General features: G+C 46.3%; 2 protein-coding genes and 3 long non-coding RNA genes across 16 annotated transcripts; 4 read left to right on the top strand and 1 right to left on the bottom strand.

Moving 5' to 3' along the window:
• Nucleotides 1-347: 347 nt before the first annotated feature.
• CAPZB (capping actin protein of muscle Z-line subunit beta) lies at nucleotides 348-129,857 on the bottom strand. Of its 4 annotated transcripts, none has more exons than XM_031683742.2 (9): nucleotides 129,712-129,857; nucleotides 71,241-71,330; nucleotides 41,312-41,433; nucleotides 36,145-36,258; nucleotides 18,103-18,244; nucleotides 17,620-17,736; nucleotides 5,842-5,907; nucleotides 4,933-5,009; nucleotides 348-603 (listed from the first exon to the last, which is right to left on the bottom strand). In XM_031683742.2, the coding sequence occupies exons 1-9, from the start codon at nucleotides 129,712-129,714 to the stop codon at nucleotides 516-518; spliced, it is 819 nt and encodes a 272-aa protein (XP_031539602.1). In that variant the 5' UTR covers nucleotides 129,715-129,857; the 3' UTR covers nucleotides 348-515. The 4 variants fall into 4 exon arrangements, with proteins under 4 accessions (XP_031539602.1, XP_006196776.1, XP_072831351.1 ...); XM_006196714.3 differs by lacking the exon at nucleotides 129,712-129,857 and adding an exon at nucleotides 128,437-128,976; XM_072975250.1 differs by lacking the exon at nucleotides 129,712-129,857 and adding an exon at nucleotides 96,002-96,022.
• On the top strand, nucleotides 61,817-70,774 carry LOC140700783 (uncharacterized). 4 transcript variants are annotated; one of them, XR_012079465.1, is made up of 7 exons: nucleotides 61,817-61,927; nucleotides 62,240-62,357; nucleotides 62,493-63,819; nucleotides 65,011-65,121; nucleotides 65,571-65,738; nucleotides 66,508-67,827; nucleotides 68,541-70,774. It is a non-coding gene; the product is annotated as an uncharacterized lncRNA (long non-coding RNA). The 4 variants fall into 4 exon arrangements; XR_012079464.1 differs by having other exon boundaries at nucleotides 66,508-68,113; XR_012079466.1 differs by lacking the exon at nucleotides 66,508-67,827.
• On the top strand, nucleotides 128,507-141,197 carry LOC140700782 (uncharacterized). 6 transcript variants are annotated; one of them, XR_012079462.1, is made up of 6 exons: nucleotides 128,507-128,928; nucleotides 137,285-137,967; nucleotides 139,396-139,486; nucleotides 139,709-139,827; nucleotides 140,494-140,538; nucleotides 141,111-141,197. It is a non-coding gene; the product is annotated as an uncharacterized lncRNA (long non-coding RNA). The 6 variants fall into 6 exon arrangements; XR_012079461.1 differs by having other exon boundaries at nucleotides 139,709-139,830; XR_012079458.1 differs by having other exon boundaries at nucleotides 139,709-140,538.
• Nucleotides 141,198-153,631: 12,434 nt separating this feature from the next.
• On the top strand, nucleotides 153,632-155,744 carry LOC140700964 (uncharacterized). Its single transcript, XR_012079729.1, has 2 exons — nucleotides 153,632-153,752; nucleotides 155,551-155,744. It is a non-coding gene; the product is annotated as an uncharacterized lncRNA (long non-coding RNA).
• Nucleotides 155,745-200,644: 44,900 nt separating this feature from the next.
• Nucleotides 200,645-229,294, top strand: MICOS10 (mitochondrial contact site and cristae organizing system subunit 10). Its single transcript, XM_006196715.4, has 4 exons — nucleotides 200,645-200,797; nucleotides 225,597-225,644; nucleotides 226,634-226,743; nucleotides 229,046-229,294. Exons 1-4 carry the CDS (start codon nucleotides 200,734-200,736, stop codon nucleotides 229,058-229,060), a joined length of 237 nt encoding a protein of 78 aa, XP_006196777.1. The 5' UTR covers nucleotides 200,645-200,733; the 3' UTR covers nucleotides 229,061-229,294.
• Nucleotides 229,295-237,216: the final 7,922 nt, after the last annotated feature.

Below are 237,216 nucleotides of genomic sequence, written 5' to 3'. Positions count from 1 at the left end.
GGACGACGTTGAGGGCCACCTCTCCTTCCTCCCAGAGCTGTCCCCTGTCCCTCCCAACCCAAACCCCAAGCAACTCCCAAACACACGTGGAATCAGATTTCCAGTTTTTCTTCTATCTTTCACACACCACAGTTATTTCATAAAATTTTTTTGTTTTACATTTTTTACACCAATGTAACAAAAAGGTGGGAGGGAAGGAAGGCAGACAGACAGTGTATTTTATGCCTATAAACGAGGGGTGGTGGGGAGACAGGGGGCTGGGGCAAACAAAAAAACACGGTCTCTATGGAAATATCGAGAGTTTTGATAGCAAAATGTGGTGGGAAGTAGGCCTCAGAGACAAGAAGGGTGTTTATTGGGTTTATTCTCAGGGAGAGATGGCGCTGTGCGGTGGTGATGCAAGTTGTTACGTGGCCTGTCGGGAGGGAAGGGACGAGGGCAGGGAGCAGAAAACGAGTTTCTAAGAAAGGAATCTAACGAGCGCACGGCGTGTCCGGTTAGTGGGAGGCAGAGGCTTAACACTGCTGCTTTCTCTTCAAAGCCTCCACCAGGTCGTTCTTAAGAGCTTCTTGTTTTGATTTGTCTGCAAAAGTCTGCACAGACCTGCCAGGGAGGAGAAGAATTGTCATTAGCAGGTAGAACAGGAAGAGGGCGGCAGCGAGGGGCTGAGGGCCACCATGCGGCCCCCACCCGCTCCAGGAGCTCGGCCGACAGGAGAGACATGGAGGGGCCTGGAGCCCGAGGCCGGGCCCTCAGCACCTCACCGGGCACCACAGGGGAGGCCACCTCTGCACCAGGCTGGGGTGACCTGGCCACCAGAACCCTAGCCCATTCCTCTGGGCACAGGTCCTAACATCAGCCTGGACCAGAAGTGGCTTCTGGGCTTCCAAGCAGGACACAGCAAAGACCTTCTGGGCTTCAGACCAGCGGTGGACTCAGGCTGGGCGCCGAGAGGTAATCACTCTGGGCCACGAGGACCCCGCCACAAACCTTCCCCTTGACCTCTCCCCTGCCCAGCAGGGAACTTGCTGCTCCCCCCAGTGCAGGCGGGTGCAATGCTGGTCCTCAGCCAGTGTTTAAGAACCAGCCCCTTGGACATCTGAGCCCACTGTGTTCATGGTCTGAATGGCACCTGGATGGCAAGCACGTTCATGCTTCTGCTGTGAGGCACCATCTTGGCCAAGGAAATCCCTCAGCCGCAACTTCCAAGAGGCAGCACGGGGCTGGGGTCAGGGCCCGGGGTCGCTGCCATCCAATCCTGGATCTGAGGGGAAATGTTCACTTACGTCGGGTTCAACGAAGTGAACAACTAAGCTTTGTAAAGGCTGTACAATTTACAAAGTGCTTCACACACACATTTAACTCTCACAAGCATCCTGGAGGGGTCTGAGCATCATTCCCAATCTACAGATGAGTAAACTGAGGCTCAGAGAGATGCCTTGGCAATTATCTGAATGATGACTTGGTTGAAGAACCCAGTGTGTGGGTTAACCAAGAACATATTAAACTGTTTATAAATTTTCCAAGAGTTTCAAAGCAGTAGAAAGAAAGAAGGATTGGGAGGCTGCCTCTCAGGAATGCAGTGGACAGTCTGCTCCTTGGAAATCATGCTTGATACGCACTGACCGAGAAAAAGAGCAGGAAGGAAGGACCAAAAAGCAGCCCCCTTTGCCGACCGTGAGTGAAGTACAATGAAGCAGGACCTGGAAGAAACGGAAGAATCCCAAGGGGAATTCTGGCTGCTGAGTCCTAGAAACATCATATGCAAAGGACCCTGGAAACGGCAAAGAGGTGGCAGAGACAAGAAAGAGCCTGTGTGCAAGTGAAAAACTCCCAGGAGAAATGCAGATGTTTTTGGCTGAGACTGCTGAAATCCACATTTCTGAGTATCTGCCCTGCTCTGTGGCGGCCGAAGGAAGGGTCAGACCCCAGCCACGGTGGCCCTCAGGCTCCAACCACCAGAAGCCCACCACTGGAAAGCTCCCCAAGGGAGGTTACCATGCCCAGCGGGAGGACGCAGCGGGCAGAGCGGCAGCCCACACAGCTCTGGCCCGTAGGGGTGTCGCTCTTCTGGGAAGGAGCACACCAGGCTTGCGGGCCCCCCCAGCCCCCAAAGGAGAAACGTCCAGAGTTAGAACCAGGTAAGGGATGGACGTTAGGCTTGGAACAGCTGGAGGTATGCGGAGCAGGACACTGGCTGAGGGGACAGAGCTCGAGGAAGTCACTGCCAGGCAGCAGGAGGGAGGACCCGTTCTGGACAGCAGGTGCCGAGCTGCCCACTGCTGTGGGGGGAGGGGCGGGGGCAGGGTCTCTGTCAGAAAGCCTCCGGTGGGTGGACATGGGACTGGCCCAGGCAAGGGATCCAGAAGACTCTAGACCCACCCTAAAAGCTGAGGGGCTGGGGAGAAAGCTGCACCACGTGGAACACCTTACAGAAGGGGTTTCTCAGTGCTGTGATGGGAGTGTGACTGTCCCAGAACGAGGCCAGAGGCTGACAGATGCCTGGGGCCTGAGGTTGGCACATGCTGACCAGACTGTGCTGAAATCCCAGGACGCAGAAGAGCACCCCGCCTGGTTACGTAAGTGCCCCTCTACCCACGGCCCCCAAAACTCCACGGAGCCTCTTCCAGGTCGGGGCCTCCGAGTCCAGCCCCTGGGGCCTGGGGAAAGCCCCCAACCCTGGGCTCCGCAGCACTGCCCGGCCCGGTTCCCAAACCCCTTCTGTGAAAACCAGTTTGCCTCCTCCGCTCTGGATGCTGGCTGCTTTCACACATCTGCATTTGTCACAAGCTCAAGTCATGGCTCTCAGCCACTGTCAACAAGCAAGACTGCTCTCCTTTCCGGCAGCGTCAGGCATCTAAGAGGACAGCTGCAGCTTATTAGGTGCGGAGGGTTATGCTGGTCCCACCAGCTCCAGTGGCAACGGGTTTGCGGGGTCCTCGGCCCCTAACAGCCCCTCTCCCACTGAGAAGGGGGCTTATTTGGCTTCTGGGGTCCTTGGTAGAAGAGCTGGCGAGGCCCCGTCTACAGACTTAGAGGCTGCCCCACAGCCGCGGGCGGAGCGGAAGGCAGGGCCATCAGAGCAGGCAGACAAGCGGCTTTGATGGGGAGGCAAAGGCATCCCCTGGACTGGGCTTCTTCAGGAGCAGAAGCCCAAATCGCCCACCTGCCTCACACCGCCCCAGGCCAGAGTGCAAAGCGCGCGCGCACACACACACACACACACACACACGTGATACGGGTCCATGTTACGTGGGGTGAATCTACACGTTAATGTGGCTGCTGGCAGCCAGGAGACACAGGGTTAGTGGAATGTAAGTGGTCGGGCGGTGTCGGCACGTTGGTGAGTCCTGTTTAGTGGGCGGGCGCGCACGCCTCGCAGGCAGGGTACCTGGAGCGGCTTAATTATCAGGCTGGATGTGGATCTGGCGCTGCGTCAGCACTTGGGAAAGCTCCCTCTGCAGCTGCTGAAACTTGGGGTTGTCGGGGATAACGTCAACAGATCTACAGAGAGTGTGCAGAGTGAGTGCAGCAGGAGGGGAGGACGCGGGCCCAGGAGCACAGGGTGGGGCAGCAGTTGGGAGGAAGTACAGGGGATACACAGGCAGAAGAGGGGCGTGTCACCAAGGCCACAGCCGCTTGGGGGTGGCAGTGTGGAGGTCGTGGCCCTGGAGCTCTCCTGAGCGGTGGTCACGGTTTTTAAGGGCTCAAATCACCCACCGCGGGCTCTGTGCAGCTCCCTCTAGTCTTAGAGCCTCGAGGACTGTGCAGGTGGGTGGGTGCGCCTGGTGTCGATGGTGCAGGGGTCCCAGGCTAAGAAGCTCCGGACAGAGATGACTTATGAGGCCCCAGGCTCAACAGGCAGAGGAGAGTAACGTTGTACGGAGGGGAGGGGAGGGGCTCACACCCACCAGGGGCCAGACCAAGTGCCCCACAGGCAGGGTGGAAATCAGGAAGATGATGAGGGACCCCACTCTTCCAATTGTATGAGTGGGAGGCTAAAAATCTGTCTCCTGACCAAATTCACAAGCCAGGGCAGCCCCTGGAGCTGCTTTCTGCCTCTCTTTTTGGCCCAAAAGGAGAGAGCTGCCCACAGTGAGGCTAGAGGGCTGGAAGCCAAGGGCAGAGCGTGAACCCCTGGACTCACGCAGGTTGTAGGGCTGCAGACCCAGATTCCATCTCACCCACTCCCCTCAGGAGCCCCACTCCCCGACAGGCAGAGGGACATGGGGAGGAGCCACACAGCTCAGGGAGACAGAGCCTGCAGGAGATGCCAGCCTCCTGACTCCAGGCCTGGGATTCACTCCACAGCGGCCTCTGACGTCCCTGGAGGGGCTCTGGCCACCGGCTCTGCCCACCACAACCCTGAGGACCCAGTGAGCCCCTGACACCCTCAGCCTTCACCTGGGCCAGAACTGAGGGCACAAGACAGGTGGGGAGGGGCAGCAGCGGCCAGCGCCTCTCCAGAAAACAGCAGCCTGGGGAGCTCTCTCTGTGGGATACACCCTGCTGCCGCGAAACGCAGCCAACCAGGAGGCCGCTGGCATGCCTCCCCCAGGCATCTGGAGGGTCTGGTCTAGCGGCAACTTCGGGCCTCAGAGCCAAAAAGGCTGGGCAGATTCTGTAGGTGGGACTCAAAGGCTGGGTGACTGAGAGGAGGCAACTCCTGGGATGAGGGCACCAATACTGTTGGGTGAACATGCCCTGGGAAATAAAAAAGGTGGTAGGAACCAGCCTCTATGCTGAGTGTAAACTGTGTGCGTAGGGCCTTACCTTTCAAAGTCTGCAGTAACGGCCCTATAGGGTGGGCACTTTAGCTCTGTTTTACAGACAAGGAAACTGAGACCCAAGGCCATAGCACTATTAAACGGTGACCCAGAATTCATATCCACATCTTTCTGGTTCCAAAACCTGTGCTTTGGGGTGCATTACCTCAGCCCATTGACGATGTCCTTTGTTTTTCCAAAGTAGATCTCATTCAGCGTACTTCTGATTTTATTTTCCATGTCCTGGGAAGGGAGGTCAGTCAGACTGCTGGCAACAGTTAGGAGTCCCGAGGCCCGCACCCTGCAGTGCCTGCTGTGACCACGGGGGGGGACACAAGCCTGCGCCAAAGCCGGCGAGGGGGCCTCTAACTTGCGCTCTGACTCCTGTTCTCCAGCCCTGGGCACCAAGGAAGCCAACCCAGGTGCTGGTGGCCAGCGCTGACTGTGGCTGGGAGCCGGGCTAACCCACACCACCACCCCTCAGCCCCTCACTGACTGTGGACAATTCTGTGAAGCTGGAGGGCAGCCCCTCCTTCAGGTGGGGTGAGGGGAAGGCTACAGCAGAACCTACTGGCATCCCCACATCTGCTTTTCAAGCTTTTTTGAGCTCAGGTCTCCACCTGCACCCAGCGGAATGGGGCTCAGGACTTTCCGAGTGGAGTCTTTTCTTCTTTTTTTTTTTAGTTATTTTTTGTTTGTTTTGGGGAGGAGGCTAATTAGGGGTATTGATTTATTTATTTAATAGAGGCACTGGGGACTGAACCCAGGACCTCATGCCTGCTAAGCATGTGCTCCACTGCTGTGCCAAACCCCTCCCGCTCCGGGAGCTGAGTCTTCTGAGAGCATGTGTTGGGGGGGCGGCAGAGGGGGTGCCTTTGGAGCTGAGCCCTGCTTGCACCCAGGTCAGAAGCCTCAGAAAACACGAGGCTGGGGTCAAAAACAAGAAACGTGCTGCTGGCTGCTGTAGGGTGGAAGAAAGCAGGGAAGCCAGCCAGCCCGCAAACAGGCTTCAGGGAGAAAGGTCCCACACTGTGGGAGTGACCCGGAGCCCAGAGAGCCCGGGAGGCCAGCTCACCTCTACCAGGCGCCCGATGTTGGCTATGTGCGGGGAGCAGTCGCTCACGGTTTCATCTTTCTCCATCTGCAAGAGACAGAAACGTTCCTCTGAGTCAGAGAGAGCCGGGCAATGGCACAGGCCTGTGACTCGTGCTGGCAGGCCTAGGGCCAGCAGTGGGGGCACGTGGCCTCTTTTCCAGTGGGGGAACCAAATGACTCGTGTTTCAGGTCACAAACAGTCCAGCCTGTGGCCACGTGGAATCCCCATTTCCAGGGGAGAGTCTCTTACTGCTGTCCTTGGTGGCGCACAACCCCCCTCCCCGCCCCCACAAGCCCACAGCAGGGAGGGGACAGGTGACCACCCACCCTTGCCAGGCTTAAGCTGTCCCACCCCAGGTTTGGGGCCTGATGTCACAGGTGAGCCTCCAACGTGCCTCCAGCGCTCCTGTACCGGCAGCTACAGAGGCAGGGACCAACAACCCTGCTGTCAGACAGAAGGCTCAGAGAGATGGGGCAACCCACCCAAGGTCACGCAGGTAACAACGGCAGAACCCGGGTCAAAGCTGTCCTTACTTCAGAGGCTGCATTCTTGCTACTGTGAGACTGCGGGGCTGGCTGAGTGACCATGGGGAACTTGAACAACAGAATCTCAATCCAGGCCACTGGTTAGGACGGAGGGGGTTTGAGAGGAGGTGAGACCCAGCGATTCGAGTCTGAGGCAGAGTCAGTTCTGGCCCAGTGATCAGTACTCTGAGAACCGAAAGAGGAGGAGGCAGGGAGGGGAGACAACGCGGACTCCAGACATGAGCAGCCAGTCATGACGTCGAGATTGCTCCCACTCCCCTCATGTTTATGGCTTACTTCCCTCACGAGTTTATAAACCCCTAACGGAGGAGCTACGTGAACAAATGCTGTAACTAAACTGAGTGGCGCCGTCGCTCCCGCCACCAGTTATTGAAACAAAACACGGAAGCTGAAATAGGTAATCAAGGAACAGGATGAAAAGATCAGACCTGGATCAGGAAGCGAGAGCTCAAAGTGAATTCAGACTAGTGAAGAAAGCAGAGCAAAGGTGGGAGGTTAACTGCCGTCAGAGCCAGAAGAACAGGGCAGGTGCATGGTGGGCTCCGAGGATGCAGGCCTCTGCTGCTCCTCACCTATTTTCACTTCCCTGATCCATCAGCGAGAACAATCTTCCGGCCAGGAAAGGTAGATCAGACCCGGTTAATGGGGAGACAGAGGCGCAAGCAGATGGCAGGACAGCACCAGGTCACTCAAGTGATTAAGCTTCCAGAGTCAGACAAACCCTATTGTGTGACACAGACAGCCTTGGAAAGTTACAGCGCACTTTGGAGGTGCCGGAACGCTGGAGGAGGGCAGAGGCTGACTCTACTTCCATAACAGAAGGAAGATCAGGGTTGGAAATTAAACACGTTTGACACTGATCCAGACAACAATTTTTGATGGGACTGTTAAGAAACCACCTGTTGGCACATTTTCAAATCAGATTATCTCCAAGGGCTCGCTACCAACACGTTCTGCTACGAGAATCTCTTATTTCCTTTTGTGATGGGGATGCTGGCCTGGGGGATCAGGGGGCCTCTCATAAGATCACATGACCAGAAGGTTCCCACCTAAGACCCCGTGGCCGTGGCTGAGGATCGCAGCTGGACGATGCCCGCTCGTGTTCCCAGGGTGGCCTCCAGGGCGTCCTGCAGGATTCTCTACCTGGCCCTGGGCCCACCTGCCCTGGACACAGCTGAGAGGGTTCACAGGATCCTATCAACAGCATCAAGGGTTGAGACAGTCAGGAGGGTCACTGCGGGACCCGGAGACACAGGTCAGCTAAGGGCACAGTGCTTCCCAGGCGGCAGTCCCCCACTCCGTTTAGTCTTCATCAGACCTACTTTAAATCCAAAGAAACTGAAGCTTAAAGATGTCAAGCGCTCTGCCCAGATGACAGCACCATCAGACTCTGATGCCTCTGCTCCTCCTGCCTCCACGTTCCGAGTGCACTCACCCGGGCACATGCACGCCGGGTACCTCGGCTCAAATGTTAACCTCTCTAGGGGGAAAATGGGGAACAAGTCCCAAAAAGAGGCTCGTGGTTTTAGACGATTTCAAGCTCGGTAAGAATGTGATGTGGCTGCTAGGGCAGTGTTCTCACAGCTTTAGGGACCACAATGAAACTATTACTGGGGCCCAGATCAGGGGCACGTTCCCTCCCCCAGCACTCGACGAAGCTTCCAGGTGAGGCTTCACTGTTCTGTCCCAGCCCAGCCACAGGACTGCAGGGCTGGGTTCAGTGTGGCTTCAGAGAGCCAGGGACAAGTTGGGGTTCTTCTGCTTAAACATCTGAACACCCTGGCCCCAAGAAATAGCAAAGAAGGCAGGTGTTTCAGGCTGGAAGGGGAAGGCTCAGGAGATCCCGGCTGTGCTCTGTAGGACTGCTGTCTGGCAGGGGGAGCAGACCCACGTCACTGCTGAGGGGGACAGAGCTGTCTGTGACAGCCGTCTGCTCAGAGAGCAATGAGCCCCAGGGCCCTGGAGGTGTCTGAGGAGAAATGTGGTGGCCATCTGTCAAGATGCCACGAGGGGGACCTGAAGTAGAGTGACAGCCTGGAACCTAAGGTCTCACAAGGCCCTTGCAAAGTCAAGGGACGATCTCTGAGAATGAAGACGCCTGGTTCTGGCAAGTCTGTTTTGCTGAGGACTGGCCAAAAGGAAGACAGGGAGAGAGATGCTAGCATTCAGCTGCTCTGCCCCTAACACCAGGCCCTGAGCCATCCCAGGTCCAGGGATCCTGGGGGGTTCTCAATCCTCAGAGACTCCAAGGGCCTCCACAAAATAGCAGAGGCGAGAGTGCAGTGAACTTCAAAGTGAAACCACTCCTCACCATTTCAGCTCTGACTGGTACCCCAGCCTGGGCAGAGCCACGGTGCCTGCGGGACTGCCCTGGGCCCTGAGCAAATCCCTGCTGCCACGAAACCCGGGCACGTGCGTGCTGAACCGGGGCTAGGGGCACTCCCTGGGAGGGACAGTGCCTGACCCATCTACCCATTTTTCAAAGGCGTCTTTGGACTACGTATTCTTCCCCCAAACCACGGGGAAGAGGCTCCTGTGCCCGGCCTGAGGGTGTCTCAGAGCTGCTCTTCTGGGAGAGACCTGGGGGTCTAGCCCAAATGAACTGTATGTCCTCCCACAAATGGGTCTCTTCCCATCTCCAGCTCCATGCAGACTGCAGAGGCCTGGCAACCCCAGGGAAGTAATGAGGCTTTGAGTTCAATGAGGGTCCATTTTTAAAAGAGCAGCAACCTCCCAAAGTGAGGCCGAGACTGGTGGTAAAGGGCTCAGGGCCACCAGGGTAAGTCAAGTCACATCAGCAATCTGACCTCTGGGGTATCGTCTCCACTTCAGAATCAAGAGCTGCCTTCCAACAAAGGGAAGAGCTGGACGTGCTGTGTGCTCAAAGGTAAAGCAGTTCTGGGCAGCAGGGCTGGGGTGGGTGAGAAGGCCAAACCCCCGGGAGGACACAAGAGACTGCAGAGCTGGTGGCAGGGGTTCTGAGCCCAAGGCCAAGGCCAAGGCCCACCAGGGCCCAGGGGGTGGGGGGGAGGAGGAAAGGAAGGAAGAAGAGGTGCTGGGGTGGGGGCAGAGGCCTGGCACACCGACATGTTTCCGCGGCCCCCTTTCCTGCACCCCAGTCAACTCCCTCCACACCTGGTCAGGGGCAGCTTGCTGGCAATGCTGACCTGCCAAAAATAGAACTATTTTTGCAATGCAGATATTATTACATCCTTATAAAAGTGGCTGCCAGAGGAAAACATTTTTATGTGCTGTGGTCGCACAGATGTTCCACGAGGTGGTTCCAACCGAGTCTGAAGTCAAAGCCCAGCCCGCGTGTCCCCATCAAGCACCTCTGTAGCCTGGAGATGCCAAGGACACAGGTAAGTGTTTAGAAAGCAGGCCGTCTCCCTCAAAAGGGAAGCAGAGTATCTTCCGGCCGTGCGGCATTTTCCAGTGAGCACAGCCTGGAGGGCGGGGCCCTGCAGGAAGCCAGCCCCTGCTCACAGCTCCTGCTCTGGAGCCCAGGGGTGAGACCTTGGGCTGCCTGGGCCCCCATTTCCTTGCCTGCACCTCGCACCCAATGAGCTAATACACTCACAATGCCCAGAACGGCGCCTGGCTGAACAGCAGCCCCATTCCCAGTACTCTTCCGGTCCTGGCTCTCACGCAGAAGCCAGCAGCATCCTCGTGGTCACTCTGGGTAAGAGCTGGGCTGGAGGCCAGGACTTGACATGCTGTCAAGCCAGACGACAGTGGTCAGACAGCCTCTCAAGGAAGGTTCAGTATGCCCAGCTTAGGAAAATTTTAATCGAGCCTAAAACTGTATAAATTCTAGAAGATGGAAAAGTCTCTGCCTGCAATGATATGTGGTCGGAGCAGGGACAGCTATCATTTACTGAGCACACATCATGCGTCAAAATGGTTTTTTATTTCTGCTCCACAACAATCCTTCCAAATAGGCATTATTAACTCGATGGTGAAAATGCTGAATTTCAGAGAACGGAAGTGGTCTGTCCAGGTCACAGTGCTGGAAAGAGACTAGGCTAGGATCTCAAACAAGGTCTGGACGATTCCAAAACCTGTTTTCTTCCATGAGACTTCTCCCCTTGCTCAACTTTATCCCTGTTCTTTACCGGAAAAATCAAGGACAAACCACAATCCAGGGCTTGGAAATTCCGAGCAGTGTTCATCCCTGTCTCACCCGCCTCCCTCCCTCAGATCCCTGCTCCGTTCCTCTCCTGCCCACCTTCCTAGTGGGGGATGGTCACAGGGAGGCAGTCTCGCCAGCTTTCCTTCTCAATCAGACACTGGGTCATTCCACACAAGGTCACCGGACTTGCAAACCAAACCATTCCTACAGAAGCCACGCTGCTGAAGCATCTCCACTTCTGAACCCAGGCAACCTCAGGGTCCCCCCGCCCCCAGCGAGAAAGCACTCCCCAAACACCCCGAGTCTGGCCCGAGCCCCTCTGTTCCCCACATCTGGAAGGAAGGCCCCAGGCCGCTTTCCCCTGCTAAATCATTCGCCTCGCCTAACTGCCAAGCGCGAGTCAGAGGACCTTCCTGCCAGGACCGCGAGCAGGTGCCCCTGCTGGAGTTTCACCACTTGAAGCTCCGTGCCGGTGCCCGCTGCTCAGCAGGGAGAGAGCTCGGCTTGCGGCTTGCGAGTGAGCAGCCTCAACTCCCCACTCCACAAAACGTTCCACCTTCGTTTCTAAATATTTAGGGTCTGAAAAAAATACCCAATGAACATCTGCAGGGCCCGGCCCCAGATCGGAAACCTTGGATCTCTTTCCAGAGATTTGCGGTCTTGCCTCTCTCCCACACCTCCAGCTGTCACACAGAAGTGACCTCTCAGTGCAACTTCCTTTTCAACATGTTGGTACTTGGCTTGCAACATTTTTCACTTGTTCCACAGCCTTCTCACCAGGGCCCAGGTGGCTATCTGCCAAAGGGTACCTTCCGCCCTCCTCCCCTCAAAAATGCTACGAGGGGCCAGGATGAGCGTCCTCTCACCTTTCCTCCCCCTGCCCCACAGCTGCGGGGATTTGCCAAATACTTATCTATCTGCTTCATTTTCCTAAAGGACATCTTTTGGTGGTGGCAGAGAACAAAAGACCAGAGTGAGGAGATGAGGTGAGGGCGCCTTGGTCTGAGTCCGCTGGGATGTCTCCACAGCTGGGGTCCACAAAAGGGCTCAAGTAAATTTACCAACAGTGGGAAGAAAGTCTGTGGGGGCAGCTCCCCACCCAGGCGCTCGCATGCCCTGCAACTGTCTGCACCACGAAAGGAGGGGATGGGGCAGAGCCCGGGGAAGGGACCCCTGCAGGGAACTGCCCCCGAGCCCCAGCCCTTTTAAGACGGGCATGGGAAACTCGTAAGTGGGGGAATCCTGGGGGCCACGCCAGGGAAGGGCGACCCAGACTGGTGCTGCTGCATGGTGGCCTGTGTGAGCTGGACAGGCTCTGGAGGGCTGGGAGCCGTCAGCCTGGCGGGGAGCTCCTGCCTGCTGCCTGGAACACCTGCAGGGTCGGCAGCTGGCCCTGTGGACCCAGTAAGATGGTTCCTTCTATCCCAACACACGTGGAGTGGGAGTGCGTGTGCGAGAGTGAGCGTGGGACTGTGAGGAGACCTGGGTCACTGCAAGTACTGCTTAATGGAGTGAGGAAGACGCCTCTGACCCCCAGCCTCACATGCTGGTGGTCACCTCAAGCCGTGGCCACTCCACCCCAAGATATCTCCGACCTGTCCCTCCTCTACTCCTCTGGCCTCTGCCCTTCTTTGTTATTTCCTACCTTGAGGCTGGCACCAGCTCCGACACTGACACCTGGCCACAGGCTTGACCCTCCAGCCCTCCCGGGGTTGCCTCATCCAGCCCTGGTCACCCCTCTCCTGGATGACTCTAACAGCCTCCTGCCAACCTGTCCTCCAGGCCAGTCGGCAGAACCATCTTCTGAAGACTAGATCTGATCAGATCACGTGACTGCCCAAAAGTCTTAAAACCCTTCTCACTACCTCCGGTGGTAACACGTCTCATGTGGTTGACTTGTTTCCTGCAAGAGGCAACCAAAGGGTGGTACTGCTGAGCATGCGCCAGGAAGTCCCTTTCCACAGGACTCCACGGCTCTGGCCCGACTCGTCGTGCCTGTTTCTGGGGCCACTGGTCCACTGCAGCCACCCTCACTGGCTGCTGGAGGAGGAGGGGCTGCCCGGGGAATGTCCCTGGGCACCTGTCCCTGTCTACACCCCGCTGACTGCTCAGTGCAATTCTGTGTAAATGTTTATGAGCATCTGCTGAACGCCAGGCACAGGCAACAGATTAAGACCAAAGACTGCAGAGTGGTAGAACGTAGCTTTCTTTTTCTCTAGGCAGACAAATGTGGGTTCAAATCCTGGCTCTGCCTGTTACTTAGATAAGTCGCCATGGGCAAGCTACTGAACAGCTTACTGACCTGTTAAACGCGAGTGACAGCTCCATCTTGTTCACAACCCAGTCAAAGGAGACGGTCCTCACAACCACATGTGTTTGCTCTTTATCACTGATTTGCTCAACTTTCCTGGAACCCCTTCGCCTCCCATCCAAGACAACCACGGACATTTTCCCAAGGCTCATCTGGGACACAGAGCTCAACCCGCAACTCTCATTTCCCCTGTTTGCGCAGAAGCTACGCATCATTAACTTAGATTTGTCACCCTCATTGCTTCCCGGCCCCTCCTTTTACAGTTACTTACATTGGAAACCAGCCCCAGCTTTAATGTACCTCAGATGAGTTATGTGACCGGCCGTTAGGATGATGACAGAGCATGAATTTCCTCATTAAAGCCCAAGAGCACAGGCAATCCAAACAGGCCCGCGGCCCGGTCCGGTGCGCTGAGGACAGCCACTCATCAGGCCCGCGTTTGGCTTGGCAGCAGGCGCCGCTCATGGCAAGCCGGAACCAGAGCCTGGCCGTGGGCTGACAGCTCTGATTTAAACTATTAGGAAGGCTGAGGATTAAATATTTGTCCAGGTCACTGTAAACCGGGAAGAATTATAAACAGTTCAGAGCGGTAAGTGATGCAGGAAACAGTCTCCGGATACAGATTTAGGATTTTCCACCATTCCTCAGGTGGCGGGCAGGGGGGAGGCTGTGGGAGAGCTGGCTGCCTGGGGGTTTGGCTGCCCCTCCCCAGTCAGCGGTTCCTGGAAGACAAGGGCCCATTTCCATGCAGAAGGACAGGCTCTGCCCAGTGAGCATCAGCCTTGGATCTGGGATGGCGTAGGGACAGCCCTGTCCAGAGGCCAGAGAAGAGAAGTCCTGAGATCCCTTGCGGCCGCAGGCCCCTGTGACACGGCAGAGGTGGTGGAGGCCCCGACACACGGCCCAGGCACCTGCCTGGCACTACGACTGATCAAGCACATGAACATGCTTCTGTGACTGGAATACAAATGTACTTAAAAGAGTAACTAAATGTATCCTTTCTGCCTTATTTAAAAAAAAAAACAACCGTGTTTTTTAAAAGTATAATTATTATCTGACTGAAAATAACATTCTGATGTTAAAAGGAATCCTCATAAAGTCAGGCAGCCGGAGAAGGAGAAAGGAATGGCCATCTCTGCAGAAGGAGCCCCCCCCACCCCGAGGACGCTCTCAAGGACGCTGTGCTGCCGCCAACACCGCCTTCTCTGAGGCCAAGTATTACTTGTCTGGACTTCTTCCTGTTACACCAGGCCCGCCCCATCCTGGCACAGTTAAGGCCTTCCCTTGGGACTGGTCTGTGAAGAGTCCTAAACATGGACCCTTAAACAAGGTCTTAAACCTGCTTAGATGTGTGAAGCAGAAGTCAGGACAAGCCTGCTCCAGGGAAGGCAGCACCTTCCAGCCCAAGCTCCCAGTTCACCTCCGCCACACCTGAAGGGACACCTGGGAGATGGGTGCTCAGGATACCTAAGCAGAAGACAGGCAAGAGGAAGGTACACAGTAGCTGTGACAGCTGATCTGTAAGATGCATTTGGTCACTCAGACAACCAAAGTATGTTTCTTATGTATTTCTGGTCTTCATCTGCGATTCCTGGCTCACGGCTCCCAAACCCTTGGAGTTTCCTGAGAGATAAGAGTAGTGGGAGCATCTTCTGTTATGTTTGGTCTCCTGAATCAATCACGTCACAAAGGTGAAATGGTGGCTTGTCACTCGTAACAAGCCCCTTTCCACCACAACTGGGTTTATCTTAATGAGATGACTTTTGGAAAGCACCTAACGATGGGGCTGCTTGCCAGGGAACCAACCATGAAAAGAGGGATGGAACTTTTAGTTCCACCCCTGGTTTCCATGCAGGAGAGAAGGGCTAGAGATGGAATCAATCACCAATGGCCACTGAGTTAATCAGTCATGCCTATGTAATGAAGTCTCCATAAAATCCCACAAAGGATGGGGTTCAGAGAGCTTCCAGGTCAGGGAAACAAAATGCTCCCAGGTGCCACCACGCCGGCCCTCAAGCTCCATGAGGACAGTCTCCCTTGTTGGAGACCTTGTCCTGTGTATGTCTTCAACTGGCTATTGCTTCATACTCTTTAATATCTTGTAATAAACCTGCAACCTAGTGAGTAAACAGGTTTCCTGAGTTCTGTGAGCAGCTCTAGCAAATTAATGGAACCCAAGGAGGGGGTTGTGGGAACCTCTGATTTGTAGCCAGTAGGTCAGAAGCCCAGGTGACAACCTGGATTTGCAGCATCTGAAGGTGTGTGTGTGGGGGGGAGGGCAGGCAGTCTTATAGGACTGAGCCCTTAACCTGTGGGATCTCCAGGCAGAGAGTGTCAGAACTGTAACTGAATTGTATGACACTGCTGTGTCTCCAGAACCACCTGTCGGTGGCATGGGGAGCCACCTCCCAAGGTGGAACTGGGCGTAGAACCCAAAAGAATAGCGCTCATCAAATTTTAATGTGCATGTAAACTACCTGGAGAATTCTGTGAAATTTAGGTTCTGGTCTGGTAGCCCCGGGTAGGTAAGGCCCAAGATTCCTGCATTTCTGACAAGCTCCTTGGTGGTGCTATGTTGGTCCCTCAAGGACTAGGCTGTGAGCAGGACAGTGCCCTCCAGCTGTACAGGAGGGTCTCAGAGCCCATCCGCCTGGCCGGGCTGCTCACAACTACAGAGATGAGAAACAGCAAAGCACTGCTCCTTACCACATAAAAGGAGCTTGAGGTACGGAGACACACTGAGGCCTAAGGGTGAGAAAGAAACCACGGCCAGGTCTGCAGTCACCTGCTCCTACTTAACGGCAGGGAGCGGGCCAGGAACTGGCAGGCGGTGTTCAACCCAGGCAGTTCAAACGGCATCTGTCTGGAAACCTGAAGCCCTGGTTAGAGCTAAACAAGCCCACTGTAATCACGAGTACCCCAGAAAGATGGTTATCAGGCTGGCACCTCCCTCTAAGGCAGTCTTTAGTAAAGCCAGGTTGGAGGGCTCTGAACTTGGCCTTGACCTAATATGAAGACATAGAGTCATCTTAGTCAATGTGCAAGGAACAAAGCCAGAAGGGACAACTAATACCTTGATGACCAAAACTGAGATTCAATTGTCACAAGCAGAATGGACAAAAACCAGGGTGTGAGGACACATGTAAAACCTCACTTTAAAAATGATCAACTCATAATGGAATACTACTCAGCCATAAAAAACGACTAAAATAACGCCATTTGCAACAACATGGATAGACCCAGAGATTATCATATTAAGTCAGACAGAGAAAAGACAAATATCATGTATCACTTATACGCGGAATCTAAAAAAACGACACAAATGAACTTACTTACAAAACAGAAAAAGACTCACAGATACAGAAAACAAACTTATGGTTCCCAAAGGGGAAGGCTGGGTAGGGACTGGGCAGCCAAGTAGTCGAATGCACGCTGGTGAGGCGCCAGCCAAGCAGCCTGGGGCCCCCTCTGGAGGACAGGTTCTCTGCCGAATGCAATTTTTCATGGAGGCTGATGTGAAAGGAATGGGCTGTCTCCCAAGGCAGCGAGCTCCCTGGTCCTATCCTATTAGGGAGGCGTAGGTGTCCTGTCAGGTTGGGAAGTGACCTCTGAACTCTTCCAATGTAAAGACCCTTTGACTCAATCAGCCTTTGGACTGCTCTGACCACATGTACTCATTTTTTTCTTTATGAGGTGAAAAAATATTCTGAGTTTCGAGAAGTGCCCGGCTAGGGCACAAACTGAAGGATGCTGGTGAGCATCATTTGGCTGCATCCTTGGGGCGCTGCTATGTGGGGGCCGGAACTGAGCAGAGAGCAGGCGCATGTCGGTTACCAGTCACCACCGGGTACGTGTGTGGGGAGGCCGGTAAACTTGCTCAGGTGCTTTAAGTAGGCACTCCCTCTTCTGAATCCCTTCAGCTTTTATTCTAGCCTTTTCTCTCCTTTCTGGGACCCTGGCTACTACTTCCCAGCAGCCTGTTGCCAAGCATCTAGGCTGACCCTCTGGCTCTGTGGTCACTTCTCATACTGCCCACCTCCACCTACAAGATCATGTCCACCAGTCCTCTCTGCAGAAAGCACCTCTCCACCAGTGTCCAGTGCCTGCCGCCGGCCCACATCCACCCCGCCCTCTACTGTGAAAAGCTGCCTGGTTTTACTCTAGGAAATCAATACCCTTGTTCCAGTTACTCCACCTCGGCGGTCACATGACCCAGGTCTAGCCACTATTTCACCCTCCTAGCCTCAGGAGATGATCCTGTGACGGACAGGTAACCCAATCTGGCAGTGAAACGTTTCTGGGGTTAGGGCAGACCTGCTGAGAGAGAAACTCTTCTCCCAGGAGCCCCCACAGGGAGATTCACAGTCCTGCTGGCATCATTGTGTCTCCGTCCCAGCCGTGCTGAATGAAGTCTGAACATCACAATTCTGTGGGCTGACTCATTTCCATTTTTGCTTAAGTCAGAGTTTTACGTCTGTCACTTGCAACCAAGAGCCCTAATACATGAACTTAAGTCACAACTGAGAAATTCATTCATTCTAAAGTGTCACCAGCAGTATGTCCTCACCACCACAGTAGCGTTTTAATGTAAATACCCTGACCTGAGATGAAACTTCCTGTGACTGAATCTGGGAATCACCGACAGGCCTGTGGGGAGACCATGCCAGGCCCAGCAGCTGTCCCAGGGCCCCTCTGTGGGAGCAGCTGCTCACTCATCCCAGCACACAGCCAGCTCTGAGGCCAGCTCCCGTGGGCCCCGACCACTCTACCTGTCTGGTAAGGCTGCCTCCGAGGTTCATTGTGCCAGAGCCAGACTTGTTGGTTTGCAGCCACAGCATCACCGTGGAGGTCAGCTTGTAATGGGCGGTGCGACCGCTGGATTTCTCCTGGAGGACGAGACAGAGATCAGAACCTGGGGCACAACCTGGAGCTGAGGAGAGCCCCAAGTGGCCCCTGAATTCAGGTGGCTCTAACGTGTCCCTTCCTAGACATTTCCATCACACGACCTTTCTTAAAAATCTCACTGGGTTTTAAAGGGAGCGAATCTGCAGTCATGTGTATCCAAGTTCTTTAGGATCAATGACTACTGCAATCCTGACTTATCTTTATCCAAACGGCTGGAGGCACTTTTAGGAATAAGCAGGGGTTTATACATCACAGTATCCCCCATCAAGAAGCACTGGCTAGAGAACAGGGCTGCACCACTGGTGGGGGGGATCTGCACTTGGAGGTCCAGGGCTGGGGAGCGGTACCTGCACTTCCACCACGTGGATGGAATCCCAGCAGCCTTTGATCTTCTTTGATCCATCTCCAGCCTTCTTTATGAGGATGACTCCAGCAAAACCATGATCCAGATCCCAGAGGTAGACAGATGAGACGCCGCCTTCAAAGTACCTGCAGGAAACAGGCCCACGTGCCCGTTAGATGTTAAGCCCGTCAAATTACAGACCATCAGCCCAGGTCCCAGGGGTTGTCACTTGGCAAAGATTCATCCAAATGTCTGTCTGGGACTAAGGACCCTCCCTACAGTGGTTCCAGGGTTGATTCTTGCATTTGTCCTGATCATCTGTTGGTCAGGGGAGGGCATACAGCATCCTTTTGTGGGGTGGGTGGGGCACAGAAAGAACACGGGCTTAGGAGTCCCAAAGATAATACAAGTTTGAGCGGCCACTTACTCTAGCATGGTGGTCTCTGGCAAGAGAACTAATAAACCTCTCTGGGCTTCATGTTCCTTCCAAACAAAGGATCCAGCTAAGTGTGTGACAGAGACACCCCACAGGGGTCATTACTGTTCGATATGCCTATCTTTTGGGATGGCTACTTTACAGGAGAGATAAAGAGGAACAAACAGAGCCCCGGCGCTCCAGACTGCTCCCACGGAGAGCAGACATCCATGCCCTCTAACCCAGAACACTCCAGGGCTCCTGATGGCCTATCAGAGCAACCTGGAGCAACACTGCAGCCAGAGATGAAGGGCTAAGCTTGGGGTGGAGCTTCCTCCTCAGGTCTGAAGCCACACGGAAAAATTCCTCATTCAGATCAAGTGCAAGAAAAGGGCAGAGGAGCAAAGAAAATCAGGCGAGGACCCCAAATTCAAGACCACCAAGGCAGCGAGCGGCCGTGAGCACAGGCCCGAGGAGCTCAGAAAGCAAAGGCGGACAGACCACCAAGCTGACCTGCCCGTCTCACATTCCGCCGATGACCAGCTAAAACTCGGAAAGACCTCATCTCTGGTGGCTAGCACATCCTTTACCAGAAAGTCGGTGGCCTCTCTGACCCCAATTAACCCCACATCCCTGGTGCGGCAGGCACCTCCGGGACCTTCAAGGAGGGTGGGAGCTGGCGGCCTCGGGACTCAGGCCAGCACGGGCCCCATCCCCGAGCCCCCAGTTACTGGCTCTGCGGACACGTTTATCTGCCCAACAGCTGCGTATCACAGGTACCAGCTGTGTGAACTGGGCCTTGGCTTCTTCATAAAACAAGGATACTATCTACTTTATAGGACTCTTGAGAGACAAAAGCAAAGCAGGGCAGTAGATACCTGACCAAAGATTATTCTTAATTTTAATAGCAAAAGAAGAACTAAAAATAAACATATGTGAATTACATCTCAATCAAGCTGTTATGTAATAAAAAAAATACACATGGTAAATGTTAATATTTACAGAATGTATGTGAAGGGTATAGAGAAATTCTTTGTAATCTTTTTTGGATAATTTTGCTGTAAATCTGAAACTCTTTCAAACCAGTAAGTTTCTGTACAAAGGTCAGTACATGGATACACCAAGGGGTAAGAAGAGGTGATCAGATCGAGGAAGTAGTGCCTGCTTTGTGAGCCGCAGGGCACCGTGACTGCTCATCCTCCTGCTCGAAAGCACTGCGGGGCCCCCTGGGTGCCCGAGGGTCCACACCCTGGCTACCCTCGCCCCCTCCCCACCAGGACTCCTCAGGGAGACTGTGCCCACTCCTCCCTCCCACACCAGCCACTGTGACAAAGCCGGCAAATGCAATTCACAGCTCTGCCTCCCCTGGCAAGTGGGCCTGGAAGGCAGCTGAGGGCTGGAGGATGGATGAGGTGCCAGCCGGGGTCTGAATGTCTGTGAAGAGGTTGAGGGTGGTGAGGACCCTGGCTCCGGCACAGCACGGGGCAGAACTGTGAGAGATAAAGCCCGAGAGGATGAAGAGACACACCTGTGGGGGCCCAGAGCCCGGTGCCACCCCAGGTGACCTCCAGAGACTGCCAACGCAGGGCACTCAAGGATCCCCGCTCAGGGAGACTCTTTCTCTTGCCCTAAATCTCTCTCCAAACCCCAAGCAGATAAGCGTCTTGGTTCAGAGCCTGAGGCCCCATCTCCTTCCAGAGGGCCATCCTGGTCCAGCCCAGCCCTGTAGGGAGCCAGACACACATGGGCAGTCCTGGCGCACTCCTGAGACACGTGGAGACGCATCGGTCACCCGGAGACTCAGGGGAGAGGGCAGCATGGGCTCTGGGAACCCTTCTGCTTACTCGCCTGGTCCTTGGCGACCCCTCAGCTCACGACTCAGCAGGAGGCACACACAGTGGCGCTGCAGCGAAAGAGCAACCCAGGCAGACCTGCCCATCCCCGTCCTGTCGCTGACAGAGGGCTGGTTTCCAACACACACTTTTCCTTTCTAGTCTGCTTGCAGGGAGAGCAACCCCACATCAAAAGGGAAAAAACAACAACTTTTTAAAATGTGGCTTTTCTTGTGTTGGCCAAGAGGATGGGCCGAACATTCCTCTCTTCCGCTGGTGGTCCTGGAGTGAAGGCGTGGAGCCCCGCAGGCATGTCCATCCTTCCGCCCCTCACAGCCTGCAGTCAAGCGCCTCCCAAACCGAAGTGTGGTTCTTGTCAAAGGCTCACCACCCTGTGATACGGGACTCAGGGATTAGCAGGTCAGGCTGCCCTGGAAGGGAACTAGCAGAGAGCTTGGTGGCTCAACAGCCCTTGTCGACACCACCCGGTGACCAGTTCAAAAGCACCAGGTGGCCTGTGCTTGAGCCCCTCAGTCCGTTCCTTTGGATTTCTCTTTTCTTGCAGAAAAGTAAAACAACACATTATCGTTTTATAAGGCAAACCGGCTGTTTCTCCTCCAACGTCCCACCCTGTGGCCTGGCTCCCACTCTGGGCAGCTTCTCCCCAGCATCCTCAGCTTCCCCTGTGCGCCACACTGACCAGGGTCCAAAGTTACAAAATGTTGGAGACAGAGAAGGTAAAAATGCAAGCTCGATTCTGGCCTCCGTGTGGGTTACTACTCTTTCCCCCCATATTAAAATTTTTATTACAAGAACATTATTTTTTTTAAAAAAGGAAACTTAAAAATTTAGCCCGTAACTCCATAAATCAACTTATCCCATAAATCTGATTTTTCCAAATTCCCTTCCAGTCTCTGTCCAGATGCTCACTTTTTATGTAACTGTAAACACAGCAGCGGGATTGCGCTGGGTTCAGCTTTTTTGCACTTGGCATGGAACGGTGAGCACCTTTCCTCGGGGACACATGATCTCCATAATTGTTTTCAATAGTGGGGATAGTACTCCACCGGGTAGCATCCTCATTTACAGGCGATTTGACTCAATAAAAAAATGAGAGCAGCAGCACCAGAGGTGACGCGGCCCATCTGCACACTGCGCGCCCACTTGCAGCGGGGCGGCGAGGCGAGGCGGAGGTGCCAAAACGGCCCTGACACCACAATTCAAGAGTGGCCTCGCATTCCATTTCCCTAAAGGGATCTCCGGGGACTTGAGCGGCTGCAAGTCTCAACCTGATGTCCCAAGACAAAGGGAGCAGAGGAGGGAGTGAACAGAAAGGGCCGACCCAGAATTGCCCAGAATCTCCAGCCTCGGCTACGTGCCTGGCCGGTGGCGAGGGGGCTGCGGGGCACACAGACAGCACCGTCCCCTGGTTTATGGCTCGGCTCTGCGCGTGAAGAATTAATTAAAGAGGGACCTCAACAAGTTTTTGAAAATTTATTCTTACCTACTGTACTTTGATCATAATGACATGAAACAGGAAAAAAAATAATTTTTATGTGGTTCACATTTATGAGCTTTTACATAAAGGCTTTTGTGGGTATTTTAAGAATGTGCTAAAATGTTGTCTGAAACCACATAAAGCCATCTGAGGAGTTGCCCGCCAGAACTAACAGCACACACATGGAAGCACTTTAACTGGCCTTTGTATATTTAATGAGTCAAATAGTATTAATATTGTTTAAATGCTAACATGGTATTTCAATAAGGTGGCCATGCCATTGCCGGTGATTCGCTCCTGGGACGTGAACGAAGGCTCAAGAGTGGCCCAGAGCTTGGAGCAGGCTGCCCAGGGGTCTAACCAGCCCCATCCACACTCTGCCCCGCTTCATCGGGGAGGGAGGGAAGATGGTCCCAGGACCACTGCCACAGCCCAGCTGGGCAGGGCTCAGGAGGGAAGGCCCAGGGGTCTCTGGTAAAGTGGGCAGCTCAGGGGACAGCTTTAAAACATGGACACCCAAAGATGAAACCCTTAGGCTTTTTCTTAGGCCTCAGTACTTCAAGAAGTGCAGGGCTGAAATTCATATATATGGTGAAGAGTGAGTGACCTGTTAGCCACAGGGAAAACCAGGGGACACTACAGAGAAGCCACCTTGGAAAGTCTTGAACCGGGAAGGAGTGGGGCCTTTGAGAACTCCAGGAATGCCAGGAGTAGGGGAAACAACAGACCAACCTGGGAACAACTGGAGGAAAAGGCTGAGCTGGGGTCTGCCCAAGAGTGAGACCCTTCAGCAAAGTGCCATCGGCTCCACAGTCCTGGTGGCTTTCGAGACCTTCCCAGCAGAGACGGACATTTTCTAAGACAAACGGAGCTGGGACCAAGGAGGAGGGGCCACTCAGGCTGGCTCTGTAAGTCCCACCATTTGGAAAACAGTATGTCAACGACACCTGGCAGGTCCCGGTTTCGTAAATTTCAAAAGACGGGCTCGCCAGGGGCCTCAGCAAGCCCCTCGGGTGGGGCCGGCTATGCACCTGCAGAGCCAGTGACGATCAAGGGTCTGGGGGAGCGGCCCTACCTCAGGCAGGTCGCTGAGCTGGGATCGACAAAAATCCCGTGGTGTCAAGGACTCCCCTCTCCTCAGAGACCTCCGTCGTCTCCCCCTGAAAAGCACCCCTCACCTGACCAACGTCAGAGTCACACATACAGACTCTACGTCTGTCACTCTCCCCCCGAAGGACTTCTGGGGAGGAGGAGAAAATAGGGGAACACAGAACTTCACACTCAAAATGACTGACTTCACAAAAGAAAGAAAAAAACCTGTTTCTGCTCCCAAAGCTTTATGGAGTGTCTGAGGCTGAGGCTTGTGTGGACCAGGATGGAAACTTTGTTTCAGAGATTGGGGCTGTAACCAGGCGTGGCCGACGCTGGGGGGACGCTGGGCTGCAAATGTTAACAGGGAAGGTGGGACTAGATGTGGCTTGAGGTTGGCCCTCACTCCTTCCTGTCAAGTCGCCTCCTGGGAGAGTAGCTAGACTCGTGGTTCTAAGACAGAGGCCCTGACAGGTTAAAATGAGTCACACGCCATGACCCCCAAGAACCACAGCCAGCACAGATCTGCTGGGAGCAAGCCCTTCTCAGTGACGGTCACTTAGACGTGGTCCTGTAGCCATTAAGTGGGCTGAGCCGCCTTCCCAGGACTGGCCAGGAGACTGGAGCAGACGCGATCTCTGGCAGTGCAATGACACCTGCAATACTGGGGCACAGACGAGGGGCCCCAGATGCAGACAAGTCAGGGCAGTGGGGGAGATATCACAAAGCAAGGGCCCTAGATGCTGCAGTGTGAGAGCTTCAGCAGTCAGTGTCGTTAAATAAAGCAGAGAGAAAGACAAGGAATATTTCTTTGGCACCAGAGTGGTTTTCTCATCTGTGAGATTAAAGAGCTGGACCCGAGGTTCAGCAGGCTCCCTCCCAGCCCTGACACTCTCGGATTTGGTGCCTGCACGAGGGCTGGTATGAGGCAGACTCTGAGCACCACAGTGCAGATTCCTAACCTTTTAATCAGGCTGATCAAAGTTCTGCTTACAGACTTCCAGTGACAGGGAACTCACTACATTCCCAAGGTAAACATCTCCACTTTGACCAATTCAAATAGTTCTCTCTGGGCCCGAGAGAAAACTTCTACCTACTGCCTTCAGGAATCACGTAAAACTAGAATGTAATGCCCCTTCCTCATGTGGTCTTTTTTTTTTTTTTAATTGAAGTATGGTTGAGTTACAATATTGTGTTAGTTTCAGGTATACAGCAAAATGATTCAGTTACACATATATTTTTCAGATTATTTTCCTTTATAGATTATCACACCATACTGATACAGTTCCCTGTGTTGTATGTTACACAGTAAATCCTTGTTGCTTATCTATTTTACATAGTCCTTTCAAATATGTAAAGATGGTTTACGAACTCTTGTCTGGCATTTCTGTCCTTACAATTAATCTACCTAAGACATGATTTTAAGGTCCCGTACCTTGGTTATGCTCCTCCTCAAGGGAATGAGAGCAGAAGTCAATGCCCCGACTGCACATCAACCCCTGAGCAGCACAGCCAAGCACGTCGCTGGGAGCCGAGGCCACTTCTCCATCCAGAGGTGCAAACCACACCTCACTCATACTGACACGTACCGAGCTCGCAGTCATCTCAGACAAAGTATTTCTTCTTATGTGTTGTCATGAAATTGTCTCCCACATCCTATACTTTTGGGAACTTGGTATACTGGACCTGAGAATACTACTTTCCACTCAAATCTGTTATGTTTAAGTCTCACAGACATGGCTGTACCATTTCAATCTATCTTTCGGGATTCTGAATTTATTGCCATCCGTGCCCTAGCCAAACCACCCTTCCTTGGAGGTCTTTACCTCCAAGGGAATATATGGTGTATATGGGAATATACATCAAAGTCGGTGCGATCCAAATAAGGATCCAGCCAAGCTCCAAGCTGTGTGCACCAGTTCTCTGAGCCAATTCCGAGACTTTCCAGAAAGATCAGTGTCGGCTGCAGGAAAGACTCTGGGGAGATGGATGGTCAGCTTGGAAGGACGGCTACGGTCTGGACACTCCTGTCAAACCGCGGGACAGTGCGAAAGTGGGAACGCCCAGTCTTGATTCTGCCCGAAGAGAAGGAGCCGGTTAGGGGAGGTGGGAAAGACAAGGGAACACAGGAAGTGGGCTTCGCTGAAATGCCAAATGCAGGGTTCAGACTGAAAAATTTTTAAATGTCAGTGCAATTAAAACAAATGATCCCTCCACTATCCACTGCCAAGCTAGGAACACTGGACCTGGGAGAGGATGAGAGCCGTAGGAGTCTATGATATCTCACTCCCCTACTCTGTGTCCCTCTGTGACATACGTGGTCTCATTAAAGAGAAGCAAGACCTGGAATAAACAGTCACGAGGGACACTCTTCACTGTGACCGGCTGGCGCTTGGTCACAACAGTAAGGAGGAGGTCACGTGGGTGCTCATTCAAACAGAAGCTCCCGTGCTTACGGCTGATTTTAAGGCAAAGACGGGACAATAAAACCCAGAGGCAGAGCCATTCTACTTTCAGCTGAGGTTCTGTCCCCAATCTCTTTTTGTTTCCTCCCAGCCTGAAAAAGAAAATAAAATCCCCAGCTACCAGTAGTTTGTTTTTCTGATCATCCTTAACATCCTTCAGACATTAAAAGGCACCTGGCACCCACAAGTGGTAACAATTCAACTCCACCCCAGGAAAAAAGAAAACTCTCCAATTGGCTTGGAGGAGCATCTAAAACCTGGCCTCCCTGTTCGCGGTACAGACCAACATTCTCTTTTTGTAGGCTCCAGGCTGGCCATCAAGAAGCTAAGTGTATCCCGTCCGACAGGACATGGGTGCTGCCCCGTGGGGACAGCTTCTGGGAAGCCCATGGGAGCTACAGAAGGCAGGCTGACAGCCCAAATCACGAGGGCTTGGAAAACATGGGTTCTCCTCTCCACACTGGTGTACCAGCCTCCCCTTCAAGCCGCATCTGTAAAACCACTGCGGGGAGGCTCCAGGAAGAGCAGAGGAAATGGCGGAGCCTGGCACGGAGCAAGCGCACAGCCACCAGAGGCTGCGAGGTGGTGTCATAAGGCCGTCTCTGGGCTGAGAAGGGGAGATCTCCCTTCTCCTGACTTTGCCGTGTTCTCAGCTGCCAACAGAACAAGGTCCTGCGTGCTCTGTGAGCGCGGTCCCATACCCTCAGCCCTGGGGGCGAGAGTGGGCTCTGGGCAAAACGGAGAATGAGAGCAAGGCCTCGCTGTGGGCTGGCCACGCCCAGATGTGACTGATGCCACATCACCCTCATCTGTGTGTTGGGACCAGCTGTTTCCACCACGGTTTTCGGAATGAGTCCCAGAGTCTGCCACAGCCATGGGACAGGTATTCTCAGAAATTCCATCCAGCACACGCAGGTGCAACAATTCCAGAGCAAACATACCAATTGGCTTAGGCATGTGCGACTTTAATGCCAGTTGCACTTAGAAGTGCACATCTGGACGGCGGCTGCACTTTATAGCCTCTCTTTACAAGGTTTTTGTTTTTTTACTTCAAGAGGAATAATGAAGGCCTCTCTGGAAACAATGGTGCTGCTGCAGGGGCTGCCAAGCTAGCTTGGGATTAGACCCAACCGTCCTCACCTCGCACCTCTGAAGCATCCTCTGCCTCTCTGACTACCCACGGAAATGCTGCGACCCTGCTTAGACCACCTCAGGACAACGTGGATGGTCAAGGTCTTCTGGAGTTTCAAAGTCATCACCATCGTCCAAGAGCTGCCATTTTTGAGAATCCAGTTTGTATCGAGGCTTTGCTATGTTATTTTACAGTTAAGATCGTGCAAACCCAGAGAGAGAAAGGAATGCACCCGAGTTACAAAGGTGAGAAATGGGGTGCTGGCTGCCCCAGAGCCATGTCCTGTTCCCATTCCAGGCTGCCTGCCATCTTGAGACCCCCCCAGCTGTGGTTGGGGGTACCATAGGGAATGCAGGTGGGTAGGCTAGGCCTCAGGGGGCCCTGGTTCAGCCTGTGGGGTTAAATTTAGGTAAGTTCTCTCTCTCACACACACACACACGCACACCCCCACCACCACCACACCACTGTACACAATGCTGCCTCAAGGTGGAGGAGAATGTCTGGGAAGGAAGGAAGGGGTGCACTGAGTGGCCAGGAGTCTGGGGCAAACACCAGGCACCCTATATCGGGAATTCTGGAAAGGAGGGTCCTCCACCTCAAGGAAGCAGCAGGGGCCTGCTGGCTGGACCTTTTTAAGACTACCCATCCTTGATACTTCCACCCAGCAGCATCCCAGGAGCACAGGGTGCCTGGCAGGACGAGGGAGCTCCACCACCAGAGGGAGCTGGTCCTCCCTTCACCCCGACACGTGGAATCACACAACCCCAAGTGTGACTGTGTGCCATGTGGGGACAGAAACCCAAGAATTCTGGAGGAACCAGAGTCCCTGATGCTGACTCAGGAGATCCTGTTTGTAAATGAACTTGTTTTCCTCACACTCCTATTTTCCATTTAACTTTCTTCCAGCAGATGAGATGCAGACAGTGCACGCCAGGACAACCGAACCCTGGGTGCAAACTTAGGATGCCAGGCAAAGGGGACCAACATGGACGCTCCTGTCACTGCCCTCGAGGCTGGGGGGCAACAGGCAGCTTGTCTGGACCCCCTCTTCACGGGCTCTAGAAACTGCAGCAGACAACCCTGCTTCAGAGCAGGGCTCATGGAAGAGCTGAAACTTACAGCTTGGGTTGAGCAGGAAGAAACTCATCCGACTTCCCGGACAATGGACCGGGCTTCTTTCGACACGCCTCCCACTTAATCAAAACAGCGCAGCTGAGGTGACCCGGGGTCTCTCCATCAGCTACTCCCAGCACTCTCACGCCAGCCCAAGACTGTGGCAGCTGAAGGCCCAGGGCAGACAGGGAAGGGTCTCAGAGGCCCTCTGTACGCATGGCTGAAGATACAAGTAATATACGTGGAAACCCAAACACTAATTACACTGCCGACAAGCTGGACGCCAGACACGACTTCCCAGCCTTTACCCTGCTGTCCCCAGAGCACAGGATGTGTAGCAAGTGGTGCCTGGGGCAGGATCCTGCAGGAGTCCCTTGGATGTGGAAGAGGCCCTCCACCTCTGGGCAAGGGCACCATGAGCCACCCAGACCCACCTGAAGGGGCAGGCGGTGGGGGCAGATAAGCCGGACCAGACGGTCCAGGTTTCGCCCACTCCCGAACTCTCCTGAACAATTCTGTTACCTTCCACGCGCCCAGCTCAGCATTTCCACCCACTTCCCAGTGGGGTTCCGACTTCTGAAACCAGAGGTAACTTGGTCTGGCTGTTTGTGGTGGTGGACACACTGGGTAACCCCAAACAAGTCCCGCTCAGCCACAGCAGAGGGAGGGTACTTAGGAAGTAGCCAGACTAAGAGAAGTCCAGTCAGGGTCTTTTACTCCCGGCCCCTCCGATCTAGCCTCCAAACGGCTCACGGAGGAGCTCCTTAGGATGTGTGTCAGAGCTTCCTGTGTCCCCTGGGACCCTTCAGACCCCCCCCCCCGACGCGCCGAGGACGACACCAAGCCCACGCCTGACAAGGGCCTGTGCGCTGCTCCCCACCGCCCACGTCCTGCTCGGCCTTCACTCAACAGCCACACAGCTCAGAGGGCCACCTCCACTGCCCCTCTGCGCCAGGGTACATGGCCCGGCCCGGCTCCCCAAGACCACCCGCAGTTTCACAATTGCAGTGGAAGGAGACAGGGCAGAAGCAGCCCAGGGAACCAGGCGTGAACTTCCAGGAGCCCTCCCAGTGGAGTCACACAAGGCCTAATTCCGCCACCAATGCGCCATGACCGCATGTAAGGTGCTGTCTCCACGGAAGCTCCTTGGAGGCCGCGTGCCCAGGGACCGCACTGGTGAGCACCCTCTACCTTGCACACAGCAGGGTTCCAGACTCCAGAAGGGAGGGTGGAGTTCAGCATAAACCATAGCGTTTGCATGAACAGCTTACACACTGTGACCATTCCTAATCAGGGAATGGAAGGAAATGGCCAAAATCTCAGTTCCCAGATGCCCAAGGAACAACCCTGCAAGGACAGCGGTCCCAGGTCCGCTCAGATAATGCTATTCCAAGCAGGGGCAAGCTCACCACAGACAACCCACGGTCCCTCCCCCAGCCACCACTGCCGACACTCTTCCCTACCCTAGTGCCTGGCTTTTGGTCCTTCACAGCACTTGTCACGTTGTGCAAGTCTTTTGCTCATATGTTTGCACCTCATCACCCCATTAAGCCCCATGAGGGCAGGGGCCCCGCCTGACCCGCCCCCACAACGCCCCCAGTGCTCAGAGCACAGCCGGGCCTCAGGAAGTATTTGTGGGTGGATCATAAAAAAGTCCTCTCTCCCGTCACCACAGTGGGAACAACTTCACTTCACTTTTGGAACAGACTTACTCAAGGTCTCCCTGTAGTCTAGTGGCAGAGCCCCGACCAGAACCTGATGCCTCCTAACATGGCTGGTGACGTCACACAGCCTGCTGTCTCCCCACTTACGCACCAGAGCCACCCCACGGCCACAAGCATAAATGCTCCGAACATAAGACATCCACACAGGTGACTGCTGCAAAAGCAGAATTCTGTTATGCGTGAAGGTCTAATGGACAGCATGGTGCAAGGTGAGCCTCAGGAACAGACCTCACCAACTGCCCCCTCAACCCCTTGGATGGGCAGTGGTACCCTGCCAATAAATAAGGAGACAGAGGCTCAGAAAAGTCAACCGACTTGCTCATAGTCTGTGAGTAATGACAGAACAGAGAATCAAGACCAAGTCTCTCCGAAAGCCCTGCTCCTCCCCACTCTGCTGGGGTCAGAGACTCCCGCTGCGAGGTGTCTGTGCCTCCCATCTTAGTGGCTCCACCCACCATCAGGTACCTGCTTCCCAGACTTCTGCTACTCCTACTTCAGCAGAAAAACTCCCGCTGCCACCTGCTATTCCCACCAGCACCAGAACACTAAAACTCCCCAGGCCCGATGCTCACATCCGAGGAAGGGGTAGCCCCTAGGAGCCCAGGATCCAAGGTCTGAGAAGGCAGCTGGGAACACGGAGTTTCAAAAACCAAGGAAACCAAGGCAACAAACTTTTCCACACGGAAATATGGATGTCCTGCTCTTGCTGGGCCACAGTTGCTCAAATGTCATCTGACAGAGGCACGGAGAACGGAAGGAAGGAGCAGAAACACCCCCAACTGCAAGGTGGCCCCAGAGCGGGGAGAGGAGGCAGGGAGCAGGAGGAAGGCCATCTGCCAAGCATCCTGGCCGCTGCTGGAGAGGCGCGTGGGCTCTGGGACTGCCACAGGGACGCCAGCCTTGTTTCTCTCTGTAAACTTCTTCCAGACAAGGAGGACTGATTAGAAACCTAATTAAAGCTTTTGAAGATTATCTCAGACCCGAAGCAAGGAAGAACACAAAATGCCTTCCCGCCCCACTCCTCCACCCCCCAGACTCTGGCCTTCATTAAGCTTTGATTTCAATCAATTGCACACCCACTGAAATTAACTTATAAAGCCAATAAATTGCAACCGCATGTTTGAAGGTATTATCTGCTGCAAGCCAAAAGCCAAGGATCGCAGAGCATGGGGCAAGATGTCTAGCACAGATGGGAGTAATCATCTCTGAAAGAGAGCAGTGCCAGCCCCTTCGGTTAGAACATCTGGTCTCAGCAGAACCCGGGCGGACAGAGGCAATGGCGAGAGCCAGGGTGAAAGCCAGAGTGGGGAGGGTTTCCTATCTTCTTTGGGAACCTGAAAACTCAAAAGCACCGATCCTGGAGCTCATGGCAGCCAACTGGCGGCTCACACTGCAAATAAGATGTTTCTCTGGCAGCTGTAAGTGCCTACCCTACGTGGAAGGCCCCACTGCTAAGTCTCTCCCAAGAAAGATGCATGCTTACGTCAAGTGATTAAGTTTTGTGACTGATGAGCTACCCTAGGCTTGGGCCTAAAAGGTCCAGACAACTCTGCTGAGAAAGGGGTGATCCTGTGAGCCAGCCACCCAAGAGCTGGCCCCTTCTGTTACTTCTCCCTACTCCCCAGGGGCTAACTGAGCCAGGCCCATGAATTAGTTAGAAAACCACCCTGGGGCTTGGGAGAGATGTTGACGACCAGGGTGGGATAGCTTGAGGAAGGGAAGTGATGGTGTTCAAGACAAGTAGATCATGACCCCGCGCAGCCCCAGCACGCCAGCAAGACGTGCCTGTCGTCTCCGAAGCCTTTTCAGCAGACTATCTTATTCTAAAATCTTATCTTATTCACAAGGCTGTCTGACTTGTGCTATCAACAGTTGCTTAATAGTTATTCTCTTGGGGAAAACTCGCCGCCATGATCCCTTTCCACAGCTCTGGCGATGGCAAAGAAGGAAATCCATAAATGTGGGAGGGCCTGGAGGGTGGGAGGGTGAGAACGTGGCAGGGAGCTGGGAGGAGTGGGGGAAACAAGGAACCGGTGGGCTTCAAAGGAAGACATGCAACTCACCTCCCTGGGCCCCTACTCACCTCTTGCCCACCTTGGGGAAGGAGTTATGCCCCCAACTGCTGGCACTTTAAAGCCATGATGGAGAAATGCCAGGCACAGGAGAGGCGGGGGACGGTACATCCCTATCGGGGTCGCAAGCCAGAGGGCCTGCTAGTCAATCCATTCCCGGCCCAGCTCCCTCACTCTGACCATACTAACCCCATGTGCTGATAATTTATTCTAATTTCCTACAAAGTCAAAACCTTCACAGACCCAGGGATCAAAGCCCAGAGCCCGAGGACAGAAGCCAAGGCTTTCCCTCAGGATGCTGGGGAAGCAGCTTTTATCTCTCATGGCAGAGAGAGGCCTCTGGGGGCAGCGAGCACAGCCTCTCTGGAGGGCCTAGGGTGGCTCTAGGCCGCCTGGCACGACCAACACAGGAGGAAGGGGAACCAGGAAGCTGTATTCATTCCTGTGCACACAGACATACAACAAAAAACACCCCCAGGTTTAGCCTTAAGGTGTGAGCCAATGAGGGTGCTGGAGAGGGCAGTGGCAGGAAGGGGCACCTCATGTCTCTGTTTTCTATTTTTCTTTTGTCAAATCTCCAACCATTCAGAAGATGAAGACAAATCTGTGTGTGAGCTGAGTTTGGTGCAGCCTTCCTGGTACAGAGCGAGAGTCCTTCCTGCTCACAGTCTTGGAACAAGAAGTCCCTGAAGGCTCCTTACAGCACAGCGCTCACTACAACACAAGGGGATTCTAAACCCGATGGCTGGAGTCAGGCAGCTTTCAGACATTTGAGGGAGTCACTGGTCTTAAGGCCAGAACACAAGCCACACCCAGATCTAACTCTGCACTCCATCAGGATCCGGCATTCAGACACACCTGGGCATCAGGGATTAAAGTCAGGGATAGCACCGGGGATGGGCCTGCTCATCACGGTCCTCAATCCCTGGGGGCGCAGGCCGAGCCCCACTTTGAAGCAGGGAGCCCCGGAGAGTCTGTCCTCCCCGGGGAAGCAGCCACTCCCCTCCTCTGGCATAGTGGTCTGGCCGAGGCTCCGAGCACCTCTCGGCAGGCCCAGGACGCAGGCCATCTTCCCTGCCCTTTGGGCAGCAGCTCAGACAAGAGCCAGCAGACATGAGGCCACATTAAGGGTGAAGCCTCCCCTCAGAGTGATCTTTGCCTGAGCCCTTCTGTTGACGTGAAAGGAAGGCAGGTGGCAGAATCCATGGAGGAGCCCTGTGGCTTCCTTCACTGGGGTGACAGCCAAAGAGCCTTCCTGCCTACGGGAACAGGCCCCTTCATCCCGTGGAACAATCTGGTCCCTAGAAAACCTGGAGTAACCACTGGCCGGTGCTGCTCAAGGCAGAGACAGGGCCTCTGAGCCCCTGGCTGACCTCCCTCTGCTCCGGAATCACGGGGAGAGGAGTTCAGGCTCTGGGCCCTACCAAGGTCACTGACATGGCCGCCAACAACTCTCGGGGCACTGTGACAACGGTAACTTCCGGAGGTGAGTGAGGGACCAAGACAGGGGAGGGAGGGAGGAAGAAAAAGGAGACTTGATTCATAATCATTAGGCCAAAAACGAGCTGGCTCATCGTGTGTGGTCCAGCTGGGAAAATGCTCCTCACTTACGGCCTCAGTGGAGTGTCCTCAGAACTCTGATAAAACTGGGTGCTTTGAAACTGAAGACTGGCTGCCCAATGACAGCTCTAACTGCCATCCCTTGGTGGCCTGTGGCTGCTGTCACACGGGGAGAACTGAGCCCCCCCTGCGTCCCTCACATACTGGGGAATGAAGGGCCTCCTGCCCGTCTCTGTGGGTGCCACCAGAGGCCTTGCACCCTCTCCTCCCCCTGTGAAGAGCACACTGATGCTGCTGGGGACAGAATGGAAACCCCTGGCTGGCACTCCACTCTACAGACTGTACCAGAGCCTTAGGGTCTGGCTTGTCCAGTTAGAACCCCACTGGGAGCAGGAAGCTGTCCTGTCACCACCTCCCAACCTCCCCGCAGGTCAGCTCACCTGTGTAGGCCCAGGCCCAGGCACAAAGAAACACAGGTCATTAAGGCTTCAAAGCCACCTTCAAAGTGGACATCTGCCCAGGCCAAGGAGCCTTCTCAGGAGGCAGTGCAGAGTTCGACCCAGGGTACCAGCCCCAGCTCTCGCTGTTTTCTAGCAGGTTAACCTGCTTGAGAACTTCTCTGAGCACCGCTTTCATCATCTGTTAAATGAGGAAACTCCCACTTACCCACAGTCACTGTAAGGATCGGGGCACACACCTAAGACTGACCACGTGTCATTATACGTGAGAACCAGCGAGACAGGAGAAGGAAGGAAGGAAGGAGCAAAGGCGACACTGGACTCATCCCCAGGTCTGGTTCCAAATGGCAGCACAAGGCAACATGTCTCCATCACTTTATTTAGGAAATCACAACCCAAAGGTTTAAACCTATAGGAAATTAGAACTAGCCTCATTCTGATCCCTGGAGAATCCAAGAGCTGCCCTGCCCTGGAGCCGCCAGCACAAGCCGCCTTCTGCCCGGACTGCTCCTTCCCCGCCCAGCATCAGACCAGCTCCAGTGTCAGCTCCCTGAGAGGCATCCCCCACCCCTGCACTTAAAGTCCCCAGTCGCTCCCTGTCCCATCACCCTCCACGACACCGACCTGTTTGCACTCATTTGTCTTCCCACAGCGGACACAGCAGGGACCTGGTCGGCTGGATTCAAGGCTGGAGCCCTAGCACTTGGTGAGCACCTGGCTCGTGGCAAATACTCAAAATGCTGGTCCAGTAAGTGAATAAATTTTGGACGCTGGAGTGAAAAGGATGATTTTATATAAAATACATTTCTGGCTGTGTGACCCTGGGCAAGTGACCTCACCTCTCTGAATCTGTTGACTCACTTATAACAAGGGGATAATCCTCTGGCACAGGCTGACATGAGGATGAAATGGGGTAAGAGCGCGAGGTGGTTAATGCCGTGCTCACAGGCACTGGCTGGTAACGGCTGTCATCTTCACTGCTATTTTAGCATCAATATTATCACTATCACATGAAACTGATTACATTTAGGAATTCTTATTTAGTAGTGGGATTGGCTTCTTGCCAAATGGCTGAGTAATAGACCAGAGACAACAGCAACGAGACAGACTTCTCAGCATCCCTGAAGGAGGAGCTATTCTGCAGCAGGGTGAAGTTCTAGATGGAAGAACTCTTTAAACACTAAAATTTATTCCAACTGTGAACATCAAGAATTTGTGGAAACTTCAGGAAAATATGGGCTCAAATCCTAGATCTTCACCCTTATGTCCTGTGGTGAGTCATTTAGACTCTCGGAACCTGTTTCCTCGTCTGTAAAGAAGGGAAAATCATCTCCCCCAGAGGTTCTTGAAAGGATTAAAGATAATGTCTGTAAAATATTGGCACGTGATAGATACTGAAGATAAAGCTGATTCACACAGCTGATGCATTCAGGGGAGACTGAAATGTTCGGGGCCATTTGTTTGGGGCTTCCTCAGAGCTGTGTTTTTGCTTAAGTGTCGTGGGGTTGTTTGTTTGTGTGTCAGATTGAGAGGTGTCCCTTTTCCTCCAGAACCAGCTTCGAAAGGAAATTCTCTATTGAATGTGCTATATCAAATCTGCTGAGAACTCAACGACCACTCCAACCGTCGGCACGACGGAGACCTGCAGTTCCTGTTCGAAGTGGAACAACACCTGCTTTCGGACAACAGCTCAAGAACTGGTTTTATACTTTTAAAGGATGCTATATATACACATGAAAGAACAAAGAGAAAGTGAGAGAGACTTACGTGGCCTGCAAAGCCTAAAATGTCTACTCTCTGGCCCTTTACAGAAGTGTTTGCCAAGCCCTCCCCCGAATGACTGAACTTGTACTAAGGTAGCATCGCGTACGTTACAGTTGTGCTGAGTTTTCAGTGTAGAACTTAACTAACAATGCGATTTCACTGACTAAGAGAACAGTGCTTCAGAGGATGAGGCTTCTCTGGAGCCTTTCCCTGCAAGGCTGATGAGGTGGCCACCCTCTGTGATGGTGCAGCAGAAAGGGGAAGAATCTAAGGAGACCCAGCGAAAGCACTTTCCAAAGCCGCGGCTGAGGCCCCCGACAACTCAGCAGTCAGCAAAATGCGAGCTCGGAGAGGGGCAGCCTAAGCCCCACTGTTTAAGGACCTCGACTCCTCCTGCCCAGCGACAGGTCCGGAAGCAGGGCCTTGAGCCCCAGGTGAGGAGTCAGGACGTGCCCTACAGCAGAAAACCAGAGGGGCCTCGGGGGACGGAAACAGCTGGGTTTGATTCCTCACTCGGCCGCCTGCCTTGGACAGAAATACCTTAACCTTCATGAGCTTTCGTTTCTTTGTCTGAAAAATGGGGAATAAAGTGGCGACCACGTTTGTGAGGAGTGGAGACAACGTACATGAAATGCCCGGCACTGAGTTCTGCGCAAGGTGTTCAGCCCCAGCAGCACTGCTGTGACGATGAAGCAGGCGAAGAGTGCCGCCTGGGCAGGCCAGCACCTTAGCACCCAGCCACCTGCGACGGACCTGATGACCACGCTAGCGCCCAGTACCGTGCTGTGGGTGCTCAGAACTTTTACAAGTTAGGCAAGCCAGGGGGCAGGTCCGCGGGAGACTGCCTGGCCCGGTCGTGGTCCCATCTGTGATTTACGTATGGACAAGGTGAGAGCGGCAAGGCAGAGGGCGTGTGTGACTCACAGGTCTCGATACTGGTCAAAGGCATTGTTGGCTTCCACCTCCAGCTTTCTCAGTCGAGCAGAAGGCATGGCCCCATCTTCCAAAGGAGGGTCATACTTGTTACTCCATGGTGACCTGGAGGGGAGAAAAAGGAGACCACGTGAATTGTTCCAGGGAGGTATGGCCGGTGAGCTGCAGGTCCAAGCCCCAGCTTCTGAAATTGCAGAGGAAAAGCCACCATCCACAGCAAAGATCGTTCCAGGCCCCGGCCACAAACACGGCTTTCTTGAGGTCTGCAGAGCAAGGGCTCACTCAGACTCCACCAGACCTGGGTATGAGCCCCGGGTTCCACCTCCCACCAGCTGCGGATTTCTGACAGGTGTCTTGACTTCTCTGCACCTCCCTTTCTTCATGTGCAAACTGAGGCTACTATTTGCTTCCCACAGGGCTGTTCTGAGGAGCAAAGAAGAAAAGTACATCAAATGTCTAGACCAGAGACTGGCACACAGTAAGTGTTCAACAAATGTGACTTCTCACCCTTTTCCCAATTTTCTTTTGTTTCACCGTTGTACTGACCTGCTGGCAGCTCTGGAGAAAGTTTTACTTCTCGAACACCTTCTCACACAATTAAGGATTAAGAAGAGAGCTGTCAGTTATGGAAGCAGGTGAGAGAGCTAGCCCCACGGGGAAAGGCTGATCACACGTAAGAAAGCCTGAGTTCTCCCGTGAACAGAGGACAGCTCTCCAGCCTCCGGGGACGGTGCACACACACAAGCTGCTAAGTAATGAGAACCAGCCTCACTTTTTCCAGCCCAAGAACTTGCTGCATTTTTAAAAAATGTATTCTGGCACATCAGGAAAGCATTTAATCACAGAGAGTACTGGAAAGGGGGCTATAAGGGAAATACCTACTCATTAATTCCTACAGGTGGAGTTCAGAGAAAGAATTAAAAAGGCGAGAGAGGAAAGAACAGGAGAGGGCAATATGGGAGTTCAGACTTTTGGGCACAAACACCTCGATGTGTCCACCGTAGGAAACCCCACTACTTTTCCTGGGTTCCCTTCCTGACAACAGCACTTCACATCACTGAGGACTCGAAAGAACCTTTTGATTTGGGATTGATAGTAAGGAAGAAAAAGGTATCACCATCTCCTGGACCCCAGTTTTAACCAATTTCGTGCACAAACATCCTTCTTGGATGCCTGGCACCTACATCAGCAAATCACGTCAAGGAGGCTGGGCGTCTTCTCTGAGTCACCCTCAGGCAGGGGTCCTGGCTCTCTCGGCTACTGGTCCACAAAGGTAAGTAGGGGGAGAGTCACTGTGCTTGGTGTCCCTAAAGGGTCTCCAGGCAGCAGCTGCCCTGGCCACCTCAAAGCAGAAGGTGCCTGGAAACCCTTCTCTCCAAGCCAACTGTTCCCCGACCCCACTCACCAGTGTTCGTAGAGACTTTGCAACCATAGGGGGAAATGCTCCCTGCTGCCCTGTGGCCAGCAGCCAGCTCCTGTGGTCACATCAGACCATACACAGGCCACAGGAGAGTCGTGGGACAAGCAGGACCCCACCTGGCTTGCAGGGCAGGTGTGAAGCCAACACCGGGCTAGCCCTCCCTCCAGAGGCCTCTCCCTCCTCGAGCAGGGCTGACCTGTGTGTTCTCATTGTTCTCATCTCTCAAAACAGGGCTGCCCGACAGAACTTTTCAAAACAAATGTTCTGTCTCTGCCCTGTCCACCAGCTTCATGCGGCTCCTGAGGACTTGTGTGACTGAGGATCTGGATTTTTAATTTTATTTAATTTGAACTGATTTAGACAATCAACTTTAGAACCTAAGCTCCAAGAGGGCAAGAGTCTTGTCTGTCTTGCTCTCCGCTGTTTGCTCAGCACCTGGAATAGTGCCCGGCACTCAACCACATGCTCATTAAAATTTTAAAAAAGTAGAAAAATGGATGGATTACTGCACACCCGCCTGCAACCCCCAACACAAAGCAGAAGTAACCACCCTCCGCCTCCCCCTCACCCCCACACAGATGTTGATTCTTGCAGCTGTCACATCCCCGCGCCCTGCCCTGGCCCTCGCGCCGCAGCGCCCGGCACCGAGCTTGTGGGCACTAAGTGAAGCCTCACAGTGTGGGGTGGGGAGGAAAGGGTGCAGAGCAACTCTGCTGGGGCCCCTCAAACCGACAGAGATGGAGCAACTTTCTGCAGAGGGACACCTAAGCATAACAAACAAACAAATTAGCAAAGACCTCTCAGCAGACCCAGAGACAGGGATGGAGCTGCAGAGTGCTGTCACCACCAGCACCATTTATTTGTAAACTAGGCCTGCTACCTCCACTCACAAGGGGAGTGGAAAGGAATCCAAGCATGAGGATCTCAAGTCCCCACCTCCCCTGCGGCCCCCAGACTCCCCTCAGCCACTCAGAGGTCAGACTTGCGTTTCCACAGCTGCACGGCCAGTGCTGTCCTGGGGGCCCGGGCGACCCACCCCAACTGGCTTCCATTTAAAGGCGACCTGATTCGACACGAAGAGCCCATCTCTCTCGACAACTGGGGGCCTGGAATTTTCGAGAAGCCTGTAACTCACATCGCTCCTGGCTCACAGACGACAGCATTTCAAGCCGTTAGCCCTGGAGCCGGGGTAATTGTAGCTGGGGGAAAAATCATAACATTACCCAGAATATTCTGAGTGGAAGGGGCACTCAGAACACATTTAAGAGCTTAAATGGAGGCCATTTGAAAAAAGACAGATGGACAGGAACGCTTAGATTTCAAAAGTCAGGCCTTTCATTTCCCTCAGAGAATGCTTTTTGTTTCAGCTAACAGGTTTCAAACAGTGCTGCTGGCAAACCATCACACCATAAGGATCTTATTTAAGCAAACGATCAAACACAGTTAGGACAGAAATGTGTGGAGAAAATCAGAAGACCTTGAAGTTTTATACCAAGAAGAGAAAAAAGGAAAGCCCTGTGCCTGACACTCCGGGCTCCTCTCCGGCTGAAGTCCCCCAGGCCCCTCTAGGAGCCCCAGGAACGCGGTGGGAGCCAGCCGGCGGGGCGCCCTGGAGGGGCTGCAGGCACCACACCTCCGGGAAGGCCTGGCCTTGGCGCTGACTGGAAATGATCCCAGCCCTTCCACTAGCTGCTGAGGAGCAGCTGCCTCACACAGCAAGCCCTGGTTTCCAGGTGGAAAAAGGAAACATGACGACACCAAACAAGACTCAGCTCCAGGACCACCTCTTCCAGGAAGCCTCCTATGAACCCGGTGCCTGGTGAGGCTGCTTGTCCTTTGGCCATGGGCTCCCTGGCCTGTCGGCCCCCTTAGCACCCTCTCCCCGTGAGGGCTAGGCCTGGCCCTACGCGCACAAGTGGGACAGCGGCCAAGCCTCATCTACCGCAGGGCACTCTCAGCGCCGCTGTGCTGGGACACGCACACCTGCACCTGCAGCTCCACCCGGAGCCCCTGAACTCAGACCACCCACAGCCTCCTTACCCGATATCTCCACTTCCATCCAGCGGGCAGTTTCAACTGTCCCCACACCAGCACCTCCCAGAGTCTGCCTCACCTCAATACACACTGACCCCACCTTCAGCAGCTCATCCTTCCACACCCTGTCCACCTGCAGACAGTGCTGCACTTTTAAAACCTGAATGCTTCACTTTTAATACTTACCTCACATTTGACTACTTCTCCCCAGTTCCACTCTAGTCTCCAGTCTGGATCAGGCCAAAATCTATTCTTTCCCTAATGACTATCTGAAGCTAGGAAAGGGACGTGATTATAAAATAGTTGTCTTGTCTCTTTTAAAAAGTCACTATTAATTGAATCTTTGTAACTCACTCCAAGTTCTACACTGTTCAGCACTTTACACATGCTATTTCTTTTAACCCAAGTGCCCTGTACTAAGTCCTATTACCCTCATCCTGGCCTTGAGGGCCTCCCTGCTGGGCTGACTCTGACCAGCTCATCCTCACCCAGGGCCGTTAACGCCAGAACACTGTCCTCCTGGATGAGTGTGGGGACTGAACTTCTTTATCCTCAAATTTCATTTCAAACTTGACCACCAACATCAGAGCCTTCCCTGTCTCTGCATCCCACCACTCCCTCCCCTGGTCCTTTGTTATTTCTTCATCCATTCTTCACCATCCACACTGTTTATGCACTTGCTAACTGCCCGGGTCCTTGACTTGGATACAAGCGGCACCGCAGAGTGACTTAGAACAGTGCCTGCCACAGCGAGCACCTGCTCACAGAGATGTGTAATTAACATTCTGTTGAAAGAACGAATACTATCATTTCCATTCCATACATGAGGAAACTAAAGATCAGAGACAATAAGCAATTTGTCAAAGTTCCCGTCTGCTACAGGGGGCAGTGCTGACTCCAGCTATGTTTTCCTGCTTTCCTTTCTCAGGCCCACCCCCTCCCCACAAAAAGAATGAGGCTGAAGCCGTAAGACTCTGCCCAGGTTCTGTGGCCTCTACATAAACCTGAAGTAGACTGTGCTCTTCCTCCATCTCTAAGGCACCGACTACAGCCAACAACCACAGGAATACTAGACTGGTTAAGGGATTCCCAATCTTTTTTAATAGGAAGAACTCCTAGACACCCTCAGAGACCTAGCTCTGACATCCTCTCCTTCGGGAGGTCTTCCTGGAGTTAACCTCAGCCTTTCCTAGGCTACCCTCACACCCTGAATAAGCCTAGCCCCGGCTGCACGAGTCATGTCTGCTCTAGACCAGTGATGCCCCAGGGCAGGGACAAATGTCAGCTCAGGTATTCACAGCCCTGGTGTTGATGGAAAGAGAAAGGGAGGGGCAGTGTGTCTGACAGCTTCATCCGCATGCCCTCAACCACGCAGGCCCTCCCTGTGCTCAGATCCCACCAGGTGTGCACCCTGTACCCTCCCCTTTGCAGGACTTGATGCGATTGTAACGAAGCAGCTCACTGGTTTTGAACAACATCCTCCTCCCATTAGACTGTAAGCTCCACCAGGACTTCGGTTCACTGGAGGCACTCCATAAACATCTGTTGGTCGACAGGATGGAAGGGGTACGAGGGAGGGAGGAAGGACGAGCAGAAGGACAAATAGAAAAAGGGCTGATAGGCTGTCAAAGCTCAGTGGTCCTTGGGCTGCTGGCAGAGGTACTGAGTGGCCTGAGGTACGGTGTGCCTGGGGCAGGAGCTCACCTATAGGAGTCCCCATCTCTGTTGTAGTCACACAAAAGATAATCCTTTCCCACCACCTTGTCTCTGGCGATTTTCAGTGGCTGGTCAACAGAAGACAGGAGATCCTCACATAGACTGGGGACCTGGCAGAAAGAGAGGAAAAGGCAGAACATGGGTTAAAATAACACATCAAACCCAGGTCGGCCAACGGCAACTGGAGCCACACCGTGGTCAGTGTACTGAACATCTGGCCCTTGGTACCCTGCCAGGATTATGGGCTTGTTCCTTTCTTTTCCACATGTTTCTGACACCAACTGTGTCCCTCTGTAAAGAAACTTGTTCTTGAATTACAGGGGAGCGTGATTTCCAATACAGCCTTCCTTCCAAACTGCGTGCAGCTTTAATTACCTGGCCGCCGGGGTGGTCTAGCACATTTAAGTACATATGTGCTTGGTGTTGGTCTCTGGTGGGCAAAGTACAAGCTGAAGTCCTGAGAAGAAGGTAAACATCTGAAATACACAGGAACCCAAAGAACCGGGGAAGAATAACCCACCCAAGCGGGAGGACTCGCACAGGCTCCCGTGCTGGGTGGAGTTTCCAACGCTTTCCAGGCCCCCGGCCGAGCACTACCAGGTTGCCTTGTGGAGTCTGCCCTACCTGCTGCAAAGGCAGTGCCGCCCAGCGCCCCCAGCGCCGAGCTCCGGTTCTCAGGTTGACCCCGGGCCCCTGGCTGAGGCGGCGGCCCTGGGGGTGCGGCAGGCAGGGCTGAATCCCCGGGCAAACGCTGCTGAATCTGACACACAGCCCTGCTAGTAACTAGGCCCCTGGCCTCCTGCTCCCAACTCAAACATCAATTTCCACCAAAATATTCCAGGAAGGGATGGCAGTGCTCTCAGAAATGGATTCTTTCAGGCTTGAGTCACTTCCATGCTATATTTTCAATGTGCTGACTTACTCGTTTCACGGGCCTGGGTTTACGAAGGCCCCACCATATCATTTACCAGACAAGTGGCTGCCAACTGCACCAATAACCCTCCCAAATGGAAAAGTTAAGTCATATGGCAGAGGCACCCAGAAGGGCAGCTCCGCAGAGGGGCTGACAGCTACAGCAGTGTCTGTGCCTCCAGAAGACCCACACCGCCAGCAGGAGGACATGGCTGGGGAGCACCGCCACCTCGGACACTACCCAGCCTCCGTGGGCTTTCTCGAGTCATCTCTGCCGACCATGAGGGGCTTCAGAACTCAGCCTGGAAGGCACTGTCTGACACAACTGTAAGATGGTTCCCCTGCCTTGTGGCTCACATAAATGCTGGCCTCAGGGACATGATCAGTTTCTCATACAGGGAGCAGCACCAGCCCCCCAGAAATGCACACACCATTAACCCCACAAGGTGTTTATTTCAGAATTCCTCCTTCTTGATGCAACAATCACCTGTGTACCCACCTCACCAGACAAACAAAAAAAAACCACACAAATAAAAATGGGGTTATTTACAATTAGTTTTGGTGATGAGAGTATCACCCCCTCCCATTTCCAAGGGGCTATTGTGGCTCATGCACTATGCTAGGCCCTTTGTATGGGCACATTGTCTACTTAAAGCTCACACGCATCTCATGAAGTAGTTATGTATTGATTACAGATTACAGAACTGAAACCCAGAGCCACTAAGTTACCCAAGGTCCTCACAAGAAGCAAGCAGTAGAGACAGAAATCTCCCCCTCGGACCGCCGGAACTCTGGTTTGGTAGACAGCTAAGAAGACTGGGCACACCAAAGGCACACACTGATGGCATAGACCCCACCCTCCCACCCCCACCCCTGCTCAGCTATGGATGGCCACAGACCCCTTCACCTGGAAAAAAGTCCAGATCAACGCAGGGAAGATTTTAACAGCTTCCACCGAAGGCAGCTGGGATTTGAAGTAGTCTTGCTCTCCTGTCATTGGCCAAGTGAATGGCCCTGGGCGATATGCCTGCCTGTCACGTTACAGCCCTTCCTTGGCATCTCCATTCTGTTGGACTGCTACCTTGGCTTACCTGTTGGGCCCTGACTTTTGCATAGAACCTCATTCAAACTTGTAGAGGCCCTGACACTATTGGCCTAATTTATCCTGGATTATAGAAAAGACCAAGCCAACAGGCTCTGAAGTTAGACTTCCTGATTCCTCTACTTACTGGCCTTCTGGAAGGGCAAGTCCCTTTACTGCTCTATCAAGACTCACATCCACACCTGTAAAGAAGGGATAATGAAACCAAGCCAGGTGGGGAGTCCATGAGCTGGTGCACTCAGGACACGCCGATGCTCCCATTCCCGGTACGCCGTCTGCGCCTTGTCATTCTCAGGCAGCAGCTCCAGCCTAGATGGCACCCGAATCCACTGTACAGCCTCAGGCACTGGCTGCAAATGGACCACTGAGAGTCCAGTTCTTCTTAATCCCAGTTCTGTCCAGAGCCGGCTGTGTGGCCCCTTTCCCACTAGTGTGTTGCTGGAACTAAGTCCCCGCATAGGAAGGCTTACAGGATAATGGGATTTGGTAGAAAACAGGCTTGACTTCACTCCTAACCAAGAGGTTAATCCATGGATCAAAAGCATTTCAGTAATTTCTTCCCAGCAGTTATCCTAACTGAAATTTTTGTATTGGTTTCTTTTCTGTCTCTCTCACTGGAACATAAATTGGACCAGGGCAAGGACTTCAGTCCTGTTGGTGGCTGTACCCTGTACCCAGAGCAGTGCGTGATACAGCAGGTGGTTGGCACATTAGGGAGGGAGCGGTTTCACAATAGGGAGCCTCCCAAATGCCAATCAGCTTTATCTTTAAATTAACAAACTGGTGTGCAGCAAGGATCTTCATCGAAAGTTTGTGGTCAAGAACTAAACTTTGATGGACACTAATGACGATTTCACTGTGGTTCCAACCAGGCAACCCCAAATATGAACCGTGATGTGGTGGAAGAACACCAGAGCTGGAGTTTTAGTGAAAGTCCTGGCAGCTGTGTTACTACGTGAGCTCCAGGGGCACAACCCTAATGCTGGACTGGGGACTGAGACCCGGGCTCGGGCCACTGCTCGACTGTTCACTAGCCACATGGGCGTGGGCTTGGCCTGAGGTGGTTCGTCTGTCAAACAGTCGGTGAGCTCCATCAGAGACAGACTGCTGCTGGGCTGTGGTAAGAGTCTTATTGCTTCAGGGAAAATAAGCCAGGTAAAGAAAGACTATAATTGAAATGACATTAAGTCCTCCATATGTTTGAACGTATTCATCCTTTGAGAATGCCTTTTTTTTTCTCCAGTGTTAAGATGTCTATAATTTTATGAAATGGCAAGTTTTGTTTTTGTTTAAAAGGTTCACAACCCAATGACTTACTCCTCTTCTGTTTTAAATATTTCTGGCCTGTGAAATCAAAAAATGTGGCAGCCACTTTTCTAGAAACTGGGATCCAGCGATCCCTGCCTGTCCAAGTGGATCAGGGTTATTTTCAAGGTCAGCATAAAGGACCAGGAGGGACTCCACTCCTCCCACTTTGTAACTCATGTCTTTCAAAGCAGACAAAGCAGATGAGGGCAACAGTGCAAAGGGTCGATGGGTGGTACAAGCTGTCATCAACAGCCACCCTTATTGCCTGCCTGCCTGCCCAACCTCCTCTCCTACTGTTCTGGGCACAGGCCCCTCATTCCATACAGCTTGAGCCAGGCTGAGCTCCACTCTGCCATCACCATCACCATCACTGATGAGAGGGCCTATGCAGGGAAAAGTTCTCTCTGGGGGGATATGTGGCCCACCTTCTTTCTGCCAGGGAAGCTGGGTTTGGGGGAGGGTCCTGGGCTGCAGCAGGCACTGAGTCTCTGAGCACAGCAGTGCCACGGTGATAGCACCTGAGCGCCCAGAAGCAGCTGCCCTTGAAGATCTGTGCCTGGACTTCTCTAAATCTATGGCCAGGTACTAACCAACCTCAGGCAAACACAATTCTAAACTGTAACTCCCTAAACTACGGCCATGCACAGAAAAACACAGAGAGCTCCTGAACAAGGAGTGTCCCGCCCTACCGTGAAAAGCACCTGGCACGTGACGTGGCGGATGATTCTTCACCCAATCACGTGCCATTTTCACTTTTTGGATAAACTCTCAAGTGGGGCCACATCTTCGTATTCCACTTCCCTCCATCAGTCCTGTGTCTTTGTTCAACGATAAAATGCTCTGTGGGAATGATCGTGCTGTCGTCATGAGGAAGGAGAAGTGAGGACTACACGGTGTGCCCACCGACCTGCGCCAGAGCAGCCACCCGAGGGTGCGGTGGTCATGATCTGGCGCCACCCAATTCGTCGTACCCCACCCCACCCCGCCCTCCACTTCTGCCTAAACCCTCTCAAACCGCGACACTGCCCCACACACTGCTTCTGGGACGTGTAGGTTTGCACATGCGTTCTTCCCACTCAACAATCCTCCCCACTTAGGGTTGCTGGGTAAAATAATGCATCGGCCAGTTAAATTTTTATTTCAGATACATAATGAATATGACTTTGCTACAAGTGTGTCTCCAGTGTTACACAGGACATATATTTTTTTGCTAAATCTGGCAACCTACCCTCATACTCTTTAAATCCTACCATCCTTCAGGGTCCAGCCCAAACTCCAACTTCTCTGGAATTCCTGCAGGAACACTGATGTCACCTGAACCCCAAATGCTTTGGGGATGGCTGTCCTAACACTGCCATTGGCCCTCATTTTACTTCTTCCTCGATACTTAACATTCTTTATCGAGCGCTGACTCTGCCGGCAGAGGCAGGTCCTCTGGCCTCAGCCCAGCAGCACACGCACTGTGGTGGTGCTCCAGCATGTCTGCTGGCTTTCGTGGAAGTGGGTATTAATCCTGTGATCTGAGGTCACAGTATAGACCCAGAATAAAGGCAGTTTATCTCTGTAATCTAGTCAATTAGTTAATGACTCTCTCCCTACACTCATCCCAACCCTACCCCCACCTCCCAGCCATGTCAAGTGCTCAGAACAGTGGAAGGAATCACATTAACTCTCATGGATCATGAGTCTGCACAGCAATTTAAATGAAAGGACAGGTCCAAACAAGGCCGGGAGTTCACTTCAGGGTGCGAGTGTCATTGGCTCGGCCAACAACGGCGAGAACACGCGGTTGGTGCCGCCCGCCCAAGGGCCGGGTGGTTTCTGTCCAAACTGCCCATCTGAACTGCTTAACAGCCTTCGTAAGGAATGTTCAGATAACACCAAAAGGTGTCAGACCGATCCAAGCTGTTGGGGGGATTTAAACCTAATTCTAAGTGACTTGGAATAATAAACAACGCCGCACTGGCCAACACAGCGTTCCCACCGCCGTTCTGGTGGTGAAGTTCAGGGCTCCATCGTCTCTCACTGCCACGACCTCCTCTGTGGCCACATCCCTTAAACCACCATGCTCTTCACCACTGGTACCCCCATCTGGCTCATGGGTGCCCACAGGGCCACAGGAAAGATGGGACAAAAGGGGAATAAAATGAACTAGGGCCAGGGGAGGGAAAAAACCCAGAAGGTAGAAGGCAGGAGGGAAGCTACCATGCCATGAGCCTCAGGTGACAGCTTACTAAGCGCCTAAAGAGGAGGAGGATGTAGAGCGGCAGCTGGCGCACCAGGTGCTGTCCTGTAAACTCCACCTCCATCGTCTCCTTCCAGCTTCCAAGCATACAGACACAGTGCCCATCCCTATTTTAAAGAAGGGAAAAAGGGCCTTAGAGAAGTAACTGGCCCCAAGTCACTCAGCTACTAGGCAATGTCTAAGAAAAGACATGTGAGATACAGTAAATCTGGGTTAAAAAAAACACATCCACTCTCGCTATTGCCCAAAACTGAATACTCTTCTACTATCTGACCCAACAGCTGATCACATGAAAAGAGATACAAATCAGAAGTTTCCGGCCACAAGTGAGGTTTGCGTTTGGGCCGCCATATGGTTCTAGTTTGCCTCTTCCCCTTCTCCATTAGTTATTAATGTTGAAAAAAATTGTTCAACCAGAAAAAGAAACTTGAGATGAACCCTTAAAAAAAAGCACAAAAGCCAGACCAGTTCAACTCCATGGATAATCTAATCCACGGCGCCCTCGTCTTTAAGAAGTGCGCCCTTGTATCTCGGTTCTTAAAAAAATGGCCAAATGAACACATTCCGCCTTTTGATCTGCCCGCTGGCTGAGAGAGAAGAATCGAAAACAGACCCCGTTCGCTGGGTTGCACACACAGATGAGTAATGTTGCTGAAATCGTGGCTGGGCAGAGTCCTGGCCGGCACCCCTCCCCGCAGACAGGAAGCATCAGGATACCAGAGCTCCCTCCCGGTGGCCAGCAGAGGTCTCTGCTTACAATCTATTCCTTTTCTTTTTCCCAAGGCCCCAGACTTTCCCCCTTTTTCCCTAATAAGAATAAAAAAGAAAACAGGGAGAGTATTTTTAGTGACACACATGCTAGTGTCAGAAACACAACCTACAGTGTGGAGTTTTGGAAAACACCAACCTCAAAGTCAAACACAAGTTCAAATCCTTGGTCTGCCACTTCCTGGCTGAGTGTAACCTTCCTAAATCTCAGAACTGGGGGCTACACCACCTGTCTCAATAGATACCGACTGCCCACGCCAGACACGTGCTAGGCGCCACAGATTTAGTGGCAGACAAGATAGCATGTTCCAGCCACTGGAAACAGACAGGGCGCAGGGAGCCACCCCGAGAGTGGCCAGGGCTGTGAAGCAACCCTGACGGAGATGGAATGGGGGACTGAAGGGATTCAGTGGTCTGAGGTGAGCGGGCAGAGATGACATGTGAGGAAGGAGGAGAGACACTGGACTGTGAGGGAAGAGCCCACATGAAGGCTCTGCAGCAGGAGGCCCCCAGGTGAGTGTAAGGGAGAGAAGCATCTGTGGGCTACAGTGGGACCAGGTGGGGCTGGAGAGGTGGACAGGGGCCAGTTGAGGTTGGAGTGGGACCTTAGCTAGGTGGCACAGTCGGTCACTCTGAATGTGATGGCAATCCCTGGCACATTGCTTTTCATAAAAACTTTTAAAGCGTCCCTCCCACCTCATCCCCAGCCTCCCAGGTGTCCAGGACTCTAGGACTAGTCCATGGAAGTGGGCCCAGGCAGCCTCCAGAGCCTACAGGAGATGAGAGACCCCAGCCCCACCCCACTGCTCAGGGCAGAGGAAATACAAGTCCTCCCCACAACTGCCTGGCGGCAGCTTTGTCACAAGGACCTCAGTTTGTTGCCACCAGAAACGCTTTGGGCTCTGGAAGCACAGTCTCCATGTGAACTGATCTAACGCCTCTCTGAGTGCTCGCACTGGGGAACCTCCAAAACAGTAAATTCACTCGGATGGTTGACCTGAGTGAGCGGAGGGGGAGCCCAGGGCCCCACTCACCTCCAGGAACACTTGCTCACTCCCGGGAGGCCTCAAGGCCTGTTACTTCAGGATCCAAATGTTATCAAGCACCTCCCTGGAGGCAGGGCTCCCTGGCGATGACCCTCCCTCCCTACCGTGTGGACGAGGAAACCCAAGTGCAGGGAAGCTGCTCATTCAGTCCACGAGGGGTGGAGCAGAACTGGAATCTAAGTTCCAGGCTCTGACCCAGCAATTCCAAAGCACAGGCCCCACCAGGCCGACAAGGGGAGGGGCTCTCGCTCCCAACCCCTCCTCCAGCTGGGCTCTGAGGAGTGGGGGTTAAGAAGGGAAGAGAACTGGGGGGACTCTAGGTCTGTACTCCCCTACTCCTGCACTGCAAAAAAGGACCCCACGCCACCACCCAGCACAGCCTGAACCCAGGGGTGCCAGCCCTCCTCCAGTTTCAGATCTGGCCTCTCTTCTAATTAAGCTATCATTCCACTCTGAGAACAATATTCCTTAAGTACAAGTACAGACTGTACTTGAGGACTGTAAATTTTAAGATTTGCTTTTAAGGAACTCATCATTAAATGTACATGTCAAGTATAAGAAGCAATCTCTCCATTTCAGGAACATCAAAACATGAGCGAACTGTGCCCTTCAGATCCAGGACGCGGGTCTGGGCACCAGAGCCAGCAGACGAGGACTTGCTCATGAAAGGCACATGCTGTCGGCCGGGGTCACAACACTGAGGGGCTAACACACATGAAGCTGCCAGTGGGGCCAAGGTTAGGAAATTGTTTCTAATCGACACATTTTATTTTCCTTAGAAATCAATTTTTCAGGTACCACTGACAACAAAAGGCTTTCTCAAGAAACAATAAGCCCTCCTTCTCCCTTCCTTTTCTCAGGCAGGTGCCCCAAACCACCCCAGAGATAAGTAAGAAACAAAGCACACATCCTGGGCTGGGTTTTGGCCATTCACACTCCAAAGCTTTGCCCTCTGGAAGCTCACGGCCTGGAATAAGAGGCCAGAAAGGTTTTCTAAAAGAAGGGTCAGGAAGGGGCAGAACAAAGAGAAGACAAATTGAAAGGAGAAATTAAAATCACTGTATGTGAGTCACCCAGGGGCACACACAAGGCCCCTGTTGTCCACGTGTAACCTTACGCTTCCCAGAAGGGGACAAACCAGGCACTTGGAGTCTAATTAAATTAACCATTCCCTGGCCAGGAGCGAACTCATCACGAGTGTCTGCAGAGAGAAGCCAGGGTCTTTCTAAGTTACCCACTCCTCTTCATTCAGGACTGGTCCCCGAGGGACAGGGCACAACACACAAGTACCTTCAAGAAGCCAGAGGCAGAAAACTCACTGGGTCTAAGTTACCTGCACTGGGTCCCGAGAGCTGCACATGGCCATCTAGCTGGAATCAGAAGTTGCCGCACATTGGGCAGATAACTTCCTCGGCCTGGAGAGCAGCAGACAGGAAGGCTCACCAACCCAGCCTCAGTCCCAGCCTCCCACCGCACTCCCACGGCTCCCACGAGGCCCTCACCTGCCGCTCCACCCAACACCCTGGACAGGCTACAGGCTCTCCACCAGGATCGTCTGTCCTTCTCCCAGGGCTACCCAGAGACCCCCAGTTATCCTTCAAGGCCCTCTTCTACGTATTCCCAAGGCTTCCTTAGCGGAGGCAACAACCCTCATTCATGAGCCCCCGGGCTATGCTCCTGCACACTGTACAAGACTCAGTCCCGGGCCTCACAGACTCAGGACGGGTGTCCTTCCTCAGGCCAGGGATGAGATGTCTGGACTGCCTCGGGCCTAGCCTAATGCTGGCAGGGCTTCCTAAATGTCGGTGAGGCCATGGTGGATTGTGGAAAAGGAGGGCCACTCAGGTTGAGTCCTAATCTTCTGAAGCCCACATCTCCCTCAGCGGAAGCTCCCCTGACGTCCTTCAGTGCCCCAGAGACCGACTGGGGGCCGGCTGGGCGGGCGGGGTGGGAGTGCGATGACCAGGGGCTCTGCATCCCGGCGACCCAGGGCTTCCCAGGTCGGATGGAGATTCAAGCTCCTGCACCCTCTTTGGGCTGTGGACCACCATCCTGCTAGGGCCAGAGAGCTGAGGTCTCTTCCTAGGTGGCCTGCGGTCCCGCTTCCTCAGTCTATGTGGTTAAAGCAATAAATACTGCAGTCTCATAAACCACCTCAAATTTTTTGGGGAAAAGGACCAGGTATAAATATATAAGAACAAATTGTACATAAAGCGGTCTTTTTGTAAAGACACTGTAATTTCATGGGCAGAACAGAGGGTCTTCACTCTCTATTTTAGTATTATAAAAGTGATGGTTCTAGTGACAGCAAACATGTTTGTAAGTGCTTGCTATGCACGAGACACTCTTTTTTTTAATTTGTTTTGTCTAAACATTTATTGAAGTATAATGTATGCATCACAATTGGACAACTTCCTGAATTTTCACAATGTGACATGCCCGTTTTGCCAGCAGACTCTCTCCTGAGCATGCAACACACATCCTCACTTTATCATCATGGCAACCCGGTACCAAGCAGTGGTACTACTGTTATCCTAACTTATGCCAAGGTATGATTATTTACAGATGAGGACACTGAGGCACAGGTAGGTTAAGTAACTTGGCTAAGGTCACAAAGTTAGAAGGTGGCAGAGCCAGAATTCAAGGAAACCCATCAATCCCACCCCAGAGTCAGAGCCCTCAACCAGCCTGCCGGTGCCACCTCTAGCATGTTGCTTGGCAGGTAACCCAGGAACAAAAATACTTCAGCCGTAAGAATCATCAACTGAATGGCGGCAGAGGGAAGCAAAAGCAGGCTTCACATGATGAGGTCAGTGTGAGCTTCTCTCCTACAGACCAGGGAAGCAGGAAGGTCTAATCCCAAGGGAACAGAAAACTCAGTCCGTTTCCTCATCTCTGGGAGCACAGGCCTGGCCTCAGGATCTATAAAACGTGTGTATAAAACTGCCACGTTTAAACCTCCCTTAAAGTCATGGATGGGCTACACCATGGAGCATGTGAAGGAAGATTCTGACAGGGACTCTCTGACGAGGGCACATGCCACCTGAACAAGAAGCGGCCACCAGCCAGGGTAATGCCAGTGCCGCTGGCCTGGGAGGGTCCTTGGGACTGGTGTTCCTCCACGTGTCACAGTGGAGGGGACACTCCAGGGAAATTATGGGTGTTTGGCTGAGCGGTAAAGGGACAAGCTGTGGCGGAACAAGGAATAAAAGCCAGGGGACAGCTCAGGAAGTATTTCTAATTTGAAACCCCACCAAACACCCTGAAGCACAAAAAGGTTTCCCCAGGTTCCAAGGTCAGGAAGATGTGCAGGGTCAGGACGAGTAGGTGGAGCACAGCCTGCTGAGGCCTTAACGATAAGCAGGCTGATGCTACGCTGGGTCCACCTCACCCAGGGCTCCTGCGAGACACCCAGGAGGCCAACGACCCCATGAAACAGAAGCAGAGGCTCAGAGCTACACAACCGCTGAGTCACATGCCAGAGCCCTGGCTCTTTCCACCACATATTCGCTCCAAACTCTCAAGACCACAAACTTCTAAATTCCGACAGTCCAACGGTCTACCAAGATTCCAGTGATACTGCTGGTTCAAGTGGAATTGTTTGTGCTGTGTCTGTCTGTCTGTAAGGGTGGAGGGGCCAACACTGATGTGCCACGTTACGTGAGGCATACCCAGAACAAGTCGGTGGCTTTTTTTTCTCCCTTAGTACAAAAATCATCTTGGCTGGCCTCAATGTTTCACACTGGATTCCTTCCATTGGATGAGTGTCTCATCAAGGTTTTGTTTTAATTTCACTGAGTCACCCAGAGAAAATGACCACGCACAGACTAAGGAAAATCTGTAATTCTTCATACTGGAGAAGCAGTCAGCCCTATTTAGGAGCAACGAATGTGTCCCCTTCGTTTGCTGCGTCTTCCAGGATCAAGAGCTCCTCTGTTTCTCCACTGTGGCTCATTAGGAAGTAAAAGGCACAAGTGGAGTCCCAGCATGCTCTGTGCTATGGACATGGAAGTACTGGGTGCTATGGAAATGAGGAGGGTCACCCAGAGCATCTCCGGAGGTGAGAAGGGGCAGGGGAGGCCAGGGAAGTTGTCTTGAGGAGCTAACACCCGAGCTCAGTTATAAAAATTGAAGCAAGTGTGGCAGAATCGGTCACAAAGAAGCCGGCAGGACTGAGGCGTGGGAGTGCAGTGTGGAACTCTGAACACTGATGGCCACACCACCCTGCGAAGATGCTAAAAAAAAAAAAAAAGAAAGAAACACTGTACATCTTAAAAGGGTGAATTTTACGGTATATGAATTACATCTCCAGAAAGCTGTTGTTTAAAAAAAGAAAGTGAATTGAGAGGCTACTGCAGGCAGAGAGCACAGGTAGATCCAGGGAACTATAAGTTCAATGCAAATACAAAAAAATTAACTAGGGTTTCCAGCAAATAAGACTATGTTACGTGACCTAAGTTTTGGTTAGTAAAACATGACCCTGGGCATCAGGAACCAAGGGCAGTGTTATCTTTCTCCTCACGCAGTTACGTCTATCTGGCTACTGATCCTTACAACCCAGAGCTTTCCCACATCAGAATAAATTGATGCAGCACACAGGAGGGGTGCGTCACCAGGCTGGAAGCCAGACATGGGTCTACAGTGAAGCACGGCTAGATCACCAGACGAGCGGCAGCTGCCCTGGTCCTCAGTCTCCTCATCTCCACCCAAACAAGATGGGTTTTACAGTCCTCCAAGGCAGAGAAGAGGTACTTGCTGGGGTGTTAGTGTAGACGTAGGGGCTCAGGATGGTGAGAGTAAGAGAGCAAGTCTGGCCCACCTCTGTCTTGTTTCATTCAAGTTTTATGTAATTTAGTTTGAAAAGAGGGCTCCACTGATCTTAAAAATGTCTGAAAACCACTAGACTGGATGACCAGTATGGTTCATTGCAGTTTTAAGATCCTACAAAGTTTCACAGTGCAAGACTTAGTCTTATCTACTTATTATCTCTACAACCACCCACAATACGGCTTTACGAGTTCAGCAAAAGTTTGTGACATTCCTTCTAAAACACCTGAGCAAGGAGCTGTGAGATCCCCGGGTCTGCCTCTGAGGTGCGCACGCACAAATGATGCAGGGAAGACGGGAAAGGCTTGTGACTGCGTGGGCTTCTCCCCTGATCGAGTCCCAGTGTAAAATTCTTAGGAAACTTCTCTATTTGTAGAACCCAAATCACCCCCTCTTCTCTCTTCCAGGAGTGAGGTCCTTCCCCCAGGAGCCCCTGCCCCTGTTCTGTTCACTAAAGGGAAGCCCAGTTTCTCCTCCTCCCCATGGCAGAGATCTTTATCAATGCTACCGTTCACTTTGCTGATCAGAGACTTGAGTCGCTGGAGTTAGCGCAGCACTCGCTCTTAAAGGGGTTGGTGATGGACACTCATCAGAAAACACAGGCTCCTGCCGGGCGGCCTCAACCCCGACCCCACAGGCCACGCAGCTGCTCCACACCTGCCCAGTTACTGGATGACTTCAAAGGTCGGGGGAAGCAGGCTGAGTGTGCCACACTCTTCTCAAGGGTTTTAAATCTATCTCCCAAAGCAGATTTGGTCAGGGGGATGACCCGGGCACTCGTCCTCCAGGGCCAGTGCCCGCCGGCCCGCACTGGGCTTCCTGACAGCCCTCGGAAAGGAAATGCTTCCTGCCTCTTCTGGTCCTGGGGAGGTGGACTCTCTCTCCAACTCACCTGCACGTCTCACATCTCTCACCAGCCAGAGGGCAGGACCTAACTTAGAGAGATACTCCTCAGACCTCTTTACGGAAACTCTCCAAGCATTTCATAAAACTCTTCCGAGGCCCCCCAGCGACAGAATGCCATACAGTTTCTGAAAAGCAGGACCTAGACAGACCTCCTTCTAGAGAATTATATTAGGGCAAGGCCAAGGAACGGGTCTTTGTGCATTTCCGATGAATTATGCTTCCTGCTCCGGCTGACAAGAACCAGGCATCTTCTCCACCAAGGGAGAGCTGTGCCTCCTGCTGACACACCCCGATCCTCGCCTAGGTCAGATTCCTTCCAGAGTACTTCCCTGACATCGCAGTACTGCTCCCCTCATATAGACGCGCTGGAGGACCAAGCTCATTTGTTCATTCTGCCCAGAGTGAAACCAACATGACACTCTAGTCTGTCATCCACTTACTTGGAAGCTCCAACAGCACAGACACAAGAAGCATGCACAGCCATCTCCAAGACCACAGTGAGAGACAGACAGACAGACACACACACACACACACACACACACGGTTAACAACATCAAAACCCAAAGAACATTTGTGCACGTAATTCCAGAGAGACTTAAATTTCTAGTACAAAGGCAGAATAAAAGCCAAAAAGAAAAAACCTCCCCCCCACCAGAAGTGGGAGCTTTCAAGGAGACTTGCTGAGTGGCAAACATTTTGGAAAGATGGAATTTTAAACACAAACACAAAAGGGCAGAGATTTGAGGCAGAAGAGCTATGCACGCAGCTGGGAGGCCCTTTAATTGGGGAAAGATTTGCAAAGCCTGTGGAGCATCGGCAAATCTCCCCGGGGTCTCAGGAATGGAAAGAATGTGGAAAGCAATGGGGTAATCAGCAAGTTCGAATTTGCTTGACACTCTCGTGGAAGGGTGTGGTCCCATCCCTGGCCACCTTTCAGTGGTCCTGGTGATCCCTCAAAGCAAGAGAAGAGGACCACTGGGCCTGGGAGAAAACAGGGTAGATTTTCTCATTCCTAAGGGTGCTTCGCACCAACAACATGCAGGAAAGCTCTTCTGTCAGTGGGTTTTAAGACAGAAATACAATTCAAGGGAAAAACTAAACACCCCCTCAGACCGAGGGACCGTACTTTCCACTTACATGTATTATACAGCACCCTCACAAGTATTTCCAATGGACTAAAAGACCCTGCACATGGGCAGATGATCTGTTATAAAACAGAAAAATGGTTACCTCTGCTCCATCCACCGGGAATGCTTGGACTCCCCGGGGTGCGAGCAGAAGCAATGGTTTTCCCCCAAACAGCCATCCCGTTCCTCTTCTTTCTGGGACATGGTGACAGTCAACACTGGAGCACAGGTATTTAACTCTACTCTGGAGAATACCCCGCGCCCCCAGCAGTTATGAGAAGAGCTACCAAACCTTAAGTTACAAGGGTAGCAAGGATCAGGAACAAAGGCACAGACCCTGCAACCCTCACCTCCACCAAAATCTAAGAGTTCAGGAAAAATGAAGTCAAGAGTTTACTTCAGGTTCCCTCAGGGGCAGCAGCTGTTACCAAGCAAAACAGAGAAGGAGGCGCCCTGACTTGGCGGAGCATCTGACTGATAGGATTCAGTGAGTCCAGGGTGTCCATGAGATCGGACAAGATGAAGGTAGGTGGCACTGGCAGTTCCATCAAGCATGTGGTCTCAGCAGAGCTGGCAAGGTCACTGCTTCCCAGGAAAGGGCTGATGTGGGCTTTTCTAGAGGCTGATGGGCAGGTGGAATAATATAGTAAAAAGGCACATTTTGCAGCTCTAATCTTAAACTTGCAGACAGTCAACTGATCTCTGTCCCCGCCCTTATCCACCTAGAAGTCAGAGTAGCAGTCAGCAGCTGATCCTCAGCGAAACTGGAGTGTGTGCCATCACCTGCTTTTGTGCAAGGGACCCACGAGGCCTGAGCCAGTGCCCAAAGCTCACCAAGCACTGGTCCCCAGGCTGTAATCGGGGTGGGGACACACTGCCCCTGCTTCCTCTCTGCCTGGCTGGCCCGCTTCCTCTCACTCTGTGACTCATGTCTCAGGCCTCAGCTACACCAAGGTTCCCCTGAGACCACCCACGAAGGGTGGGTCTGGTGCCCCTCGGTGGTGCTCCCACAGAACTCTGTGGTCCTCTCCACCGGAATCCTTGTAGTATATCCACCTGGGCATCTGTCTCCCCAATGACTATGAGCTCATTAAAGACACAAATCTTCTTTCACTCAGCAGGGTCCTGAGCAAGCCTTCCCTGGATGTCCATGACCTGCCTCGCGCTGGGGATACAAAACAGAAAAGACTCCTGCCCTCAGAGGGCTTGGTGGGCAGTGAGAGTCATATCATCAAGCAATTTCACCTGAGAGTGAAGGCAAGTGCCGTGGCTGGGGTGATGCAGTGGGAGAGGGCTGGGGAGAGAGGCCCGAGCAGAGGTCTGATGCAGAAGCAAAGTGGGGATGGTGCAGACATGTAGGCCCCCTAAAGCGGACGGCATGGCATGTACAACAAGACAGGGCTCGGGGCCTCGGGGAGACCCCACAGCAGGTCAGTATGACTCGGGGAGAGGGGTTCTAGGGGAGGCAGGCAGGGTGGACAGGGCCAGATCAAGAGCTCCCAAACCCAGGCTGTTGTCTGGGCCCCATTCTGATGACAGTGTGGAGTCACAAGGGGCAGTGGAGGGTCGCCATCAGCACTGCATGTGGAAAGGTTACTCTGGCTGCAGGGAAGGAGACGCAGCGGGTGGGGGACCACAGACGGGGGCGCCAGAGGCTGGTGGAGCCATCCAGCGACCCAGGGTGGGGAAGCAGCAAAATGTTCAGTGAACTGCTCTAGAATGAGGATAAACACACCTTCACCCGACAGGCTGGATGGGGGTGGGCAGCACTCTTTAAAAGAGACCACTTCAGGCACATGGAACCACGTCTCCAATGGCCTCCAACAGCGTGAGCTGCACCCAGTGTCGCGGGGGGCCTGCCTCTCTCCGCACTCCCAGCTGTCCCATGTCCCACTTATTAACGCCTTCACTGTCAAGCCCGAAAGGTAAAGTGCCAGAGGCCACGGCCCTCCTGCTAGTGTGAGAAGCTCTGAGCGGCCTCACTGCCCCACCTGGCGGGGAGATGGCACCATCTCCCAGAGCCTAATCAAGCACTCCCCCACCACCCCAGCCAAATGGGAAACCCGGCCACTTCTGACCGGGGGCACACGTCTCCTCAAAAGGACAGCTGAGGTGCAACGGGGAAGGCCAAGAGTTCAAGCTGCTCTGTCGCTGAACTTGTCCTGCACAGACCACATGCTGTCATAAGGCCCCTGAGAGCTGGCCAGCACCTTCTTTTCTGTCATCACAGCACTTAGCTCTGACACTGGGCCTACCTGCACCCAACGCTGCCCCCAAGCCCCTGACCCACATTACGTGGTCCTTACAACTGGCCTCTTTGTGAATGAGGTAAATTCATCATTCTCCTCCTCATGCAAATGAGGAAACTGAGGCACGGAGAATTTCAGCAGCCTCCTTAAGGTCATCTGGACATTCAGGGCACACCCAGGTGCCGCTAACTCAGACTCCTTTCCCGCAGATGGCCACCAGCCCTAGGACGAGGGGCTGAGGTCTCCTGAGCTACATCTCAGCTTCACGAGGCATCTCCATTCATCTCTCTGCCTCAGATTACACAGCTTAGAATGTATAATATGCCGCCTCCTCTCTCAGAGTTTGGGGAGGGGCAGGTTGACTGGACCATTAACCAATGTTTATTTAGCATCAGCGATGTGGCCAGGCACCACGCAGGATCTGGCCACACGGACCCTACAGGTGCTTCGAGGCCAGAGGGCCCTTGGGGTGCACACAATGACAGCACACGATGAACAGGAAGGGCTCTGGACCAACCCCTGCTGGGGGACACTCCTTGGAGATGCGGCTGCCTGGAACATGCAGTGTTTGGAAGCAGGAAGCTCAGTGAAACAGGGAGGAAAAGGCTGGGGAAGAAGTGGTAAGCAAGCAGCTTTGTTTAAAGTGTCCGACACACATCTCTGCTCCCAACTTTATTCAGCACACAGTCAGAAAGAGAGAAATCCACTCCGGTGAAGGGTAATCATTTCCAGCCTGGAGCAGATCTCCTAAAGGGTTTTGTTCTGAACCAAGAGTGTTATTTTAGCTTCCAGTCAATAGTAATTAAGCGTGCCTGTACATTCCAGAAAGAGGGGCAAGGGAGATTAACGATAATTAAATCTCTTCTGTATTTGGCTTCGAAATCTCTCCTGAGTAGCCAGCTGTCAGATACTTATTCCAAAGCTTCCATCTGACATAACTCCTACCACCACCATCTGTAACGTCAATTCTGGTCTTAGCTTGAAGGTTTCAATTACATAAAAGGTAACAGGCCCACTAGGACCTGAAAGTCTGGAGTTTCACAAGCGCCGTTCATACCACTTCTCTTGCGCGCCAAATATCTAGAGTCTGGTCGGTAATCACATGTGAAGAGGGCCACAGGGCTGGACAGCCCCTTTGGAAGGCCTCTCGCAGGCAAGTTCTGTGCATCTTGTGATTGACAGGGTCTCTAATGAACCTTAATTGTGAGTGCGACAGGCCCAGGAAGGCAGCAACAGATGTGGCAAAGGGGCAACCGCAAACTGCCCAACTAATGAATAAAAAGTGTCCGGCCTGATGAGGGCCCCTGACCCAAAGAAGGGGGAGGGAGGAGTCATTCCTCACCCCTGTACCTTTCTAAAGCTCTGACTCCTTTATGCAAGCAATGGGAAGCCTCTGGGTGTGCTGCCAGGTTCCCCTCCCCGACCTCCAATCTCGCCACAAAGAAGAACAGAGACGCAACGCGCTCGGTGGTGGCAGCCTGGACGCAGGGACCACGTGATCATGCTACAGACGCTGCCGACTCCATCAGCATTTCGGCTTAGACCATGGAAGGCCAACAGGATGCCCTTCCAATATGGGAAGGAGAAAGCTACACTCTATGAAGACTGAATAGCTTCTCCCTGGTGCTAATTACTGTGACCATGTCTGCATTCAGAGTCAGCCGCCCGCTGGTGACCTGTAGTGACAAGGAGAAAGCTGTTCCTGGAGAAGCTGTGGGCACAGACAGCATGGCGGGAGAGGAACAGGCATCTGAGTCACATGGGCCTGGGGGGACCCTGACCCTGACGCTGCTACTAACCCGCTGTGAGGCTCTGACCAACTCATTAAACCTCTCAGTTTCTTCATCTGTAAATGGTGGACATACAAGACTAACCTTGTAGTAAGCATGCAAAGCGTCTAGAACAGTCTCTTGTATCTGACAGTTATCACTTAAAGCCAGGAGACCAGCAGGGTTTCTATTTGTTTGCACAATGACCACATCACACTGGTTCAAGTTCCATGTGATCTCAGAACCCCGTACAGCCACTCTAAGCCAGGTACCATGCGGAAGCTTTACAAACACGATCTCTGGTTCTCAAGGTCAGTGCCCGTCTCCTTGATGGGGAAGTCGAGGCTCAGAGGATACACAGCTAAGATGTGTGGAAGATGAAAGCAAAGCATGGCTGGGCCTTCAGACTGCAGGGGCTCAGCTGTATTATACCCCACTGCTCCTAAGCACACATTATGGCCACCCAATCTCACACTAAGAGTTAGCCCCAAAAATACATAACTAAGAATTTTACAGAACTCTGGTCTCCAAGTATACTAAAATACGCTGCCTTAACCTCACAAATAAGGGGGGAGGAGGCAGTCACGAGAAGGGAACCATTAAATAACCAATCTGTTTCCAAGCAATGTGCAAAATAACCAGGCACTCTACTTCAAGCCCACCGCGAACTTTCCCTCCTTGGCTGGTGGCATGTGCATCAGTGGTAGGAACAGGTAGCAGCAGGTGAGATGCTAAAACAGCCTCCCCACCACAAGAAACAGATTCAGGAGAGGCCCAAGAGGGGAAAAGCCAGGGACTAGAGGACCACTGCTGGCTGACTGTGAAAGACTCTCAGGTGTGGACCCGGGGTTCTCAAGCTGGAGAAAGGGGTGCCTGGGGGTGACACTGGCAGTGTGGAGGAGGAGAAGAAAGATTAGGGATGTGGGTTCAAGATGGGGACAAGAGATGAGCTGTCCTGAGAAGGTGCATGTGGAAACTGAATGCAAGGGAAGGCACAAGAAAGCAGGACCCTGGAGAACAGAAAGGATCCCAAGGGCTCCAAGCTCACAGGTGGCCCGTCCTGGATGATATAGAGGTAAGTACCCATGCGGCACACCCCTGGATGGCTGAAGGGAAGGTCATGAGGTCAAATGACCTGGGAGGCTATAACGTCAGCTGGTTTGTCCTTGGACACTGAAATCAACCTTAAAGTCTTATCAGACCATCCAACTACTTTGTTTAGCGTTCCTGTCCCAGGGCTTCCAAAGAACTCTGAATGATAATCTGACAACTGGGAGCAGTTATGCACCCAGGGGACTGAAGCAAGGAGAAGGGTGACTGCCAAAGCAATCAGCAAGGGGAGTGAAAAAGACCCACCATCCAGGGAGCCCACCCCCAACCAGAGCAGAGGGAGGAGTGTGCTGTTAGATCACCCTTAGCTCTGTGGAGTGACAAATGTTGTCACTAGCCATAGAACCAGTCAGCCACAGTCTGGCTCTGGCCTCCTCCACTCACTATGGGGTTGAGGGCAGTGGCTTTCTGTTCCCGGCTTTCTGTTCAGGGATTCCAACTTGAGAGTTCGGGAAGGTGGGGGGATGGTTTTCATGACAATCTAAAATCTCCTTCCTTTCAGGTTAAATAAACCAAGACCTTACAACTCTGTACTGGGTTACACTGTCCCCTTCCAAACCCCAGAAATCAAGGCTGGGGCTGTGTCCGCCTGGGGAAACAGAGTCAGGGAGGCTGCTAGGGATGTCAGGGCACAGCCTCCAGGCAGGCAGAAGCCAGGGATGGTAATAAAAGCATCAGTCAGCATTTTAAAGCACGTGTCTTATGTGCGCACATTAGCACTTTATATGCCTTCCCAAATCCCCACAGCCACCCCGGGAATGCAGGTTTCTTATCTGAATCTGGTCTATGGGAGGAAACTCGGGGAGGTAAGGTAACCTGCCTGAGGTCTCAACGCTGGACAGTGACCAAGGTGGGACTCAAGGCCAGTCAGCCTCACTCTGCCCACTCAAGTGAGCGGCCAAGGTGACGGGGCCTGACCAGGGGAAATCCGCCAGAGGTCCACCTGCTCGCCTCTCTCCCCCAAGTCACCATTCAGGGCAGGTTATGTGATCACAGACCTGAGGGAAAACGATGCCTCTTCTGCCAGCAAAAGGGGACCCTGAAAGTAGTGACATCAACATAAGGGTATCCATGGAGATGCTCCTTTGGTTCCAGCAACAGAACTCGGATTCTGAGACTGAGACCATCTGGCCCTCACCTCAAAGAGGAGGAGCCGAAGACCCAGAGGGACCTGCTGCTCACAGAGCGGGCTGGCGGCACTAGAAGAAGTCACAACCCAGGCTTCCTGACTTCCGGTAAGACTTGCTCAATGAATGTGATGCTTTCCCCCTCCTATTGAAGGAGCTAGTTCTCTATTTGAAAAAGACAACAAAAAAAGCTATGTTTCTTCCTATGCCATTTTTATCAAACAGTTACGAAAATTCAAAACATCACACTCAGTGCCACTGCCCAAAAGAATCTTAAAAGCCAGGCCATCTGATGTATAGGTTATGAACCTTTTCTGGAAACCAATGTTTTCCACAGTAGACTGCATAAAAGTGAGTTAGAGAAACGCTGGGTTAAAGGAAAATGGGGTTGTTTCCTCTCTCTTTTTTTTTTAACTGCAGGACTTCTCAGAACCTTTATTATGACAATCCGGATGAGGAAACTCCTGGAGGGTAAATAGAGTGCGCCATGTTTCCCCAACTGCTGCTGTCTTTGTTCCTGAAGAGACTCAAAACCAAGGTGAGGTGACCAATTTCGTGAAAGTCAGGAGAAGTATAGGTTGCATTCAGAAATATCACCCATCCACTGAGCAGAAGGAGGGGTCATCAGTGAAGGAGGCTTACCCAGCCAGTCATCTTGTTTCATTTTGCACAGCTCGGACTAGGAAGGACGGAAAGGTTTGTGTGCTGGCCATCTGCACCGCCTCGTCCGTGCATCACTTGTCTGTGCACCTAGCTCTGCTCCAGCATACGGTGGTGGAGGGCCCTGGAATCACACTGCCTGGGTTCACAGGTTGGCTCCCCCACTGCTACCTGGTGACCCTGGACAAGCTGCCGAAGGCCCTGCCGCTGCTTTGGCCCAGTGAGGACAACGACGGCGACAACCTCAGAAGGTGTTTTCTGGAGATTTAAAGACCTACATTCTTTGTCAGAAGCCACAAATATTTTTCAGTTTGTTCTCAGCCTTTTAATCATGTTAATCTGCACCTTACTGATGTTCTCATGTTCTCCCTCTGGGTCCTTCACGTTCTATTAATACGAGCCCACGGGAGTATGAGTACGTCCTGTGCAATGGACATTTAGCTTGTTTTCCTTCTAAATGATTAGCTGTTTCAGCAATTTTACTGAGGAATCAATTTCTCCGTCACAGGGAACAATGACTGTCACTCGTAGCTCCCACGTCGCGGGGCCTGTTTCTGAGCTGTCGGGCCCCGCAGCGCTCCTCCCGCCTCGTGGGAAGCGTACTCCCAGGTGGCACGTTGCTCTGCTGTTACAAATGGGATCTTGCCCTCCCATCCCCTGGCATCTTACATGTGTAACTGGTTTATGCCGTGCCGACTTGAGTACATTTGATTTAAAAGCAGTCAATTTACTGACCTGTCCTTTTATTTCCTGCAGTGTCCGAACCTGCTTTTCCTAAAATTTTTAGGTTTGCTTTATTAACTGAAAGAAGATATAGTAAAATACTAATACTACTTGTGATTGGGCAGGACTTTTTTTTTAAGGAGCACCCCACCCCCAACACGCAATGTCGTGTGTGTGTGTGTGTGTGTGCGTGTGTGTGTGCGCGTGTGTGCGCGCGCGCGCGCGCGCGCGCGCTGGGGGGCAGGGGGAATCTGCTGAAGAAGCTTTCACCCCTGCACAGCTGCTCCAATGAGCCCACTGCTCCCATCAGCCAGGCCGGGCAGAATCAGGCAGCGGTTTCTTTGCTCATTAAACTCTGAAGGAGCTTCGTACCAGCGGAGGCAGGAAGAGAAATTTTAAAAGCCTTTTTTCCTGAGGTACTTAAAAGTTCCATGGTGACCACCCTGCCCTCATCACAAAATTCCTTTGCAGCTTCACCTTTGAAGATGGTTTGACCTTAGCAGGACATATGGGAAGTAACATGCTGTAATGTTTTCATTTTTAAAGACAGTAGTAATTCCGTGGACAATATGCTGGAACCAAAGCTGGGTCTGACTCTTCCCTTGGTCACGTATCAGGTAGGGGCCTCACGTGGCTCTGGGACATCCTCAGGTCCATCTATAAAAGGGGATCCTCCCACTTAGTTTACAGAGCGGCTGTGAAGGTAAACGAAGTAATGGATGAGATGTATTAATGATGAGGCACATACATACTAGTGCTTCTGACATTTGATGGATGTTCATTAAAGCTATTTCTTTTCCTATGTCATTCACTGAAAAAGACTTTATGAAGAATGAAAAGAGGCGGAGTCAAATTCTAAATCTGAGACCAAACAAAAAATAATTTCCGTTTTGAACTTCATAATCTCCTATGGAAAATAACAAAAGCATACTACAGGGTGGCTGACATTAAAGGGGATGGGAGACAGCTTTCAAACCACCTAGCTTTGGAGAATTTCAAGCCTGAAGCCATAGTGGGTAATTTACCGTGACTGTTCTGGAATGGTCAGGACCAGTGGACATATCGTTACAGTCTCCTGGAGCAAAGTCTGCTTCACTCCCCAAGGAACAAGCACACAAAAGGAAGCAAATAACCCTGTACTTTTCTCCTTTGCTCGTTTGGTTTCAGGTTTAACTGTCTGGACTGCACGTGCAGTCTCATTCTTAATGCGATCAAATGAGGGTCTATTAATCTGCATATAACAGAACTCATCAGAATTTCAAATAACTTCTGGCCATAGCTATGGGGTGGGGGCAGGTCAGGTGAGGGGCCCCGGGGAAGTCCCACATTCTCTTTCTAAGCAAATGATGCCATTTCATCCTAGTTTAGAAGGGCTGCCTAGTTGCCACCTTGACATAAATCACCATCAGGTGGCAGGGTCCTTGCCTCAGCCACAGGCTGGGGCCCTGAGAGGCCACCTCCCTCTGGAGAGGCGCCCTGGGTGGGGAACAGAGGGCCAGTCCAGCACCTCGGGCCCAGGGTCCGCTTTCTCACTCTGCCCTGCTTTAGTCAGACAGCTGAAGTCCATTCAAACAGCAAAATGCATGCATGAAAAGGCTCACCACGACTTTCCAAGGAATGGAGTTCATTAACATACTGCTGCAGGCCCCTGGCGGGAATGCCTTCTCCCCTTGTAAAGGGGGAACTGCAGCACAGAATCGCCTGCAGGAAAGCGCAGAATAAGCTCAGAAACATCAACAAGACAGAGGCTGTGCAGGGTCCCTGCACAATTACCAATCATCCAGGCCATTCCTCTACCCCTGCTCCAGAGACAACATCCGGCCCTGGAGAGAAAACTTCCCTGGAGACCCCACCGCAAACACGCGAGTGGAAGCCAAGCGCCCCCACCCCCAAGAGAAACCCACAGAGAACCTGCCCAGGTACCAGGGAACGAATAGGGGGCAGCACAGGCCCCTCCTCGCCTGGCAGGGCTACAGAACCCTGGCCCCAGCCCCGTGCACCGGGGGGGGGGGGCACCCCCTTCCCCTGGGCTCCTGGGGGCCCGACAGCAAGGAGACTAAGTGCTGAGGGGAGACCCAGTCACAAAGCCCAGCTGAGCATCTCCAACCAAGGTTCCAGAGCACCAGCGCACACACACGGCAAAGCCACGTCCCTGGATGTGGGGAGGGGGGCCGCTTCCCGGAGCAGCAACTTGACTCAAGGCCTTGGTGGAGAAAGCATTCTTTTTATGTTAAAATGTCTTGCATGTGGGCATGTTATGGTTTGGAATGCACTTTTTAAAAAAGACAAAACACAAAATTCTCTGCTAGAGGCAGCCACTTTCGGCTTTGCCCTCAAAACTCCAAAGATATGTATGTGCTCTCTGCAGGAATACTTTGTCAGAAATACTTCGGGAAAGGATCTGAGAAGCAGTTACGAGGCCAGGTGCAAGGTGGCCAGCAACCAGTCAGAAGAGAGGGTGCAGCTCGCTGAAGAGCCTGTACCACCTTCAGGCAAAGAGAAGGAAAAGAGCCGGGCCTGCTGTGACCCGTGACAGGTATGCTGCGTGCAGAGCGGGCGTGGCCGAGCCCTCCCCCTTCCAGAAAACCGCGCCTGAGCTTGCCTGAGCTCCCCAGTAACGTCAGCTCTGTGGAGCGAGGCCTTTCATCGTGCAGCCCCAGCGCCCAGGATGGGGTGTGGTGCTCAGAGACGTTAAATACTTGGAGAAAGAATAGCTCAGTCCCGCGACTCTAGATAGCCGTCTGCAGAGCTGATTAGCTGGTCAAGACCAAAGGGCCGAGACAATCCAGCCAAGGTCATTCTTATCACGGATCCAGCTCTAGGCTCCCTGTATTTTTTTTTCCCCTGTGGAAGAAAAGCCAAGGAGTAAAGGTTGTGTTTCTTCCCGGGGCTGAGCGCAGCGTCTGGTTCACAGGAGGCGCTCAGTAAATGTTGGCTGAATCCACTGGCTTTTCACCTAGGCTAAGACCTCTTTAGCATGAAGACATTTTAAATGCTGTCTTTGAAATAAAGGAGGAAAATATGCTGGTATGAGACTGTTTTAAATCTGGTTACTCTCCAACACAGATGAACCTGATCATGTCTGGCCTCCCGGGCCCCCCGCCCAGCACATCCTTATCCCCTGCGGACAGAACTGAGCTCTATGCTCTCTTCCACACAGCTCTCCCAGGGAAAAGCACTTCCAGATCTCACAGGTTCAACTATTAGGGACTGAAAAATGGCGATGCTTTGCAGAAATCAGATAGATAATCAGTAACATTAATGACTATTAAATAGTAACATTAGCCTTAATTTCAATCACAAAGGTGTGCGAGCTTGACTTCCTGGCTGCTTCACGAAGCGGGGTGTTGGCAACACAAGCTGGAGGTCTCTGCTCACTGGTTCACCCCGCGCCCTCCAGCTGCCAAGCAGGAATCTCCCTGCAGACTTCACACTACCTACAGGTGGACAACTTCTGTGAACTGCTCAAAGTATAGGTCTGCTGAGGCTGGCCCTTTCTATTTCTGGAGGGCAATTCTGGCTGCTAAAAAGAAATGTGCTGAGATGAAAACCGATCAAATTCTCCACTCCCTGGTCCAAGCATCAGGACTTCCACCGCTAACCCACAGGCCTGGCAGAATGGCCAAGATGCTTTCCCAGCTCTGAAGTCTTCCCCCTTGCCTGAGCAAAGTCTGGGAAGACCCAAGGGCTGGACTTTCGGGTGACTACAAGCAAAGGCGGGAGAAGGAATTAAAACCTGAAGCAACCAACGTTTGCAAGCAAAGACTTTTCTGCCCGGTTAAACAGACTTAGGGCTATTTTTGGTTTGCTCTTAAAAAGGCAAAGGACGATGGCCTGCTGGGTGCCAATTTGCAGAAACAAACTCCTTCCTCAGCTCAGGGCTCAAAATACACCCCAGCCGAGAAGTTTCGGCTAGCGCTGCCAATGTGCAGAGTAAAGCCATAGAAGGTCAAAGTTTAGGAAGCCAAGGGAGCATCTTAGCATCATATGATTCCTGCCCACATGGACTTGTGGGTATTTCTGAAACAGCTTAACAACGGACTTCGGCTGGCTTCATTCTGGTACAATGGGATTAATATGTGATAAAATGATGTTTTGGTCATCTGCAAAGAAAGGTCAGTTCCCACCAATGAGAGCACACATCATAATCCCAAGGCAGCAAAAGCTCTGCTGGTGGAAAGAAAAAAAAAAAAGAAAAAGAAAACCGATCTGGCATGATAAATTGGGCTGCCCTGGCCAAGCTGCCAAACATACGCCACATTTCTCTTTAATTCTACTCTGAAATCGGACCACTGGTGGACTGGATCAATCCCCCCAAGGCTCTCTGGCTCTGACATCTAAGCGAGGCCATTCCCTTCACAGGGAACGCTGGCAAATCCTAACATTCTTGTCAGTCTTATACTTGGAGACTTTTCTTGAAAACAACCGCCTCCCCGTCATTATTTGAGGCAGGTGAGCCCGGGAGGAATGCCTGCAATGCACACCGGGCCAGAGCATGAGCTGCTCTGAAAACATCTGACTGATCCCAGATTCCACGAAACAAAGGCCCAGACGCACTGCTTCTCAATGGGCCCACAACAGGGCAGGTTTTCTACAATTACCACTTTGGGAAGAAAACAAAACAGGTGAACTTCAGAGTCACAGAGATACATTCAACAGGGACCAACTCTTAAAAGAATAGAAGAATTTTGCAGCAAATCCAGTTAAAAAACAACAACAACAAAAAGAACAAAAAAACACCCTGTCATTTCCAGGGAAAAGACAAGAAAAATAGTAGCGATGAAAGAAAAACATTCAGAGAAGTAATTTTCAGGACTGGTCATTGGATCCAGCACAAACCAGCCCAAATGCCCCGCACACACTGCAGTGCATAGCAAGGACCTTGAAGCAAGCAAGACCATTAATCAGAAGGTGGCTTTTGAAGCATGTCAATATAGTTTTAATGAGGCATGCCTTACCAGATCCTAATTCATTGAAAAGTCATGCTCCATTTCCATTTTGACACTCATCATAGTTTAAATTAAAAAATTAATGAGAATACCAAATCCCCAGTCCATCCCGGTTGATGGGAATCCATCATGGCATCCTGCTCAGCCTCAGCAGGGAGACGGGGGCCCAAGGTTAGTCCCCATACCACCGGGCAGGGGTCCAGCCTCCCATGAAGCAGTGGACAAAAGCAAACTGCACATCCTAAGTGGCCCAGCTCTAAGAAGGGAATGTCTTCCATGTCTCTACTGTACTTTTAATTACGTTAACTTTAAATAATTTTCCACAATACACCTATGGCTTAATATTTTAGATTAATAATGAATCAAATTATTCAACACTTCTTCCCCAGACAGGTAAGACAGACACATGAGGAAGATGCACCGTATTTACTCTGCTGCTCTGAGTGTGAGTGATTCGACCCGAAGGCTCCCAGCAGTTATCCCAGCCGGAGCAGTCAGGATTCCTGTGCCACCTAGTTCGCCACAGCACCACCTTGCTTCTTCCTCAGAGTCTACATCACCTAAAAAAAGGTGAAGTGGTGATACGGACATCTGAGGGGTATTGTGCAAATTAGGTGAAATGATAACACAAATGGCAGCATCCAGCTCAGCCCCGGGAATACAGCAGGTGTCAGCGAGTGTTAGCTGCCGACCCCACAACCTACGTCTGCCTCCCTCCCCGCCTCCAGCCACATTCCACAGAAGACAGAGTTAAAAGTGGGAGAGCAGCGCAATCTGACAGTAATCTCTGGGCTGCCGCACACCACACGTCGCCTATCAGGGACAGAGTGTGGTGTGTCCAATCTGGGCCTAAGTTCCCTCCAGCACACTAAGCCCCCAGGCTGCCTCTCTCACCTGACGCGCCTTCCGTCACCATCAGCGCTGTGGTTTCCCTGCTGAGCCCAAGTAAAACCGGCTCGGGCAGTGAGGGAACTGGCTGTCCAGGCTCCCACCAGCGCAGCTGCATGCGCATCTGACATACAGAGTGAAGTGGGAGCCACAGAGAAACTGCCCAGCTGCGGTAAAACACTTCTGCCATAAGAACAAGACAGCCTGTTGAACACCAAGAAGACTCCGCTGAGAAAAATGTGCTCATCGCTTCTTCTATGTTTGGTCTATTTCTAAATCAGAGTAATAACTACATCGGTGAACTAAGCAGAAACGCAGCCGAGCACGCTGTCGGGCTGAGCAGGAAAGCAGCAGTCTCTGCAGCTGACCCATGGAGGGGACGGACCCCACCCTCGGCTTCTGCCCCCTCCTCCCATGCACCCCACCCAACCCGCACACGATCAATCAAAACTCTCCGACCCAGAAAAAGAAGGCACACAGCACCTCCCAGGCTGCACCCTGCAGTGCTACCCCGCAGGACTGAGGGGCAGTAAATAAGGCCGTGCAGGTAAACTGCTCAGCACGCAGCACTGCACACAAAAGTTCCTAAGTGGGCAGATGGTGACAATTTCACATCACGTGCATGCCCTCCCTGCTGACTTTCAAGGACACCTCCTACCTTTCCAACTTAACATTTCATCATTTCCCAATAAAGATCATTTCTTTGACTCACATTTCATATGCTCATCCAATGTCTGAGCCAATGTTTAAAACTTAGGCTCTTCCACATAAAACTCCAACTGTATGGCACCCCCAGAAAAACCTGAAAATAAGCCACAGATGCTCATACTCCCACAGGACAAGAAGCGACTGTGACAAAGGGTCCACCCGCCAGACCCCTTCTTTACACCAAGGCCATTTTAGGGATCTCTTCCACCTCCCACCCCCAACCCTGGGCTCTGGGTGTGTGACCCCAATTCTGAGCATATAGTGGGCTCACTTGCGTCACAATTCAACCTTCTGTTCTTTAACACTCGTCTAAAATGGCGATCTGTCTAGCCAGGACCTGTCAGTTTCCATCCACCACCACCTCGCTCCCATCACAAGCACCTGCAGCTGGCTTTCTCATCAGCGCCATTTACCTCGAGAAATCTCCTCCTCGCTTCTAAATTATCACACAGAAAAGACAGCAAGCCTCAACTCCGCCCACAGCTTTGACTGTTCACACAGCTGCCTCTCACTGGGAGCTTGTGTCCCTATAAATACAAACAGCTGCACAATGGACCTTCCAGACCTCTGTGAAGAGCTTTATCTGTGAATGACGCAGGTCTCCTGCAGTAGCGTTTTTTCCCTAGTAAAACTGTTCTGAATTCATACGATGGAACTAAATGTATCACTACGGCATAAGAACGAGTTCTCAAGTCACCATTTTAAATGAAATCTAACTGACAGCAATGGTTGGCAACTAATGGTTACACCCAAGAAGGCAGGGGACACAAAGAAAAGAATAAGGGACAATCTCGGAGGGCTCAGGTTCTGACCCGGAGTTGGAACCCACTGGCCCAATGATCTAGTAACTCAGCTGGCTCTTGAGGACTGATTTTATTTTACTTCTTTTCATTATTTCCCATAGCTTTATAGGTGTTTTCAAATACTTTGAACATTTTCCAATAACATTATGGGGCCAGTTAATCTTTGGCATTTTGAGACCAATCATTCCACATATATGAATACACAAGTAAAGATTTAAAAAATACATGTGATGAGCTCTTTTTTTTTAAGCCAATTTTTGGGTTTTATTCCATTTCAAGCTAGAATTGAAGCCATAAAGCATTTGTACTGCTTCAGCTGGAGAAACATCCCCCGTGGCAGAGACTAGCAGAACCTGGTACCGGGCCCTGCTGGAAGCCTGCTGGATGTGTGTGGCCTTTTCTTCCCTGTTCCTAAAGGTAAGCTCCCAGCAAGTGAAAGCAAGGCATCGGGGGCAAGGGGACAAGTTGTAATCAGAATGCCTGTGTTGGGTTTTACTAACAACGCAGATGGCACTGAAAGAACGGCAACCACAGGAACCTCACCTCTGTCTGGAGGAATCTCGTAACCCAGGAGCGTGCCTGGCTGGAGAGAGAGAAGGTTTCTTGCGTGCTCTGAATTCTGCGGGGAAGAGGGTACACAAAGGCAACCAAGCCCCAGCCCCACACGAAACCACACGAACAGGCACTTACCAGGTCGATCAGGTCACTGAGGTTTTTCTCGATTTGCTGTGGAGGCAGGCGCCTCATCAAGTCCAAGGCACAGTCCAGCTGCTGGTCACTCTGTCAAGGGAGAGACAGGAGCGTCTGAGTCACTGTGCACCAGAAACACGAAAAACGAAACAAAACAAAAACCCTTTTCAAAAACATCCTCGCAGTTGCAGCTTGCTGGGGCATCCTGAGACCAGACAGGCCTGCGGGGGCCCCTCCCCACATCTCCTGGAGGGAGATGCACCAGTCCCTCTCTGGTAGCAGTGTCTGTCTCAAGTGGAAACATCCAAAAGATACTCAAGCAAGTGGGAAGTGGGCTGGAGAGCTGGGAAAGCTGCCTTGCTTTACCCACATCTCAAAGCCCCATCAACTTTCCTTTCCCAAGGAGACAGATCATCAGACGTATTAACTCCCAACTGGTTCCACAGTGAGCTGGCTCGCGTCACAGGTTAGGCAACGTCCTTTGCTGGAACCTGGACGTGAAGATCAGGAAATATGCTGGATGAGATCCATGCCAAGGGAATGAGCTCCAGACCAAGGATGAGCTCTACGCCAGGGGAAAAACAAGTGGCAAGATGTGAGCAGATGTTTACAGTTCTTCAGCCGTTCAGCTGAGACTGGGTACACCTTCCTGGGTGCCAGGTCCTTGCAAAACAGACCAAGACCTGTACCACCTACAGCCAAGCGCCCGCTCTCACTGGCCACATGAACTGCATGTGCATAAACTGAGGGCTGTGCTGCCATAAGGTCTGGGAGGATCCAGACAGCCAGTGTTCCCTGAGCACCCTCCCTGAGCTGTACACGAGTGCTTCACAATAAGCCCTCCATTTCATATTCATGCTGCAAATATTTGTGGAGAGCCACCATGTGCCAGTCACCACAAATATGTAATAAATAATGAAGGGAGGGAGGGAGGATCTGACTGGGAGCAAGACTGGTAAAGAACAAAGTATTAATCGTGCACAGCGGGCTACAGCACAGGAGAGGCCACAGGAGGAATGACCAGAAACCAGGTGAGAAAGGAGGTCCAGTGAAATGGTGAGGACATCGCACGTGACCCCAAGATGGGCAAGTAAGGCAGCCGGGATCCCCGACACAACCAACCCGACGCACTCCCTGATTTGTATCCTGAATCCGCTCTGCTCAGGCCTATCTCGGGATTTTTAAAACCCCTAAACCAACAATCTAAAGAATCTTCATAGACTATACAAGGTCTTCCTGGCAACACAACATTTGGTGGTAATGAAATACAACCTTTGGGGAAAAAAATTATATTTATTTATTTATATATATATATATATATAAAATAAAACCTTTGATTATGGCTCCATTAGCACTTCCAGGCAAATGAACCACAGACAGGCTGCGGGACAAGGACCCACTTTATCCACACCAAAGACATAACACATTAAGTTAACTGGAGGCAATTTCACTTCCAGGTAATTGATATGGCATGCACGGCAGGTCGTTTTCAAAAAAGAAAAAAACAAAAACAAAAAAACCTTATCCCCTGCTCAGTATGGTTATCAGTGACAATTTATTCTGAGACATACAACAAACTGGCTATAACCTGCAGAGAAACACACACACACACTCTCTCTCTCTCTCACTCTCTCTCTGTCTCTCTCCAGAGAACTTACAGCACTTGCTCTGCTTAGTGAAACACTCCAGCAACCAGGTATTCCCTGCTTGGGCCATGTCTTCTATGCCAGCCAAGGCCACGGTGATGTGGGTCTAGCCAGCTGCCAGGGTAAGACATTCTGACACCACTTCTAGGGTCAAGAACACAAATAAACTGATTTGACACTAGAGGGACTTACAGCCAACGGCCTCTTCTGGCACTCAGTAACTTATGATCCTGGGCAAATTTCTTCAAGGAATCTCTGCTTGTTTACCCCATGAAACGGAATAAAGGAAACCCCACTGAAAACAGAAAGAGAGGCAGAAGGGGGCGCTCTCTTGCACTACCAGACAACACACGCCAATAGGGAAAGAGGTGCCTGGCATTCCCAGCAGGAAGGGGTCTCTACACCCCAGAGGAGGAAGTAAGAGTTCTCCTTGCTCAGGAACCCCAGCCAGTGGGAAGCCACCATCACCCTGAACTCTCAGTTTCCGCCAATGGACGTTCCTTCCAAGCGCCCCTCTCTGTGCCCGCTTTTTTCTATAATGTTCCTCTCCTTTGTTTGCTGGACTTGTGTATAGTTTTTGCTATTCTTTTCCTGAACTGCAATTCTCTGCTATTCCTGAATAAACCCATTTTGCCAGTAAAATAACTGGCTGTTTTATTTTTAAGGTTGACAATCCATAAAATAGGGATTAATACCTACTTCACGAGGTTGTTGGAATGATTTAGCTAACAGCTGTGAAATGTTTAAAAATAGTGGTATGGGTTTGATTGGGAGTATTTTTTGTGTATATGTGCAAAAACGTGATTGAATTAAAAATTTTTTAAAATATAAATATTTTATAACATTTGCCTGACTCAACCCAACCCTAAAGTCTTTTCCTGTTGCCCTCAACTGGAGCTAGGTGTTCAACTTCCACAAAATAGCTATGTACGCCCTTGGCCGTGCAGGAATAGAAAACCCTAAATGATTCAAGTTAAATTAGTTAAAAGGTGTAAATTAATGGGCCAAAGACCGTTAACAGACTTCTCACCAATGAAGAGATACAGTGGCAAATAAGCATATGAAAAGATGCTCAACATCACGTCACCAAGAAATGCAAATGAAAATGAGATACCATTACACATCTACTAGAATTGGCTGAAATCCAGAATTTTATTAACACAAAAAGCTGAAAAGAATATGAAGCAACAGTAACTCTGATTCCTTGCTGGTGGACAGGCAAAATGGTACCACCACTTTCAAAAACAGTTTGGCGGTTTCTTACAAAACTAAACGTGTTCTTAACACACAATCGGGGCAGTCATGCTCCTTGGTACTTCCCCAAAGAAGCTGAAAACTAGTGTCTACACAAAAACCTGCCCACAGATGTTTATATCAGCTTTAATTTTTGACAAAACTTGGAAGCAGGCAGATGTCCTTCAGTAGGTGAGTGGATAAAGAAACTGTGGTACATCCAGACAATGGAATGTTATCAAATCATGAAAAGACCTGATGAAAGAAGCCCATCTAGAAAGGCTACCAACTATATGACTCCAGCTGTATGACGTTCCAGAAAAGACAAGACTACAGAGATAACGTTAAAAAAAAAAATTCAGCGGTTGCTGGGGGCTGGAGGGGAGCGGATGAGCACAGGCAGAGACCTATCCGGATAATACTATCGTGGTGGGTACGTGTCATTTTCAGTTTGTCCAAACCCACAGAACGTGAGCCCTAATGGAAGCTATGAATTTTGAGTGGTTATGACGTGGCACTGTAGGTTCACCAACTACAGCTCTCCTGGCGGAAGCTGACAATGGGAGAGGCTACGCGTGTTCGCAGAGGCAGGGAGGAGATGGGAAATCTCCATAGCTTCTGCTCAATTTTGCTATGAATCTAAAACTGTTCTCAAAAAATCAAGTCTATTAAAAAAAATGGTGTGTATTAGCATTTCTCAACTGGGATTGGCTGTGCCCTCCCCACAAACCCCCAGGAGACATGTGGAACGTATGGAGATATTTTTGGTTGTCATCACTGTGCCGGCGGGGAGCTACTGATATCTACCGGGGAGGGGGCAGGGATGCTTCTAAACACCCTACAATGCACAGGACAGACCCCAATAACATGACCCAAAATGTCAGTAGAGTCAAGTTTGAGAAACCCTTGTTTAAAAGAACTGTTTTAGGGACTGCATACTCCCAGACAGGTAAAGGTAAGGTCCCAGAAAACCACATGTGCACAGAAACATTTTATATACAATTCTAAATCACAGACTACCCATAACATTAAAAACTTCTGGTCTTTGGAAACAGTCTCAACTGGATAGTAACAATATTCCTGAGAACTTGAAAAAATTTTAGATTGAAGCCTAGCTACACTGAATCTTTAATCCAGAACATAGCGGGATGTTCAGAAGGGATTAAGCAGAAATTGAGTACTGTATTAGCCAGGAAAAGGAAAGTCGTAACTTGACCAGAGAAAGTCAACATGAAAAGGCATTGTTTAACTGTTCCGTGGCGCCTATTCACATACCCTCAACCCCAATATGCTGATCACAGCCTCACCACCACCCACCCCCCCACCCCGGGTGTGCTGGTAACATAAAGCTTCCTTCCGGACCATCCTCTGACTGTATTTAGTGGAAAGCACTTAAAATACTACTACAAAAATGGTCTAATTCATGTTTTGTATTAATCCCAATAATCTTAATAGGAAATACTCATTACAGGTTTCTAGAGCTAAAGATGTCTAACTATCGTTAAATTTAAAGGATTTAAAGTTTCCTATAAGCCAAGCAACATAGGAAAGCTTAATGACGGCTCATAAAAAGTTAAAATCAGAGTTAGCTGGAGCCCTTCGCTTGGGAGTCATCCCAAGTCCTGAGGGGTCCAAACAGGAAATAGCACAAGAGAATGAAGAAAACATGGATGATCTACAGCTACATGCAACAACATGAGTGACCGCAGAAACAGAACGATGGCGGGGCTGGGGTGGGGAAGCAAGTCCCAGGGGACTTCCCAGGATGCTGCCCCTTCTGGGAAGTGCAAAAACAAGCAATGCTGCTGGACACCTGAAACTAACACTGTAAATTAACTATACTGCAATTTTTTAAAAGTCAATTAAAGAAAAGCTTTGAGAAAAAAAAGCAATACTGAACTTTATTATTTTGTGTGTGTGTGTGTGTGTGTATTTCAAACTAATATGGCAAGGCTTTCTTATTAGCCAAGAGAATGATACATACAAAATTCAGAAAAGTGAGAAAAATAGTTATAAGGAAAGAAGCCATCAGCAGAAGATCAAAGTCGATATTCATCTAGGTTGTGCACAGAAGAGTGGGTTCAAGGATAGTCATGATATCATGATGCTTAAGTTTACACATGTGTTCCTTTATAGTTACCAGATACCTATATTTTTATGGATTATTTTATTTTTATATTTTTCACTTTTTATCTGTGATATCACGGGAGGGGGTTGGTTTATTTACTTATTTATTTTAATGGAGGCACTGGGGATTGAACCCAGGACTTCATGCATGCTAAGCATGTGCTCCACCACTGAGCTATACCCTCCCCCGTTACCTAAATTTTTTTGAATTGATTTTTGTTTACTGTGTAAGACAGTGGTCCAGTTTCATTCTCTTGCATGTGGCTGTCCAATTTTCCCAACACCATTTCTTGAAGAGACTATCCTTTCCCCACTGTATATTCTTGGCTCCTCTCTCGTAAATAAACTGACCATATATGCATGGGTTTATTTCTGAGTTCTCTATTCTGCTTCATTGTCATCATTTCACTTCACTAAATATTTTTTAAAGGTAGTAGAAAAAAATACAAACAAGAGCAAGCAAGGACAGGAACTGGGATTTGGGTGCTCAGAGTCTGAAGTCTGCACTGTCACAGGATGTCTGTGATTTAGTCTGCTCACTTAACCTCATGGCCTGGGATTTGGGCCAGATGACCTCTAAGATTTCTCCTAGGTGGCCTGTGCACTGTCACCAAGTGTAAGTGCAGATGCACCCACTGGGTCCCACATGCCCCGCCCTTCAGTAGACCCCTGCAGGCCTACAACTCGGTTTCAACTCAATAACCATGCCTTGAGTGCCAACCGCTGGCCAGGCCCTGGACCAGGCTCAGTGAATGAAACCTAGTCCTGATGCTCAAGCAACCATCCACAAGAGAGGAAATAATCACAAGGCGAGTGTGCTGTCCACAACAACGGGACACAGAAGGGTGCAGACGAGGCACAGCTCACAACAGCCTGATTTGCACTTCTTCATGTATCTGTTATTTCCCTAGGATTTCCTGCCCTGGTCACTGCTAATTGGCTTCCTACTTATCTTGTGTACTATCATCCCATGACAAAGGGCTCTCCACGTGACAGTTCCTTCAAACTCCTAACTGATCCTGACACTTTCCTCATAAAACGCGCTTCCCCGGTTCCACCTTCCGCTGGTGGGGGTCCAGCTCACAAGGTAAACGGCAAACGAATGACCACGTCACTTCACTCTCCAGAATTCTGTGCCCATTCAATTAGTCATTCAGTAATTATTTCAGTGTCTCCTAGGTGACAAGCACTGTTTCTGATGCTGAACGGTGAACATAACAAAGTCCCCGTCTCCAGGAACTTACAGTGTAGTCAGAACCTATCCAGAAAAAGACCGGAGACGAGCCCTTGTGAGGATGCTGGGATAAGGAGGGGACGGCTTCCCCACTGTAAGCTGGTGAGGCTCCGAGGGACGGGTTTAAGCATTTGGTGGTGTTTTTTCAGAATATAAACTGAGCTAGAGAATGTTCCACTTTCTGCTGGCTTTTCACATGACTTAAAGAAAAACACAAACTGTTTAATAAATCACCCTATAACAAGTGAAACAACTGTTAACAGAGACTAGAACAATTTCTCAGAGTCAGTCAGTCAGTCAAAGAAAACACTATGGCTTAAAAAAATCTACCAACCACTTTTCAGACCCCAGACAGTCAATCACTTGCATACAGTAAAACCCGGCCTATTAAATGAACTAAAAGGGCAAAGATTAACTTGGAAACCATCACCAGACAACAGCTATTCAGTTCCTGGGTAGGGATGCAGAGAACAGGACATGTCCCAACCTGTGATAAACTCACGCTGACTACAATAAACACCCCATCCACAAAAGAAAACCGTGGCAGTAAAGGGCCACAATGTGTGAGTGGCACGTGGACCCGCCCAGTATTTCTCACAAGAGGGGCCACCCAAGTCAGGTACCGCGAGCTGAGCAGGGGCCCTGGGCAGACGTGGGGCAGCGGGCGCCGGGAGACAGGGGACAGGCTGGGAGGTGACCGCGCTTAGGAGGAAGGGCCCCACGGCGGTGCAGCCCTGGTCCGGGGGGCCAACGGCAGGCCGGCTCTGGGGCTCCGCAGAGCCGCCCCACTCCCTGTACTTCTGCCTTTGCAGACGTTACAGGTACAGCTTCTGTGCCATGTTGTTTGGGCTTTAAAACTTTAAAATCTTCTTCTCCAGAAGGAATGAGGAGCCCTCAAGGCTTCTCCACAGAGGAATGAGAGGCATATTGCTGTGCCTTAGAAGGTGAAACAGATTACAGTTTCCAAAAATGGCCATACAAGCCCTGCCGCCCCACCTGTCCCTCTTACAACGTGACTCTGTCATTCTTCCCAGCGAGAGGTGGCGTCCGTGTCACCTCCCCTTGGAACAGGCTTTTATCAAAGTAGAACAGCGGACCCGATCTCTGCCACCTCTAAGGCCAAATCACGAAAGTCAACTCACCTTCGGCCTTGCTTGCTGACGCTTAGAGCTGCAGCCCCAAGCTGCAACTTCACCAGCTCAACTGCCCTCAGGTGGCCATGCTGTAAAGAGGAGTGACTGAGCCCAGGCGGGAAAGCCACAGAAGGCGGCCCTGCAACTCTGGAAAGTGAGATCCTGGCCAGCCCCCGCTGCTCCGGGCCCGCACTGCTCCAGCCTCAGCTGTCAGACTGCAGTAGCATGAAACCCCAGTCAGTACGCCCAGCCAAGGCTCTCCTGAATTCCTGGCCCAAAAAACCACTGGAGATTCAGGTGACATGATTACTTAAAACATCACTAGGCTTTGGGGTGATTCTGTTAGACACAATGATGACTGACACAGAAGGATGCCACTGGCGACTGTGGGAGACAGTCTGGGTCAGCGGGGGGGCCTCCGCAACAACCAGGGCTCTGGCTGTATGGCTGGAGAAGACAGGAGGACCAGAGTCTTCAAGAGACAGAGCAGACAGGACAGGTTACCTACCAGGAATGAGAAGTCGGAGATGACTAAGTTTTCTAGTGGGGACCACCCGCTAGGAGATGATGCCGCAGCCTGGTTGGCGTGTGTGTGGTTGTGTGCACCCTTTTGCAACAGTGTTTGGAATTTTAAGGACAATCAGTAACTCAAACTGCTGCGATTTCTGAGCGTGGACTGCTCTCGTGACTGGCCAAGGCAGCACTGTCACTTCACAGCATCTGTCTACACATAAACAACCAATCAAAGCTTCAAGGCCTTTATAGTTTGTTCTTAGATTCAGCAGAACCGTCACTGGTTTACATTCCCAAGAGGCTCAGCAAATACTTCACAGACGACACGAAGGTAAATGTCACTGGAGCCCAGGCCGATTTATCACAAATTTATGGAGTCTAACTCAACCATGGTTTGTCCTGCATAATCTGTGACCCAACAAGCAACTTTGTTTAAAAGCCGAGTCTGTTTTCCGCTATGTGGCTCAGGAACAATTTGTGCCAGGGGCTATTTGGGGAAGATTCACAGGCCGGTCCAGCCAACTACTCATTTGTAGGTCACTTTGGAAAACTGCACAGTTTGGATTAATAAAAAGAAAAGTGTTTCTTCCATTGACTTACTGCCCTCAGGTTGAATCTTCTGGGAGGGACACAGTGATGACAGTGGTACATGGAGGGTGATGTCTCCACAAACCCAGGCAAAAGCATTCCCTCTGGATGACTTCTGTTCCCATGGGAAAACCCAAAACCTCACATCAAGTTAATCAAAGCCACAGTGAGAGCCCACTTGGCAGACCAAGCCTCCTTCAACCTTTTGGGGTTCACAGTATATCATCATAGTTGGGTCAATGTCATCTTCAACGTAAAATTAACCACATCAAGGTGGATAATTCAGTGCCTTGGGTCAATGTCATTTTGATCACCATGAAAACATGATCGCTTTACAAGCTTCTGTTTTTAAAACATTCTGCTAGGATCACAGAAATTCAGAGTTGGATGGGCTTTTCAAGTTTCTCTAAGTCTTGCCCCTCATTTTACATGCAATGAGGTTCAGAGAAAGTTTTGCAGAGTCACATAGACAGTGGCAGAACCAGCACTTGATCCCACATCACATGCTAAGAGGTTTCTATCTTTCCACCTGACTCAGTCCCTGAAGAAGCGCATGAGTGCAGGGGAAGCGCTGGGCACACAGAGCTGGACCGCTCGGATGTGGTCTCTGCCCTCATGGAACTTGCACCTAAGGAAGAAGACAGTAAGACACAGGAAGGAAGGACCACACCCTCCTACTCTACACAGAGAGGTACCCCATTATCACAGAGGTGCCGAGAGCGCCTCCCCATGACCTTTCCGGATAACCAGAGCACAGCTGGCCCTGTCTACAGGGATGCAAAACCCACAGATTCAGATGGCTGACGGGAATCACTGTTCTATGTCATTTTATATAATGGACTTGAGTATCCTTAAATTTTGGTCCCTCTCTCTGCAGGGGCTCCTGGAACCAATCTCTCATGGATACTGAGACATGAATGTACCAACTTTCTATTAATCCTGAAAGATGGGACTCCCTCTAAAATATTGTACAAGGTCCATGTCTTCACATGAGGACAAAGCAATGAACACAGTCAAACCAATTCTCATTGGCCAAGGGACACCATTTAGAGCATCTATTCTTGGAACATGGCCCTGTGTCTGCTTTTTAAATTTTTCTACCTCTTCTGTCAGGCCATCAGCTATACTTTCTCATCTAATCTGCTATGGGCTAGGAAATCAGAAACCTATCTGTCTTTAAAAACAAACAAACAAACAAACAAACAAACAAACAAACGTTGAGAGAAGGAACGAACCACAGGTTCATAACTTGGGGTCCAGAGTCACAGTCCCAGTTTTGTGGGCGCTTTGACAGTGTGTGAAGGGGTGTGTGTGCACGTTTTTCGAAGGTTAAGGGCCCAGAGCTTTCATCCTTTTCTCAAAGAAGTCTAAGACCCTAAAGGCACATATGTGATCTAATAATAAGAATTCCTATTCTTTCATTTAACCTGCAGGGTAGAACTCAGCAAGTCATCACTTAATCCTGTGGAGCTTCAGTTTTTAAAACTTTAAAACATGGGCCTAACCACACTCTCCACCTTGCAGGGCCACTGAGAGTGAGGTAACGTTCCTGGCGCAGCATCTGACCCGAAAGGGTGTCCCCAAGGTCCATCCTCCATAAACGGCAGGAACTCTCCCGGAGTGCAAAGCACGTGGCTTATCTGCTAGGACTCTTACATAATAGTTTTTGGGTGCTCAACAGCCCTTTCCACCCTGATTTTTTGCTCATTTGACGCAAGTTTTCCATTTAGGCTGCCAGGAGTCTCTAGAAAGGTAGGTGGAGTGTTATTTCAGTTTCCAAGTCATTAAGCACTGACAAAGGAGGGCAGACTTTCACAACTCTCACCCCACACAATGCCCTGTTTACCATCAATGCACGGACTGATGGCCCCCACTAAAGCCAAAACGGGAGAAGGAAGTAGACCTTCTGGGCAGGACAGTAAGAGCCGACCAAATTCCACATTCACCCACAAAAGACCTTCCTTTTGTTCTACTATCCCGTATTGTTCTCTCCTTGCTCAGTTTTCTTTCCCGAGTCTTCTGACCCACCTATCCAGTCCAGAATGACACCAGGAAGTATTTCTACCATTTCACTCTCTCCCTACTTACTGGTAGTCCACTGGAAACACACAAACGGGACAGCCCCAGCAGAGACCCCAAAACTACCTGCCCTCTCCACCCAGCAATGAGAATTTCCAAGTGCCTCTCTCCCTGACGTATTTATTCTGGAGCAAAACTTAGCAACCCACACATAGGCTCCGTGTCAAATACTACAACAGCATCCCTTCAGGGAGTGAAAGATCCGAAGTGAATCACACTCAGGAGGTGGAGCCCTACCTCTGCCGCAGCGTGGCTGAGGACAAGGCTCCAGATAAACGGTTCAGTATTGACAGCCCCCAAATCTCTAACTGCAGAACAGTAAATGGTTTCTCCGCAGGGATCGAAGTTCACCGGGTACATCTGGTGGAAGGGCAACAATTCCCAGTGAGGAGTTGGCAATGTGGGTCCCCGCGGAGGCACAACTGTGTGGGCACATCCAAACTGTGGAAGCGGAGTCACTGCCCAGAGCAAGGCGAGGAGGCACGGGTGTGTTCTGGTGTCTTCCACTTCCCCTGTGAGCAGACAGAGGTCCCCCTTCCTCCTGCACCCCCCACCTCTGTGCACCCCCACCGAACCCTCAGAAAGCTTGCCGACCTGTATTCTGCTGGAAAATTCCACTCCCAATCAGCACTCAACCTAAAGACAACTGCCGCCTGCCTTTTATGACTCGGCCGTACCAAGCAAGCAGAGGCGATGACTTTACGCAGGGAAACACCCCAGGTCAGATGACAACGGACAAGTCCACTGCTTGGGATCGCTGTCCACCAGATTTCTCATGCACTGTTCTTGGCTCTGCTAATCGGCCAGCTGGGTGAACTGGAGCATTTTATCCTGGGTGTGCCTCCCACCGTCTCTCCAGATTTGAAAACAATCATAGAAATGTTACGCTAAAGGGGATTTCAGAAACCATCTAATCAGCAACTTTTTTCTTTAATGAGGAAAACTGAGGCCCAGTCTTACCCATAACTAATTACGACCTACCATACAACTAAACAGCAAATAAGCCAAGACCAGAAAACAAATCTCTATTATACGGTTTAGTGCTTTCCATCTGTTTAACTGTAAGTCAACATTTAAGAATGGGATGGGATTCATTTTTTCAAAAAATAAAATTTAAAATAAAACTCTATACTATCAGGATTAACAGTGGCATCATTAAGAACAAATACACAGCTGACCCTTGAACACGATGGGTTTGAACGGTGCAGGTCCACTTACACACAGATTGTTCTAAAAAATAAATACGTATTTGTGCTGTAAGTGTATTTTCTTTTCCTTATGATTTTCTTAATAACACTTTTCTCTAGCTTACTTTCTGGGATTACTGTGGACCAGGCACTGCACATGGGGGTTTTGGGAAAGCCTCACACCACCTCCATGAGATGGGCATTATAATCCCAAGTTTTACAGATAAGTCAACCAAGGCTCAGAAAGGTTAAGTGACTTGTCCCAGATCCTGAGCAGCAAATGACAGAGAAGGACAGAACAAAACACGTTTTGCCTCCTGTAACGAAACATTCTCAGAAAATGTTAAACAACCCAAACTGAAACAAAATTAATTTCAAATGACTTAGAGAACAACTTGCTAGCTCACAAAATCAGACACTTCTTCCAGGCTGGGCACACCATGGACAATTCTATCTGCACTGAACTCTGAAAAATCTCCTGTCATCCTGCATTACAGAGTCTCTTCCCACAGACACTGTCACTGATGGGTGGATTTCTCAAAACCAGTAAAGGCTTTTTCAGATAGTTTCTCTGGCTGATGGCTTCCTGGACCCCTTCACAAGATCTGCAGGAGCCATTACCTACTGTCCGTCAGTAATGTTTCACAGATGTCTACAGCTGCTGCCTCTGCAGGATCCTGGCTGGTTTCATGTAACAAGCGACTAATCCCTCCACTTTGTCAACTGGTAGTTAGACACGCAAGTGGGGGTAATCCTGAGACGTCTTCCGTGGATGCCATACACGCTGTCCATTTCTACCTCGATAGCACGAGAAACTCAAGAAGCCTCTCAACCAAAGTCAAAGATGATTAAAGCAGAGTGTCCCTGTACTCTAAAGAACAGTTAAAAATTCTTTTGGAAAAAACATTATCCACACGTTCATTGACAACGGCTGAGAAAAGTATACTCCCTTTTTCACAGCAGATAAGTCAATTCACCTAAACATTCCCCCAAACTGATTTATAAGTTGGCCTGGATGAAATCCATAACGTTTGGCCACGGGATCCCACCAGTAACACACCACACACAGCTTCCAAAGGTGAAGGGGAGACCCTGGGTCCAAACTGCAAACACACAAGGACAAGTCATGATGGGAGAGTAGCAAGATTTAAAGAATTCAGAGCAGTTAGAGCCTCCATCAATCTAAACATTTTACCTAGAAGAGAGCAGCGTTCCCTCTTGACTTACATCCAAAGGGAGGCTTGAGGAGAAGAACACAGCGCTTACGCATTATCCAAAGCAGCTGGCCCCTTTCTTTCCTGGGTTCCTGAGCTCCCACTTCAGATGCCAGTGTGAATCAATATGGAAGACCTCTCCCCACCGCCCCATCTCTGCCTGCCCCATCCAACTCAAGGGAAGCGCCTTCTTACGGTGCCACACTCTACACGGTCAAACATGGGCACAGCACAGCACAAGGAAATCCTGCCACAATGTTGGGCCCTCTGGAACCCCCAAATACACCCTCAAAGCTTTCATATCCTTTGGTGATGGTGAAGCACAGTGAACACTTTAACAACCTGTGATCAACTTGCAAATCCTAAGACCTGTCACAAAGCTCCCCGCTACCAGCCATCAGGATCCACTAGGCAGGGAGAGGTCTAAAAACGAGGTCCTTCTGGCTTCAGTATCTAAGACCTAATACAGATTCCCTGGCTGGGCTGTGGGTGGCACAAAGGGCCCGGGAAGTCAGGCAAGGCAAACGAGGGTTTAAATCCTTCCCTGCCACTTCCTAGCAATGGATTTCTGGACAAGCCCTTCGCCTTCCTGAGCCTCAATTCCTTCATTCATCAAATGAAACGAACAACAATAACGTACCTTGCTATCATTAAGTATGTGTGAAGAAACAAGTACAGTTTCTGAAACGTATTAAGTGCTCAATTTAAAAACAGGTACTATCACCATCCTCTTACAAGGAGCTTAGTCTCACTGGGCACAAGACTCTAACATTCCTACATGGAGTTCAAACACACACACACCTCCCTCCACGTCTGCCGCTGGTACTACCTGAAGGCATGCAAGTGGGTAGCCAGGGAGCAAGAGCCTGAAAATCAAACCAGTCACGGCCACTCCTTTTTGGTTCTTTCCGGACAGAGGAAACTGATCTTTATGAGTGAGAATACTTTCCTCTATCAACAGACAAGTTTCTGTAGAGCTAGAGAACATTCTGCAACAAGACATTTTCACAAGCTCAAAACCTTGTCTCTTTCCATCCTCAACTGAATGCTGAGTGCTATGCCTCAATAAAGCTGGTAGCTGAGTAAAGAGCTTAAAGCCCTTCAATGAGAGGAGAGGGTATAGCTCAGTGGTAGAGTGCATGCTTAGCATGCATGAGGTCCTGGGTTCCATCCCTAGTACTTCCATTAAAAACAAATAAATGAATGAATGAATAATGTCCTTCAATGAACAAAAATAATAAAGGAAAGGGAAGCAATAAGTTCTAATTCCCAAATATCGTTCTAATTCCCAAATATCTTTCTGATAACCGAAGACTAAACTCAAACACTGCACAGCACCACGAGTACCACCTCCCACTCTGCCCTGCAAAGCAGGCGCTGCCAATAACACCACAGCGACTGCTAACAACCCCTTCACTGGGCACTTACTCCACGGCAGGCTCCAATTGAAGGGCTCAAAAATGCATTAACAAAAATAAGAGCTACAACTTATTAAGGCACAGCTGTAAGTGTTTAATATGCCACTATCTCACCTAATCTTAAAAGCAGTCCTAGGAGGAAGTACTGGTGTTACTCTCAGATGTGGAAACTGACCCTGGGAGGTTCCACAGGTAATGGTGGTGGAGCTGGGGTTCAAAGGCAGGTCTGTCTGACTCCAAAGCCTACCCTGTATTGTCTGGCAGCCAGGCCACCTGCTGCCACCACGCTCTCTTCTTGTCCTGGGGACCATGGCCATCTCTTTGTTTTCGAGGTCCCAAAAGAAAAGGAACTTAACATCCACTTCTGTACAGCTGAGCCAATGAGGGAGGCAACAGAGCACCCCAGTCAACAACACAGGTTTGAGAGGGGGTGGTCTGCACTCGAATCCTGACTCCACCAGGTTCTGGCAGTGGGACTTGGACACGTGACCAAACCCTACTGCGCCTCAGGTTTCCCAGTCTGTAAGACGAGGGGAATTAAACAGCACATGCATAATGCATATCGTTATTTTAAGGATCAAGGGGGATACTCCTTCTATCACACTTAGCACATCCCTGGGACAGAGTCATTGCTGCGTAACTTTTATATATTAGGTCGACAGACAAGAGGGGAAAACATGGTAGAAGGATATAACCTAAAATTTCACAACAAAGGCCTCTCTGGCCTCCCGCCAATCCCTAGAAATCAGTGCTAGGCTCCGTGTCCGCAGCACGGCAGTGACCGTGAGCACCAGCAAGCGCTCGGGCCTGCAGAGCCTGACAGCTTGGCTGTCCAAGCAATGGAGGGCTAGGCCAGGCTCCGCGATTCGGGCTGAGCCTCCTTCAACCCAAATCTCTACACGGCCGAAATTCAAGGATGGCTTGTATGACAAATTCCTTATGAATCTGAAGGCTTGATTTCTCAGAACAGCGCTCTCCATTCCACAGGAGATCAAACTACCTCATCCAGATACATAAACCCACTTACTGACAGCTTTCACTAAAAGTGATCTTGTAACTTCAGGCATTAAGGTCTTCCATGAATATAAGAAATGTCGCCCTGGCTGAGGCCAAACATGCTTCTGAGAGTAGAAGAAGGAGAAATTTGAGGACAAGGTGCTGAATGACAAAAGGGCTGGGATGTTATTACCCTAATTACCTCCAGCCAGGATATTCCTCACCTATGGAGGAAAATTACAGTCAGAGCCATGCAGGACGCAAATGAACCCCCAGAGACAAACTTGCCTAAGTAAGTTTTGAGCTGGACACTCACTCATTTCCAACAAAGGAAATAAACAGTAATATCAATTATTTCCTGTGGCTCAGTCACATGAATAAATAAGACTGCAGAGCCGGCCAGCCTGAGACGCTCACGGCTCCTGCACAGTCTGAAAGACTTCAATAGGAAATGGAGACTCTCTACGACTGGGAAAGTGGTTACGAACAAAACACATGGGCATGAAGCTCATTCCAGGTCCTGTCACAGCAAGACACCTTTCGAGTTCCCAAAGCGAGGAATGCATTCTCCCCGTATCCCCATCAGCCCTGGGAAACTGAATGAACTGTTTACCAGGGCCCTTGGCAGGGCAGGCCTCCAAACTCACCGGCGGGAGAGCTTCCCGACACTGAGAAAACATCTTTGCCTCACTTTGCCCATTTTCTTATACTTGGCTCCTAAGTTCCATGACCAAAACGAAAGGGAGGCACCATAGGAGAGCTGAGAAAAGCAGGGGGGGCTGTTTTGCTAGGCTCCTTCCTCTAACATGATAGTAGAAATCAATTCACTTTCCCCTTCTAACCCTTGACTCCCAGGAGAACACGAGTGTTTGCACGGCCTACAAATGCGCAGCTCTCCGGCAGCACCCCAGACAGGGACTCCATCCATCCCAGTATTGTTCTTACCTCCCACCTCCTCCTACGTCAGGGGAGGGGAAGCGGCACATGGTTCCGAGGTCACGCTCCTCACTTAAAGGATCGTGGGAATGCTTGTGGAAACACTTGTTACAGCTCTGCCAGCTGGAATCGCTGCCTAGTAAGTGGCTGGAAAGCTAGGGAGTGCAGGATCCAGCGCAGGAGGAAGGGGCGAGCAGGGAGGCAGATGTTACGTGTTATCATAAAACAAATAGAAATGATCAAATTGTCCACTTTAACTATGTGCTGCCTAGTGGGCCTCAATTATACCTCAGTAAAGCTGGTGGAGAAAAGAAAAGGAAGTAGAGAGCTGGCCACTCCTCTACCACCTCAAAAGTGTACCGCTGGCCAAGCTCTGGGAATGCAGGTTTTAATGAGAAAATTCAATTAGGAAGTAAACTTAAGGAAAGCCAGAGCATGCTGAGTGAAGAGAGGAGGAGGTTTTCCCGAGCGTCTCAGTGCCCAGCAGAACGCCGAGGAACTCTGGAAAATGACCCCGGAGGCTTCCCACGCTCTCTGCGGAATCCAGGGCTCACAGAGGCCCCAGGGCTTGTCCAAGCCTACACGCGGAACTGGAATCCAGGCGCAGATCTTCCCTACCTCTTCCGTTTCCCTGTGCTGCTTCACTCTTGAGTCTCAGCACAGGAGCAAGGGGCCCCGGGGAGAGTGCCCGGCTTAGGATTTCAGCTCTCAAACACACCGAGCTGTTCACAGAAGTGAGTACACAGATGGGCGCCCGGCTCCCCACCAGAGGCTGACAGGCCCTGAGCGGCCTTCAAAGAAGGCTGCCCACTCTCCTTCTTTTGGTTTCCCTTATAACCAAGAGCAGGCAGCTGGTCAGTGCTGGGATGTCCTCTGACGAGAGAAAATGGCTTAGCTGATTCTCACAGGAAGATTAAATCCAGAGCAAGGGGGCAGGGTGAGGAATCCGTTTCCAATCAGTGATGGAAAACAGATTTCCTCATCGGCCAGGATTTATTCTTGCAGGATGTAGGAATCAGTGAGATCCACCCAAGACCACAAAAGTCCCAGGTGGTATGGAGCGCGGTGGCACAGCCTGGACAAGAGATGCTTGTGGGAAAGCCGTCTTCTGGTTCTGGGCGAGCCCATCAGAGAGACAGGAAACGACATGTTTCTTGGGAGGTATTCCAAAATCTCCCATAACAGAAAGGTGAGATAAAGTACGAAACCAACTCCTCCACACAAACGTTCTACATTTACAGGAATAAAAGTTTTAACACCATCTTAACCACAACCTCATTCTTGTAGACTATAACCATATACATTTGTATTAATGTGGGAAAAGATGGTATCAACTAGGAAAGTCTTGGAGTTAAAGGTCTTTTGTTCTTAAAGATTCCAGCATCTGAGTTTTGGTGACCTCGGAGGCCCACTTCCCCTTTATGAAATCCCTACAGCATCGGGACTTTCAGCCTCTGCTTGACCATTTCCAGGGCAGCCTGTCTCCACACAGCCCAGGTGTGTAGGCAGCTCTTCCTTACACCTACAACTTCCACTCACTGACGGTCCCTCTGTCCTCCAGAGCCACCCCAAGGATGTGCAAATCCCTGGCGAAGCAAGCCACCACGTCCTTCCTCACGGAGCACCTGCCCTCCTGGCTGAGCACTCCTGGTTCTGCCTGTGCCCTGTATGTGACACAATTCTGAGACCACTCACCATAAGGCGAACTCAGGGTTAATTCCATCGACTCACTGAATGCGTACCGTGTGCCACTCACCTGAGATCTTATTCCTGTTAGACTCAGCCCTGGTTTTTGGTGGGGTTCTTTGAGGGAATCAAGGCCCTAACACCTAGTACGTCAGCAGTTTCTCCAGCTGCCACCAAATCCTTTGCCCCAGGCATGAGGAAGCAGGACAGGGCAAGAGCACACTGAGGCGGGGGTCGCTACCAACTGTTCCAACAGCTGGAGGGAAACACACACGTATTATTGACACATCCAATAAACTGCGCGGAAAAGTTACTTCGAGGTATAATCATCCAGAAAACACTTTAATACAAGACACACTGGTAATGGATATGCGTCAGAAATAGAAGCTGTGAGAGGTGATGTAAAAACAACTTGCTCTCTCATGTAGATTAAGCATTTCTCCTGAAATCCAACCCTTGTGGCTCAGTCCAACCGTTCCCCGTGGTGAAAGGGTAAATCTCAGTCTAGGCTAAAGTCAGCTGCTCTGGATGGCAACCACTGGACCCGAAGCAAGGAGCTGCCATGCTGCTAGGACATGTGGTTTGCACCCCAAGGAACAAGATAAGGAGGAAAGTCTGCAGACATCCAAGCCAAGGTCCCCTAGGCAGAGTGACTCAGAGTTAGTGTCTGGAGAGCTATCACTGCAACCAACTCTACTAATTTACTCTAGTTTATCCTTAAGACAGACTATTACGTCAAAAACCATGCTTTCAAAGAACAGTTGATGTAATTAGAAAATATACGTAATATAACACTACCCAAGATTGAAAACTCTGAAAAGGGGAATGCCCAGTTAGTGTGCCATGCACTTCTTGGCTGTGCAGCTTGTGTGTCCAGGCTCAAGCCTGCGGTCTACCCTTCCCTGCCTTCAGAGGGTGGGGACACATGGCACACTGGTGGCCTGAGCACACCAGGAGTTAATTTGCTTCAGGACTTTCCATGGAAGTAAAGTGAGTATGGGACATGGACTGACAAGGACTGTATTTTCTCTGGGACTCCGCTTTGTTGCCCAGCCAGCCTGGGGAGAGAAGCATTTCGAGGCAGAAATAGAAGGCCCTGCTGGCCCGGTGGGAGAGGAGTACGGCACACACATCTAACTCCATTCCTTGAGCACCCACCATGTATATAAAGAACAAGCCACCAACTGCAGGGTGGTGACGGGTGTGCTCAACCCTTCTGTACAACATGCACCCAGCGTGTCACCAACACACTCAAGTCTCAAACTAAAGAGAGGACCACATCGGACCCTCCCCAGGCTCCAGGAGACAGAGGCACTGATGATGCTGGATGAAAGGTGGCTTAATGGGAGGCCCAGAGCAGAAGATGCAGAGACCAGCAGCCCGAGGTGCCGGGGCACACAAGAGACAACCACTTGGGCCCTTCAAAGTCATCACAGCAGGGGTGTTTCCAAGTGCTAGAATTATAGGGGCTTTATTACCTCTAAACTTTGTGATTTCCAATTATAATGGGCATGCATTATATTTTAATCATAAAAAAAGGCTAAAAAAAATTTAAATTGACAATTTTCAAAAAACATAAGCCAGTCATCACTCTGGTCATTGAGACCCTGGTACAGTGTGTAGGAGAATTCTGCTCTCAGAATAGAGAGGCCTAGATTGCTGATTAAAATGAAACCAGACAATATGATTCAAACTAATTTCAGCTAGAAGAGGGTAGAGTGGGTGGGTACAGATGAAACAAGACTGGCCACGGCGACAGGTAAGTGGAGCTCATTATATTATATACTTGAAATGTTCCACAATAAAGTTTTTTAAAAATTTAAATCAGGCACCATTTCCTTGCATTGAACCCCATCTAAGCTAGGTTCTTGCCAGCTTCAAGGTCTGTTTGAATCTAATGTTTATTGGACATGAAGCAACCTCCTCTCACTTGCCCTTGGTCCAGGGAAGCCCCTCTAAGGGAGGAACAAAAGGAGACCATAGACAAAGCTTTGAGGCGGTCCAGGTGCGTAAGGGACCGAAAACACACAGGGTCCTCAGAAATCCCCAAAAACCCTTCAGCTTGGAAAGTTTTGCCCTTGCTGGTTTCCTGTAAAGATGCCACCAGGCACTCTACAATCTCCAACTCTGGTTTGTTTTTGGGAAAGTTCCATTGCTTCTGGCTTTAGTTGGAATACCATAAAAATACAGCTCCCTTGTGCTGTGCTAACTAACTACAACAACGGCACCAAAAGAAGGCTTCATTATTTGCACTCTTCCCATCAGTGTTCTGATGGGTAAACACGTAGATGTCTAGCACTGGTCTGAATTCATACCTTTTATCCTCTCCCTAAAACAAAAAATTATACCCTTCTCTACAGTGAGCATGTCTTTTTATAAAAGGATTTTTAAAATCCACGCCTTGTTTTAAAGTAAACAAGATACCATATAACAGAGTCACACTGACAACACCAGACTCGGCCCAGCTGTGAGGGATATGAGGTTACTGAGGACAATTTCTGGTCCATGGCTGCCTTTAAAAACTTCATGAGCCCAAATTCAAATAATAATTTTGATGAGAATCTGAGTGCCTCCAGTGTGGCCAGCACTTCACAAACAAGGTAAGTGCAGTGCAGAGAGGCCAGGTCACCTGACCAAGACCCCACAGTGGATGTGTGGTGGCCGCAGCGTGGGGTGGGTGCCAGACCTTCCTCATCCAGGAAGACACGAAACCCTGCAGGGCAGTTCATGGTTCTCACCCTCTGTAAGGCCAGAGGCGACGACAGTTACAGACCTTCTCCCCAAAGAAATGCACATATGCACAAAAGTCTGAACACGCTATCCGGTGGGTTCGCAGACCCCACACATCCCAGGTTTAAAACCTCTGTTCAGATTCTGAGGAGCTTCTGCAACAGAGAGAAAGAGGCGTATGTGTAACTGGCTCAGCCCCTCCCGTGTCCCCCGTGTGTGTCCCCATGGCTGCCCCTTCACAGTCTGTTTCTATGCTGTCACCTCCCCACACCTAGGCAACCCTGGCTTGAATCTGACCAAAAATCTCTTTGGACAGACCCTCTTAAAACAACTAAAACATTTCCTCACCCATATAAATACACAAACCTTTGCTGAAAACCAAGGATGAACAAAAAACGATTATTTAAAGAAAACACAATGTGCCTGAAGACCATCTAGATTATGAGATTTTGTTAAGATAAACTACAGCCGGGCTCCTGAGGGCACTGCCATCTGCACGGGCCCTGGTGTGGCTTTTTTTCCTCATTTCCCTGCCACTTCCCACCTTGTTCTTCAACCTGACTAAATGAGCCATCTCCTGGAAATCTCGACCCCACCCCCCAGGGTCAAAATACATCATTTCAAGGAGTAGATGAAATTCAGAGAAGAATTCTAGAAAGCAATTTTGTAAAAATAGTTCCAAATTGAGAGAAAAAATTTTTTCAGTTATAAAGCTCCTGGCCCAGAATTCTGCAGAGGTCTTACACAAGGCTTTTTACACATTCATTTCAGCATTGTTTACAGTAGCAAAAAGTAAAAACAACCTTAATGATCAGTGTGAGTAAATTATGGCACAACTATTAAGACGAACCACTTAAAATCATTAACAGTTTGCCAAGGTTTTTTAAGTTAGGTGAAGAAAAAACTTACATGATGCTAGTAAGAAAAAGCAGGACACAAAATTTTAAGTATGAAAGCCGTATTTTAAAAACATGCTTAGAGAAGACTGAAGAAGAAAAACACACACAAAAAAAGTGGTTTTATCCATGAGGGGAAATTTTGAGTGACTTATTTTTTCATCCTCTTTATACTTTTTGTATCTTCTACAAATGAAACATGCACTTTTTTCCTTTTATATTTTTCTTCTGATTGTAAATATAATACGAGCTTGCTGTAAAAAATTCAAGCACTAGAGAAAACGAAAAGTTCCCCTACAATCCCACCGCCTAAAGGTAACTACCCCCCAAAGTTAACTGCTAATGATAACCCGGCTTCTATTCTCCCAGACGTTTTCCAGCAAGCTTTATTTTTACAATTAAGTAATATCCTTAAAAAGCAACCCATATGACTCCGTATGTATGAAACATCCAGAGAATGATCTGAGGTTGCAGGGGCAGGAACCGGGAGTCACTGCACATGGGTGTGAGGGATCCTCTGGAAGCGAGAAAAATATTGTCAAACTGGATTGTGGTGATAGCTCCACAACTGTAAATTTACTAAAAAATTTACAGAATTGAGTCATACACTTAAAACCAGGGCAATTTACACAGCTATAAAGCAGCCGAAATAAACACAGCAGGGGCAGGTCTGGAGCGCTGAGGTGCCGGCTGCTCGGCCCCTGGCCCTGCCCCACTTCCGCCTGGGCCAGTGAGGGAGGCGGCCAGCAGCTCCGGGCCCTGCTTTTCTCCGGATCACAGGGCAAGACCACGCGGCAGGAACAGAGGAAGCTGGCAGCCTCTCAGGAGTCACTAGACAAACAGGCTACATGGAGAGGCTCACCAGATAAGGGTGGGGGAGTGGTTCAGTTCCAGAGCACACAGGACACAGGACAGCACTGGCCCTGAAGAGCCATTCATAAGGCTCAGGCCGAGCTGCCAGGCTCGCCTCAAAGACAAGTGGCAGAGAAGACAGAGCACAGGCCCAAATGCCCCAACACCTCCCGGACTCCAAGATGTCGCTGTGCAGGAAAACTGAGAACACTGCTCTCGTGCAACAGAAACTTTAAAGCCGCCCCTGACAAGATGCCACTCCCTAGAAGTCCTCAAAGGTGAAAAGAAATGGGCCAAAGTTAGAATGAATAATATGACAATAAGCCATCCGGAAGAGGTGAGTGGAAGATTATGCATTACATCAAAGGCACAATGGCTATAGAATAGAAAAGCAACCGGAATGCCTGAAACGGTGCAGGGGAGTCCGACCCTCTTAGAAAGTAACTGGCAATTATGTAACCAAAGCTTTTAAAGTGTTCATACCCTTCCAGGAATCTGCCCTAAGAAATCACTCAAATTTATGCACAAAGATGCCCACTGTTGTGCTGCAAGAAACTGGAAATAACCTCCCCAATAACAGGGAAATGATCATACAGTCTGTGATTATTACAATGTTTGTGTAAAGTGTCCTTAAAAATATGGGTAAATTATCTATTTTACGTTAAATCTGCAAAGTTGGATATAAAAATTAAATTTCAACTAAGAAAAAAATGTACAAATCCTGGAAATAATATATGAAAATATCAACAGTGTTTTTCTTTGGGTAGGGAGATTAAGTGAGTCTTTTTCTCCTTTTATCTATTTTTTTGAACTTTCCAAGTTTTTTATGAAAGTATTTCTCAATCTCTAAAAATCTGTGGTCCATTTGCCAACTGGATTTTGTTAACTTTACCCTCAAGGGTTTGTAACTGTGTAGAAACTAGGCTTTATTTTCCAGACAGAAAATTCTAATCTTGAATGTGCTTTCTCAAATTACAACTCCACTGATCAAAAACTGACGATGGCCACACACAAGATTATAGTGGGCCCCCCAAGAGGTGTGCTATCTAGCCCAGCCCTCACTGAGAACACTCAACCAGCAGCATGTATAACTGCTATCATTCTTTGGGAAATAAGGATTTTGTAGTATTTGTTGCTTTGTTTTAATGTGGCCAAGATGAATTTAAATCTTAGCCCAGACAGAGTCTTTGGGCAGGACCAGACCTAATCCTTGAGGGAACCCAGCATCACCCAGAAGGAAGCTGGAACCACAAGATCTTTGTGTCTTCCTACGGTATTCTGAGGACGTGGCGACCCAGCTAAATGAGTTTTAGCTAGATGTGTCCCAGGCATGCCACCCCAAGTTCGGGGTCAGAGCAGTCAGCCAGAGCTCACACAACTGAGAACTGGCAGAGAAGGGCACAGTGAACCGCCCTAGTTCAACGCAGCCCCAGGAGCTTGCAAGCCTCCTGCTCCTGGGCTCAGTGGTCTCAATCTGAACACTGTGCCCCATGCACGAGGCGGTGCAGCCTAAGCTATCTGCAAGGAGTCACAGTTACAGTGTAAAGTTTATTTCACATTCAAGAGCCAGAGAGATTCCACGTTTGCTCTGACACTCCTCACCCGCATTCTTAGACTATAAGCTTTCTTCCGTGTGGGGAGAAAGGGCGGAGACAGAGCTAACACAGAGGGGCTGTGCAAACCCCAGCCTCTGCCCTGGGGAGGATGTGGCGTTGGGTGCTTCCCGGGAAGGGCACTGGGTGGGTTTTTCTCCTGGAGGGTTATGAGCCAGCCAACCTATCAGCCCATCAAGTACTAAGGGGCCACGGCCTAGAGATAGGAAGCCAAATAATCTCCAAATAATCAGAAGTAGGACTGGGGCTGCAGCGCCAGCTGCTTAAACAGCAAACAGCAAGCGGGCGGTGTGCCACTGGCCCGGAAAGGAGCGCGGGGGCCGCTCCGAAGGCGAAAGCAAACGCCCAGAATGCCGACCTCCTCCGGCACTTTCCGCCTGAGAGGGGATTTTTCCTTCTCAAAGCCGCAGAACTCTGACTCCTCGTGGTAAATCAACTTGAAAAGGCTAGCTCCTCTCCTCCTCCCTCTTGCCTTTTGGGACATTTGATGACTATTTTTCTACTTTTGTCGCCCCGAGTTGGAGAGGATTTAGAGACTGAAATGAATACATGATTTCCCACTCCAGCAACCTCCTCAATCCACAAAGCCCAGAGGTAAAACTCCCAAACGTTTCCTCCATGAACCACCAATCAAAACCTGGTGGCACCTGTGACAACCTGGACCGAAGAAAGATGCTTACCTACGATAAATGCCTCTTTTCCCCTTCATTCAACTGCAAAGGATCTCATTAGAAGTTGCCCGGTGATCTGACCACCTTTACTCCCTAGTTGCCAGCAAGCTGTCATGAGCCAACCAATCATCTGGGGGGAGGGGGATGCCAACGACTGTTTTCAGGATCTGTCAGTTTAACTGCCAGCCTTGCTCAGATCCAAAAACCTCTCCTCCCTGAGTGCCGCGTGGATCCCAAAAGCTCTGCTGCTGATGCTGCCTGCCATCACCCTTCACCATGACAGTGAAGGTTTCCACCCTCGCAGCCACTGAGCCACCTGTTGCTCCTATTCATCTGTCAGACCTGACATGCGTGTCACCTTTCTAGGTTCTGGGTCACATCTGGGCTGGCCATGGCCCAAATGGGAGAGCTTTGCAACGTGAAATTATCCAGGCACCGGAGGAGACAACTTACAAACCATCATTTACAGCTGGAGAGGCCAGGAAAGTGGACAGATGACACGACACCCGGACACTGCTCCAGGCCACCCAGTGCCCCCTCCTGACTTCTCCCATCTGGCTTCCGTCTGGCCAGAGCAGCTGGCCAGGTGGTTTTCATTTGCAGATGAAACCCCAGCAGCTTCACCGGCACAAACCTCCGACCTTGGGGTCGATGTAAAGCTGACAGCACAAAGTGTACTGTGTATCACTGAGCAGGACCAAGAGGCCACACTTCCCAAAGCCGGAGCCGGGGGAAAGAGAACAAAGTGGGGCCTTGATGCCTGAAAATTCAGATGACAGCCAAGAAAAAGAAATGCACTGGTCTGACGAGGTGTGGCTCAAAGTCTGGTCCTGGAGCTGCAGAAGCGGGGAGAGGATTCTGAAATGGCCTCACTTTGTCTCATACTGAAAATGCCAGGAAACTGGATCTTGTCTCCAAGCCATTGTGCCAACATGCTCAAGGAAACAAAAGAATACGCAGGTCTCAGTGTGAATTATGATGTCTATGCAATGCAGTATTACACAACAGCCAAAATCAGGTTTAAAAAGAAAAGGTAATCAGATACAAAAATGGTGACTGTAAGTTACACTTACAAAGGGTTTTCTGTGTGCTGGACACTGTTTTGAGTGCTTTATCTACATGTGTTAACTCATTCAGTCCTCATAACACGCCTATAAGACAGCTTCTGTTATTAATCTTATTTCATAGATGAGAAGACTGAGGTACAGAGAGGTTAAGGACCTTATCAAAGATCACAGAGCTAGTAAGCAGCAGAGCTGAAATGTGAACCCAGGCAGCCTGGCTCCAGGAGACGTGTTTCTAACTGCCATGCAATACTGCCACCCACAATATAACCTGCACACAATAATACCTATGTCCACGTCCTCTGAAAAATTAAATTGTAATAAAAGACCACAGAGAAATATTGCAAAATAACAAACATTTTGTGTAAGTAGTGAGATTAAGTAATTTTAATTTATACTTCGCTATGTTTCTAACTCTACAATTTACAAAATCAGGAGATCGTGACTACTATCATTTTTATGCCCTTAAATAAAAGCATATACAGTGTGCCAGCACTAGGAATGGCCAGTAAGCAGCCCCAGGCAAGACTAATGAAACTTCCACACAGTACCTAACCACCCACTCCACCACCACACACGCCCAGGTTCTTAACCTGGGAATGGGAATACCACTACTCAACCTCAGAGATTCGTTAGGATGAAATGAGAGGCCAGGTAGAGCTCCTGGCACAGACCCTGGCATCAAATAATTACACCCTTTCCAGGGGGCCCAAAACGCTATTCACAGTAAGAATAGCTACCACTTCTGATGCCCACCCTACTAGGCATGTAACATATACTGAGTCAACTCCTAACTCCTTGGTGGGCAAAAGGAAGAAAATGAGGTTCAGGGGCTTGCCAGAGCCATGGTGCCTGGAAGAGGCTGACCCAGGATGCAGATCACATTTGCCCACCTCCTGGACCCACACTCCTCCCACGATCCCTGCTTCCCTTCCAGAGCAACTTCCAGGTGAAGATGGACACCATCTTGAAGCTTCTTGTCACCAGCTTCCTCTTTTTGGGCTGCTCCCTTTCTCTTCAGCTATTTCAGACTCCTCCGGGTCCAGGGAGGCAAGAGCGTGCCCCACACTGAAACGATTACAACGTGATTCTCGGTGTTTTTGTTCACACTCGAAATCTGATCTACCCAGTTCAATTATTCCCCACCTGTGCTTAACTCAGTCCAAGTTTATCGACAGATTGATAATGGCAGTCTTGGGAGCATGCTTCAGCCCTCCTCTCCTAAAGCCACACATAGGAGCAGTCTATTTTTCAGCACTGAATTCAGGGCAGAAGAATGTGGCTGCCGTTTTGGTATATTTAACTCTAGGTGAGAGTGGTATGGTGGTCTTTAAATATGCTCCTGGCCAAGGGACAAAAGTCTTAGGTCTCCCAATCAGGACAAAAAGCTCAGATGGGTAACAGCGATGGCATGGCTGTGGATTAGGGCCTGCACCAGTGGGGAACAAGTGCCCATCTGCAAAGCAGGACACTGGAGCACTTCCCAAGAGGCGCTCTCAAAGAGGTCGACAGCAAGGCACGCAGAGGCGGGCCCTGCTTCAGGAAGCCAAACATGAGCATTCTCACCCTCCCCCGGAACTCCCAAACAGACGTCCTGCCAGGGCTAATCACACGTGGCAGAAGAATCTTTCACTTAAAAGTTGTTTTGAAAGTTCATTATATCATCCCTTAGGGTGTGACTGATATGCAAAAAGTCCGTTTTCCTGACTACACACTTTCAGAGTGTCTCTACAGCCTGAGGGCAAAGGCCACTTAATGGGATCATTTCTGTTGAAGCAGGAGGTGGGAGAGCACGTGGAGGTGATCAAAGTTCACCCCATCGTTTCACAAACAAGACACTGAATCTAGAAAAAGAGACGCTGGCACAGAACCTTTGAAGCAAAAACCCTTAAAAACTATCCTTTTACCCTTTTGCAGTGTCAGCGGACATTCAGGCTTGTGTTGGAAGATCCTGTACGTCTGACGCATAAAGGGGCAAGGGAGGGAAAGTACCCAAAGTGCACTCACCATGCTTGTTTTGGAAAAGACCCGTCAAGAGTCCACAGAAGTTATGAGAAACCCCAGCGACACCACGACCAAATGTCTGTCTTTGGAATAATAGAAAGGGATGTTTATTATTTGTAAGGATTATCTTTGCTATTACATGACTCCTTCCTGCATGCTAGCACTGCTCTCATCTAGTGCCAAAAAAAGACCGCTGAATTACAAAGCCTGTAACAGTTATCACTGCCCGATCCGTGTCGCACTGCAGGGCAAACTGACACGCATCACGCCAGCCTATAAAGGGACTGTTACTGTTCCTCTCATCTTTACCAGCTGCCCCTATCTTACCTGCAGGCCTTCCTCATATCTTCGTGCAACATCTCATCAACCTCAGCAGCTGAACTGCTCAGAAATGCCCAGAGTCGGCACGAGTTCCCAAGGAGAACCCACCACAGGTTCTGGGCATTGCATCTGGGCACGAGGAAGGGGAGTTGTGGGGGCACAGGACAGGAACAGGAGAGGAACAGGAAAAGGAAGACCACGGATAAGAAAGAACTTCCTGACCCAGATGGCATACAAGAAGCTCTGAAGAGAGGAAGTGAATAATCCCATAAATGGTAAATATCAAAGCTTTTTTCCCCGACTCTACCAGTACATGGTGGAAGGACGGAGAACCATGTAACGGGGGAGCAGGACCCCACCCCACGTGTGCACAGCCCCCTGGAGCATGCAGAGTGCCCTCACCTTAGTCCCTGGACTCTCAAGCCAAGCTGTAAGGAACCCCCACTCTAAAGGAGAGGAGGCAGAGGCTCTGGGGAAGTCAGTACTCCCAGTGTCACATAACTAACAGTGACAAGGCTGGGACCAGAAGGGGAGCACACTTCTGCACAGGACAGTCTGAAAATATTAGCAAATGACGCATCACCCAATCACCTCATTGCCTCCACTTCTCTGGATGACTCAAAAGCACCTCAATTTATGTGAAGCGAACCTCAGGGTTTCCCCTACCAAAACCTATCATTTACCATGTAAATTTACTGAGCTTTTAACTATGTGCTAGTAGTTTAAAGCCATGAAGCCTTTTAACTTACTATTTATTATAATTATTATTTTACTATTATTTCTCTCCATCACCATTACCAGCCTTCCCCCATTGTGCAAGCCACCATCAGATCCATTCTCACTTCCCATGTGCTCCTCACCCGCACTGTCCTCTTTCAGGCCCTCCTACTCACTAAACTTCTTGCCACAGGGCTTTGCACATACTGTTCCTTCTGCCTGGGTTGCTATTCCCTCAGCTCAAGCCCAGCCCTCCCTGACCACCCCATGTCCCCCTATTCCAGCCTCTAGTGGCATCAGGCCTCCCTCTGGTTGGTGTCCATCTCTGGAACTCTAAGAGAGCAATGGTGATGTCCTTCTTGGTCACCTCTGTGTTGCCCGGGTCTGGCACAGTGTTTAACTCATGGTCAGTAAATAAATATTCATGGAACAAATCAATGACTCTGCTATCTACCTGAGCACCAAGAAGAGAAGGGGCTGCAAATTGGCTCCTGGTCCTGGTGGGCCGTCCACCACCATGGGGACACAGCAAGGATGGTGAGGGGCTTTGGGGAGCTGTGGGAAGAACACTGGATGTGGAGTCTGTACGTCCAAATCGAGAGGCCTGATGGTGACGATATCTGCAGGTGTCTGTCACTCAACCACAAACCAACCCCAAGGGCCTTCTAACTGGAATCAAAGTCAACCTACAAGTCCCATGAGTCTGAGCAAACCCCAATTCTGTCCACCTCCACTACACCACCCTCTCTCTTACTGGACATCCTAACTGCTCTCTCCCTGCCTCCATCCTGGCCTCTCAAGGCCCTCTGCCTGCATGGCAGGCAGAGTAACCTATTTTAATAGAAATAAGATCATAGTACTCCCCTGCTTAGAACCCTGCGGCTCCTTGTTACCATCAGAATAAAACCTGATGCGCAAGGCCCTGCTGACCTGGCAACTGGATGTGGTGCTTTGCTCACCAGCAGACCCTTCTCCTCCTCCGCCCCAGCGCCCTGGCCCCAGCTGTCCCCTCCTCAGATGCGTCCAGGGCTGGCCTCCTCTCAGCAATCCCATCTCACCATCCCAGGCAGGGGCCTTCCCTGCCCACCCAGCCCACCTCCTTCAGGTCCTAGCACATCACCCCACTTTGTTTCTTCCCAGCCCTCATACTGTAAACGCTCCTGTTTATGACATCCTGTCCCAAGAAAGCAGGGACGTGGTCTTGTTCACTATGCTGGTGAACACCGCCTCTCACAACGTACACAGCAGACAATTAACGAGTCCTTCCTGGGGATCCGGCAGTAAAGCAAGCACTTGGTATGTGTTAGCTCATCCCCCCAAATAACAATCCCATTCCTCTTCGGATGAGGAAAGTGAGGACAGCAGGACACATGGGGCTCAAACCCAGGCAGCCAGCTCCAGCACCCACGCTGCTGACCGCCACCCCGGCGCGCTGCCTCTCGCTGCTTCATCCATCTCAGATCTGCCTCCTGCCGGGACGGGGGCTCCTGGAGAGCAGGCACCGCATCTCTCAGTGGCATCTGCTCCCTGGCCCTCTCATAGGAGGTCCTGGACACAAGCTTAGAAGTGGCAGGAATCAGGGAACCGTTGCCATGTTTACAATTCTCACTTTACAACCCGCACAAAGTACTGGCCACTTAAGACAGGTCCCCCAAAGAGCAAGCCTGTCCTATAAGGCCGCCCATCTCCCCCTGTAATAGCTACACCCGTTTTTAAAAACTCTCTTCCACAGTTCATGGACATTTGCTTTTCCGAGCAAATGACATATGGAAGGAGTTTCCTTTTATTTTGGCAAGCTGTATGCGATTACTAACAACTACTATTAACTGTCTTCTACGCATTACACACAATCTTCATTTGAGACTTACAACCCTGCGAAGTTCACAGGATCACCCCCACCGGCAAGGGAGGCTTAGTGACGTGAGGGAACTTGTCCCAGGCCACAGAAGGGAAGCGGGAACTGCGGGCTGTCTGACTGCAAACTTACATTCTTTACCGTAAACGTCAAAAGTGTCCATAATGCATTTCAGAAACTTGTCACAATTTTCTCCAAATGAATTAAAAGTACTCATTCAAGTAGGAGAGCTTCGAGGCTATAACACAAAAACAGAACCATTTGAGTCATGCTCTTCTCAGTGATGTGTTCAAGTGCCCACTGTAGCCTAACGCCCCTCGAACACAAAATCGCAGGCAACAGAAGGAACCAACAGAGGAGAGAAAATCTCTGTTAAGGGAAGGAGGAGGGGCTGAGTGGGTGAGTTCAAACTGAGAGCTCAATTCAAGGAACCAGCCTGCAAAGAGGAAATCACACTGCAGACCCAGCAGCCAGGAAGCAGAGGGCCCAGAGGGACCACTGGCCCCGAGCCTCCCGGGCCAGTTATAGGCGGCCTGACCCAGAGGAAGGAGCAGGCGCACTCGGGGCCACTGAGTGGCAGACAGAGGCAACCATCGCTGCCCGTTCCATGAGGAGGCCAGGGTACTCAGGCAAAGAGGAAACAAAGGTGGCCATCTACAAAGTAAGAAAAGCCGAAGGTGTGCGGGGCGTGGGCTCATCAGGGTAGGGTGTGGTCAGGAGAGCCCTGAACCAGGACAGCCCTGCTAACCAGGGTGCCTGGGACCCCCACGGGCTCCTAGCATCAAAGACTCTAGTGGCAGTCTCTTCCCATTTCTATTTTTTAACTCAACAGATAAACTATCCTCTGAAAGAGGCCAACCTGGGGTGGGTGGAGGAGAGAGATCAGTGAGGGAGATTAAGAGGCACAAACTTTCAGCTACAAAATAAATGAGTCACAGATATGGAATGTATAGTGCGGGGAACACAGTCAATAACTAGGTGATACCTCTGTATGGGGACAGATAACAACCAGACTTATCCTGGTGATCATTTTGAAATGTACAGAAATATCGAATCACTATGTTGTGCACCAGGAACTAACACAGTGCTGCAGGTCAATTACACTTCAAAAACAAACTCACGGAGAAAGAGATTAGATTTGTGGCTACAAGAGGCAGGGAGTAGGGGCCGGGGGAGTTAGACGAAGACAGTCAAAGGTACAAACTTCCAGTTGTAAGATAAACATAAAATTGGAAAAAAAATTAAAAATTATAAGAAGAGTGCAATTCTAGAGGACCTCTGCATGCCCACCTGATGGGTCTGTCCAGCAGGGAACGAGAGGTCCACACAGGCAGGAAGCCCTCACTGATCCTTCGGCTACAGCCTGGGACCATTAGTTTTTCACACACACGGTTTGGGTTATCCTGGGACACACTGTGGTTTTGGACAAGTGGGACACCCACACCATGGGCCCTCCTGACTGTCACAGCCCTGCAGGTCTCTGGTCTCTTCAGCCAGGCCAGTTCACCGATACCATCTACTTGCCACAGTGGCCCTTGGATTTGCAATCCTGTACTGAAAAAGTCACTGAGGAGCTACAGAGAGAGGCGAGAACAGCTCCAAAGCGGGAATGTGCTCGTCATCTTAAATTCTTTCCGAAGGACTGGCAGATGCAGAGGTCCACAGACGCGGTCACATCTAGCACCACACAGAATACTGGCTACTTTCTTTCTAAGCTATGAAAAGGTCACACTATCAGAGCTAGTTACATACACAAGGAAAATAAGCACCTATTTCCTGCATTTTATAGGGTTCTTATATGCAAGGTTCATAACTTTAAGATCAACCAATATAGTAAATGGAATGAGTTACAAAGAGAAGCAAAGAGCGTTGAGAGATAGATTAAAGAAATACAAAAATAGTTGTTGAAAGCCAATAAAACCTCTCAGAAGAGGGGCAGCTGGAAGTCCAAGGGACACACACACACACACACACACACACTAGATCTCTGGTTTCACAGAGGCTGGCATACAGGAACATCTTCCCAACGCCACCAGCCTCAAGATCCCAGTCGAGCTTCCTGAAACACAGGTACCCTTAACTCATACGTACATTGCCTCAGAAGGGATAGAGGGCCGCCCCCACCCAGGCACGACTGCCAGTACAGAAAGGCACGCTCCAACTCACAGGCCTGGCCTTTCATCCAGCATCAGCCCATCCAAGCACACGACATCCTCAGACTCCACTTCCCTTGGCCGCCGCTGTGGTCTACCTGGGGCGGGAACACTGCGGTCTGTGACTGTTCAGACCACAGGAATCTAAAGCCCAACACAAGACCGTCAGCATTTTAAAGAGAGGAAAAACAGGGACGCTTAGTCTCAATGGCAATTTCAGCAAGAAATGCAGCTGAAAAGGTCATCTCTGCCCCTCGAGGTCACGAGAAGGTAAGAGGCACTAATAAGGGTCATTATAGGCACCTTAAGGCACTCGAGCATTTTCATCCAGGAAACGGAATAATGTCCAGCACTCCAGTCTATTACTCAGAGAGTAGCTCAGCGGGTGGGGGGAGGTGAGAGAGGAGGCTTAGAGGGTCACACTTAACCCAAGAAAGGCAGGAAGTTCCAGTAAAAAGACTGTCATTCTATCCAAGCCTTGCTGGAACTAAGGCACAACAGGAAAGTCAAGCAAACCAAAGGGGAATTAGAGCCATTCACAAAGGGAGGGACCCTGGGATTAATGGACTCTTTAATTTTCAAAATTTCCTGAGGTTTATGGCTAATTAGGCCCTTTAGCCATACCGTAACGTGATCAAATTTCAGCTGAGTTCACGGAACGGCAGAAGGTGGAAGATGGCACAGGAATCACCACTGGGCCCCAGGACTGCAGACAAGGCCCACAGCGCCTGCTTCCAGCCTTGATCTGCACTAATTAGGCACCTTTAATTCCCCAAACAATGGCTCAGAGGGCGCTGTAATCCACCACGTACACTTGGGGAGCTCTGTTCTTGCAATACTGCTTTCTGATAATTGCCCATCTTGGAACAAGCATACTTACAGATATGGCTCAAAGGTGGGGAGAAATGACATCGAATGCAATTAGCAAATACATTATGGGGACAAAGATATTCAAACCTGTTAACCCACAAATGAAAAATAAGGTCCTATTTACTGCCTATTAAATTAAAAATCAAGGGAGAAAAACCACCCAAGGCTGACAAGGAAGCAATCAATTGAGTCATACTGCTGGTGGCCTTATGACTTGGCGTGATACCTTGGGAAAACAATACGGCAGTATTTGTCGAGAGCTGTGAAAGTGCTCATACTTTAACACAATATTATTAATCCTGAGAGTCCAGGCTACAAAAGAATTCAAATATAAAGAAAACTGCATAAAGGACCACAGTCACTGAAACACTGTTTATAATGCAAAACACTGGAAGCACCCTAAAGATGGAGTACCAGGGAAGATACTGATCCATCTTCTCTTCTCTAAGGAGTACTAAGTAGCCATTAAGGAATCATGATTATAAAGGCTTACAGTAATGTGGAAAAGTCTTTTAAGCAATATTAATTTGATAGACTTGACTTTTCAGAAACATGTTAGGTTCACAGCAAAACTTAGCAAAAGGTACAGGGTTCCCACGTAACTCCTACCCCCATTCACACATAGCCTTCCCCATTAATCAACATCCCCCACCACCTTGAGTGGTACCCCGGTTATGCCTGATGAGCCTACACTGACATACGTACCATAGTTTACATTAGGGTTTACTCCTGGTTACAGCGTACGGGTCTGCACAAATGCACGGTGATGTGTATCCACCATATAGAGTATCACGCAGATTAGTTTCACTGCCTTAAAAATCCCCTACGCCCTGCCTGTCCCTTTCTCCTTCTCCCCTTACCTCTGACAACCACTGATCCTTTTACTTTCTCCATAGTTTTGTCTTTTCCAGAATATCATATAGTTGGAATCACAGTAATGTAGTCTTTTCAGATTGGCTTCTTTCCCTTAGTAACATGCATTTAAGGTTCCTCTATGTCTTTTCACGGCTTGACAGATTACTTATTTTTAGTACTGAATAATATTCCACTGTCTAGATGTACCACAGTTTGTTTATACATTTAACCTCCTGAAGGACACCCTGGATGCTTCCAAGTTTTGGCGGCTCCGTGCAGAGTTGCTTTATGACCATCAGCGTGCAGGTTTCTGTGTGGACATCAGGTTTCGACTCCTTTGGGTAGATACCAAGGAGCACAATTGCTGGGTTCTGCGTTTAGTTAACGGTATGTTTAGTTTGTAAGAAACCACCCACTGTCTTCTAAAGTGACTGTACATTTCACATTCCCACCAGCAATGAATGTGAATTCCTGCTGCTCCACATCCTCACCAGCATTTGGTGTTGTTAGTGTTCTAGATTTTGGTCATTCTAATAGGTGTGTAGTGGTATCTCATTGTTTGATCATATTAATTTTTAAAAAGGAAGATAAAAAGTTGTATGTAGCCTATAACGAACCAAAACCCACACATATATGAAAAAATGAAAGGACTTATTAAAAAAAGAAATTGTTACAAGTAATTCTTTCCTTCTATGATCCAAACTTCCCAAAATGAAGCTTATTAAGTTGAACCTTATGAAATTGCCAACAGTCACCCATTTTGGGCCTATGAAATGGCAATTTCATATGGTTCAATTTGATTGAAAATTAAAATAAGCTTTAATAACTTTAGACAGTCACAGCAGTTACCTTTATCTTATACCACCACCCACTTTTTAATATAAAGAAACATCTCCACAAACGTGGGCAAACGAGCTGATCGTTCTAAAAGCCAACCTTTAGAATTTTATAATCCAAAAAAGAAATCCTTCTAAAAGGATGTGAAGCAGCTGACGAAAAAAAAGAAAAAACAGCCAATTAAAGTTTCACCAAATTTAAGCCCAATTCTGAAAGATGCAGGCAGGTTCTCCACTCACTACCATGTGGAGATGGTACTTCTATGCTATAAATTCAGAGTTTGCAGAAAGCCTTCACCGGGTCAGGAAAGCCAGGATGTCAAGTCAACCACTGGAGCAAGTCTTTGTAGGAGGGTGCGGTGGGAGGAAAGATCTAGCCGTACTGGATTTCCCCTCTCACTTCTGCCTGCCCTTCCAGAGGCCACCTTCGTCTCTCACCAGGACCCACCTCCCCAGGCCAGCTTCTTAGAGGACATCTGCTTCCCTGTTCTGGCCTCAGGACAAGGCTGAGTTTAACCAGCGAGGCACCCTGACTCCATGCGCCCAGGAAACAGGATCTGAAGGACAGGAAGGCACGCTGTGAGAAAGGCAGACTGAATAAATAACCGTCTGTGGAGGTGGGATTTTTTTTTTTAATATAAGCACATGTGTAGAAAATATCTGGACAAGTATTTGTATCAAACTCTTAGCAATATCTCTGGGGGTGAAATAAAGGGGTGGTTTCACTTTCCAAGTTACATGTTTCTATGTTGTTCAAACAGAGTAAGTATTACTTTTGTAGTCAGAAAAGCAATAAGGAAATTAAAGTATGTTTTAAAAGAGAGAACGGGAGATCTGCTTTGATTTACTTCGTTTTTAAACTTTCTACCATTCCTTGTTCAGCCTCCCGGCACCTACTTCATTAGTTCCCACATGGTAGAATTTCTTTATCCAAAAAAGGAAAAAAAAGGAGTTGGGAGAAAGAAGTATCACACACCGGAGCCCACCATGGCCAGGCACCACCGGCCCTTCCGAACAGCCACCAGGGCCACTTGCAGCGCCAAGGACTCTAGCCAAAGCCCCGCCACCCGACAGAGAACACTGGCCTTTAGGAATCAACCCAGGCATCTCTGGCGAGGGGCAATGGGGGCTGTGTTAATCGGGCAGCTCATTACTCTTCAGAACAACCTACCTTATGAGGCAGGTTCCCAAGAGCCACATTTCTGCTTCAAGGACGGGAAAAGGAAGCTCATCGTCAATGAGAATGAAACTTCATTGAGGCACAGCTTCTCTTATTCACTGCTAGGTCCCCAGCACTCAGAACAGTGAGTGGCTCATGGGAGAATCTCCTGAAGTATTGCTGGTGGATGTGGGAATGAAGCTGCCCAGGCTCAGAGAGGTGGAGTGACTTGCACAAGGTGGCCCAGCCAGGAAGCAGGTGGTAGACAGTCAACTTTCAGGCTCCAAACCCACAAGCCTTGCCATGGGTCTCTACTGCTTCGTGGTACACAAGAGAGCAAGAAACTGTTTTAGGACCAAGCTCTGCCTCTTCCTCTCTTCCTGAGGCCACTGCCATTCCCTGGAGCTCCTGGCAAGAGCTGAGCTTTGCCCAGCCTGGGCATCCAGAGGGCATTTCAGTAGGAGCGTGTTCAAAGCAGGCCTTTCATGGAGATTTGAGAAGGAGGACGTGAGCTTGCCAGATGAGCTGGTCTCCACCTACGCCACCTGTTCACCTACCCCCTAAACCCCCGCTGAGCACGACTGTAAAGTCTATTTAAAAACAAAAAAAAAAGGATTCAACTTTTACTTAAAAGAAGAGTTGTAAATGTTTAAGGAAACTGATGTATTTTTAAAACAGCCATTGCATTAAAAAAAAAAGATTTAACTGAAAAAGAGCCTAGAACGAGGCAGACCCAAGTGGGAATCTGAACTCTACAGGAAACTGGCAACATGACTACAGGTGAATTACCTAACATCATTGAGCCTCAATATTTTCACCTATGAAACCTATTCTCACTGGGACCAAATTATGATTAAATCATTACAGTTACATGAGATAACACATTTACTTAGTATTCTGGATATGATTCCTGGTACACAGGGGAGTCTAATAAATAAGTACTATTGTTATTAAAGACAAAATCATAAAAACGACTGCACATGAAAGGACTTTAAAAGGCCCATCCAGTCCAATAACCTCCTTATAGATGGAGAGACTGAGGTCCAAGGAGGGAAAGTAACTTAGATAACTTCCGATTATCCAATACAGTACTCACCAGGGGGCCTTACAAATAGTGGGCACCCAGAAAACATACTGTATAAATAATACCCCATATGAAACAACATACTTACCTAATCTGCTTAAAAAATCACTTAAAGCAGGTCCAGCTTAATAGTATTCCCTATGGCTCCTATCTAGAATAATTTTTTAAACTAAAGAAAATTTCTCAACGGGAGTCAATATTCATGTGGACCTGACTGTCCAATACAGTAGACTTTAGCCACGTATGGTTATTTAAGTTAATTAAAATTAAACAAAATGAAATATTCAGTTCCTCAACCACACTAGCCACATTCCAAGGGCTCAAGAGCCCCATGTAGCTAGAGGTTAGGGGACAGCAGAGACAGGGCATTTCCAACATCATGGAAAGTTCCAGTGGACAGAGCAGTTCCAGGAAAAAACATCCTTAAGCAACGTAGAATTTATTTCCTTAAACAATGGATTTGATTTCCTAAGTCCTTTTGTCTGCTAACAGCACTACCAGAAGATTAGAAGGGTAAAGATCTCATTAGCCTCCTTGTTTATGAAACTCTGCATATTCTATTAAGCTTACTCTCCCTCCAAAAGTTCAAAACAGTATATCCTTGAGGGGTGGAGGGGTCTAGAAGGCAATGAGGACCAGAGACAGGTCAAAGTGTGACTTCAATAAAATGCGTTCTGACCAAACACATAATGTGGGCCACTGTCCTCCACATCCATAAACTGAACTTACTTCATCCAGCCTCACTTACACAGAAGGACTGTAGAAGGGCGGGTATTTACCTCTGCTAAGCACCTGTGGTTTTGGAACAGGACGTGATTGGTATACAAGCTAATTTCCTTTACAATTCTGATGCCAAAACATTCACATGACCCCACTTAAGCCCAACTCAGCCTCACGCTCGCCCCCTTCAATGGTCCACGGAGCAAGAAGCCCTATTAGATGGACTCTCTCGGTAGCCATACCCACCTCCATCACCTTCTCGGAGGTCCCAGCAGGCTGGCACCCTCCAGGAGCCACGAAGACCACTCAGCACCCTCAGTTTCTGAGACGCTAGGGCACATGACCAAACTAGAGTTTCAACATGAATCTTCTCATATGGTGTTGAGGCTATTTCAAAAAACACAGGGCGCAGGAAGGGAGGGTATAGCTCAGTGACAGAGTGCATGCTTAGCATGCACGAGGTCCTGGTTTCAATCCCCAGTACCTTCAACTTAAAAAAAAAAAAATCCTCAAAAAAATAAATAAAATAATTAAAAAACAGGATGCAGAAGCATTTTTATAATATTTCACTTACATTTCATGTAAGAAAGGGAAGAGATAAATTTTTATTTGTTATATCTAAAGAAATGAGGACAAGGAAAAAAAACAGGTCCACACAAAAACTCACCAGTAAGATCTATAGCAAAATTATTCATAACATCCAAAATCTGTAAGCAACTCCAAAAGTCCATCAACTGGTGAATGGACAAACTGGTATGCCCATGCCGTGCAATACCAGAGTCCTGCCCAGCACTACAAAGGAACAAGCCAGCAACATGTGCAACAACGTGGATGAATCTCCAAAAACAAATCACGTAGCAAAAGAAGCCAAGCACCAAAGACTGTGTGCTGTGATTCCATTACTATGAGATTACAGAAAAGGCATAACCATAACGACAAAGCAGACCGGTGGCTGTCAAGCGAAGGAGGTGAGGGGAGGGGGCAGGGAGTGCAAGGGGGGTCAGGGGGAAGTATTTTAGGGGGAGGGAACTATTCTACAACTTGACTGAGGTGGGGGCTACATGATTATTACCAAAGCTCATTGAACTGTGCACTTAAAACTGGTGTATTTTATTGTACATAAATAATACCTTAATAAGCAGAACAAAACAGAGACCGTAGAAATATTGAGTGCTTACCCAGGGATAGAGGATTCAGGGAGTGAGGGGCAAGCTGGAAGAGACTGGGCATGAGAGGACAGGACAGAAGGGAGATTTGTCATTCTACAGTGTTTCACCCACACATTTTTACTTCTGAAAGTTGTGACCATACTGCCTTTTCAAAACTGAGTTACAGTTGTTTCTGGGGCAGTGCGGTCGAATGCCCAGCTCCTGCTGGTGGGTTACAGGCATGGAAGGCTTCAGGCGGGTGGAGGTGGGGAGGATGAAAAGTCTCTGATTCAGCCAGAGTCACATAAAGAAAACCATCGCCCTCCTCCGCAGCAAGAAGCCAGCACTCCCTGCCCCAGGCCTTCTGCCACCTGTCAGAAAAACAGCAGCTTCCATTTATTGAGCACTTACTCTACCCCAGGTGCTACTACTCATCTGATTTGTATCATCTCACAAGTTACGATAAAACCAGCATGTCCGGAGCCCTCACTACATGCTAGGCACAGCAGCAGACATCGCGCCCGCTTTATTTCCTTTAATTAACCTCAAATAGAGCTTGTGATGAGGAACTAGTCCCAGAGAGTTAGATGAAGCCCCGTGTTAAGCAGTTGAAAGTAGAGGAGCAAGAATTCAAACCCAGGCCGTCTGGCTCCAGAAGCCAAGCTTTACATCTCTGTCCAAAAACAACTCTGTGACTGGGACAGAAGCAACACTAACCTCTACACCCCTGTAGGCTGAGGATGGGGAGGGAACCCACATCAGACACCACGTGATCTGTGCTCCTGGCCGCCTCCACAGCACAAGAGCCCTGCCAGGAGGGTCTTACATTCCCACGTTACAGGAGGGGGCCAGCGGGACAGAGGGATGCGTGATGCCGCCAGGCTCCAAAACCCTCACCCTTTGTACTTGATTAAGCTGCTGCCTTGGCTCACAAGCAGTGAGAGCTGAAACCCAAATAAAAATACACAAGTTTGAAGACAAAATGTTCCTGAGCTCCAATATTTAAAAAAATCTTTCTTTGAGCACATGAAGTACGTGTCCTGGTCAGAGTCCCTGTCAGAGGGACTGGGAAGCCATGGAGTTACCACTAAACAGCATCCTGCAAATTTTGACTGTGGAGGGATCCTAGGGCTCATCAGTTCAATACGAAGAAGAAAACGAGGCCTGGAGAGGACACAGCATGTCAGGGGCCAAGATATGGCGTGAGTTCAGGGTTCCAGACTCCTGGAAAAGTGCTCTTCCTGCCCCTCCAGCATTTCCCAGAGTGTGGCAGGCAGATCACGGGGGTTCAAGAGAGGTTTTAGGAGGGATATGGACGAATGCAATTTAGTGGTTACCTATTTTAATATGCGCAGAAAAAAAAATGTAACTAGCACATCAACTGTGTGATTTTACAGATGTTTCTGCTTAGAGTAGATTGTGGTGTTGGGCTCAAGACGATTTAAAGAAAAGCATTAATGATAATAAACTGTGCTGGCAGACGGCCAAGTAGGGGAACGTGTCCTGCACCACCCTGGGCTTACTCTGGCAACAGGCTAAAGCAAGACAGAATAAAAGGAAAAGATGAAAGAGACAGAAGGGCGAGTTGAGGGAGCCAGACAAACAGCAGAGTGCAGCAACAGGCCATGGTCCCTACATATGTCGCAGCTCTTGCACGGGGCTCGAGTGCCCTGCAGCGCAGGACTTCACTGCGCTCACCCCCCTCTCCCAAGCTGATCCAGCCTAAGTCTTCCCGCCCCAAACACGCTAAGGTCCAAACGCCAAGCACCAGACCAGTCAGGGGCAGTCAATGTCCTGGATCCTACGTACACCCGACTCCAGACTACCGTCAAGGTGGCCTCCCTCTGCGCCCTAGACTTGAGCCAGCTGTCAGTGTTTAATCCATTACCTTGCCTCAGCGACCCTCCTTTCTATTTTGCTGCATGTTTCCTCTAAAATCCCAGGACAGGAGGTCCAGAAATAACCTCCCCCCGCAAAGCTGTCCAGTTCAGAAGAGTCCTAATCATCAGGGCTGCTCTGGTTTAAAGGACAATTCGGATTCCACACCAGTGTCCGATACTGGGAAGTATATGTAGCTGGAAAACACTGAAGGGTAGCCGGCCTCTCCAGAGCTGGGCCCCTCCCATCCATGCAGGTCCTAAGAACAGGACGCTCGTCTAAAATGGCCAGGGACACCCAGGGCCTTATCAGGCTGCAGTCAGACTCCAAGAGACAGGAGCACATACCTGTTTTAAGACAGGAAAAAGTGACTCCTAAACACTCAAGTCTTATCAGACTTTGGGAAAGACTTACTCATTTACTAAAAACTTATGCATCAAATGATCGTAGGGATTATAATTTCCCTCCACATCACCTCCTACAAAGTTAAAAATTTGGAAAATATTCTACTGACATCTTATTTTTAAAGTCCTTACTGTAACTACCTCTACCTCATGAGGTAGGTACCACAAGAGCCACAAAGCAGGTTTATTGGGCACCTGGTGTGAAAAGTCACTTCTCTTCATTTCCAGAGTCCGTATTTGCAAACTCGCTCACTCACTAAACTGTGTGTATAACCCCCAAATCGATACTCATGGCACTATCACCATCATCCACAAACACACACAGGGTGGCGAAGAATCCAGGTTGTCCGACACACCTGATCCCAGCTGAGTATGAACACAGCGATGCTCTGCCCTCGTGTTCCAGCTCTCATGCTGTGAACAAGAGCTGTTTTCACGGTCTATTTAGTGCCACCTTTTCCTTGATTCTGCTGTTTAAAAACAGTCCCCAAGCGTAGCACTCTCTGGTGTTTCCAAGTACAGGAGGGCTGTGATGCACCTTACAGAGAAATCACGTGTCGGACAAGCCTTGTTCAGACATGAGTTACGGTGCTGTCAGCAGTGGCTTCAATGTTAATGAGTCCACAACATTAAGTGAGGTGTCCTTAAGCAGAAACATACGTAAAACAAGGTCATTTTAAAAAATGTTTCTTTCAGACCTCATTCATTTTAGAGCTGAAAATCTGCACCCTTTTGCCAACCTCTCCCTATTTCCTCCAACCCCCAGCAACCACTTTTCTGTTTCTCTGAGTTTGACTTTTTTAAGATTCCACAAATAAGTGATACTATGCAGTATTTGTCTTTCCCAGTTACGTATTAGTCAAGTGACAAAAAAGCTATCACCAGAGCGTCCCAGGAACCTTACCCTGTTGCCCTGGGAGCAACAGTTCAGGATTTGCTAAATCAGTGTTTGCGGTAACTTCACAGAATGACAACCATGAGCAACACGAACAGACTATACATACCAGAGCAGGGAGACACCACCTACAGGAGCAAGGTCATAACATGCAATAAGCAAATAAGAGCAGGCCGCCCCACCCGACCCCTGCAAAAATAAAGTGCTGTACAAAGACCCTCACCGGAGAGCAATACATAAAGAGAACTTAGAAACGCCTATTTGCCCGACAACACGGGAATGGTTAGGCAAACGACAATATTAACCAACTGAAATATTAGTCATTTAAAACGTTCTTGAAGCGTTTATAACAAAAAAATATTTTGCGGAAAAAAAGCAGGACATGAAAATAATACAGACAATACGAACTCAATCATATAGAAACCTTTTTGAAAACTATGCAAAACAAAGCTGCTGAAGCAATACACCAAAGGGCGAACAGTAGCTGCTTGCAGGGTCAGGTTATGGGCAAATTTGTTTCTTCTTTTCTATATTTTCCAGTTTTTCTATAATTAACACATTACTCTTATAACAAAAGAGAAAACACTACAAACTTTTTTTTAATAATACTGTCAGATTCCAAAGGGATCCCTTACAGCAGGGAACGAGGAGGGGAAGCTTCCTGGGGTCCCTGCCATTGGTGTTCATGCCCAGTCAGGTGGCCACGTACCTACTCCAGCAGGCTGTGAGCAACTCAAGGCGGGGACGTCCTGTTATTCAGTCCCAGGGCCTGGCACAGAGCAGGGCACATGGGAGGCCCTCAGCAAATAATGACAAGGAGCCTGGCGGGACAGTGAACCAACAGCAAATAACACCCAAGAAAAGAAAAGCCAACTGCAAACCACTCAGGTAGAGGCTGTGCTGTACGTCAGGTCAGGGGACAGAGAGGCAATGAAATGGACAAGGGCAAAATCAAAATCGGAGCCTCCTTAGTGGCATAGGACTTCCTTCACAAGGATTTCCCTGCCTCCCTGCCCAGTCGCATCAAGCTCTCCCACCCCTCCCCCTTTCAGCTCCAACAAGTGTACATCACCATCGGTTCCCCTGAACACGCCGTGTTCTCCGGGACCGCTGCGCTGTGGCTCCTGCTGTTCTTTCTCTCTGCTTGCCTTGTCTATACCCGCTTCCTCCTGGCAAAGGAGTCCTTGTGTCTCAGCTCACACAAAACACCTCTCCCCTGGGATCCCTGCCTTGGTATCTTCTTCAAGGCACCTGCACACACCCTTACAGCCATCCTCTTCCACCCTCCAGCTTCTGTCAGACTGCCCGCACCAGAAAGGGCTGCTTAATATGGAAAGTATCTTTTAATGCACACCCTCAAGCAGAGCATATCACATATCACAGTTAAATGTTCCTTGTTTGCAGGGACGGACAGATGGATGGATGGATGGACAGATGGCTGGACAGGCAGATGGATGTGGAGGGCTGTGGAGGTCAGAGAAGGCTCATGGGGGACAGGGACAGAACCAGGTCCTGGAAAGTAAGTGGGATGGACACAGGCAGGAAGGAGGGGGGCAAGGAGGGGGGTGCTGCCAGCTGAGGTCCAGAGACAGGAACGAGTCAGACACTGGTGGTCACCTCATGACACAGGTGGTCCACAAGTGAGCATCTCAGATCAACAGTTACTATGTTTATTTGAAGGTGTGCTTTCCACTTATGGTAATGAATATTGGTTTTCCATTTGTGGTAATGACAGTTTCCCTCCTAAATAATTTAAGTTAAAAAAAAAGTGAGGCAACTTAAAGAAAAATTAACAGTTCTACATGGAGACAGCTGTGGCAGAACCATGAAGGCTAACCCTAGATTCGGACATTTTTGCAAGAAAACAAGGAGCTCTCTCAACTTGGCCAGAACAGGGAGCCAGACGGAGGAAACAAAGCTCGCCAGGCAGGGAGGAGGGAGTCGGATCCCAGGGCCAGTGGGGGCAGCCAGCAGGTAGAAGCTGCAGCACTTGTTAGAGCAAAGTGATGGCAAGAATGAGCAGAGAGAAAAAAACCTGTTCTCTTTGGCCCCCAAACCCCAGTCCTGAGGATGTACCTTAAGGAAGTGACTCAAAAAGAGGCAGGAGAAAAGGAAGGGAAAATGACCCAGACATACATACGTGTGTGTAGAGACAACAGCAACGCCTGCAAACAGAGAGAACAGGACAGGGCCTACAAACTGTCCTAATTAACCTCCACAACAACCCTGGGAGGGAGGTGTGCTAACATGAACACTTACAGAGCTGGAGGACAGGCTAGACTGACTTCGTCTTTTGCATTACTCAGCACTATCCCCAACTTTTTCCGTACTGCTACACAGCCCTCACATTTCACGTTTTACTTTTTAAAAGGATTTTGGTGGAGGCGGTTAGGTAGTTAGGTTTATTCATTTATTTATTTAGTGCAGGTACTGGGCGTTGAACCCAGGACCTTGTGCATGCTAAGCACACGCTCTACCACTGAGGGTAACCTCCCCCTACATTTCACATTTTGATGCCTGCACTACACCCCATGGTATAGATGTACCACCATTTTCCAACCTACTGTTGAACATCCACTTTCCCCAGTGTCTTGTCACTGCGATTCACTGCAGCGTAAGAGGAGCTCTCGAAGGGACCTGGGTTTGAATCTGAACCTGTCCCTAGATTCCTTCTTTAACTCAGGGTCCTGGCTTTCTGGATGGATCTACCCAACTGCCATGAAGCTCTCTCACAACATCACGTTGAAAACTGTGGTCTGTCCATGAGTCCCTGGAGAAGCTTGTGCAAGGTGAGTTTTCAAATGGGCCTGAGCTTCTGTGGCAGAAAGGACAACAGCCTATGGCAGAGTGTGGAGTCCAGGTTCTGGGGTGTGAGACAGTGGACCCTAGTCCCAGTTGACTGGGGATTCACTGTGAGATCTGGACAATCCACAAGCCCCGTGTGAGCAGTGAAATTAAACGACACAGAAGAGGTTAAGGGCAAAGGCTTTAATGTCAAAGCACCTAGGTTCGAGTCCTGGTTCTGCCACTTATTAGCAATTTTTGTAAAATCTCTAAATTCACATAACTTACAATTTACTTAGAGTCCTAAATTCAGGGGGGAGGGTATAGCTCAAGTGGTAGAGTGCATGCTTAGCATGTATGAGATCCTGGGTTCAATCCCCAGTACCTCCCCTAAGAATAAATGAATAAATAAACCTAATTACCTCCCCCCACCAAAAAAAAAGTCCTAAATTCACAGGAGCTCACGCTTAGGAGATTTCTGGGAACCGAAGGGAATGAAGCCTGTAAAGCACTAAGCAACGTATGTAACAGATAACAGACGCGACTGTCATCCTTTCTTATTAACTCCGAGGGCCTGCTGAACGCTTCAGCTAATTTGGAATCTGGCTGTACTTGTTCGAACACACAGCCCATCACCTGAAGCTTAGAAAGTGCCTTTTTCCTACCCTTGAGAGATTCTGGCATGTAATGAGATTCAACTCACAGAATTTTGGCAGTTAATCCAATGCCTCGCAAGGATGCTAGAGTAAGATTCAAGCCTCACCAAGCACTCTGAGCTCATCACACAAGGGTCCAACACTGTTAACGTGTCCATGTTCTGCCAATTACTCACATGATGGGCGGGCCCTTCCTTGGGGACTACAGCAACTAGTTCTCGTCTGTTTTTTAAGAAATGCTTCCTCAACAATCAGTATGTACCGAACAGACACTGTGGAATCAAACTAAAAGCAGGATCCTGGGGAAACTTCCCGAGATGCTTTTGTGTGCTCTGCATCTGGAATTCAGCAAGCTCAGAAACCACAGCCCATCACATGCAAATACTGAATCATTACATTGTACACTTGAAACTAGTATAACGTTGTCCGTCAATTATACCTCAATTAAAAAAAGAAAAAGCTCAACCTCATTCTTAAAAAAAGAAAGAAACCTATAGTCCATCAACATAAAAGCCTTACAGAGCCAGTTTTATGGGAGGCAAAAGAACAAGGGGATTCTGGTTAGCAGTCAGACAAACCCCTGAAGGTGGTTATTTAAAGGAAGGAAGGAAGAAATCAAGGCAGGTAAGGAAATGGTCAGACACCTGCACCTATCTCACAGGAACCTCACCTAATGCCGAACGAAAGCACGAGTCATTGAGGCTGCGATGAGCCGAGGCTGTGGAGAGCCCGCCCACCTTGTGGATGGGCGCTGACACCCACGCCCCAGCACCCTAAGCTCTCGGAGGACAAGAACCTCTTTCAGTACCTCTGTACGGTTTTATCTCCTGGGGTTGGAGTAATTTAGTTATCCATTGGTCACCCAGGAGGACGGCCAACTATGGCCTCCCTGCTCATCTCGGGCCCCAGCTGCGGTGTGACATGGCCAGGGCGGGGACTTAGTTGGTCCCGAGCGCAAACGCTAGCTTATCCCTGACAGCTTATGCTGCATTATTTCAGAAGTCCTCCTGGATGTGCACAAAGAAGAGGAGACAGTGCCGGGAAGAATAGAGACCACACAGCACTGAGGGCCTCAAAAGCGATTCCACACCCTGACTGCGGGTTAGAAGTTACTACGTGGGCATGGGGCTCCTTGTAAAGGAAGAACTGTAACCACTGCACATTTACTCTTGCGCATCTTGAGATGGGCTCCAAGGCAGCCACCTAACAGTCTGCTCTGAGCTGCAGCAAGTTTAAAAAGTGCTAAAGAACATTTGTTAGAACCATCAACATAAAGTATTTTCCTCTGTACATGAAAACGACACCCTTGGACCGGCCTCCAGTGTGTACTGAGGGCTGGATTTTGGCATCAGAAGGATGGAATTTAAAGGCCACCTCTGCCCCTTAGCAGCCGTGTGACCCTGTACAAGATGTATTTTAACCTCTTAGGCCTCCACTTCCTCAACTGCAAGATGGGGGCATGACCAGGGCTATGGTAAAGATTACATGCCTATAACATTCAGCACCGAGGGGCTGACCCCCTGCAAGTCCCCTCAAGTGATAAATCCTCTAAGTGAATGTGCCAAGGCCAGCTCAGCTGAACGGAGTGCCCAAGAGCAAGCACTCAGGAAGCCAGAGGTCAGGGCCTCTCCTGAGGGTCATCATGACACTTGCATTTCAGCTTTACGGCATTCCTTAATACAGGCATTTTACAGTCAGTCCGAATCTCTGCCTTATAGAATGGTGCCAACTTTCAAGACAAATGATGAAATCCCTGTAGATAATAAGGAGCCCATATAGGAGGCCTGAGCTTACAGCATTTCATGAATATTACTCTTATTCAATCCTCTGTGAAGAGGAGAATATTATGCCCATTTTATTGATAAGGAAGTTGAGGCTCAGAGAGATAAAGTTCAAGCTCACAGAGTCCCTAAGCAACAAGATCCAGGGGTCCCCTTCCACTCCACTATCCAGGCTGCCTTCCGACAATCGTGTTTTCCCTCCATTTTCCTTTATCTTGCCTCTTTCTAATACTCCTAAACTCCAACACTCTATGTATCCTAACATCAAACACATGTCCTTAAAATAAAACATTAGACCCCCAAGGCAGTGCAATCTTACAGTCTACAGCAGTTCATAAATGCAACACTGGTTAGTAGCAGCTGAGAACCCCTACGAAAACCTGCCACCTTCAGAAAAGGAAGAAATGGACCAGAATATCCTTGGGGATGGGGGTGGAATGAGGATCACTGACAGTACCACACTCTGCCACCCTCAAAGGCTCTGGGCACCATATATAACTGGCACCCCAGTGCTGGCCACTCATGCCAAGAAGAAAAAAAAAGAAGCCATTTTCCAGAAGAGTGACGTTTATTATAACCTGGAACAAAAGCACCATTTCAAGCAACCTGTTCACAAAGAGGCAAGTGCCTGCTTTGCAAGGCCCATGACTAACAAGGGTTTGTTTCCAGGGGTGTGGGAGAAGCAACACTTCTTCCGTGAGACAGACCTCGACGCGAAGTCCAAACTCCTGCCGAACACACAGCAGAGGGAGTCCCCGTGTTTTTTGGCTCTGATAACATGCCAAGAGTCCATGTCACTGATAATAACACGGTATCGTTAACATTATAGTTAATGTTATCCTGGGTCTAGCTTTACATGTATTAACTCATTTAATCCTCATAAAATCTATCAGGAATAGATGCTTTTACTCCTACCATTTCATCGTGAGACAAGGAAACGGAGGCAAAGAGTAAAGGAAGCTGCCCAAGTCTGCAGGCTCAGACCGGAACCCAGGCAGTCGGGCTCCAGAACCTGCCCTTCACTGCCCTGGACTCTGGAATCAAGATCACCCTAAATGCTAACAATGGTCAGTCGCGTGACTTGGGGTCAAGCGTTCAGTACCCATCACGTGAAAAGCCCCCAGTACCACCAGCGCAGTGAGGACCCATGTTCCCACCAAGCCCTGATTTCGCCAGAGCTGGCACCTCCATCTTCAGCACCAGGGTGGCCTGGCCAGGGGGAGAGTGCTGATGCCACCCCGAGGCAGATCTCGCTCAGCTCCTTCCATTCTTGTCACTCCCACCAGAAGTGATGCTGACTGACTAGGAGCCCAACATTGACTTCCTGAGAAGCCAGGTTCTGCCCAGGGCTCAAATGCAAAAGGAGATCTGGACACTTGCTAGAAAGCCACACTCCAGTACTGCCCTGCCCCAGTGTCTAGTCTGTATTGGGCTGAACCACGTGAAATGCTGCTGTTCAGCCATCCCTGACCTAGGAAAGCGGCAGCTTCATTTAGTTCAACCTACTGAGGGGTGGGCACTCACCTTTATTAAGGACCTATTAGACAGTCATTCATTCAACACCATGGAGCCATGGCCCCTGTGCCAGGGAGACTGTAACACATTGACAGCGTAACACAGTGACAGCACTCAGCACTGAGCCATTTGTCTTCCCTCCCGAGGATAAGAAACAGAACTTAACAGGCATTGTGAGGTAACCAACTCACCCTGCTCAAGGTCATACAACTATTAAAATGGGCCAGTGTGGTCTCTCCCCTCAGGTTCCCCTGCACCCAGACACTGTGTGGTTCCCTGGCTGCGAGGGGCTTCACAGGAAAAACCTGTAAGGTTTCGTAAATACAGGGCTGTCATGGTGACCGGGATGCACACAAAGAACAACTATGCTGCCCAGATGCCAAGGGACACCACTACCAACGGCAGCCAGAACACAGCTAATAAGTGAAGGTTTAGCAGGTGTCTTTTTAAAAGACAGATCGTGGCTCAGAAAGTTCCAGCTGCTTTCATTTTCAACCTGAACCAAAAAACTCTTTTAACTTCTAATCTAAACTCAGACTTCTTCAGCCACCATAGCTCGATCTATAGGTGAACCTCATCTATTAAAATAAGCAACCTGGTGGGTCCACACGTTGAGTGATGCAGGCCAGCAGAGCCCAACAGGCGTGAGTGGGATGGACCTGGACTGGAACGTTGACTCTGCCAATACCGAGCCAGGGCCCTTAGGCAAGCGACTAAACCTTTTTGAGCTTCAACCTCCTTATCTGCACGATGAGGAAACAGACCTCACAGAGTTGAGTGAACCAGAGACAGTGACTGTGCACCCAGCAGAAACATGGGCAGACGGAAGGTGGTATTGTGACCAAGAGAGTCCAGGAGGGACACCCCTGGGAGGAAGACTGCGGTCTCAGGGCACCTCTAATTCCTGTTCCTCAAGACCAAGTCAGAGCCTCAAACTTCAGGACTACCTGGACTCCACACTCCCTATGGAGGAAAGAGATTTCAAGACGGGAGCTGTCTGGAGAAGGATCCAGAAAGCAAGGACAGCGCACGTTGGAAACTCTCCTAGAGCAGAGCACCTGGAGCGGTCGAGCCTGGCCACTGCTGTGTCGGGGTGTGAGATTCTCCAGGACGGGTCCACATGCAGCCCCAGGGACCACACACTGATCACACTGTGCTCAGCAGAGAAGCAAGGGACTGGAAAGTGACAAAGCGACAAGTGAGACAGAGAAATTCAGGAGGAGCTCCTTCAGTGGCCACAGTGACTTTTTACCAAGCTCCTCCTCTCAGCTCCTGAGCACAAAACTGCAAGCAGGAAGCCTGTCCACATGAAATCAGATATACCCATCCAGGGCCAACGCCTCAGAATGGAGAAGCCTTGAGTAGCAACATCGCATGCGAGCAAACCAGACTTGAACCCTTTGGCTACGTCTCATGGCTACAACAGAGAAGGAAAGAGGGGCCTCTGGCACCACCAGAAAAAGCCTGATTCCCCCGGGAGGCTGCCTGCGAGTCACTAACCCCAGCAGAAAGAGTACCTGCAAATGCATCTTTACATAAATGTAAGGGAGGGTAACCAAATTTATTTATTTATTTATTTCTAAAACGGAGGTACTGGGGTTTGAACCCAAGACCTCGTGCATGTTAACCACACACTCTACCACTGAGTTACACCCTTCCCCCTAAACCTAACATTTTTAACTAAAGATATTTCACTTGGTAACATAATGAGTCCTCTGCCTGAATCCTATGGAGACCTCTAGGACAGTAAGCTCAAATGCTGCTAAATAACAATACTTTCAGAGCAGATCCTAACTCAGAAGGGCCCTGCAGAGTTCAGTGCTAAAAGAGGAACTTACAGAGGAGTTTAAGCAGTGGGTGGAGAAGTTTAGGGTCTGAGCCAGGGGAAACGACCGCTTGCAGTCTGCAGTGTGGTAAGACCTGGGCGGCCAGAAAACACTGGGCTGGAAGCCCTTACGGTTGCCAGCCGTGGACAAGGGACTCTACCTCTTGGAGTCTCAGCAGGACAGGTGGCTACTCCCCCTTGCCTTCCAGGCTGCCTGGGAGGTTACATGAAACACCATCTATCAATATTAACCATCCGTGTTAATAAAAGAATCAGATAGTGGCCAACATGCCTGCTGCACCTACAAAATACCAGGCATCGCCTACACCTCCTACATACAAACTCAAGCTTCACAATAACCCCCACGGGGCAGGTGGATGGAAATGCCGGGGTTGCTGCCCAGAAGAAACAGGACTACTGGGCTGGAAGTTAATCACTAGAAAGTTGTACATGAAGGCTCTTCTCACAGGTTTTAGAGCTGTCAGAGTACTGGGGTGGGAACAGGAGGGAGCAGGGAGAAGTCACTGGTTGCTGTCCCTGCACCTGGGCCCAAGTCAGTCAGAATCTCAGATCTGCCCATTTCCATCTGCCTCCTCTGTTTAACTTAAGACCTGCGAACTGTTCTGATAGGTCTGACTGCTCAATGGGCGTCCCTAGAATGAATGACCTGATGGAAAACACCTGAGAGGCAGAGGCGCCGGTGTCCAGACCACAGGCTGGGGGCAGACAGGCCTCAGCCTCCTCGCCTGAGGGGTGAGGGTGGCGTGAATGCCTGCCTCACAGGGCTGCTCTGGGTACTTTTGTATCCATTGAAAACGAGCCCCTGGAACTATTACAGCCGCCTCAGAGCCCTGCTCCCCCTGGGCAGGTGGGGCATGTCAGGTGCTAGTTTGCCCAGAGCCCCAGGCAGCGCAGGTTGGGCAGGACTCAATGTCACTGCAGACACAGGACGGCCTGTAGCACCACTGGGCTAACAGACTGAAATCCCCGTTCAGTCACTAGTAGGATATCAAGGTTTGCAGACACCACTATCCAGGATTTAAACGGCCCAGAAACAGTTGTTGGGTCAATGATAAAGCACCCTCGCAGATTGCCTGAACAGGAGAGCCCGGAGACAGAAGCTTCGCCCTCAGCCCAGAGGTGGTAAATCGTAATGCCTCACTTTGCCTTCCTATCTTGATCTTTCTCACCCATCCCTTCCTCTCCATCCCCACAGCAACTCGGGAGCCAGAACCCTTAGAACCTCACCAGCTGAAGTTTGTGAAACCTCCCTCCCAGGTCCTCCCTCCACCCCACGGCCAGATGACTCTTCCTAAAATACCATGACTCTGCCAGCCTCCTCAAATTTCTACCTGCCCTGTCAAAAATCTAACTGGCTCCACACTGTCCCAGATCAAATGCAAACTCAGGCGTCCGCAACTCCCTCCAGAGACTGAGGTTCCCCGACTGGCCGTACAGTCTGTGGCTGGTCCCCACACTCGTAAGGCTGATGGCACTCCTAACCTCTGCTCTTGTTCCAGGCTCCTGCCTGGAAAGACTTCTCCCTGACTGTACCCTACCCTATTCTCTCTTTCCGGGCAAAGCCTCCCTAGGTTTCACACCCAGCCCCAACCCAGGCTGCTCGTGGGCTGGAGTGGTCCGCAGGGTTTCGTGGAGGAGGTGGACTGTGAGCCAAGCCTGCAGGGATGGGGGGGCACGTGGCCCTTGTTAAGCCTTTCCCACCACTACTTCCTTCCTGCTGCACTTAACTTTCTTGATGCATCTTGTCTCCCCTTCTGGATTAGGGGACAGGGATTATGGCTTCTATTTGTGTCCTTACTCTGCAGTATAAAGAATAAGACAAATAATAATCCTAGCTACCACGTACTGTGCGCCAAGCACTGGATTAAGTACATCACAATTCTCACTTCATTCTCCTAGTATCCCTATAAAATGCTATCTTCAAGCTACACATCAAGAAACTGAGGCTAAGGGAGAGTCGGATCCTCACTTCAGGTCACATACTAAGTGGCAGAGGCAGGACTCCAAGCCAGGTCTGCCCAGCCCCAAAGCCCATGTCCCGCAGAGGAGGCCGCAAACAAAAGGCAGCCTCCCTGAGTGCTCACCACTCATTCGTGCAATGTCTACGAGGCACTGGGCAGGCGCCAGGGGGCCTGTGCAAGGTGTGGGGCGGTTGGCGGGAACAAGACACACAAGGTCCCTGCTCTTATGGAGCTCACATGCTCTGGCCCCGGTCCTGTTCCTCTTCTTCCAAGCCTGGAAGAAGGCAAGGGCTCCGGTCATAAGGGGCTCCATCGGGCACAGAGGAGGCATCCAGACCTGAGATATAGCTTCAGGCTATGAAAACACGTAGTGTCCAGAGCACAGGGAGCCTTGTCTTTTGTGGTGAAGTAGAGCCTCAGGTTCCATCAGGGAAGTGCTTCAAGACACAGCCCAAAGCCAGGTGAGCTTCCAATAAGCCTTGAGCAAGCAGTAAGGAGTGAAGGAAAGGTGTCCCTTTAAATTCAGAAAACCCAGTTCTCCACTTGGTAGCTACAGAGGGACTAATCACATACCTTTTTGAACCTCATCTGTACAATGGTGATAATGATAATAATAATAGTTACTATGTATATGATTATCAGCTAGGTGCTGTCCACAACACTTGACATGTATCATCTCATTTCATCCTCAGAACAGCCTCATGAGGAGGTACTGTTACCATCCCAAGGCCGTCTGGCTCCGAAGTCCTAACATCGCCCCATCATGCCGCTCTCCCTGAGGCTGAACCTTCCTGGTCGGGCCGTCCCAGGTGGGCTACAGCTCCCAGCAGTGTTCCTGGCACACGGTTAAGCCTCCATCTCCCCACATCCAGGGGTTAATCTCTAAAAGGTGAGGTCTGGAAATGGCACTGCTCCTGCTGGTCTTAATGTGGGCAATCTCAAACCTGCGCCCTTTGGACTTTCACACCCCACTCTCACTGGTAGGATCCGCCACAAGGAGATATGGGACAAGAGCCTGCACCTGCAGGCCCGACTGCTCACTGTTTCTGAGAACAGGAGTCAGGTTGACCCGGACCTGAGTCGTTCAACCACTTCAGCATCAAATGCGGGAATGAGGTAGAACCTAAGTCACATTTCTGGATTATAGTAGATCCTCAATCAATGGTAGCCCCAGGTTAGAAGGGCAGGGCTTCTGTGGGACAAGATTACGCTGCCAGCTGGAGAGCCTCTGCTCTTCAGGGAACAGACTGTGTGCGCAGTGCAATTCACTTCCACGGTAGTGGCAACAGAGCAGGCACACTGCGAAGGGCCTGGCCTGAAGCTGGCACAAGCCCCAGCTTTCTCTAAAGTCTTCCATGTTATCTCACGCGAGCGTGCATGCGGTTACATTAAACAAGGCTCTCCTACCTTAAACTTGAGTGATACGCCTCCCCGCCAAACAACATAAGCGGGAAGGCAGGGGACCTTTGCTTGTCTTGCTCCTCACTGCATCCTCGTCCCCAGCACATAAAGCAGCACAGAGAGGGCACTTCATAAATACACGGTACATATACAGTGAACTAACGTCACCTTAAAGCTTCAAAGACCTGCTAACGCACTTCCGAATTTGTCTAATGGCAAGCATTTCCCAGCATGTGAAGCAGGAGTCTCAATGGTCAAAGTACCTGCCCAGCCACCATTCCCTTTTCCGTCAGTCATCTGTCCTCTCCCCTCCCCCAAGGGATGTAAAAGTAGACTAGGACTTCCGAGTTATAAATAGGAACATCTACTTTCAAACATATGATTTAGCATCTCCTTTATCTCAAGCTATTGATTGTTGGCTATTTTCAAGCATTTCACCAAAGAGCGGCCTGACGGGTCTAAATGAGCAAGGCTGTAAATGCACGTGGGGTCTGAGAGGAGCACTGTATCTCACCCACACCAGGAGACCAGCCAAGACACATTAGTGTCAACTACACTGTTTCACCTTGTAACAATATGACAGGCTTCTCCTACCAACTCCTGTCAAGCCAAACTATCTGGGAGCTGGTGGGGGAGGGATTCACTCATGCCAGGGCCTCCCCTGCTACAGCCCCACCATCTAGCACCCCAGAATCATAACTCTAAATTGGAACAATAATTCCTAAGTTAGAAGCTAGAGCTGGGTAAGGAAAAGTGCTTTGAGACTGTAAAGCACTTACAGACAGTGGTGAGATTATTACCTGCTAAGAGAATGCAAATAAATTCCATCTGCCCATGCATTCTTAACCGATGCCAACAGAAATCATGCAATTTACTCCAAAGTCCAACGCATTTTAGATTCTCAAATCACTATTTCCCTCTATAGGTAACTCAGATCCATCTGGTTTCTCTACCATCTAACCTATTGAAAATTAAACTCACCATGGTTTTAATTCATTTACCTATTATTATGCAACCCCACACCACCACTTGTGTCCTACCCGAAACGTCTCCAGTTTTACTAGTCAGAATATTCAAGCAGGGATAAACTGAACCACAAGCAGTCAGAAATACTTATAAGCCTAGGGGATACTAAGAACAAGCTACTGAGAGAATGAGCATAAAATCCAAGTGGCTGAATTCAAGATACACCCCAAAAGAGAGCCCTCCAAGCTATTTTCTTCAGTGCCAGGTACTGTTGTAGGCCACAGGGATACAGACCCAGAACACAAGACAAAAACCCCTGCCCTCAAAGAGCTTATGTGAAACAAGCCTGCGTCACCACCTTACTATTTACTATTAAAGGACAGCACTCTGCAAAGGACCAGGTACACAATTGGTAGTCAGCCAATGATGCCCCTCCCTTGCCATCTCTGAGTACCCATTATCACATTTTCGACGCAGTGTCCTTCATACCCTCAACACGTAAGCAGCCTGGGACAAGGGGAAGGATGAGGTTCAGAGCCTGCCAGATGTGCTTCCACCAACTAAACAACATCTTGAGTAAGTTACTCCACACCCTGAGCCTCAGCTTCTTCACCTATAAAATGGGGACAGCAACTATCTCAAACAGCTCTGTGTGGATTAAACAAGCAGAGCACAGAGCACGGGCCTGGCACCTAGTAGCCCCCCACCCCCCCCAAGAAATGGTAGCCTTCTTCCTCCACCCCTTCCAGTCCTTTCAGATCGTCCAAATAAGATCCTAATATAGGACTCCTGAGAAGCCTCATGTATCATCGTGCTCCTTCTGGATCATTAAGGCACTTTCCTCTCACATTTGGAAACTCAGGCACTGAGGGCCAAGGCAAGATGCTCTCCCCACTCCCCCACACCCCCAAGATATGCTGCCCTGAGCAGCCCCACCGGGCCACCCCCACCATTCTCCCCTGCTTTTACCCTGACGGCAAATTTATAAAACCTCACTTTGCTTTTGAAGTCCTTACCCAAAAACTCTCCTAGAGAAGTCTCTCCCCACCAAGACCTGGGGCTGGGCCAACCCTGACTGCAGCCAGTTCTCCACCAATGCTCTCGGAGAAGTCCAACAGCATTAAAAGCGGCAAGGGCCACCTTTTCAATCAACATACAGGAAGGCATTAATAAAAAAACAACAACAACTTAGCCACTCTGAATTAGTCACCCTAGATCAGCAGCAATATCCCCTCCTTAAACTAGGAACCAATAGCCTCAAAACCCTTTGGGGCCCAAAGTCCACAAGCAAACATCTGCCTGCACTGGGCAGAAGGAGCAGGGGGATGGCCCGAGCTCTCAGTCCCGTCTCCAAAGAGTCCTTGGTCACTGGAGGCAGGAGCCCTCTGGCCCCTCCAACCTGGGCGTCAGTCCTACCCTGCAGAAGGTTCCAAAGTGGAGGGAGGGCGGGCTCACGTGTCCAAGCCTAGGTGAAACCTTTGGCCAGTCAGAGAGCCCCCAGATCACCTGCCTTCATTACCAAAACAAACAGCACGAGTGGTGCGAGCTCTCTCCCTAGGAGTCTGGCTCACCGGATCCAAGGCACCTCCATAATCAGCAGTTCCAACCCTCACGAGCTGACAGTTGAGGGGAAAAGGGAGGCTGCGCCTGCTGGGGTGCATCGTGTCCGGGCCGTATGGTGGCCACGGGGCCTGGGGGCCCCACAAGGGCGGCGGCCTCACAAGGGCGATTATGCGTTCATCCCTGTACCGTCGGCTCCCCCGCCCTCATCCCACCGCTCCCACTCACGTCCAGGCGCTGAGGGACCCGGCCGCCAGGCGGGACGCTCCGCCAGCACCGAACCCCGCGGCACCGAGGCGGCGGCCGCGGGAAGGGCCAGCAGAGCGCCGTGCTGCCTTCCGGGCACACAGATGCCCGCCCTGCCCTCGCTCGCTCCCAGGCAGCCTTCCGGAAGGGGCACCCCTCAAACCTAAGAAGGCACAGCCCCGGGACCCCTCCCCACCCCTACCCAGGCTGGAGAGATCCTCCCGTTTCCTAGTGGCGGCAAAGAAGGTTCACAGCAGGTAGAGGGGAGGGGACCACCTGGGTTGGGGGCAGGGCAGGGAGCAGGGCCCTGGAGGGAGGGTAAAGCCCAGGACAGAGTGCGGCTGACGCAGGCTACGCCAAGAGTGCTGAGAAGTCCGGCGAAGGGGATCAGCGGGTGGGGGGAAGGGTATGACGTCCAGGCGGGGGCCAGGGGCGAAGGGGTGGGGGTCCAGACTTAAGACCTTGGAAAGTAGAGGAAGATTTAGGCCGAAGACAGGGACGGAAGGGAACAAATACGGGCTGAGGCCACTGGAGGAGAGGTTGACCGGGGTCTGGACAGAGACCATGGAGAAGGGGGGAGACGGGGGACAGAGGCCTAGCCTAGACCATGGGAGGAAGAAACCACGGCCTAGCCTGGACCGTAGGGACGGGGGATGGGGACCTAGCTCGGGCCACGGGGAGGAAAGGAAGTCACGGCTGCGTCCCTGGAGCGGGTACCTGGCCTGGACCACGAGTCCAGGAGGGTCTAGCCTGGGCTATGGGGGAGACTAGCCAGGACCCAGAGGTGGAGTGTGGGAGTCCAGCTTGAGCCAAGGTTGGGGGCTGGGAGCTGGAGGTAGGGTCGCTGCCCACCCAAGCCTCCGGGGCCGACGGCCCCCTCCAGAGCAGGCAGGGATGGTGTCTACCTGGGCTCCGAGACCCCGCCCCTCCCCCACCCGAGGGGAACCCACCCTTCGCGGGCCGGGGATGGGCGAGGAGAGAGGGACGTGAGCTCCGGCGGGGACCCCGGGCTTAGGGGAGGGAGGGCGTCGGGCCTTTACCATGGTGGCGGCGGCGGCGGCGGTCCCGGTCCCGGCGTCTGTGGCTCTCCCCCCCGCAGCAGGGCCCAGCGCTTCCACTTCCCCGGGTGCCCAGGAGTGAACATCCGGGTCAGCGCCCCCCCTCCCCCCGCGCAGGGCCGCCGCCACCTTCCTTCCCCGCCCCGGCCCGGCCCGGGCCCGCCCCCACGCAGCCGGCTCTCAGCCAATGAGCGCGCAGGGCCGCGGCGATCGCCAAGTATGGAGCGCGGCGCGGGGGGAGGAGCGCCGAACGGGGAAGTGAGGGGCGGGGCCCGCTGGCGGGGCGGGGCGCGGCGTCCTGTGGGCTGGGGTTGGTGGGCTCCGGGGTCCGGATACCGGGTCACGGCCAGGCTGGGGCCCCTAGGGGCCTTCTGCCCGCAGCTGGACCCAAGCCCCGGCCCTGTGGGTGCAGAAGCAGGGGACAGCAGAGGGACCGTGCCCTCCTGCCTCTGGGCGGGGATGCGGAAGGCACTGGGGCTGGGATGGGTCAGTCCCTCCCCGCCCCACCCGTTGCACGCGCTCGCCCCTGCGGCGGACCCGGAACTGGTGCGGCCCGCCGGGCCAGCCCATGCCGGACAGAGAGCCTCGTGAGCGAGCCTGAGATGAAATCCCAGCACTGCCACTTGCTCTGTTTGGGATATGGAGCAAGCCCCTGCACCTGAGCCCGATCTCTAAAAAAAGAGCATCAGGCCACACCACTCATACACCAGGCCATAACTGAGGCACCAAAGAAAACAGAGGTGAATAGGACATTAAGATGCTCTCATAGCTACCTGCTACAGGACAGCTATGGGGACCACACAGGTGGAAACTAGAAAACCCGGCGCAATAAAGGTTAGATGTATTTTTAGATTTGCTACAGAGAATCCACCCATTTGTCCAGTGGCGCTGCCTCATTCCACAGAGTGACTCAGAAATTCTTTTCTTTTTTACCTCTTCATTCAACAAATATTTGTGAAAATTGGTCTAGAAGGCAGGAACCTGGGATGCTGCTAATAATAACTGCCTTCCCTCACTCTCTCTCTTTTGTGCGATTCGAATCGGGTCACTTGTGAGAGGATTGTAAATTGTACGGTGTGGCACAAGTGGCAGGAGCTAGTGCCAAAAGCCAGGCCACATCCTAGGCTGGTGTCCTCGGGTAGCTCAAAGTTGAGTAAAAGTTGCCACTGGCATAAAAAGTGATACAACTAAGTCCCACAAGAATGACTCAGATCTGCTTTACGGGGATTCAGAGAAGGGCTTGGCACTGTGAAATTTTCACTTTGTGAGTATTTATTGAGCATCTACTGTATACAAGCACTGCTCTAGGCTCCAGGGATGGAAAAATGAACAAGACAGTCCGTGTTGTTGCAGGGCTTGAACCCTGGGAGGGGAGACAATCAGCTTCTAAATAAATATGGTGCCAGGTGGTGGTTAGAGATGCGGAGGGAACAGGCAGGCAGATTAGTGAAGTGGGGCCAAGGGGGCCATGGGGACAGTCCCATGGTACAAGGAGGTGGAGGTGTCTAGCCCCGACTGAGTGAAGGGGAGAGCCCCGGTTGCTGAGGTCAGAGAGAGGAAGAGCAGTGACAGGATCTGGCCTGGCCTTTCCAAGGATCAGGAGGCTGCTGGGTTCTGCATGGACTGCAGGGAACGAGGGCCCATAGAAGCTATTTCTGCACTGAAGACATTTTAAAATTTATTTTAAAAGCACTTAAATGAGGTTTCCTATGTGATGGATGCTGTTAAGCACTTTACAAATAATAACTCATTTAATCCTCATAACAGAGGCTGGAGGAAGTAAACCCAGGGTAAGACAGCAGAGAGATGCAGGCACTTAACAGCAGGATAGTTGCCTTGGGCGTGGCAAGTTCTGGATTTTTGCTGATAGACTGGTGGTAGGCACGAAAAGAAGAAAGGAATCAGGATGATGCTAAGATTTTTAGCTTGATCAACACTGGATCTGTTGATAAATAACATTTATTGATCTGTGGAAGATTGCAGGAGGAACAGGGGTTTGGGTTTTGGTGGGGGGAGGTGAGTGGTAAGAGTCAGTTTGGGGCAAGTAATTTTTGAGATGCCTATTGGAAATTTAAATAGAGATGTCAAATTAATAATCAGATGTGGAAGTCTACAGCTGGGAGAAGCTGGGGTTGGTGATAATGGTATAAGAACTGTCAGCTAATAAAGATATTTCAAGGTACTTAAAAACACAAGACACTAGGTGAGCTCACTTAGGAGGTAAACGTGGAGAGAAGAGGTTAAGGAGAGAGGAACCAGCAAAGAGCCTGAGGAGGAGCAGTGACTCGGGAGGTGGGAGGACCATGAGAACATCGTGTCCTTCCTGGAAGCTAAAGGATAATGGCATGAAAGAAAGTGTTGCGAAAGAAATGACATTTGAACCGTTTACTTAAAGAAGTAAGATGGAAAGGAAGCCTTGTTGTTCCAAATGCACTACCTGTGTTTTCTCACTTAATCCTCATTGCAACCCTATGAGGGCAATGCTCTTATTTCCATTTACAGATGAGGGAACTGAGGCCCAGAGAGGTTAAGTAAGTTGCCCAAGATCACAGAGCTAATGATTTCAAAGCCAAGCAGTCTGGGACCAGAGCCCACAGTCATAACCCCAGGTCTGATCACATTGCTCCCTTGCTGGAAAACCTTTGGAAGTTAAGTTATCTCATCATAAGAAGGCTCAGGAACCAACCCGCTCAGGGACAGACTACTCCATCTCTCTCATGCGGCCCCATGTCTGCTTCTTTTGATGCATCGGCTGCTCCTTCCTTGACTGTCTGGCATTCACAGCTTGCTTATAGCCCTATTCTCACAACATTTCAGCCTGCATAGGGTCCATTCTGGTGACCTCTGTCCCTCTTTTATTTTCTGCATTAGCTTGTTTTATTACCTGGCAGATCCTTTTGTGTTACAGAGTTCAGGTCCCAAGACAGAATCTAATTAACTCATCTCATCTTTTTTTTTTTTAAATGGAAGTACTGGGGATTGAACCCAGGACCCCGTGCATGCTAAGCATGCACTCTACCACTGAGCTATACCCACTCCCCATCTCATCTTTTAATGATGACAGCTCATTGGACAGGTCACTGGCCAGCCCACAGATTGGCTTCCTATAGGTCAGATCCCACCTCTGGGCCTTAATACTGTTTCTTCTTTCCTCTTTCAAAAACCCATCTCCTTGAAGTTCATACTATCATATTTATCCACCTGCCACCCCTCCTTTTTGTTCTCATGAACTCCACCTTCCCTCTGACTGCATGACTTCAGCATCCATAAGCATAATCCATGAGAAATCTTACTGACTTCTCACCGATTTCTTCCCTACAACTGAGTTTTTCCTCCCCCCTCCCTAAGCCCTGCCTCCCACGGTCTTAAACTGGACTTCCTCTCACCAATAATTGCACTATGTCAGAAAACACAGTCACAAGATCTCAAATCTGACTTTAACCTCTTTACTACAGTATCACACACAAGCATTTCTTCAACCTCATCAAGACCGGCACATCTCTGACTCTGCCCAGTTTGCATTTATCTTCCCTCTCGGACTGACTTCCCTCCTCACCCACTTAGTAGTAATCATTATACTCACTTCCTTGCAAAACCCTGTAACCCCTCTGCCCTTCTCTTTCCTTCTAACTTGCCCAACCCTAGTTAAACCTACCTCTTCCTCTACTCTCAGCTGGTATCAGAATATCTGAACAGTGCTGGAAAATAAAAAGCGATGAGTGTCACTTTCAGTGGGTATCCACAAGTTTCCATTGAGCCCTCAATACCGCCTAGCCTTCCTACTCGATTTTCCTGCTATATTCAATTCCCCACCGGCTACAAGGAGGATTTTTTTTTTTCCAGTCTTCTTCCTTTGTCCCCTTCTCATCCTTCACTCTGAGTGGATGAGCCTGCCTCTTACTTTACAGAGATGACTGAGTCAGACAGGAACCCTCTCCTCTTCCAACAGTTCTGCACCTTGCCCATGTCCTCTGCCTTCCCTGCTTTTGAATGAAGATGTGTGCACCTATAAGTGCCAGCCCCTCCCTTGCACTCTGGAGGTCTGTTTCCTCGTTCATCAATTTCTCCCTCTATCCTGGATCATTCCTACCTGCTTTTTTAAAAGGTCCCGGTATCTCATATCCTTAAAAAAAAAGTTCTAACAACAAAAATCTCCTTGATGCCAGTCTCCCTCCAGCCACCTCCTCCATTTATTTGCTCCTCTTCCCATCAAAACTTTGTGAGTTCTCCGCAGTGGCTGTTTACACATCAAGTACGATTCAGTCTGGGTCGAGCTTCTGCCTCCACCTGTTGACTTGGAAACTCCATGTTGCAGAAGCCAGTGGTCACTTCGGGGCCTCATCTTACTGCTGCCCTCTCAGTGTTAGGACAGTTGGCCGCTCTCTTCCTCAATACACCTGTCTTGGTGCTCAGGTTTCCTCTGAGTTCCCTTTGATGGCTCCTCTTCCTTTTCTGACAGCTCAGTGCTGGGACCCCTTTTCTGTATCTAAATGCTCTTACAGTATGGAGATTCCTTTAAAAACTAAAAATAGACTTATCTTAGGATCTAGCAATCCCACTCCTAGGCATATATCCAGAGGAAACTCTAATTCAAAAAGACACGTGCACCCCAGTGCTCATAGCAGCACTATTTACAATAGCCAAGACATGGAAACAACCTAAATGTCCATAGACAGATGACTGGATAAAGAAGATATGGCATATGTATACAATGGAATACTACTCAGCCATAAAAAAGAATGAAATAATGTCATTTGCAGCAGCATGGATGGAACTAGAGAATATCATACTAAGTGAAGTTAGCCAGAAAGAGAAATACCATATGATATCACTTGTATGTGGAATCTAAAAAAAAAATGACACAAATGAACTTACTTATAAAGCAGAAACAGATTCACAGACATAGAAAAAAAACTTTTGGTTACTGTGGGGTAAGAAGGGGAGAAAGATAAATTAGGAGTTTGGGATTTGCAGATACTAACTACTGTATATAAAATAGATAAACAATAAGGTCCTACTATATAGTACATGCAACTATATTCAATATCTTGTAGTAACCTACCATAAAAAAATATAAAAATATATATATGTGTGTGTGTTTAACTGAATCACTATGCTGTACATCAGAGACTAACAAAACATTTTAAACTGACTATAATTCAATACAAAAAATGCTTGTTTTGTCACTGTGGGTTTTCAGCACCTGGAACATAATAGATGCTCAATGAAGTTCTATGAAATAAGATAACAACACCAACATCATTGGATAATTGCATGAATAAGTGGACCAAAAATAAATAGTAAAGTAATGGCTGCTTTTCATTGAGTGTTTACTACGTGCTAAGCTCTTTTCTTATGTTATCTCACTGATTCCTCCCAACAATCCTTTGAGCTAAGAACTTCTATTATTGCCATTTGGCAGAAGAGGAAGTTGAGGCTTAGACAAACGACTTGCCTAAGGTCACATAGATGAGTCAATGCATTCGTTCTCACTTTGGTCTTTCTGACTCAAAGTCTGTTCTTGGAATCACTAAATTGAGAGCCTATATAGGAAAGTGCTTTATAAACAGCAAAATATGATGCTACTACAGGACATACCAGCACATAGCATGGCAACTTACATGGAGTAGGTCCTCATATATTTCTGCTGAATTGAGGCAGGATGGGAGGGAAGCCCCAAGCCAAATATTTACCATCACCTGAGGAAGAAGCAATCTTGAGGACTTCAGAGACTCAGACCAACTTTCCCCTAAATGCTGAATCTTCTCGGTTGCTCATCAGCTAGTATAAGACGCAGAAAGCAAGCATCACCCGGAAGTTTGCCCAATGTGGTTTCTGTCTTTCCGTCTTCAAGTCTCCACAGCTGGAACTGTTGGGTTGATAAATGCATAGCTATGCCAGGGGACTGGGACTTGTTTAGCTCCTAAATCGCCTCTGACTTTAGCAGGCCAGAGCCTGCTTCCTGAGTAGGGATCTTCTCGGATGACTAACAGTTGTTTTAGATGTTTTACTTTGTCTTTGGAGATACCAGAAAACCCCAGAATCAGCCATCTTTTTACCCCTCACTACACTGAATTCTACAGACATTTAGTTTGGGTTGAGTTGAGCCTACTCCCAGCTCCAGAGGACAGGATCCTGACTGGCTGAAGCCAAAGTATGGCCTTGATTTGGGGGGACAGGCCCTTGACCTAATCTGGGCCACAGTGGTCTCCTCTGCAGAACACTAATTAGACTCTGCATGAAGTGGGGGTGGTCCACCAAGTAAATCTGGGAAATACTGTAAATAATCTTCCCACTTGGGGATTCTATTCTTTCAAGAACCTTACACTTCAATTATCCCATTTCTCCCCAGATCGCTCAACTAGTCCCTCTCAGCTAGATGATTACTGTGGTTTTAAACATGCCGAAATGTCTCAAATCTGATTTGGAAAAAAAAAAAAAGCCTTTATGTGGATTCCTTTAGCATACTGCCTCATTCTTGCCTTTCACAGCTACAGAATTGTCAGTATTTCCTCTCTCCACTTCCTGGTTTTCCCTTCTATTCCATCACTCCTCCACAGAAATGACCCTCAGGTACCTATATCTCCATGTTGAAGAGTACCTGGGCGTGTTTCAATCCTCACCTCACTTTTGACACTGTTGGTCACCTCTTCCTCCTTGAAGTGCTCTCATCCATGGGTTTCCATGACATCACATGACTCTCCCAATCTCAGTCCTGCCTCCACTCAACTTTTTTTTTTTTTTTTTTGATGGAGGCCTTAGGGATGGAGGTGCTGGGGATTGAACCCAGGGTCTTGTGCATGCTAAGCATGTGCTCTACCACTAAGCTATTGCCATACTCCCCTCAGTCCTGCCTCTATGACTGACTGCATCTTCTCTGTTCTTTGCAGACTCATCCTCTTCTCCACAACCACTGAATGATGAGCTGCCTCAAGGCTCAGTCATGGGTTCTCTCCTCCTCTTACTTTGTGCTCTCCCCTTAGACAATCTCATCCATGTTCATGGCCTCAGTTACCAGCAGGCCTCAGTCATGAGCCCACCCCTGGAGCTGGCAGGGATGGGGATCTGATAATGGGGGAGGGGAACTGCTTCCAATGCAATGGATCGCCAGGGGAGGTGATGTGGAAATCAGGGTACTATTACCAAAAGAAGGTGAATGGATGCTGAAGACTAAAAAAACCATAAACAGATGGTCACCACCAGCATGCATTCTGGGTAAGCTCCTGCCAGTTAAGGGAACAGGCTCCTTTTGGGTCTCAGAAATTTCTCATCATTGGAACCCTAAGCAGGACTGATTACAGACCCCAAAATGCTGATTCATTTTGAAGGCAGAGCACTGTGCGATTTGCAGAGACAGCCTCGGCCAGACAGCTTACATCCACTTCTTCCACCCCTCAGCATTTTGGAAGAACATGTATCAAGAAGCAGGGAGGTAGACAGACCACCAGCACTCGCTTCTTTTTAGCACACCCTGAAGTCTGTAGTTCCAAGAGGATTCTTTAGTCTGGGGATGGATACCAATCTCTCAGGGCTTTTGTTTTTGCTTTTCTAATAGGTACCTGGGAGAACTCACAACTGCCTTGTGCTGGACCAGAAGTATTTGTATCCTGACCATCTGTGGGGTCTTGCTCAGAGTTACAGAAAGACTTCTCATGTGCGGACCAGCTGTTGGAGTTTTTATATGCATATTTGGGAGAATTCATGTTTAGTTTATTAAACTGGCCAGCCAGCCACCCACCAGGCTTGGAATGGCCTTTCTAACGTATCTAAGGCTAACCCTTCAGGCTCAGAAGTATCGTCACCTCTTTTTTCATATAGTATTCTCTGCCAGTCCCCTCAAAAGCTGAGTCTGGGGCCTCCTGCTCTGTGTTCCCGTGGAAACCATGTACTCAATGCACCTTAACAAATCACCTTTTCACTTGTAATTTGCCCCTACTGCTCTCTGGGCTCCCTGAGGCACAGACCATGAGTCACATCACAGTTAGGATAGAACTGGGATATGGTGCTTTATGAATGAAGCTCATTAGATGGTGTGCCAGAGAAACTCCAAGCACAGTCACTGAGGATGCAAACTTGGGCCATCCAAAACTCCTCCAAAGCTCTCATTTCAATCAGACATGAATTTGTTCCGAATGAAACTAAACCAGATGCAGAACTGATGTAAGCTGTAAAAATTGCAAGACTAGGAGACCAGTCTAGTGAAAGGCTGGAATAAGGGACCAGAGCAACAAACAATTGGTAAGAAAATATTTAAAAATACCATTTACCATAACATAAGAAAAAACCCCGTAAAATGCTTCAGGATACATTTAATGAAAGATGTACAAGTCCTTGGTACTCTGAAAACTAGAAAGCACTGCTGAGGGAAATTAAAGAGCTACAGAAATAGATGTACCCTATTCATAGATTGGAAGATACAGTGTTATTATGGTGTTCATTCTCCCCAGAATGACCCACAGATTCAATGTAATCCAATTCAAATTCCCAGCAAGTATTTTTTTTTAGAAATGAACAAGCTGATTTGAAAATATATACAGAAATGCAAAGATCTTAGAATACTGGGAAAAGGAAAAAAAAAGTTGAAGAGCTACACTGCCTGATTTTAAGACTTACTATAAAGCTGCAGACATCAAAACAGTGTGACATTGGCTTAAGGATAGACCCCTAGATCTATGGAACAGAATAGTCCAAAAACAGACCCACGTATATCAGTTAAATATTTTTTGATGAAGATGCCAATGTAATTCAATGGGGGAAGAATAGTATTTTCAACAAATAATGCTGGAAATACATCTTGACCCTTACTTCACACCGTATACAAACCTTAACTCAAAATGGATCATAGACCTAAACAGAAAAACCAAAACTATAAAAATTCTAGAAGAAAAAATGAAAGAAAATCTTCCCAAGATTGGTAGGCAAAGATTTCTCAGGGTGAAAAAGCACTAGCTTAAAAAGGAAAAAAAAAAATTGCTAAATTGGATTTGATTAAAATAAGAAAATTATGCTTTTCCAAAATCCCATTTAAGAAAAGGATTTCAGAGCCTTGTAAAGTATTATTTAAACTCACATAGGACAATAACTTTTTTTGGAAAGAGAATAGCATTCTCTCCACTACAGAAACTTCAATCTTTCTAAACAAATAAACATGAATATTGGCTTTACTTTTCATTCAAGTGAACCAATGGAGTGCAGAGCCTAAGAGGACCTTTGTTGGGGTTGTTAACTCCTAGGACCAGACTACACATGGTGACCTATTTATCTCAGGCAATCGATGCCACTGTAGTCAGAAAGATTTCATGTTTCAGCCAAAAAGGAAAACAAAGACCAAAGGCAGAGAAGAGATCGCAAGTATCTGGTCTAGTAGAGAAAGTGACTGTAAGTGGAGCAAATGAATCACCAAGTCTGAAGGTCGGAAGATCAAGAACAAAATGCAAAGGGGAAGAGTGGAGGGTGTGGTGGAACAGGGTGATTCAGCACGGAGGCCCAGAGCACGGTCGGCAGTGATGGAGCCCATTTCTAATATTCTTTGTGCTGCCTGCTTGATAGCTGAAAACTGCCAGGGACCATCAGGCATACTTGGTCTAAGACCCTGTAAGGTCCAGCCCAGTTTAAAACCTATATGTGTCAAGAAAACTCTGATTGCCAAAGATTTCTCTCTGTCAGGAACCACTACCCGGACAACTGGCTGGCACTTCTGCTGGGCTTTTGCTGATGACCTTCGTCCTCTGCCCCACACTACCCATGATTTCTCCTGGTATGTAGCCCTGACAAAGCTACATGGTCACTTTTTCCATTTCCTCTTCCTAGACACAAACCCTGTGTTGCCCAGCCTCCCTTGAGTTAGGCTGTGGTCATGTGACCCGCCTTTGACAAAGGGGTTGTGGGAGGAAGCGATATGTGCCACCTTCAGGTGTGGCCATAAAATGCCCCTTGTGACCTGCCCCATACTCTCCCTCTCTCTTTGTTCATTTGCCAGCTGAGTGCAGAGGACCCAAGGGAGGACTCCACAGTGGACGAAGCCTGTATCCCCTTCCATGAGAATCTGCTGAAAACATCCAATCAGACTGCGTTTTGGGGAGAAAAGAAACCTTTACTGTAGTAAGCCATTGAGAACTGGGGGTTGTTTCAGCAGCTAGCACTACCCTGACTAATACAGGTCCAACGAGCTACCCAAAATAGCTTCCAGTAGAGCAGGAAATGATGGGGATAATAAATTTAAGCGGGATCTCCATAAATGCACAAAGGTTCCACAGATACCTCAAAGTAGAGCCACTGAAGCTGGACAGAGATCACCTAACTACATGATGGGGAGCAACATGGGAGAGTTTGAATGGAATTCTCTCTGATCCAAAATCCCATGCTTTTTTTCATTCCTCTACTTTACACCAAAGAGGTGTTTAGATGTTTTGATTGACAATCGTAATGATGACAGATTCTAGGGTTCCATGTAATTCACTCTCCGTCACATTTGTGCTATATATTCCTGCAGAACTCCCACCACTTCCCACAAGCCAGTGAGGTTGGATATAATGACACACTGTAATCCTCATTTTTATAGCAACATCATCCCCAAGTGCTCAAACGAGGGTAGCTAAAATTATTATTTTCTCCAGCCTGCAACCTAAAGGTTTAGCAGTCTGGTAAAAAAACTTTGGGGACCATGCCATAGATGGCATGGATGGCACATCTTCTTTCTCCATCTATTCCTTCCTTCCTGTCTCAACCATTCCAGTCACAAACTGGGATCTATCCCTCTTCTAGGTGAATAATCACATCTTCTATCTCCCTGCAATGGTGAGAGAGCAGGTGAGTGAACCTCTGTATCCTAGTTTCCATATCTATAAAATAGGGGTATGATACCTACCACACACAACTGTCATGAGATTTAAATAAGATAGGCAATAAACTGGTGGCATAAGGTATGCTATTTGATTTCCTAGACGGTTCCTACCCTGCCCCCAACAATCCCCACTGCTGCCACCAAGCATCAAACGATTCTTGGTATTGTGTAAATACATTTGTCAATCTTATTACATTGTTTGTGTGTTTTATACCTGGTTATGTCAGTCTGGTATATCTTTGACCTTAAATTCTAAATAGGCAGAAAACCTATAGTTGCCAAATATATAATGGTCCCCTGTACCATACAATTCATGCATTATCTTCAACCACAATAAGAGATCATTGAGCATTTCTATCTGAGGAGCTATATGCAAGAAGGCTCCTGGAATAAGACTCTGGTTCTGCCCACAAGGTCCATCAGAGAGGTAACTTTAAAAGGCATCGCAGCTTATTCTTTTTTTTTTTTTCATCTTTTTTTGGGGGGTGGGGAGAGTAACTAGGTTTAATTATTATTTTATTTATTTATTTTTTGACAGAGATACTGGGGATTGATCCCAGGGATTGCACTCTACCACTGAGCTATACCCTCCACCTGGCTTATTATTCTTTAAAATAGCTTTTTAAACATCTGACCACAGAAATACATATTCATTGTAGAAAAATTATAAACATAAAAAAAGAAAAATACCTGAGGAATAATCACTGTCTTCTTTTTAAAATCTATCTTTTTCATCTTTTTTCTCTCCATGTACATGCGCATCTTACAAAAATGGGATCATACAGCACACACATCTTTGTAACATGCTTTTTCCCTACGTAAGAATACACCATGAATATTTTACATGTTATTAAAGATTCTCCTGTGGCACAATTTGTGATGATGGTTTAGTATCCACTGTACGGCTAGATCAGATTTTTTTTTTAAAAGCAATCCCCTCATGTTGTACAGTGAGGTTATGTCCATCCTTTCACTATTATTAGCAATGAACATCTTTGTATATATTCCTCTGCTTACATCCCTTACTACTTTCTTTGAACCCACAAGTAGATATTTGTTTCACAGGAAGAGCACGCTATCAAGGCCTTTCTTACCCATTGCCAAGTTTTTTTATTAGAAAAGTCATACAAATTCACACCCCCACCAGCAGCGTATGAGAATGCTACAATTAAGGCTGTTCGCCAAGATGATGATTATGAGAAAAATAAATAATCAAGAAGATAAGTGTTTGCTAAAGGCTCTCCCCACGCCAGCTGTGTTTATTTGTTGAACTCTATAGCCATGTTCCTTGGACCAAACACTGAAGGTTCTTTAGATTTTTAGTTTATGTAGTGCCTCTTTCAACACTCTGAAACTTTGACCCAAGTTTTCTCCGAAGGAAAGGAGATTTCTGGTAATGACGGTTTCCAGTTTGGAAACTCAGCCCAAGCACTTCCATCCCTCGTGCTAGCGCGGACCACCTCTGTGGTTTTTAACTGCTGGGAATCAGTCAGAACGTGCTGCTGCTGACTTGGAGCTGAGAACTTAAGGGCTCATAAGAAATGAAAGAGCAGGCCTGGGGTGAAATAGTCATGTTCCAAGGTACAAAGGAAAGCCAATAACAAGCCAAGAGTTTGGAGTTTCATTTGACCCGCTCTGATAATATCACTATGGTGATGGTCTCCATAAACAGTTACAAAATAGTGAGATGAAACAGAACGAGCAAGTTCCACCCAGGCGATCTGGAGTTATTTTAGGGATCAAGGCAATGTCATCTGGGGTAAATATGGAATGCAAAGTCTGTTCTTTTAATAATCATCCCCTTCTTTTGTGAGGCTGAACAAAGGCCTGGCTAATCAGCCGTTTGTGCTGAAAGCTGCGCTGACCCAGTGTCTTCGGGTCTCCGGAGAAAGCACAGCCAGAATAATGGAAATAACGGTTAATAACAGATGCTGGGATGATTCTTCCTCACACCCTTGGCCTCTGAGACTCTGCTGAGCCTAGCGTGGAGTCCAAGGGTGGAACAAGGCTGATGTTCTCGGGAAGGGCTGGCCTGATGGAGAGGCGGGGATGGGGACTCCCGGGAACTGAGCTTGGTTGTCTGCCCCTGGCCTTGATTCCTGGGCCAGAGCTGGGTGGAGAGAAGCATCTTCAAGGCCACAATCTGTCCCTGGGGCATCGCCATCTGCTGCAGATGACATCTGCCACTCCTATCCTCATGCTCTTCTCTTTGAACTCCTGACTCAGCGAGCACCAGTCCAAAAAGCAGAACTAGCTATTTTTTGCATCAAAAGAAAAAAAAGTCAGGCAATACACTGGCTGAACTCCTTCCTGACCCTGAAACTCTAACTCCTTGTACTTAACCCCTTGCTCTTTCCTTATTCTCTTTGCTCCCTTCTCTTCTAGACTGCTAAATTGTAGCCTCCACCACCTTTTCTGGTGAAGATCTTCCAGTGAAAGGGTGGTTCTGCAGCCACGGAGACTGGAATAGTGCCCGGCATGAGGAAGGGTCTCCATAAGTGTCAGCTAATAGGAACTGAATCCAAAACCCCATGCCCCATGTCCTGATGTGGACATTTTCCCAGCACATCTGAGATGATGGCTGTTTGTTCCTTCACTCATTCAACCAATATTCATTCAGCACCTGCTGGGAACTAGAACTTCTGCTGGGGACGGGGGCTCTAGGGACAAATAAGATGGTGGGGCGCGGTCCTTATGAAGATGACATACTCGTAGACCCTAATATCTGAGTGACTAACTCAGCTGTCATCACAGAGCTTTCTCTGATCATTGAACATAAAATGACATTCAGTCCCCTTGCAGGTTTTCTCTTTCTTCCCAGTACTTACCATCCCAGGGCATATTATGTACTTGTTTGCTTTTCAACCTGTCAGTCTTCCCACACAAAAATATATGGTCTTTGAGGGTAATTTGTCCATGGCGTTCACTGCTGAGTCCCCACAACTATGCCTAGCACACAGTAGGTGTTCAACATATATATGCCAAAACAGTTTGTTCAATTGACTCTACAATCCCCTAGAAGAATTTCCTAGTAAAAATCTCCAGGGAATGAATGAGTTGAGGAGGACTCCAGAGGGTCCTAACAACAGATGACAGCCATCCAGGGCTGTTTACAAAGCAGGGAGGAGCAGCGGGGCAAACCTGGGCTCTCAACTCTCAGAGTCCGGATTTCCTCTTTGTAAAGTAGAAATACTGATGCCTGCCTTTGGGGACTGTTGTGACCATTGGATAAGGGAATGTGTGTGAATCCCACCACCTGGGACCTGATACTTAGCAGGTGCTCCATGCCTGGGGGCTGAGCACTATTGTTTCTTTATTACTGGAGCTTCTCAATTCCATGAGGACGACGTTATTATTATTCTCATTTAACCGACAAGGAAAGCCCAGCTTGCAGAGGCTTAGACATTTGCTCATGGTGGCCCAGGCTGGACCAGAACCCCCTAAAAAGACAGAATCCCCAAAAGAGTACCTTCCCTGTCACCCCACGGCAGCCAGCTCTGGCTAGAAAGCACACCTTGTAGGTCCTCATAATTCTTCCCCCGCCTTCACTTTGAAGTTCCCTGTTTTCAGTGCGTCACCCCACCCATCACCGTGGGAAGAGAAGAGCTTGGAGAGAAGCGAGTCTGAGGGGAGGAGTGTGAATTTTGTCAGTAGGTGAAAAGCAAATTTCCCTCTTGTCAACCTCCTCGGACCATTCTGCAATTTCCCCTAGTGTCTCCCCCAAGTTTCCCCATTGTCTCCATTTCCCTAAGCCCTTGGGACACCCCCCCCCCCACTTCCAGAGTCTAAGCTGAGAAGGATTCTGGTCCCGTCAGGTGGGATGAACCACAAGACTTATTAGCATAAGCAAATCAGGACATTTCTTATGATTGAGAGGTCCTCGGAACTCTGACTAGACTATAAAGACAACCAGTAATTGAACTTCCTAAAAATAATTGTAATTTGAAAAGTATTATGACAGTGTTAGGATTCATTGAGCATCTCCTTGGTCCTGGGCAGTGTGGGAAGCAATTTACAAATACCAACAACAGCTGGAAAGTCAGATATTATTATTCCCATTTTATAGATGACAAAATTGAGGCTCAGGGAGATGAATGGTCTTGTCAGAGGTCATGTAGCTACTAAGTGATGAAGGCCCAAGATTTAAACCCAGACTTGCATGACTTCAAAGCTCATGCTTTGGTTACACAAAAATAATGGGTGGAGGAGAGGGCGAGTAATGTGCCTTATGACACCTATTGTAGCAAAACTTGGAAGAAAATTTGAAACATCCTAAAAAACACAAAAATCAGTGGATGGTTATATGAATTATATCTAGTGAGTGTAGCCAGTAGAATATTTTGCAGTTATTGAAAAACATGCATAGAATATGATGACACAGAAAAGTACTTAAGATAAATGGAAAATGTAGGATAAGAAATGTATATCCATGGAGAGCATAATTTAAAATGTATGCCCACTACATAAATATGCATGTGAAGCATAAATAAGCATGTGCAAAAGGCTGAAAGGAAATATATAAACATGATCACAACCGTGTGGTGGAATTTGGAGGAATTTTCCCCCCTCTGGTTACTAATCATTCTGCAATGTGGTTAAATTACTTTGCAATTTACAAACTTAAAAAAAATTCTAAAACAGTCTTCTCTGAAGTCCCGTAGCTTTGCAACAGAGCCCACAAACCAGCGTGCATTGTTTTAAATTGCTAACCAAATAGATGACTTTCCTTTACCAACTGCTCCAAACCTGGAGACCCCCTTGCTTCCGAATTATAGCCCTTCCTGCACACGTTCCTGGCCAAGAAAGCACTGGGTATTATCCTCACCCACTTCTTTGTCTGTCTGCTAAAGCCATGCTTCAGTCTAGAGTTGCTCTGTTCAATATGATATCCATGTGGATATTCAAATTTAAATTCATTTAAATAAATGCAAAATTGAGTTCTTCAGTCCCACTAATCATATCCCAAGTGCTCAACAGCCACACAGCTAGTGGTTACTGTAGTGGACAGCACAGATCTAGAATGTTCCTAGCCTAGCAGAGAGGTCTATTAGAAAGCACTGCCCTGGCATCTAGACTGAAGACAACTTCTTGAACTCTAGAGGAAGGATTTCCCAACCACTCGTTGTCCACGGACTGACCGGACAATGACTTTTCCATCCTAACATTTTATTCTCTCATCTTGTCTCTACCCTCCAGAGAGCTCAAGGGTCAGGGAAAATTAAAGATGGCCCCTCCCTACTAAAAAGCAGGGACCCTCCCAATTATCGTTAGTCAAAAGTGCTTCACAGAGTGAAGATTGATCGGGCAGCGGGGGTGAATCAGGAGAGTTAATTAGAGTTCTGTTTTTTTATTATAAATGTTAACAACAGAAGTCATTTATTGATGTCTACCATCTCCATTCATCCTCACAACCCTGCAAGGTCAGTTTTACTCCACTATATACTAAGATGAAGACACTGAGGCTCAAAGAAGTAAAGAAACATGCCCAATTCATGAGCCAGAATCCATACCTTCAGACACCAAAGCTCATGCTCTGCCTCATGGTGGGGCAGATTCCAAACTTCATGGAAGGATCTGATTGGCCGGGTTGGGTAACAAGCCTATCCCAGGACCAATCATGTTGGAAGTAAAGATTGACCAGGCCTAAGTCTCTGTTCACCACCCGACCAGCAGGGGAAGTGACTGATGGTCCCATTAGAACCATCTAAGATCAGGGAAAGGAAATTTCCATATAAGAGAAAGGAAGGAGGATCCCAAAACAGTGGCGTTCACTTCAGCTTCATCACTGTCATTCGCACCGGGCCCACCCACAGGCTGATCTCATTAGTTTTCAAAATTATCTCAATGAGAACAATAATAACAATAAACACTACCTTTTGTTGAGAACCTAGGTACCATGGCATGTGTTGTGTTTTTTTCCCCATGCAGTATTGTTGATCCTCATGCATGTACATGTTGTTTTTCAATAATGTTGGGTTTGTTTTCTTACTTTGGGTAGAAATATCAGATCTTGTTTCCCAGACACTCAGTCTTGACCTTCTTAGGCTCTCCATGGTCTGTTTCCCACAGCTGGGCCACCCCCTGAATTATGCGCCAGACTAATTCAAGTCATCCATGTATTAAACATCAAATTCTTTGCCCTCAAGCCTACACTCTCTCTTTGGGAGTTAAATGAATACGACATTCACACACAGGATTCCTCATTAGGTTGAGCGCCAAGGGGCCAATTCTAAAACAGAACTTAGTCTGCGTAGCCCAGCCTGGGGACTGGACAGTTGATCGGAGGCTGGACCGGATACCCTCCAGAGGGCCCTGGAGAGCTGAGAGGTCTGTGTTCCAATGGTCAGGGGAGAAGGAGGAATGTTCCCGGGCCATGGCTTCTCCTTGGATTGAATCCAGCCTACACAAGAGCTGCTTGGGGCCCAAGTTGTCTAAGTAAACACTGATTCCTTGACGAGTTTCCAAAATCAGGAACAGAGCGACTGTTTGGTTTGAACAGGCTGTGCTCTGTAAACCATCGCCTGTATATCACCAGGGCCCCGTGTAAATATTTTAGCTACAGATTGGAAGAACACAACTTTTTTTTGAAGTCCCATCACTTCATTGTTAGACTTATAATGAATTATGTGTTATTTCTATTTTTGGGGAGGTCCAATTCTCTAATTTTATTATAAGCATCTTAGATGTGTCTCTACAGGGACTGTTAGGGTTTGGAGAAAGCCCAATAAATAACGTGCCACTTTTTCCTGCTTGAATTTGGGACACAATTAAGGGAAGACACGAGAATTAAGTAGGTAGAGATGAAAACATCATTTTATTGTCAATAAAGTTTTAGATGTGTCTCTGCTGAGACTGTTAGGGCTTGGGGAAAGCCCAGTAAATAACGTGCCAGTTTTTCCTGCTTGAATTTGGAATAAAATGAAGGGAAGATGCAGGAATCGAGTAAGCAGAGATGAAAACATCATTTTATTGTCAATAAAGCTGATAATGAAAAATTTGGCTTTTGGTGGACGATTAAGGGGTCTCAGAATTAGGCAGACTTAGCCACCCAGTCTGAGATGGCACTGGATTGGAGCAGATGCCTCAGGGGTTGAGCCTGCTTCTGCTGAATTTAAGGCACGGAGGAGCAGAAGATGTGCGTTTTCAGAGAGAAGAAAAGAAGGCGGCACTGAGCTGAGCACGCCCAGTCCCTTCTCACAAACCCACCAATCGGATCCTTACCCCTCCTCCTACCGGAAACAGTAGGAGAGGGAACCAAGAGCCGCTGAGATGTTACTGTCACGGACCTCCTGCCGCATAGAAACTTGAAGCCAGAGAAAAGGAGGTTCACCACAACACACATTTTGATAAAGAATAAGGCAAAGGGAGGGCCTGGTCAAGGACCCTCCCACCCCAGACACAGCCTCTTGGCAGAAAAGATGACTACTGCTTAAATCAAGAAGCAGATCTTGATCCTGAAGAGAACGTTTACCTTCAGGCAGAGTTGCAACAACACTGGTGATGTTCAGGCCACATTCTAGGCAGGAAAACCGAGACTCAAGAGCACCGCTCCCATTATTGTTCCCAATCACCACCGTCCACATCATCTGCCAAGAACACACCACCCATCAAGCGGAAATTGGCATCGTGAATTTCAAACCTGGTCCTCGTTGTGTTTCTTCTCTTCGTTGCATGGCAGGATGGATGTCCCTGGGCCCCACACTCTCTCTGCTCCTTCCCATTTTCAACCCTGGAAGGAGATGAGAAGGCAGATCTTTTATCACAATAAAACCACAAAGATCTATGAGAACCTATTAATATTGGTAAGACAGAAATAGGTCTCTTTAGCCTCAATCATATGGGGCTGTGACTAGGTGGAGCCAGAGGCCCTGGGGGGAGGCAGAGGGTAGAAGATGAAAGAGAGAGATGGTACCAATTCAGAGAGCACAGGAATAGCAAAGGTGTTTTACATCATCCTTTTGAGGATGTTTCTGATTGGCTGGCTATGATGAGATGGGAAATTTCCTGGGAGTGAACTCCACCTGCCTGCCCTTCCAGGGATTGACGGGCATAAGAGAAGAGTTTACTTAAATGGCTTCACCATCCTCAGTAATCAGGGCCCTCTCTACCACGTTCCTCCCTTCTCTTTAATTACCAAGCTTTTGTCTGCAAGATCTTCCTCTCATCTGTCTCGTTCTATTTCCACTGCTCTGTTCATCACCTCTCAATTCAATTATTAGAAAAACTTCTTACTTAGACTTCCTGCCTTCATCATTTCCCTTCTGCACCTACTGTTCATTTCCTACCAGACTGATCTTTCTGGAAAACATATCTGATCTGCTCAAGGACCTTTGTTATTCAAAAATCTTCACTCGTTCCTTGTTGCCTATGAAATGAAGTCCAAGATCTGAGATCCTCAGGCAAGCATTCAACTTATCTCCCACTGTGATCATTCATTCATATAGCCTATACACAAAGACAAGTGTAGCTAAGCAAGTATGGGATGTTGGATCAAAAGGGAAGAGGTTGGGAGTAAACTGGATGAATGGACCAGTTTTGCAAGAAACTGGTGGGAAGGAGAAATTATCTGGTATTTTTAATATTTACTGGGTCTTCCAAAATGTCCAACCAGAGGGGAATGCTGAAGTGATTTACGAAAACTCTGCTTATATTATATACTTGCAGTTTAAAATTACATTTTATAGTTCAAAAATAGGGCAATATAAAAAAATGGGATGTATGCATGCCAAAAAACCCATGGTAGATTTATATAAAATGTAATTATGAAGCCATCTAACAGTAAGATTTTGAAGCATATTTAATGGATGGTAATGTAAAGTAGAATAAATCTATTATTATGATTTCCACGAAGAGAAAAAAGACTAGAATGTATTACAAAAACATACCAATGTGTGGTGGGATTATAGGAGACTCTTCAACCATTCTGTAAACTTTCCTGTATTTTTCAAATGTTCTACAGTAAGCTTGTATTACTTTCATTTTTACAATCGAATAATGTTTTCAAGGTTGGTAATAATATGAGGAAATGCAATTTGTTATAATGTTAAACAAAAAACAAAATTCTAGAGAGGGATCTCAACTGTGTTAAAAATTTATTTTTGCAAAGATGGAAGGAAATATACCCAAATGTTAGCAAAGTTTGTCTTGGACTGTTTTCTTTAATATGCAAGTATTATTTTCATTATAACAGAAAACATTTTATTCAAAATTTTGTCATGACAGTGTATTATATTATTCAGGTTTCTCCAAAGAAACAGAACCAATAGGATGGATTTGTTTGTTTGTTTGTTTGTTTGTTTACTTATTTGTAAGTGATTGAGCTTCAAAATAGTGGAGGCTGGTGAGTCCCAGATGTGCAGTGTGGCCTGGGAGGCTAGAGACCCAGGGAGTTGATGGGGCACATCCAATCCAAAGGCAGTCTGCTGGAGAATTCCCCTTTGCTCAGGGAGGCTGGTCTTTTTGTTCTATTCTGGCTTTCAACTGATTGGACGAAACCCACCAATTATGGAGGGTAGTCTGCTTACTCAAAGATTTAAATGTTAATCTCATCCCCAGTGCCCTCCAAGTTGGCACATAAAATTAACCATCACATGTATTGTACAAAATGGTGAATAGCCAGTATTTTATAATAACTATAAATGGAGTATAACCTTTAAAAATTGTGAATCACTGTATTATACACCTGTAACATATAACATTGTATATCAACTAAACTTCCATTTAAAAATTATGATACTGTAAAATAAATTTTAAAAATAAAAAAAATTATAAAAGCCTCAAAAAAATTAACCATCATAGAATAGACATTATTTTTGCCAAAAACAAAAATTCAACTGAGTCGTATCAATCTTCTAGATCAAATTGTCATGAACAACAAGGGATAAAGAAACATGTTAAAAGACACTATGAGAATGAGATTATCCAACCCAGGACGAGACAGATTAATGGCATAAAAAAGTAGAACAGTGGTAGGTGAAAAGTGGCTTAAAGAGCCTTCTCAGTCAAATGTGATGTGCGGACCTTGTTTGGATCCTGATTTGAATGAACCAATTATAAAGACCATTATGAGAGAATCAGGGAGATCTGAACATTAACTAGAAGTTAGTTCATATTATAAAAGGTTTTTTTAAATGTGTCAATGACATTGTAGTTATATTTTCTAAAACAAAAGTTCTTATTGCTTAGAAATCCATAATGAGGCATTTACAAAAGGGTTTGACATCCAAGCTCTGCTTTAGGATAACCCAGCGTACTGCAGGGAGGTATAGATAAAACACATTGATAATTGTTGGTGCTAAGAGATGGGGGTTCATTATATCATTCTCTCTACTTTTGTTTATGTTTCCACTCAAATGTCCAATTTTTCATCTCTACTTTCAGCCAAAGGGCTGACAACTTGCTGTTTGTTGTAAGCCTCAAGGATAACCTATTCTAACGCTTAGAAATTTTGTATTTTCGGTCTCACATCGCTTGCAAAAGCGTATCAGTGAGAATCTCCCAACTCACAAAATTTTCTAAAACAGTGCTCTCCAGTAGAAATAGAATGCAACCCACATGTGTAATTTACAGTTTTCTAGGCCACATTAGTGAAAGCAAAAGAAACAGGTGAAATCCATGTTAGTAACAATTTACTTTAACTTAATCTATCCAAAATATTATCCTTTCAACGTGTAACATACACATTATTAATGAGAGAGAGAGTTCACATTTTTTCATCCTTCGTCTTTAATATCTGGTATGTATTTTACACATATAGCATATCTTAATTTGGCCTAACCGCATGGTGAATGCTCAACAGCCACATGTGGTTAGTGGCCACCATATTGGGTGGTACAGGCAACCATATTGGGTGGCGCAGGCCTACAGATTGGGCACTCAGGGCTCTGGGATTTTTCTCTAACCTACTTTATACATATTGTCTATTCTTGGGCTGGCTTCTTCATGCTGCAGGAGGACTTCCCACAGAAACCAGAGCAATGTGTTCCTAGTTCACATTCAACAGGACTGAGAACCTGGCAAACATCTTCTAAAGCCTCGCTGACCCCTATTGGTCTAGACTCTACGTCCTGGAACCAGTCATTGGCAAAGGGCATGGGGTTGCCATAATTAGATAGACTAATGAGAGGCGCAGCGCTGTCATCAACCTCCCTGCCCCAGTGTCACAGCTGTCACTCAGTGAGGCAGGGATGTAATGTATTTTGGGGAGCCAAGCCCAAAATTTGTATTAGGGAAGGTGCTAGCGCCCAGGAGTACCATTCAGCCTGCTCAAAATCTTCTCCACCAGTGGGACATCTTTTATGACCTTGGCCACAAAGGAATGGAGTTCACTGATGCAATCTGTTTTCAGGCCAGCCAGTGTGACACTGAGCTGTTGACAAAGAGCCATAAGACATTCCTAGGAAAACAAAACCCCCACATTCCATTTCCTTTCCACACAGTACAGATGTGCCCGCGGGCAGAGCACTTAGCTGTCCTGGTTGTGTTTCTCATTGGTCAAATATGAGATTATATGACAACAGGGTGGTCAATCATTGTTCTTCCTTTTAATGACATTTTACAAGGAAGCCTTATTGTGGGACACGATGGGGCAGCCGGTCAGTGAGCCGGTGACACGCACCTTGGTAAAAGAATTTACAGAAATAAAGTATGGGAACAGAAAGGCGTTTATTAGGTTATGCTGTCATAGACAACAGAGAGCCAGACAGACGACAGGTGCCTGTGTGAGCACCGAGGGCTGGTCACTGTGGTCTTTTACAAGGTCGGGTCACAAGGTACCCGATCAGCTTGTGTGCAAGTCTCTGATTGGTTGTAGGTAAGGTCAGAGGTTTAGGATCTGTGAAGGGCAGTGGGGTTTACGACTCTAATGAGGGACTGAAACAAGCCAGCCTGAGCTATTGTGAGGTTAGGCATTACCTAGGGCTTTTAGTTTGTTAGAGGAAACATGCCCAGTAAAGAATGTCTGAGAGCCCAGAAATGGGGGTCGTGGACTGAGAAGGATGTCAGTTGGCCCAATAAGCCTGACATAAAAAATAAGTAAAATCTTAGTTTCTTTACTCATAGTGAGAACAGGAACCTGGCCTGTCCCTCAGTTGGGCCACTGAGTCATTCTTTTCTAAATTTAACAAACACTTATATTGCATTTATTCTGTTCTAAGTGCCCCAAATGCATGAATTCAATATTTCATTTAAATCCTCCTAATAGCTCTATGAAGTACGCATTATTACAAACCAAAGTTTACATATGATGAGGCAAATTGGGGCCTAGAGAGGCTGAGTAACTTGCCAAAGGTCACACAGCTAGTAAGTCACGGAGTCAAGACAATTCAGCTCCAGAATCCATGTGACTGGCTTGAAGCCACCGGGCTAGATGATCCCTAAGATCTTCTCCAGCCTTCCAGTAACAGCTAGTTTGCTGCTTTCGTGTTTCAGTCTAGTGGAATACAAAATTCGATACAGAATTGCTTTATCCAACCTCCAGAATTCCATGTACGGAGCAAGGGGCAGGAGGTGTAGCAGAGCCATAGGGAGGGCACGTCCCTTCAGATCCTGGAGGAGTCTCAGTTCTCCTTCTCACCCTAGACTGCTTCAAATGAAACCCACTGACTCCAACTTCAGGCTTTTGCCTCTTCACTCCCATCCCGGGACCCCCGAGGGCTGAGCGTGTTTTCCTAGCCTTAAGTCAGGGTTCATGGCCAAAACTGTACATATGTTGTGATATGGTGCTATAATAGGAAAGATATTTGGTCTCCGTCCCTTTCCTCACCTACAACCAATCAGAGCGCCTCAAACTCTTGTCCTGTCCTAAGTGATAAGAGCAATAGGAGCATCTTTCATTCTAATATTTGGTTTTTGTCCCCAGTTTCTGAAATAGCTCAGAGGGATAAAAGTGAAAGGAGGGAGAGTCTTTTGTCACTCCTAACTGGCCCCTTGCAGCCACACCTGAGTTTATGTTAATTATGTGACCTTTGGAAAGCTCCCAAGGGTGGGAGGGGCTGTTGTCAGGGCAACCAACTGTGTGATGACGGGGTTGGAACTTTCAGCACCAACCTTCAACTTCTGGGAAGGGGAGAGGGGCTGGAGATTAAGTTCAGTCACCAATGGCCAATGATTTCATCAGCTGTGCCTTTGGAATGAAGCCCCATGAAAACCATAACCAAGGGGCTGGCCGGAGAGTGTCCAGGTCCGTGAACAGGAACGCACCTGTGTGCTGGGAGGGTGGTACACCTCAAACTCTACAGGAACAGAAACTCCTGTACTCGGGACCCTTCCAGACCTCGTCCTATGTGTCCCTTCATCTGGCTGTTTGTCTTTATCCTTTAAACTATACTTTTATAATAAACTGGTAATCTAGGAAGTAAACCATTATTCCTGAGTTCTGTGAGCCATTCTAGCAAACTATTGAACCCAAGGAAGGGGTGGTGAGAACTCACCACTTATAGCTAGTTGGTCAGAAGTCCTAGAGGACTTGCAGCTGGCATATGATGTAAATTCATAAAGATAGGAAATAGTATAGCGGTTACCAGGGGCTGGGAGAGCGGGAAATGGGGAATTAGTATCTAATGGGTACAGAGTTTCAGCTTGGGATGATGAAAAATTTCTGGAGATGGAGAGCAGTGATGGTTGCACAACAGTGTGAATGTATTTAATGTCACTGAATTGTACACAAAAAATGGATACAATGGTAACATTTTATGTTACAGATGTTTTACCACAATATATTTTTTAAAAGATTATCCTGATCTAATGCATGATCTATTGACTGCATTGTATTCATGGAACCAATTCGCAGCAGTGCAATTCTCAGCTCTGACTTTTCTACCATTTATTCCCCTGTCACATTGAGAAAGCTAAGATCAGAGGTTTTGCTGTCAGACAAACCCGGGGCACACTCCTAATCTGACTTCCTGTTAGCAGTGGGACCAAGAAAAGTCACTTGAAAGTGCCAAATAACATGGTGGGGGTAGAAGAGATGCTGTTTAAGGTACCAACTTACAATGAGTAGTAAATAAGCCCTAGAGATCTAATGCACCATCTAGTGAATATAGACAACAAATTTATATTATAATCATCAACTTGCTAAGAGACCAGAGCTAATTATTTCAACCACTGTAAACAAAGGGTAATTATGTAATGCAACAGAGGTGCTAATTATCACTATGATGATAATCATATTACTATATTACTACATATAAATGTGCCAATACAACGTGTTGTACACCTAAAACTTACACAATGTAATACATCAAAAATATTTTGGTAAAAACAATCCTCATGATCACCACATATAATATAATCTCCCAGTTGTTCCCGTATTCCAGGGAGGAAAAGGGAGGCACAGAGAGGTCAAGTAACTCTGCCAAGGCCACAGAGTCGGCAAGCAGTGGAACCAGGACTGGTGCCCAGACCCAACCAACTTCTCCATTAGACACAAGAAGCACAAGGCATAGGGTTCACAATACTTTCAGGGGCCCACAAATTGTTTTAATGTTCATTTATTTTAAAATCAGGAGAAAAAATGAATATAAGGATAATAATTCTGTAATAATGAATTCAGTCTGGGTTCAATTCCTCTTTATTCCCACATAGTCATTTTTATTCCATCATAGTCATAAAATAGGATATTTAATATTTTTTATGGAAGGAAAGGCCCCAAAGGCACGAGTGCCTGGGGCCCATGAAATCAGGCCCTCTAACTCCAGACCCCCTAGTTCCAGGCCCCTGAACTTAAACTGTTATGGCCCACCTATTCTCCAAACCCCAGTTAACCCACTTCAAGACTGGATATCTACGTGGACTCAGACAAGTCACCCTTTGTGTGCCTCAGATTCCTCCTCTGCAAATGGGAATAGTAGACTGTGGACTTGTCTACAGTCGTGAGGATGCCCTGAGTATACGTGCCCAACACCTTAGCTACGTGCCTGACACTCGGTGAGGGCTCCATGATGATTGGCTGCATCTGACATCATTTCTCGTTGCAGCACAGGGTCTGGAGCATCCAGACCCCACAGGGGCTTCTCTGAGAGGGCCAGCTGGCTGACAGCCTGGGTGGAGCAACACCTCATCAGGCACACCAGAAATTCCACAGCATCTTCACAGCAGCCTCTGGAGAGATGCTGGTATGTTCTTCAACCAACCAGGGGAGATCCACGCTTATAAAAGATTCCAGGCCTCAGCGATAATTTCCTCTTTTCCCACACCCCTCCTCACTCCCCTGGGCCCTTTTCCATCTTAGCTCTGTTTCTTTGAGAAGCAGGACAGAAAGGACTTGGTTTGACACAAGTGGAGAAGAGAGAGCACAGACTTGGAACTTTCAGGAATTGGCTTTGCAGCCCAGCTCTGCCCAAACAAGCCTGGACAAGTCACTCAACCTCTCTGAGCCTGAGAGCCCTCAGCTGGATAATAGCAACACACAAAGTAGGAATAATACTTGTGACCATGATTACTACAATGTAGTGGTAGAAGGGTAAGGGCTTTGGGGTCAGAGTCCTTGGGTTCAAATCATGGCTTCTACCCCTTGATGGTACATGACCTCCCCTCTCCAAGTCTCAGTTTCTCATTTGTGAAATGGGGAATAATAATGGTACTCACCTCAAAGGGTTATTGGGAGGATTAAATAAGATCATTAGATCTAAAGCTCTTTGCAGCACGGGCACACAGCAAGTGTGTGCTTTAAAGGTCAGCAATTGTTGCTTTAACTATAATTGAGCCTCTTCGTGAGCCCTGTAGCATATGGTCCAGATTCCCGCTGCACACAGTAGGTGCTTAATGGATAGCTGTGGAATGAACAGATGGATGGATGGATGAACTAATGTACAGACTCGCCATCACTCTCAATCTGGGACCCTCTTCTTCATGCTGAATCGCCCTTGTCTGACGGCAATAGAAATCTTAGCAGCATCAAGACTTCCAGTTTTCTTTTTTGTTACTGTTATTGTTGTTTTAAATTGAAGTATAGTCCGTTTGCACTGTTGTGTTAATTTCTGGTATACAGCATAGAGATTCAATTACACGTATATACATTCTTTTTCATTATAGGCTATTACAAGGTATTGAATATAGTTCCCTCTGCTATGCAGTAGGACCTTGTTGCTTATCTAGTTTATATACAGTAGTTTGTATTTGCAAAGCCCGAACTCCCAGTTTATCCCTGCACACCCTCCTTTCCCCTGGTAACTATAAGTTTGTTTTCTATGTCTGTGAGTCTGTTTCTATTTTATAAATAAGTTTATCTGTGTCTTTTTTTTTAGATTCTACATGTAAGTGATATCATATGGTATTTTTTTTTCTCTTTCTGACTTATTTCACTTAGTGTGACAATCTCCATGTCCATCCATGTTGATGCAAATGGCATTATTTGATTCCTTTTTATGGCTGAGTATTAGTCCATTGTGTGTGTGTATGTGTATATATGAGTGTAAATATATATATATTTGTGAGAGATATATATATATCTCACAACTTCTTTATCCAGTCATCTGTTGATAGACATTTAAGTTGCTTCCATGTCTTAGCTATTGTAAATATTGCTGTTATGAACACTGGGATGCATGCATCTTTTTAGTTTTTTTTTTTGGGGGGGTCAGGGGAGATAATTAGGTTTATTTATTTAACTACTTAAAAAATTTTTTTGTTTTGTTGTTGGTGGAGGCAGGTAATTAGGTTTATTTATTTAATTGGAGGTACTGGGGATTGAAGCCAAGACCTTGTGCATGCTAAGCATGCACTCTACCACTGAGCTATATCCCCCTTTTGAGAGTGGTGGTGGTGATTAGCTTTATTTATTTATTTACTTATTCATTGGAGGTACTGGGGATTGAACCCAGGACCTTGTGCATGCTAAGCATGCGCTCTAACACTTGAGCTATACCCTCCCCTCCACATGCATCTTTTTGAATTAGAGTTTGCTCTGGATACATGCCCAGGAGTGGGATTGCTGGATCATAGGGTAAGGACTTTCTAGTTTCCTCTTGACTGGATGAGGCGGTTTAAAAATATGTCTGCAACTTTGACACATCCTTTAAAAGGGGGGGCCCTATCTCCCTTCCCCTTGACTATGATCTAAACTTAGTGCCTTGCTTCTAGCAAATAGAATAAAGTGGAAGTGGCAGTGCAGTGCAACTTCTAAGACTAGATCATAAATATCACTGAAGCTTCATCTTGGTCTCCCTCTTGGATCCCTTGATCTGGGGGAAGACAGCTGCCATGCCGTAAGCAATCCCAAGCAGCTCTGTGGAGGGGCTCATGTAATGAGAAACTGAGGCCTCTTGCCAATAGCCACGTGGGTGAGAGGTCAGGGAAGCAGATCCTCTGGCCCCAGTCAAGCCTTCAGATAATGCAGCCCCAGCCAACAGTTTGACTGCAACCTCATCAGAGTCTCTGAGCAAGGACCACCCATCTGAGCCTCTCCCAATTTCCTGACCCACAGAAACGATGAGATAACAAGTGCTGCTTTAAGTAGCTACGTTTGGGGACAATTTGTTACATAGCAATAGATAACCAATACACTTGGTATGAATATTCTTGATAAAAGGTTGAAATGAAGGCTTTTCTAAAAGAAGGACTACCTGACTCATGGAGATGTCCGACTATCCACTCTACACAGTGTTTCAATACTATTCAGAGAGCCTGAATCCCTACTTTACTTGTGGCATTACTATTACTAGCCCATGCCTGCTAACTCCCCCTCTGGAATCTCACATGGCTACATCCTGACATCTGCTGTACACCAGCCATCAGCAAGGTTGACACCACTCAGTCCCTGGCTGGGAAGGAAGAGTCAGGCTCGGTGACAGGCAGGCTTCCCTCCAGTCAGTAGCTCATATTTGGAAGCATCATGTTATCAATTTCAGGAGGGTCCATCTCAGAGAGACTATTTCCTTACTGACAGCTCCCATGTTGTTTTAATAGCAGCTAATCCTTTCCCCTTATTTGGAGGCAACTTCAGTCCTTTCCCTGGCTGGCCAAATCTCAGCACTTGCTGGAGAGAACTCTCAGAGGCCTTTGCATCTGGGAAGTCTCTGCCTAATGTGGAAAAGAGCCTGGAAATAGTGTCTGTGCCTGATCAGATTGAAGACTCAGGGCTGATAAAGACAAGCCAGCTCTTCTTTTGTTACAACGAGGAGGTCAGCAATTGGGCTGTCCTGAGGGTGTGGCCAGTGTGGCTGTGGCAGTCAGGTCCAACAGTCTGACTGAGCACCTGCTACTTGCCAGTCACTATAGACAAGGTCGGGACACAAAGATGAGTAAACAAGGTCCCTGCCCTCAAGGAACTCATGGTCTAGTTGGGAAGACAGGCAAACAAATGAATAATTACAATTTAAAGCAGTAAGTGGGTGTTGATCTCTACACCAGGTGACCTGGAAGCAGAAGAGAGCAAGGGAATGGCTCCTTCCCTGGGGATGGAGAGGTCAGGACAGGTTCAGGGAACACTGAGGAAGTATCATCAGCTGTGAGCCAAGTAGAGGGGAGCACATCCTTAATTCAAAAAAAATTGAGGATAGGGAGGTAATTAGATTTATTTTTATTTATTTAATGGAGGTACTGGGGATTGAACCCAGGACCATGTGCATGCTAGGCATACACTTTACCACTGAGCTACATCGTCTTCCCTGAGGTGGGTAAATCCAGTGTTAAAGAATTTGAAGTTGAGGGCAAGGATTCCTCTGAGTTCTTGGTCCTAACTCCTGAGGGCTGGCGGGATTTACTCTATCCTCTTCCAATCCCTCTTAGAGTCTAGCTGGATCACTAACCACAAAACCAAACCTGAAACTTGAAGGAAGATCTCACAAAAAGACGTAGTAGTAAACTCACCCCTGGATTTTAGCAAGGATCCTGAGATAAAAGTTGAGTGCCAATTTCTTATCAAATGTGGGATCTGCGCACAAGATATTTCCATCTGCATTGCCCTCATGCTTGAACTGTTGTGGTAGCCCCCTCACCAGTCTCCGCATTTCTACTTCCAATTTCTATCCTAAATCCAGGCCCCAATTGGCAGCTACAGTGACCCTTTAAAATTTGCAGATTGGAAAATGTCACTTCCCTATTTACAACCCTTGAAAGGCCTTCTATTACTCTTAGGATAAAATCCACACTCCTCTCTATGCCCTAGTGGGTTCATGTGTCTGCCTTCTGCCCACCTCTCTCCATCCTCCTCTCCTGCCCTGCCCCACCTGCTCACTCTGTCCCATGCACTGGCCTTCTGTTGCCCAAATATACCAAGCTCTTTCACATTCAGAACCATCCACTCACTCAAAACATATTTATCAAGCACCTTGTGCATGACAGACATTGCTTGTGACACTGAAGGTACAGCAGGGACAAAATGCACACAAAACCTTGCCTTTGGGAAGCTTACATTTCAGGGAGGGAAGACAGACCGTAAACAAGATACGTCAATAAGTACAGTATGCCAGATAGGAATCAGGATGAAGGGAAGAGAAATAAAACTGAGAGAGGGAATCAGAGGTGTTGAGGAGTGGGTTTGCATTTTTCAGCATGGTGGCCAGGGATGGTCCCAATGAGAAGGTGACATCTGAGACTTGAAAGGAGTGAGGAAACAGTCCAGGCAGACACATTGGGGGGTAGTGGGGAGAGTATTCTCAGCAGAGGCAGTATTCAGTGCAAAGGCCCTGGGGCTGGGGCATGCCCAGTATGTTCAAGGAACAACAAGGAGGCCAGAGGGGTTGGAAAAGAGTAAGAGATGAGATTCAAGAAGTGACACAGTGTCCATCGACAGATGACTGAATAAAGAAGCTGTGGTATATTCATACAGTGGAATACTACTCAGCCATAAAAAGTAATAAAATAATGCCATTTGCAGCAACATGGATGGACTGGAGATTGTCATTCTAAGTGAGCCAGAAAGTGAAAGAAAAATACTGCATGATATTGCTTACATGTGTAATCTTTGGGAAAAAAAAAGACAAACAGACTTATTTATAAAACAGAAACAGACTCACAGACATAGAAAACAAACTTATGTTTACCGGGGTGGGGCGGGGGGGAAGGGGTGGCAAGGGATAAACTGGAAGTTCGAGATTTGCAAATACTAGCTAATATATATAAAATAGATAAACAGCAAGTTTATACTATATAGCACAAGGAACTCTATTCAATATCTTGTAGTAACTTACAGGTGAAAAAGAATATGAAAACCAATATATGTATGTTCATGCATGACTGAAGCATTATGCCATACACCAGCAACTGACACAGCATTGTAAACTGACTATACCTCAATAAAAATACATATATACAAAAAAAAAATATATATATATATACAAAAAAAAAAAAAAAGAAGAAGAAGTAACAGGGATCCTAATCAGGTGAGTCTGACAGGCTGGCACAAGAACTCTGGCATCTGCAGAAACCACTACCTGGAACATTCCAAACTGGCTCTTCACATGCTGACTCTTCCCCACCTTTCAGAACACAGAGAGACTTCCCTTGATCACCATCATCCTTCACTATTGCAACACCCTCTTTTCTTCATGGTAAGTATCAACATATGCAATCGTGACATCTAGTTCCACGTACTCATTTGTTTAGTGCAGCACAAGCTCCCCAGAGGACAAGAGTCTTATCTGCCTGTGGATCACTGCAAACCCTGCAGACCTTCCAGGCCTCAGTGAGTGTTCAACAAATGAGTTGTTGAATGAAAGAAACAGGGAGGTTCTATAATTATTAGTCCTAGTTTGAGCCCCATGAAGTAGGAAAAAATGCATTTAGATGTTGGAGTAACATCCCCAGGAAACTTGTGGGCATTGGCCTGGAAGTCAAAAAGCTTTCAGAGAAGGAGAGAGAGACAGACTGAGAAAAGAAAAACTAAGAACATGCCACATTTATAGACTTGGGAATTAGAATGGCCTTGAACTTCTACATAATAACATGAGAAGCTAGAAGGTAAAGGAACACAGACTTCAAAATACTGAGTGAAAAATGTTAACATAGAATTCTATGCCCAGCCAATTCATCAATCAGGTGTAGGGTAGAATAAACATACTTGCAGATATGCAAACTCTCAGAAATTTTACCTCTCGTGCACTTTTTCTCAGAAAGTGATTGATGATGTACTCCACCCCTAGGAGAGAAAAACACAAGACAAAGGCAAGTATCCAGGAGACAGTGGCTTCGGCCCAGGAGAAAGGCAAGAGACTCCCAGGCTGACAGCAGAAGGAAGACTCAGCATGACAACTGTGCAGACAGCTCAGTCCAGTTGGGTATAGGAAGGCAGAGGGCTCCGGGACTGGGATCTCCTGGAAAATAGCGAAGTTCACACAGCATCTACTCCATGCAACCAGCACTGCCTGTATAATTTGCAGGACTCAATGCAAAAAGAAACTGAAGAGGAATGACCTCCTGTTTAAAAATGACTAAGGATTTCAAGATAGCAAAAGCAGAACATTAAAAAAAAAATCTGGTGGGCTCTTCTGAGAATGGGACCCCATGGAACTGCCCAGGTCAGATGCCTGGGAAGTTGGCCCTGCATGTGACCACGCAGGAAACTATGTGTCCCCATCTGTAAGCTAAGAGAAACAAAATCTAATTGACTTAAGGAGAAGGGAAATTTATTCACTCATAAAATCCCAAGGGGATTGGAGGACAGTGTTCATAGCTACCCAATTAGAAAAAACTCCTCAAATCAGGCTGTAAACTGGTATAGTGAGGGTGATGCCACCACTACTCCCTAAGTACCAGGCACTGCAGTTTGCAGAGCTCATACTGCTGGGTCCCTGGCGCATTGTTCAAGGTAATTGTCTCACACTGCTGCCCCGCTGCAACATCTTCTACCCCAGAAAAGTTTCTTGCATTTTCTGCTTCTCCAGTCATTCGTTATCTATTCAGAGTCTGAGATGTGTGCATGTGACGGATGGAGCCCAAGCCAAGTGCCCATGCCCTGGCTGCAAGAGGCTGAGAAAGTGAGCATCTAGAAAGTTCCACTTCCGTGGTGGAAGTTCTGCTTTCCACCAGTCTCAGAAGGAGGACTTCCCCAAATATAGGAAGGGTTTAATTTCTGGGCAGCCAGGAAGAATGACAAATATTCACTGTAGAAGTACGGGAAGAATGGGTAACACATAGATTAAAACAAAACAAAACAATGCAAAAACTAAGCAAATGAAACCAAAAAATGAGGCAAGTATAAATACAGATTAGAAAGAAAATGAAAGGTTTTCAGGAAGGAAACATAATGATAGTATACTATCTGGCTCATTAGGGTTCTATATTTGCATATTCTGAATAATGTAAAAACCGAATGTGACTTTAATCCTCAACTCTCAGATTTCATATTTATCACCTGGTGAAGATGGAAAGGGGAGGAGTAGGATACTTGATGATTTGAGAATGCTAAAACTTCAACTGCCATAAAGGGAGGTTAATAGATCACAGCTAACATTGATACATAAAAAATCAGAAGTAAAGGCATATGTAGAAATACGTAAATACCCAAAGAAGCTGCTAAAACATTGAGTGGTCCTCTGGGGAATAAGAGTGGAAAGTGAGGAGAGGTGAGGTAGGGCAACTGCATTTTTGTTATTGTTTGTTTTCATTATAAGCCTTTTTGTATTTGTTTTGGTCAGACCATGTTATGCTATGCTGCAGTAACAAATAAATCCTGCAAATCTCAATAGCTTAATACAAAAACATGATTTTTTTCTCCTCATTCACACAGAGTCCAATGTGAGTTTGGCAGTCCTCTTTAGTCTTGTTTTCCCATCATCTGGGACAAGGTCATTGCAAAAGGAAGAAAAAGCTGGAAGGTGAAGCGGGATGTTTTGAAGGGCCAGGCCTGGAAATGACTTACACCCACATTCCACTGCTCAGAACTCAGTCCCTTGGGCCCAACCTAACTCTAAGAGATATCTAAGAGAATTGGGAAATGGGAGCTTCCCAGGAAGACACATAGAATTGTCTTAGTCACAATACTATTTACATGTTTAAAAATTAGTAGACTTTATTATCTAGAGCAGTTTCAGTTTGACAGAAAAATTGGGCAGAAAGTATGGAGGGTTTTCATGTATCCCCTCTCCCCTCACCATACATAATAATTTCCTCTATTTTTAATATCTTGCATTGGGTGGTACATTTATTATGATTGATGACCCAATATTGATATATTATTATTAACTGAAGTCCATAGTTTATAGTAGGGCTCACCCTTTGTGTTAAATGGTTCTTTGGATTTTAAGAAATGTGTGATATGCATCCATGGTGATAGTATCATATAGATAGTGTTACTGTCTTAAATATCCCCTGTGCTCCCCCTATTCATCCCTCCCTCCTTCCCATGATCCCTGAACCTCTGGCAATCACTGATCTTTTTACTCTCTTTCATTTTGCCTTTTCCAGAATGTCACAGAGTTGGAATCATACCATAAGCAGCCTTTTCAGAATGCCTTTCTTTCATTTAGCAATATGCATTTAAGTTTCCTCCATGTCTTTTAGTGGCTTGATAGCTCATTTCCTTTTAGCACTGGATAGTATTCCATTGTCTGGATGTATCACTGTTTGTTTATCCATTCAATCTACTGAAGAATGTCTTGGTTGCTTCTAATTTTTGGTAATTATAAATAAAGCTGCTATAAATATTCATGTGTAGGTTTTTGCATGGACGTAATTTTTCAACTCCTTTGGGTAAATACAAATGTAATTATAGGGATGCAATTGCTGAATCTTATGGTAAGACTATATGTAGCTTTGTAGAAAACTACCAAACTGTCTCCCAAAGTGGCTGTGCCATTTTGAATTCCTGCCATCAATGAATGGGACTTCCTGTTGCTCCACATCCTCACCAACATTTGGTGTTATCAGTGTTTTGGATTTTAGTCATTTTAATAGATGTACAGATGATCATACCACATTGTGATTTTAACTTGCCATTCCTTAGTGATCTATGATATTGAGCATCTTTTCATATGCTTATTTGCCATGTGTGTATCTTCTTTGATGAGATGCCTGTTCAGCTCTTTTGCCTACTTTTTAATTGTGTTCCTTGTTTTCTGATTGTTGGCTTTTCAAAGTTCTTTATATGTTTTGTTTTGTTTTATTTTGTAAATGAACAAATTCCTTTATTTGTATTTTATTGATGTTCTTTGTATGTTTTAGATACAAGCCCTTCCTCAGATGTGTTTTGCAAATATTCTCTCCCAGGCCTGTGGCTTGTCTTTTCATTTTCTTAACTGTGTCTTTCACAAATAAATTTTCTGTTTTATTAAAGATCATCTTATCAGTTTTAGGTTTATTGAAGATCAACCTATCAGTTTTTTCTTTTATGGTTTGTGCTTTTGGTGCTGTGTCTAAAAATTTATTACCACATGGGGATAGGGGATTAAGAGGTAAAAATTATTATGTATAAAATAAGCTACAGGAATATATTGTACAATACAGGGAATATAGTCAATATTTTGTAATAACTATAAATGGAGCATAACCTTTAAAAACAGTGACTCACTATATTCTGCACCTGTAGCACATAATATTGTACATCAACTATACTTCAAAAAAATGATAATTAAAACTCATTGCCAAACCAAGGTCATCTAGATTTTCTTCTATGTTATCTTCTAGAAGTTTTATGATTCTGTGTTTTACTTTTAGGTTTACTATCCATTTTATGAAAGGTATAAGGTCAATATCTAGATTCATTTTTTTTACTTGTGGATGTCCAATTGTTTCAGTACCATTTGTTGAAAAGATTATCCTTTCTTCATTGAATTGCCTTTGCTCCTTTGTAAAAGATCAGTTGACAATATCTGTGTGAGTTGAATTCTGGGCTCTCTATTCTGTTCCATTGATCAATCTATTCTTTTAATATCACACTGTCTTGATTACTATAGCTTTATAATAAATCTCTCTCTTTTTTTTTTCAATATCTTATCTTGTTGTTGGAGAGGAGGTAATTAGGTATATTTACATATTTATTTATTTTTAACGGAGGTTCTGGGGATTGAACCCAGGACCTTGTACATCCTAGGTATGCATGCTAACACTGAGCTATATCCTCTCCCTGCTCTATAGTGAATCTTGGAAATAGGTAATGTCAGCCTTTTGACTTTATTCTTTAATATTGTGCTGGCAATTTTAGGTATTTTGCCTCTCCGCGTAAACTCAGTTTGTCAATATCCACAAAATAACTTGCTGGGATTTTGATTGGGATTGAATTGAATCTACAGATCGAGTTGGGAAGAATTGAGCTTATCAATATTGAATTTTTCTATCCATGAACAAAGTATACCTCTTCATTCATTTAGTTGTTTTTTGATTTCTTCCATCAGAGTTTTGTAACTCTCCTCATGTAGATCACCCACATATTTTGTTAGATTTTATACCTAAGTGTTTCATTTTGGGGAGTGCTAAAATAAATGGTATTGTGTTTCTAATTTAAAATTCCAATTCTTTATTGCTGGTATATGGGAAGGTGATTGACTTTGGTATATTAACCTTGTACCCTATAACCTTTCTATAATTGCTTACTAGTTCCAGGAGTTCTTTGGTTGTTGATTCCTTGGGATAGTCTACATAGACAATCATGCCATTTTGGAACAAAGAAAGCTTTATATTTCTCTTCCCAATCTGTGTATCTTATGCCATTTACTTTTTATTCCATGAAAATAATGTTTTGCTAAGAATGTTTACTGTTTTAAACAGGGGGCGGGGTACCTTGAAAGGATACCTGGAATGATGGTGTGCTAAGGCACTCTGCCATCATACACAAAACTCTAAGTCTATTAGTCTCTGTTCCCTTGTTCCTCAAAAGTTAATGATCTTACAGAAAACAATAGGTGTTGGCAAGGATGCAGAGTAATTGGAACTCTTGGGCACTGTTTGTAGGAATATAAAATGGTGTGGCCACTGTGAAAAATAGTATGGAGCTTCCTCAGAAAATTACAAATAGAGCTACCATAGGATCCAGCAATTCTGCTTCTGGGTATACACCCAAAAGAACTGAAAAGAGGATCTTAAAGAGATATTTGGACACCTATGTTCATTGCAGCATTATTTGCAATAGCTAAGAGATGCAAGCAGCCCAAATGCCATAGATGAGTGAATGGATAAAGAAAGTGGGGCATATACGTACAATGGAATATTATTCAACCTTAAAAAGAAAGAGAATCCTATCACATGTTACAACATGGATGAACCTTGAAGATATTATGCTAAGTAAAATAAGCCAGTCACAGAAAGGCAAATGCTGTGTGATTCTGCTTATATCCAGAGTCGTCAAATTCATAGAAACAGAAAGTAGAATGGTTGTTGCCAGGGGCTAGGCGGACGGGGAAATGGGAGTTGTTATTTAATGGAGTTTTGGTTTTGCAAGATTAAAAAGTTCTAGAGATCGTTTGCACAATATGAATATACTAAACACTACTGAACTGTACAGTCAAAATGATTCAGATGATACTTTTTTTTTCAGATGATACATTTTATGTTGTGGTTTCCACTTTAATTTTTTTAAAGTTAATGCTCTTTCCTTATTAGACTGGAAGGATGAACTAGAAGGCTTTTCAGGTCCCATCAGACCCTAATAGAAATCTATCTGTCAGCAGATATTTAAACGTGCCATGGTACTACTATATAAATTTCAAATCTTTTAAGTGTTTTAAAGAGGCTCTTTATAAAAGAAACGATTCTTTTGCAGTGACAGTGGCCAACTCTAATTTATCAGATATGAAAAGTTAGATTTCTTTTTTTCTTCAGTTCTCTTCAGGGTATCAAAAGTGTATAGCACTTCTTGGAATTAAAAAAGCTTCAGGATGGGGAGGGGATAGCTCAGTGGTAGATTGCCTGCTTAGCATACATGAGGTCCTGGGTTCAATCCCCAGTACGTCTGTTAAAATAAATAAATAAACCTAATTACCTCCCCCCAAATTAAAAATAAAATAAAAATTATTTTTAAAAAAACTGTTGGTTTTCTGAGCCCAAACAAATTGTAGCTACTCAACTACCACTTATCTTGTAACTGAAAAATTAGAATTAGCCATATTATCTGAACAATTAGTTTGTTTTCAATCTTAAGGGTATTATCAATTTTACATCAAAAGTGTTTCCCTATTTGCTTTGCCTACCAGAAATCTCAGAACAAGATTTGCAATACGTCTCAAGCATCTGCACAGAACTACAGGCAATATGTGTTAAGGCAACTTTGTGTTCTAATTTGCCTCTTAATTCATCTGATTTATTCCTTCCCGTGATTTTTGCCTAGCCCCATCACTCACTTTTCTTTTTTTTTTTTTTTAATCTTTGCACAGCACGCATTTAGTCAATCCTCTTTGGAACGTGGTGGATTATATAAATAAATAAGACACATATGTGTAATGTGAATAAGCACCTTACAGATATGGTCTTATATAGTCATGAATTTCTAAACATCATCCAATCCATTACTTCCAAAGACAAATAAAACTCCAGGGCCAAGTGAAATTCATCTTGTGAGGCAGAAGGAAGCAGCGAAACATTATGGGCCGACTCGTCAACTAATATATTTCATATCTCTTTGTAAACAGGAAACACACAGCTCTAACAGCCAAGCAGCTGATGAGGGGAGGATGTGGGGAGGAAGGCTGGGTCGTGAATGAGCTAGCTCGGGGGCTGGTTATTGTTCACTGCAGTCCTGATTGAACCTTTTAAGAAAGAGGTAGGAAGTTAAAACTATGTAGTGAGGAAACTCTTAAACACACGGATGTATCATAAATCAAGATGACACTAATGACTTCTGTTAGTTGTAATCTGCTTTAGGCTGTTTCTCCAGCAGTAGGAATGAGGGACTTTTTTTTTTATTTCTTATGAAAGTGTAGTTAATTTACAGCGTTAGCTTCAGGTGTACAGCAAAGCAATTCAGTTATACATATACATGCATATGTATATTTTCCTTTCAGATTCTTTTCCATTATGTGTTATTACAAGAAATTGAATATACTTCCCTGGGCTATACAGTAGGTCCTTGTTGTTTATCTATTTTATATATAGTAATGTGTCTGTTAATCCTCAACCTCTAATTTATCCCTCTGCACCCTTTCCCCTTTGGTAACTATAGTTTGTTTTCTATGTCTGTGAGTCTGTTTTTGGTTTGTAAATAGAATTTGTATCATTTTACTTTTTTAGATTCCACATATAAGTGATATCATATGATATTTGTCTTTCTCTGTCTGACTTACTTCACTCAATATAATAATCCTTCACAAATCACATGCTGAAGCCTTATCTTCTAATGTGATAGTATTTGGAGATGGGGCCCTTGGGAGGTAATTAGAATAGGGTGAGTCATGAGGGTGGGCCCCTCATGATGGGATTAGTGCCCTTATAAGAGGAGACACAGAGAGTGAGCTCCCTGCCTCCCCCAACCCGACCCTCAGCACATACAGAATCACATGAGCACAGAGTGAGATGGAGGCTACCTACAAGCCAAGAGAAGAGGCTTCAGAATGAAACCCACCTTGACAGTATCTCGATGTTAGACTTTCCAGTCTCCAGAACTGTGAGAAAATAAATCTCAGTTGGTTAAGCCACCCAATCTATAATATTTTGATATGGCCACATGAGTTGACTAAGATGGAGGGTATGGGGATTCATAGAATCAAGAGGGCCAGTTTGGAAAAACCAGAATAAAAGGAGCTCCAAAGTCCCGGCAATCATGTTCGTACAATTCCTGGGGCGAAAGACACTATTCCCACAGACCAGGAGTCAGCAAACCAGGACCCATTAGCCAATTCTGGCCTGCCACATGTTTTTACAAATAAAGTTTTATTAGAACTATCTCTCTGTTAAAATGTTGCTGAGAACAATAACTTCCCCCAGAATGCTTATCAGTTTATGTGTTGTCCATGGCTGACTTTGCACGGTAACAGCAGAGTTGAGTAGCTGTGACAGAGATCATTTGGCTTGCAAAGCATCAAATATTTACAGAAAAGGTTTGCTGATCCCTGCCATAGACTAAGAGAGACTAGCATGAAATGGTGCCCCCGGAGTTGTACAATGCACTGGTGGCCTTGTCTGACGGAGGCTGGGCAGGAGAAACAACAGCTAAGGCTATGCTACAGACAGGTCATGTGTATATGCTGCCTCTGTAATGAATCTGGGGTTTCCAACCCCTTTTCCATTCTCTTTGCCTTTGGAGAGTCCATGGCTGTGCTTAAGTCACGGGCTCATCCCTGTGCTAAGGGGCAGAGAGTGGAAGGATCTGGCCCACCTGGCTTCATTTGTAAGTATAAGGGGGTCAAGAATAGCCTATCCTGGAAGACTCCAAGTGAGTTCTAGCAGAGGGGGCTTAATGTAGTAACAGGAAGAAGGTAGGAGTTGGATGCCATTGGCAAAAGTCTATAAATGTCCTCACGAATAGTTACAAATATTACCATCATTGTCATAGGACATTCAAGGTAGACCTGGTTACCTCATTCACTGTCTTGCCCCACAGTTACCTCGTTCACTGTCTTGCCCCACGTCCAGACTCTGGCTACTTTTCACCAGGAGTACTGTGGCCGCTTCAGCCCAGACCAACATCATCTCCATCATCTCTTATTTGCATTATTGCTAAAAATGCCTAATCCACCTCTCTGCTTGCAGCCTTGCTTACTACAGTCTGTTCTCCACACAGCTGTCAGAGTATTCCTTCTGTTTGTTGGGTGGCTGGTTGATTGGTGGGGTGATTCTTTAAAACTCGAAGTCAGATCATGCTACAGCTCTGCTTACTCTGTCACTGGCTTCCTATCTAACACAGGGTAGAAGCCAAACTTGTCACCATGGCCTACCAGGGCAGGATCTATTCTCCCATTGTCTCTCTGACCTTACCTCCTACCATCCTTACCTTCATTCACTCTGTTCCAGCCACACCAGCCTGGAGGCTGTTCTTCCAACAACACAGGCATCCTCTGGCCTCAAGGTCTTTGATCTTACCCTTCCCTCTGCCCAGAACTCTGTTTCCCCAAACAGTTGCATGGCTCCATCCCTCAAGTTCTTCAGTCTTTGCTCAAAGGTCTTCTCAACAGAGAGGACTTTCTTGGCCACTCTGTGATCCTCTTTCTCCCTCACCCTGCTTTATCTTTTGTCATAGCATGTCTCACCACCAGACACGTTCTGCGTATCTTTTTACTTGTTCTTTGTCTGTGCCTCACGGTAGAGAGTAAACTCTGGAGGGCTGTGTATCACTGTGAGCTCTGCCTACAGTCAAGTAGACACTCGATGGAGATCATTAAATGGGAGAATCTTGATCCAGGAAGGGCACTTATTCACTGAAGCCTCTGGGATGCACAGGACCCCAGAGCCCCCTATAGTGTGAAATTGGATCTTCTTTCCCACCCCTGGAATGTTGATCCTGAATTCCCTTGCTTCACGTCCAAGGGTTCTCCAAAGTATAAAACAAAAAGCTGATGGCATGGACTCATTAAATCCCAAAATGCCTCAAGATCAGAGAAAGGGCTATTAGTCCCAGAACAAGGTGAAAGATTTTCCTTTTCTTGTCTCCATTACTCTGCTTTATTTTTCTTCATAGCATTTGTCACTATTTGAAATGGAGTTAAAGCCCCATCTAGCCACTTCACTATTCCTGTATTTTATATCTGTTCTTTCCAAAACCTTCTCCTTCTGATTTTCCTTTGAAGACACAACCCTTTTCCCTACTCTCAGTCCATATGACTTGATTGGCCATAACTTGCCCCACCTCCAGGAATGGGCACGTTGACCAGGTTTACACTTGTCAGCCTACTTTATCTCTCTGGCCCCAGTGATTGCTTTGAACATGATCCTATTCAGACAAAGAGAATCGGTACCAATTCAAGTCTCAACGGGACTGCCAAGGAAATAGAGCATCTTCTCCCGGCTGGATTTCAGAGAGAATAGGATGTAATAGGAGCTGCTGGTGCCAGTGCCACAACTTGGGAGGATTCTTAGTATATAAAGTTCCACAATAAAGAGATGGAGACTAATCCTGAGTCTTTTGAGTCCCTGGATCCAGCCATTCCTGACGCTAGTGGATTTTTCAGATACATGTTGCCTAAGCTCAGTTTGAGTTGGATTTTCTGTTCCTTGCCTCCAAGGAATCTTTACTTTTTCATTCACCCTTCCCTCCTGACTTACTGTTCACTCATTCCCGCCAACTCCTCTTCTTTCAGTAGGAGCTGCATCCCTAGGTCAGACCTTAAACCCTGAAATAGGATCCAAAAGCTCTACCTGCTCAAAGCCAAAACAACTGGATCAAGAAGGGGAAAGATCAGTCCTTTTCCCCCATGTTTCCAAACATTTGGATATTGTCAACATTTAGATAGAACTTCAAGCTTTTGATCTGATAATTTTGGAGCTCTGTTAATGCCAAAGGGCCTAATTCTCATGTTCTCCTCAGAACTGGAAGACTTACTAGAATTTGACTGCAGTCTTACAAATGTGCAGGATTGGGAGAGAAGGATCCTGAATACATTTGTTGAAATATCCCCCCTTCATCTACTGAAATGATGTTATTGTTTTTAGAGTATCTTGAGCTATTTTTCCTTTATGATGTTAAAAGAACAGAGTTAGACGTACACAGACTGCATCTTTATTACTTTTTAAAAATATTTAAACTTAATAATTTTAAATTGTAGTGATAAATGTCTCAGAAAAATAAAATATTACAGGAATATATAAAGGAGGCTATGTAAATTTCCTCGTGAGCTGACTGTCTAGAGGTGACCATGATTGACAGTTCAGTGACTATTCCAGGATGTACTAAAACATAACGTTCTTAGACACAAATGCTTTATACCATACATGTTGTTTGTGCCTTTTTTCTTCCTTTTATATGTCATGGACAAGTCACCATACCTCCATACACAGCTATCACAATCCTTTAAAAGGTTGTGTCATATTTCATTATGTACATGGTTATGTATGTTGTTTGAGTTGCCAGCATGTAATAGCTTTGATTGTATAGAAATTCCACAATTTATTCTTCCATTTTCTTTTTGATAGTCATTTGAGTTATTTCTAATGTTCAGTCTAATAAATAATGCCATATTTACATCTTTCCATGTTTGCATCCTTGTGCAAGCACGTAGAATTTACCCGTCAATGTGGAATTGCTGGGGCGAAGGATACAAACATTTGAATTTTAATAACCAGTGTCTAACTTTCCTCTACAAAGATTGTATCAGCTTTTACCAGTAGTGCATGAGAGTGTTTGGGATAGTGAACTTGCTTTTATTTTTCACTAATAAAAATGATTGGTAAGTATCTTAATCTGTTCAGATAATAAACTACGACTGACAGGGTGGCTTATAAACAACAGAAATTTATTTCTCAAAGTTCTGGAAGCTGGGAAATCCAAGATCAAGATGAGACCGGATGGAAGGGGGCAGGGCACAACCACTCGACGAGGAATGACAGCAATTTAACACCTAAATGGTGGAAGATTCACCAAAATGGTGGAAGATTCACCTCCTACTTGGCCTTAAGGATTAAGAGGTTTAACTTCAAGTAGACCTTGAGCTTCATTATATGCTCATTGTAACAGCGTGATCAAATAACATGCCCGCAGGCGCCATGACAGCCCCAAGGCTGACCGCAAAAGGCCAAAGAACAGGCTGTGGTGGCCCAATTCCTGGGAATCTCAGCCCCTTCCCCAGGGCAGTTGGATTGATCCCACCTGTAGGCCTGTGAAGCTACTGAATCCATAAAAAGTGACACCACCACGCCTAGTGGCCTTTTCGCTCTGTCCTCTGTCTGTGGAGTGTGTACCTCCTTTTACTTTAACCTGAGCACCCAATTTCCACACCTCTTTGCTTGCCTTTCTCTTGCCTTACACTCTATGCAGTATGTATCTCTCTAAATAAATCTACCTTAACTCAACGGTGGCTCGCACTTGAATTCTTTCCTGCGCGAAGCCAAGGACCCACACTTGGCAGGGCACATCCCAGGGGCTCAACCGAGACCTGGAACTCAGCCCTCCTCACACCCCACATCCGTTTTCCTGCATCAAAGATGCGGGTAGATTTGGTGTCAGGTGAAAACCTGCTCCCCAGTTCGTATACCCCTGTCTTCTTCTGTCCTCACGTGTTTGAAGGAACAAGGGAGCTCTCTGGGGTCTCTTTCATAAGGGCACTAATCCCATTCTTGAAGGCTCCACCCTCAGGAATAATGTCCCAAAGGTCCCACCTCCAAACACCATCACACTGGGGATTAGATTTCAATATATGAATGTGGGGAGGATATAAACATTCAGTCTATGGAAGTAAGATTGTGCTTTTTTTTTTTTCTTGATTATTTAGTCGGTATTACGAAATGAATTGCAATGAGCCATTTGCTTTCATTTACTTTCATTGTATCAGCCAGAAACCAAACTCAAATTGGCTTGGCAAAAAGTGGACTGAACAGTGAGGTAAATGGCTTCAGGTATGGCTGGATTCAGGGCTCAAATGATGACACTGGCATTCATTTTCCATTTCCCCCTGGGTTGCCTTTATTCTTCTTTCTGTTCTAGGTCATGGCCTCCTGTAGCTCCAGGCTCTCTCCTTTTGGTGGCAAGGTGGTTGTAGCAGCTCCAGCCTTCATATGCTCTCAGGTTCAAGTTCTGCACGCAAAAGCAAGTTTGTTTCCTAGTAGTCTGAGTCAAAGTCCTGATAGTCACTCTTATTGGACCTACCCTTGACCCAATCATAGTGGTCCAAGGAGTAGGGCGAGTTGATTCATTTGGGCCTGGGTTGGTCACGTGCTCCACCCATGGGAGAGGCAGAACCAACCCTCCCTCCCCTGCACCACAGGAACTGAGAATGGGGGAAAGGCAGAGGCCCGAAAGAAAATCTGGGAGTGCTGAATGGCTGCTGGGGTGATAAAGTCTTCCTCCAGCTCTGCTGGTCACTACTGCTTCCACTGTTGTTCCTGGGGTAAATCCATTCTCCATACTGCAGCCAGAAAGGAGTGCTCTAAAAAGAGTAAATCTGAGCCCTGTTTAAAGCGCCAGTGATTCTTCCTTGCCCTCAGGGTAAATTCCACCCTCCAGGACCTGGCTGGCCTCTCCTTACCGCTCCAGCCAGATATTCCCCCAGCCTCCCCCGGCCCGACCCTCCCACTCCCTAGCATTCCTTAGTAAAGCCACGTTGAACTGCCTAGCCGTCTGAATACACCCTGTTCTCTCCTCCTCTTCTTGGCCTTTGATTAATAAGCCTGGTGATTTATAAAGAACTTACTAAGTGCCAGGCAATGTGCTAAGCATTTTATGTGTACTTTATATCCCACTTGAGTACTCACATGAAACCCTATGTACCCTATGAAACCCTGTGAAAGGCAGTAGGGTGTGCAGGATGAAAACACACTCCAGAGTCAGTCTGCTGAAGTTCAGTTTCTTGCTCGCCTATTAATCATATTTTTATTTTCTGTATTTATGATGCTTTGACATTTTAGGGCCTTGCTAATCCTGGAGAGACTGCCCCTCCCAGGGCTAGCTAATTCCTGGAGACAGTAAACAACTTGCCTAAAAATACACCATTCATATGCAAAGCAATCAATCCGAAGCCCCCACACCCAACTACCTCCTCTATCTAACTCACACAGCCAAGTCAATATTGCCCCTGCTATAAATCACCCCAGGGCTGGGTCCCAGATAACTGGGGACCACGCTGTAGCCTGAAGCCTGCTGAAATTATGTCAAACCAACCAATCCTGACTTACCTTGCCTCTCTTGTTCCTTCCCATGGAAACCACAAGACAAACTTTTGCCCCTGATTTTTTTTCTGCCCTGACCTCTGGTGCTTTCCCATGTGGCCCTGTGTAGCCTAGCATGCCCCGCTCCTCTTGGGAACTGCAAGTAATAAATTCTTCTTTCAAAGGCACTTGTCTCCACGGCTGTCATCTTACCAGAGTTGATTAAAATAAAATCTCAGGTACATTTCGTAACAGTTCAGTCTCTTACTAGGCATGTGACCTTGGACTCAATCTCTCTGCTTTGATTTCTTTTTATCTGAAATAGGGATCTTAATAATACCTACTTAAAAGATGTAGGGAAAAATTGTGAAACAATTTGAAATGAGAGGGGAGGGAAGGAGAGGAAAAAAAGAAAAGAGGAAAAAAGAAAAGAAAAAAAGAAAATGAAAGGAAAAAACAATGAAAGAAAAAGGAAAAAAATGGGTATCTGATTAAGTAACCCATCAGGGTTCTTGATACCCTTCTTTGCCTTTGAGTTCTTTCACAACTCTGCAAGTTGTAGAAAACTGATAGTAATGCAAGAAATATTGCTAACAGAAATGCAAATTGTGTCTGGTGAAATGTAATTGATTTTCTCCTGAGGATATTGACCAGTTTTGTATTTGTTTGTAAATTCATTTCATCATCCCTTTTCTGACTATAAATGTAATACTTTGAATTTTCCTTTTAATCATTTGTCACATCTTAGTGGTTCCGTCACTATGTAATGAGTTCAACAAAGTCTTAGACAATTTGTGTCTGTATAAAAGTCATGATTTTACCTTTTTTTGAAAATGGTCCTTTAGTATTCCACCGAGATATCCAACAGATCCACCTGACAGAGCCAGGTACACTGCATTTGCAGACGTATACCTCACGAGTGGTTTAGGTGCAGGCACATTTTTCTTGGCTCTCAGAGATAAATCCCAAATAGCAACAGAACTTCAACTTTGCTAACTCTCCGTTTCTATATTTTCTTTCTACTCAGTTCATGTTTTGTTTTTCATTTTGGTTCATTTACAGCCAATAAATTATTCCCCTTTAGTGGCAGCAATGATTGGGAATTTGAATTTTACCGTCAGCCCATTTAGTGGGCCCCGTTAAAGAGTTAATGGATTATAGAGATCTATTCTCTGTTGAGAAAGGCAGAGAATCTGGCTTGCTAGTCTTTTTGTTTGTCCATTTGAGCTCATATCAATGAAGACTTTTATGCCCACTGTGAAAGAAAACAGCTCTTTGATATCTGGACTAGCTGTTACCAAACTCAGGTTCACCCGCTCCGCTAAAAAGCCAATAATTCTCGAGGTAGTAGTGTCAGTAGAAAGGAAAGGTGCTTTAATCAGAGAAGCTGACAATCTGAGGAGTTGGTGGACTCCTGTCCAGGGACCAACTCCGAAGATTCTGTTCAGCCATGACAGTTTTTAAATGGAAAAATTGGGGGAAGAATCTCAGTGAACCTTTGAGGCAGGAGGTTGGATTCTGCATCATTCTCTTTTGCATGCAGACTGGCTAACTCTCTCTTCAGATGTTATCTTGCCCCCATGATCTGCCTACATGATTGCTAAGGGGGCTGTAGAGAGCTAATCATTCTTTAATGGCTTAATTCTTCATTTTTACTTTCTTTTTTTAATCTAGGAAAAGAATCAACACATTGAACAAGGCAATGTGTGCATTCAGGAGTGCATAAGTCAGGAGTTCATTTCAACTGCTTAGTGATCTCATTCCTATAATTATGTTCTTCTAAGGTTAGAGGGCACAGAAATGTGGGAACAGGAGAGGGGCAAAAGAGCTGCTTTCAATTCTCCACTGTCAAACATCATTCCTTTTCTATGGGATTAGGGGCAAATAACCATCTTCTGTAACTTCTTCACGATGACATAAGGTGCTGTGTTTTCAGAGTGGAAGATATTAACATGGGTCTATAGCATCTCTTTGCTGACAGTTTTAGTTGTCCACTTACATATACAGGCAGAGCAAGCTACAATTGTTTTGATGCCCAGATACAGATTATTATGAGCAATAATGTTAATCCCATTCCCTCGAGGCCAGTTCTTGGAATTGTGCTAGCCATAGATTCAGGACTGCTCAAGATGGAGGGAGCAGTTATGTCAGGTCTACTGTCTGGTCATCGTACAGTTAGCTTTATCCTCTGCGGGCAGTAATAGTAACTATAAAATAATTCAGGAATGTGCATCAGACCCTGAGTCTTGTGACTCTATTGTCCTAATCATTAACTGCTCAGTTTTGTACTGGGCAGTAGGTGGGGAGGCCTGCAGGGTTCTGCTCAATTCCACAGTGAGTTCTGTGTATTTTTGAGTTTATTCTTGATCCTTGGCTAAAGTTGTAGATTTAAAGCTATAGACTGCATAATTTTGCATGTGTTTAATACAGAAAGGCCCTTATCTCTTGTGTAAATGTGTAAAGTATTCCTATCCTTAGAGGATATTAGTAAATTAGATTATGAAGTCTATTAAAGAAAAGGAGTTTTTTTTCTGAATCTCTTATAGAGATTTTGTTTTTGTTTTTGTTTTTTGTATTTTTAAAAACTGAAGTATAATCAGTTTATAGTGTTGTGTCAATTTCTGGTGTACAGCATAATGTTTCAGTCATACATGTACATACATATATTCGTTTTCATATTCTTTTCATTATAGGTCACTACAAAATATTGAATATAGTTCCCTGTGCTGTACAGTAGAAACATGTTGTTTATCTATTTTATATAAAGTAGTTATTATCTGCAAATCTCAAACTACCAATTTATTCCTTCCTACCCTCTTTACCCACTGATAATCATAAGTCTGTTTTCTATGTCTGTGAGCCTGTTTCTGTTTTATAAATAAGTTCATTTGTGTCATTTTTTTAGATTCCCCAGATAAGTGATATGGTATTTTTCTTTCTCTTTCTGGCTTACTTCATTTAGTATGACAATCTCCAGCTCCATCCATGTTGTCACAAATAGCATTATTTTATTCTTTTTTTTATGGCTAAGTAGTTTTTAGTTTTTTAAGGAATCTCCATACTGTTTTCCATAATGGCTGCAACAAACAAAATTCCCACCAACAGTGTAGGAGGGTTCTCTTTTCTCCACCACTCTCTTTAACATTTATCATTTGTGGACTTTTAAATCATGGCCATTCTGACTGGTGTGAGGTGATACCTCACTGTAGTTTTGGTTTGCATTTCTCTAATAGTGACTTTGAGCATTTTTCCATTTTTATGTCTTCATTGGAAAAATGCTTGTTTAGGTCTTTTGCCCATTTTTGGATTGAGTTGTTTTTTTTTTTTTGTTATTAAGTTGTATGAGCTGTTTGTATATTCTGGAAATTAAGCCCTTGTCAGTTGCATCATTTGCAAATATTTTCTCCCATTTTGTAGGTTGTCTTTTCATTTTGTTCCTAGTTTCCTTTGTAGTGCAAAAGTTTATAAGTTTAATTAGGTCCTGTTTGTTTATTTCTGCTTTTATTTCTATTGCCCGGGTAGACTGACCTAGGAGAACATTGCTAAGATATATGTCAGAGAATGTTTTGTCTCCGTTTTCTTCCAGAAGGTTTATAGTGTCTTGTCTTATGTTTAAGTCTCTTATAAAGATTTTAAAAAGTGACTATAAATATTCTTAAAATTTAAATAAAATGAGGAAATTGACATTTCTAATACTTTAAATGTGTGATAAATAAAAAAATTACTCTTATAGAAACTCAGAAATGTTTTAAAAACTCAATTGTGTGTAGTTAAGATAAATCTTTGGCAAATAAGGCTCGCTTAATCATTTTGTTTTAATAAAAACAGCTATGTTTGATTTATCAGTGTGACTGTAGTACCAGTGCACATTTTATTCTACTTGAGTTTATCTACCCTGAACATATTCAAGTTAATTAATCAAACAAGCTAACGTTACTCCTGTGTAATACTGACAGAAATGAAGAGGTGTAAATTTGTATTCAACGGAATTGAATCATTATTCTGAGAAAACTTATTTGAACAGAGATCATGTGTTACAGTATGTTACCTAATAGATACTTTCCAAGATCTTCAGATGACTGAAAATCTTGAACTGACATTGAGTTATTTAATGAATATTCATTGATACTTAAATAATTTCTAAGATAGAATACTGAAACATTGTTTACTAAGCATAATTTTAAGTTTATACATTCTACGTGTATGCTATATAAAGGCTATGTTCTGGGTTATGTTAATGAGCATTTTTGAAAGGTGTGAAAGAGATCCCCCCGTGGCTGTAGCAAGTTGCATTGTGAGCTTTGCTCGTGGGCTACATACTTGCAAGGCAGACAGGTTTTTATTAGCTTACCGCCCCCACTCTATTGTTATCTGTGAAATAGAAGTTAATTATTTTCGTAAAAAGGAAACCTTTGGTTAAAAGTTCTATGAGTGGTTGAGATTACAGTAAGGGGAGCAGTAACGGAGAAATATCACTTGTATGTGAGCAGAGGTTCTCTGCCATTTGGGTTCAGGGGGAGTCGTCTCTTGATTCCTTTACATTCTTGAGACTTATTGAGGACCCCAAGCAACTCTTTTTTTAAAAATTTATTTAATTTTATTATTGCTTTTTTTAATGGAGATACTGGGGATTGAACCCAGGACCTTGTGCATACTAAGCATAAGCTCTATCACTGAGCCATACCCATCTCTCACCCAAGCAGCTTTTTTTAATGCAAATTTTAACTGTCGATACTTAACATACTGGAGTTTGAAACTTGGAAAAAAATTTTCAGCAAATCTTAAAATATTTATTGATTCATTTGAAGAGAAAAATGAGATACTCACTGCATGGTAACATAAATATCATCTTAGTATTAATATGAAAATTGTGCGGCCTCGTGGGCCCACTGAAAGAGAAATACTATGGTAAAATAAAGTGTCAGCTTGATCCAGAATCTAAGAGAGCATTTATATATGAGCAAATTTTACTTGCTTTGGTTTGTGGTACCTGAGTCTGAAAAGAAGCTATGTTAAAATTATTGCAGAATTTGCTCGATCTTGACAGGCTTGCTTCCTTGGTTTTCTGATGAATGCTTTCACCAGCTTACGAAAAGGTTATTCTTTACTTTGTGTGTAACTGCCTAGATAGCAAATGTTCCCTAAATCTTCCTGATTTATTTTGATTTTCTTATATCCTTGATTATTTAAGAGGGAAAAAAAGAACCAAGATTCCTCACTTATGAAAAAGCTAATCTTCTTTACCATTTTGTTACCTTCTGTGCTTATTTTTAAATGCTTTATTATCACAATCATGGGCACTCCTGATCCTCTCTTAATTGAATGGCCAAATCTTCTCTGGTAATTCTTCTGAATTTTTGCCTTCCCAGACTGGATCCTAAATATAGAAAAAAGCAAAATAAAAAAAAAGTTCAAGATATCTCCCACACCTAAAACTATCTTTGAGTTTTCCCATAGGATCTCTGGAAAATCACAAAGACTTGCTCTTTCACTCTATAAAAGAAGATGCTAGAAATAGATTTGCTTGAAGAATTGCATGGGAAGAGTTATCAGATCAGAAGATACGCTCAGTTCAGGTTAAACATGTGCAGGTAAACTGTTATTTATGCAACTATTTTTTTTCCTTAAGTTTCTTTTTTTTAATTTTAGGGTGGAGATAATTAGGTTTGTTTATTTATTTATTTATTTATTTATTTAGGGTGGTAATTAGGTTTTTTATTTATTTAAATGGAGGTACTGGAGATTGAACCCAGGACCTCTTGTATGCTTAGCATGCGCTCTACCACTGAGCTATACCCTCCCCCTACAACTGTTTTAAATTGTGTCCTTTGTGGGAAATCCCTGGGGCCATGGCCTTGCTCTCCATAGTGTGTTTTTACCCTCAAGGAAAGTACTGTTATGGACTAGTTCTGTTAAGAACTAGAACAATTAAGAAATAGCTTTGTTGAGTTTCATACTCTCATCAGAGTCCCGTCAGTGCTTAGCCTGACGATATTGACAATAGTAGTATAGTGTTTCAGTTATGAGCTCAGATATCATTTAAAATGTTTCCTTGTTACAGCCTTCCTTCTGTAATTTGAATCTAGCACGGTCTAGGCCAGCAGGATGCACATCACACTTACGGAACAGAGATCTGAAGACATCTATAAGATGCCTAGATCTTACTCCAGACTTCCTGAATCTCTTTACTTGATATTCTTGATACAAAAAAAAAAAATTATGTCTCACGATTATTACATGTTCTCTCTCAAGATTTTTTCCTTTGTACAAATTATGTTTATCCATTTTTATGAATCAGGTGTAACACTGACTTCTTTGAAAATAGGCTTAATCGTTATCTTTAGAAATGTTATATTCTCTTTGGAATGTTTGATTATCTTTGCTTTTACATGCCAGAAACAACCACATTTCTTTGTCAGTTTCATGATTCTTATGACGAACTCTCATCAGAACTTTGACATTAGAAAGTTATCAGTAATAAGTTAATCACATCCATTTTAAGTTATCTACGGTGTCTTTGAGGCTTGCCTGAAGACCCTGCAATAAGACACAGACCAGAGTTTGTGTTCTCAACAAAGACAGTTTCAGAGCTTCATGGAAAAGGACTGTACCAGATATTTCAGACTACTGACAGTCAAAGCTGAACAGACAGAGCTTGGACAATTTTTAGACTCTACTAGTGAAGTGAGGCAGGATTTCCAGGGCTCTGTAGTCAAGCAGATGTTTTCATAAGACTTTAGCTCAAGAGCCAGCGGAACTAGAATTAATTATATAGGACAGAATGAACGGACAAGGGAAATTTTATTGTAGCGATTTGTTTGGAATATTGTTAATCTTGTTTTAATGTTCTACTTTCCAGATTTATAGGAAGCCATTTGCCTTTCTTCTTAAGCCATCTGTAACCCATAACAATTTAGTAGATTCTGCTTTTGTAAACGGAACCAAACATTCACTGACTTTGCAGAATTCAGAAACTTTCCCCCACTTTTCATAGCAGGAGTTATTTGCCTAGTTTCAGTAAGAATATGCCCTTCTTATTAGGATAAATTGTTTGCACATCAAGGCCTCATCTGGAGTGTCATATTTGAGAATGATGCTCATCAAATCAAGTACGACAAGACATTTTAAGGAATTAAATTTGATACTGAACCAAACTTGCGTCCACTCCCTCATGTGCAGCAAAGCCAATCTACTGGCACTGGACTGTGGTGGAGTTAAGTACAGGGTTTATCCAAGAGTGAAGCAAAGAGAATGGGCAGCTCATGCTCAAAACACCCAAACTCCCCGGTGACTTTCAGGCAAGAGTTCTTTAGGGCAAAATTAGGGGTGAGGGTTTCAGAATGCGTGACCAGCTCATGGACTTTCTTCTGATTAGTTGATGGTATGGTAATAGGGTGATGTTTCAGGAATCTTAATCATCAACCTTCTTGTTTCTAAACGGTCTGGGGTCTGCGTGCTTGCGGTCAGCATGTAGTCACCATCCTCCACCTGAGTGAGGGTCTTAGTTTCTGAAGAACAACTCCAAGGTAGGTGTCAGATTGTTATATGTGTCCCTTGAGGAGCAGCTAGGACTCTGTTTTATCACTGAACTATTTAAGCTATCATTACTTTCCTTGCTGGACTGCTTTTCCTTTGTTTCTGTATCCCCTCACTTCTTTAATTAGTAACTGCTTGAGTCTGTTCTTTGGAACTCAGGGAAGGTCTAGGAGAATAAAGCCTTTTCTCTACAAACAAGAAATGGGAGACATGGAGGGGCTTTTGTACCCAAAAAGGTCTTGAAGGGTCCTGTTCCTTCACTCTCTCTTTTTTTTGGTTGGCATTTTATTATTATTATTTATTATTATTTTTAAATGGAAGTATAGTCAGTTACAATCTGTCAGTTTCTGGTGTACAGCCTCATGTCCCAGTCATGCTCTGCTAAATCCCACTTATTCTTCAGGTTTCATATTTGGAGTCTTTCTGGATCCTTCAGAGCTATGTTAGTAGCTGCACCTCCCACCTTGTATCTTCCCCTATCAAGCTCATACCGTAAATGTATTGCAACCATCAATTTCTTCATCTAAAGGATGAGCCCCCACATGACCGGGGACCAACATTCTTTCCATCATCATCCAGCACAGAGCCTGGCACACAGATAGGGCCAGAAGTGAGGTGCTGTGTAGGGGTGGCATTTCCTCCACCTGGGATGGAGAGCCGAGATGCTTTCTGGAACCACCTGGAACCCCTTTGCATCTCTGTTCTCTGCCTGTGCAACACTCGCTGGGCTCCTGGCTGCTCTGGGAAGTAGCAAGCCACCTAAAAAGGATGCCCAGTACCACTAGGCTCTCACGATTTGAGTTTGTGGGTTTTGTTGTTGTTTTCTTCCCCCCAATCAGACGCCAGAAATCTAGGTTTAAAAATAACCAAGAAATGCAATCTTCTCCACCAAGCCGCTTGGCAAAAACAAATCCTCAACAAAGACCAATGTGCAGCCTCGCTTCACACTTACTCATTTTCAGACGCCAACTCAGCTCTGTTTTGGGTGGGGAGGCAGGACTCCTCCGGGCTGAAGGATAAGGGCCTGGGAGCGGGGCACAAGCTGGGCTGGACGGCAGGGCCGACCCAGCATTGCAGGCACACGCCCTTGTGGGAAGACAGCTGCTCTAGTCTGCTGTGAAGTCTGGTTTTCCTTGGAGTCCCGGCTTGCTGGTCCCCAGCCCTGGTTCAGGCAGCAGATCAAAGCAGCCCTGGAAAACGGTCTTCGACAGTGATCCAGAATTCATTCTCCTTCCCTAAGGAGACATCAGCTTCTGCCTTTCCCCATCATGACTTAGGGACCTGGCTGGTGAAAATAGGGAACAGCATTTACAGTCACGCCGATGAACAACCTCAAACTCCCTCCTCTTTTCTACATGGTCTATTTTTTGACCTGTCATCTTCCTTAATGCCCGTTTTGTGGGTGAGAAAAATGTGTGATGGAAGAGAGGAAATTCAGGACCAGGGAAGGCCTGGAAAACTGTCAAATTTCATATTTCCTCCTTATTTGAATCAGCATTTATGTCCCTCAGTGGGATTTTCCTGCATATGCTTGTATAACTCCCTTTTAAAACAATTTTTTGCTGTTTTTTCCTTTCCCTGCCCCTGGGTAAGTTATTCCAACGACTGCTTTCCACCTCAAAAGAAAGTAGTGGACAGGAAAAAAGTGGTCGTGTGGTCGCTTGGCTACAACTCCAAGTGGAGCCAGGAGACTTCGGTTCTATTCTGAGCCTTTTTGGGAACACGATGAAGGCGAGGGACACGAGCCCTTCCCTTTTAAGGGAGTTCCTGGGACCCGGTGCCAACAGGAGGAAGTTGCTTCCTCCGGGTCCCCAGGGGACCAGGAACTCGCATTTATGAAACACCTGCCCAGTGCCAGGCCTTTTACTGACCGGCTCACTTAGTGCCCCCAGTTTGTGAGATCGGTCTTCTTTTTTTGACTCGTAGGTTATAGCTGAGGAAACTGAGGCTGAGAGAGATGTAATGGGTTGCCCCAGGTAGCATATCTTGTCTGAGGCAGCTGGGAGCAGAGCCCGGTTCTGGTGCTCGAATTGGAGCTGTTTCACTGCAAAGTGCACCAATAGCAATCACAGTTTCATTTCACATGCTTTGTCGAGTTACTCAATTTATTGAGCACCTATTATGTGCCATCCCGTTCTTACAGTGAGCAAAACAAAGATCTCTTTCTTTATGGAGCTTATATTCCAGCTGGGGTGGGTGGGGTGGGGCGGGTAAGTGGAGGAAAGAGGAAGAGAGAAAATTAACATAATAAGTAAATTATGGAACATGATAGGTTGTATATGCTAAGGGCAAAAGAAAAATTAGAGCAGGCTAAGGGTATTGGGAGGGCTGGAGACACAGTTGTACATTTCAGTAGGGAAATCAAGATGGGCCTCATGGAGGAGGTGACATATCCAATGAAGACTTAAAGAGATGTGAGAGTCAGAGAGAGGAGGCTGATGTTTGAGGGATGATTATTACTGTCAGAGGGAACAGCCACTTCAGTGCAAAGGCCCTCAAAGGCTGGAACTTAACCTAGCACATTGGAGGAACAGCTAGGAGGCTAGGGTGCCTGTTAACAGAGTAAGCAAAGAGTCCTTACACAGACAAGGGCCATTCTGATCATTGTGTTGAGAACAGAGGTGGAGGGGTGAGGAAGAAGCAGGGAGAGCAGTTACCAGGTGAGAGAGCATGCTAGCTCTGACCAGGTGTGAGCAGTAGAGGGTGTGAATGGTGGTTAGATTCTAAATTTATTTTAAATGCAGAGTCAACAGAATTTCTTGGTGGAGTAGATGTGGGGTGTGGGAGGGAGTGGTGTTGGAGCACTTCTAAGGTTTCTACTGGAAGGAGGGAGCTATCACTTTGAGCGGGGCTGAGCTGGGCCGGGAAGGAAGATGAGGAATTTGGATGTGGACATAGTGAGTTTGAGATGTGTGATTTCTCTCCACACAGGGCCAAATAAATAACATCCAAAAGTGTGACTTAAGAGGCCCATTTATGGGGAGCTTCCAAATAAACCAGCCAATTCCAGAGTTTCCCCACTACCGGCTTCCTCTAAACCAGCTGTTTTGAACCCAAGGGTCCATGAACTTGTTTGGAAAAAAAATTTAAATCTTTCTTTTTTTTTTTCACTAGTCTCTTACTAGAATTTAGCACTTCCTTCAATTACAAATGCAGGCAACAAACCCCAGGATACTTAGCAGGATCAGCAACTGACACCAATAGGAATCACAGATAGGTTCATTTCACATAACAGATGCTGTAGATTATCCCCAAATGTCTTTCACCCTCATCACTTTAAGGGTACTTATAGAGCCTGCCACTAGGTTTTATGATTCATTGCATTAACAAGCTCATATGTCACTATATCATGAATTCAAATTTGAAACATTTTTGATAATGATAATTCATCATATTTCATTTCCTTTGTAATCCTATGCATTTTTTGTTTGTTTGTGTCTAAAATCATTCCAAGAAAGGCTGCATCGGTTTCCCCAGATGGCTAAAGGGGTCCATGGCATAAAAGAGTTAAGACCTCTAGTCTAAGTTAAATATCCTTGACAAGACGGGAGGAAAAAAAAAAAAAAGTGACTAACATTTCTTGAACCACGACAGGAACCATGCCAGGAACTTGTTAGACATTACCTCATTTAAACCTTAGAGTTGCAAGGTGGAATATCCTATTATTCCCATTTTACAATTGAGGAAATTTAGGCTCAGAGAGGTTAGAGTCACCCAGCCAGTCAGTGGAAAATCGACCATTCAAACTCAAGGCTATTTTTTTAAGTCTGTTAATTTCATCCAAACAAACTGGCTCATAGGTTGCGGCCGAAAAGCCCCTCTGAATCAGCACAGTGTCATAGCCAAGGGGCAGTGTGGTATTAATCTAGAGTCTGGAGACTGGAGCTAGTCTGCCTAGACTCAAATTCAGTCTGTGCTGCTTGTTTACATGTGACTTTAGGTAAATTATTTAACCTCTCTGTGCCTTCATTTCCGCGGCTTTATTATAAAGCATGATGGTGGTAACATTGCCTCCAGCATAGACGTGTTGTTGGGTAGCACGTGCTCAGAGCAGTGTGCGGAATACAGAAGGTGCTTGCTTTGCGAGGATTTGTTTTTATTAAGAGCTTTGGCTCTAGAGAGAAACAGACTGGGTTTGACTATCAGCATAACTTCTTCCTATGTGTCATCTTGCGCAACTCACTTAACCTCTCTGAGCTTCACTTTCCTCGTGTAAATGGGGATCATAATACTTCCCTCGTAGGGTGGATAAAGGATTGAATAAGATAATGAATACAAGATATTTAGATATTCACTGACTAGTACAAGCAATCTCTAATAGATACATGCTCAGTAAGTGCTAAATTAAAGGGGTTTTTTTTAATTTTTATTTTTTATCAAAGTATGGTTGATTTACAATGTTAGTTTCAGGTGTATAGCAAAGTGATTCACTTACATATTTTTTTCAGATTCGTTTCCATTATAGCTTATTATAAGAAACTGAATATGTTATACAGTAAGTCCTTGTTGTTTATCTATTTTATATACAGTAGTGTGTATATGTTAATCCCAAACTCCTAGTTTATCTCTTGCCCTCCTTTCCCCTTTGGTAATCATAGTTTGTTTTCTATGTCTGTGAGTCTCTTTCTGGTTTAACTATTATTATTACCTATTTCTATCTCTTTTTAGCCCTATCAATTTCCCTGTTCTTGTATTTTTTTTTTAATAATTTATTTTACTTATTTGGGGGGTAATTAGGTTTATTTGTTTATTTTTGGAGGAGGTACTGGGGATTGAACCTAGGACCTTGTGCATGCTAAGCAAGCACTCTACCACTTGAGCTATACCCTTCCTCCAACTCTTGTCTTTATGAAGCTTTCTTAGCCCCATTCCTTTACTCAAGGATTTTGTGGAACATCTAATACAATCAATCAAATTATTAAGGTTAAATCCAGACACTTATTACTCAGATATTTACTGAGCTCTTACCATGTGCCAGACACTGTTCTAGGCACATGGATACATCAGTGAACAAGAGTCAAACATCTTTGCCCACAGCAGTAAATATTTTAGACTTCAGATATTCTGCCTCACATGAAGTTCCCTTTACTGATAGAGAAGCAAATTAATGTTTTGAGCATAATAACTTCATAGCAATACGTTGGACATAGGTCTACACTGTCTTTCTCTAGATAGATCCTCTCTCTAAAGTGGGCTCAGTAGTTCTCCAGCCCCATCCCCTATCACTGAGAACTTTTTTCTTCTCTAACATGCAACACTCATTCACAGTTCTGTGCCTTTTCACAAGCTTGTCCCTCTGCCTGGAATGTCATTTCCACCTGACAAACTCCTACTTGATCTTTGGTGCCCAAGTCAAATGCTCACTTCCAATAAATACTATATAATATCACCTATATGTGGAATCTAAAAAAAAGCAACAAACTAGTGAATATAACAACAACAACAAAAAAAGCAGACTCACAGGTATAGAGAACAAACTAGTGGTTACCAGCGGGGAGAGGGAACGGAGGGAGGGGCAATATAGGGGTAGGGGATTAAGAGGTACAAACTATTAGGTATAAAATAAGCTACAAGGGGATATTGTCCAACACATGGAATATTTTATAATTACTACAAATGGAGTATAACCTTTAAAACTTGTGAATCTCTATATTGTACACCTGTAATTTAAATAATATTGTACATCAACTATATCTCAATTCAAAAAAAGTCCACTTCCTTCATGAAGCTTCCTTTGACTCCCCAGGGCAGATGCCCGTTCTCTACTTGAGCCCTCCAGGGGACATCTGCTTATTTTGCCTGCTCAGCCCCAGTTCCTTAGTTGTCCTTAAGGGAACCATCCCCTCCTCAGCTTTGGTTCAGTGGGCTGATCTTAACCCTACCTCACTCCTCTTTCCAGGACTGAGCACATGACTAGGCCTACAATCAGAATATTTCATTCTCCTACCCATAATGATTGTTTCAAGGATGGATATAATCCAAGTCTGATCAATGATATTGAAGCCTGGCTTTTGTTTAAGCCAGTTCAAATTGGGTTTGTGTCCTTTACTATCAAGAATTCTGACTAGTACAAGAAAATCCCTGAGCAGATTATTTTCTGATCTCTCTGTTACTGTCTGTCTTTCTCTCTAGACTATGAAATAATCCAGGGCAAGGATTCTTTTTTTTTTCTTTCCCAAAATGGAAGCTTCTTCTCAGCTTATTTTTTTTTGGTGGGGGAGTGAATTAAGTTTTTATTTATTTGTTTATTTTGATGGTGGTATTGGGGATTGAACCCAGGACCTCAATGGATGCTAAGCATGCACTCTACCACTGAGCTATACCCTCCCCCTCTCCTCCTCCAATAGTTTCTTATTCATGAGTTGATCTGGGGTCCAGGTCCCTTCAGACAAATGGCAATTGACATAGTCCTGGGACAAGACTGTAAATAGATACTCTTGCCTGTCCCATGCGAATGTGAACCACCTCTGGCCCTTTTTTCTGACAGGGATGGAAAAGAATGCATTTGCCAGATCAGTGATCGCATACCATGCGTCTGAGGCTGTGTTAATCCGCTCCAGCAGAGATACCACATCTGGCATGGCAGCTGCAATTGATGCTACTTACTACTTGGTGGACTTGACAGGAGTCCACAGTCCTCTTCCAGGATCTGTCTGGTTTTTGTAGGGAACACATTGGTGATTTCACCCTTTATTGGTGATTAATCATGCTCACCCTTGTGTTGTCTTTCTCCAGCACCTTGGTCACTTACAACAGTCATCCCATTCCGAAGTTCTTTAAACTCCCAAACACCTAATGTATTGCACCCATCAGTTCATTCTCTTCCTCTCATATCCCATTCCAGTTGACCACAAGTGAAAGTTTTAAAAACTGCACCATAACTGCATGCCAGAGGCTCCTGGTACTCTACAAACCACCACTGATGGGGGCTTCATTGCCAGGCAATTGGCAGGTGATCCAGCTCTAAAATCCCACCTGAGTTTGGTTCCTGAGACCACTTCCAGGACTAAATGACACAGGTTGGGTTCTCTGCGAAACAGATTCTGAGTCTGAAGTTTGCTTATAAGAAGTTTAGGGATGGGGCGCTCTCGGGAACAATACCCGTGAGTGAGAAAAACAGAATCGGGCAGGGGGAGAAGCTGAACAGGGGTGAAACTGCCCTGGCATGGTTCTAACAGGACCGTGGGAAGCTCTGGAGTTGAGATGGGTTTTCAGAGTTGTCCTGCCTTGAGGCAAGGGGGCTAAGCTTTTATACTCCCTTCTGGACGGGTCATTGGATGCAAGATGCCATTGGGAAGGGGGCTTGATCTTGAGCAGGGCACCACTCTGCCTGAGAGTGCCCCAGTCCTAACATGGGGGACCTGGGCAAACACAACAGCACCTTCTATGGAGAGTCTGTCATTTTCCTATCGATGTGCTGGCATTCCACGTACGTTTTAAATATTACTCTCTTGTTAGTTTTATTTGATTTTATCTTTTAACAGAGGTACCGAGGAATGAACCCAGGACCTTGTGCATGCTAAGCACGCGGTCTACCACTGAGCCCTACTGTCCCTCCTCTTGTTAGTTTTAAATGTTGAAAATATCTTCTTTCATCTGCTAGTGTCTGTTAACTGTCTCTCAGTGTCATTTGTTGAGAATTCCTTAATTATGACATAAACAAATTAATAGATTTCCCTCCTTAAGGATTTGTCCCCATTGCCTAGGTCACAAAGACATCCTCCTACGTTCTGTTCTTTTGTTGAATATATTTTTTATCTTTCAAAGGTCTTTAATCCTTCCGGAGCCCACTTTGAATGCTGAGTATTTTGTAGGCATTCAATTTTCTCCCCTTTTCCTCTGTGTAATGAACTAGCTTTCCCTACTTGTCTTAAACTCTGCTCTCTGATTTCTTCTCTCACCACTGTCTCAAAAGGCAACATCCGCAGAGAATCATTGACTTGATATTCATACTCCTTGTTTTTTTAAAAAATACCCATTCATCTTGCCCTCTGGGAAGCCCTGGGTACCTTTGACCACCTCCCCTTTTGCAGCTCTGTGTGTATGCCCTTTCTTACTATTCTTGAAAAAAAAGAAAAAGGAAAATTTTAAAACGTAATAAGGGGAGGGTGTAGCTCAGTGGTAGAGTGTACACTTAGCATGCACAAGGTGCTGGGTTCAATCCCCAGTATCTCCATTAAAATAAATAAACCTAATTACCCTCCCCCCAAAATTAAAAAAATAAAATAATTATTCTTGTTTCTCTTTTCTTCCTTCATCTCTTCCTCCTTTTTCATCCCTAGGATTTTATTGGCTTCACTTTCTCTTGCAGCTCCTAAGAATTAGTGTAATTTAAGGCTGTATCCTAGTCTTTACGTTTATCCCTTGTAATTCCATCTTCTTTGAAAAATGCATCCATTTTCAAGAGTTCAATACCTCCTGGTGAGTGAGTCCCCTACTGGCAAATCCAGCCCTGACCTCTCTTGTGAATGACAGTGACAAATACCAAACTGAAAATTTGACATTTTTCAGTATGTCAAAAATCAAATTAATCTTAGCCATGAAAATAATTTTATACAATTCACCTATATTTTATTCTGTCACAGTATCTTCTATAAACTAGGTGTTCAACATATACTTATTTAGTGGGTAAGAGGATCTCTTATATTTAGCCAGATTAAAAGTCAATGTTAAGTGGTTTAAAAGATGAGAGGCATCATATTTCAGAGAAAAGTTCAGCCTCGAGTCAGCTATCTTCTTCCTTTGGGACGAGAGTGGCTGTCTCCTGGTTGGTCACCTCCTCCCGCCCTGCAGTGTTCCTCTCGCTGAGACAGAGGAGGGAGGGAAAAAGGGTTGGCTGTGGCAGAGCCGTAGTCATTGTGATGTGCTGGGAAGATCACAGTTTTGGAGCCAGAGAGACCTGCGTGGAGATTCCATGTCCTGCATGGTCACGGTTTCCTCACCTCTGTAAGTGGGTAAGGAGGCTCAGCCCACGTGGCCATTAGAAGAATACAAGAAGCAACACATGGAACGTGCCTTGCGCTCAACAGGTGCTAATAAGCACTGTGAGTTCCCTTCTCTTCTTCTGCCTTGCCTCCCTCTCCTGCGCTTGGCCTCAAGCAGAAGACAGATGTGTCCGAGTTTTCAGGACAAATAGTCCCTATTAAGAGTGTCCTGTACCCGCAAGGGAAAGTCAGACTGCAAGTCCAGCCAGCACCCCCAGGCATTCGTAAAGTAGGCTGAGGGGACTACAGTTGTCTCCTCTTTCCAAATTAAGAATGTGACGTATCAAGTGCCATCCCAGGAACAGCAAATGAGCACTCTACAGTTGACAGCAGCTCAGAACTCAGACTCTCATGAAGGGAGCTTACTGTTAACTTTTCAAATGGCTGATGAAGGGGAAACATCGAACTGCCCACCCACCATGATGCTTTTAAATGACCTGGGTGGCCCACTCAAGCCGGTGCATGGGTGAGATTTAAAGTCACCACAAGCATCCCCAGTGCGTCTCTGGAATCCTTCCAGACCATCTCCTTATTTTTCCACCCTGCTGCTTCTTGTTCATAAACTCTCTTTGCTTTGGCTTCATGCGGTGGTTTCTACCCTCCACTCACCTCTTTGCTAGATGGCCCTCTGGCCTTGACTCACTCTCCTGGCTCTCAGCAACCACACTGACCCAGGCCCTTGCTTTTGGTCTTTGTCCTCCCATCTCCCCTACTGCTCCCGTAGCTAAGAAGCAGCCCACCTGTGGCGTCCACTGGATGTGCCCCACCCCTCATCAAGACCATAAGGGTCATGGGGGCTGACCAGTTTCAAGATGGCCGAATAAAGATGTTTCTGCTTCCGCCATCTTTAAAAATCACTCCAAAACAAATAGTACAAGAAATGAAAACAAATTATTGTTTATGAAACCAGGAGACAACAGCAGCCCCTAGTCACACCAGGTGAAATGGAGAAAGGGCAAAGCACCCCAGGTGGTTCTGATAACGGTGGCCGCAGGGCATCCTCTGAGAAACAGCAGGCTAGATCTTAAAGACAGAGGGTTCATCTTAGGCATCTGTTCATTCCCAGAGCACAGTTTAGGACTGGCCAGATCAAGTCCTCTTTAAACATTTGGTGAATGAATTACATCACTATATATATATATGCATCATGTAAGTTATCAGCATGTGAAAGCATATTTTACTCTAAGAAGAACTGTTAGAAATCTTTAGTACACTGCTAAGTGCAACTGCCATTATTTCTATTAGCCAGAGGGCCCTTCTAAGCCCACATGCTGAGGAGGAGAACTCTAAGTGATTCCCTTGCTCTGACGCTCAGCATTTCATTGCTTCAGATATTTTAAAAAATTTACAAAATCTGTTTTTTCATCAGTTCAGTTTTAGCCTTTCATTATTTTAACATGAACTTGGTTCCTCCGGAGGTCAGGACTTGATAATTACATTCAGCCCTTTGCAATTATTAGTAAGGAACCAGGTAACAGCACTGACATTTAATATTTAATTGTTTTTGATCAGCATTAATTAGTCACAGATGCACACCAGATTCCCATTTAATTAAATACTCTTGGGAACATACTGTGGGCTCAGGGATTCTAACCACATCAAAAAGTAAATGTTCAAGTTTAAAAGTTGGACCCTAGAGACCTAGGCATCCATGGAAAGGAAATTCCAGATGTCTAGCAATCTCTCTCTTTTCTCAGAAACAAACCTCCTCCTTCCAGCCCCCTGGAATCTAAAATCTTAGCATTTCTACTGAGAACTTCCAGGCTGCAACCATCTCCTCTCTTCTTTCTCTTGTATTGTTAGTTTTACCCGCTCTAAAAAATCATTCTCAACCACACACAAACGTGAGTAATTTCTCTCACCCTTAAAAACCCACTATCAACTCCACCCCTTCTAAAGCTATTGATCCTTTTCTTTTTTCCTCCTTAGAGGAAGACTCCTTGAAAAGATGTGTATGCTTGCTGTCTCCAATCCTTCTCCCGGTCTCTCTCAGAATTACTGTCTTCAGGCTTTGGCTCTGACCCCTCCAAGGAAACTGTCCTTGTCAATGTCACCAAAATAAACTCCTTGATGCTAAATCCAATGACTAACCTCCATCTTCATTGGACCCAGTTAATTGTGTTCTTTTCCTGAAACATTTTCTTCATTTGACTTCCAGAAAACCATCCTTTTTGGTTTTCCTCCCACCCATGGTCTTTCCTCTTATTCTTCTTTGCTGATTCATCCTCAACTCCCCAGCCTCTAAATGTTAGACTGCCGCAAAGCTCAGTCCTTGGGCTTCCTTTCTCCTCTGTCAATGCTCAGTCCTCGGGTCATCTTAGAGAACTATATATGTAGGCATTGAGCTCTCCCAGCTCACTCTGCATTTCCACTTGAATGTTGACTTAGCCAGGGTTCCTTAGAAAGCAGAGCTCACACATGCGCATGCTCTATTGGAGAAATGCAATCCCAAGGCAAAGAGGGAGAGAAAAGGAGAAGGAGGCAGAGACTGAGGGTAAACAAATACAAGGGAGCGCATTATCAAGCTAGCCATATGTTCATACGAGAACACAGTCAGTGGTGTGGTCACATGGGGACACCTCCAGAGATGCCAGGGGTAGGAGTTGGGGTTGGGGAGCGGGGAGACGCCACGACACCTGGTGCTGCCTCTTGGGAAGGCAAATGCTTATTTCTGGCCTGCAGAAGGAAATAGAATTCATCTGTTGACTCCTTCTCATCTCTTGTCTTTGATAATAGTTTACCTCTGTACCTCTGGGTTGTAGTACCTGGCCTTTCTGGGCTCCTTGGGGATGCCTGCTCCCCGAGCCCTGGTTTAGAACTTAATCTGGACTCAGAAGTGTTGGCAGGAACCACAGCCTCTGTGCACTGGTCATTTGGGTCCAGTGCCTGGAGCTTTTACAGCTCCTGTTGCAGCAGGCATGGTGGAGGTGAGCTGGAGCCTGGCTCTCACCCTGGGAGAGACTGAGCCAGCCAGTGGTCTTAGCAGGAGACCATTAGTTGTGGTGGCCAAGGCTCTTCTTTGAGGAAGGAGTCAAGGCGGTGTGGAGAGGAGAAAGAGTTGAGGAAATGGAGGGCAGCACATAAACTGGGTCAGCTAGGCAGCTCCAAACTTAGCCTAGCCAAAACTAAAGTCCTGATTCTGTTCCCCGCATGCAAGCTCCTTCCTCCTAGTTTTTCCCATTTCATTGTCAGTTCCCATTTCAGTGTTTGTATCACACCAAACATCTTAGAACCATCCCTAACTCCTTTCTTTTCCCCTCAAACCCCATACACCCATCTATCAGCAAATGTCATCAACTGTACCTTCAGAAAATATCCAGATACCAATCTCTTCTCACTGCCTCCTTTTTCATCATTTTTGGATGGTTGCAATAGTCTTCTATCTGGCTGTCTGCTTCTGCCCATGCCCCCCAAATTCTACTCTCAACACAATGGTCAGAGTGGTTTGTGTCAAACACAAGTGAGCTGGTATTACTCCTCTCACCAAAACCCTCTGATGTCTTCCCATCTCACTCAGATTAAACCAAAGTCTTTGCCATGGCCTACAAGTTTGTAGACTATCTGCTTCCACCACCCCTCTGACTTCATCTCCTGTTTGCAAAGTCTTTTCCTCTAAAGGGCCTTTGCACTTGCTCATTCTTCCAGAGCCCTTAACAATTAACTCTCTGTTCTGCTGCTTCTCGCCCAGAGAAGTCTCCGCACAGGAAGAGGAGCTGAAGAATGGGAATGATAAGAAAAACAAGAAGGAAGGAGTGACCTCTTTAAGAGCTTGTTGGAAAGCCCAAAGCAATTGCAGGGATAGTTTGGCCAAGAAGGAGACCTTATGTGGAAACCTCCTTACCAAACTCGGGTTCAGCTGCTAGCTGTTTGAAAGCCAATACTCGAGAGATGAATGTTGGTTGGAAAGAAAAGTTTGCTTTATTCAGGAGGTTGGCAACCTAGGGAGAAGGCAGACTCATGTCCAAAGACCAACTGCAAAGATTCTGCTTTATCATGAAAGTTTTTAAAGGGAGAATCATTGTGGGAGGGGATCAGAGTCTTCCTGATCTTCCGCTGTGTGCAGACTTTCTTCTGATTGGTTGGTGGTGAGGTAACAGGGCAATGATCTAGGAATCTTGTACTCTGCCTGAAGTTACCATGCTCCACCTGGGTGGGGGTCTTAGTTCCTGCAGAAGAACTCAAAGGTATTGTTTAGGTGTATTCCTTAGGGAGGAACCGGGACCTTGCCCCATGGCTGCACTATTATTTCTTGACCCTGCCTCATTTGTTTCTCATTCCCTCCCTTCCATGAATAGTAACTATTTGAATCTTCCCTCTGGAACTCAGGGAAGGTCAAGGAGGATAAATGAAGCCTCTTTTCTACAAACAAGAAATGGTAGACATGGGGTACATGGGTATAGATCAGTGGTAGACTGACTGCTTAGCATGCACAAGGTCCTAGGTTCAATCCCCAGTACCTCTACTAAAAAAAAAAAAAAAAAAAAAAAAAAAAAGGAAAGAAAAAAAGAAATAGGGGACATGCAAAGGATTTTTCCCCTGGAGGGTCCTGCTTTGTTTCAACCTTGTGTGGGAGATTAATGAAAGAGCTGAAGGGGGAATGGAACCATTCTCAAAGGGCTTTGAATGCTAAATTAAAGAGTTAGGAGTTGATTCTATAGGCAAAGGCATCCAAGTGAGAAGCAGTCAGTTCATTCACGTTTCCATTGAAAAATGTCTTCCAACCCGGATCTCCAAATCAGCATTTGTTCAGGTGGTCTAAACATGTCCACAAATGCAGCAAGAGAAACTAGCATTGACAAAGGAGCAAAAAAGCTTAGAAAAACTATGTCCTTGAAAAGAATCTTTCAGGCCCTTTCAAGAAGTTGATGGGAGAAGGTGGTTTTCCCCAGAGCCACTGCCAAGAGTTTATGTATCCCACGATGTGGCAATCTGGGGGTTGGAAGTGGGATGTCAAAACCAACTGAACAGGAAGAGCAGGGGAAGGTTGGTATTTTCTTGTCGTGCCCTTGGGTCAGCCCTACCTGGCTCAACCTCTTCCATCTCTTGACAACCAATGTTATGAGGTCAAGGAGGTCAGTGAATGTGGGAGCCACTGCCCTCTGCTGGAGGGACTAGCCTCATCCCCAGACGTGTATTTAACTCCAGGTCAATAGTTCTTAACCTATGAGAACCAGAAGAAAGCTATAGATTCAAAGAAAAAAAGATAGGCACTCATACATAAAGATTTGCATAGAGTTTCAGGGATGCATGGAAAGACCCACTGAAACCCATCCATCAACCTCCCAGGTAAAGGTGTGACTTCAGAAGCAGACAGGCCAAAGTGCCAATTCAGGGCTGAGACACCCACCTCTCTAGCTGTGAGACAGAGGAGAAATTAAGAAGATGCTACCTCAGCCTATTTTCTGCCAAGAATGCCCTTTTCTCCGCTTGGGTCCCATGTTTAGAACTATTTTCTCTACCAAAGAGATTGCATTGATGAAGAAATCATTTATGCACTCCCTAATTTTTTATTAACCCACAGAACAGACAGGTGATATCCAGTTACCCCATCATGGCTGAGTTGATAAAACCGAGGTCAAAATCAGAGGTAACTTGACGTTAAGTTAGCCAGGGGAGCTCTGCTGGGGAAAAATGTCTGAATGATTTTGGTTGGCCCTTGAAATATTAATACTCCAGTTATGATGATTACACTTGTACTATCTGTCACTCACTCAGTTCACATGCTTAGATTCAGAACTAATTGAGTGATGCTGTTTGTCTCAGTCTCACGGTCTCTCACACATCCACGTCAAGTGCAGATGATGCAGAAAATGTCCCTTCAACTGCACTTTTTCACGCCTTCCCTCAGACTCTCTCTAAGGTCAGTTCAAAGATATAGTTAAAAAAAAGTGACCACAAACCTATACTTTAATCCACTCTGGTTGTTACTCTTAAGCTTCTGCTTCACACTGGGACCCTCTGGCCTTTTTTTTTATTTTTTATTTTTTATTTTTTATTTAAGGGACAGCCACTTGGGCTTTTGAACGAAACAAGGAAGCTACTTAGTAGCTGTTTGACTTTGAACACATTACTGAAGGGGCAAAATGATATAAGATCCCTCTTAGAAAGAAGATAAGAAACAAAAAAAATGTAAATCTCCCTTTAAGAAAGGAATTCGTTTTGAATTCCTGAAGGGAAACTGAGAAAAAAAAACCTGGGATCTAAAAGACCTTTATTTATGCAGGTGCTGTGCTATAAATATTCTAATCTCTGTTGTTAATGAAGCTGGATTTACAACCTAGTAAACTAAACAAAGAGCTTATGTTTAGTTGATTAACCAGTTGAGGCTAAAATCTATTACACTTACGTGACAGTTTTTGTTTTTTCATTTTTCCTGGTGTTGGCTCTCTTTATCACAAGACTCTGTCTTTATCCATTTGAAAAGCAAGCTTCTATCTTTGTCCCATACAACCTGTCCCATATAATTGGGAGAAGTTCTAATGATGATAATAACAACTTACACCAAGGGTTCCAGTTAGTGACCAGGCACTTCTTTAGGCGGTTTATAGTTATTAAAAACATTTTCACATGACTCTATCATCTTTTGAAGATTTCCATACTTTGTGATACAGATATTCCAGGATTTTCTCTAATTTTTCTTGCTTGAGCCCTGAAGTCTTGATCCTTTTGCCACGGAGTCCTGGGTCCTTTTAATAGAGAATGGTGTTTAGAAGACAAGATTTAGGCTTTCTTATTGTTACTGGTGTGTCATTGCTTTTACACCCTCTCAGTAGACAGGATTGGGAAACACATACATTTTTATACCTATTTCAATTAAATACCATGAGTTCATGATGATACACTAAATTCCAGTCCAACAGCAGAGTTTTTTCAAGTGTCTTCCCTTTCTATGTTTGTAACTCCCTTCTTCAGCATTAAGAAATCTATTTTTAATCATTTGAAAGTAAGTTTATAATGACTATATTGCTGTTTTTTTTAATTTCCCACTTGTATTGGTCTTTGCTCTCCAAGAACTATAAAAACTCCAGAGTTTTCATTTATTTTATTCATTCAACCAGCATATATTTATCAAGCAAATGCTGTGTGTCAGATAATGTTCTATGGCTGGGGATACAGCAGTGAACAAAGCATCATCCTGGGAAAGGAACCATAGAAAGAGAGAATAGTAGATAGAAAGCTAAGAAAAAGCTGGAATCTGAACCCAGACAGACTGGCTCCAGAAATCATGCTATACCATCTGCCTCTGATTGCTTTCGTAATTTGCTCTCTGCCTTCTACAAAAGTTTACAACTCTCTTGAATCCAATAAAAATGCCTCTGTCAGTTTCTAACTCTACACAATGCAGAGGCTTGTGCATCTTCCACATTACTTAATGGCTCTGAGACTCAGTTTCCAAATCTGTGAAAATGAAGACACTAATCTCAACCCGCTGTGAGGATAAATGAAATTATATGAGGCGCCTGGTGGCATTTGTGACACATCACGGGTATTTAGTGAGGTTAATTTTCCTTCTCTTTTTCAACACAAATGCTGCGCTATAAAGTTCTCCAAGAACAGACTCTTTTTCTCTTGCTAATTCAATCAATCATTTACATATTCTTTCTTACTTACATCAATTCAAAAAGCATTTATTGAGAATCCAGTATTTGCCAAGCTTTCTGCTAGTCATCAGGGATACAGGAATGGCACAGCCCCCATTCTCAAGGAGCTCACAGTCACATCCAAGATACAGGCAAACAATTACAACAGTCTGATATATAACCCAGATGAAAGCTGCAAGAAGGGTGGAAGAAGGCTTCCTTAAGGAAGGGGTTCTGTCAGAGCAAGGACCAGTATGGCAGCTCTGCTGTTAAAGATGTCAAGAATAAATGAATACATAAATGGGTGAATGAACTCGATTCAGTTCAACAAATACTTCATAGAGAATGGGTGCAGATGAAGAAGGGGCAGCTCAAGCCTTCAGTGAACTTCTGGTTTAACTGGCAGATACTAACATCTATAAAGATATGTTTCCACACAACGTAGAGAATCCTATGGGGCAGGCGAGATCCTGTAAATACAAGATAGAGGGCGTTTCTAAGCTCTATTAGTGGATGAAGGGGGGCTCTAAAGTCTATTACTTCCTGGGATGAACTCATTGAAGCTTGGATATAGCCAGTAGATAAATGGAAGTCATTGACAGCTTCTAATCAAAGGAATAATGTGGTCAAATTTGTATTTGCTGGTAGGACGGAGGATGGAAACGGGGAGGGAAACCTAAAATCAACGACACCAGCAAAGAGGCTGAATCATCGGAAGCTTGAGGTAGACGCTTGATCTAGAGATAGATTTTGGCAATGTCTGCAATCACTCAGGGAGAGTATGTAAAGAGGAACACTCTAAGCAGCTGGCAGAGAAAAAACAGCCCAGGGAGGACACCTAAAAAGAAGAGTCAGAGGAGGAGAACTAGGAAAGACCAGTGTCCTGGGAGTCAAATGAACAAAGAGAAGGCGGAGCCAAGGAGGATCAGGAAAGAGAGAGCAGTTGTGTCCAATGCTGGACAGAGGTCAAAAAGCGTCCCATTTGATTTGGCAATAGGTGACCTTTGCCAGAGCAATTTCTGTTGTAATGGTGAAGGCAGGAGTTGCACTGCAATAAATGAGTGAATGAAGGAGGAAAAAGTCAAGGTAAGTAAATGAATGAGTGAATCAAGCGCTGCGCCCTCACTTGCCCTGGGAATTTCCAAGGCCAACACTGAAAGCTGGTGCCGTGGAAGGTCCTTCCAGACAGGGAAGCCGCCTCGGAAACCGGTCAGTCTCTCAACCCTTTGGTAGGCGCGGCTCCAAGGTCAGGGTCACCTCAGGCCTCCAGGCAACCCATCACCTTGACGACCAACTGAAAAAAAAACCGTAAAGTACGGAAGCAGTCAGATCACCTCGCGAGATCTGGCGTGCCGGCGCTGGCCTTCCGGGCCCGGGAATCGCGGCTGGCTCTCGCGAGACTTGCCTGGGGTCTGAGCGCGGGGCACGACCGTCGGGAAAGCTGGAGCTGCGGGTGGGGAACATGTCGGATTCAGAGCTCGGCAGGAAGTGGGACCGGTGCTTGGCGGATGCGGTCGTGAAAATAGGTAAGAGGCTCCTTGTCCTTGGCAGGCCCCGCCCGGAGTCAAACAGCCGGCTCAAGGCTCCGCTGACCAGGAGGGCCTGCGGGCCGGTGGAGGCCCTGTGAGAGGTCAGGCCGTCCGGCCTGTTCCAGCCCCTCAGGCTAGGGCGAGCTGCCCAAGCCTGGGCGGGAGGTCACTCGGGTGGCAGGGGACTCGGGCCTGAGGAGCCTGGGCGGCCGCCCGAAGTCGAAGAGGTGGGGTTGCATTCCCGAGGAGGTGGGGGTCGAGTTGGCAGGTGGCAGGACGGTTGCGGAGCTCTGCGAGTTAAAACCGTATGCAGGACACAGCCTTGTGTCAGAGGCTTAAGATTCTCCTCCCTGGTGTCACATCTCCCGCACGGAGCGTGCAGCCTGGGCAAGAGGCCACAGTCCTCCCCAGCTGTATCAAAAGTGCCTTCTCAAGAAGGTCATCGGGAGCATTTTTTAAGTATTGCCAGGCCTTCACGTGAGTTGCTGTCATTCCCGACTTGTAACCTGATTTATCGACATCAGAGAAGTCTGGGGCCTGAAATCGGAGACATAGTGATGGTGAACCTGGAATGAGAATTGCCTTGCAAAAGTAAGAGGTTGATTGGTCACTTTTCAGCCCTTAGTGTAACTCCGCGTAGCCTTTTAACATGTGCTCACTGACGACACAAATTATGAAGTCACTGCATGGAGGGGAGAGGGAAAGAGGGAAACTCATTTACTGAGTGCACACTAAGTGCCAGACACTGAGCTAGGTTTGCAACTTAATACTTTACCTCATACAAGTCTTGAGAGTCCAGTGAAGGGGGTTGTTCAGGGTCTAATAAAAGGCAAAGTTGGCAGTTTAACCCAGATTTTCTTGCTTCAAGTCCCATACTTTTTCTTCGATACTAATTTTTATTATCTAAATTTGATATTTTTGTATGGAAATCTTAAGCGTATTTAAGAGGGTTTAGGATTGTGCCTTTGAATGAAAGTATTGGAAAAGAAAGAATATTGTAAGCTCCATGGTTTATTCACTGCTGTATCCTCATCCCCCAGAGGAGTGCTTAGGAAAAATTGTTGAGAATGAGTCAATAAATTAATTAACTTATCACAGCTACCTCTTCATCCTTGAATTTACCACTTACCAGCTGTGTGATTTAGGGCAAGTTATTTAACCTCTCTGTGCCTGTTTCCTTATTTGTGAATTGGAAATAATAATTATTACTATCTCACAGAGTTGTTGGGAGGATTAAATGAGTTTGTGTAGAGACTTCCTCAACTATGAAAGTGGATACAGATTTACCTAAAAGGATTATGAAGACTGAAGGGTAGAAAAATACACAATATACTTGTACAGTGCCTGGCACTTACTAGGTATTCAGTAAATGGTGGTAGTAATAATTGTTGATATTAATATTGTTATGCTGCTGATGGTCACCTAAGGCAGTGAGTAGTGTCAGTGTCATTCACGAGTGGGACATGGGTGGGCGGTGCGGCATCCACAGTGATGTGTGATTACAGATAAAAGTAAAACTAGTAATTCAGACTCTTTTTGCTCTAGAGCTATTATTATAAATAAAGTAAGTGGAGTGATGAATTGAGGTCATCCAGTAAGTTTGCGAGGAAAATAGGCCTTCAGCTATGCTTTGGACAATGACTTGGACTTGGGTAGTGGGGAAGAGTGGAAGCATTTGAGCAGAGGCTGGTTGAACTTCTATGGAGGAGGAAATTGAAGCACCGAGAGGTTAAGTGGCTAGAATTGGAGGAGCTGGGGCTAGAACCCAGGCTGTAATTTTAGTGCACCCTACTCCCTACAGAAGGCTGGTTTGGGTGGAGTCAGAATTGTGAAATATTTTAGAGAGTCTACTTTATCTTGAAAGCTTTTGAATTGCCTTTGACTTTCACATGCGTTCTGCATATTCAGCACCTCTGTCTTAAAAATCTGTTGCTTTTTGCTCCCAGGGTTCATTACGTCTGGACTGGTGGGGAATCATGGGATGGTTTTAGGCAATAAATATGTATTGAGCCCTGGGTCAGTCAGTGGGCAAAAAGAGAAGCAGAAGGCATTTCACTGCCCTCAACAGGGAACTGATGTGATATAAATGGAATTTTGGTATGATTGTTCTGGCAGTGTTTTAACAGAACAAGTTAGGAGTAGAGGAGTACTGTGAATGTGAAGTGCTAAGTCTGGACTGTTAGACCAGAAAGGAACCAGAAAATTTTGAGAAACTTCAAACTTTTTCCTCCGTTTATAAAATGGAGATAGTAATACCCACCTCCTAGGCCAGAGCAGGCCAAGTACACAGTAGGAATTCAGTAAATGCTGTTTTCTTTATCTTCTCTCCAACTGGTTCACTGTCTCATTTAATTTCTTAATGAAGATGACTCCAAGGTTAGAACTTGGTTAAGTGGTGATGTCACTGATCAGCATTTGGAAGTAAAGCAGGAGGGGTGCATGTGAACCTCATTTACACTATGTTACATATAAGACTTAGTACTGATTATATGAGGTGCAGGAGAGACTATATTGAGAAAAAAGCTCATAATTTTCTGCTTACATGGTTGCATTTGAGAATGATAATGAAGTTGAGAAGAGATTTTTAATTTTGAGAGAGGAACTGGGTTCAGATTTTGAGGAGGTTGCCCCTTTATTAATGGACTTAGGGGAATGAAGCATGGATGTGTAATTTTAGGAGGCTTTTGCCTAAGGTATTTGAGACTATGGGATGAACACTGTTCTGTCATGTGTTAGTTCTTATTCCTATAGGCAGCGAGTGTATTGAACTCTTCAAACCTCTTTGGCTACTTGCTTTTCTGGTACTTCAGAATGGAGATGGAGACTCAGTGAATGACCACCTGCTGTAGGATAGATAGAGATTTTGGAGACAATGCAGGCAGGGAAGAAGGGCCAAGGCAGGCTTTCAGCTGCATAGTGATAATTTCATATTTTCTGGCTTGGCAGAGACTGAAGGGAAGTCAAGGTGAATGGACAGCTCCCTTTGTGAGCATTTCTCTGTTTGGCTGCCTTATACCTAAGTGTTTTTATTCTTTTCCCACTGGTTTGCTGAAAAATGACTATTTTAATCACTTGTATTTAGCCTCAATATTGTACACCTGTGTTAGAGAGGTCTCACAAGCATGTACTTGAGGGAGTAGTTCTTTAAAAAAAAAAGTTCTTCAACGATCTCTTCCTCTGAAGCAATCTATTTATTTGTGTGTAATAGGAGTATGTAGGATAGAAGGTTTCCAATATGGTTTGATCTGATGTACTGATCCTATGAATCAACACACACACCGCCCTGTAATAGGCACAACAGGCCATTGTTCATCACACATCTGTTTCTCTCTTCTTTCAGTCCTTGTTTCTTTCTTTTCCTTCTCCTCCTCGCATTTTCACCCTTCTCTTTGGCCTCTATTCTCATTCCTGCCGCTGCCATTCGTATGCATTGCCTAGTTCATACATAAGGTTTGATGTTAAAGTCTTAAAAAAAAAAACCTTGTTAGCATTTAAGATGATCCTAGGTATCATATTTAGTCTCCATCACATCACTCATTTTTCTTAATAGCACATATTACCATCTGGAATTTGCAGTTTGTTTCTTTACCTGATTGTCCCTCCTCCATAGAACGTAAGCTTCATGAGAACTGGAGACTGTTCTCTGTTGACCGCAGCCCCTGGCATAGAGGAGGCATACAATAATTATTGTTAAGTGAGTGGCACGGATTGCTGAGAATTTTGTAGACTCTGTCCTCTGTCCATATTTGCTATCCTGTGTGTTTATTAACTGAATGAATTAGCATTTAAATTTAAGAAGTCAATTAAAGTAGATTTCCTGTGCATTTCTGCAAGTTGACACATTTGATCATGTGCCCTTGGATTCTTGGAACTTTTACCAACTTTCAGTTTTGTCTGGGAATGTAAATTATTGTTAGTAATCTCAATAAAGTAGTAAAGAAATGTTTGAGAGTAGTCAACCAAGAAACATAAATGAGAGAGCACTTTTTTATTTAAACAAGTAGAGGGTGATGTTGGTTTAAGTGGTAGTGCCAAAGCCTTATTGCAGGAAATTAAAAAGGAGTGAAGAATATTGCATTTTATTAATAGCATCTTCTGTTAGTTTTATGTGAATGCATCATTAATGGTTTTTGCTAATTTTATGAATTTATTTTTTAAGTTTTTTTCATTTACTGAGTGCTCTGGTTTTCCTTCCCACTCAGTTCAAGCGCTGTGCCATTTATTTTTCATGTACATGCTGACTAGTTAGTCTTGTGCGTACCCACATGAATAAGACACATTTTCTTGCTAATGAGAAAAGAAGGCATAGTATCTTGTCAACATAGGTGTCTTAATAGTTCCCGAACAGAGCTAATGTCCTCACCTGGTACTTGTCACTCTGGACTAAATGGGAGGTTATTTTGATTTTCTGTTTTCCAGGGAAAATAAGATTATAGGAGATGAGAAAATCACAGAACTATGAGACTTAGGGAGATGCTTCCCTGCAATTTAAGAATTTCTAAGCCCCGCAAGTGTAGGTCATGGAAGCACTGCCACTGCCCTCAGTGTCGTGTTACAACCCACTCTTGAAAGCAGAAGCTCTGCGCTGGCAGGCTGTGACCTCGTGACCAAGTTGATGTCTGTGTGACAGAGACCAGGGCCCCAGATTTGCAGGTTTGCTGGAGGAGGCTTTGAGGAAAATCTGATTCCGGTAGTCTGTGGATTCCTGTGGAGGCCTTGGGAATCCTTAATGTGACCTGAAAAATTGTAAAATAGGCCATGTCCCTCTTCCCCTACATTTTACTTCCGCTGCAAGACCAGAGTAAAGAGTATCTAGTCTTCATAATCCATGAATTGTCCAGGAAATCTGAAAGAGGGGAAGGAGATGTCATGGTGGGGGAGGGGTTGTGATAACTTTCCTGAAAAAGGCTGTCCTTGCAAGCCACGTGTATTAAGCACAAGGGAAAACGCAAGCCATGAACATTTTTAAGCAGCCCCTAGAATGTATTCCATTCAGTTGACTGTGGTAACATTCACGTGCCTTTTCCCTGTGTTTTTGCATTAGAAATAAATGTAAGTACCTTTCCTGTGCCTCAGTTTCCTCAACTATAAAATGGTAGTTGTTACAAGTAAGGATAAAATGAGCCAATCTTTGTAGAGTGTTCAGTACATTACTTGTACTTCATAAATACTAGCTGCAGGCATGTGAATGAAGGATTACAGTCATAAGTTAAAGTAATAGACACATTTGCTCTGATCTCAGCTATTGCGGGTGGTTTGGAAGCCTGACAATCAATATTCCGGGTTATATATGTAATAGTAATCATTAATGTATACGTCTCCAAACAATTTAATACCAGGCATTAATCCCTGGTGAGGTACACAGATGAATAGGTACTGGCCCTGCCCTTGAGGGGCTTACCTTCTTGAGCAATATGAAAAGGAGGTGGTGACATTGGAGTTTAGTCTTAGAGACTATGTGGGTGTTTAGTAGGTGGACCGGGTGAAAGTCCTCAGACATTGTCCAGGCAGTGTTCCAGATGAGAGAGACTTTGGCTTTTTCGGGGAATGACAATAATCGCTGCCATTTATTGGGCATATACCATGTCTAGACACTGCTAAATAAGCATGTTACATTTCATATGCATTATTTCATTTAATCCTCATAGTCTTGTGGGGTATTTCCCCCATTTTCCCCCCAATTTTTTTTATTAAGATAAAATACATATAACACAATTTACCATCTTAGCCATTCTTAAGTGTACTGTCAAGTGATATTAAGTATGTTGTTGGGCTGCACCACGCAGGCCTTCAAGCCTTGAACTTACCCATCCTTGAGACTGAAGAAAGAGCCTGGAGCCAGCAAGACATGTCAGTGGTTTAATGAACAGAGGGATCTTGCATGTCTGAAGTGAGGTCCTGGAGGGACACCCTGGCGATGTGAGGGTTGGCAGTCTTTGCACGGCAGTGAGGTCGGGGGTAGGGTGTTGCTAGTTATAGAGGGAATTTATGTCAGGTTGGCTCATCAGTTACCAGGGAAACTAGCAAAGGGGTACACTCCTCACCGCCCCTCTTTGATAAGCTGTCATGGTGGAGATGTTCTGATCTGAAAGTTAGAACAGTCACTAGCTGCATAGAGGGCAAGTATGTAGGAAGGTCAGTCATGTGAGGAGGGTGAAGGTGAAGCAGGCACTGGTCCAGCAGGGGATGTACAAAGAGCAAGAGAACAGCCATCTTGGGTGGCCTGATCATACATCTGTTTATGTTGTGCAGTCATTACCATCATCTATCTCCATGACTCTTCATCTTGTAAAATTGAAACTCTGTACCCATTTAATAATAACTCCCCATTCCTGCCCCTATCCTCCCAGCCCCTGGCAATCACCACTCTGCTTTCTGTCTCTGTGATTTTTTGACTACTCTTAAGTACCTCATATAAGTAGATTTGTACAGTATTTGTCTTTTTGAGATTGGCTTATTTCACTTTGCATAATGTCCTCAAGGTTCATTCTTCTTGTAGCTATGTCAGAATCTCCTTCCTTTTTAAGGCTGAACAATGTTCCACCATGTGTGTGTATTTATACATGTGTACATACATTGCTTATTCATTCACCTGTTGTTGGACAGTTGGGTTGCTTCTGCATTTTACTGTTGTGAATAATGCTGCTATGAACGTGGTTCTACAACTATTTTCTGGAGACCATGTTTTGAGTTCTTTTGGCTATATACCCCGAAGTGGAATTACTGTATCATATGGTAATTCTATTTTGAACTTTTTGAGGATCTGCCATATTGTTTTCCACAGCGACTGTACCATTTTACATTCCTACCAACACTGTGCTAGAGTCCTGGTTTCTTCACGTCTTCCCCAACACTTGTTTTTTTCTTCTCCTTGTTGGTTTAGGTCCTTTGTCTATCTTTGAATTGTTTTTGTTCTTGCATTTAGGATTTCTCTGTATATTCTGGTTATTAATCCCTTTTCAGATATGGTTTGCAAATATTTTCTCATGTATGTGGAATGCTTTTTACTCTGCTGTTATCTTTTGATGCACAAAATTTAAAATTTGTCATAATGTCCAGTTTGTCAATTTTTTCTTTTGTTGACTGTGCCTTTGATGTCTGAACAGCAAAAAAAACTCCCTGTTTTTCTTCTAATCTCACACTCACAGTATTTCTGATATTGGATATGTGGGTTTTCCACACCAAGCTATTCTCTGACACCAGCTGGGTGTTCTGTAACTCTGTTTAATTCTGACATTGACTGGTAGTAGCACAGACCCGATGGGCTAGGGTCTTAGTCCCATGACACTCTCACTTCGGATGCCAATCACAAGTCCAGATGTCACCTGTACTTCTGACTGACTAGCCATGAATCAGAGGTTTGCGTGATTCCCTCCCAGGGTTCAGTAATTTGTTAGCATGGTTCACAGAACTGTGGAAAATAGTTTATTACTAGATGACCAGTTTATTCCCAGGGATACTAAAGAATATGAATGAACAGCCAGATGAAGAGAGACATTAGGTGAGGTCCTGAAGGATCCCAGGCACAGGAGCTTCTATTTCTGTGGAGTTGGGGTACATCACCCTCCTGGCATGAAGATGTGTTCATCAACCTGGAAACTCTCAGAACCCTGTACTTTTGGGGTTTTTATGGAAGCTTCATCATGAAGGCATGATTAAGCATTAACTCAGCTTACAGCCCCTCTCTCCCTTCTTGAGGAATAAAGGATGGGGCTGAAAATTCCAAGTGTGGCTTGGTCTTTCTGGATCAGCCCCCATCCTGAAGCTATCCAGGAGCCCGCAAGAGTTGTCTCATTAGAGCAAAAGGCACGCCTATGACTCAGGAAATTCTAGGGGGTTTACGGGCTCTATGCCAGGAACTAGAGGCAGAGACCAATATATATGTTTTCTGTTATTTCATATCCAAGAAATCATTGCCAAACCCAGTGTTGTGTTGCTTTTGCCCTATGTTTTCTCTGTTTTATAGTCTCACAGGTTTTTGGTCCATATTGAGTGAATTCTTGTACATGGTGTCAGACCAGTTCCATTTTTTGCATGTGGACATCCAGTTTTCCCAGGACCATTTGTTGAAAAGACTGTCCTTTCCCCACTGAATGGTCTTGGCACCCTTGTCAAAAATCATCTGTTTGTACATGGAAGGGTTTATTTCTGGGCTCTATTACATTAGTCTAAATGTCTATCTTTGTGCCAGTACTACACTGTTTTGATTACTGTAGTTTTATAGTAAGTTTTGAAATCAGGAAATGTGTCTCCTGGTTTGTTCTTTTTCAAGATTATTTTGGCTTTTCGGCGTCTCTTGAGATTCCACATGAATTTTAGGATGGATTTTCTATTTCTGCAGAAAATGTCAGGATTTTGATAGGGATTGCACTGAATTTATAGATGGCTTTGGGGTATTTAGGTTAGCAAATAATATTCTGTGGTATGGATATACCACATTTTGTTTATCAGTTTATTAGTTGATGGACATTTAGGTTGTTTACACTTTTTGGCTGTTATGAATAATGCTGCTATGACTAAGTACACAAGTTTTTTATGTGGACACATGTTTTCATTTCTCTTGAGTATGTACCTGAGAGTGGAATGGCTGGATTGTATGGCAGCTCTTTGTGTAGCATTGAGAAAAAACACTGAATGTTAAGCTGAAGAGTGGCATAGTTCAGTGTCTCATTTCAGAAAGGTCGCTGAAGTAGCATGAGGAGAATGAATAGGGAAGGGCCAAAATGAGGGCAGGATACGGGTTAGTATATTATGGCAAAGTCATGCCAAAGGTGAAATGATCAGATTAGAGGAAACCAGAACTAAGATGGGAGCAGAAGGAGTGCATTGGAGGCGGAGGTAATGGTGACAGTACAGCGGTGATATTTACAGAACTTAAAATGCAGGCTCATGAGCAGGAGTCGTCAAGGGTGACGTCAAGCCTACGTAAATGAAGAATGAAGTTGCGGTTGACAATTAGGAGAGGCAGGAGGGGAGCCCAAGTAGCATTTTGTAGCTTATTAATTTCTGTTATGTCTTGAAATTTGTCACTAGTTATATACAGCTCAGTCAGCAGAGGTGAAAGTCTTCTTTGCCATGCATTCATCTTCATGAAAAGAAAGGATTTGGCCTTGTTCCTTCCTTGCTAAGAAAGTAGGACAGTAAATGATTTAGCAGCTGACCTGCCTTGGAATTAACCAGCAGGTTTTGTGTATTCATCCGATAATCAATTAAGTGTGGTTAAATTGTTTGTTTAAGACCATTTTAGTGTTAAAAAAAATACTGTACTGAGAGAGGCCATTGAACAGTCATGGAAAAAGAAAGCAAATTAGTGTTTTTCTTTTAAGTATCAGTTCATCTGATAAATGTGGGCTACCACAAAGTATTGTTGGCTTACCAAAAATTGCCTTTTGGTAGCCTCTCCATTTCATGGATTGATGTCAATTAGGCTAAACTAAAATACTTCAAAGGCTTTTGGTTGTTTATAGGACTAGGTTTCAAATTAGTACATGTTAATTGTTGAATTAGTAGCCATATTTTGTTATATGTATTTCTAAACAATGTTTGGGAGCAAAAATGCTTTTTCCATTTGCAGCAGCAGTGTGAATAATGGAACATTGTGATCTTGCTAGAGGAGAATTTTTTGTTAGTATTGTAGAATAATGTAATTAAGCACTATATGGAACTTGAAAACATTTGAATTTTTGTTCTGGCTGTGGTTTTATGCTTTCCTAAAATGTGGCCTGAAACAGTTTATTAGTAAATATGCTGAATTGCTTTGTCTGGCAAGTGCATCTCAGTATTGAATCCAAGTAAAAATACAAATATTGACTTATAAAAGTTGTTTGGTGTGGTAATGTTTTTACCACGGCCATTGACCCACTAGTGAAATGTTAGGGCATTGCTAGATTGGATCCTGTTTATATTTAAAGGCCAAGAGAGGGAAACAGAGAGGAAGCTAACATTAATTAAATGCCTGTTATGTGCCACCGTGTTTGGCACACTAATATATTATCCCCTTTTTACTCTCCCAGCAATTCAGTGAGGAAGTTTATATTATTTGTTTTTCCAGCAAGAAAAATAATGTTCAAAGATACTTATAGAAATTGAGAAGTTCATTTTAAAATCTACATGAAAATGTAAACAATCCAGAATTGCCAAAGCAATTTTTTAAAAAAAAAACAATGTTGAAAGACTAACATTTCCTGATTTCAAGGCTTACTGTAAAGCTACAGTAAACAAGACAGTGTGGTATCGGAGTACGAATACACGTACAGAACAGTCGAATGGGCTAGTGTCTAGAAATAAACCCATAAATATATGATCAAATCATTTTAAATTCTTTTTTTCTTTTGAATAGAGGTACTGGGGATTGAACCCAGGACCTCGTGCATGCTAAGCATATAGTCTACTACTGAGCTATTTCCCTCTCCCTGGTCAGTTCATTTTTGACAAAGGTGCCAAGGCAGTTTAATGGAGAAAGGAAAATATTTTCAGCAAATTGTGCTAGAATAACAGGAAAATATAGAGAAAAAAATGAACTTCACTATCATGCATAAAAATGAACTCAAAAGGATCACAGACCTACATGTAAAAGCTAAAACTATAAAATCTCTAAAAGAAAACATAGAAAAAAATCTTTGTGACTTTGAGTTCAATAAGACTTCTTAGGTCACGAAAGGCAAAATCACAAAGAAAAAAATTGCTGTACTAGATTTGATCAAAATTTAAAACTTGCTCTTTGAAAGACACCATTAAGAGAATAAAAAGGCAAGCCACAGATTGGGAGAGAATATTTGTGATACATATATCTGATGAAGGACTTGTTTCCAGAATAAATAAAGAATTCTTCAATTTAATCTTAAGAAGACAAGCAATTCATTTAAGAAAATTGGTAAAATGTTTGAAAAGATTCTTCACAAAAGCAGTTAAGTAATGGCAAATAAGCACATGAAAAAGTCTGCAACATAAATAGGTATTGGGGAAATGCATATAGACACCTATTAAAATAATTTAAAAGACAGATGACGCTAAGGGTTGACTAGGATTTGGAGCAACTAGAATTCTTACACATTGTTGATGGGAATGTGTAATGGTGCAACCATTTTGTAAAACGATTTGGTAGTTTCTTACAAAGTTAAACATACCATCTACTCATTCTACTCCTAGGTATTTGTTTACCCAAGAGAAATGAAAACATATGTTCACAAAAAGTCTTTTGTATATGAGTGTTTGTAGCAGCTTTATTCATTATGTCCCCAAACTGGAAAGAACCCAGATGTCCATCAAAAGGTGAATGGATAAACAAGTGTGGACTTATCCATATAATAGACTGTTCAGTAATAAAAAGGAACAAACTGTTGATACATACAACAACATGTATACATTTCAAAATCATTATGTTGAGTGAAAGAAATTAGGCACAAAAGACTATATATGATTCCATTTATATATAAAATTCTAGGAAATACAAACCAATCTGTAATGACAAAGTAGATAGCCAGCATCTCCAGACTTATCTAAGTGGTTGCCTGGGGCAAAGGGTGGAGAGAAGGGTGGACTGCTGAGAGAGGCACAGGGAAACTTGGAGCTGATAGCAGTATTCTGTTTCTTGATTGTGGTGTTGGTTTCACAGGCATATACATCTTCCAAACTCATTGAATTGTGCACTTTAAATGGGTGCAGTTTATTCTACATAAATTGTATCTCAAAAAGTCATTTAAAACCAAAAAGATGAAATATACCCAGTGTTGGTGAGGATATAAGCAACCAAAACACTCAGACTCGGCTTGTGAGAGTATGAATCTGTGTAACCACGTTGGAATGGGAAACTGGAGGAATCTTCAAAAGCTAACTATGTACACCTTATGACAGAGCAATTTCATGCCTAGGTGTATACACAACAGACATGCCTGCGTATGGTCACCAGATTACCTATACTAGAATGTTCATAGAGTGCTATTCATAATAACGCTGCGTGGAAACTACCCAAATGCCTGTTAACAGGATGGGTAAGTAAATTGTGGTAAATTAATTTAATTGAATACTATATAGCAATGATAATGAATGGGCTACAGTTGTTCACAACAGTGTTGGGCCAAAGTACATACTGTACATTTGTATAAGTTTAAAAATAGGCAAAACTACTCTTTTATGAGAAATCAGAATATGGTTATTTTTGGATAGTTTTGACTAAGGAAGCACAAGGCAGGCTTCTGGAGATGTTAGTTATCTTTTGTTTCTTGCTCTGGTTGCTGGTAACGTGGGTATATTTAGTCTGAAAATTCATCACTTAATTATGCAGATTTCTGTATGTTATATTTCATAAAAAATTTAAAATAGACATATGCTGTCACAGAAACATGTCCTTGATAATCATAAAGTGAGAAAAGCAAATTTTAGAACATCATGTGTGGTAAATGATTCCACTTATAGAAGTAGAATGATAAACAGCAAACTTAATCAGAATTACTTCTTGGGAATGCTAATGATACTTGGTGGGAAGGATCATTAACTGCTGTTTTTGTAGTGTAAGCAAATAAACAGATCAGAACAGTTTCTGTTAAGAAAAGTATTTACTGAGTTCATTTGGTTCCTACAGTTGAGGATTATGAATAATCTTTAAAAAATATATTAAGTCTAGTTTTGTCATTTAACAGGTTAGTAATTTAAAGTGAAAATCTCTGTAAGCTTTTTACTAACTTTGAAATTACATTGGTATCTATTAATGAAGTTTCTAATTGATTGACAGGTTAATGGGATTTGCTCTTGGTGGGTATCAGGTCCCATTGTTGCTTTCCTTGGATAGCCCCAGTTCAGTAACCTCCATGAATTCGCAGACTTTGAGAACGATAGATGATTAGAGCTGGAAGGAACCTCAGGGATTCATTTGCTCCAGTGGCTTTTATATGTATTCCAAAGTACCCTAGAGGTTGCCACCAGGTGGGGGTAGGTTCAGAGAAGAAAGTGAGGGGAGGCTGAGCAAGTGGATTTCTAGTCAGGCCTCCAACCCCCTCCATCTGCCCCAGTAGAGCAGCTCCACTTTGATCTGTTTTATTTACCTATTTTCTGTGTAAGATTTCACTTTTGGAAAAATGATCTGATTGCTTAGGGGGAAAAAAAAAGGCTGTTAACACTAATTTCAACCCTCTCATTTAACAGATTAAAAAAATGATGCCAGAGGAGTTTGAGATGTGTTTCCCAGGATCTGTTTTCATGTAGGGTGATTTGTTTGGAACCTGTTTCTTTCTGTTCTGAATATTGGACAGTCTTGTCCACAAGACTGCTGCTTTACAGCTCTCTGATCCCAGCTTATAATTCCTCTCCTCCTGGATTTACCCAGCCATTGGGGTCCCACACACTTGGCACCGACATATACCCTTTCCATTCCCCTACCACTGACCGGTTACATAGTTTGGCGCTTGGTTTAAGATATTTCTACTGAATGTGGTTCCTTCCTATTTCAGCTAGAGACCTTTCTAACTGGGAGATGGCTGTTTAGAATCATGTAACTTATATGTTACAACAAACAGGGGAGTTCATTTCTCACCAATTTTCAAAATATGCTCCATAGTGCCTTAGAGTTTGTGGGTCCCCTCTGGGACAGTTATGGGGTTCAGGAGGTAGGGGCCTGAATGCTCTTTGGACCTTTCCAGTAGCAGCTTAGTTTTATCTTTGGAAAGTACTGGGTTTTCACAGATTTCTCTGGAAGAAAGGCTTTCTGCTTTGAAAGAGAGGAATGGAGTTGTGAAAATCACTGATTTGGTTCAGCCTCTCTCTATGAGCGTGAGGAAACTGAGGCCTGAGGTATTAAGCTCCTTTAGCTGGAGAAGCAGTGTGTGGGGCATTGAGAGAAGAGTGGGCCTTGAGCCCAGTGAGTCTGGGACAGTGTTGGCCTTTCTGAGCCTCAGTTTCCTCTCCTGTAAATTTGGGCTGCTAATCCCTACATGGTTTTAATGAGGCCCTGGATAAGATAAAAATCTAGTGGACGTGAAAGCATTTTATCAATTGTAAGCCCCTAGACTGATGATTCTTAAAGGCGGGTGATTCATCTTCACCCCCTGGGGACATTTGGCAATGTCTGAAGAGACACATGGTTGCTGTACAGCGGGGTGGGGGGGTTGCCACTGACATCTAGTGGGTAGGAGACAGGGATGCTGCTAAACATCCTATGATGCACAAACAGCATCCACAGCTAAGAATTGTCCAGCCCAAAATGTCAACAGTTGAGGTCAAGAAACCCTGCCCGTGACAAATGTAACTTCTCCAAATATCTTACTGTATGACTCCCCAGCCACAGCCCTTTCAGATAACACTCACACAACACAGTTGTGTATTTTCATACATCTATATGCACGTACTCTTTCAAGCAACAAACAAGATGGGAAATGAAGAAAACAAAAGGAACTAACAGAATAATTAGAATGACTTTAAGGAAGGTATAGCTCATAATTTTTAGATCTTTTTTTTTTTGACCATTTGGCATGCTTGTTAAAAAAAAAAAAAAAGAGACCAAAAAAAGAACTGTATTGTTTATAAAGTGAAAGTCCATTAGAATCAAGATAACTGTTAATAATTTAACGTGTCATTTTTAAAAGTAAGAAGTGGAGAAAGTGAATTTGAAATGCTTTTTTAGACAGCATGACAGGAATAAGAAATAAAGGATAAGGGGTACACATTAGGAAAAAATTTGAGAAGAATACGGGATATGAGAATATGGGTCAATATTAATGGATGATGAACTGATTAGAAAAATAGTGCGAGGCATGCCTGGGAGAGAGGGCAGACTGCAGTGGGGCCCAGGTGCTTTTTTAAAATTATAGAGACCCACTACATTGCTTCAATTGTGTATCTTCAGGTAGAATTTTAAAGCTATCTGATTAATAGTTAACAGTGTAGTACGGGAGGAATTGAAATCCAGTGCTTTTACTTCAACTTTCTTTATCCAACCTAAACCTGCGCTAGAGTGCTTGGGATAATTTATAATTATTGTAACACTGACATAATTGTTGACGGATTTGTAGACCTACTTTGATATATGTTTATGAGTTAGAACAAATGTTTCTGATTGTTTTTGTCAGAACCTGAACATAAAAACTACTTAAAATTCCTGTTTGATAGATTTTCAATGATTAACTGAAGCAAATGATTTAAGCAACATAATTCACTTTTTACTAGGAAGGTAGTCCTAAGAAAGCTGCTAGTCTTTTGGCATCATTTCAGATGACTAAATTGAAGTCCATTAGTTGTAAGAATGTTTTTTAACCGTTTCAGCACATAAGCCTATATGTAAGCTCATAATATCCCACTCTGATTAGAAGCAAAAATACACCATATTACTTTTCTAATCATATGTTGTCTTGACATTAAAATAAATACCACTAATATTATGTTTTCCCAGAAAAAATGGGCTGTGACCATTGAAAAATCACAACTTTTTTTTCCCCTTGTGCCAGCTGCAACTTAAAATTCATTTTATTTCAGCTTATAACTTGTATTTGGAAGTCTTTTTCTTCACTCAGTGTATGAAAACTGAATTCTTGATTTCTTAATGTATGCAAATACAGGGGTTTGGAGAGGTTTATTTGCGGGGCTTTCTAGAACACTGATGTCTTTAAGGAACACTGTGGAATACTGCTATAATAGAAAGTCAGCTGGGCTCTGTTTCCCAGCCACATGGTCTCAGGCACCTTATGAGAGCCAGATTTGGACAGTAAAGAAGTTGCTTGCTCACAGAAGGCCCTGAAACGGTTGCATGGTGATCTGAGATATTCACCATTTGCACCAACAATACCTTAAATGCAAAACCATTGGTATATTTTGAAAGTATTTGATCCCCTTTTCCATCTCTGTTTATCTCTGTCCAGGAGTATATCTTTACCTAAAGATCCCTTCTCTAAGAATCGTCTTTACGTGTGGTTGCTCCCACTCCTCAGGAGTTTCTAAACCCATCAAAGTCATGCTTTAATCTGTACTGCTTACCTTTAGTACATTCTCTTTCATTTCTGCTCCACGTGGAATACTGGGGGGGGGCATGGTGTTGAGGACAGACCAATAAGGTCACATTTTTCAGTCAGATGGCAAAGAGAGAGTCTGAAGTCCAGTCTCCCGCCTGGGCTACTGCAATGGCTTTCTCTTAACTGGTGGAGCCTTCTTCAAATCTGTCCCTATTGTTTTGAGTGGGCTGTGGTAAAGTACACGTCTGATATATTGCTTCCCTGCTTAATTCTTGTCATTGCTTTCCTATTGCTTATAATAGAGGCCAAGATCCTTAGTTTGGCATTAAAGAGTGTCTTGTTTTATTTCCTACCTCGCACTTGATAATTTAGCAAGAAGGAGCTCCTTGTAGTCCATTTCTCTTGTCACCTTCTCTCCCCCTCCCTTCCCTAACCCTCTAGAATGTTTTGGGTACCCTGCCTCTAGCACATCCTGCTTCTGTCATTGTACCTTGTGCTTCGAGTTTCTAATTATCAGTTGGCTCCAACACTAGATAGTGAACTTACAGAGTACAGAAACTTCCTGGAGCCTAGCATAGTGCCTGGCACACACTGCGTACTCAGTTTGTATAAATAAGAAAATGCCCACACATAGTGTTGGCTAGGATGAATTTAGGTATTTAGTTTCCTTTGGTTAATCAGAAGGATTATAATAGCTTTGTATATCTGTGAGGAGGCTACTCTGGTGGCAGTGTAACATGGCGACCAAGGACCAGGGCCCTGGAGTCAGACTGCTTGGGTTCAAGTCCCAGATGTGTGACCTGAGGCAAGTTATTTAACCTGTGTCTCAGTTTCTTGGTCTATAAAATGGGGCTAATAAGAGAAGTTTATTGTGATGATTAAATGAAATAATGTAATCCTGAAACATAAGTGGTTAGTGAATGCTTTTCACTTTATTTAATATTGTGTGGTGTTCCTGAAAACATTGTAAATACTGCATTTTTATAAATCAAGTTATATTTTAGACTTACTAAGGGAATTTGATATTAAAAGGTTATTTGATGACTTTTAAATAGCACCAATGTTTTTATAATTATCCAGGTAGAAGTTCTCAGCATTTTCTTTGACAGCTTTCCCCACTGCACCCCCCAAAACCCTAGATACACATACACACACTTAATCAGTTGTTAAGACCTGTAAATTCTGCCAGCAAAATGTCTCTTCCTTTCCAAGTAATCCTACACACTTTGGTCAGATGAATCTTCCCAAAGCACAGCTTCAGTTGTGTTATGCCTTTTAAAAAACTCTTCAGGGAAGCCTCCTGCCTACTGAGTTAAGTGCTGAGCGGACTCCTTGGCCCAGCTCCTGGTACCTTCCATACAGCCCCTGTCCCTTTGTAGCTTTATCTCCTGCTCTCCAGGACAGGCCTCGTGCTTCAGCTAGATTGCTCCCCACCACCGCCCCTCCCAGTTTCCTTGCACAAACCTTGCTTGTCTGTGGCTGCTGGGCGGAGTGTGTTCCTATCCCCCTCAAACTCTAGCTGTTAAGTCTACCCATTAAGACAACTCAAATGCTACCTCTTTCTTAAAGATTAAACAAAAACAGAAAGAAACCTCAGCTAAATGAGTTCCCACCTTCCTCTCAACCAGCAAAACACTGTCCCTCTCCTGCCACCGAGGATCTGCTTTTGTTCAGTTTTCTGGATACCTGCCTTGTTACTCCTTCTTGATCCCAAGCTCACTGGGGAAGAGATTGTGTCTTATTTATTTCTGACCCTAGTTGAACCCTGTACTCATGCCCTTCAGCACTCAGTAAACATTTGTTCTTGAAATACTTTTTGTGGGAGAAGAAGACAATTAAAATTACTATGTGCAATGCACTGTTCTTCCAAGTTTTTTTACAAAATGCTGTTTCATTGGTGTTATTCCCCAGTCAAGGACAGGCGCTATTAGTATTCCTATTTCCATATGAAGAACCTGGCACCTTGAAAAGGTACATAATTTGTCCAGGGACTAACACACACAGCTAGTAAGTAACCTAACCACTATTCTCAATCGTATTTAACCTGTCTTACCCGCAAGTCCAAATAACCTTACAACTGAAGTATAACCACTGTGTAATACTTCTCACTTTTTGAAGAATAAACACTATACACTTGAATGATGTGCTCCAAGAATGAAGACATTTATCCCCAATGCCTTCTGCTTAATACATGCCAGAAAGTATAAATCAAGTAAGTATGTAAGGAAAATAAATTATTGGTTCTTGTTTGTCCATTGATTTTTCATTTGTGTCAGGAATAGGCAACAGCACCATAGCTGTAATGATGCATACATAGGATATAATGAATCCCTGATTCTTATATTTACTTTCACAAGGATGAGAGTCCAGTTACTGATACTGATGAGGAGGGGCTAGAGGTACTGCACGTATTGGGAGAGAAGGGACTTGCTGGAGAACACCCTTTTGAGCAGTTTGGATTTATTTTACCTCCAGCCAGGGCACAGAGGGAAGTATTTCCCGGCTTGCTTTGTTGACTGTTTCTCGTTGATTTTAAATAATTTCAGGGTTTTGTTACCACTCTTGGTAAGTCAAACATCTGTGCTTTCTGTTGTTAACTTGGGGGCTAGACAGTAACATAGTCATAAATTACCCGTGCATAGTACTACAATCCAGAGAATACAGAAGAATGCTCTGTTGTCATACGTAACAATAGACTAGTCTCTCTGCTGCTCTCCTGACCTCTGCCTGAGGTTTTTCTCTGCAGAAGGGAAAGAGCCATGACTTTGGAGTCAGACAGTCTGGGTTTGAATTCCACTTTTTAGTTGTGTGTACTTGGGTGAGTCACTTAATCCCTTTACCTTGTTTCTTTTTCTGTAAGACAGGATCATAGTACACCTGATAAGGTGGTTCTGTGGATCAAATGAAATAATACATAGAAGTGTTAATACAGTACCTGCCACCATAAATGTTAGTACTGCCAAAGTACCTCCCTCCAAATAAATGTAATGCATTGCATCTTTTATTGTGTTTATTGAAACTTAGTAATTCTGCATTTTCAGTGTCTTTTTAATAATAGTCTTCAGAGCTTCTCATTTTCCTATATTAACTGTATTTTAGTAAAATGTGTCTAGCGGTGTTTCTTTTGTGCATTCTTAGGAAGTTGTATGGCTGTCAAAATTCTGAAAGCTGGATCATGTGCTGTATGTACTCATTTAAAAGGACCCTTTTTATGAGTTTGGCTTTTCTTGAAGTTGAGCATACCAGTAATGACTTCCACATTTACTTTCCCTATCTTTGCTCTTTCCTGCTGACTGGTTTACTTGTTCTGATCAGAATCCAGGTAATTGATGTCCACCCAAGAAATTCCTACAGATGTTTCAGCCTGTCTAGTCTGATAGGTGCAGGAAGGCCAAGGTCTTGTAAAATAGCCACCTTCTTAGTCTATTTCCTGCATCCCCTGCAGCAATGTTGACTTTTGAGAAGCTGATTAACACAGACCAAATTTACCATCTCTGGGTTGTTGGTCTGGCACACTTTCTTGGTTAATTCGCATGACTTGGCATTTATACATGGACACCTGGGACAATCCGTCTTTGCCTCGGAGGATTAAGTAACACAGTTTGAAGCTGACTTAAAACTATTTTTTGCCCTCATAATTTGGGCCCTGAGCATCTTTCATAAATCAGGAATGTTTCTTGGAAATGTAATTCTCACTAAACTAAGTCCCAAGGGTGCTTTTCTATAAAAGCACATTCTTGTTTGTTCTGTCATAACAAATGTATTTGATGATTGTAATAGTGTTGATAGAAGCATGATTGAACAGGAAAGCATGCCCATTATAAATTGGTCAGTCGATATTAATCCATGTTCAAAGCATAAATGTAGCTTTATTAAACACATGGCAGTTCTAGGAAAATCTTTATTATGTTATAAAGCAAAATGTTCTAGTTTCAGCAATGAGACTGAAAGAATCCACTATTTAAAAAAATATATATCAAAACCTGATGTATTCCTATAAACAATTCCTAATGCCAGTGAAATATAGTCAACTATGCAAAAAGTAGGGAAAAAAGATTCTGATTTTCAGCTGTGGTTTACTCACAGTGTGATCCTAAGCAAGCTAGGGAGATGTATTTTAATAGAGGGTTAGCTATTACATTACACTTCTGACTTCTTTTGAGTTTTGTTAGAGATGTAGCAGAACTTAGTACCATTTATTGAAGTCTGTGTCAGACACTGCTAGATACCTTACATTTTCCTAATACAGCAACCCTAGAAGATTGTTTTCACTCTATTGATGAGCATGTTGAGGTGGGCCAGAGAATTGACTGAGGTCAGAGAGCTGGCTGGCACGGGGTCAAGCGCTGGCCTCAGCTGGTCTCCCTCGCTTACCATGTCCGTCCGTGCTCTTGCTATTCCACTGGGCTGGAGAGTAAATCTCTAATGTTTTGGAAGCTATGTCTTTTCTTTTAGACATGTAAGAATAAAGTTGTTTGGCACATGGCTTTTAGGATCTTAAAAACTTACAATTCCTGTAGTTTCTCATATTCATTAACTGTCAGTTGAATATGGTACTTAAGTTTTTATTCATACACCTTGATGTGTTATTATAAGCAAATTAAAATGGAGTTGCTTTGCAATTTTAATTAATTTTTAGATGCAGATCAAAATGTAGCATTGATAACTATACATTGGAGTTAATGTATTTAAGAGCTTTGTTTAAAATGTTAACTATAAGCTGAAATGAGATCTCAGTTACATAATCAATTATTGATAAGTAAAATGGGTCTGTGATCTTTTTTCCCCTATGATCGGTCTTTCATAGAAATGTTTTCTAAGTGACTTAATGAGGATTTCTTTAATGCCTCTCCCAACAATGAGTTGTTCCTCCTTAGTTGAAAGTTTCTTGGCAATTGCAACTTCTACAAAGTTGATTCCATAGGAACATGTGTTGCTCCAACTTGTTCTGTTTAGGGACTAACATCCAAAGTACATTTCTACCCCAGGACTGCAATCAGATTATGTATATAGATAAAGATGTTTACTGGTATACTGCTGTTGGTTGTTATTCTTTTAAATTTGTTATAAAATCCGTTTGGGCATATAAGGTGATCTTTTTTATGTAGTTATGTAGTGGAGTGAGTTCACTGTTGTTTTTGTTACTAAAATGGTATCAGATGAACTGTTAAGGAATTACTTCTTTCTAAAAATGTGTTTATCTACTAGCCAGTTTTATGGTGTCCTTTTGGGCACTAAGCATGCATTAAAGTGCAGCGTTAAATTGATTAGAGTAATTTCTTTTTGAAAGAATTTGTGCCAATTCTTTTTCCTCTCTAAAAGAAATGGTTTCAGAGCATGGGCTCCTTGCCTAATGTCGATTCCATAAGGCTTCTCTGTTGTGTTTTTTTTTTTTCCTTGCTCCCCCTTCCTCCCCCCATAACTGGACTTTGTCATGAGGAAGATGTGTACCTGTAGTCAGGAATTTCTTTACTTTAGGGTTATTTGTCATTCCAGACAGCATGGGCCAAAAGAACAGGCTTAAAGGGGGAGGCAGAGTTATATAAATTTTATTCATGGTTAAATATTTGCTTCCAGGGAAGGTGAAAAATGCTTTGTACTTTTTCCTTTGGCTTTTTTCCTCTAAGAAAACTTGTCATTCAACAACAACAACAAAAAAAGTGGCCAAAGGCAGAGAGAACTCTTTTCTTTTCCATGTTAGTTTGTTTTTATTGTAAGACAAACCTTTCAAGTTTTATTGTTATGAAGTTTAAACCTGGCCTAGAGGTGCCAGTCTTCAGTGGAAACAGCTGCAGAGTTGGTGTCCCCTGATCAGGTGGGACTTTCTTTGAAGCAACATGTAGCCTTTTAAAAGAAAACTGAGCATGTGAGAACTTGAACCTGTAAAACTCATCAGCAGTTCTACCATTGTTTATCTCTTCAATAACTGAGATAGTTAACTTGAAGTAAAACACTGGCATTTAAAAATCATTTTCCATATTATTTTTTCTGAAGAGAACAGCCTTGTTATTTTGTGTCTTAAAAATATAGAAATGGAGAGAAAAAATCACTTGTAAGAATTGAGAATGTAGCAGCCCAGTTTAACTAAAATCATAGAGCACACTCTGTCTTTGGGCTAGTCTGAACTGTGATTTTAATCTCACATTTATACTTGCAGATGAATGCCTTTACTAGGAGTAAAGCTGGGTGATTGGGCATATACCTGAACTGAAATGAAGTCTGGAGATTAAAGAGTGTCTACTCTACACTGATTAATGTTGAAGCATTTCTCATCTCTGTGGCTGAGTGATACTGGTAGCAGTGGGCTTAGCATCATTCTTGGTCTGCTATTAGGAAAAGTTGAGCTTCAGAGAGCTTTTTTTTCCTTGGGGGAAAATAGGAGAGACAGGCATGGAGTCAGAGGGACAAGAAAAATGCTGAAATATTTTCCTTTTAGGCTTTTGATTTGTTTGCCAAAAAATTGCCTTCCAGATGGAGAAGACCAAAAGCTCTGATTGTAAGCCATTATGTTTTTACTGGCCTACCTCCCCATCCCATTGCCTGGTTTGAAATCTGTAAGCCAGTCCAAATTCTTTACCTCATTTTCTAGTACCAATTTACTGTCTTACTCATCTTCCAGCTGCACGGGGGTGAGGCAAGTTGCTTTGAAATTGAACCTTGTACCATTTTATAAACCAAGCGACGGAAGATTCTTGCCAAGGGGTACCAATCGCGATAGGTGCCATTTCTCTGCAGTTCTCGAGTCCCACCTACCAGGTAGACTTGTGTCTGTGACATGTGCTGTAGGATTAGTCCAGGAATGGATCTGAACAAGTCCTTTTGGCCTTGTGTGGACTTGTTACTACCCTGGTTGCCTAGTGTTCTGGGCTGCTGCACAGTTTGGTTTTTGGCTGTATCTTACTTCACTGGCAGTAGAAATCTTGACACTCCCAATTTCCCCTGGGGGAGGTGGTGATTGTTTAGGGGTGAGATTATCATGGAATCCAATATCAGGACATAGTGGGTAGAGTAGCTTTGGATTTTGGCAGACTTGGGCCCAGTTCACTGTTTTCCCACTAAATAAACAGATACCCTTGAACAAGTTATTTTCTGCAGTTGGAAAATGGGGAATACCATATCAGAGTGTTGTTTGGTTTAACAGATAATTTTTTTGGTGGAGTAGGGAGAGAATGTTGGGTACTCATGGGAAATACTGATGTTCATTCGTTTTCCTTCTCATGTCAGCCTTGAATAGGTTAACTAATGCCATCTAAACTGACTAGTGTTCCATCATTTTATTAAATTGCATGGAAATTGGGATGATATGAGTAATTACATTTTAAAATTGGGCACCCAGTACCTAATGCAGGGTCTATTGGACAGGACAAAGTAATGATTTTTAATTAAAATTCATATTTGTGTAAGATACAGTCATAGGAAAGAACACATATCATGGCCACATATAAAGTGTAAGAGAGGATTATCAGAAATCATTCTGGGTGATAGCAAAAATACTTTTCATCAGGCCAGCATCAGCTGTTTTGTTGCACAGGTGAATCCAGAAAGGTGTGGATTAGCTTGCTTGCTCAAGACGGAGTTCTCTGTGTTTAGAGAACTAAATTCATGGTTAGGCAGAGAAGAAGCTTTTGGAATTTCAAGAGCACATATTTGAAAACCATTAAGGCAAGTGAGAATTGGGACTTTTATGTGGTACTTAGTTGTAAAGAGATTGGTCGGGGGCTCTGTTGGACAATGGAGCAGACACTTAGTGAAGAGCATCAGAATACTCTGAAAAGTCTGAAAACAATTATCTGTCAAGTCTAGTAGAAAAAAAAATCAGATTTAGGCTCTCTTTCTTGGCATGTATAACTTACTTTTTTGATAATGGAAAAATAAGTTTATCTTGAAGTTTGGGACATACATCTCCACAATGTGACATAATTTTTTTCCTAAATTGGCCCCACAGGTAAATATTTTTATTTTAATGGCTCTACATTCACTTTAACACACTTTACGAACAATAGTTAGCACTCAAATTTGTGATTTTACCAATGTTATTATTTAGGTTGAGGTTGAATTTATATAATTAAATACATACATTGTTCTTTTTAAAGAAAATAAGTAAATAATTGTGCAGATGATGTGTAGATTAGCAAAAATTGTGACCATAGCAAAAGAATGACCAAGGTTTTGAGAAATATTGTTCAAAATGAGGACTTAGCCTTTTTATTTTAACTCCAAGCTTAGATTCTTGTGAAGTTTGATTTAAAATTAGGTATTTAAAATTTTTTTCTACCAAATCATTAAAACAGGCTCGCATTCATTCTTTTATTTTGAAAGAGAGTGTTTTAAAATGCCCTGTGAGTGAAATGAGGGGAGGGATTTAATCTCCACATTTGAGGAAGTGCTTCCCCTATGTCTGGGCACTCTGACTTACTTGTGACAACCTTTGGGAATTGTTCTAGATCACTCCTTTCCATCTTCCTCTAAAAGTAGCCATCATTCAAAGTGCTGAAGTGATAAGGGGAGCTGTTGCCCTGATGTCCTGGCTGTGGCACCCCTACAGAGGATGGGTAGGAGAGCCCCAGTGCTGGGGGCTGATCACAAGCAGTGAGGAGAGTGTCTACTCAAGAACTGTCTCTGGGTGTGTTCCCCAGCCCCCAAGACTTGTCTAGACAGAATGGGGAATAAAGTTCTTATCCCCTATCGGGGCAGGGAGGCCAAAGACATCTGTAAATCCTCTGACGACAAGAAGGAAGGTTAGAAACGAGAAAATCATATCTCTATACTAAATTATGAAAAAAAAGTCTGTTTTATAGATGTTTATTTTATTTTTGTCAAGTTATTAAGATATTTAACATGTTTTTCCTTCTTCTTTGTAGGTACTGGTTTTGGATTAGGACTTGTTTTCTCACTTACCTTCTTTAAAAGTAAGTGTGACTCTTACTTCCTTTTCAGCATAATGTCCTAGTGTATACACACGCATAGCGGGGACACTTCTGGAGGGCATGGCTACCTGGCTGCCAATCCATCCATTTATGGGTTTAGGTAGGCCACTGTGAAAGGAGTAGACAAAAAATGTGGACTCAAAAGAGGTCAGAATGGGTTGGGCACCTCCAGAATGCCCCCTGGGCATTGAGTCAGGGTGCCTGATATCTTAAATATGATATCATTTTAAAAGCCTGTACTTTATGCTAGTGAGTCATTTGGCCAGACCTACATGCTCACGTATTTCTAATTAATTATAATTTTTTCTAAAGGAACTTGAAAATGAGAGTCCTGCTAGTAATAAAAAGAAGTAGAGCAGAAATACACATGCTTTCTGGCCAAAAATTCTCCTAAGCAAAGGGCAGGCGATGTCCCTTTCATTTTGTGGAAGAACTTCTGCAGTTTGAATGTTAAATAGAAGCCAGAGGGGTCACTTTGACCTCTTTCCATGAAAAACTGGTGGGGAACACATGACTAGACAATCATAATTAACACATAGTGCTGGTATGAAATAATCATTTTTACGGTATTGGCTTAAGTAAACCTCAGGACTTACTAGAATCAAAATATGTAAATATTGATGAAATTCATATTTTAAAAATTCAAACACCTTACCGAAGGTAGTATTACTTCTGATAAGGTTAAGAAATTAGTTAAAATGAGCAAATGATTAAACTGATATAGGTAAATTAAAAGGTTCAACTGTGTCTGCTGTTTTCATCATTGTACCGCTTATTAGTCCCACAAACCTAGTGGCCTCAGAACCTAATAGATGCCCCTCTCCCTTTTTCTGGCCGTTGATTAAACGCTGACAGAAATGAATGGCGTACTAGAGCCATCAGTATGATGCATGTTGAATGTACTGAAGCTGACAAAAGCTTTATTTTCCCTTGATGCTCCCTGTTGGGACTTTCCTTTTTCTGCTCACTAGGAAAAACGTGGCCGTTAGCCTTTGGTTCTGGAATGGGATTGGGAATGGCCTACTCCAACTGTCAGCATGATTTCCAGGCTCCGTATCTTCTACATGGAAAATATGTCAAAGTATGTACAGAATTGATATTTCTCTTTCTTTCAGAAGAAAATGTTTTCTCCTGAGTCCCTGAAGAATTCTTTCGAGTACACATAATTCATAAATAAATAAGCTGTTGTGTCATTGTGGCACTACTGAGACCCTAAGTGCTCTTTGGACCTTTAGTGATGTCGACGCTGCTTTGGTGCCTAAAGTCTCTCCCTGCCCTGCACTCAGAATGCCTGTGTGCATTCGGATACACACTCGCGTTAGCTCGTGGGAATTGACGAGCCTGTCTTGGAGTTTGTTATTTCTGATAAAGTAGCTTTGTGTTAAATATCTGAATATCTGTAGGTAGCACTTTTGTCTGAGGTCTCAGAGTGCCCTGTAAACATCTCATGCACACTCGAGCTCAACCTAAAGACTGAGACTCAACCATTATCCTGCTTTCTGCTGAAGAGGGCCTGTCCTTGACTAAGTCCCACATGTTTCTTCTGAACTCCTTGTCTACAGGTGGATTTTTAACAATGCAGTCTAGATGAAAAACTGTAACACATGCCTCAAGAGGAAGGAGGTAGCTCATTTCCTGAAGGTTTTGTGTGTAGCAGCCTTTGGACAGAGGTGGTATTTATTTTTGTATCCCCAAGGCCTGGAACAAAGTAGGCATTCAAATAATTGTAAAATAAATGAATGAAGTAAAGAATGTATCTTACTAGACATGCTAGTGGCCTCAGGCTCATTACTACTAAGGCATAACCTTCACAGCAACACAGCCTTCATGAAGGACTTCACATTCCCTGGAAGTGCAGAATCATCCACTTTCTAAGTTACGCTTGAGCTGGAATCACTGTTATCTGGGCAGCGGCAGGGGGCCTGTGGAAAGAGCACCGGAGCCAGGACACCCAGATGTGAGTCCTGGTTCATCACTCGCTTTCTATCTGATCTTGAGTTTTTCACTTCTGAGATTCTATCTATAAAAAAGGGTAGTAATTTCTACCTCCAGGGTTGTTGTGAGGGTTAAATGTGCAAATGTTTTTAAGCTGTGAGGTGCTATATAAATAGAAATGGTGGTTATTATAGTGGAGGCCAATTGAGAAGGGGTGATTGACTCGTCCATTGTTCTACCATAATAACAAGTAGAGCAGAAAATGGGTACAAATGAGCGTCCCAATTCTGGTCAAAAGCTGTAGCCACAAGGGTCACCAAATCTTAAATGACAATATCCCCCCACAGCCCGATAGCCTCTACCTTAGATCTAGACTGGATCTAGACTGTCAGCTGCCTGCTGACCAGCTTGCGCGTGCCTGGGGAGAGGACTGGGGCAGGGGAGTTGACCAGCGGGAGAGCCTGGCGGGCCTCCCTGCAGGCGCTTGCCCGCTCCTCCGCGGTAAGGAACCACCCCTGCGCCAAAGCCGGGGTGAGCTCATCAGAGGGACGGCGCGGGCAGAGGCGCAGCTGCGCGGCACTGGAGCTGACGACAGGCAGTTTCCACTGCTCCACAGCCTTCGCTCTCTTGGCACCACAGCTGAATTTGGAGAACAGAGAGGAACTGGGAGAGGAGCTTCAGGTCTTTTAATTGTTTAAAATGTTTTCATTGTTCCAAACTGAGTTGTCATGGATAATGGCTCAGGGGTGATTCTGTGCGTATATATTTAATGGCTGGGAGTTACTGTGGAAAATATTGTTACATTTTTTACAGCCTTGTGTGTACTGCTCCAAAATGGCCTTGTAACTTTATCTGAACTTGAGTCTGTGCCTTGGTGTTGTCATCCTCCATTCTCTGAAAAGGGGAACAAAATCCCAACTTGGGGCTTTTTCGATGTAGTCATATTATGGTAATTGCTTGCTTAGTGCCTGCTATGCCCTGTGGACCATCCTAGGTGCTTTATCTTTATATTCTTTCTCTAGACCTCTCTCCCAGTAGATTTGTAGAGAGGTTTTATTACTTTCATTCAGCAGATGAGAAAACCGAATTTTACTGAGGTTAAGCAACTTGCCAAAGTTCCCGTCATCGGGAGGCTGTTTGAGTCCAGGCCATGCTCTTTCCACTCACCTGGGATCCATCCTTTTGATGGTTTTAAGAATACATTTATCTAGGCACTGACTGTTTAGCCCTGTTCCGCTCATTTTCCATTTTCCCCCACAAAGATTGGGAAGCCACTTTTAAGAACCTGGGTGGGATGGATACCATCCTCTCCTGGGACAGATTTAAAGCAAACAGGGTGGTAAGGTTTGGGGCCCATCGGTTGCTTGGCTCTGACCTGCAGCAGCAAGTTAGAGAGGGTTGTCCAAATGCTGTCCACACAGTTCTAACCTGAGTGTCTTACTCTACAGGAGCAGGAGCCGTGACTTCCACCCGAGAACATCCTCGTGGGAGGGAAAGAGAAATCATGTTTATTCCTCAGGAATACTGAAGTGCCCTGGAGTAAGCTGACATTCTTCTGTAACAATGTTATCAGTAATGCTTTAAACTCCAGCACACTGTTTATGTATTTGAAACCAAGTTTGTTTCTTGTTTTGTATATTCTCTCTGGAAATTGCAAGGAGGTGGTCTTAAAAGAAATAAATTAAACAAAAATAGGCTGCCCAGTGCATCGCCTGCGTTTCTTTGCCTTTGGTCTCTGAGCATGAGGAAAAGTAAACTTGAATTGCCAGCAGCTGTAACTGCCTGGTCCCAGCCTCTCTTGAGAGCCTTCCTGGAACCACAGCCCTTGTGCATTCCTCCCCACTCACCCCTTAATGTGTAGTTTTCAGAACTACCTCCACCTCATAAATCCAAGCTTGGAGAGTGCTGCGGCATCGTCTGGTGAGGATGACAAATGTCTCGAGGATCCTTGCTTTGCTCTAGCAGCTCTTTAAAATCTGCATGTTATTCTCACTGTTGGGCCCGGTAGGGCAGGTCTCAGCTGTGTCTGCCGCGGTGAGGTCAGGTCACTGGCTGTCTTGGCAGGTATGGAACCTTGCTCTGTTGGTGGCTTACTCCATTAGGGTTGTAGTTTCCCACTTCATGGAGCTTGACACCGTCCAGGCGTTGGCACAGGGGGATTTGTCCCAGGGACTGGGAAGAGTTCATGGTTACACAACTGGCCGGAAGGCCCTATTTGGGGTTGATTCCACCTTCTTGTAGCAGCTGAAATCTGAGGACCAGAGGAGTACTGCTCATGCCCCTCTGTGTTTATTCCTTTGGTTTTGCTTGAACCAGGGAGGCTAGACAAAAAATAATATTGTGGCAATTTCTTAAAATGTGCAGAACCCCGGAGTTCAGCCTTTCATAACTTACTTCTCTCTCTTTATGATAAAATTAAGATGGGCAGAACTTGACTCCACTGTCCCTTTATCCTGTAACTGTTTACTGAGCATCACGCCCCTTCAAGGAGCTTAGTGTCTGATGGAAAGACAGACATTCAGGAGGGGTGTAGACAAAGTGCAGTGAGAGGAAGGAGTAGGAGCAGCTTAGTCTCCTTAGGGTGGCCTGGCAGAGGGGTAAGTAACGTGGACTGAGACTTGAAGTTGATTAAACATTCCAGACAGACGAGGAAGAGAAGGAAGGCAGCTTTTGTGAAGGCTCACAATCATGACAGTGCATTTTACTGTTGGGGAACTAACTGCAAGCAGGTCAGTGCAGCCAGCGCACGCAGGGGTGCAAGAGCGGTGCAGAGGGTGGGGCTGGGCATCCGACCCCGATTCTGGAACACTGACCAGACAGTTCTTGCAAGTGTTCTAATGGGTAGATTCAGGGTAGAAACACCTTCTCATTTCCCCCGCGTCATTCTCCATTCCACTCCCCTTTCCAGAAAGGTGTGCTAAACTCTGGACCAGAACAGGCAGCAGTAGCTCTACCGACTGTCCAGGTGCCTCTGCTCTCTTGGCTTTTTTTTTGTCTCTTTGGATCAGTTAAAGCCCAAAGATGGGCCTGAGCCCAGGACTGTAAGTCATGGCCATGCTTTGCCAGAGCCACTAGGCTGGTTTTCACTCTGCCCTCTTCATTCCACAATCAAGACACTCATGTAATTAAAAGAAAAATAACTTTACAAGCTGTTTTACTTCTTACACTTGTTTTCTCTATATTTGCTTTTAGCTACTATTCCCCCCCCCGTCATTTTCCTATCTTTATTCAGGCAGAGAGAAGAATAACAGGTCCCCTTCCGAAAAAGACAAAAAGAGAAAACACAACATGCCCACTAGATCTCTAGATATGTCAGTAGAATATGGAGTAGAAATGGACACTGGAATCAGACTTCTCTATCTCATCAGTTATCAGTTTTAGGCATTTATTTAGATGGGCCCCTTTGCCTGGCATCTTTGAAACATCACTTGTGTGTTTTGGGAAACTGAGCCTGTGAGGGAATAGTTCTGGGCAAAGGCCAACCAAAGGAAGCATGGGCTGTTTGCTTTAGCTCCAGAGTACTTTGTATTCCTGCCTTGTAGCTCTTTGCAGAGACTGGCCCAAAGCACAGTGCTTGATCTTGTCCCTACTCCCTGCCCCCATCTCAAATCAACCTTCTGAAAGTTCCAGCTTGTTGGCAAAGGCATACATTCTGTTCTACTTTAACTTTCATTAAAAATTCAAGTCCTCCAGGGCCCTGTTCCCTTGTGGGGTTGTGAAACTTCGACTTTGCTTCTTGTCTGCCCTTCTGGAACCAAATACAAGGAAATTCATGGGTTTGGGGAGAGAGTGATGGGAACCCAACTGGGCACAGGATTCTGGGATAAAGCTGTGGCGCCCTGAAAGTGGCCTGCCCTGCCAACATATATAAATACATACAGTCTGAGCTTGACACTGTATAATTTGGCCCAGAACAATATGTATTTTGAACTCATTTAGGTGAATGACTTTGGCATCCCCAGTACTCACTGGGGTAGTTTTTATCAGGCTACATTTGCCTTATACAGAAGTATGCTTTTGTTCTGAGAAATGGCCTCAGAGCACACTCTGTTGAGCTGTTTCCTTTATTGAGTGTCATCCTTTGTCATCCATTTCAAAAGATCCAAGGATGCAATCTTGAAATCCTGCCTGCAGGAAATCTAGAGACTGGGAATGAAGAAGATATCTGTGTAGTTTTGCTTTTAGTTTTCCCAAACCTCACTGTTTACATTTTTTAAAAATGTAACCAAGCCATAATTACATTTTACTTGTCATGGTTCAATCTGGTTGTATTGTTTGAAGGACTATTTTTGAACCTGCACAAATAAACTCTGCAAAGTCTTTCCACAAGGATGTACTCCATGGGGCTGGAACAGCCTTTATCCCAAGTGGTGCTGAGACAAACGATCTCCTGTTGCATGCTTTCTAATTACATAAATGCCAAGGGTGGAAGGGAGAAAGTGGAAATTCTCAGTACCAAAAGGAATGTTAAATTTAGAATCACAAGCTCATCTGGAAGCCATCACCACTTTTTTTCTTTAAGTGAGCTGCAAGCACCACTTGCCCTTGGACACCGAAGGATGGTGGCGGGGTAAACAGACCTGGGCAGGAGCTGGGCAGAAATTCCCGTGTTCACTGAGCAGTCTCGTGCGGAGCAAGTGTGAGAGTCAGTGGTAACTGCCACAGCCAGAAAGTGCCTCAAAGGAAGAGCACGGACAGGCAGCAAGGGAGAGGCAGAGCCCTACACGGGAAGAGCATAGCATTCCCAGTTAGAGAGACCTAGGTCCGAGTTCCTGCTCCTCCGCTGACTTGCCACATGACCATGGAGGAATTCTTCGATCTCTTCAACCTTCAGTTTCCTCATCTGTAAAGGGAGAAAAAAATAATTTGTACCATATGGACTTTGAGGGTCAAATATACGTGCTAACACGAGTATTTCAAATGAGGATGCTGCTGTTTGAATCACAGTGCATGGTAATGGGAAGTAGTCTGGGGACTGTTCTAGGACAGAAAGAGGGTATAATCCTTGGGCTCAAAGAGTTGGCTCTTAGTGTCTAAGTTAGCAAGACCTGAGGGACAGAATGGGTGTCTCAGATGAGTTCTTGGTAACAAAAAGCCTAAAATTGTTGAAAAACACTGCATCTTTATAAACAAGTGTTAGTGTCATTTGTTTTCACTCTACTCCATTGAGATACACATATGAGGAAAGCCATCATGGCCTCCCTGCTCCTGAAACTCCACCGAGCTTTTCAAAGACCACTCACTGAGCACATGGCCTCAGTGCTAGGCCAGGAGGGGACCCGAGAACTCCAAGGGCTGCTGGCATGGTAGGAGACAGGGCCAGGACCGAACATTTGCATTCAGGATAATTGGCTTCAATTGTGTGATCCTCATGCAAGGAGTTTAAAGCCAGAAGATGTTAAGTGGAGGAAGACGATGTCAGGAATTCTGGAGGAATTCAGGAGTGGGCAGGAGATGAGTGTTTAACAGGGAAGAAAGCGGGACTAGAAAAGACCTCATTATCAACTGTCGGTCATTTTTTCTCTATTCCTGGTCTAGCCAGTTTGAGCCTGGCAGCATTTCATTTGATCACTTCAAATGAATATATAGTAATGGTTTGTACTTATTAAGCACCTACTTTGTGCCAGTTTCTATTCTGAAGTTTTACGAACCTCATGACACTTAATTTTTTCAACAGTCCTATGAGAGAAGCGCTGTTGTCCTCGTTTTATAGATGAAGACACAGATTTTGAAAGTAAAGTAACTTGCTCAAGGATAAACAGCTAAGAGGTGATACAGGCAGGATCTTTACCTGATTTCAGAACCCAGGCACTTAACTGCCCTGCTATGTTGGTCAAAAGCCATTTAAACTGGGAAGGATCGTTCAAAGTGGTTTGATCCAGTGTGAAACTGGTTTGATACAAACCTGGTTGAACTAGTTGAAATTGATCAGAGTCGGTTTCATTGAGTTTACATTGATAAGAACAAGTTGTTCCAATTTGAAATCAGCTGTATTTGTTAAAATAACTGCTGTCTTTATTAGTCAGATATGTAATTGTCATCCAGAGCTTCAGGTCAGTGTTACTAACGAGTTTTGCTAAATCTTTGCAAGTATAATAAAGCATCATGACATTTTATTGACCTATGCATCTTATAAACTATACACGCTTTTCAATTAGGTTTCGTAAGACATGATTTATAGACAGTAAAATGCACCCATCACTAGGTAGAAAATGGAGACCGTTTTATAATGTACACTGGTAATATTCACTACAGTAATGTTTTACTTTTTTTTTTAATTGGGTGGGGCAGGTAATTAGATTTATTTATTTTAGTGGAGGTCCTGGGGATTGAACCTAGGACCTCATGCATGCTAGGCATGCACTCTACCACTGAGCTATACCTTCCCCCTGTTTTACTTTTAAGGGGTTAACTTTTTGGGGTAACTTTTGATTTTGATACAATTTTACACTTAGAGAAAAGTTATGAAAGTAATACCAGGAATTCTTTTGTACCCTTTACCTGTGTTTACCGGTTGTACACATTTTTTCTCATTTACTTCATCATTCTCTGTGTGTATGTCTAGTATTTTTGAACTATTTGAAAGGATGTTGGAGATGTCATGCCCATTTACTTCTAAATGCTTCAATATATATTTCCTAAAAATAAGGAGATTCTCTTATATAATCAAAGTGCCATTATCAAAATCAAATGGTTAACACTGATATAATAGTATCTAATCCATAGTACATATTCAGATTTTGTAGATTATCAAAGCAATGTATTGTCTAGCTGTTTCCCCCAGTCTAGGATGCAGTCCAGGATCATGTGTCGGATTTAGTTGTCGAGTCTCTTTCTTTAATCCAGAACAGTTCATCAGCCTTTTTTCTTGATCTTGAGATTTTTGAAGAGTGCAAGCTAGTTATTTTGTAGAATGTTCCTCAGTTGGGTTTGTCTGATGTTTCCTCGTGATTAGATTCAGCTTTTGCCGTTTTGGCAGAGCTGCCCTTGTGTTCTTTTCAGTAAATCATATCAGGAGGCACACGATGTCCATTTGTCTCAACATGAGTGATGTGAACTTTGGTCACTTGGTTGAAGTGGTGTTTGCCTGGTTTCCCCACTATGAATTTATTATTTTTCTCTTTGTGATTTTTAAACAGGTTGTGGGGAGAAACTTTTAGGACTGCAAATATCCTGTTCTTTATCAAACCATAATAGTTTTAGCCTCTACTGATGATTTTCTAAGTTCATTATTCCCTATTATTGACATTCTATACAGAATAATTTTCCCTTCTTCCCCATTTATTTGATCATTTATATCAGTGTGGACTTGTGGGTTCTCATTTTATTAAGTTGATTGTAATCCATTACTCTCAATATTTATTACTCAAACTGTCCAGATTTCTCTAGGAGGAAGGACCTCTCTCGAGCCGGTGACTGTATCCTCTAAGGTGTCAACTCCATACTTAAAGCACAAGCTCTTCCAGACTCTTCTTGCTTTACCCCAGCCTTGGCGTCAGCCCTTTCTCCAAGGAGCCCTAGTTCCTTCTAGTGGAGATGGTAGTTAGAAACCAAGATGAGTATGTGTGCTCATCGCTATTAGTGTGTCGGTGCTTCCTCTCCGCAGACAGAGCGAGGAATAGGGGTGTGTGTCCATCCTTGAGTTTGTGCTGATATCTTAAGTCCAAAGCCTAGGGTTTTGTCTGGCCTTCTCCCCATCCATAACTCCCTTATCTAACAATGAGAACTCTGGCTCCAAGGGATTTAATTTCCAAAGAGCAGTATTTTATAAATTAGGCCTACTTGTGCATGAGCAGAAATATGCTATGATACTTTGAGAGACAGTTTGTGTGTGTGTGTGCGCGCGCGCACGTGTGCACACAAGCATGCGTGCTCTGGCCTCTTTTAGTCTATATGTCTTCCAGTGTCTGTCATTCCTTGCTTGTCTGTATCTTTGGATGTAATCAAGACCCAGAGTACATTTTATCATAATATTTATGGAATACTTTTAGCCTTACTATTTTTCAGTTAGGAAGTTGAGTTTAATGTTTTCTAATTTTTTTTTTCTAAATTTGAGTTCTCTAAATTTTTAAGACTCCTAAATTAACTCGGTTTTTAAGTGGGTGGCCCTGCCTGGTCATTTCCATGGGTCAGTGACTTTCAATTGGAAGAAAGGCTTCCCGAAAGTCTTACTATAGAGCATCCTCTGTTCTCATCTGAGCGGCTTCCCTGGGTCACTGTGTAATCATGAGAAAGTCACTTGATCTCTCTGGGCCTCATTGTAAGACAGTTGTAATGATCCCTTCCTGTCAGACAGTCCCATGTGAGGTCAGGCACTCTCTTATCGAGGAGAAAGGTGAACTAGCCAGCCAAATAAGATTCTTGTGTAATCAGTTATGTAACAAATTACGACCAAAAGAATCATCCCCCTTTAAACTGTAGGTATGTTGATTGCGATACCACAGGGCAGACTCTTTCACGCCACAGAAATAAAGGAAAGGCCCACTGCTGTTCCAGACTTGACATCCTCTTCTCTCTGTGGGAGATTTCATGGATAAAACCCAAGTTCTGCTTGTTTTACCAGGAAGAGGACTGTCAAGGAGTATCAAGGTAGTTCCATCCAGATCTTTCCTTAATCTATGTAGAGGCCCTTCTTGAAGACCAGGAGAGCAAGCCACAGAAGGTGAGGGAGGGAACATGGCCCCATCTAATAAGCTTTCCTGACTTCTCTCCCTTGGCCCCAGAAAGCAGCCATAAGCCTTCTTTTTGGCTTGAACCTGTGGTCTGTAAAGCCTCGATTTAGCTGAGGAAGGGAACCCTTGGAGGATTGCTTTCCCTTTGCCAGAACCTCTGCAGATTTTCCCGTGGCTTCCCAGCCTCTCACCCTCCTCCCTGTCCTAACACCATTTTATGCATGTTGTTTCCTTTTAGAAAATTTCGGTCGGTTCCCAGTAATGCACAAAATAAAGGTCCAGATTTCTTAGCCTAGTACTCAAGGCCCCCTGCCTGGTAGCCCCTATCTCTGCCTCCTGCTCTACGCCCACTACCCCTTCCATGGAGTAAGATGGGAGGCCGAGAGCAGGGCTCTAGAGCCACACTTTCAGGGTTTGAATCCAATTCTGACACTGTGAGTAGGGCCTTGGAAGTTGTCTGCCCTGTCCGTGCCCCAGTTTCCTTATCTGGAAATGGGAGCAACGATGAGAATGCCCACCTCAAAAGGTTATTATGAGAACATGTGAAAAGCCTTTTGAACAGTGCCTGGCATATGGTAATATTAGACTATATTACTATTATTGCCCCCTTTGAATCTGTTCTCACGCAGCAGCTAGCGTTGAAACATAAATCGGATTATGTCAGTCCTCTTCTCAGAACCTTCCAATGGCTTTTCATCCCATTTGGAGGGAAAGAGCTAGAGTCAGCACAGTGGACTCTGAGACCCTCCGTGACCTGACCGTCCTGGTGCCTGTTTGACCTTGACTCCTGCCACCTGCTCCCTGTTTCTCTGCTCCACTCCTTTGGTCCTTGCTGGGCCTGAATGCACTGCACATCCCTGCCAGGGCCACTCTGCTCCCAGGTGTCCGCACAGCTCGCTGCATCTCTCCTTCAGGTCTGTGCTCGGTGCGTCCTCCGCAGGGAGGCC

This window comes from Vicugna pacos, chromosome 13 (assembly GCF_048564905.1).
Source record: "Vicugna pacos chromosome 13, VicPac4, whole genome shotgun sequence".
In the NCBI taxonomy this organism is placed as follows: Eukaryota; Metazoa; Chordata; class Mammalia; order Artiodactyla; family Camelidae; genus Vicugna; species Vicugna pacos.
The sequence above is the reverse complement of the archived record's forward strand: the minus strand, read 5'-3'. Positions and strand labels throughout refer to the sequence as shown.

Coding starts and splice junctions, on each gene's coding strand:
- CAPZB (XM_006196714.3), bottom strand. CDS start 128,526: ATGCACCCCAGCAGGCGCAGCCTCCCTTTTCCCCTCAACTGTCAGCTC. Junction 41,434..71,240: donor TCAGTGACCTGATCGACCTG/GTAAGTGCCTGT, acceptor TCTTTCTGCCAG/GTCCCCAGTCTATGTGAGGA. Junction 604..4,932: donor GACATCGTCAATGGGCTGAG/GTAATGCACCCC, acceptor CCTCCCTGGCAG/GTCTGTGCAGACTTTTGCAG.
- MICOS10 (XM_006196715.4), top strand. CDS start 200,734: ATGTCGGATTCAGAGCTCGGCAGGAAGTGGGACCGGTGCTTGGCGGAT. Junction 200,798..225,596: donor GGATGCGGTCGTGAAAATAG/GTAAGAGGCTCC, acceptor TCTTCTTTGTAG/GTACTGGTTTTGGATTAGGA. Junction 225,645..226,633: donor CTCACTTACCTTCTTTAAAA/GTAAGTGTGACT, acceptor TCTGCTCACTAG/GAAAAACGTGGCCGTTAGCC.